General features: G+C 55.1%; 18 protein-coding genes and 2 long non-coding RNA genes across 39 annotated transcripts; 11 read left to right on the forward strand and 9 right to left on the reverse strand.

Moving 5' to 3' along the window:
- Positions 1 to 848: 848 nt before the first annotated feature.
- On the reverse strand, positions 849 to 4,596 carry RRAS (RAS related). The gene is made up of 6 exons (XM_055553090.1): positions 4,408 to 4,596; positions 2,513 to 2,600; positions 2,301 to 2,403; positions 2,114 to 2,222; positions 1,235 to 1,353; positions 849 to 1,154 (listed from the first exon to the last, which is right to left on the reverse strand). The coding sequence occupies exons 1-6, from the start codon at positions 4,558 to 4,560 to the stop codon at positions 1,070 to 1,072; spliced, it is 657 nt and encodes a 218-aa protein (XP_055409065.1). The 5' UTR covers positions 4,561 to 4,596; the 3' UTR covers positions 849 to 1,069.
- A 374-nt stretch (positions 4,597 to 4,970) lies between these two features.
- Positions 4,971 to 19,935, forward strand: SCAF1 (SR-related CTD associated factor 1). 2 transcript variants are annotated; one of them, XM_055554083.1, is made up of 11 exons: positions 4,972 to 6,519; positions 9,197 to 9,310; positions 9,556 to 9,613; positions 10,306 to 10,400; positions 10,700 to 10,800; positions 10,886 to 11,001; positions 13,966 to 16,746; positions 17,367 to 17,449; positions 17,653 to 17,871; positions 19,144 to 19,272; positions 19,504 to 19,935. In XM_055554083.1, exons 2-11 carry the CDS (start codon positions 9,203 to 9,205, stop codon positions 19,693 to 19,695), a joined length of 3,882 nt encoding a protein of 1,293 aa, XP_055410058.1. In that variant the 5' UTR covers positions 4,972 to 6,519; positions 9,197 to 9,202; the 3' UTR covers positions 19,696 to 19,935. The 2 variants fall into 2 exon arrangements, with proteins under 2 accessions (XP_055410059.1, XP_055410058.1); XM_055554084.1 differs by lacking the exon at positions 10,700 to 10,800 and having other exon boundaries at positions 4,971 to 6,519.
- Positions 19,936 to 21,155: 1,220 nt separating this feature from the next.
- Positions 21,156 to 26,800, reverse strand: IRF3 (interferon regulatory factor 3). 3 transcript variants are annotated; one of them, XM_055554085.1, is made up of 8 exons: positions 26,133 to 26,800; positions 25,561 to 25,733; positions 24,715 to 24,886; positions 24,561 to 24,628; positions 23,551 to 23,737; positions 23,066 to 23,446; positions 22,055 to 22,170; positions 21,156 to 21,388 (listed from the first exon to the last, which is right to left on the reverse strand). In XM_055554085.1, exons 1-8 carry the CDS (start codon positions 26,236 to 26,238, stop codon positions 21,221 to 21,223), a joined length of 1,371 nt encoding a protein of 456 aa, XP_055410060.1. In that variant the 5' UTR covers positions 26,239 to 26,800; the 3' UTR covers positions 21,156 to 21,220. The 3 variants fall into 3 exon arrangements, with proteins under 3 accessions (XP_055410060.1, XP_055410061.1, XP_055410062.1); XM_055554086.1 differs by having other exon boundaries at positions 26,523 to 26,799; XM_055554087.1 differs by lacking the exons at positions 24,715 to 24,886; positions 26,133 to 26,800 and having other exon boundaries at positions 25,561 to 26,026.
- A 40-nt stretch (positions 26,801 to 26,840) lies between these two features.
- BCL2L12 (BCL2 like 12) lies at positions 26,841 to 33,865 on the forward strand. 5 transcript variants are annotated; one of them, XM_055554092.1, is made up of 7 exons: positions 26,841 to 26,967; positions 27,650 to 27,764; positions 27,976 to 28,118; positions 30,088 to 30,174; positions 30,261 to 30,352; positions 31,517 to 31,795; positions 33,646 to 33,865. In XM_055554092.1, exons 2-7 carry the CDS (start codon positions 27,658 to 27,660, stop codon positions 33,694 to 33,696), a joined length of 759 nt encoding a protein of 252 aa, XP_055410067.1. In that variant the 5' UTR covers positions 26,841 to 26,967; positions 27,650 to 27,657; the 3' UTR covers positions 33,697 to 33,865. The 5 variants fall into 5 exon arrangements, with proteins under 5 accessions (XP_055410067.1, XP_055410069.1, XP_055410070.1 ...); XM_055554094.1 differs by lacking the exon at positions 26,841 to 26,967 and adding an exon at positions 27,064 to 27,088; XM_055554093.1 differs by lacking the exon at positions 26,841 to 26,967 and adding an exon at positions 27,319 to 27,440.
- On the reverse strand, positions 33,837 to 37,803 carry LOC129632459 (uncharacterized). Its single transcript, XR_008704532.1, has 4 exons — positions 37,397 to 37,803; positions 35,532 to 35,625; positions 35,173 to 35,339; positions 33,837 to 34,196 (listed from the first exon to the last, which is right to left on the reverse strand). It is a non-coding gene; the product is annotated as an uncharacterized LOC129632459 (long non-coding RNA).
- Positions 37,804 to 38,008: 205 nt separating this feature from the next.
- Positions 38,009 to 48,120, forward strand: PRMT1 (protein arginine methyltransferase 1). 3 transcript variants are annotated; one of them, XM_055554088.1, is made up of 11 exons: positions 38,075 to 38,157; positions 40,390 to 40,443; positions 40,983 to 41,084; positions 41,839 to 41,994; positions 42,138 to 42,201; positions 43,969 to 44,111; positions 44,881 to 44,968; positions 45,061 to 45,176; positions 45,816 to 45,966; positions 46,268 to 46,389; positions 47,821 to 48,120. In XM_055554088.1, the coding sequence occupies exons 1-11, from the start codon at positions 38,122 to 38,124 to the stop codon at positions 47,902 to 47,904; spliced, it is 1,116 nt and encodes a 371-aa protein (XP_055410063.1). In that variant the 5' UTR covers positions 38,075 to 38,121; the 3' UTR covers positions 47,905 to 48,120. The 3 variants fall into 3 exon arrangements, with proteins under 3 accessions (XP_055410064.1, XP_055410063.1, XP_055410065.1); XM_055554089.1 differs by lacking the exon at positions 40,390 to 40,443 and having other exon boundaries at positions 38,009 to 38,157; XM_055554090.1 differs by lacking the exons at positions 38,075 to 38,157; positions 40,390 to 40,443 and adding an exon at positions 40,741 to 40,759.
- A 129-nt stretch (positions 48,121 to 48,249) lies between these two features.
- ADM5 (adrenomedullin 5 (putative)) lies at positions 48,250 to 50,067 on the forward strand. The gene is made up of 2 exons (XM_055551188.1): positions 48,250 to 49,609; positions 49,815 to 50,067. The coding sequence occupies exons 1-2, from the start codon at positions 49,539 to 49,541 to the stop codon at positions 50,065 to 50,067; spliced, it is 324 nt and encodes a 107-aa protein (XP_055407163.1). The 5' UTR covers positions 48,250 to 49,538.
- A 786-nt stretch (positions 50,068 to 50,853) lies between these two features.
- On the forward strand, positions 50,854 to 70,027 carry CPT1C (carnitine palmitoyltransferase 1C). The gene is made up of 19 exons (XM_055553071.1): positions 50,854 to 51,027; positions 51,712 to 51,866; positions 56,568 to 56,707; positions 58,318 to 58,489; positions 58,642 to 58,743; positions 58,836 to 58,973; positions 62,720 to 62,797; positions 63,030 to 63,137; positions 63,244 to 63,328; positions 63,609 to 63,804; positions 63,912 to 64,094; positions 64,842 to 64,947; positions 66,304 to 66,420; positions 67,350 to 67,514; positions 67,766 to 67,900; positions 68,509 to 68,661; positions 69,146 to 69,259; positions 69,372 to 69,464; positions 69,695 to 70,027. Exons 2-19 carry the CDS (start codon positions 51,726 to 51,728, stop codon positions 69,806 to 69,808), a joined length of 2,340 nt encoding a protein of 779 aa, XP_055409046.1. The 5' UTR covers positions 50,854 to 51,027; positions 51,712 to 51,725; the 3' UTR covers positions 69,809 to 70,027.
- A 3,303-nt stretch (positions 70,028 to 73,330) lies between these two features.
- TSKS (testis specific serine kinase substrate) lies at positions 73,331 to 90,377 on the reverse strand. The gene is made up of 11 exons (XM_055552677.1): positions 90,208 to 90,377; positions 89,702 to 89,927; positions 80,856 to 80,951; positions 80,567 to 80,650; positions 80,172 to 80,255; positions 79,319 to 79,605; positions 78,711 to 78,905; positions 77,112 to 77,285; positions 76,204 to 76,339; positions 75,029 to 75,153; positions 73,331 to 74,897 (listed from the first exon to the last, which is right to left on the reverse strand). The coding sequence occupies exons 1-11, from the start codon at positions 90,375 to 90,377 to the stop codon at positions 74,741 to 74,743; spliced, it is 1,734 nt and encodes a 577-aa protein (XP_055408652.1). The 3' UTR covers positions 73,331 to 74,740.
- On the forward strand, positions 78,599 to 83,843 carry LOC129631574 (uncharacterized). The gene is made up of 2 exons (XR_008704085.1): positions 78,599 to 78,919; positions 82,264 to 83,843. It is a non-coding gene; the product is annotated as an uncharacterized LOC129631574 (long non-coding RNA).
- Positions 90,378 to 96,043: 5,666 nt separating the features above from the next.
- AP2A1 (adaptor related protein complex 2 subunit alpha 1) lies at positions 96,044 to 123,361 on the forward strand. 2 transcript variants are annotated; one of them, XM_055552013.1, is made up of 24 exons: positions 96,044 to 96,245; positions 109,289 to 109,357; positions 109,480 to 109,622; positions 109,867 to 110,060; positions 113,368 to 113,497; positions 113,786 to 113,887; positions 115,336 to 115,444; positions 117,233 to 117,383; positions 117,713 to 117,881; positions 118,024 to 118,161; positions 118,301 to 118,483; positions 118,899 to 118,996; positions 119,133 to 119,364; positions 119,460 to 119,627; positions 119,714 to 119,877; positions 120,193 to 120,258; positions 120,597 to 120,653; positions 120,757 to 120,839; positions 120,944 to 121,032; positions 122,146 to 122,270; positions 122,355 to 122,471; positions 122,564 to 122,633; positions 122,853 to 122,987; positions 123,245 to 123,361. In XM_055552013.1, the coding sequence occupies exons 1-24, from the start codon at positions 96,179 to 96,181 to the stop codon at positions 123,320 to 123,322; spliced, it is 2,937 nt and encodes a 978-aa protein (XP_055407988.1). In that variant the 5' UTR covers positions 96,044 to 96,178; the 3' UTR covers positions 123,323 to 123,361. The 2 variants fall into 2 exon arrangements, with proteins under 2 accessions (XP_055407988.1, XP_055407989.1); XM_055552014.1 differs by lacking the exon at positions 120,193 to 120,258.
- A 348-nt stretch (positions 123,362 to 123,709) lies between these two features.
- Positions 123,710 to 129,815, reverse strand: FUZ (fuzzy planar cell polarity protein). Its single transcript, XM_055552015.1, has 11 exons — positions 128,683 to 129,815; positions 128,328 to 128,449; positions 127,994 to 128,078; positions 127,420 to 127,488; positions 127,090 to 127,194; positions 126,077 to 126,274; positions 125,833 to 125,928; positions 125,374 to 125,480; positions 125,234 to 125,298; positions 125,078 to 125,152; positions 123,710 to 123,949 (listed from the first exon to the last, which is right to left on the reverse strand). The coding sequence occupies exons 1-11, from the start codon at positions 128,791 to 128,793 to the stop codon at positions 123,723 to 123,725; spliced, it is 1,260 nt and encodes a 419-aa protein (XP_055407990.1). The 5' UTR covers positions 128,794 to 129,815; the 3' UTR covers positions 123,710 to 123,722.
- A 5,431-nt stretch (positions 129,816 to 135,246) lies between these two features.
- Positions 135,247 to 152,787, forward strand: MED25 (mediator complex subunit 25). Of its 4 annotated transcripts, none has more exons than XM_055553227.1 (18): positions 135,247 to 135,831; positions 135,925 to 135,970; positions 136,461 to 136,585; positions 142,005 to 142,103; positions 142,509 to 142,629; positions 142,843 to 143,005; positions 143,131 to 143,261; positions 143,474 to 143,561; positions 143,644 to 143,837; positions 144,259 to 144,387; positions 144,800 to 144,885; positions 144,960 to 145,017; positions 145,104 to 145,211; positions 147,374 to 147,562; positions 147,923 to 147,994; positions 148,114 to 148,332; positions 148,589 to 148,769; positions 150,984 to 152,787. In XM_055553227.1, exons 1-18 carry the CDS (start codon positions 135,542 to 135,544, stop codon positions 151,226 to 151,228), a joined length of 2,544 nt encoding a protein of 847 aa, XP_055409202.1. In that variant the 5' UTR covers positions 135,247 to 135,541; the 3' UTR covers positions 151,229 to 152,787. The 4 variants fall into 4 exon arrangements, with proteins under 4 accessions (XP_055409202.1, XP_055409203.1, XP_055409204.1 ...); XM_055553228.1 differs by having other exon boundaries at positions 148,637 to 148,769; XM_055553229.1 differs by lacking the exon at positions 150,984 to 152,787 and adding an exon at positions 149,196 to 149,327.
- Positions 152,788 to 160,857: 8,070 nt separating this feature from the next.
- PTOV1 (PTOV1 extended AT-hook containing adaptor protein) lies at positions 160,858 to 168,424 on the forward strand. Its single transcript, XM_055553242.1, has 13 exons — positions 160,858 to 161,204; positions 163,636 to 163,773; positions 163,897 to 163,979; positions 164,049 to 164,106; positions 164,184 to 164,291; positions 165,385 to 165,540; positions 165,889 to 165,975; positions 166,063 to 166,136; positions 166,224 to 166,281; positions 166,467 to 166,571; positions 167,750 to 167,947; positions 168,030 to 168,101; positions 168,301 to 168,424. Exons 1-12 carry the CDS (start codon positions 161,034 to 161,036, stop codon positions 168,039 to 168,041), a joined length of 1,248 nt encoding a protein of 415 aa, XP_055409217.1. The 5' UTR covers positions 160,858 to 161,033; the 3' UTR covers positions 168,042 to 168,101; positions 168,301 to 168,424.
- A 392-nt stretch (positions 168,425 to 168,816) lies between these two features.
- Positions 168,817 to 174,958, reverse strand: PNKP (polynucleotide kinase 3'-phosphatase). Of its 3 annotated transcripts, none has more exons than XM_055553234.1 (17): positions 174,060 to 174,958; positions 173,645 to 173,808; positions 172,947 to 172,993; positions 172,307 to 172,609; positions 171,848 to 171,927; positions 171,713 to 171,770; positions 171,563 to 171,631; positions 171,152 to 171,223; positions 170,364 to 170,412; positions 170,196 to 170,266; positions 170,023 to 170,115; positions 169,816 to 169,912; positions 169,679 to 169,740; positions 169,391 to 169,500; positions 169,226 to 169,313; positions 169,082 to 169,143; positions 168,817 to 168,996 (listed from the first exon to the last, which is right to left on the reverse strand). In XM_055553234.1, exons 1-17 carry the CDS (start codon positions 174,311 to 174,313, stop codon positions 168,879 to 168,881), a joined length of 1,797 nt encoding a protein of 598 aa, XP_055409209.1. In that variant the 5' UTR covers positions 174,314 to 174,958; the 3' UTR covers positions 168,817 to 168,878. The 3 variants fall into 3 exon arrangements, with proteins under 3 accessions (XP_055409209.1, XP_055409210.1, XP_055409207.1); XM_055553235.1 differs by having other exon boundaries at positions 169,226 to 169,259; positions 171,524 to 171,631; XM_055553232.1 differs by having other exon boundaries at positions 171,524 to 171,631.
- A 424-nt stretch (positions 174,959 to 175,382) lies between these two features.
- Positions 175,383 to 183,152, reverse strand: AKT1S1 (AKT1 substrate 1). Its single transcript, XM_055553244.1, has 5 exons — positions 182,679 to 183,152; positions 178,844 to 179,229; positions 177,730 to 177,807; positions 177,465 to 177,634; positions 175,383 to 176,096 (listed from the first exon to the last, which is right to left on the reverse strand). Exons 1-5 carry the CDS (start codon positions 182,729 to 182,731, stop codon positions 175,953 to 175,955), a joined length of 831 nt encoding a protein of 276 aa, XP_055409219.1. The 5' UTR covers positions 182,732 to 183,152; the 3' UTR covers positions 175,383 to 175,952.
- Positions 183,153 to 183,673: 521 nt separating this feature from the next.
- Positions 183,674 to 193,012, forward strand: TBC1D17 (TBC1 domain family member 17). Its single transcript, XM_055553231.1, has 17 exons — positions 183,674 to 183,825; positions 184,268 to 184,366; positions 184,574 to 184,648; positions 185,978 to 186,101; positions 186,851 to 187,058; positions 187,500 to 187,611; positions 187,705 to 187,863; positions 188,194 to 188,322; positions 188,411 to 188,514; positions 188,955 to 189,049; positions 189,445 to 189,561; positions 189,656 to 189,756; positions 189,839 to 189,938; positions 191,213 to 191,310; positions 191,464 to 191,580; positions 192,066 to 192,152; positions 192,243 to 193,012. The coding sequence occupies exons 1-17, from the start codon at positions 183,805 to 183,807 to the stop codon at positions 192,453 to 192,455; spliced, it is 1,959 nt and encodes a 652-aa protein (XP_055409206.1). The 5' UTR covers positions 183,674 to 183,804; the 3' UTR covers positions 192,456 to 193,012.
- On the reverse strand, positions 192,999 to 227,434 carry IL4I1 (interleukin 4 induced 1). Of its 4 annotated transcripts, none has more exons than XM_055553236.1 (9): positions 227,332 to 227,434; positions 203,454 to 203,573; positions 201,556 to 201,751; positions 197,750 to 197,988; positions 196,952 to 197,064; positions 196,183 to 196,384; positions 195,096 to 195,164; positions 194,629 to 194,765; positions 192,999 to 194,260 (listed from the first exon to the last, which is right to left on the reverse strand). In XM_055553236.1, the coding sequence occupies exons 3-9, from the start codon at positions 201,590 to 201,592 to the stop codon at positions 193,303 to 193,305; spliced, it is 1,755 nt and encodes a 584-aa protein (XP_055409211.1). In that variant the 5' UTR covers positions 201,593 to 201,751; positions 203,454 to 203,573; positions 227,332 to 227,434; the 3' UTR covers positions 192,999 to 193,302. The 4 variants fall into 4 exon arrangements, with proteins under 4 accessions (XP_055409211.1, XP_055409214.1, XP_055409212.1 ...); XM_055553239.1 differs by having other exon boundaries at positions 201,477 to 201,751; XM_055553237.1 differs by having other exon boundaries at positions 201,556 to 201,759.
- Positions 204,748 to 227,882, reverse strand: NUP62 (nucleoporin 62). Of its 2 annotated transcripts, none has more exons than XM_055553241.1 (2): positions 227,718 to 227,882; positions 204,748 to 207,339 (listed from the first exon to the last, which is right to left on the reverse strand). In XM_055553241.1, exon 2 carries the CDS (start codon positions 207,274 to 207,276, stop codon positions 205,714 to 205,716), a length of 1,563 nt encoding a protein of 520 aa, XP_055409216.1. In that variant the 5' UTR covers positions 207,277 to 207,339; positions 227,718 to 227,882; the 3' UTR covers positions 204,748 to 205,713. The 2 variants fall into 2 exon arrangements, with proteins under 2 accessions (XP_055409216.1, XP_055409215.1); XM_055553240.1 differs by lacking the exon at positions 227,718 to 227,882 and adding an exon at positions 227,332 to 227,468.
- ATF5 (activating transcription factor 5) lies at positions 227,181 to 231,803 on the forward strand. Its single transcript, XM_055553243.1, has 3 exons — positions 227,181 to 227,406; positions 228,677 to 228,973; positions 230,502 to 231,803. Exons 2-3 carry the CDS (start codon positions 228,796 to 228,798, stop codon positions 231,164 to 231,166), a joined length of 843 nt encoding a protein of 280 aa, XP_055409218.1. The 5' UTR covers positions 227,181 to 227,406; positions 228,677 to 228,795; the 3' UTR covers positions 231,167 to 231,803.
- The last annotated feature ends 7,023 nt before the right edge of the window (positions 231,804 to 238,826 follow it).

Raw genomic sequence — 238,826 nt, forward strand, 5'->3', positions numbered from 1 at the left:
AGGGAGGTGCCTCCATACCAGCCTCCAGTTGAATTCAAGGTTGAGAGTCAGACGTCAGCCCAACCGAGAGCTTTCTGGAACTGAGAACCTGCCTGTCTGCGGCTTAAACACCATTCAGCCCACCTGTTCCTTCTCCCCTCCGCAGCCAAACCGCCTTTCTCAATACACATTGGAGGTGGGAGGCAGGTGGGCACGGTTCGTAGCACTTGCTGCTTGTCTCCAAGGTCTCCTAGAACACCACTTCTGTCCGACAGACCTTTCTGCAGTAATGAGAATATTGTGTGTGTGCCCTGCCCATGGCGGTGGGGCTGGGGTGTGGGTAGTAGCCACTAAGTCACACGTGTGAATACTGAGCTTTTGAATGTGGCTGTGTGACTCAGGAGCTGAGTTTTTACATTGAAGTTAATTTAAATAGCCACATGTAGCTTCCAGCTACCAGACTGAAAAGTGCAGTTCTAGAACTTCCCAGAAAAAAAGATTTTTTTATTTACGCCAGCCCCCCCACCCCCCCCGCCCCAGTCACCAGCTCCTCCCTGCCTGCCTGTGGGAATCTTAGTTCTCTGACCAGGGATCCAACCCATACTCCCTGCCTTGCAAGGCAAAGTCTTAACCTCTAGACTGCCAGGGAAGTTCCCCCTCAAACATTAATCCTCATCCCAACAAAATGCCCATTGAGACAGAAAAGGGTGGAATCTGTTAAGAGAGGAAGTGGGGGTCAGATGGCTGGCTCAGCTTGTCCCTGCCCTGAGCAAAGGGTCTTAGATCCAATGGTTCTCGGTGGCGCTAGGCTTTAGCAAGTGTGCTGGAGGCCTGGAGTTCACCCGGTCCCTTTTATAAAAAAACGCCTCCTTGGCAGTGACGTTTATTTCTCTGGGGAGGGGAGTTATATACAGCAGTGACCCGGGTGCCCGGGAGCCCTCACCCTGGGGCTCGGGTGGGGGAAGGCAGCGGTGACAGAAGGCACAGGGTGGTCACGGCCCCCCGGGGGAGGCCAGGAATCGCGGGTGGGGGTGTAGTGTGTCCTGGGAGACCCAGATCGGGAAGGGTGCTCAGCGAGAGCAGCTGGTCCCTACAGAAGGACACAGGGGCAGCCTCCGGCCTTCTTCCTGGGGGCGCTGGGTGGGGAGGGCGGGAGCTCTTGTTCCTGGTACTTCCTGTGGGAAGAGGCTGGTGAGTTTGGGTGGAGTAGGGGCTTAGGGGACGAGGAGGATCACGGGAAGGGGGCTCAGCTCACCGGACAGCCCGCACCAGCTGCTCGAAGGCTTCATCCACGTTGAGGCGCAGTTTGGCAGAAGCTTCGAAGTAGGCCACGTGGTGGGAGGCACTGAAGGTGGAGGCTTCAGATCGGGGGACCTGGGGCGCGGGGGGGATACGGAGGAGTCAGGTGCCTGCTGTCAAGGCTAGTCCCAGCCGGCGAGGAGGCAGAAAGACAGACCATGTGCTCTAACTGGGGTAACGTACTGCGGAGGCTCAAGTGTAGAGGAAAAGGTCCGGGGTGATCACGACGGAGGAGCCCAAGGGGCTGGGTGCCATGTATGTAGGGAGTCAGAGAAGGTGCCACAGACCTTCCTGAGTTGTCAGGCAGAGAAAAGTCAGGGTGTTCCCAGCAGAGACCCAAGCAAAGCTCCAAGGCCTTAATCGAAAAGATGAGTTCTGTGTGGAAATCACAGTCTGTGTGTATAGGGAAATGGTGAGAGCAGAGGAAGGAAAGGACAGGACCGCGGGGGTGGGCATCAAAGGCCAGGTGGCTGAGCTGGGGTGTGAGCAGGGGAGGGGCAGGTGGAGTGGGAGGTTGACTGGAGGGGAGAAATCCAGAGGAGGCTGAGGCCAGGCTCCAGGTGGGAACAAGAGGAGGGGTCAGGACAGAACAACACTGGGGCTGGTAGACCCTGGGAAAGGCACCCTTTTTCCTTTTTCCCATTCAGCCACCTCTCCTGAGAACTCCCGTGTGGGCAACGCTGGGGACTCAGAAGCTATGACTAGTGGGGTGTGTGGCTGCAGACCGAGGGAGTCAGAGGAGGATGCTGACGTGAGGAGCCTCAGGAGGTGGCGCCAGAAGGAACCTCCCAGACTGAGACGGGGTTGGGGTCCGGGGTAGAGGGGAATCCCAGACCTGGCGCTGTGTTTCCAGATCCGCCTTGTTGCCAACCAACACGACGGGGAAGTCGTCTCGGTCCTTGACTCGAAGAATCTGCGTGAAGAGCTTGCCCACTTCGTTGAAACTGCGGATGAAGCCAGAGGTCCAGCCAGCTGCTCTCTCCCTGCGCCCCCTCCTGACCCCCCCATCCCATCATTCTCACCTCTGCCTGTCATTAATGGCAAACACCAGCAGGAATCCGTGGCCCGCACGCATGTACTGTTCCCGCATGGCACCAAACTCCTCCTGGCCGGCGGTGTCCAGGACTGCAGAGAGCGGGAGAAGGGTCTCCAAGGGGACGGGGGTCCGGCCAGCCACCCCCACGAGCCCTCAGCCCTGCCACCCTCCCCCCACCGCCGCCCCCGCCGCCCTCACTGTCTAGCCGGGCTGGGATGCCGTCCACAGTGCAGATCTTCGTGTAGGAGTCTTCGATAGTGGGGTCATAGTCAGACACGAAGTAGGACTGGTGGGACGGGGAGAGGACCTCGTTAGTGCGGTGTCCCAGCCAAGGTGACGCAGCCCGGCCTCCGAGCCCTGGCTTTCTCAGCCTCCTTCCTTCTGGGTCTCTTCCCGCCCCTGAGTCTGTTTCCCTTTCTCTGGGTCTCTGGGTCTTCTTCCCATTGCCTTCCCCAGGCTCTTCTCTCTGTCTCCTGGTCCTCTCTCTGTTTTTCTGGCATAAAGTACATTCCTGGCATCGTCATTACATCTGGCTGTGTGGCACTGGACGAATCACTTCCCTCTCTGAATCAGTTCCCCTCTCTGAACCTCAGTTTTCTTATTTGGAAAATGAGGATAAAAATAGCTGTAGGCTTAATCCAGGGTTTGTGAGATTCAGGGAAAACCCCTGTTCAGTATTTAACACATTACTTGGGCATAGTAGGTGCTTGGTTATTGGGAGCTGTTCTTGTGCAGAATCTGCCTGTCTAGCTCTCTCTTCTCCTCCTTTTTCTCTTCCCTTTCACCCCCTCCTCCTCCCCCTTCCCCTCCTCCTTCTCCTCCTCCTCGGGCAGTGTCTCCTCCCAAGGGAAGGTCTCGGTTCCAATCCGGCGGCGAGAAGCTGCCCCGCCCGCAGGCCGGCCCCTCCCTTCCTGCCCGGTCCCACCCGCCTCCAGCCAGGCTTTGGGCCAGTTTTGGGTCTGCCCCTGGGTGCAAGGGGCCCAGGGCTGGGGCCTTTCTCTACACAGAGAGGGGCTCCCAGGCAGGTGCTGGCCGGGGTCTCTTGGTGGGAGAGCTCTGCGGTAGCATCTCAGTAGCAGACAGACACCTTTCTTGGGTTTCTCTGAGGTGGGAGGGTTTCCCCTGGCAATGGGGTGGAAGTTTCCCACGCAGAGGTGGGTTTTCAGGAGAGAAGTGATGACCTGGCAGCTGGTGGTCTGCAGGCTGCATTCTGCCTGTTAGAGGGGTGTTTGGTGAGGGAGGGATCTAGCCCTAGGGACTGAGGGGTGTGTCTGCAAAGGGGAAGCTCAGTGGTGAGAACTGGGGGCTGGGCTTAGGAGCATCTGGGAGATTTGCCCTAGAATATAGAGTCTAGAGAGTCTTAAAGACCCTGGAGACGTATTGAAGATATCAGAGACACTCTCAAGGGGCAGGTCTGTCTGGGGGTGTCAAGAATCTGGGGGCCTCCTCCATGGAGATGATTTGAGGACTAGCCAGATTTTCAGAGAGGGACTCGGGGAATTGGAGTGGAGGACGACTCAAGATGGAGGAGTGGTTGGTTTTCCTTGGGGAAGGCTGGCAGGGGGGAGGGTATCGGTCTCAGGGGATGGGGGATTCCCAGAACTTGGGATCTCAGAGTTCTCTGGAATGGCCAGAGGGCAGAATCTGACTAGGGGAATCTCAGGGGCGTTTTCCCAGTTAGGTTCTGGGAAGCTGGGATCTGGGATTTGGGGGAGATGGGGCTCAGGGTTGGGGGAGGTGGCACCTGGTGGGGGTGGGGACCCATGAGAGTGCTTAGGGTCTGGATGGGGTGACTTCTGGATTTAGGGTGCTCCCAGGAGGCACCCAGGGTCAGGTCAGCAGGGAAGTGGGGTTCTGATTACTAGGGATGGGGTGATGGGTCTCAGGACACACGTACAGGAGGAATGTCCCTCGTGTGTGGGGGGTGAAGGCCCCAAGGGGCTCAGAGTCACATCTGAGGGGATTTCTTTTAAGATTAGACGGCCTCATAGGAGGGGTTGAATGATGGATCGAGGGGCAACGGGAGATCTGGGATCCCGCAAAGGGCTCAGTTCTAGGTCCCGGGGGCACCCCCCCTGGTGAGGGCCCTCTACCTGGATGAACTGGATGGTCAGCGCGCTCTTGCCCACGCCGCCGCCGCCCACGACCACCAGCTTGTGTGTCTCGCTGGGTGGGGGGTCCCCGGGTCCCGGCACCCCGCCCCGGGGCCGCCCCCGCCCTGTCCCGGACGCCGCCCCGCTGCTCATGTCGCCACCGCTGCCTCTGCCGCCGCTACCGCCTGGGGGGGAACCGGGCGGGGCGTAGGGGCGGGCCACGCTAATAAGGCTACTGCATAATCATGAGCTCCAGCGAGAAAGGCTTGTGTCTCCGGACACTTAAGGAGGAGGCAAGGCCTGGGAAAAGGAGGAGCTATGCTAATAAGGGTAGGCGACAGGCGTTCGCCAAGAAGGGGAATTCCAAGTGGAGCTGGAGAATGCTAATAGAGAGCTGTGCTCACCCGGAGCAGCGCCACGCGCTCTCGGCTGCCGGGCCGCCTGGGGGCGGAGCTATGCTAATAAAGGCCTCATTCTCTCGGCGGACGGGTTGAGAAGCTCGTTCGGGGTGGGGCTATGCAAATAAGAAACCCAGGGATGCAGTTTCTTAGGACGCCATCCCAGAGGCCTCGTTCTAGTAGGCGGAGCTCAAGGACTCGCGCGCGGCCGTATATAGGCGCGCTCCGAGAAAGTAGCAAGTCTTGAGGGGAAGCTCAGCCTCCGACCTGGGATCCTAGCCAAGCTCCCGACCCGGATGTCTGGGCTGGATGCTGGAGGCTCCGCCCGCTAAGGGACCCAGGCTTCCGGTCCCTGCTGTCTCAGCCAAGCGGAAGACAGACTGGGAGGGAAGATGGGGCCCTGGAGGGGGACAGCGGCTAACTGGGCAGGGAGGGGCCGTGAGATCACTGCATTCCTAATTCATGAGCCAGCTCGCTCAAGCCGGGATGCCTGGGTTATGAACGGTCTAGGGTCAAGATGTCTGGGTCATGAGAGAGGAGAAAGCTGAGACCCCAGGGTCTCTAGGAGGGAAGCCCAGACCCCTGAGTCCCTAGGAGAGAATAGGGCTGAATGTTTGAACTCCTGGATCCTTGGAAGGAGGGGGCCAGGGGGTCCTTAGTACTAGGTTCGGTAAAGGAGAGAACTGAGAACCCAGACTCTTGGATCCAGTGGTTGCAGGGGCTAGGGACCGAAAGTTCTGGACCCGAGGGAGTTAGTGAACCCGAACACCTGTGTCAGTGTAAGGTATTTGCTTGAGACCAGGAATGGTCTGTGGAAGACCAAAGGGCCTGACTCCTGGATCTAAAACGCAAGAAGGGCTCAGACTTCTGAGTCCCATGTGTGCTTAGTCGCTAGGTCGTGTCCGACTCGTTGCGACCCCATGGACGCAATCTGGGCTCGCCAGATTCATGGACTGTAGGCTCCTCTGTCCGTGGGGATTCTCCAGGCGAGAATACTGGAGGGGGTTGCCATGCCCTCCTCCAGGGAATCTTCCCAACCCAGGGATCGAACACAGGTCTCCCGCATTGCAGGCGGATTCTTTACCGGCTGAGCAACAGTCCCATGGAGGAGGGAAATATGAGTTCGGATACTCTGCTCTGAGTGAGAGGAGTTTGGGCTTTTCTGTCCTAAATGAGGAGGAGGCTGTAGGGTCGGGCTCCTAGGTTCTAAATTTAGCGAGGACTTGGTATCGGGATTCGGGGATCCCTAGAATGTAGGCGGGGCAGATCCCAACCACTCCTGCATTTTTTTCCCTACGGCACACTCCGCGGAACTACAACTCCCTTGCATCTGTCAGGCTGACCGCTCTTTACGTAACTTCCTTTTCCGCCGCTCTTTCCGCGCGCGTGCAGGGCACTATGGGGCCTAATCGCGGGCTACCGCAACCCCGCCCACTTCACCCCTCATCCCCTTGCTGTCCCCGCGCGGCAAAGGCGACGCGCGGACTACGTCTCCCGGCGTGCATCGCGCGCACCCTGCCCATGTGTCCCGTTGACTGCCGGGAAACTGAGTCCGGAGCCTTCTCATCAGCCTTCGCCGCACCGTGCTCGGTACTTGAAGTCCCGGCAAGCTCGGCGGCGTTTTAGCTCCACCCCTCCCCTCCCTCTGCTCGCGAGCCCCGCCCCAGCCCGCCCCGCCCCGCGCCGGGGCCGGAGCCGCAGCCCGAGCGGCGGGGTAAGATGGCGGCGGAGGTCCGGGCAGCGGGGCTCGGGCCTATTGGGGTGGGCGGGGCGGAGTCGGGTCGCTAGTTGTCCAGGGGTCCTCCCGGCACGCCGCAGGGCCTGGAGGGCTTGGCTGGGTGGCCTTGGGCCCGGTAGCGGCGGCAGAAGCTGGCGCCCCGAGAGGGGCCTTCTGAAGGCCCCGGGACGCGTCTGTGGTGCCGGGGGGCATCCACGGGGCGTCCCCGAGAGGACTGGGGGCGTCCACAGGGCCTGGACTGAGACTGAAGCCTGCCTTCCATCATATAGCTGCCTTGGGTCATTTCTATGGGCACTGTTGAGCGTCTTTATGAGCTGACCGGAGGCTAGGGTCTGTTTAGAGGGTTCTGGGGCCATCTTGAGATCTTGAGATATGTCCCAGGGGTTAAAGAGATCTGCAAGAGCTGGAGAGTATCTGCAGAGCCAACTATAGCGCCTGGGCTATGTTTGTTAGCGCTGGGAAGTGTGTGCACGGGCTGACCTAAGGATGCGGCTCACCTACATGGGTAGGAGCCATTTAGGTGGGCTCTGAAGAACTGTTTCAGGACTGGGAAGTCTTTTATAGTCACCCAGAGGAGCCGGATGTACCCACTAAGGGAAGGAGACAAATCCTGAGATGTTCTCAGAGAGGCGTGGATGGGTCTCCAGCTGTCTGAGGAGTGTCTAGTCTGGGTGACAGAAGGCTTGGGGCAGTTAGAAAGACCTGGAACCATCTAGGTGGCTTTGAGTGTGACTGCAGGAGTGCAGTCTCTATGTCTGGAGCAAATTTGAATGCCTTTGGGGACCCGATAACTGCATGGAAAATAAGACAATGAAGAGATTTGGAAAATTTGCTGGGCTGTGTTGTACTTGCCCTTTCGAAAGTAATTGAAATGCAAAATGTTGAAAAATTCTGCATGGCCCTGGGGCTACAGAGAGAGTTAAAATTAGTCCACATTGGTCTGGGAAAGTCCATAGGATCATCTAGACCCATCTATTGCAGTGCTTCTCAAACTCTTTTGACCTTGATCTACAGTGAGAAATACATTTTTCATTGAGACCCAGGATACACCGTCATATGAATTTAGTACTCAAGTCCCATTAATAGTATTTCCATTTACTTGTGCTGTATGGTGAAGAACCTTGTGTGTTCAATTTGCTTTGATGACAAGCTATTTGTGAAGCACTCAATTGCTACCAAGTTTGGGAAACTGATCCAGAGTGACCAAGCAGTGTCTGCAGAGGCTTCTCTGGTCTTAAAAGATGTAAGGAGCCCAGGGTGTGTCTGCAAAGCCTGAGGCATATCTAAATACACAAGGGAGGATCTTTATACCACAGAGAATTTGAGGCTATGTAGGTCTGTAGTCAACACGTCTTGATTGAGCATCTCTTACCTCTTAAGACACTGCCCTACCATACATAGTATGTGCTTCCCCCCAGAGGTGCCCGAGAACAGCTCCAGGGCCGGGAACTGTCCGGGGGGTGGGGGTGGGGGCCTGATCAGGATGAGAGGTGTCTATCGGAGTTAGGGAAGGAGGTGCAAGCTCTTAGAAAGCTGGGAGGCGGCACAAGAGCTTTTTGAAAATCTGGTATGAGGCCGACCAGGACCGAGGTTTCTTTGTTTTGCAGGTATGCAACTAGCGGTGTGGGGGAGACCACAGTAAGGGAAACCTGGGTATTAAAGGCTAATGATAATTATTGTTACTCTGTATAGAGGGCTTGGGCTGTTAACTCTTGTGTCAGGAGGCAGTCTCCTTTCTCTTGAGAAGAGTTTCCTATTGGACCCACTTGGAGTTAAGTGGATGGAGTTGGGGGTTAGGGGTTTTGAAGCTTTCTAGGAGCTGTGGGACTGGATGCTGTTTTCAGAGTAGGAGATTTGATGGTTGCAGGGAAACGTACTGTGAAATAGTCACGTTTTCTGAAGCCCTAATGAAGCCCTGCGCCCCCCTCCCCCAATCAGTCTGAAGAGTGATCTTTCGATCTCTGCGTGTTACCTAAGAATTCTGTGACAACGCAAAGGCTTTAGCCACGCTTCCGTACAAGGGGGCAGCTAGGTGATCGGAGGTTGCTTCCTGTGGTGTCTGGTGGACAGCATTCCTGAAATGCGTGTTTTCATCTTCAAGATGGCACACTGGTTTTGTAGATCATTGGATCCTAGTTCCATCTTCTGTGTTTAAATACATTCTGTCGGGTCCCTCACCATTGAGGAAAATCGATGCTTGAGGAAGTGGCGTGGCATTTGAGGCGCACGCGAGCACACTGGCACATATCTCAGTTTGGGAAAGGTGGGTTTCTGAGACTTCCGGACGCAGTATTTGACATCACAACTCGCCAGAAAAGAGTCTTGGCTCCTGTGGGGTCTTAAAGTTTGGTTGTGGGGGAAGCTGTGGGAACTGGGGAGTGGGATGTGGACATATACTGGGAAGGCTGCCCTTTGACAGAGGGGGCAACTGAAACTCAGAAAGAGTTGCCCAAGGCCCTCCAGGGTCTGCACTGGGCCTGGGGCTTAGCGCTGGCCGGGGATGAGGTGGGGGTTGGGGGAGGATGGATGCTGAAGCAGATGCAGTGCTGGAGGCCCCCGAGGCCTCCACGTCCGTCGTCTCCTTCCGCCACCTGACACCACCATGCGCTACCCACTGGCCTCCACTCCAGACTCTGCCCTACTCCCCCACCAGGTGACCATGGAGGAAGAAGATGAGTCTCGAGGGAAGACGGAAGAGTCAGGCGAGGATCGGGGTGACGGTCCGCCAGACAGAGACCCTACGCTTTCTCCTCCTGCTTTTATCCTGGTGAGGCTGTCAGACGCCTGGGGCCGAGGGAGGGAGAGGCGGGGAGCCCAGATTCCTGGGCCCTGACTCCTGGACCCCCGGGGGAGGCGGGTTGGGGGCCAGGACTCTTGGCCTGTCTGTAGGGTTTGAGTCTGGTTGTAGAGGTGTCTGGAATGGCTGTCTCCCAGCAGCAGAGCTTGTGACCTTTGGCATGCATCTCTGACTCATCTTTGTTTCCACCCTCTTCCCTCTCACCTTGCCTTCAGCGGGCCATTCAGCAGGCTGTGGGGAGTTCCCTGCAGGGGGATCTGCCAAATGATAAAGGTATGATGGTGTCTGGTTCCTCTGAGACTCCTGCCCCATCTCTGTGTTCTTCCTCCTGCTCTCATTCATACATGATTTCCCAGGGTCTCCCAGGTGCCCCCACTGGTGCTGGCACAGGGAGCCCCAGATGGGTTGGTCTCCGTGGCTGCCTTGGAGGGGCTCACAGTCTGGTGGAGGGGAGACATAGTCCCCTCACAGAGGTAACCCAAGGCAGCCCAGCTAGGCTAGTGTGGGAAGAGATGGAGTCCGGGAAGGCTTCGGCGAGGAAGTGACAGGTGACCTTGGTCTCTAAGGCCATAGGAGCACTGTCTGGTGAAGAGGAAAGCCTGAGAGGCAGCAGGTACACGACCCCAGAGGCTGCTGGACTGAGTTATGGGTCTTTGGGGCTGGCGGGCAGAGGGTGTTGGCAGGAGAGCCCAGTGAAGACTGGGTCACAGCAAAGCTCAGAGGCCAGGCTGACATATCTGGACTTTATCCCGAGGATGGCTGGGGGTACAAATCGGGTGAGAGAGTTGGAGCCTCTGAAGAGTGTTGGTGGGACCCGGGTTGGGAGATGGTGGGATGGAGGCCAGGAAAGTAGGCAGGTGTTCTCGGTTCCCTTGTCAAGAGCAAGGCGATCTCTTTCTTCTCTGCTGTGTAAGGTCTCTGCCTCTAGTCCCCTGTCTCTAGTCCCCCATTCAATATCTCTCCAGATGGCTCTCGGTGTCATGGCCTTCGATGGAGGCGCTGCCGGAGCCCACGATCGGAGCCCCGTTCCCAGGAATCCGGGGGAACTGACACGGCTACAGTAAGTAAGAAGACAGGGCTAGGTACCTGGACTCCTGGGGCTGGGGCAGGAAGGTCACTGGGGCCTGGACCCTAGAGATGGGGCTGGGGACCCAGTCTCCTGGATCTGGGGTGGTGATCAGGGGCAGTGTGGGAGAGTCTGAGGGCCTGGTCCCTTGGGTCCTAGAGGCAGGCACGTTGAGGCATGTTTTCTTAGCGTCTCAGGTGTCTGGGTTACTGAGAGGTTGGGGCCTGGGGAAATGGGACGTGTGGTCCTCACGTGAGCAGGGACAGGGTGGAGCCCCTCCTGGCCTATTCCAGATGTTGGACGTGGCTGCCGACGGCCTCCTTGCGGGGCTGGTGAGCATCCTGGATCCCCCAGACACCTGGGTTCCTAGCCACATGGACCTGCGGCCTGGCGAGTGAGTATCTGGGCTGCTGGACTGGGAGAGGCCTTGGCGTGGGGGTCGGACGCACCTCTGAGGTTCCCTCCTCCCTGTCTTGCAGAAGCGAGGACATGCTGGAGCTGGTGGCCGAGGTCCGAATTGGGGACAGGGATCCAGTCCCTCTGCCGGTACCCAGCCTGCTGCCCCGTCTCAGGGCCTGGAGGACAGGCAAAACGGGTATGTGGGGCCAGGGCCGCCCTGGCAGGGGTCAGCTGAGGCCTTAGCTGTCGCTGGTAGCAGTGGCGGTGCTATTGGTGTCATTTAGACAAAACGTCTTTTGTCCAGACGTCTTTCCTGCTAGACTTCAGGAAAGGCTGTAAGCACGCACGTGTCGATGTAAGTAAAGCTGAAACTGACATGAGAGCTACTGCCTGGGAGCAGTGAGCGCATGTCCAGGGCTCTGTGTATCAGTGTAGCTGTGTTAGGAATTCAGCTTTCCGGGATGGGGGCTTCTCAGGAGCACTGACTCCAGGGGGAGAAAAGTCTGAAAGAGGGAAGGTTCTTCCTCGAGGTGGCACAGGCAGTTGCTTCATGGTGGTCCTGGGCCTGGGGCCTTCTCTGTGTAAAGCTGGAGTTTTTCTCTTCCAAGGTGGGCACCTGTCTGAGGGAGTGTCTGCTCCCAGCCCCGCACACAGTGCGGGCTGAACTCCTGAGCACTATAGAGCAGAGGGTGTCCCAGCTCTGGGTGTCTGAATCACCATGGAGGATTCGTTAATCCATGAGTGGCCTGGCCCAGGGGTGTGTGTGTGTGTGTGTGTGTGTGTGCTCAGTCACTTCAGTCGTGTCTGACTCTCTGGAATCCTATAAACTGCAGCCCGCCAGGCTCCTCTGTCCATGGGATTCTCCAGGCGAGAATCCTAGAGTGGGTTGTCATGCCCTCTTCCAGGGGACCTTCCCCACCCAGGGGTCAAACCCACGTCTCCAGAGTCTCCTGCATTGCAGGTGGACTCTGACTAATTCCCCAGTTTTGCTGCCGCTGGTCACTGGGGCGCTGATGAGAACCCTGGGTTTAGACTTCCCTTCTGCGTATCCATATGTATCGGGAGCGGTGGGGAGGAGAGGAAGGTAGGGCACTGGGTCAGCTGTGAGCAGCTGTTCTGCCAGAGGCTCGCACACCCTGTGAAGCAGGTCAGGTTTTGTCTCTTTTTCCCTCACATATGCAGGGTGACTTCCTTATCCAGTAGACTCAGGGAACATGGTGCTGGGGGCCCATCAGACTCTTGGGGGCCCTCAGGGGTCTTTTCATTTTTTTTATTATTTTAAAAAGTTTATTCATTCAGGCCGCACCACTCGGCCTGCGGGCTGTCAGTTCCCCAGCCGAGGGTTGAGTCCCAGGCCTGGACAGTGAAAGCCCCGAATCCTCAGGCCTGGGTCACCAGTGGCCACCCTCTTCCTTTAGAATCGGGAGCCACAGGGGATAAGTAAACAAGTGGACGGACACTGTTACCTTATTTACTCATTTACAGTCAGACCTCATTTACTAAAACAGATGGTGGGGGGGATTTGGCCCCTGGGTCAAAGTGATATCCATAGGTGTGTCTGGACCGGAATAGCTGTCTTCAGTAGGACCCTGAGGTTATGATCTGTTGTCTTTTTTTTTTTTTTTTTTACGGTTTATTTATTTTTGCTGCGCTGGGTCTTCATCACTGCACTCGGGGAGCAGGGCTACTCTCTAGGGGTGGGTGCGTGGCCTTCTCGTTGCGGTGGCTTCTCTTGTTGCGGAGCACGGGTTCAGTAGTTGTGACACACGGGCTTAGTTGCCCCATGGCATGCATCAAACCCCTGTCCCCTGCATTGGCAGGCGGATTCTTATCCACCGGATCACCAGCGAAGCCCATGGGCTTGTTTTTCTTAGGTGTTTTTTGGTCTTTATTTGGAATATGTTAAGAATGCAAGAAAAAGAAAAGAAACTCACCTGTAGTCCTATTTTGCAAAAAACAAAAAACAAAACAAAAAAAAACTGTAAAGAAGCAGATGTTTTGCTTTGCTTCAATCTGCAGGCTTGGTTTTTGCCTGAGGTGGTTGTAATAACAGCCAGGGTTGTCAGAGCTCCTGGCCAGAGAGTCCTTGAAAGCAGAGATTTTTATCTCTGTGTGCCGTTGTACTCTCAGTACCCCAAACTGCTCCTAATCAGTGATCAGAAAAAAGTGCTGAATGAATGAGTAGACTCCCATTTCATAGACGAGGAAACTGAGGCATACAGGGGTTGAGTCGCTTGCCTGTGGGCAGGTTGAGGTTGAGGGCTGGGGCCTGGGGTCCAGGTGGAAAGTGGCCCCTGGTGCTACGATCTCAGCCCTGGGCTTCTCCAGCACTGTCCGCATGACCCTGCCGAGGTCCATGTGACCCTGCTGAGGTCCCTGCTGGTGCAGGAGCCTGGCTGTTGCGTGTGGTTGAGAGAGTGGCCTCTGAACTCTGATGTGTGTGTCTGAACCCTGGCCCCGTCACCTGGCCTGGGGGTAGCCCTGGTCACTTGGCTCTACATGTGTATGACTTGTGGTGTGGAGTCCATGAAGCACTTCAAAAGCAAGATCTTGGGAGGGCAGAGGAAATAAGGGAGGAAAGCCCGCTGCCTGGCCAGGTCATTGATGTCTGAGTCCTGAGCAGATACTGCCCCGGGGATGGGGCTCATCAGACGGCTGGGGCCACACAGGGACTCAGCCTGTTGGGGCTTACCGGCTCTGCCACTTCGCACCTTCTCAGGCTCGTGATAGGCCTTCTGTACAAAGGGATGGATTCCCACAAGAGGGGCTTGACCCTGCAGGTGGCGCTAGGTTGGAACCTGGCTCTCCAGTCCCGGCACATGCCTCCTGTGGGAATGTCAGTGCTCTTGTTGGTCAGGGCGGTCTTGGGTCGCTGGCCTGCTTGCCTCTCAGGATATGAGAGGGCAGCCTCCAGGGGTCACTTGTACCGCGCTGACTGCGCCCTCAGGGGAGATCCTGCCGCTCTGGGTCACAGTACCTACGGCATGGAGCTGTTAGGTGCGTCCTCCGTGTTGACTGCATGAAGCACTGGGCGCAGTGCCTGCTGGAGCAGTGAGGGCTGAGTGAGGGGGCCCAGCAGACAGGGTGCTGACCGCCTGTGGGCCCCTTCCCACACCGGGACAGGCCCCTGACCCCTGCTGCCTTCGCTCTTCCTTTGCAGTTTCTCCGCAGTCTCACTCTTCTCGACCCACCTGTGCCCGCCACCTCCTCACCTTGGGCACTGGAGACGGGGGCCCTGCCCCTCCCCCTGCCCCCTCCTCTGCATCCTCCTCCCCTTCCCCTTCGCCCTCCTCATCCTCCCCTTCCCCGCCTCCCCCTCCACCACCCCCAGCACCCCCAGCTCCTCCTGCACCCCGGTTTGATATCTATGACCCCTTCCACCCCACCGACGAGGCCTATTCCCCACCACCTGCTCCGGAGCAGAAGTACGACCCCTTCGAGCCCACAGGCTCCAACCCCAGCTCATCAGCTGGGACCCCTTCACCTGAGGAGGAGGAAGAGGAAGAAGAGGAAGAAGAGGAGGAGGGCCTGTCACAGAGCATCAGCCGCATCTCTGAGACCCTGGCGGGCATCTACGACGACAACAGCCTGAGCCAGGACTTCCCAGGTGACGAGAGCCCGGGCCCCGACCCCCAGCCCTTGCAGCCGACTCCAGCCCCTGGCACACCGCCCCAGGCCGACTCCACCCGGGCCGACGGAGCCACCCGCCGGCGTGTCTTTGTAGTGGGGACCGAGGCGGAGGCCTGTCGGGAAGGCAAGGTCTCCGTAGAGGTGGTGACAGCTGGCGGAGCTGCCCTCCCGCCCCCTCTGCTGCCTCCGGGCGACTCGGAGATTGAGGAGGGCGAGATCGTCCAGCCCGAGGAGGAGCCCAGAATGGCGGTTTCCCTCTTCCGCGCCGGCGGCAGGGCAGCGCGGCCCCCACCCGTTGCCCCCTCTGCGGCCCAGCCCCCGCCCCCGCCGCCCGCACCCCGGGCCCCCGAGGGGGACGACTTCTTGTCTCTGCACGCGGAGTCCGACGGCGAGGGCGCCCTGCAGGTGGACCTGGGGGAGCCGGCTCCCGCGCCGCCAGCCGCCGACACGCGCTGGGGCGGCCTGGACCTGCGGCGCAAGATCCTGACCCAGCGGCGCGAGCGTTATCGGCAGCGATCGCCGTCTCCGGCCGCGGCCCCCGCCCCCGCCGCCCCCACCGGCCCGCCCACCCGCAAGAAGTCGAGGCGGGAACGCAAGCGGAGCGGCGGCGAGGCCAAGGAGGCCGCCTCTTCCTCCTCCGGAGCGCAGCCCGCCCCGCCGGCTCCGGCCTCCCCCTGGGACTCCAAGAAGCACCGCTCGCGGGACCGCAAGCCGGGCTCCCACGCCTCATCGTCCACCCGCCGCCGCTCGCGGTCCCGTTCCACCCGCCACCGCTCGCGGAGCACCGACCGGCGCCGCGGGGGCAGCCGCCGGTCGCGGTCCCGGGAGAAAAGGCGGCGGCGGAGGCGCTCGAACTCACCGCCTCCGGCCACCTCATCTTCCTCGTCCTCCCGCCGCGAGCGGCACCGTGGCAAGCACCGCGATGGCGGTGGCAGCAAGAAGAAGAAGAAGCGGTCGCGGTCCCGGGGCGAGAAGCGTTCCGGGGACAGCGAGAAGGGCCCTGCCCCGGCCCAGCCGCCCTCCGGCTCCACCTCCCTGGGCAGTGACCGGGACAGCCGCCGGCGGGGGGCCGTTCCGCCCTCCATCCAGGACCTCACGGACCACGACCTCTTCGCCATCAAGCGGACCATCACCGTGGGCCGGCCGGATAAGTCTGACCCCCGAGGCCCCTCCCCGGCCCCGGCCTCATCCCCCAAGCGGGAGGTCCTGTACGACTCGGAGGGGCTGAGCGCTGAGGAGCGGGGCGGCAAGAGCAGCGAGAAGGACCGGCGGCGCTCGGGGGCTGCCTCCTCCTCCTCTTCCTCCCGGGAGAAGGGATCGCGGCGGAAGGCGCTGGACGGGGGGGACCGGGAGAGGGACAGAGACAGGGACAGGGACAGGTCGTCCAAGAAGGCCCGGCCCCCCAAGGAGTTGGCACCCTCCTCGGGGCCCCCGCCAAAGCCTCCAGTCAGCAGCGGCTCGGGCTCCTCATCCTCCTCGTCCTCCTCGTCTTCCCGGAAGGTGAAGCTGCAGTCCAAGGTGGCGGTGCTTATCCGTGAGGGCGTCAGCAGTACCACGCCGGCCAGGGAGGCCTCGTCTGCCGGCCTGGGCTCCATCGGAGTCAAGTTCAGCCGCGACCGGGAGAGCCGCTCCCCCTTCCTCAAGCCAGACGAGCGGGCCCCTGCGGAGGTGGCCAAAGCAGCTCAGGGCAGCACTAAGCCCAAAAAGACCAAGGTCAAGGCCAAGGCTGGGGCCAAGAAAACCAAGGGGACCAAGGGAAAGACCAAGCCATCCAAGACCAGGAAAAAGATCCGCAGCGGGGGCAGCAGTGGCCCGGTGACGCTGAAGAAGTCCAAGGCGGATAGCTGCAGCCAGGCGGCAGGAGCCAAGGGGACCGAGGAGACCTCCTGGTCCGGGGAAGAGCGGGCAGCCAAGGCCCCCAGCACCCCACCCCCCAAGGTGGCCCCTCCACCCCCTGCACTGACGCCCGACTCGCAGACTGTGGACAGCAGCTGCAAGACACCTGAGGTCTCCTTCCTGCCAGAAGAGGCCGCTGAGGAGGCTGGGGTCCGGGTTGGGGCAGAGGAGGAGGAGGAGGAGGAAGAGGAGGAGGAGGAGGAAGAGGAGGAGGAGCAGCAGCCGGCCACCACCACAGCCACCAGCACGGCGGCCGCCGCGCCGAGCGCCGCCCCGAGCGCAGGGTCCACAGCCGGTGACTCGGGGGCGGAGGACGGGCCCGCTCCCCGTGTCTCCCAGCTGCCCACCCTGCCCCCGCCCATGCCCTGGAACCTGCCCGCAGGCGTGGACTGCACTACCAGCGGCGTCCTGGCCTGTGAGTGTCCCCCGGGGACCTAGGGCAGGTGCGGGCAGACAGACGGGATCCAGGAGGAGAAGGTCATTTGGGGATGAGCTTGGAGGCAGCGGTGGAGACACCTTGGAAGGGCTGGGTGTATAATGACCAGGACCGGGAGGGCCTCAGGTGGGCGAGGGCCAGTCAACATCTGTCCAGAAGACTCCATGACGTCTGGGTGTGCTGGAAGAGAGCAGCAGAGTCGCAGGGGCAGCAGGCAGCTGGGCCACTCCAACACAGCCAGGAGGGGTGGGCTGTGTCCTGGGGTCTGCGTAGAGGCAGCCTGGAATAGGCTTGGTGGAGGAAGAATGGAGAAGAATGGGAAGAATGGAGAGAGCAGGGTCCCGTAGGGGACGCCAGGAGTCTGCTAGACTGCAGACGTGGGGAACGGCCACGGGGGCTGGGGACCAGCCCCACGCCCACACACCTGAAGTCCTGAGAACACACAGGCTGTGGGCGGGCTCTCTCAGCGCCTGAGGCCCCCTGCTCCTGGTTGGTCCTGAGCGGAGACCTGCAGCCAGGGTGGGAGCGAGGGGGCAGCAGTGGTTGGGGGAGGCTCACCCTCTCCTCTCGCATCAACTCCCGATCTCCACCTCCTGCAGTGACTGCACTTCTCTTCAAGATGGAAGAAGCCAATCTGGCGAGCCGGGCCAAGGCCCAGGAGCTGATCCAAGCCACCAACCAGGTGGGCTTCCTGGGGGGGAGTCCCCGCTGCCCCCTTTCCTGTCCCGTTTCAGGTTAGGAGAGGACTACAGCTCCCAGTAGGCTCTGGAGCAGGGTATCGGCCAGAAGAGGAGCCTGTTGCCTCTGGGACTGTTGGGAAATCAGGGTGGGAACGGGTACCGGTTCCGTCATCCCCTCCTACTTATCTCCAACCTTTCCCCACAGATCCTCAGCCACAGGAAGCCACCCTCAAGTCTGGGGGTTACCCCAGCTCCTGTGCCCACCTCCCTGGGTCTGCCCCCTGGCCCCTCCAGCTACTTGCTGCCTGGCAGCCTACCCCTGGGAGGCTGCGGCTCCACCCCTCCCACCCCCACCGGGCTGGCTGCAGCGTCTGACAAGAGAGAGGGCAGCAGCAGCTCCGAGGGACGTGGGGACACAGACAAGGTGAACTGGGCTTGGGAGAGGTGGGTTGATGGTGACGGTTCTGCTGAGATCACAGATATGAGATGCAGGGGCGAGGAGAGCTGTGGACTGATGCCCGCAGATGAGGACTTAGATAAAAGGGAAGTCATTCAATTGTAAGGAAGGAAACTTGTCCTTGATTAAACGAGTGGCTGGGAAAGGGGTGCTAGGCAGGTTTTTTAAGAGTTTCATATAGGGGTGGGGGTAGAGAGAGAGATGGATATGAACACACTGATATTTATATGTATACCCACTGCAGTCTGCCCCTTGGTTACCTGTCTTTCTCTGACCCCAATCTTTTTGTGTAAGCGGGGCACGGGGTGGTATACAAATGAAAAATCAAGCATCTATTGCTGGACAGAGGGAGGAAGAAAGGATACAGGGCAAGCAGGGGTTTTTTCTGCTCCTCTTGCTGTCTCCTGGGTCTCCGCTTGTGCGCCTTTTTTTGGTCTGGACGCTGGTCACTATTGTCTTGTCACCAGATGATGGTGCTGTTCACCCTTTCTGCAGCCCACATACGGTGCCAGAAGGCCGGCAGAACAAACTCTTGTATTATAAACCCCATATAAACAGAGATGGGCCACAGCTTTGATGGACACTTGTTTGTGGCCGGTGCCATGGGCTGCAGGACAGGAACAGTATGGGCTCTGTGACGAGCAGCAGGTCCCTGTGCCGCCGGCGAGGCTGCCCTGTATGTTCCCTGCCGTTGTTGTCTTGGCACATCCCAGACGAGGTGGGCCACACCCCCTTTCTCTTGGCCGCATGTCTAGAACCCACTCCTGTGGGGCTAGGGAAGCCTGAGGAGATGCCCTGGGGTGGCCATGCCTCCCCCAGCAGCTTGCCTGACAGCTGGCATTCTTGTCTCCGGGGAGATGCTGGCCCTGAAGTGTGGGGTGTCCTGCCCTCCCGGGCCTTGGTTTTGCTGCTCCTATCTCTCTGAGGCAGCAGGGAGCAGCCGCCTGGCTCAGGTCTGTCTCCCTAATAGACTAAAGGCCAGCGGACACGTGGATCCTGGTCAGGGATGCCTGGGCCAGCCCAGGGTCCAGCCTGGAGGAAATGCTGGTGACACTGAGGCTCAGGCCTGGCTGGCTGGGGTGACTACAGCAAGGGCAGACCCTCGGCAGGACTTCACCTCCAGGAGTAACGGGGTGGTCAGGAAGTCTGAACCAGCAGGCCGGTGAGTCGAGGCAGGGTTCTGCAGAAACTCACCCGGCCTTTGCTGTCCCTTCTTCCCACCCTGTCACCACCTCCCAGTATCTGAAGAAGCTGCACACACAGGAGCGGGCGGTGGAGGAGGTGAAGCTGGCCATCAAGCCGTATTATCAGAAAAAGGACATCACCAAGGAGGAGTACAAGGACATCCTGAGGAAGGCCGTCCACAAGGTGGGGCACAAGGAGACAGATGCGCGGGGGTGGGCAGAGGGGAGACAGCATGGTGGACGTGAGCGGACAGGCAGACAGGGATGGTGGGTCAGTCTGGAAGGTGAGAGGGAGATAGGATTTCCTCCAGCCGGCATCAGGGGGGCAGGTTCAGACGGCCTGGACCTGAGGGTGGGCCTCCCACCCTGGGGCCCTGGGGGCTGGTGGTGACTGCGGCTGCCCCTTGCCCCCCAGATCTGCCACAGCAAAAGTGGGGAGATCAACCCCGTGAAGGTGAGCAACCTGGTGCGCGCCTACGTCCAACGCTACCGCTACTTCCGCAAGCACGGCCGCAAGCCAGGGGACCCTCCAGGGCCCCCACGGCCACCCAAGGAGCCAGGACCCCCTGACAAAGGCGGCCCGGGCCTGCCCCTGCCCCCTCTCTGAGATTCCCGGCCCCGCCCCTTTCTTCCTTCGCTGCCTCTCTGGAATTCTGGACGTATTTATGGCTCCGTCTCCCCGTTTCCCTCCCCCATCAGTGGGATGATTGGGGGAGGGCTGCTGCGGGAAAGAGGAGAGCCCCTGCCCCGTCTCACGCCCATCTCCCTCGCCCCAGAGCCTGTGCCCCGCGCCCAGACCCTTTGTTCGTGCCCCTCCCTCAGTTTCATTAAAGGTTTCATGAAATGTTATCCTTCTCAGAGTCCAGTTTGGGAAGTGTTGGGGAGGAGACTTGGCCCAAGTGAGAGGGTGGTTAGCGGGGAGGACAGACACTGTGACTTGGGGAAAGTGCAGCCATCCCACCGGGCCTCACTCTTCATGTATAAAGTGGGGGCTGTGAGGATTAGGAAAGACCCAAGGCGGGTGAAGCACTTAGAACCAGACCTGGCAGCTCCCCAGCTGTTGCTCTTGACGGTGGTGAGGGGAGGGCAGGGTCCCCACCCACCTGATCACTGCCTGCCAAGCTCAGGGCACCTGGGTGCTATCTGCCTGCCTTGGAACTGCCCCAGAAACCGGATCTTTGTCCTCCATTGAGTTAGATTCTTTCTCCTGCTTCCCTGAGGCCGGGGTGATCTAACTGACTCCCCCGAGATGGAGGGAAGCTGAAGCACAGCGCAGCGAGGGCCACACAGTAAGTCAGGCCTCTGTCAGCCCGTTTTTTTTTTTTTTTTTTAAAGTAGAAGTAAATAGAATTGTGTCAGATGGGTTGATAGGACCTTGAAAAGGTGTTTGTTATTTTTTTTAAACTTTATTTTGTATTGGAGTATAGCCGATTAACAACGCTGTGATAGTTTCAAGTGGGCAGCAGAGGGACTCACCATACGTACACGTGTATCTGTTCTCCCCCGTCTATCAGTCCCTGTTACCCAGAACCAGGAGTGATGAGGCGAGGTGGGGGCATCCAGCCCATGGGGTGGGTCAGAACGTCTTTACAACTGGCCCTTGCAGGCCCACACAGAGGGGGCCCCGGGCCCAGAAAGGGAAAGGACTGGCCTGCCCAGCAGGAGTTGAAAACGGCACCCGAGGCTCTTGACAGAGTCTCTGCCTCTGGCTGTTGGCTTGAACTGTTTATAGGCAAGATGGACGTTCCAAATTGAGCCTAAAGGCCACCCTCAAAGAGCAGCCATTTTAAGAATGAGACCTGGATTCTGACCTGCCTTGTTTTCCTATTTTGTGACCTTTGTTCCTCTCCAAGACTCAGTGTCTTGGTCTCTAAAACGGGTGACTCACTAGGTCCCAGAGAAGAGAGGTAAAGTGTCAGCTGCCCCCTGCACAGTGCCTGGCCCTTAGGCCGTGAGCACCTACGATGTGAGTGGCTTGCACAGGTGGATAAACAGGCCTTAAGGAGGAATAACCCCTTGCTTGGGTCAGGGGTGGCCCAGGGACACTGAACACCAGACACACAGTGATGACCATGGCCAGAACCAGTTTATTGGTCGAGGTGAAGGGCTCGGGCTCAGGCCTCCCCAGCAACCTAGAAATCCATGTCCTCGGCCAGGTCCTGGAGGCAGGCCATGTACTGGTCTGGGGTGAGGGAGAGGGGGTCACTGTTGGAAATGTGCAGGTCGACAGTGTTCTCCAGGGAGGAGGCACCCCCTTGCCGCGCTATGTCTACAAGAACCCTGAGACACATGGGGACAACCTGTGGGAGATGGGGGAGAAATTGTCAGGAGACAGCCAACACCATCCTCTACCCAGGATGGGGTTGAGTAGACTACAAATCCCAGTATCCCCCACTGTAACCCAGGATGAACCATTAGGCCCAGGCCTGCTGGGAGTTGTAGATTTCCCCATATTCACACCCAAGTTCAGTTTAGTTCAGTTCAGTCTGTCAGCTGTGTCAGTCTCTTTGCAACTCTGTGGATTGCAGCACGCCAGGCTTCCCTGTCCATCACCAACTCCCGGAGCTTACTCAAACTCATGTCCATCAAGTTGGTGATGCCATCCAACCATCTCGTCCTCTGTCGTCCCCTTCTCCCGCAACCAAGGGAGGCCACAAAAACTAGGGCTAAGGCTGCTGAAGGGGTTCCTAGAAGCTAGGGCTCAGCAGCTGGTGCTCAGAAGGATTCTTGGGAACTGAAGTACCTCACACAGGCTGCTAGGACTTGTAGTCCACCAACTTCCACATGGTTGAGCGAACTCAAAATTGGCTCTGGGAGAAAGGCCATTGGAGGGACACCCAGAAGCCCCTGAGGAAGAACTTGCAGTTGCAGAGACTGCCAGAGGAACTATGGGAGTTGTAGTTTCTGGAAGCAGCCTCCCTTTTAAAATCCACCCCTCAGCTCCAGGAGCCTGGGGCTGGCAGTACCTTGACCATCACAAGCCTCTTGATCCATGGCTGGTCCTGGGGCCATGACTGCCCCACACAGAACCAGAGGGTATACAGTGGTGAACGTCTGCTTCCTTCAATGAAGGTGATCAGATCTGGGGGCCAAGGAACAGAGAGTCAGGGATGGGAAGAAGACCTTCTACCTGCCCCTCTCCTCTGCCCCAAAACCTCATTAACATCCTTACCTTCTCTCCTGATCAAAAGCCCGGCATACCTTTGCCACCATGACTGGGGGCTGTTAATTTGGGGAAAGCCCCTCCACTTACGCACAAGCTTAAATGTTCCTCCTCCCTCCCTCTCATCAAGACGGGGCTGGAAGGTGAACCCCACCGCACCCTCCACCCTGCCCAGAGCCCCAGCCTTTGGATGGGGAAACAGGCCCAGGAGGGGCATTCTCCTCCTCAAGGATGCTCAGTGGTTCTGGAGTACCAGATCGGTGGTGGTAACTGCTCTTTAACCCCTCAAGCCCACACTGTCCACTATGTAGCCATAAGCCATGGCTATTTAAGTTTTAATTGTATCTAATTAAAATCAAATAAAACTTAAAATTCACTTCCTCATTTTCACTCACCTCATCTAAATACTGAGCATCCACATGCAGCTAGTGGATACGAAGCTGGGCAGTGCAAATACAGTGCTATTTGCATTCCTGCACAAAGGTCTATTCGGATAGCAAGCCTCTAGAGGGTATCTTTCTCCTGCATCTGTCTTTCCACCACAATTGGTAATAATGATAACAACTTTGGCAGCTAATTCCCTGAGTGGCTTCTGTATGTTGGGCCTAAACCCCCTGCCACCTCCAGGCTGGTAAGGAGAGGGAGGAGACAGTCTGCAGATTTCACAGGTTCAGAGCAGTCCATCCTTCTCCCCAGGTTCAAGCACGAGCAGAGCCGCAGGGTCTGAATTCAATCTCCAACCTCCTGACCCCAGAGATTTTCACCACTGTTGCCTCCTGTTTCCACAGCAGAGTGAAGGCCCTGTGCCACTCACCTGTTATGAAGGGCCCCAGGTTGAACACACCTCCTTCCCTGTCCTTCGGGACCTCGCCGTCAGGCTTGTGGCCACAGCTGGGGAGGAGCTCCTCGCCTATGGCCCAGTACACGTGGCAGTGCCCCAGCCTCTGGGCGCAGAGCCACTGCCCGGCCCGCCACAGGGCCAGCCCCCCGCCCAGGCAGCTCAGCACACGCTGCACGTAGTCTGTCACGCTCTTGTCTGTCAGGGACACCGCGGGGTCCGGCAGTCGTATTGGCTGCCCAGGCAGCATCCTGTCCCCTGCTTCTGATCCCACCAGCCGCAGGCCTCCAGGGCAGAAGACAGTCTGCTGGAAGACTTGGCAGCCCCGGTAGAAGGCAGTCACCTCAAACTCCCAATCTGAGCAACAGCAGCCATAAGGTGAAGGGGGAGAGAGAATGAGAGGGTGTGAGGGGATTCTCGACCCGGGTCCTGGCCCCTCCTGCCCCGCAGCTGGCACTCACCTTCCTCGTTCGCCAACAGCTGCTTCAGGGGGTTTTCAGAGAGTCCCGAGTTTGGGCAAAGAGCAGGGATGTCTGAGTCGGGACTCTGCAAGAACTGAGGGGGGTTCTCAGAGGCCATAGTCAGATTCGAGGGCCCTCCTCCTGGGCTCAAGTCCATGTCACTCAGTAACTTCTCCACAGTGTCTTCCTGGACAGGAAAAATAAAGATCCAGGTGTTTCCATGGCCTTTTCTGGAGATTTCCCACTAACCAAGCTTTGTGTTCAGCCATGTGGAGACCCAGAGAGGAGACAGACCTGAGCTTTGCCCTCAAGGGGCTTCCAGCCTGGGGGGAGACACAGCCACCAGCACAGTAAAGGACAGACAGCCTGGGTGTATGCTGGGCACTACAATGGCCCGAGGGGAGCAGCTAATTCCAACCTGAGGAACCGGCTCTGCAAGCAAGACGTGGGCAGAGGGCCTTCCCTGGTGGTCCAGTAGCTAAGATTCCGTGCTCCCAATCCAGGCAGCCCGGGTCCCATCCCTGGTCAGGGAACTAGATCCCACATGCTGCAACTAAGCGTCTGCATGCCACAGCTAAGACCTGGTGCAGCCAGATAAATGCTTTGTTAAGAAGACCTGGGCAGAGAAGTCTCAGAATTTCAGAGAGGACTTTCCCCGGCACAGACATCAGCAAGATCAAGGATAGTGAGGTTCTGAGCTCACAAGAGGCTGAGAGAACCCTGCACAAGGAGGAAAGCTGTCAAATCCTGGAAAGTGGATTGGGGCCTCGAATGCCTGGTGAAAGCTCTGAGGTTTCTCTTGATGATGGCGCTGGGAAGCCATGGGAGGGCTGTGAACAGGGAAGGGTCAGGGGCAGACCTGGGTCAGGTTGGGGACAGACTGCAGGGGAGAGAATGGAGCCTGGGGTGAGGGTCCCAGGGGAAGAAGATGACATCTGGGCAGGCTGGTGAGGACACAGAGAGAAGATGGGGTAGAGGCTGAGGGCAGCATGGTTGGGGAGCCTTCTTACCTGGGTATCAGAGGTATTGTGTCTGCCATTGTCTTGAGAGGTATCTGGCTCAGGGATGTCCCTGACTCCTATGGAGAAAAGTGGGCAGTGTAGTAGCGGCCCTGGGGACATTCGAAATCCCATCCCTCTAAGGGAAGCCTCACTCCCAGCACACCTGAGTTCACAAACTCATAGATCTTGTGTGGGTCTTGGGAGTCCTTGCTGTGATCCTCCGCTAAACGCAACACTTCCTTCCGGTTCAGGGCAGACCGGAAATTCCTCTTCCAGGTGGGCAGGTCGGGCTTATCCTTCCCAGGAGTATAGGCACCACTGGCTACAGCCCAGGCCTAGGGGACCAGTGGTGCCAAGATAGTGGGGAAGATGACTTAGACCTTGCTCCAGAGGTCCTAACCCTGTCTCCTCGTGCCCGAACACCGTCCTCTCCGCGGGCACGTTCTAACTTGTCAAGGTTTCATCCCCAAATTCTCAGATTCTCTGTGCCCCAAGTCCCACTACCTCCGCCCTTCGAAAACCTGTGCTTGCTAAGCCAGCCTTCCAGGTCCCTTTGAATGTCTGCCACCAACTTGTCCGAGGACACGCTCGGTAATAACCTCGGCCCCTCGCACTCTGCCTCGGCTTACCACCACCGGTGTATCCCAGTTTGGTGGTAAGAAACCTTAGCTTCAGGGCCAAGTCTTGCCTCTAATATCCAAGACCGGCCCTCAGAAATCCTACAACCAAGATTCCCACCCCAGGGGCCTCTGAACCCCCCAGGATGCATTTCCTTCCTTTTCCGGTTCTATTCCCAGAACCAGGAGACTCCAATCCTGACTGCTCTCCCACACCAGTCTGCGGATCCTACCACCTTCTCCCTTTCGAGTTCTAACTCCACCCACTTCCACCAGCCAACATAAATACCGGGCAGCCCCAGGTGCGCTAGCCCCGCCTTCTCCGCCCCGCCCGCTTTGGGACCGCCCCGCCCTGCCCTACTCGGGGACCGCCCCTCCCTGCTGGCACGCACCTGGAAGATGCCGAAATCCTCCTGCTGGGCATCCTGCCGCAAGCCGTGCTTCCAAGGGATGCGGAAACGGGTGCGGCTCTCGCCCAGCCAGGCCACGCCCTCCAACTCCCCTCGGTCCAGCTGAGATATCAGCCAGGGCAGTATCCGAGGCTTTTGGGTTCCCATGGTCTGGCCTGCGCGCAGATAATACTTCCTGGGCACAGGCGGCCTCCCAGGCCCGCCCAGTCGGAGAGTTCCGCACCCTGACCTCCGTCTCAAGGGCCACGTCGCAGGTCTCTAACATATTTTCCTGGGGTACAGACCTCCCATCCTCCACGGAGGCTCTCTAAATTCAGCGAGGACTCCCTCCCAAGCTCATTTTACACCCCTCCCCTCTTTCCCCCAGCTTCTGATGTGTAGATATATCTACTTCTGTCAATTCCGCCGGTGTAGACCTTCTCTCTTCCATTGAATACCTCTCCCTCCCACCTACATAACCCCGTGCAGATACTCCCACCTTCAAGGTAGCGCCCTCCCCCTAGTTACTGCGGTGTAGATGCTACTGACCTGTAGACCTCCACCCCCGCACTTACCCCAGTGAAGAGACCCTTCCACAGTTCCCCCCGCCGCCATGATCCTTTCACCCATTTCCACCGTAGACCATCCACAGTCTCTCTCAAACAACCTCCCCCAGAGCATATCCCCATTTTCTAGAGTGGACTGCCTCCCATTCGCAGAGTGATCCTTCTCTCCCGAGATCCGTCAATATAGATGCCTCCTCTCCCCTCCTCCTTGTAACTCCTTCTGTTTGTTTTTGTTTGTTTGTTTTACAGCCGACCTCGGCGTCTGCTATTGCTTCACTTTTTTCCCTGCTTGTTTCACTTTCCCCAGATTACCCGCCTTCCCCACTGTCAATGCACACCCATCCTTTCTCCGCTTCCTCACTCCTGGACGCCACCAGGTCTTCAGTTTTTCCTTGTTACCTAAGTGTTGGGTCGGGGCGCGCAGGGTGCCAGGGCCCAGCCCTGTCTTTGGGGTCCCGTAGCTCTCGAACTCTCAGCTGCACACCCCCACTTCCCGTCAGTTGAGCTTTAGAGGTGGGGCTTCTTTTTCTCTCGTTTTCTCGAAATAAAAAGGGCTTGATCGTCGTTTGGGTGACAGACTCCAGAACCAAAGAGGCGGCTCGGCGAGCCGTGACGTCCGTTCACCTCCCACCCCTTGCCCTTCTTAGGTTTTCCGACCATTGGCATGCTGGGAAAGTCACAAGTAAATTAGGCGGGACCCAGCGCTCCGCCCCTCTATGTTTGGGCACTCACCAACCCGAACCAGTGCGCAGGCGCGGGAAAGTTGTCCTAAGAAAGGAAACTTTATACAAGTTCAGAGGAGGAGGAGGAGGAGGTGGTGGCGGCGGCGGGGGCCCAGGATCAGGTGAGCGGGACGTCAGCGCGGGCTTGGAGAGGAGGAAAGAAGAGGGAGCCGGGATCCAGGAGCGGGCAACCCAGTCCTATTCCCCCGACATCCAAGCGTCTTCAGTCTCCCAAATTCTAGCGTGAGTCAGAGAGTGGAACTATACCTCCCAGCAGGCTGCGCGGCGAACCAGTAACGGACCGAGGGGAATGTTTGCTGCGAAGCCTGCTGGGATTGGTAGTTCTTGATCCTCTACGGATTTCAGTCTCTTGGCATCTTCCTTCAGAATCCAGAAGTCGGAGCCCTAGGGGCCCTTTTTCCTCGGGGATTCAGGGGTCTGAGGCCACAGCCCCAACCCTAACCCTTCTCTCTTAGACTCAGGAGTTCAAACCCCCAGCCCTCTTCTCCAAAAACTCAAGCGCTCAGGCCCCAGACCCCTCCTCCCTTAGACCCAAGAATCAGAATCCCCAGACGTCTCCTCTCTCAGGATCAAGGTGTCTTTGTCTTCATTCCTCTTCTCTCTCTAGAGACAAGCATCGGGGCTCCCAGACCCCGAAACTCCCATAAAAGACCTGGGATACCCTTCCCTCTTTGGGGATTCATTAGTCCTGGCTCCCTCCTCATTCCCAGACTAGGAATTTGGGCCCCAGCCTTCACTTCGCTCTGAACCCTGGAGCCCATCCTCCATTTCCTTCTTTCACAGGTGCCCCCATGGCGGGCTCGGAAGAGCTGGGGCTCCGGGAGGACACGCTGAGGGTCCTAGCTGCCTTCCTTAGGCAGGGTGAGGCTGTGGGGTCCCCCATTCCGACCCTACCCCGGTAAGAGGAGTTGCCCTCCTTCCTCAGGGAGCTGCATTTGGGATGCACCCCTCTCCAACTCTTGCTCCTGGACTCAGCCTGTCTCCTTCCCTGCCTCTTTATATCTCGCTCTACTCCTTGTCCTGGGGGTTGCAGGGAAGGGCTCTCAGGAGGACAAAGGGACTGCTTGCCAAGAGCTTCTGGGATCATTCTCTGAGGTCCCCTTCCCCAGGAGCCCTGCCCAGGAGGAGCCAACAGACTTCCTGAGCCGCCTTCGAAGATGTCTTCCCTGCTCCCTGAGGCGAGGAGCCGTTCCCCCTGAGTCCTCTCGGCCTTGCTCCCTGCCACTCCGGCCCTGCTATGGTTCAGAGCCTGGTAAGAGATTTCCTTCAATCATCCAAGAACTGGCAGGGTCAGCAGCTTTGATTCTTAAAGCATAGAGAGGATAAGGAACTAGTTCAAGATCACCCAGCTAAGGGAGTAGCTCCGGGGGGTCTCCAGCACCTACCTTCACCCCCGACACCCAGCTGGATTGCTATCTGTCAGTTCTGTGAGCTGCTTTAGGAGAGCTTTTGGTCCCTCTCTATTATCTCTCTCTTGCCACACGTGCTTCCTTGCCCCTAAACTTTTGTAGCCACCAGTACCCCCAGTACTGGATTTAGAAAAGGCAGAGGAACCAGAGATCAAATTGCTAACATCCATTGGATGATAGAAAAAGCAAGAGAATTCCAGAAAAAATCTACTTCTACTTCACTGACTATGGTAAAACCTTTGACTGTGTGAATCACAACAAACTGGAAAATTCTTAAAGAGATGGGAATACCAGACCACCTTACCTGCCTCCTGAGAAATCTGTATGCAGGTCAAGAAGCAACAGTTAGAACCAGACATGGAACAACAAACTGGTTCCAAATTGGGAAGGATTATGTCAAGGCTGTATATTGTCACCCTGCTTATTTAACTTATATGCAGAGTACTTCATGTGAAATGCCAGGCTGGATGAAACTGGAATCAAGATTGCCAGGAGAAATATCAGTAAGGTCAAAAGTGCAGATGACACCACCCTTATGGCAGAAAGTGAAGAGGAGGAGCTAAAGAGCCTCTCAGTGAAAGTGAAAGAGAAGACTGAAAAAGCTGACTTAAAACTCAACATTCAAAAAACTAAGATCATGGCAAATAGATGAGGAAACAATAGAAACAGTGCAGACTTTATTTTTCTGGGCTCCAAAATCACTGCAGATGGTGACTGCAGCCATGAAATAAAAAGACGCTTGCTTCTTGGAAGAAATGCTGTGACCAACCTAGGCCACATATTAAAAAGCAGAGACATTACGTTGGCAACAAAGGTCCATCTAGTCAAAACTAGGGTTTTTCCAGTAGTCATGTATGGATGTGAGAGTTGGACCATAAAGAAAGCTGAGCACTGAAGAAATGATGTTTTTGAACTGTGGTGTTGGAGAAGACTCTTGAGAAGAGTCCCTTGGACTGCAAGGAGTTCAAACCAGTCAATCCTAAAGGAATCAGTCCTGAATTTTCCTTGGAAGGACTGATGATGAAGCTAAAGCTTCAATACTTTGGTCACCTGATGCAAAGAGCTGATTCATTAGAAAAGACTCTGATGCTGACAAAGACTGAAGGCGGGACGAGAAGGGGATGACAGAGGATGAGATGGTTGGATGGCATCACTGACTCTATGGACATGAATCTGAGCAAGCTTCAGGAGTTGGTGATGGACAGGGAGGCCTGGTGTGCTGCAGTCCATGGTATTGCAAACAGTTGAACATGACTGACTGACTGGACTGAACTGAACTGTAACCCCAGTAGGGAGGCAGGAGACCTAATTTTCAGTCACAATTGCCTGGCCATTTTGGTTACATGAACCCTTTTCTCCAGTAGCAAAGTAGGAATGAAGAGGGGTGGGAATTGGACTTGATCAAGAGTGATAGGTAGGTTTTTTCTCACACATGAGCCTGGATAGACTAATAATGGCTACTGCAGGGGCTTTGTTGAAGAGGATTTCACAGCTGGGGAGAAGAGTTCTGTGATGAGTTGCCTGAAAAGGACAAGGGGTAGAATGGGATGCTAAGGGTCATTAACCTGGGGTGTGCCATGTGTCTGCCTTCCTTAGATGGGATAATCTTCAAGGTCCAAACACTCTTAAGTCCAGCTTGGGGAAGAATGCAAGGGGTTTTTTAATCAGGTTTGCTCATTGGTCTTCAGTTTACCCCACTCTGAAGTAGAAATCATTGCTACCTGGCAAGATGATTGGGAGGAGAGGATACCCAAGTTCCCGATGTTGGGTCCAAAGTTCCTAAAGACCCATCACTGGCTCTTTTCATTCCAGGCCCTGCTACCCCAGATTTCTATGCCCTGGTGGCCCAGCGGCTGGAACAGCTGGTGCAAGAGCAACTGAGATCCCCACCTAGTCCAGGTGAGGTGCAGAGGGGCGCTGGAGAAGGATGCAGGTAGAAGGGTCACCAGGGTTCTGCCCCCAGCCAAAGTCTCTTCTGCCTCCAGAATTACAGGGTCCCGCACCCACAGAGAAGGAAGCCCTGCTGCGAAAACTGGTCGCCTTGCTGGAAGAGGAGGCAGAAGTCATCAACCAGAAGGTGATGTGTGGTCTGTTCTCCCTTTAGCTAGGATAGGAATTGCAGCATGGTTCCACACTGGGACCTGAAGCTGAATCTGCATTCTCACTGGATGGTCGGACAGGGAACGGTGGTACAAGGCTTCAGTGAAAGAGTGAGTAGAAGGGTAAGCCAGGGCAATACCTTAAATTACTGCCTTTTATTGATCGCTAGAGGGGGGTAGCTTATAGGCAAAGACTGTGGCCACCAGAAACACATTCTAGGAAAGAAATTGGGACCAGGTGAGGAAGTAAGGGAATGTATGGTGATGGGAGAGGGTGGGAGGTGTGGTTTGAAGCTGCTGATGCTGTTTAGTTGCTAAGTCGCGTCTGAGTCTTTGCAACCCAATGTACTGTAACCCAAAGGCAGCTATCTAAAATCTGAAGACCTGATTGACCATATAGGGCTATGACTTAGAATGTAGGAGAAATGGACTGCCAGAGGGAGTGTGGCTTGTGGCTTTGTCCTGGAATCTAGTTGGCTCAGGAGCTTGGGCAAAGTGTACAGTCTTATTCATTGTATGATAGAAAGCAAGGTTGTTGTAGACACTGGCTTGGCCTCCGGGTCTCTGGGAAGCCCACAGAAGTGTCGCTAGAATATTAGCAAGCTAGAAGGCAATGGCACCCCACTTCAGTACTCTTGCTTGGAAAATCCCATGGACGGAGGAGCCTGGTAGGCTGCAATCCATGGGGTCGCTAAGAGTCGGACACGACTGAGCGACTTCACTTTCACTTTTCACTTTCGTGCATTGGAGAAGGAAATGGCAACCCACTCCAGTGTTCTTGCCTGGAGAATCCCAGGGACGGGGGAGCCTGGTGGGCTGCCGTCTATGGGGTCGCACAGAGTCGGGCACGACTGAAGTGACTTAGCATAGCATAGAAAGTTTAGGGCTTGGCCCTGATTGGCTGTTGGGGCCTTGGCAGGGGCGTGGCTTGGCTTCGCCGGTTCTTGGCCATCTTGCTGGGAGTAGCTTGGCTGAGACCTTATAGTCTAGTTTGTGATTGGCTGATGTGCTGGATAGGGGCGTGGCCTAGAGCGCCAGTTACACCTAGAACTCGCTTGAAGCCACGCCTCCGAGCTTCCTATTGGCTAGCTACGAGGGTGTGACTGAGTCTTACCTTAGCTCTTCCTCTCCCTGTCCCACAGCTGGCTTCAGACCCAGCCTTACAGCGCAAACTGGCGCGCCTCTCTGCCAGTTCCTTCAGCCGCCTGGTGGAACTCTTCTCTAGCCGAGAGGTCAGCCCTCGCCCAAGCCAAGCATTGCCGTGCCCTGGGCCTCCGCCACCTTCCCCGGAACCCCTGGCCCGCCTGGCCCTGGCCATGGAGCTGAGCCGGCGCGTGGCTGGGCTGGGGGGCACCTTGGCCGGACTCAGTGTAGAGCATGTGCACAGCTTCACGCCCTGGATCCAGGCCCATGGGGGCTGGGTGAGCCGCCACAGCCTCTCTGGGCTTCTCTTTACCTAATTGTCATTGTATGTGTGTGTATTGGCGGGGAGGGACGGGGGTGGAGTCTTAACCTTCCTTTCAGACATCACGGGTGTTCTCCCGCTTCCACCGTTCGTCCGTTCTGTGTTTATCGAGCACCTACTGTACACCAGGCACTGCCGTGATAACTGCAGATGCTCTGCCCAGCTTTAACCACTCTGGTATACACAAAAAGTTATGTCAGAAACAAATTCCCTCATCTGTAAAGGCAGGAGAACTCTAATACCTACCTCAAAGGGTTATTGTGAGGATTAAAATGGGATCATCCTTGTAGGTACTTGGTCTTTGTGGGATGACTGTCTGTCTGTGCAGCACTGCCTGCGGGAATGCCTTTTCCCCAATATCCCCCTTCCTTGCTTCCTCTGCCCATCTGCTCAGGTATCACCCCCAGTGAAGCCTTCCCTGGTCTTCATTTAAAGTCGCAGTCACCCCCACACCCTCCCACCTTACCATGCTTGCTCACTGCTTTAAATCCAGCGCTGGGCTCAGAGCTGGATGGGGCTCCTGTGTACGGACTAAATGACCTTTGGCTGCTGTCCCCGTCCCCTTGAACATCAATTTCTGGCTGCTTAATGGACACCATCTCATTTACCGGCCTCATCACTGCCAGGCTGTCATTGCTTCACAGACTGGCAGAAACTGGCTAGGTGTGTTTGAGGAGCAGAGAGGCAGCCAGTAGGGCTGGAGCAGGGTGGGTGAGGGGGAGAGGATGAGAGATGAAAGCAGGAGAGGCGGCCAGATCGTGCAAGTCTTTAGGCCTTGTGATCATGCTTAAGAACTAGCACACAGTGAGCCAGGAGTTGTAGGAGGGCTCTTTGTAGAGGGATGCAAGCTGACTTGGGTGGTCACGGGCGCCCTCTGGCGGCCGTACGGGGACTAATGTAGGGGGCAAGGGCGGAAGTGGGGAGCCCCAGGGAGATACCAGCGCTGGTCCAGGGAGGAAATGAGGGTGTATCAGACCAGGGTCGGGGCAGTGGAGAATTCTGGATTTAATCTGGAAATAGACCTGACAGATTTTCCTCACGGAGAGGATGGGGAGACCAAATGGGAGACAGGAGTCGCGGATGATGCCGAAGATGCCGACCTGAGCAGCTACAGAGCTATATCTGATGTCCCCTGAGACCAGGAAGAGCAGAGTAGAGGGGAAGGTGGGGGGCAGGTTTGGGGAGAAGTTAGAGGTGATCGGAGGTGGTTCAGTTAAGGGAGAGACACCCTTCAGACCTCAATGCAAGATGATGATGGAACGGTGGATATTAGGGTCCAGAGCTCAGTGCAGAAGCTGGATTAGTCGTAAGAACATTTTATTCTTTAAGGAATAACAGGCAAGCTTGGCCAGGTACTCAGGCAAGGCCTTTAGTGGAATGATCCCATCTATACCCCTCAACCACCTTATAGGATTCGATTATTATCCTGGTTTTATGGAGGCTGAGGGAAAGTCCTTTATTCAGGGTGGGGAATTGGAATTAGGACTTTAACACAAAATCAGGGCTCTTTATTGTTAAAGCCCCAGGACTCTGTTCCCCTTCTTTGAGTCTCTCTACCCCAGCTGTGGGGCTTTGCCTCTCCCACCCACCCCCAGGACCGTTTGCACCCACCCCAGGTTTCTGATCCTTTCTTGGGGTCTCCATCCCTCACCTCTCATCCCTGTCTGCCTCTCTCTGGGTCTCTGTCCCCTCCCCCCCTCTGGTTCCTTGCCTTCCCGGTCTCTGCTCTCACTGGGCCAGCGTGGACACTGCTGTGAGTGGAGGACGCCTCTCCACTCACGGGGATCCGCCACTTTTCCCTTCCAGGAGGGCATCTTGGCAGTTTCACCCGTGGACTTGAACTTACCCTTGGACTGAGCTCTCCCTCAGAAGTTGCTGCAAGATCAGACCTCATGTCCCTGCACCCTCTTTCCAAGCCTTCCTATTCTACTCAGGGCTGTGGGGTGGTGCCTGCCCTGTTTTTTTGCCAAAAAAAAAAACCACACAACTGTTTAAAATGTTTTCACATTAAAAACTTTTTCAAGTATTTTATTATGTGTTCTTTCTCTCAAAAACTAAAGGACTAAGTAGAGGAGATTTGGTTCAGGGACCTCTCTAGTTTATAAATTGGGGATTCATTCCTTCTGGAAATATTCATTTGAGGCACCTACAAACTCCTGCCACCTGAACAGCTATCTCCAGAACAAAGCTATGCTCTTCCTTCACGGGGCATCCAGGACACCATCCGCTTCTCATTTTTCTCTTCACACCGCTCCTTCTGAGCCTTTTTTGCAGGTTTCTCCTCATCTACCAGTCCACCAGCGGTTGTCACCCTCTTAGGGCTATCACTCCCTTCACTGAATTATGTCTGTAAATGCCTAAAATGAGAAGTACAGGATTACAAAGGAAGCCAAGTACAGTCAAGCCTCGGTATTCACAGATTCCGGATTTTCGAATTCGCCTACTCTTGAACATTTATCTGTAGTCCCCAAACGAATACTCACGTGCCTTTGCACTCGCTGGTAGGCGTGCTCGTGCTCAGAGCAGAAAACGATCGGACTGACCCAGCGGGCACCTTCCAGCTCAGGTCGGGCGAGGCAGCGCTGCTGCCCTCTTGCAGCTCTCACACTGTGTACACACATCCTTTCTGCAGTCTATTCAGTGCCACATTTTCCACGTCTCTGTGCTACTCATGCTGATTTCGCTGTCCCAAAGGGCCCCAAAGCATAGCCCGAAGGTCCTAGCCGGCATTCCTAAGTGAAGGAAGGCTGCCATGTACCACAATTAAGTACGGTTTGTCGTACATCGTTTTCGTTATAGTGCTGTTGGCTGCAAGACCAATGTGAATAGGCCCACTATACATTAAATAATGTGTCTACAAACAAAATACACAGAAAACCTGATTATATTTTGATGGGTTGATGAGAGTGTTGTGACAAGACACTTGTGGCAACCTGACCCTATATCTCCCCCAGGATCAAGGCTGAACAAGGTGTTCGCCAGTTCAGTGTTTGTGATGATTTTGTGGGATGTAACTAGTGCAAATAAGGATCGAGTGTGGAAATAAAGCTTTCAAGATTAATATAAAAATTAGTGGTATAATAATAGACATGCCTCCTCATTAATTAAAAACACCTACGGTGGGTCTCCTAACCATGATTTCTAAGTAGAGCAGGAATGACATTTGGAGATGGATCAGTTATGGTTGTGTGACAAATCATATACATTTAGCGGCTTACAATAACACATTTATTAATCTCAGTCTCTGCGTGTCAGGGGTATGGGTGCAGCTTAGCAGGGTGCTTGGCTCAGGGTGTGCCTATGCTGCTATCAAGGTCTCAGCTTCAGTCTCACCTGAGGCTGGGGGCCTCTTGCCAGTGCTGGTTTTAGCAGAATCATTGCAGCCTCATAGAGACACCCGACTCTTCGATTTGACTCAGGTCTTCTAACCACCTTTCTAATCACACGAACTCTCCAGTGATCTTGTCCATTTCGTGGTCTATGACCTAATGCAGCACTGACTGGCCAATAGAAATATGACATGAGCCATAGGTGTTATTTAGAATATAACAGTAGCCCCATGAAAGCAAAGTAAAAAAGTTAAATTAATTTTAACAATAATTTTTATTTACCCCATTTATCCAAAATAGAATCATTTTAACATGTAATCAATATAAAAAATACGAATGAAGTATTACAGATTCTTTTCTTACCTGAAGTCTTCAGAATCTGGTGTTTTACAGCCATAGCTTATCTCAGCTAAGACTAGTCATGGCCCATTACTCAGTTGTCCCATGTGGTTGCCATCTTGGAGAATGCAGAATTTGACACTTGAGACTCCCCCAGTTTTGCTTCCAGCCCAGACCTCCCGCCTGTACTTTCTGTGGTGTGGAATTCGCTCAGTCATATCCGACTCTTTGCGACCCTATGGACTGTAGCCTGCCAGGCTCCTCTGTCCATGGAATTCCCCAGGCAAGAATACTGGAGTGGGTTGCCATTCCCGGGGATCTTCCCTATCCAGGGATCAAACCCTGGGTCTCCTGCATTGCAGGGAGACTCTACCATCTGAGCCACCAGGGAAGCCCCTGTACTCTATACCCAGTGACATTAGTTTATTCCCTAACGTTGTAGACAATGTTATAATTTTTCCTTCTTCATAGCAACACAAGAGCAAAAGTAATTGATTGGGTTAACTGGAAATCAGAAGAAAAAAAAAAAAAAGACACAAAAACCCTGCTGAAATATTTGGAGAAATGGAAAAGAAAAAAAAAATTCCACACAACATATAATGTAAGGGTCAAGATGTGGGTTCAGATAAAGTCTCTGCTTTTCAACAGACAACATTAAGAAAAGGCAAAGACAGGTCACAGATTGGGAGAAAAATGTAAAGTCTATACCTGACAGAGACCTGTATCTAGAATCTATAAAGAACGTTTACAATTGGTGAATAAGAAAACAACTCTGTTTGCAAAAATACACAAAAGACTTGAGCAGACACTTGACAAAAGAAAATACACAAATAGGGGAACTTCCCAGGTGGTCCAGTGGTTAAGGACCCGCCTTCCAATGCAGGAGATGTGAGTTCCATCCCTGGTTGGGAATCTTGCAGCAACTACTGAACCCACATGCTCCGGAACTTGTGCACAACTAAAACCCGAAGCAGCCAAATTAGAAAGAAAGCAAGCATGCAAATGGCGGATAAGCACACGAAAACATGAAAAGGTGCTGAATAACTTGGCGGTCAGGGCAATAATGCAACTCACAACCAGGAGATAATCTCTTCCTACATAGGAGAGTCGTTAAAATTATAGACTGATTTTATCAAGTGCTGGAGGGGATGTGGAGCACCTAGAACTCTCACGCATCACTGATGGAAATGCAAAACGGTAGAACACCATAGGAAACTTTGGGGCAGTTTCTTATCAAGTTAAACATACACCTAGCATAGGACGCAAGCATGTCCTCCTACACTGACCCAAGAGAATTCAAAGTGTACATCTACAGAAAGGTTGGGACACGATGGTTTATAGCCACTTTATTCATAACAGCCCCAATCTGGAAACCACCCAGATGTCCACCAAGAAGAAAATGTGATCCAGCCATACAATGGAATACTCCTCAGCAATAAAAAGGGTTGGACAATCGTTATATGCGACATGAACGAAACTTGAAAACATTATGCTGAGAAAAACAAGACAGGCACAAAAGAGCACATACTTTTATCGGAAATTTTATAAGATGAAAAGATACACTATAGTAACAAAACATAGTAATTGCTTCTGGGGTTGGGTGAGAGGGCGGTGTTGACTAGAAAGGGTCGTGAAGGAACTCTCTAGGGTGATGGATACATTCCACAAGTAGCAGTTACCTTCATTCAACAAGTAACTTTTTCTACAGGTCGAGGGAAGCTACCTGGAGGATGTGGCGACTGAGTTGTGTCGGGACTGACTCATGATGGCCAGACGAAGGGGGTGGGTGTTCCCAGCGTGGTAGGACTTGGCAAAGGCCAAGTGCTTGAGTGGGGTCACTGGGTTTAAAAAACTTGTACCAATTAAGTAGAGGGCTAGAGATTAAATACCTCGATGCCTGAGTCCCATTTCTGACTTGATTCGGGATCCCGGACAAGACCTCCCTCTCCTTGAGCCTCTCACTGCTTCAGTTTTCCCGCAGGAAAATGGGCACAAGCTCCCTTATTCCCCCTTGGATTCCCTACAAGCTGGGAGAAGCCACAGAGTGGACGATGAGTGACAGTTTGTTTGAGCCAATCTCTGGAGCCTAAAGCCTGCTTTCCTTTCTCGTGGGCCAATCGTCACGTTCTCCTTGAGGCCACCCGCTTGGTGGAGGCAGGCCAAAAGCCTCATGACGTCACATCGTTAATAAACCAATAGCAGCTATTAAGAGGCGGGTACTTTTGGTGATAGTTCTATTTCAAGATGTCCGCTCAGCGCAGGGTCCGCCGGGAAGCTTTGAGGCGGTACTGGAGAAGGGGAGGGAACTCCCTGTAGATTCTGCCCAATCGTCAGTCGCGCTTCTTGCGATAGACGGGCAGTCTTTCCCATCCCCGTCGACTTAAGGGGGCGGGGTTCGGCACGCCAGACTAGGCGGGCACCTCAGCTTTGATGGGCGTCTCCTTCGCCCAATGGCTAAATGGTATTTCCAGACGGGTCACCTCCGCTGCCAATGAGATCTCCTGGCGGGGTCGCGGTGGGCGGGCCGTGGACCCTCCGGTATAAGGCGGTCCCGGGGGAGTGCGGAGAAAGGGGGGGGTCTCGGCGGCCGGAGGAGGAGTAGACGCGGGTGAAGATGGCGGCAGCCGAGGCCGCGAACTGCATCATGGAGGTGAGCGCCAGGAGCGCCGCCGGGGGCGGGGGGCGGTTTGGAAGTCGGTGTTTTACGCCTCCGCCGTGGGGAAGGGGCTCTGAATCGCCGGATTGGGGTTGAAGGCCCCCGGTTGTACGGAGGGGGGCGCCGCGTGCTCCGTATCCGAGGATACCGTTTGAAGTGCGGGTTCCCTGTCTTTCGGGGGCCTGAGGCGCCACGCCGAGCCGAGGGCCTACTGCCCCTCCCACGTGGAGGAGGGCTGGGGGCGCTTCCGGCCTGGCCCCCACGTGGCCGCGGCACGGTGGGTGGGGAGGGGGTGTGCCGTGCCCGCTGGCCCGGCGGGTTCCACGTGCGGGACAAAGGCCCCGCCCCCGGCCGGGGGAGGGGCGCCCCGGGGGGGGGGCGGAGAGGAGGCTCGGACCCTCCCTCCGAGGCCCCCTGCCCTCCTCCCCGGGGATCGTGACAGGCACCTCGGGGTGGAACTTACTTGGGGATCTCCGCGCAGTAATGAGGCTCTTGGGAGGGGCAGTGTGTCTCGACCCTCAACACACCCCTTCCTGGGACCAGGGCATCTGCTTAGGCATCGGTCCAGGTTTCGTGCACTCTTGCGTTGGGACTGGAGGAAGATGAAGAATTGGTTTCCTCTGGGACCCCTCCTACCCTCCAGTTTCCTGTCTCTGGATTCTCCCTCTCTTTGGGAGCTGGGGGGATGGGGCATGCCCCTGTGACCTCCCTCTGGTCGATGGGGGGGCATCGAGCTGAAGGAGATCTTTCCCGATTAGGCGCTGTGCACCCCCTTGTGGCCATTTCTGGGTGTGTGGGCGGGACATCTTTTTCATGGGGCGTGTCTCCAAGCCCACCTCCCCGTCGAAGCCCTCCCGGGCGAGGGGAGAGAGAGAGGGAGAGAGAATCTGTCCTGGGAAGGGGGTGTGAGGCAGTGGAGGCAGCGGATTTACCCACTTCTGGCCCTTCCTCTCCCTGGGGTATTTGTGAAAGTGGGAGGTGACCTCCTCCTCCCTGAACCCCTGTTTGAGGGTCTTGAGCCTGCTTGCGTGAAATGGTGTTCTGTGAGGTGTGATTCTCTTGCAGCTATGTGGGGCTTGTCCTGATGCTGTGTCTCAAGCGCTCTGGGGGCATGTCTGGCGGTAATGTCGGTGGTGTAGAGAAATGGGCCCCCGTGGGAAGTCCCCTCACCCGCCGTCTTTCTGTATCCGCGTCATTCACTGGCTTGGGGAGGATGGAGGTGGGGCTTGGAGCCCAGGGGTTATGTCTGTGATTTCACGCTTCTTGGCGCCTGGAGAGTGCTTGCATCTGGAAGAGCTGTAATCTGGCCCTCGTACTCTCGCCTGTTAGCCTGTAGCAGTCTCAGGAATGGGAGATGAGATCCCAAGATGCATACCTTGGGGGGCAGCCCCCAGGAGTCACTCCAGTGACCTCCCCCTTGGCTCTCTGCTAAACAGGGCCTTCTTGGCTGGAGGAAATATCTTCCTCAGAGGGGGCTCCAGGACTCGGCCCCTCCCCTGGGGAGTTTCGGGGTCTGAGATGGTGGTTCGAATGGGGAGTAGGTGGGCTTGGGGGGTCCAGGGTCTGGCCTCCTCCGTGGGACTCTGCCCTCCTGCGCAGAGGGTCATGATCAGGAGATTGGCGCTCCCTTGTTTTGTTTGGGACTCCCTGAGTCCCAGGCAGGAGCTAGCAGCCCACGTGCCAGCTCTGGTGGGGGCGCCCGTGTGCCACACCTCCTTTCTGGAATCCTCTCAGATGAGAGACTGCTTTGCAGAGGTGGCAGATGCCCAGTGGGTACACCCTGCCAGTCCCTTCCCCCAGCTATGAATGGTACCCCAGGATGAGGCTTTGTGTCAGGAAGTGTCATCTAATCTGGGGAGATTAGACGGTGAGGGGGAGTGACAGCTGGCAGTACCCTTGTGCCCGGCGGGTGCCAGTTCCTCTGGCCTGGATGGGGGAGGCGTGTGTGCTCAGGTGCCTGGCCCAACAGGGTCAGTGTGGGGGCAGGCCACCATCTCTCCAGCCACAGCTGGGATAGAACCCCCTCCCTGCTCCCCCCACATCTCCCACACCCCTGTTGAAAACAGCCTTGCCTCTTTACTTGTTCCTTCTCCCACCACTGCTCACAAAGGAAAAGCAAAATTGTAGGAAACATATCTTTCTCCCCCAAGAGCCAGAGTCGCCTGGCCTGGCCCTCCCCTAGCCGCTCCCGGTAGCTAATCCTTTCTCCCTGTTACTCTCTCCTAGAATTTTGTAGCCACCTTGGCTAATGGGATGAGCCTCCAGCCGCCTCTTGAAGAAGTAAATATCCTTTTGTGAGACCCCTTCCCACATACACATATCTCCTCACACGTCAGGCCCTTTTTAGTGGTCTAACTGATCCCTCTGGCTTCAAATCACTTTACCCTTGGCCCCCGAAACACTTAGTCCAGACTCCGTCCAGGTTTTGGCCCCCACCTGGCCTCCCCCAGTACTGTGGCTACTTCCTTAACTCCATTTACAGCCCCCCACCCCACCTTTGTCCTTCCCCGTGTCTGCCCTGCTTCTGCCTTCCTCTCCCCTCCCTTCCCCAGCTGTGGGCTGAGCTAGAGACGGGGGCAGAGAGACTGGAGAGATGGTAGGCCTGGCTGAGGTATCGGGGGTGCCCTCCTGGATGGTGCTCTGGGGGTGGGGGGTTCCTGGGAGAGGCAAGATGGCAGCTGGGGGCTGTAGGGTTGCCTGGTACGGTTTGGGGAGTGTTCTGTATACTCCAGGGAGCAGTAGAGACCTGCCTGGAGGCTTCCGAATCTGTGGGGAGCCCCCAGATGTGACCCCATTTGCTCCCATTCACCCCCTCCCAGGTCTCCTGTGGCCAGGCAGAAAGCAGCGAGAAGCCCAACGCTGAGGACATGACGTCCAAAGATTACTACTTTGACTCCTACGCTCACTTCGGCATCCACGAGGTGAGTATGGACAGACAACTCCTAAGGCTGCCGAATCTTCCGGGGGGTCATGTTGGGGAGGGCTGGAGCTTCATCTCTGACGCATGCGCACTCCCTTCCCTGGCAGCGGGCCACCCCCTCTGCGCAGGCAGAGCTCACACTCCGGGGTCGCCTCGCGCAGCCGTTGCCTGGGAGACGGGGTTAGCCTGGCGCTCTACCAGTCCTCTCCTGGGAGGCCGCGGTGGGAGCGCGCATGTGCATCTCAGACGTCAGCCTGAAGTCAGGGCCTACCGGTCTTTGCCGCCCTCTAGTGACCGGCAGCGGCACTGTCCCCCAGCGGCTCGAAAGCCTTTTCCACCCCTTTTGCATGTGGTGGAGGCTGAGGTCCCAGAAAGCAGCAGAGATGGGGTGGGAAAATTTTTCTCTTTCCTTTTATTTTTTTTTAATTGTTATAAAATATGCATAGCAAAATTTACCATTTTCACGTGGGCGGTTTAGCGGCTTTGGCTTACTGAGGACTTTTTAAAGTCAAGGCTCTACAGGGGGTTAGGCGGCAAGGGTAGAAAATGCCTAAAATAGGATTTTGGTCCATCCAGTCCAATTTCATGTAGGGAAACTGAGGCGTGTGGAAGGGAAATAACTTGTCCCAAGGGGACTAAAGCAGGTTTGAGGACTGAGTGCTGGTCCTCAAGTTGATCAGCGTGTTGGAGGCCAGGGCACCCTGGTTTTTGGGACGCCAGTCCCCTCATGATCTCTTTGTTCCCACCCCTGCCAGGAAATGCTGAAAGATGAGGTCCGCACCCTCACATACCGCAACTCCATGTTTCACAACCGGCACCTTTTCAAAGACAAGGTGGTGCTGGACGTGGGCTCGGGCACAGGGATCCTCTGCATGTTTGCCGCCAAGGCTGGGGCCCGCAAGGTCATCGGGGTGAGTGTCCTCGGTGGCCGGCCGGGCCTGGGCCTAGGGACGGAAAGGGGGCCCCTTGGGGCTCAGGGATTGGGTGGAGGGGAGTAGGGGCGGAGGGTGGGACTTGGGGGGGGTCTCACCCTCCCTTCTTCCTGGGCCCCCAGATCGAGTGTTCCAGTATCTCTGATTATGCGGTGAAGATCGTCAAAGCCAACAAGTTAGACCATGGTGAGCCCAGGAAGAGAACGGGGTCTTTGGGGAGGGAGCGGGGGATCCCAGCTTCCCCGGGGCCCCTCGGCAAGGGAATGGGGGCCATGGAAATCAGATTCAGGTGTTCATCCCCTGTGGGCTCTGGGCTGCCGACAGCCCCAAAATCCAGCCTTCTCAGAACCCACCACCTGATGAGCCATCTTAGAATCTGCATGTCGAAGTCACAAGCTTGGTGCTTTGGTCTTTTATTTAAAAAAACAAAAAAAAAAGCTCAAGAAGCATCTTGAGTTTTTTCAGTGAGTGATAGAGTCACGTGGTTGGCACATGAGACCCATAGTAAGAAGTCTCCCGCCCGCCTCTCGGCCACTCTTCTCTAAGTGCAGCCAGCTCTCCCTCCTGGAGAGGTTCATACCGGTGAACAAACATGCATGCGTATGGTTGTGCATTCACATGCTGGTTTTTGACACAGATGGTGTTTCCTACGTGCCCTTTGCGATTTTCTCCTGTGAATCGTGTAGTTTAGCACCTGACATGATGTTGAGAGGATCTTGCTTTTTGATGACGGCCGTCCTCTATTTGCACATACACCAGCTCTGTTAACCAAGTTCCTGCTCATGGGCATTTGAGCTTCCAAGACTTTCGTCCCCCACGTGTAATGTCATCATCAGTCATATATGAACTAATGTTATCTGTGAGGTCAGTTCATAAAAGTAGGGTTGCATGGATCAGAAGTGGAAGAAAGTTGGGCAGAAGGTACCACATTGCCCTTCCCACCTGCAAGGTTTGAGGGGCAGAGAACATGGGAACATGTGGGGTTTTTTGATATGAGGGCCCTTGGCATTCTAGAAGCTGAAGGGGTTTTTTTTTTTTTTAAAAAAAGAAAAACTAGTGTAATGAATCCTCAAGTTCCTATCACTCAGCTTTAAATACCTCCTTTTGAAGCAAATTCTGACTATAAATCCTGCCATGTGTCTCTAATAGATAAGGCTATTTAAAAAAACATGACCACGGGAATTTCCCGGCAGTCCAGTGGTTAGGACTGCCTTCACTGCTAGGGCCCCACTTCGATCCCCGGTCAGGGAACTAAGATCCCACAAGCTACACAGTGCAGCCAGCAAAACAAAACATGACCATGGCTGTTAGCGGCAAAATCTCTCTTTTTTTAAAAAAAATTTTACTTTGCTGCGTCAGGTCTTAGTTGCAGCCTGTGGGATCTAGTTCCCTGACCAGGGATTGAACCCCAGTCCCCTGTACTGGGAGCACGGACTCTTAGCCACTGGACCACCAGGGAATCCCATGGGCTGACTTCCAGTAGATTTCAGGAAGGGAGCTGCTCTGCCCCATACAAAACCCTGACCCAGAAGCAGGTCGTCTGCAAATGGTTTGGCACCAGGTTCCCCATGAGTGTGTGAGGCGTGACGGGTAAGGGGGTGGCCGCCTTTCCCATTCCATGTCCTAGAGCGAGGGGCTGTCTGCGCCGGGTCCTGGTCCTGCCTGTTAATGGCAAAATCTTTACGTCACCTAATACCTGATTCATGTCAAGTTCTGTTCCTGCCTCAGAAATATCCCGTGATGAATGAATTTTAAAACTTAAGTTGACAGGGTGTGGCTTCAGCTCACAGAGTTCTTTTAAAGATGCCCCAACACAGCCCCCAGCCCTTCCTTGAGAAGACAAGGCTGTCCCAGTGGGGTCCCCAGGCCCTGGGGTGTCCCCACTGCCCCCAGGGGAGGCAGGCAGACGGCTGTCCTCGGGGCTGGTGGCATGTGCCCTTGTCTGCCCCGCAGTGGTGACCATCATCAAGGGGAAGGTGGAGGAGGTAGAGCTCCCGGTAGAGAAGGTGGACATCATCATCAGCGAGTGGATGGGCTACTGCCTCTTCTACGAGTCGATGCTCAACACCGTGCTCTACGCCCGAGACAAGTGGCTGGTGAGGCCCCTGGCGGGGTGGGAGCAGCTCGTGCAGGCCGGGGTCCTGCTGTTGAGCCGGTGTGGGGGTCCAGGCAGAAAAGGAAAGCCATGCTCGGTACTTCCCACCATGGGAACTGAGTACAGGGGCTGGAAGACATCTCCTACACAGATGTTAGGAGGCCCACGGGCAAGATGGAGGAGGCCCAGTACCGGAAGCTAGACAGGGACAGGGAGATGGTGCTGGAAAAGAACCACAGCAGGCCAGAGGGATTAGGAGGGACTGTGGACCCAGGTGCTGTCAGAGCAGGCCTCCCAGGGAGCTGACCAAGACCTGAAGCCCGGACGGGGAGGAGCCACATGGGATCTGAGGGGCAAGGCACACTGGACAGAGGATTTCGGGCAGTGCAAAGGTCCTGGGGCAGCAGCGAGTTCACTGTGTAGGGAACTTGCAGTAGGGAACCTGCAGTAGAACGAGGATCAGGAAGGAAGTTGGAGGTGAGGGGTGAAGGGCTGTATGCAAGTCTCGTGGGACTTCATGGATATGTAAGACTGCTTTACTCCTCAGAGGGGCGAGGTTAGGACGGGGTCTGACTTAGATGCTCCTCAGAGCCATCAGGCAGCTATCTAGGGAGTAGACTGAGGCTGGGGACCAGTGAGGAGGCTGCAACAGGGGCCCACCTGTGAAATGCTGAGCTCAGACCAGGGCGGTGTCGGGTGGATAAAGAAACAAAATGGGGCAACCTTGCCCAGTCCCCCCATCCTTCACGCCCTTGCCCTGCTCCCCGTAGGCACCCGATGGCCTCATCTTCCCAGATCGAGCCACGCTGTACGTGACGGCCATCGAGGACCGGCAGTACAAAGACTACAAGATCCACTGTGAGCTCGGGGCCCGGGGAGCTTATGGGGTGGGGACTGGCTGGGTGCCGGTTACCCCGTGGGCTCACCGCTCCTTCCCGCCTCCTCCCCAGGGTGGGAGAATGTGTACGGCTTCGACATGTCTTGCATCAAAGACGTGGCCATCAAGGAGCCCCTGGTGGATGTGGTGGACCCCAAGCAGCTGGTCACCAATGCCTGCCTCATCAAGGTGAGCGGGTAGGGTGGCTGGGGGTTGCTCAGGGTCAGCCCAAGAAGAGCCAGCACCTGGCCCACGCGTGGGACCGTGAATGCTTGCTTGTTTGAGGTCTCGGGAGCTTATATACACACGTGGGTCCCTGATAATATACCGACAGCCATCATTTTTTGAGGATCCCCTTCTCAACCCCCAGTATCAACTCTCACAAGGATACGGGAGGCAGGCCAAACTGGGTGGAGGAGGGAGTTTGTGGACGGAGATGGGGAGGCAGCAGACGCCCTGACTGGGCAAGCCTCCGCGGCCTGAGGCAGGACCCCCAGTTTTACCCTGAGCAGTCAAAGGATTTTAAGCAGGGCTGTGATGTGATCCGTTTCTAGGCTGTCAGGTTGTCTGATAAGGGATGTGGGGGGAGAAGGCGGGAGCCATGGAACCCTGTTAAGATGCTGCCACAGTGGAGAGGGGACACTGGCCGGGGGCAGGCAGTGGAGAGTGGAAACTGGGCCATTCTCCAAGGAGCGGTACTCCTTCTAGGAGGTCGACCTGTCAGATTCGGGGTTGGAGTTGGGAGAGCAGGGGATCCAGCCGGGGCCCCCCAGGTTTGACCGCTGGGCTGGAGGTCAGGGAAGGGGGCTCACGAGGCTTTTCCCGCAGGAGGTGGACATCTACACAGTCAAGGTGGAAGACCTGACCTTCACCTCCCCCTTCTGCCTGCAAGTGAAGCGGAACGACTATGTGCACGCCCTGGTGGCCTATTTCAACATCGAGTTCACCCGCTGCCACAAGAGGACCGGCTTCTCCACCAGTGAGGCGGGGCGCAGGGGCGCGGGCACAGTGGGGCCTGCGACAGGAGTGGCCAGAGGGAGCCCCGGGGGCCTGGAGGCTTCTGACAGCAGCTCTGCCAGCCAGCCCGAGCGCAGGGTGCTCCAGTCTCTGCGCCTGAGAAAAAGCCCGTCCCAGGCTTGATCGGGGTGAAGGGACCACAGTCACTGCGCAGTCAGTGGGCTCTGGAGGGCGAGGGGGTCCTGCGAAGGGAAGGCGGGGGTGGGGAGGGACAGGCGGCGAGCTGGGTGGGCCGGGCTGATGCCGCCCACGCCCACTCCCAGGCCCCGAGTCCCCCTACACTCACTGGAAGCAGACAGTGTTCTACATGGAGGACTACCTGACGGTGAAGACGGGCGAGGAGATCTTTGGCACCATCGGCATGCGGCCCAACGCCAAGAACAACGTGAGGCTCTGGGGCAGCTGGGGGGGTGGGCTCGGGCACCTCTGCCTGTTCTGGGGCCCGGGGACCTCTCGGCCCCAAACCCGCCAGCTAGTCTGCTTACCCTTTGTTCTGCACTCATCTCTCTGGCCTGTGCCCCTCACACCCCCACCCCCGGTCTGCCTGTGACCAGTTTCATTGAGCACCTACTGGAAACCAAGGGACCCCAGGGACCCAGGCATGATCAGGCCGGACCCCTGCTGTTCAAGTTCTAGACACAGGAGAGTCATGTCAGTGCCAGCTGGTCATGACTTCTGTGCTCAGCTGGGAGAGGGGCCGGCAGGTATTGGAGCAGATGGAGACGGGGCCAGAGGATATCCTGGCCCAGGAGTGGGAGCGAGAAAGGAAAGGAGGGCTGTTTCATCTGGTGAGACATGGCGGGGAAGCAGGTCTGGGGGAAAGTCAGGAGCTCGGGCATGGGTGGGAGGACTCCTGGGTTGGCGGGAGGAAGGTCTGGAAGTTGAGGGGCGTGGCGTGAGCTGGAAATGTCAGTGGAGCGGGGAGCGGCACTGCATGAGCTTGGATGGAGGGGAGCACCCCACGGTGGCCCCACTTTCTAAGTCAGGGAGGTGAAGGCCAGTTTCAGCAGCTGTTCTCAGCCAGGGATGGTATTGCCCCACCACCACCACCACGTCATCATCTGGAGACATTTTTGCCACAGTTGAAGGGGCACGGCTGGCATCTAGTGGACAGGCAGGGGAGCCGCTCCGTGTGCAGGGCACAAGATAAGACTCTCTCACAGGAAAAGAGTAGTCTGGTAGCGAAAAGGCTGAGAAAACCCAAACCAGAAACTGAAAGAGACCCAAAGAGGGAAGAGGGACCCGGGAGTGACGTGCAGTCAGGTCCGAGGTTGTTGGTGGCTTTGCCCCAGTCTTTCCAGGGGGTGCTGGGGGCCCAGGCCACAGGGTGGGCCCCAGGAGGGTTGGCCTCCAGGAAGCTTTGGAGGAGAGGAAGAGGGGGGCGGTGGGGTGGGGCCCCAGAGTTTTTTGAGAGGAGGAAGTTTGCTAGAAAGAGGTTTGCTTCTTGTAAAAGAAGAAAGAAATAACTTTTGCTGGTAGGGGTGGTTTTGATAAAGGAAATCTTAACGATGCAGGAGACAGCAGTTGCCCCTCCCTTCCCTCTCCACCCCCCACCCCCCACCCCCCAAGGCGAGGGATTGGCTGGGTTCCAGGTGGTTTTGAGGATGTCACGTTGGAAACCTCACAGGGAATCCAGCACGGGTCGAGACAGATGCTGGGTGTGGGAGCAGCAACGCACGTCTCCAGGGAGGGGGTGTGGACCACTGGGGGCCTGCGGCACCTCAGGCGGGCTGTGCTGTCCTCCCCCTTCCCCCCGCTGCCCTCTGTCTCTGCCCGCCCTGTCCCAGCCCCCCTCATGGCCGCACTCTCCCCACAGCGTGACCTGGACTTCACCATCGACCTGGACTTCAAGGGCCAGCTGTGCGAGCTCTCCTGCTCCACTGACTACCGGATGCGCTGAGGCGGCGCCCGGCTTCTCCCACCCCAGCCAGGCTGGCCCTGCAAGGGCCCAGGGGCTGCGGCGTTCTTAGGCGGTTTCGGGGCTCCCCCTTCCTCTCCCTCCCTCCCACAGAAGGGGGTTTTAGGGGCTGGGGGTGGGGGGGCACATTGTGACTGTGTTTTTCATAACTTATGTTTTTATATGGTTGCATTTACGCCAATAAATCCTCAGCTGGGATGGCAGCTCAGCTTCCTGGGGGGGCACGGTGGGGTCAGGGTTCTGTCCGCAGGTGTCCAAACCACCCAGGACACAGAGACAGCACCTGCTGGCGGCTTCAGGTCTCTGTCACCACTTCTGTGTCTCTGGGTCTTGCTACCTTTCCCCAGCCTCCTGGATTCCACAGCCTCCACTCTCAAGTCCCACCTGGCCCTCAGCTCACTAGCAGGGTGGTCTCCACTGGCTCTCAGAGTCTGCACCCCCACCCCCACCCCGTAATGTCTCCTCCTGTCGCAGGGGCCTCTGCCAGGCTGGGGGAGGGCTGGGATGTGGATTTCCAGCACAGCTGGCCTCTGAGGTTTCCCAGAAGCCCTCTCTCCCGCCTTCCCCCATCACACACATTGTTCCTCTCTGGCTGTTTTTTCCTGTCCAGGACCCTCCAAGGCCAAACCAAGGCTGATTGGCAGTGCCTGCTGGCCTGCCCTCTCCACCTGGGGAAACTGAGTCGCGGGGGGAGAGGGGGGGTTCAGAGAGTTCTTTGTGGGGGTGGCTGCCTGCTTCCTCCCTCAGTCTGGCTTGGAACTCTGGGGGTTCCCACCATCTGCCCCACCTTGGAGATGCACACTGAGACCCCACTGGCCTTCACCGCTCCCAGTGACTGGCTCTCCAGCCTCTGCTGCAGACGTGGTACCTGCGCCTGCCCACCCTCCCCTTCCCAAGGCCATGTCCCAAAGTCACTGGCCCCCTAGGTCTCTGTCCACACGACCTGGATCACCCTAGACAGAACCCATGACCTTTCCATGACCTTCCTACGGCTGCTTCAGTACAGCTGAAATGCTTGGCCTGCTGGCACCCCACACCCATCTGCACACATTCCTCTTCTACCAGCATGGTGTTAGGGCCTAGGCTGACTCCACGACTTGAGGTGCCTCAGTTTGCCGCTTGTCCCAATTGTCAGTGCCCCGCATTGCCCAGCCCCCGCTCTGGAAGTCGCTTGTCCCTTGACATTGCTGTGCCAAAACAGCAGAAGAGGGTGAAGTCGCGCCTTGCAGCATCCCCGCCCCCAGTCCTTTCCAGGAAGCCCTAAACTGCGTCGCCACTTGCAGGTGTCGGCTGCCCCGCCCCTCCTCCTTCCGCCTTAAAGGGGTCGTGCGTCTCCCGGGGCCTCCCAGGGGCATCGACGGCACCGCGGGTCCCGTGAGGTCTCCTTGGCCGTGGTGCGGGAGGTGGGCATTCCGAGTCCTAATCCTGCCCTTCTGGCGTGGTGTGGCTCATTCGGCCTCAGTTTGCACGGTCTGAGAAGTGGGGGCGCCCTGATTTCCTGACGCTAAAGAAGGCGCTCAGGGCATTTTCCAGGCCCGGGGAGGGGGCGGGGCCGCACCCCGGAGAAGCCGCTTGGCCCACCGGTTTCTCAAACGCCCGTCCGCCCCACCCCCACGATGACCGCCCACATTCTCTTGCTGTTGCTCGTCGCCTCCTCCATCCTGGGGGACCCGGACTCGGCGGGCAGGTGAGAAACGCCGAGGGCAGCGGGGACGGGGCGGGAGGGAGACCGCGGGGGGTGTGCGCCCTCTCTAGGCCATTTTCTGCTTCAGTGGAATGGGAAGTTGGCCAGGAAACGGGCCCCGCCCGTCTCGGAGTTCTGGGTACCCCCCCGAGCCCCCTTTCTCGGGTGGGGTGTTTAAACCCGGTCTTCTCCCACGCTCCATCCCCAGGCGGCCCCAGCCCCAGGTCTCCCAGCAGCGCGGGCGCCTCTGTTCCCTGGGCACGTGTCAGACCCACCGCCTGCCAGAGATTATATACTGGCTCCGGTCTGCCTCCACCAAGGAGCCCTCAGGGAAGGCTGGCCGCAAGCCTCAGGATCCCCACAGCTACGGGCGCCGCCGGCGGCGCGAGGCCAGAGTCCCGCTACGTTTCCAGGACCCCAGCCTGCGGCAAGGCCAGCGCAATGCCCAGCTCGCTGGCTGATGCTGGGCACATCTCTGCTCGTCCCCTGACTTCATCGTGTATTGGGGCCGTGACCTCAAGTTTCAAGACCCCCTAACTCCACCTCCTGGGCTCTCCCCGCGCTGTGACTGGGCTGGACCCACGTGCACACCGGCCCCAGCAGGGACAAAGTATATTAACGACCAGAACTGAATAAAACGAGAGTTCCGTGTTTCGGTCGGCTTGTCTGTGCCCATTCTGGCCTCCCAATTTGAGCCGGGTCTCTAATATATTCTCCGCTTTATCCAGGCAATTCCACCCCCCAACGGAAGCCCCTCTGATTAACTTGAATCCGACCCGCTGTAGCACCTCCACGCCAACTCAGTCCCTACAGCTGCATCTCTCGTAGGTGGTTTTGGTGGGTCTACCGGACCCCAAAGCAGTCCCCTCCCTCCCCTGGGTGGTAGGGCTGAGATTCGCTCCGGCTCCCACGCGCGTGGGCTGAACTCTAAGCTGAGCTTCTTTCCTCGAAGAGAAAGGAGAGAAAAGAGACAAAGAGTGGACTCCGGAGCCGAAGAAACGGGTTCGGAGGATAGGTGCTGCGTAGAACAGGGGAGGCCCAATGGTGGACAATCAGGCGGGTAGGAGTCTGAAGGCAGGGGATGCAATGGAGGGAGGGGATTGGACGCTGGAATTTGAAGGGGGCGGGAACTGAGCGAGAATTGAAGGGGGCGGGGATAGAAGATTAGAAGAGGGCGGGGATAAAACCCGGGGCTTGAATACCCGGCGAGGCACCCGAGAGGCAGAAATTGGGGTTCCTGGATTTTGGATAGTCGGAGGCGACAGGAGCTCCGGAGGCGCATCAACCAAGTCGTGGACTCACAGCACTGGGACATATGCAAGTGGGAGGCTCCAGTCCGGCGTTCTAAATAGGGGGTGGGTGTGTATGTGTGCTCGGGCTTGGTCCCCAGGATCCGGTCGGCGGACCCCTGACTCAGCGTGGTAAGTTCCGGACTGTAGGGGCGCGAACTCCTGCGGGGGCCTGAGGATTGCGTCTTGGGCTGGGAGTGCGGGCATCTCCATCACTGTCCTCGACGCTCGCCTCTGCTCTCAGCCTCAGCATCCCCGAGGCATGCGCAGCAGTGTGCTTCCTCCCCCATCCCCTTCGGCCCGGGGCTGGGGGAGGGGACGCTGGGTCACCCCAGAGCACATGAATTTATAAAGAACCCCCCTCAACTCTCCTCCGCCCCCGTCCCCTGCCACAAGTCCCCCACCCCTAGTCCTTGCCTCGGAATGGGAAGCGGAAATGAAGTGGACAATGCCAACGTCCGGCAGGTGTTCATTTCAAAATCGGTTTGGGAATAACGCTTTTCCCGAGATCCCGCAACTCACCCTGGACCAGTTTCCCGCCTCGACCCCCAAATCTTGAAAGTCCTTTGGAGGGGGCCACTGTCCCCGCACCACGTTCTCAGAATAGCCACAAAAGGGGTTAACGCGAATTATCCGCCCCGCCTTTCTGTGCGTTCACAGAGGTCCCCGGCTGAAGTCCCCCCCAACACTGGAGTCTACGGCCAGGACCCTCAGGACCCCGCAGGTGTTAGGGAAGGTTGAGCTGGCGTCCTACATTCCTGGGTCTGCGGAGAAGGGGCTGGGGGTCTGGGGAATGACCCTGTGTCCTCCTCCCAGGGCTGTAGCCTGACATGGCTGAAGCTCACCAGGCGGTGGGCTTCCGACCCTCACTGACTTCGGACGCGGGGGAAGTGGAGCTCGGTGCCCCGGTGTTACAGGAGATCTACCTCTCCGGACTGCGCTCTTGGAAAAGGCATCTCGCCCGTTTCTGGGTGAGAAGGGCTGCGACGCGGTTTCCTTCCGGGAATCCAGTTACCTGTTTCCAGGATACGCGAGGCTCCCTTCCTGGCATCCCGGGTGGTCCCGCTTCTGGGAGTTTTCATGTCCACTTCCAAAACCCCTTAAAGCCAATTCCGGATTCTCTGTGGCTCACTGCTGGGTTCCTCAACCTCGCCTAGGAGAACTGCCATTCACCTGTGGTACCCACTTCCTGGACGCTCTTCACACTCTTCCCACAAACACAACTTCCACCCCAATTTCTAGAACTCAGTCCCCTTACCTGTGGTGCGCCTCTCACCTTTCCCAATCATCTCCCGGCTCTTAAATGAGATGCTCCCTGTTCCAGAACCCCATGGCCTGATCAACGACTTGGGTAGCCCACACCCCAGTCCTGAAGGCCCCCTTTCCCAAAGCCCTTGCCCACTGGCTCTCTGCACCACCTCCTTGCCCCTGCTCTCTGGCTCTCTGCGCCACCTCCTTGCCCCTGCTCTCAGCCCCCAGTACCCTCTCCAGTATGTGGCACACCCTCCCTCTGGTTCTGAAATGTGAACCTCCACCGACTGAATCCCAAACTCCCACTTCTTGCCTTTGCCCTAGGATGCCTTAGAATGCTCACATCCACCTAGAACCCGTGTCAGCCCCGGGGTCCCCAGTTCTAGAAGTCTGGCACCATCTATGGAGTCTCCCTGGAGAAGGAAATTGCAGCCCACTCCAGTATTCTTGCCTGGAGAATCCCATGGACAGAGGAGCCTGGCAGGCTACAGTCCATTGGGTCGCATAGTCGGACATGACTGAAGTGAATTAGCATGGGCTCATGGAGTCTCCCTGCTGGCCACACCCTCTTTGTGAACACAGATCTTGAATGCCTTTGCGGTCTATCAGGACTGAATTTGAGTCCTGACTCTGCCACTGACTAGCTGTGTGGCCTTGGGCAAGCGCGTCTCTCTGAGCCTCAGTATCCCTACATGTGAAACAAGAGTGATGGTAGCACCTCCCTCACAGCACAGTTGCAAAGATTAAACAAACTCTCACGTGTAAGCCTTGAGTCAAGAGCTTGGCCCATGGCAAGTGCTGAAGGTTAGCTTTTTTTTGGCTGCAGCTTGAGGCATGTGGCCTGGAGAAGGAAATTGCCACCCCCTCCAGTATTCTTGCTTGGAAAATTCCAGGGACAGAGGAGACTGGCGGGCTACAATCCATGGGTCGCAGAAAGTTGGACATGATTGAGCACAAGGCATGTGGAACTTCCCCGACCAGGGATTGAACCCGTGTCCCCTGCAGTGGAAGCGAGGAGTCTTAACCACTGCACCACCAGGGAAGCCCTCTGAGTGTTAGCTTTTGATTATAATATGGTTCTTCGTTTGCAAAATATCTGTGGAGCATTTGTGAAGGGCCTGGCACCATTTGAGGCCCTGGGGACATGGCAGGGAGCAAGACAGACAGAGTCCTTTCCTCATGGGGAAGATAAGTACTCAAAATGTAGAGTATGTCAGATGGTGACATGCTATAATGGACGATGATAATGGACGATGATAATGTGGGCAGGGAAGAGGGAGCATGGAGATGTTAGAATACAACCTGGGGGCAGCCCAGGGTTCTCTCTGGAAGCTGGAACATTTGAGCAGGCTGGATAGCACTTCTATGGCCATATTGGTTGTTAAAACGATTGTTAAAATAGAGATGTATCTGCTCCAGTGAGTAAATAGCCACTAACCCAAACCCCCAGAGAACCCCTTTCAGCCCTACCCCTGGGAACCCTTGGGCCTCAGGCCAATCCAGCAACTAAAGTGTTAACTTGTGGTTTAATAAACACACACATACATACACACATAAATAGGTATTTAAACTAAGATGTAATTATATACAGAAAAATGAGGATGTTTTAAGTGTACAGACCTTGAATTTTGTAGTATCTTTGTAACTGGGGTAATACCTATGTAACCAGCTCCCCAACAAAACAGCAGAGCCATCATTCTAGAATGTTCCTTAGAGCCCCTTTCCTGCCAGTACCCCTTACCTCGCGCTCGCTGCAAAGCAATCACCGTTCTGATTTCTATGCTTATAGATGGATTTGAACTGGTGTTGCTATGTCGAAAAATTTTAACTGTAACGCCTGTATTCGAGTCAGCTCTGAAACTCCTTTCTAACTCAAATGCCACTGATGGTCAGTGGCCCCCACCAGACACTCATATTAGTATAACTGATAATTTTATAATAGTGACTCTTTCCTTTCAGTTACGTAGCTGCCTCTCGCCCTGATGGTCACTTGGAGTTCTCACATCCTTCCTTTCCAGTCAGGGACCCCAGGAACCACCCTGAAGCCGTAGCTCCTGGAACTGGGTCCCAAGGAGAGGGCTGTGCCCTCAGTAACACCAGAGCTGTAATTCCAGAGACTCATTGCTAAGCCTGAATTTCTTCACTTAAAAAATGGGAATCTTGACAGCCCCTGCCTTGAGGGACTGTTGTAACCATTAGTTGTCTTAGGAGAAGGTCTGACTCACAGAAGTCACCACTCCAGCATGGCCGTTCTTATCTTACATACCACACAGGTGCTGTGTGACCTCCGGCGTGTTAGTAACTTCTCTGGCCTTCTGCTTCCTCATTTCTAAAACCATACTAGAGAGTAATAGATCTCAGGCTCTATACCAAGCAAACCCTTTGAATATATTGCTCATCTGGTCCTCATTAAGACCTCTTTTTTTGTCATGCTGAACGACTTGCAGGATCTTAGTTCCCTAATCAGCTAATCAGTGATTGAACCCTGGCCATGGCGGTCCTAACCACTGGACCACTAGGGAATTCCCTCATTTAGAGCCTTCTAAGGGAAGCCCATCATTAGTCCCATTTTACAGATGAGGAAACAGAAACTCGGAGAGATAGTTTCACTTCCCCCAGGTCACACAGCTGCCATGATGCAGAAGTAGAGGCAGACCTGGAAGAATTAGAAGTCTGGCTCTGGAGCCTATGCTGACTCCTCACTATCCTGGGCTGCTTTTCTAGAACATGGTCTCAGTACTGATGCCCACGAGTTGTGAATTACATGCAGTGGGTCACCTGGGCCAAGCATGTGGCTTTGGTGTAGGTGGTTCATTGGCAGGAGATTAGAGTGTTGCCTGAGATGGTTTCCAAACAGATATGAAATTCTGAGATACAGAAGACTTCAGAGTATGGTACCCTCGTCCGGCTGGTTTGAGTGATTGACAGTGCCCTCTGGAGCCAGGAGACCTGGATTCGAATCATGCCTCCACCACTTCCTGGCCATGTGGCCTGCGATGAGGTCTTCAAACTTCGTGTCGCCTCCGTTTCTTCACCCATATGATGGAGATACGAATAATTACTATCTTACTGAGTGTGACGGGGGACAAAATGATTTAATGATGCTCCTGGTACTTGGGAAATGCTATAGAGAAATTTTCTGATATTAGGAAGCCCCTGTTCTATTGCAATCTAGAGCCCTAGATAGAAGCACTGAAAACATCTTTTAAAAAAAGAAAAACTAAACAACAAAAATAACCAGGTTCGCCAGTAACCTCCTTCTGCCAAGCCAAAGGGAGATTGCCCAGTAAATAAATCCCCAGTGAGAAGAAGATTAGCGACAAAGAGGACATGGTAATATTTATTGAGCTCCTATGGTGTGCCTGACTCTGAGCTATGCAATTGACCACCCTGCGCCACCCTACCCCACCCCCAGCCCTCTGCTTCATTTTCTCCATAGCACCTCTTGCCATCTGACTCATTCCACTAAAGCCTGTATTTATGTAGGTGTTGTCTCTATCCCCCATGAGAGCAGGAATCTTGCTGTCTTGTCACTGCTGTTGGACTGCAGTAAGCCTTTGTGGAATGACATTTCCTCATCCAGCCCTCGTGACAGCCCTATGAGCCAAGTACTGAGATTTGGATTGTTCCCATTCTACAGATGAGGAAACTGAGACACGGAGGTAAAGTCACGTGCTTGCAGTCACTCAGCTAGGTAGTGACAGAGCAGAGATTTGAGACCAGAGGGTGGGGACTCCAGAGCCCAAGGTCTTAACCATGATCTCTGGGAATTTCCTGGCAGTCCAGTGGTAAGGATTGTGTGCTTCTCTGGAAGACTGCAGGAGGCACAGTTTTGATCCCTGGTCAGGGAACTAAATTCCCGTAAGCCGCACAGTTTGTCAAAAAAAAAGTTTATACTTGTAAATGGCACCTGGCATGTAGTAAGCACTCATTAAATGTTAGTTATCACTTCCCGGGAGTTGGGAGTTTGGTTAGTTACCCAGCAGCTTGTGGGATGTTCCCTAACCAGGGATTGAACCCTGACCATGACAGTGAAAGCAAGGAATCCTATCAACTTGACCACCAGGGAATCCCAACCCAACATTTTCATTCATTCCTCATTCATTCCAAGGCCAGCTCCTGAGCTCTGGACCCTGCTGTATCAATTGTTTTGCCTTTTTGACAGTTTCACCTTCAGGGTCCTGCCTGAGAGTAACCCCTCCTCCGGGAGCCCTCCCTGACTCCCTCAGCCTGAGCAATCTGCCTTATCCTATCGCCATGACCACTCACTGCATTCTGGTCTGACCTCCTTGGGGGCAGGACCCAGATCTGTTTATTCCTCACGGTATTTTAGGCACGCATCTCAATGCTGAGTCAACATCGAAGAGTGGTGCTTAGCAGATCGGATAACTGATTGAATAGGTGACCTTTCCTCTCCACAGAACGACTTTCTCACAGGCCTGTTCCCTGCTAGCCCCCTCAGCTGGCTTTTCCTCTTCAGTGCAATTCAACTTGCCTGCTTCCTCCAGCTGGATCCTTCCTTAGGACTGATGGAGAAGATCAAAGAGTCTCTGCCAGACTGGTGAGGTTCCCCACTTCAACCCAGTAACCTCCTAACCCCTTGGCCTCCACCCAGGACATTTCTGTATCAGCATGTGTGCCTGTTAAGGAAAAGTCACCTCTAAGACTTACCTGGGGTCAGATTAATAAAGGTAAAGCATCAAGTAAAGGGAGGTGATTTCCTCTATTGTCTCTGCACATTTTTCATCCTGGCTGCTTCTTGCTAAAGGGAATGTTGGCAAACCAGACAAAGGCCAGGTATGGTTATATATACTAACAGAAGTATGAGTTCTGCTAATCTGCAGTTGTGTGGTCTTAGGCAAGAGACCTCACTGTTCTTGGTGTCAGGGGCTTCACGACCCAAACGAACTTTTGGGCCAAAACAATGATTGGTTTTTAGGGGGGTTGAGGAATTAAACAAAATCATGCATGTGGAATATATAGTACAGTACTAGGAGGTACTAGGATCTACCCTGGTGGCTCAGACGGTAAAGCGTCTGCCTACAATGCAGGAGACCTGGGTTCAATCCCTGGGTCAGGAAGATCTCCTGGAGAAGGAAATGGCAACCCACTCCAGTATTCTTACCTGGAAAATCCCATGGATGGAGGAACCTGGTTAGGCTACAGTCCTAGCCTTGGGGTCGCAAAGAGTCGGACACGACTGAGCGACTTCACTCATTCACTCATTAGGAGGTTATGAAATGGGAGTAGTTGAGTGATTATTGTTGTCTGGAAATCAGATGTAGGTGAAGTTGCCAGATAGCCTGAAAGGGCAGATCTAGGATCGGAAGTAGAAATTTCCAGAAAGGCTAGATTTACCTAATCTGAAGAGGGTAAGTGACTCCCTTCAGGTCCTCCAGGTGGGATTCGCTCATTGTCTGTCCTATTGCAACTTTGCAAACATGTTGACTTACTGTATCTTTAGACCAGCCATTCCTAATCTTGAGTTTGTATTAGAGTTATCTGGGAGGCTTGTTAAAACACTGATTGCTGGGCCTGGGGCCCAGGAATTTGTATTTCTGACAAGCTCCCAGATGGTGCTCTTGCTGCTGGTCCAAGGGCCACACATTGAGAACCTCTGCCTCAGGGTGTAATTTGATATCTGGTATAGTGAAAGTAGCTCAGTCTGCCAGACTCTGGGATCCCACAGACTATACAGTCCATGGAATTCTCCAGGCCAGAATACTGGAGTGGGTAGCCTTTCCCTTCTCCAGGGGAATCTTCCCAGCCCAGGAATCGAACTGGGGTCTCCTACATTGCTGACGGATTCTTTACCAACTGAGCCATCAGGGAAGCCTGATATCTGGTATATTTCAATAGAAATACCAGCTCGCATTTATTAAGCTTCTACCAATTTCCATGGGATGTGATTTTAGAAACTTGGTGTCTCCATATTCCTGAGGGGAGATGGTGGGCACACCAAGAGAGAGAATCACACGTCTAGCACTTCACAAGTGAGGAAACTGGACTTTTTCTGACTGACTCTAATTCTACGGGACATTCTTGGCTCCAACAGCCAAAAGATCAGAGTCAGAGAGTGTTAGGAACAGCAGGCGCTGGGTAGGGCTGGAGGGGAGGGATGTTCTGAGGCCAGGAGACGCGGGCCTATTCTTTTTCTCTACCCGCCCCCAGGGGTGGACAGCATCACAGGCTGCGGGGGGTCCTGGCGGCCGCGCTGTTTGCGTCCTGTCTGTGGGGAGCTCTGATCTTCACGCTTCATGTGGCCCTGAGGCTACTTCTGTCCTACCACGGCTGGCTCCTCGAACCCCACGGAGCCATGTCCTCGCCAACCAAGACCTGGCTGGTACGGGAGAGGCAGAGCCCTTGATCAAGCCCCCTCTGCCCTTTTCTCTCTGTGGAGTGCCACCCTCGCCGCGCCCCCACTCTCACCCCAGCACCTTGGCCCCGGGCTGCAGTGAGGCGTTTAATGAACTACTAATTCCTGCTCCCCACCAGGCCCTGGTGCGCATCTTCTCCGGCCGCCATCCAATGCTCTTCAGTTACCAGCGCTCTCTGCCGCGTCAGCCTGTGCCCTCCGTTCAGGACACTGTGCGCAAGGTGGGCCAGGTACCCCAGGATGGGGAGGGAGGCGGCCGAGCTGGTAGGAGGTTGTCTATGGGACCCGCCCTCTTCCCTTCCGTGCCCCGCAGTATCTGGAGTCTGTCCGACCCGTCTTCTCCGACAAGGACTTCGACTGGACCGCGGGCCTAGCGCAGGAATTCCTGAAGCTGCAGGCCTCACTGCTGCAGTGGTACTTGCAGCTCAAGTCCTGGTGGGCGTCCAATTACGTGAGTACCGCGTCCTGTAGGCGAAGCTTCTGAACCGGCGCTCCTAACTCTGCGAGGTCTACGTCCCGCCCTACGCCCCGCCCACAACCCCAGGCCCGGCGGCGATTGGCACTTCACTCCAGATGTGAGCCCATTGAGTCCCGCCCCCACGCTCCAATAGTTTAAACCTAGCCCAAGATGCTCCAATATTCTGGGCTCCCCTCACCTCTCCAATATTTTGAACCCCATCCATCCTGTGCTAACATTTTAGGCTCCATCCCCCACGCTCCCACATTCGGAGACTGGGTCAATGATCTAGCTCCGCCTCCAGGGCCCGCCCACATCGAGAACTCCGCCCCCAACCCTCTAGTATTTAAGTCGGAATTCCGGGCCCTTTCTAACATTTCAGTCCGCCCCCTGGTGGCCGGAGACTCCAAGCCCTACCCTAGAATAGTTCTTTTCCTCTGCCTTCTGTGCGCACAGACGCCTGCCCTAAACGTACTTCCATCTGATTTCAGGAACTAGGGTCCTAGAACTCACTCTGAGTTAAACTCCTTAAGAATCTGAGGCATAGAACAGGCAGCGAATTGCCCTGTAAGCGGCTTCCAGGTCTCTCATTCTGTAGGAAGCCATAAATAGCTGCCAGGCAGCATGTGATGTGCTGGAGGTAGTGAAGAAGAAATAGATGTTATTTTTTTTTAGGTTCCACGTATAAGTGATAACATATAATATTTGTCTTTGTCTGACTAACTTTACTTAGTATGGTAATCTCCATCACTGACTCGATGGACATGAGTTTGAGCAACCTCCGGGAGTTGGTGATGGACAGGGAAGCCTGGCATGCTGCAGTGCATGGGGTCACAGAGAGTCGGACACGACTGAGTGACTGAACTGATGTTGCTGCAGATAGCAGTATTTCATTCTTTTCTATGCAAGCCTTAGTTTTAGAGGGTTTTTTTCCTTCATGTTCTTGGACTAGATTCCATTCTTTAAAAATATATATATATATAAAATATTAAAAACACTTAAATAACATAATAATTATACAATGTATAAATAATGTACATGTATAGTTATATAAATAATATATATACACACCATATGTATATTTAATTGATACATTTCATTATACCTCTAAGGCACTGTCAGCTGTAACATGCACCATTACCTTACGGACAAGAAAAGAAAAAGAATTAAGTCTAACACAGTGCTTTCTTATCACTTATACAGATCAATACTCATTATTCACACATTCTGTATTTGAGATTCTTCTACTTATATTTGTAACCCCTAATCAGTACACATGGCACTTTCGTGATCATTTGGAGAGTTGTGCAAGGTTGCAAAAATTTTGACTTGGCTTGAAGTGCAAATTCCCAGCTGAGGTGAAACAAGAGTGGAAGGAATCTGACCCTGTATTTCCCTTTGGAAAAATGGCTCAGTGTTGGCTAATCAGCCTTCACTGCCACTTCGTAGGACATAACGACCTTGAGTAACAGGTGTATATTAAAAAGAGCTCACTTAGGGACTTTCCTAGTGATCCAGTGTTTATAGAATCTGCCTTCCAATGCAGGGGACACTAGTTCAATCTCTGGCCGTGGGAATGAAGATCCTGCGTGCAGCAACTAAGACCCAATGCAGAGACATCACTTGTATATACTGTTGCATCACATGGATATAATGTTACAATATTATACATATAGTAAAACACACAAGTCTTACATGTACAGCTTAAGTTTTATGTATGTATATAACCAGATAACCCCTACTTAAATCAAGGTATAGAACTTTTCTACCATTTGCTGGAAACTTCTGGATTTTTCCAGAATATGTTGCCTATTCCCAGGGAACGACAGCTGCATCCTGACTGGTTTAAGTTTAAGGAAATGTACGATACCACCAACTTAAAAGATCCCAAATGCTGCAAGGAAGACCAAAGATCCTGTGAGCTACTACTAAGACCCAGTGCAGCCAAATAAATAAATAAATTAAAAAAATAACCTTAATAAAAAGGAAGGAAAATATCTAGAAAATACTAAAAATCTCTGACCACCTCCGTTTTAATTCTTGTCCCTCCCAGCATTGCCTGTGAGAAACACTTTGGTCAGAGTCTTTTCTGAGTGTATGTATACATATATTGATACCCAGGGTTATATAGATATTCTTCAGGTATATATATTTTATTTATAATATATAATTTTAATATATTTAATAATATAACTTGTTATATATCATATTACATGTTTAATATATAGTATATAAACACACATACCATAAATATATATAATTTTAATTATGATTCAAATGTACATAATATAAACTTTGCCATTGTAACCATTTTCCAGTGTACAATTCAGTAGTACTAAGTATAGTCACAATGTTGTGACCCCATGGACTGTAGCCCGCCAGGCTGCTCTGTCCATGGGATTCTCCAGACAAGAATACTGGAGTGGGCTGCAATTCCCTTCTCTAGGGATCTTCCCAACCCAGGGATAGAACCCAGGTCTCCTGCATTGCGGGCAGATTCTTTACCGTCTGAGCCACCAGGGAAGCCACATAACATAAATATCATATATAATTTTAATTGTGATTCCAAGGTACATAATATAAAATTTGCCATTGTAACCATTTTCCAGTGTACAATTCAGTGGTACTACTAAGTATAGTTACAATGTTGTATAACCATAACTACTATTTATCTCTAGAGCTTTTTTATCATCTCAAACAGAAACTCTCTGTGCCCATAGGCAAAACATTCCTATCCCAGGGACTTCCCTGGTGGTCCAGTGGCTAAGACTCCGTGATCCCAATGCAAGGGGCCTGGGTTCAATTCCTGGTAAGGGAACTAGATACCACATGCCGTAATAAGACTCAGCACAGCCAAATAAATAAGTAGAATAAACATTTTTTTAATATTTATTTACTTGTTAGGCTGTGTCGGTCTTAGTTGTGGCATGTGGGTTCTTTTGTTGCGGCTATAGATTTCTCTCTAGTTGTGGCCCGCGGGCTCAGTGGTGGCAGCGAACAGGCTTAGTTGCCCCGAGGCAGTGGGAATCTTAGTTCTCTGATCAGGGATTGAACCCACATCCCCTGCATTGCAAGACGGATTCTCAACCACTGGACCACCAGGGAAGTCCCTAAATATTTTTTTTTAATTCCTGTCCCCATTCTCTGAAGCCCCAGGTAACCTCTGTTCTACTTTCTGTCTCTATGAATTGGCTTATTTTAGATTTTTCGTAGACGTGGAATCATACACTATTAGTCTTGTTGTGTCTGACTCATTTCAGTTAGCGTGTTTTCAGGGTTCATCTGTGTTGTCACTCTGAAGAATTAGAGCTTCATTCCTTTTTATACTAATATTCTGTTATATAGATAGACCACACTGTCTATTCATCCACTTGGTGGACAGGTTGGGTCTTAGTAGAATTTTTTTTTTTTAATAAAATGCGATCATTTCACATGTCTTGTTGTTTGCCTATCCTTTTTCACTGTGCAGCCTTTCTTGGTGCTCATTCTGTCAGTAATATAGATGTAACTTGTTCTTTTTAAACAGCTATGTTATTCCATAACATGAGGGTTGCACGGTTTAGCTAACTGGTCCCCCATGGATGGACATCTAAGTTATTGCTAGTTACCTCTCTTGACGCCTGCTTCATTGAGCTCCACGCTCCCCATTTGACATGGCAAAGTCTGGAGGGACCACCCCCTCATTTATCCCCTCCCTTGACCCCAACCACCCCAGCTGTGTGTCTCTGCCCCACTCCCAGGTCAGTGACTGGTGGGAAGAATTCGTGTACCTGCGCTCCAGGAACTCACTGATGGTGAACAGCAACTATTACATGATGGTGAGAAGGGGAGACCGAGGTTAGGAAGTGGGCAAGGGATGGGGTTCATTGTTCCTCGGGTCTAGGGCCGGGGTGTCTGGCTAGAATGTGGGGTTTAGGGTCAGTGACCCCAATCACAGTCTGGAATTCACCATCCCGCCTGTTGGGATCAAGACCTGTGTTTGAGGTCAGTGCCTCCATCCTGCGCAAACCTGACCGAAGGCGTTTTGCTCTCCCCTGGCCTGGCCCGCAGGACTTCCTGTACGTCACGCCCACTCCTGTGCAGGCGGCGCGTGCGGGCAACGCAGTCCACGCCCTCCTTCTGTACCGCCACCGCCTGGACCGCCAGGAGATCCTGCCAGTAAGAGGGCTGCCCCTGCGGGCTGGGGATGGAGGCTGTGGTCCTCAGATGTGTGGACACCACCTGGGTCCTGGGAGGCAGGTCACGAGCCTGTGATCTCCTGCAGACTTTGCTGATGGGAATGCGACCCTTGTGCTCCGCCCAGTATGAGAAGATATTCAACACCACGCGAATTCCCGGGGTCCACAGAGGTAAGCCCCCTCTACCCGTCTCGTTGATAGAGGTAGAACAGTATAGTGGCTAAGAACACGCTCTCTGGAGCCAGCCTACCCGGGTTCGAATCCCAGCTCCGTAACTCCCAAGCTGTGTGACCTTCAGTTCAGTTCAGTTCAGTGACCTTGGGCAAGTTATTACCCTCTCTGAGCTTGCGTTTCCTCTTCGCTCAAGTGGGACAATAAGGGTACCCGCAAGCCACTTGGTAAGTGGCTAACAAAGGTCCTTATTCTTACAACGTATCCCCCCCAACCCCAGATCACATCCGCCACCTCCGTGACAGCCGACACGTGGCCGTCTTCCACCGGGGCCGGTTCTTCCGCGTGGAGACCCACTCGCAAAGCCGCCTGCTTTCCCCGCGGGCCCTGGAGCAGCAGTTTCAACGAATCCTGGACGACCCCTCTCCCGCCTGCCCCCACGAGGAGCATCTGGCGGCCTTGACCGCTGCTCCGAGGTGAGGGTCGGAGGTCTGGGGGCCCGAGGCCCAGCCAGAACCCTGAGGTCGCAGGCCTGGCGGAGGCTGGGCAGGGAGGAGGGTGGACTCAGTCACTCCTCCGGCAGGGACACGTGGGCCCAGGTGCGGAGGTCTCTGAAGACCCAGGCCCAAGAGGCCCTGGAAGCTGTCGAAGGGGCCGCTTTCTTCGTATCCCTCGACTCAGAGCCCGCGGGGCTCACCAGGGAGGACCCCGCAGCTTCCTTAGACGCCTACGCACACGCCCTGCTGGCCGGCCGGGGCCACGACCGGTGAGTCAGCCCGAAGATCTGGCCCCCACCCGACCTGCGACCCCCGACCCAATGCACTGAGACCTGGGGACCTCTGAGGCCGTTAACCTCTAGACCAAGGACCCCAGATCCGGAACTGCAGATTTCAGGACCGCCAAACTCCTGACCTGGATTCTCAGACCTTGAGAAACTCTAGACCCAGACTCCAGACTCAGAATTGCAGACACAGGGACCCCAGATCTGAGGATTAATAGGTGCCAAATCTAGGACCCAGGGAATCCGCCAGCCAGACCCTAAGCCTGGGGACCTCAGACTCAGAACTTCAGACCATGGAATCCTTGGACTTTAATGCAGGTGCCCCAATTCAGGACCTCAGCCCTGGGACCCCCTACCTAGAGATTCTCAGATAAATTCTTAGATGCCCACCAGGCACCACTCTGATTCCTGAGGCTCCTGGGAGAATTTCCCTAAGCTCTCAGCACCTGTAAACCCTGAATACTTTTTAAATTTTTTCTGAATTTTTTTTGAACTTAAAAAAAAAAATGTTCTCTCAAAACCCCTGAACCCTATGATCCTGAGATACATTTCAGAGATGATCAGAAACCCCCACTAGAGACCCCTACCTTCTTAGGGATCCCCACACCAGACCCCTAGCCCTGATTCCTAGATTTCCCAACCAAAACCCACTCAGTTCCCACAGAGAGTCCCCTGACTTCCCTCCTGGCCTCTTTGACTCTTTGGTGACCACTTTGAACTCTCTCCTGGCAGCTGGTTTGACAAATCCTTCTCCCTAATCGTCTTCTCCAATGGGAAGCTGGGCCTCAGCGTGGAGCACTCATGGGCTGACTGCCCCATCTCAGGACACATGTGGGAGGTAGGGCAAGCCAGCTGGCCCTCCACCCTGGGGACCGCCACCCTCCCCCCACCATTTCCAAAGACCTTCCTCTCTGGTGCCTTAAGGTTAGAGGAAAAATGAGACTCAGAGAGAGGCAGACACCGGACCAGGGTCACCCAATAAAGAAGGGTATCTAGGATTGAAAAGGGAGAGTGTTATTTACTCAGTCTTTGCAACTCCATGGACTGTAGCCCACCAGGCTCATCTGTCCATGGAATTCTCCAGGCAAGAATACTGCAATGGGTTGCCATTCCCTTCTTCAGGGGATCTTCCTGACCTAGGGATTGAACCCCGGTCTCTTGCACTGCAGGCCGATTCTTTACCATCTGAGCCACTGGGGAAGCCCATCTAGGATTATGACCTTTCTTTTTTTTGGCCTGTGCTGCTTAGTTTGCAGAATCTTAGTTCCCTGACCAGGGATGGAACCCAGGCTCCCACAGTGAAAGAATTGAGTCCTAACCATTGAACTGCCAGGGAACTCCCTATGACCTTTCTTTGACAAATAGGCATTTGGAACTCAGAAAAGGGAACTGATTTGCCCAGAGTCACAGAGTTAGAAGCTGCCGAGTGAGAATAAAAATCCAGAATATTCTGAGACCAGAGTGAGGCCTTCCAACCATATCACCCTGAGTCAGAACCATCCTCTGGCTCTGGGTTGCTGTGTGACCTTGGGCAAATTACTCCCCTCCTCTGAGCCTCAGTTTCTGCCTCATCAAGTGAAAGGGTTGTATTTTCTTTCATTTTTAAGCTCCTGTCCAGTCCTGAGAAACTTAGCCTCTCTCTCTTCTCTGTTTCATTTGGTCTTTAAACCATCAGGGGTGGTGTCTGCATCCCACTGGGTTCCCAGTCTTCCGTAGTGTTGCATGAGGGGTTGGCTAGGGCCCAGGGTGAGGATCAGGCATGTATGAGAGGAAGGAGGGCTGATTCTAGATCTTGAGAGCAGCCCTAGCTAAGCACTGATTCCTCTGTGCCTATTTTTTATTTGAAAAACGAAAAAAAAATTTTTTTGCCTTTGATTATATTGGTAAATGACACTCTCAATTCAATTTAACCTCAGACCCTACAAGACACTTCCTGTCATCTGTCATCTCTGCATATCATACTTTGAACCAGTCAGAAGTACAAGGGCAGTAAGCACCAACTGAGTATTAGTATTAGCCTTGCTCTCAATGACTGTGACCCCAAGATCCCACCTGTGACCATCCAGAAGTTTCTGTTTCTCAGAGATTGTCCTGACTCCCTTAAGAAGGGACTTAAGAAAAGGGGGGCCTGGTTCGATGCCCCTTGCTTGGTCCAGCAGGAGGAGGGACTCTGACAGCTTCAATTTGCACGCAGTTCACTCTGGCCACAGAATGCTTTCAGCTGGGCTACTCGGCAGACGGTCACTGCAAGGGGCACCCTGACCCCTCGCTGCCCCAGCCCCAGAGGCTGCACTGGGACCTTCCAGACAAGGTGAGGCCAGGTTTCTAGGTTCCTCTTCCACATCCCCAAATTCCTGGGTTTGCCTCTAATCTCATCCCCAACCCCAGTCTCAAGCAAAAAATCAATCCCATCCCTAAGCCCAATTCCAAACCCACATCCCAAATCAAGCCAAACCCAAATCCCAATCCTGTCTCTAATCTAACCCCATCCCAACCACATCTTCTATTCTAACCCTAACCCCAAACTAACCCTCTTTCCACCACCCCTGCTCAACCCCAATCTCCACACCATCCTCAACCTCAATTTACTTCTGTCCCAACTCAGATCCAACTTTGTCTCCATCCCAAACTCATATCCACCTCCATCTCCAGCAGCATTCTTTTTTGGTTTATTCACTCATTCATTCATTCATTTGGCTGTGCCGGGTCTTAGTTTCATCTTGTGGGGTCTTTTTGGCATGTGGGTCTTTTCGCTGGGGCATGCAGGATCTAGTTCCTTGTCCCGGGCCCCTACATTGGGATCATGGAGTCTTAGCCACTGGACAACCAGGAAAGTCTCCCCATCACCATTCTTAAATTCAATCCCATCCTCAACCCTAACCCCATCCCATGCATCCTAAGTGGCCTCAGTCATGTCCAACTCTTTGCCACCCCATGGACTGTAGCCCGCCAGCCTCCTCTGTCCATGGGATTCTCCAGGTAAGAAGACTGCAGTGGGTTGTCATGCCCTCCTCAACCCCATCTCATACATAACCCCCATTCATATCCCATCCTATACCCAATCCCAACCCCATTCCCAGTCCTAATTCAGTCCTCATTCCCAGCTCCATTCCCTGTCCATCCCATCCCTGTCTCCAAACCTCAATCCCATCCTGACCTTCACTGCCAGCACCAGCCCCAACTCCAACCTCCTCCTGTCTGTAACCCCCAGCCATTCCTCCCGCCCTCCTTCTCTGGCAGATCCATCTATCCATCTCTCTAGCCCTGAGGGCAGCCAAGACCTTGTCCGGAAACATCGACTGCCATGTCTTCCCCTTCTCCCACTTCGGCAAGAGTTTCATCAAACGCTGCCATCTCTCTTCAGACAGCTTCATCCAGACCACCTTGCAGCTGGCCCACTTCCGGGTCAGTTGGGTTCCTAACCCCAGACCCCCTCTCAGGACCTCAGTTCCCCTGGGCCCCCAAGACCCGTATTGTCGAGCCCTTTCATGACTCCTTGGTGGTGGGTCTGCCATCTTGATTAAGGGCTCCATCGAGCCCTCTCCCAACGGCATGTTCCTGGGTGGAAGGAGGCTGGAGGTCCACACAGAGGTGGGTCAGGTCTGTGAAGGCTTCCTGAGCCTGGCTGACAGGCACGTCACCTCCTTGTCCCCCAGGACAGGGGTCAATTCTGCCTGACTTATGAATCCACCATGACTCGCTTGTTCCTGGAAGGCCGCACAGAGACGGTGCGCTCTTGCACAAGGGAGGCCTGCGACTTTGTGAGAGCCATGGAGGACAAAGAGAAGACAGTGGGTGTGGGCCTCATTTGAGGCTTCGGTCATTTCCACCTTCTCATTCATACATTTGCAAACATTTAAGGAGCGCCTTCTGAGGTCCAAGCTCTGTGATGAGACAGGGGAGGAACAAGCCGAGTCTCTGACCTTAAGGAGCTCACTGATGGGGGAAACAGAGGTAGTTCAGCATAGTGTACTACATGCTTTAATGGGGATCACACAGAGGGCACGAGTGGGCACCCGTTTCCAAAATGTAGGTCTCTTTATTTAACCTCTGTGTGACCTTGTAGCTTTCATTTGTACCATTCCTTATGTTCCCTACATAATCTCTCTGCTCAGAACCCCGCAGGCACCTCTGTTTCCTCTCCCCTACTTGTTTTGAGGCTCAGTGAAGGGAGTTTGGGCCCTTGATACCTGGGAACCCACCTGATTCTGCCTTGCTGTGTGACCCTGGGCAAGTGACTTCCCCTCTCTGTGCCTGTATCCCTGCTGCGAAGTGGAGTTGATATCTCTGCCTTGCAGGGAAGTTGCAAGCTGGGTTGAGGCCGGGGGTGCGACAGGCCCCAGCAGTAAGCCCACTTCCTGTCTTTCCATGACCTGTGACCTCCCCGGGGGGGCCCCAGGACGCACAGTGCCTCGCCCTGTTCCGCCTGGCGGTGGATAAGCACCAAGCTCTGCTGAAGGCAGCGATGAGTGGACAGGGGGTCGATCGCCACCTCTTTGCTCTCTACGTCGTGTCCCAGTTCCTCCACCTGCAGTCTCCATTCCTGGACCAGGTTGGGAGCAGGGAAAGGGTTAAAGAAGAGAAGGGAGGCACTTCAGGGCAAGGAGGGTGATGTTGGAAAAAGGAGTTATCAGCAGAGGAGAGAGCTAGGGAGGCCAGGCAAGAGAGAGGGAAGGAGTGGAGAGGGAAGTGGGGTCTAGAGAGGGGGGCACGGTTATGGAAAGGATGTGAGGGGCGTGGTCAGGGCGGAGGGGCGGGGCCAGTGGGAGAAGAATGTGGTCTAGAAGACAGCAGGGTCAGGGGTTGAAAGGGAGAGGGGCGTGGTTGGGGGCGGGGACAAGGAGAGGGGGCGGGTTCTGAGTTGTGAGGGGCGAGGTTAGGGCGGGAACAAGGAGAGAGGGTGTGGTCTAGAGGGGAAAGATCGCACGGTGACGTCAGGAAGGGGCGGGGCAGAGTGGCACATCTTGAAGGGAAATTGGCAGTTCAGCAGCTGTGGCTTGTCTTTAGCGCACACGTGACCGACTTCTGTCCCTCAGGTTCACTCAGAGCAGTGGCAGCTGGCCACCAGCCAGATTCCTGTTCAGCAAATTCACCTGTTCGACGTTCACAATTACCCCGACTATGTCTCATCTGGTGGTGGATTCGGGCCTGTGAGTGGAACTGGGCCCTGAAAGAGGAGGGGGCTGGGAGGCCCGCCCTCCCACCTATGGCAGGGGGATGGGACCTGGGGCTATGTTGCTCCCCTTACTCGTCCCTCTGCAGGCCGATGACCATGGTTACGGTGTGTCCTACATGTTCATGGGCGATGACGTGATCACCTTCCACATCTCGAGCAAAAAATCAAGCACAAGAACGGTGAGGCTAACCCACCCCGGCCCCTCCTCCCTCGGGACTCCCGCCTCCCTCCTCTCCTACAGCTCAGGATTCCAGACTCCCAGCTTGCCGCCTACCCACGATCCCTGAGCCCCAGTGCTCAAACCCCGCAGCCCTCAGGCCCAGGGGCAGGGACCCCAGCCCTCTTGTTTCTCAGCCTCTGGGAACCCCTCTCCCAGCTTCTCTTGCACGTGACACATCTCTCCTTCCAGGACTCCCACCGGCTGGGCCAGCGCATCCAGGATGCCTTGTTGGACGTGGCCGCCCTCTTCCCGGAGGGGCAGCGTCTTAAGCGCAGAGGGTTAGGGGAGGAAGACTCGGGTTAGGGGAGGAGGACTCGGAACACAGCTGTGGCTCTCTCCCCTGTCTTACCAGGGGCTCCAGGGCCCCCACGACAGCCACTAACTTTTGACGCCTTCCAGAGGGGAGCTGGTCTCCCCAGGAACTAGGGGGAAGGTCTCTGCAGCTGGGCTGGTGCAGGACAGAGGCAGCCTGTCTGGGTTTGGAAATCCCACATCCTGACTAATAAAGATGTGTAAACTGGGGGTGTGATGTCTGCTGTGCTCTTGGGCTGAGCAGGGATGGGTGAGGTGAGGGTCATGGTGGAGGAAGAAAAAAGTTCCCATCCATCCCCAGGCTCTGCCATGAATTCTCAGTTACAGTCACCATGTCAGCTATAACCCTGGCACCTGCTTAATTTACTGCCTTTCAGCTCCAGTCACACCAAACCCAACCATGCAAGACCCATCCCAATCAACCCCACAAGTTTTCATGAGCTCAGTTCCTGCTGCCCCAACACCTACTGCCCACCCTGCATTTTAAATATATATATATATACTTATTTATTTGGCTGTCCTGGATCTTGACTAGGGATTGGACCTGGGGGCCCCTGCCTTGGGAGCACAGAGTCTTAGCCACTGGGCTACCAGGGGAGTCCCTGCCCACCCTAAACTTAAAAGGTTAGAACTCCCAATGAATCCCCCAATATTCTTATTGCGGTTTTGATTCTATCTTCCATCTTCATAGCCGTCGTCGTTGCATCCCTCTATGCCTTTCTCCGCTAGTCATACCTCCTGTGACTGATTCCTGCCATCTAAGGACCCTTGTGGTTGGACTGAGCCCATCCAGATGATCCAGGATTAGCTCCTAATCTCAACTCCAACTGATTAGCAACCTTAATTCCCTCTGCAACCTAATTCCCCTTTGCCATGTAGAATACCATATGCACAGGGTCCAGGGCATCTTTGGGGGAACCATTTTCTGCCTACCACAGGTGCATAGATGAAACCAGACTGGCCATGAGTTGGTAAGTGGGGAAACTAGGGGAAAGGTCATTGGGGTGGGGCTGGTTCACCAGAGTGGTTAACAAGCTGCCTAGTGGTTGCAGAGAGCGGCTTCGGGCAGAAGGCCTGACATCAGGGGGACTCCTCAAGGGCTGCGGGGCTCTGGGGGCGGGGGGCTCCTAGTTGTGCTTAAGGCTGAGCATTTCAAACAGATACTCGCCCAGCCAAGCCTGGGGACCAGCCAGCCTGCGGAGGTCAGTCAGGTGATCACCCATCTTGCAGATAAATGTCACCTGCTCACCTAGGCTGAGGCTCCAGGAAGTCACAGAGGTGGGAGTCTGCACAGGGAGAACCCAGGGCGTGCGGATCCATATGGGCCTGGTTCATGGAGGTTCTTCTCCATGAACACGAAGGCTTCTGTAGCATCCTGGGTTTTACCCCACTCATCTTGATACAGTTTCTGCCCGTCTAGGAAGAGGGCATGGCAGCCATGCTGGTTTTGCAGTTTCAAGAAATGGTGGGTGCCCTGGTGCTTCTCCTAGAGCAGTTCAAGGAAAAAGGGGCTCACACTCTCGAGTCACATTGTGGCAGTGGAAAAAGAAGCCCAGAGGCGGGTAGGTGTAGGAGGCCTGCAGATACTTGTTGACCAGGTGGTGGACAGCGGCCTCTACCTTGGTGAAATGATTCTGACGAATCTGGGAGCCCATGGTCGATCGGTAATAAGGAGTTAAGCTCAAAAAATGGTGTCGGCTGGTCTTGGTGACCAAGGATAACTGCGTAGCTGATTCCAAAGATTGCAACTGGAAAAAAAATGGAAAAAAAATGTTGGAGGGTGGTGGGAAGCTGGGTCTGTCGCATCCAAACACTGTGGAAGAAAGAGGGTCTGTGAGACCACCACGTGCAGTCTATAACAGCGGTCTCCAACGTTTCTGGCAGCTTTTGTAGAAGACAATTTTTCCATGGACCAGTGTGGGGGTGGGGGGATGGTTTCGGGATCATTCAAGTGCACTACATTTATTGTGAACTTTATTTCTACTAGTATTGCGGCAGCTCCACTTCAGATCATCATGCATTAGATCCCAGAGGTTGAGGACCCCAGTCTATAAAACCCTTCCAAAGAAAACAGGTGCAAGTCTTCATGACATTGGATTTGGCAATGACTTCTCAGCTTGGATGTGATAGCCAAAGCACAGGCAACAAAAGGGAAAACAAAAGATAAATGGCATTACAACCAGATTAAAAAATTCTGTGCATCCAAGGACACGATCAATAGAGTGCAAAGAGCTGGCATGTTGGGAGACTATAATTTGCATGTTGTGTATCTGATAAGGAGTTAATATCAGATATATGACATGACTCCTACAATCCAACAACAAAAGCCAAGCAACCCCATTCAAAAAATAGGCCAAGGACTTGAATAGACATTTCTGCACTGAAGATTCACAAATAAGCCCATGAAAAGATGTTCCTGGCAGTTGCCAGGAGCTGGGAGGAGGGAGGAATGGGGAATGAGGAGGTTTTGTTTAATGGCTACAGTGTTTCTGTTTGGGAGGATGAAAAGCTCTGGAAATAGACAGTGGTGATGGTTACCCAACGTTGTGAGTGTAATTCATGCCAGTGAATTAGACACTTAAATATGATTAAAATGGTAAACTGTATATGATGCATATTTTGCCAAAATTTTGAAAGCCAGTCATTCAATGTGCTCATGATCATACAATCTGGGTTGAGTTGGACTCACTGGCCTTGTTGTGGTCACCAGTCATTGGTCATTGCATTAAGCTGAAGGGTCACCTGGGAAATGGGATGGCCAGGGCTCTCTGTGTCTGTGGGGTATATTCAATAAGTGTTCCCCAAAGAGCAGCCTGATTTGTTCTTTTTTAAACTTTTTATTTATTTTGTTCTTTTTAAATATGATTTTAAAAAGATACTTAGCTGTGCTGGGTCTTTGCAGCATGCAAATTCTTAGTTGTGGCATGTGGCATCTAGTTCCCTGACCAGGGATCAAAGCTGGGCCCCCTGCATTGAGAGCTCAAAACAGTGTCTTAGGCACTGGATCACAAGGGAATTTCCAGTGTAATTTTATACTTTAACATACTGGCTGTAGACTCATCTTATTATTCTTCTGTAGAAACAAAAAGCTATGCTTCTCTCATCTATTTGTTTCTTCAGGAGACCTTTAGAATAATTGGGTCCTTTAAAAAATAATCTCACTGGGATTTTGATTGAATTTGCATTAAAACCACAATAGAATTTGGATAGAATTAACATCAGCACAACATTCAGGCTAGTTATCCAGGAAAATAATTAGTCTCTCAAGTATTCAAGGACTCCTTAAAAGATGCATTTGGGCCTTAGGGGTCTGGAATTGGATTACTCATAATCACTGATCATTGGTACACACTACTGTTACGTATGCCAATTATTAAGCTATTATCTCTCGGATTCAAATTCCCTCCCTTGTGAATCTGGGTGTTCGACTCTGCCAGTAGGGGGCACCAAAGGGACCGAAGGAAGCCAAGAGACTGGGCTCTTCCGGTTTGCTCTCTGCTTATTTCCTGTCAGTTTTTCCTACTCATCGGTTATCACCCAGCATAGCTTCTTTATCCCAGCTGAGGCATTTCCTTCCTGCAGCAGCTGTTAAGTCCAGTTTGCAGTTTTTCCAAATCTTGCGCACTCTGAGAAATGCCAGTACCATTTTAGCATGGTCTCAGAGAAGGCCCCAGTCCCTGGTGGTCCTCTAAGCTCAGATAACATCTGCACCAGTTGAGCAATCCCCCCTCCTCATTGTCCTCCTCGGACTTCATCTTCCGTGAGCCTCTCACCCAAGTGCTTAGTTTTCATAATTCTAAGCCATACTTGTTTGTCCTTCACCAGTGTTATTAGCTGCTTCCACTGCCACGAGTTATTACCACTATGATACCATAGGGCTCTCTTTTTGCCTTTTCAGTTTCCTAGTTACCAACTCTTTATACCTAAGTAACATTTCCTTATATGAAATCATCTCTGTAAAAATAACCAGTGTGATTTCTGTCTCCTGAATACACCTTGGCTGACATCAATATTTGCAATAGGAAGTGAATTCTCAAATTTGGTTTGGGAAATGGTTTAGTTGGTTCTTAGGATTTGAACCTAGTGTTGAGCTCCTTGTCAAGAAATGGAATGCTAATATTCCACAGTCTGCAGTGGCATCATGGTAAATCATATATTAGCATCCATCTTGACTGTTACGAGGTTCCAATTGAAGTCTGTGACTTCAGGGATGAGCGGCTGCTGCAATGAACCATCAGGGCACTAACAATGGCCGCAAGGAGAGTGGCATTCAGTGGCTTCTTCTGAGTGCCCTGACAGGCTTAATGAAAGAACATTATGAGCTCAGATCTTTGAAATATTGCTTCTATGTTTTGTTTTGTTTTTTGGCTGCAAAGCATATGGGATCTTAGTTCCCCAAACAGGGATGGAACCTGTACCCCCTGAGCTGAGATCTTTAAACTCTCAGCTCCAATCACATTCAGAGAACCAATGAGCTTCCATGGAAACCCTAAAAGAATTTCACATTTCTTGTAAACACAGGGTCAACATGGCTGAAAATCCAACACAAGCTGTAGCTGTATGGGTTCCAGAATTACATACCAAGTTGAATTAAAAACCTTGCTAAGTCTCCGATAGGAAGGTTGGGACATTGATTGGGAAGGAGGGGAAGCCTGAGACTTACAATGGGAACATCTGATTGAACACAGATAAATTTCAGACTTTTGAACTTTGTTTGTTCCCACTTCTCCACACTGGCTATCAATTCATTCTTGACTCCCCTTTCAAGCAGAACTCATCAGAAGAGTGTACCATCATTGACAGCCCATTGGCTGAGGATCAAGTCAGAGTGAGCACAGATGCTGGTGTGTGGCGTGTGCAACTTTACTAGCTCTCTTTTGATGCCAAACAGGAGACTGAATTCATGCCAGCATGAGGGGCCATTTATTGCTCAGGGGTTGGGCCCCCACGTTTTGGGGGAGTTCCCCCACCACTTCCTCCCCCCATTGTCCCCGTGGACCCCTCAAGCGGCAGGTTGCTGAGCTGATCATGAAGGGAGCACATTTTCAAGTGTAGATAGTCCAGAGCGGCCACCTTCTCCCTGTAATGAGACAGTGGGCAGTTAGTGCTGGTGAGGCCAGAGGCCTTGGGGCTGAAGTGGAAGGTGGGGGTGTCTCAGGCCCTCTCCCCAAGACCTCACCCTCCTCCCATGCCCTCAGCCTCCTTCCTCACTCCGGCTTCATCTTGTCCGTCAGCAGTAGGTTCTTGGCCCGCAAGGCTTCGTCTTGGGCCAGCCGAAGGGTGGAGCTCAGGGCCTCTGCCCTGACGTGTTTGGCCAAGGCCTGGCGCTCCAGCTCCTGGGGAGAGGAGTGTAGGCGCCGCTGGGCTTGCTGGACTGGGCTGGGGGTGGAGGGGGGATCTGGATCGCGAAGCGCAAGGGGTAGGGTCCTCTGGGGCCCACATCCCCCCGGGAGTATCCCATCATGCCTTGAGCCTGAGGCTGACCCCAGCTTCTGGGCCTTCCTGATTCCCTTGCGCACTAGACTTGTATCTGTCCCACCATCTGTCCTCTATTGATTGCACTGGCCTTCTTTGTCCCTGTAAGCACTAAATCAGCATCTGTTACATTATTCCTTACTGCCCATGAGCCATCATGCACTTGACGTCTGGGCCCCATCTCATCACGTGGTGACCGTGACCATCCCATAATTCACAAGACCCCACATCTCCTGTCTATCAGGACTCTCTGTCCCAATAATAGTCCTCAGTGCTCTGGTGCCCTGTGTCCCACAATGCACCAGGCCCCAGGTCCTTTACTGCCTCATTTGTCCATCTTACCCACTACAATTCATATCCCATCACACATTAGGCCAATACCCCATAATATACTAGATCGCTATGTTTCAGAATGTACACCGGTCTCAGATTCCACCTGCTATTGCGCCTGTGTCTGTGTGCAATACCTCAGGAAGAGCTGTGGTCCCATTTCCCATAATGCGTTAGCTTACTGTGAGCTGTATTCACTGGTCCCCTGTCTGACCGCAGTGATCCCATATAATGCATTGCCTCTCAAGGTTCATAGAAAATCAGGCTTATATTCCACGAAGCTATAGACTGGTGTCTGTCTTCTCTGTCCCACAAAGCACCAGATCTGGGTTCCATGATGCTTTAGGCCCAAGTCCATCACCCAAGCTTCCATAATGACTGACCTATGACTCACTAACCACCAAACTGCTCTCCCTGCTCCCCCCATTCTGACATATCAGAGCCAAGCGTAACCCCAACACCTGCTGCCCCCAGTTCACCCTTCCCATCCTGCCACACACCAGCAGTATCCTTGTGCCTGGGGCTCCCCTCCCCCTGCCCTGATCACAAACTGGACCATGGTGGCCCATGGTCCTTGGTACCAGAATCTTCTTGTGTAGCCTCTGGCAGCTGGGGCAGGCAGGAGCCAGGCCTCTCTGCTTCACCTCATCCACTAGCGGGGTCAGCGCTCGTTCCAGCAGCTGTTGCAAGGACTCCGTGGACAACTGCTGCCCCTGGCTGGGGGAAGGGTAGTCACCAGATGAAAGAGGCCTCAGACCCGGATGGCCCAGGCCAACCTGCCTTCACCCAGACCACCTTCCCACCATGCACAGGGGCCAGACTACAGTGCATCTGGTGTACTTTGGCTTCCACAGCATGGGGAACTCCCACAGTGCCTGGGGGTTTCCACTCCCGACACCAGATGGACCTCAGCGCATCAAAAACTCACACTTCTCACAATGCACTAGTTAAAATTGATCCCACATTGTATTGGAAGTACCCCCACTGTTCCTAATACAGGTTAAACATGGTATCCTGTGCCTCTCCAATACCCCAAGTTCTCACACTTTCCTACAGTGCACTGGGCAACTCTGCCTCCCACCAGTACCAGTGCCCAACCTTCCCATGATGCACTTGGAAATCCAGGATGCTCAAAACAAAGCAAGACTTTCTCGTGTTCCACAAGACACTGACTTCACCGTGTGGGGAAGGGAAGAAATGCAGCAAGACTGGCCCGTCCTATAATACGTGGGGCTGCCCTGTGTCCCACAGCGCATCTCCCTCTCCATTCATGCTAAAGTCTCATTTCCTTCGATGCTGTGTTCTCAATATGACACAGAATGCACCTGGAGCCGGAGAAGGCAATGGCACCCCACTCCAGTACTCTTGCCTGGAAAATCCCATGGATGGAGGAGCCTGGGAGGCTGCAGTCTATGGGGTCGCACAGAGTCGGACACGACTGAAGTGACTTAGCAGCAGCAGCACCTGGAGCCAGGCGCTGCCCCCTTACCTGGCACAGCGGGTAAAGGAGCCTTGGGCTCCCCGATCCAGGTTCATAGAGAGGTCAGACACTCTCCGAGAGCTCTGAAATTGCCGTCCAAGCTCCTCCAGAATTGGTTTCACTGGGCCCAGCCCCTCCAGTTCGCTCCTCAGTGAAGCCACAGACACTGCAGACCGCTCCACCCTGAGATGTAAGAATAAGCAATGCAGTGAGGTTGCCTCTCAAAGAGAATACAGGCATCCTCTGATTTCTGAAAGGTCACTTTATCCCAGTCCATTTTTAGGAAAGACCTACATTAGTACCTGTTTTCACTAACCAAAAGAAATCAGAAAAGGATTTTTGCTTTTATGAAAAAAGCACAAAGCATTTGTTTTGTAGCAAGCTCTTGTTGTTCATTCACTGTTGCGTCCAACTCTTTGCAACCCATTGATTGCAGCAGGCCAGATTTCCCTGTCTTTCACTATCTCCTGGAGTTTGCTCAAACTCATGTCCATTGATTTGGTGATGCCATCCAACCAACCACCTCATCCTCTGTCGCTCCCTTCTCCTCCTGCCCTCAATCCTTCCCAGCATCAGGGTCGTTTCCAGGGTGTTGGCTCTTCCCATCATGTGGCCAAAGTACTGGAACTTCAGCTTCAGCATCAGTTTCCTTCCAGTGAATATTCAGGGTTGATTTCCTTTAGGATTGCTTGATCTCCTTGCTGTCCAAGGGACTCTGAAGAGTCTTCTCTAGCACCACAGTTGGAAAGCATCAATTCTTCCGCGCTCAGCCTGCTTTTACAGAAGCAGGACACACGACAAGCAGTGAGAGTGGAGCCACCAAGCTCCTCCTCTGAGAACTGCACTCAGTATCTAGGCAGCACGCCACCATAGCTTTGAACTATGTTCTGTGGGCATCTGTGCTTTACCTCAATTTATTTTGTGCATCTGGTGGCAAGATGTATTCTAAGGTAGTTGCTTCTTCGCTTTATGCTATTTTGGCTTACCAAAGGTTTCACAGGAACCGCTCTACTTTTGTATAGCAGGGTGAGGACCCAGCAAGGCTCCACCCAAGATTAGCCCAGTACCTCTGCCTCCGTACAGTTTGCAATACCTCGCCACACGCGCAGCCTCTGCTCTGACTGGTCCATCTTTTTTTTTTTCCCCCTTTTATTTCCGGAATGCCTCTCCTTGTTCTCTAACTGGTTTGTCCTGTTCCCATTTGCCTCCCCTTGTCCTTTGAAGGTACAGTGAAAGTGAAAGTCGCTCAGTCGTGTCTGACTTTTTGCGACCCCAGGGGCTATACAGTCCATGGAATTCTCCAGGCCAGAATACTGGAGGGGGTTGCCATTTCCTTCTCCAGGGGATCTTCCCAACCCACGGATCGAACCCAGGTCTCCCACATTGCAGGCGGATTCTGTCCCAGCTGAGCTACCAGAGAAGCCCCTCTTTTGTAGTGGCTCCGCCCCTCAGTCCTTAGGTAGAAAGCACCCTTCCCCTCCTCTCTAATTGGGGCCCCCACCTGTTAGTACTACAGTCTCCACCGATTGACTCCAGCTGATTGGCCCACCCCCTCACTCAAGGCTCCGCCCTCGCAGGTTCCCACAGTGCTCTCGGGTGGGCCCTTACATGGTGCACAGCTCGTCCGCCCGGCCCCGCAGCTCCTGCAGGCCCCGCGCGGTCTGCGCCTGCTCGCGCTGCGCCCGCTCCCACTGGCCCAGAAAGCCATCGAGCCTGCCACCCAGACCCCCGAGCAGCCGTAGGGCCTCCTGCACGGCTCCCTCCTCCTGATGCCACCGGGCGGTCAGCGAAGACACCTCCCTCCTGTAGGGGCAGAGGTAAGGAACCCGGCAACGCCTCCGGACCCCCCCAGTCCCCGAATTCTCCCATCCTGTCCATGTCTTGGAATCCTCTCACGTCCTCCAGAACCCGGCCCGGAAAGAATCCCCTTGTCAGATATCCTGGCCTTCTCTCGGCCTGCCTCCCAGCCCTGCATCAACCGCTCCAGACACTGCCTTCTCAAGATACCACTCGCCCCAACCCTGTCCCCCTGAGTTTGGAGCCACCTGCCACCTCCCCAAACTTCGCCCACCTCATTTTCACGGGCCTCCCTGCCACCAGTCCTATACTCTACTCACTTCTTCGAAGTCCTGCCCTTTCGGGTCATGGCCCCAGAATACTCCTTTCTAGGCTCTTCGAGGCTCCACCCCCCGGGCCCATCTCGAGATCTCACTCACCTCAGCTCCTCCAGGCCGGCAGAGACCTTCTGCAACTCCTGCTCGCTCACGATGGGGCCCTCCCCTGCCCGGGGCCCCATTCCCCAGCCGCCTGGGGCCAGGCCTCGTGGTCGCGGGGGTTCGTCAGGGCTCCCTGACGGACCGGAGCAGCCTGGGGGCTGGGTGGCGGGGCCCAGGCCGTGCCTGGAGAGGCCAGCCTCCAGCTTCTGCTCCAACTCCTGCAGCTCGGCCTCCTGCCTCCTTGGAGTCTCATCCTGCAGTTGTTGCTGGAGGTAGCGCAGCTTCTCCTGGGCGGCGAAGGCAGGCAGGGTTAGCTCGAGCACCCGGCCCCTTGCCTCCCACCACCGCCACCTCCACTCCCCAGATCCGCCCAATGAATTCCTGACACTAGAAAGTAAATGTATGTGGGGACGCGATTAGGGAGGGAGGTTCCATTCGACGCCCAGCTGGAGTCCCAACTCACCTTAACCTCTAAATGCCTGCCTCTCTGTCTCCATCTAGCCCTCCACCCCAACTCTAATCCTCGATAGGCCTCAAACTCCAGTCCCTCCTGTTTAGGAAGAACAACTGAAGCTTTTCCAACATTCTGTTGGGAAATCAGTGGGCGTGTGGGCAGGACAGGCAATCCCACCCACTCCAGGTCTGACATGAATTCCTCTCCCTGGGACCTGAATATGACTGTGCGTGGAGAAGTATGACCATGAACACGAAGGGGCAGGGTGGTGGTGGTGGTGGTGATGGTGGTAGAGGTGGTAGAGGTGACTGGCAGGGCGGGAAGTCCTACCCGAAGTCCACCTCGAGTACCTCACGTACTTGAGTAACTTCCTCAAACCCTTAGACCCCTCCGCCTTACCTCCAGCAGGGCAGAGTTCTGCTTCAGGACGTTGGTTTTTATTTCAGCGTCTTCCACCGACCGGGTCACCTTCCGGCAGTTCTCCTGGGTCAGGACACCAGGGCAGGGGCCCTGCCTTCCCATTCCGGTTTCGTCTCCCAACCCTCATCCCCGTTATTTTCCATGCAGGCTCCACCCACCTCAGCCGAGACACGCCCACTTCTTCCGCAAGGACTGCCTCCGCCCAAGTTTCGCTTGGCTGAAGGGCGGGTTCGTCCTCGGACCTCTCCCATGCTCCCTGTCCGCTTGCCCCCGTCTCTCTCCTGTGGACCACGCCACTCCTCCCCATTTCCTCTTACCCTCTTCCTACTTCTGCTCCCTTCTTTCTGCCCCGCTCCTGCCCCTCAGCGGCTCACCTTGAGTTGACTACAGTACCCTTCTAGTTCTTCCGCCTCTTGCCGCCTTCTCTCTAAATTCTCACTCAGCACAGAACACTCACTCTGGAGCATGGAAGGGAGGAGGGGTTAGCCAGGGCCTCCAGGGGACACCCCGTGGGGAGGAGAGCTGAGAACATCCCTTTCCCTTCCGAGCCTCAGTCTCCCCCAACTGGGCTATGGGTGCATTGAGCTGGAGGATAGCTCGAAGAGGGGAACGTGGCCCCGGAAGAAGAGGAGGTATTGGCGGGGGACGGGGTGGTCCTCACACCTGCAGCGTCTGCATGTGCTGGTTAACCCGGGTGGTCTTCTCCTTCAAGCTGGTGATGGAATCTTTGGCACGCACCAATCCACTGTTGACCCCACTCTGGGGAAGAACCAGAGACAGCCAGGGGTCAGTGGGTGTAGGGGAGCAAACCCCAACCCCAAGAGAAAGTCTTAAAACTGGCTTTACACCTTGATTCTGCCCTGGAATAGCTGGTGGAATTGGGGGCCAGGGCTGCGCCTCTTTGATTCTCGGTGTTCTTGCCCCATTAAGCCAGGGGGCAGACTCTTTCTGCTTAGTGGATGGGAAGAAAAATAAGTAGGATCCAGGAGGGAGTGGGGGGTGGGGGGTTGCTCAGACATGTGGGAGAAGGAGGATGTTCTTAACCTGAGATAAATGCCTTTGGGTCCAGAGACATAAATAAGATAAACTGTTAAAACACATGCCCTGTCTTTCTCTCCAGGCAGTGGAGAATTCTAAAGATAACCCACTTTCCAAATATAAACACTCACTATGCACCAAGTCACGCACTTACCCACGTTTTCCCTTTTATTCCCCATAACCGCACCTCTTGAGGTTATTTTGGCGCATTTTGCAAGGGAGGCAAAGGAGGCCCAGAGAAGGGATGTCCTTTGTATTTTCAGGTACATGGTACGTGAGGTGCCCTTGTCAGAATTTATACTCAGAACCATTGTTTTAAACCATGATAAAATGCTTTGTGACCCCTGTCAAAAAAACTGGCTCAGGAAGGCCGCATGTGACAGGATCTCCACTCTCCCGTCTTCCACATTTATAGAACAGTTAGCCTGGCAACATGACTGCCCAGCCAAAGACTACATTTCCCAGGTGCCCTTGCAGCTGGGCAAGCCCATGTGACTAAGTTCTGGCCAAGCCCATGTGACTAAGTTCTGGCCAATGGAATATGAGTGGGAATAATATAGGCAATTTCCAATTCATGCCTTTAATAAAAGAAAGTAGGGAACATATCTCCCTTTCTCTCCCCCCATGATGTTGATGGCTAACACCAGAGCAGCCATCTTGGACTATGAGATGGAGGACACAAGATAAAAGAATATTGAATTCTCAACCCTGTGAAGCTGCCATACTCAATTCCAACCATTTTCGAATACTTGACATGTGAGAAGGAGAACGTTTTCCACCTTGTTTAAACTGTGCTACTTTGGGGACTTCCCTGGTGCTCCAGTGGCTAAGATTCTGTGCTTGGGTTCGATCCCTGGTCGGGGAAGTAAGATCCTCCACGCTGCAACTACGAGTTTGCATAAAGACATGCCAAAACTAAAAGTACCCTGAGTAAGGTAACTAAAGACCCCACATGTTACAAGGAAGACCCAGTGCAGCCCAATAAATATTTAAAAAAACCCAACACTGCTAATTTGTGTCTTTTTTGTTACAGCAGCCAAACTTGTGACTTAATAACAGCCTCCAGAACCCTGGGGCCTCTGACCTGCTATACCTGAGATGTTTATGTCAGCAATAAACTATCCTGCTTCAACCAGATATTTGGGGTTTCTTTCACAGCTGCTTAAGTAATACACAAAGAGAAAAGAGAACAAGCTTCCTCCATTGTTAAATGGGAACAACTTCACATTTCTTGCACAACTGCTCTGGATAAATACCGTGATAAATACTGTATTAAGGTGATATCAGCAAAATAGAGGAGTTGGAAACCCCCAAATTCCACCCCTTAATGAAAACAATGAAAAACAGTGACCAAAACTGACTCAAGTCATTGGGAAGATTACAACAATCATAAATATATAGGCACCTAATACAGCTTCAAAGCACATGTATCAAAAACTAACAGAATTGGGAATTCCCTGGCAGTCCAGGGGTTAGGACTCCGTGCTTTTACTGCCGAGGGCCCAGGTTCAGTCCCTGGGTCAGGGAACTAAGATCCCACATGCCACATGGCACAGCGCCCTTCCCTCCCCCCTCAAAAAGAAAGAATGAATTGAAAACTAGAAAGTAGATCAGCAAAGAGATAGAAGACTTGAACAACACTATAAACCAACCAAACCTAACAGACATCTATAGAACATAACATGCAACAGCAGAATACACATTCTTCCCAAATGGAATGAAACCTTCATATGGTCAAGGATAGATGCTAAAGGATATGAAAACGAAGTGTGCTTTCTGAACTTAAAGACCTCAGTAGAAATTAGGAATCAAACGCAGAAAGAAATTTGAGGAAATCACAAGTATTGATATATGAAAATTAAACAACACACTCATAAATAATGGGTGGAAGAAGAATCACAAGAGAAATTATACTTTGGAATGAGAGGAAAATGAAAAAAGTTTACAGTGGAGAAAATGAAATAGAACAGTAGAGAAAAATCAGCAAGCCGGAAGTTGTTTTTTTTTAAAAGATCGACAAAATTGCCAAATTCTTGACTAGAATGACTATGAAAAAGAGGAAGATTACTCAAATCACTAAAATCAGGAAGGAAAAAGGGGACATTACTACCAGTCTTAGGGAAAGAGAAAGGATTACAAGAGAACCCTCTGAACAATTGGATGGCGTCAAATTTGATAACCTAGATGAAATGGAAAAATTCCTTGCAAAACACTAACTGGAGAAGAGATAGGACATCTGAATAGCCCTACAACAAATAAAGAGTTTGAGTTAGTGATTTTAAAACTTCCAATAAAGAAAGCCCAGATGTCTTCACTGGTGAATTCTACCAATCTTTTTTTTTTCCCCAAAAGTTGCTGCCAACTCATCTCAAACTCTTCACCAAAAAACAGAAGAGGAGGGAACTAACATTCTATGAAGCCAGTGTTACCCTGATACCAAAACCAAAGACATCACCAGATAGTAAAACTACAGACCAGTATCCTTTCTGGAAATAGCCACAAACATTTCAACAAGATACTAGCAAACCAAGTCCAGCAGCATATAAAAAGGACTGTGTGCATGTGCGCTCAGTCACGTCTGACTCTTTGTGACCCCATGGGCTGGAGCCCACCAGGTCCTCTGTCCATTCGATTCTTCAGGTAGGAATACTGGAGTGGGTTGCCATGCCCTCCTCCAGGGGATCTTCCCAACCCAGGGATTGAATCTGAGTTTCCTGCATTGCAGGCAGATTCTTTACCCACTGAGTCACCTGGGAAGCCCTTAAGAAAAAAAAAGAAAGAAAAGGATTATACACTACACCATATACGGTTTACCCCAGGAATGCAAAATTGGTTCAACATGAAGATTAACCCATGTAACATACCATATTAGTAAAAGAGAAGGGGAGGGTGGAATACAATCATGTCACTGAATACAGAAATAGCTTTTGACAAAATCCAATACCCTTTCATGATAAAACCACTCAACTAAAAGTACAAGGGAACTTCCTCATCCTGGTAAAAAGCACCTACAAAAAAAATAATTAAAAACAATAAAACCCACAACAAAGCCATGGTGGTTTTAAATATACCCACAAATTTTTTGAGGCTGTTTCCAAATGTAGTGCTTTATTCTCACTTGAGTGTTGGCTGGACCTAGTGACTCACACTCAGTAAATAGCATAAGTCAGAGTGATGGTATGTGACTTAAAAAACTAGTTCACGAAAGGAACTGTGGCTTCCTTCTTACTCTTGCCTGGCTCTGGAGGATGATAACTGCCAGGCCATAAGCAGCTCCTTCTGGAGAGGCACATGTGGCAAGAAACTGAGGCCACCAACCAAGAGCTATACGAGTGCGCCATCTTGAAAGCACCCCCTCCATCCCCAGTCAAACCTTCAGATGTGTGGTTAGTTGCTCAGTTGGATCCAACTCTTTGTGGCCCCATGGACTGTAACCCATGAGGCTCCTCCGTCCATGGGATTTTCTCCAGGCAAGAATACTGGAGTGGGCTGCCATTTCCTCCTCCAGGGGATCTTCCCAACCCAGGGATCAAGCCCATGTCTCTTGTATCTCCTGCGTTGGCAAGTGGATTCTCTACCACTAGTGCCACCTGGGAAGCCATCAGATGACTATGTGTTAGTCACTCAGTTGTGCCCGACTCTTTGTGACCCCATGGACTGTAGCCTACCAGGCTCCTCTGTCCCTGGGATTCTTCAGGCAAGAATACTGGAGTGGGCTGCCATTTCCTTCTCATCAGATGACTATGGCCCCTGCCAAAATCTTTTTTTCTTTTTTTAATATTTTTTGGCCAAGCAGCATGTGAGATCTTAGTTGTCCGACTAGGGATGAAACCCACACCCCCTGCAGTGAAAGCATGAGGCCTTGAACACTGACACACCAAGGAAGTCCCACCTGGCCAAAATCTTGACTGCAGCCCTAAGCCAGGAGCACCCAACTAAACCACTCCAGATTTGTTGTTTTAAGGTCATGAATTGTTTACTTCACTGCAATCGCTAACAGATACACAGAATGATGTTTTAAAACTGAAGACCCAAAAAGTCTTGGACTTCTTGTAGGTAGAGGTTCTGGAAAACTAGGAGAGCAGGTTCTGGGATCAACTCATTTCTCCCACTTAATAGCTGTAAGGCCTCAGAGAGGGGACTTCACCTCTCTAAGCCTCTGTTTCTCTCCTTGTAAAACAGGGAAGGACTAATCGCTACCTTCACGGGGCTGCTGTTGGGAAGAGTACAGGCTGACCCACAAAGGCCGCTGGTCAACACTTGGGGAAAGAGAAAGGGCAATGGAGAAAAGCTGGGGTCACTGGAGGTGAGTTTTAGCTTCTCTGAGAGCAGATTTGGGAAATAGTAAAGGCTGAGCCTGTTAGCCTTGGCTGAAAAGTGAATGGCATGAAGGAGGTACATCCGTGTGTACCTGCTCAGTCCCTGCAGTGGCATCTGACTCTTTGCCACACCATGCACTCTAGCCCACCAGGCTCCTCTGTCCATGGGATTCTCCAGGCAAGAATACTGGAGTGGGTTGCTGTGCCCTCCTCCAGGGATCTTCCCAACCCAGGGATTGAACCCGAATCTCCCACATTGTAGGCGGCTTCTTTACACTGGGCTACTGTGGAAGCCCCATGGTGGAGGTGGGCGGCAGCCAGATCTGGAGATAAACCCCTCCTCCTTGGCCACCCACACGCCATGCAGCTGGGCAGTCCAATTCCCCATTCCCAGCCTGCCTCAGTTTTCTTTCCTGTCCAATGGGAATGATGATACCTTGGCAGATGGTGGTGAGGAAGGGTCAACAAGATGTTAGGATCCATAAGGCAAGTGCCATGAATAGTCAGCATCATTAAAAGTAACAATACGGCAGGACATACCAGGAAGGGGTTGAACACTGAGATCGCACAGCTACCTCAGGGAAGGCTGCAGGCAGGAGGACGAATGGGAAGCAAGGCTGCAAAGACCTAGTCTGGCCATTTCTGCACGAGGCGCCGACAGTTCCTAAAAGCAATATCACCTCCTCAGTTGCATCCTCTGGCCTCATAAAGATCTCAGAGCTTAAGCCATGAACCAGGAACTTCCCTGGCAGTCCAGCGGTGAGGACTGTCTGTCACTGCTGTTGGCTCAAGTTCGATCCCTGGCTAGGGAACTCAAATCCCACAAGCTGCACCGGCATGGCCGAAAAAAACATCAAAAAGGAAAACACGAACCAAAGCTGTCTGCTTCACCATCTCCTTCCGACCCTCCTTCCAGTCGGGGGGGGGAATTGTCATTCTCTCGCCGGGGGTCTCCATCACTCAGGGGTGTCTTCCTCTTCTGTCCACTTCTCTGTCCCACTTCTGTCTATGGTGCCCGTTCCTTCCTTCTCTAGGTTTCTGGCCCCCTCCTCTGTCTCTGGTTTTCTGTCTCCCCCTCAGCTGGTCTCTGTGCCCCTCCCTAGGTCCAAGTCCTCCTCTCTCTGGGGTCCCTGCCCTCCCCCCGACCCCGGATCTTGGTCCTCCTTGATCTCTGGGTTTCTGCCCGCTCCTCTCAGTCCATCTCCAGCTTTCTCTCCTGATGTAGCTCTGACGCTGTGAGCCAGTCCCTGTTACTGCCCGCCTCTTCGCTCTTCTTGCCCCTAGCCCAAGGTGCTGCCTGTCAGTAGTTTTTTCCATTTTACAGAGAAGCCTCATAGAGGCCAGGGCTCCCCTGCAGCCCCACAGTGAGCTCGCAGCTGCAGCAGACCTTGATCTTGGCCGCCCAGGGCTCTTTCTCAGGCATCACAGTCCTCTGGGGGATGTGACTCAGAAATAGCTCCAGTGGGAGGTGGACCTCTGCAAGAGCTGCCTGAGTGATGCTGGCAGCGACGGGGAGGAGATGCCTCCCGGGCCATCTATCCCAGCTGGACTCTCTCTGACCGCTCCCTTCTCTCCACCTGGTCCTCTTACCCCAGACCTTCGCCTGGCCTCCTCTCTGGCCCGCCTGCCTCCAGTCTCTCCCCTCCAAACATCTCCCACCTGGGCCCAGGGGCATCTCCTAAGGAAAGAAAGCAACAGACCCACTAAACCTCTGGTCCTGGCCCTGCTTCTTACAAGCTCTCTAACCTCGCAGAGGGTCACGCCACTTCTCTCTGCCTCACTTATTTTTTTTTTTCTTCCTTTTCCAATGGGTCATTATTCTATTTGCTTTGCAGAACTTCTCAGAGAGGAAAATAAGACCCCCTCCCCACCACAGGGATGTGGCACAGTGCCTGGCACATAGTAGGTGCTCAGTAAATGGGTACAGAGCCCAGACTCCAGCATGGCTCCTCTCCCCCTGCCCAGGAACACTCAATGGCTCCCTATTGCTCTCAGGAGAATGTCCACACTTCTCAGCCTCTGTGTCCTGTGCTCTACCCCCTGCCAGCCTCACCTCTCCCACACACCACAATTGAGCCACAAGGACCTTCTCCCCCCGGGGCTCTTTTCAACCCCCGTCCTTTTGTCTATGCTGTTACAGCTAGGTGGAACACCCTTCCCTGTATTCCACCTTCTTTATCTTAAGATCCAGCCTGGGAGTTGCCTCTTCAAGAGAGAAAGCCTTTCTTGACCACGGCCAGCTGGGCCAAGGCCTTGCTCTTCAGGGCTCTTACGGTGACCTCTACTGCCCCCATCAATTCAGGGTGGTGCCTCCCCACCCCTGACCCCTAAACCTGGCCCCAATACTTAGAAGCTGTGTGACTTTAGGGGTGCTGTTTAACCTTCTAGAGCCTGAGTATCTTCATCTGCGAAGAGAGGATAACAATAACTAACCTGTATTCTGTGCATATGGCTGACTCTTGGGCTACACATTTTACATGAATGAATTGCATTTCATTGTCATGACAACTTCAAGAGGAGGCAGAAGTTCTCTACAGAACTCTTAGGTGCAACTGTATTTCCCGCTCCTAGACCAGCGCCTGACACATTTGTAGGTGTTTAACCATCACTGCAAATGGTGACTGCAGCCATGAAATTAAAAGATGCTTACTCCTTGGAAGAAAAGTTATGACCAACCTAGATAACATATTGAAAAGCAGAGACATTACTTTGCCAACAAAGGTCCGGCTAGTCAAGGCTATGGTTTTTCCAGTGGTCATGTATGGATGTGAGAGTTGGACTGTGAAGAAAGCTGAGCGCCAAAGAATTGATGCTTTTGAACTGTGGTGTTGGAGAAGATTCTTGAGAGTCCCTTGGACTACAAGGAGATCCAACCAGTCCATTCTAGAGGAGATCAGCCCTGGGTGTTCTTTGGAAGGAATGATGCTAAAGCTGAAACTCCAGTACTTTGGCCACCTCATGCAAAGAGTTGACTCATTGGAAAAGACTCTGATGCTGGGAGGGATTGGGGGCAGGAGGAGAAGGGGACGACAGAGGATGAGATGGCTGGATGGCATCACCGACTTGATGGACGTGGGTTTGAGTGAACTCCGGGATATGGTGATGGACAGGGAGGCCTGGCGTGCTGCAACTCATGGGGTTGCAAAGAGTCGGACACGACTGAGCGACTGAACTGAACTGAAGAAATATTTCTTGAAAGAACATACACATGTGTCTCCATTTTACAGATGAAGAAACTGAGGCTCCGGAACATAGAAAGTATTCAGTATCTGCTAATGAATCTTAGTATCATTATAACCAGGGTTATTGTTAGTGTGATTCTCAATGTCTGTGTCAAGCCTAGTTCAGAGCCTGGCCCAGGAGAAACCTGGCAAGGAGTGGAAGGTGATAGGGGAGTTAAAGAACCAAGGTATAGCATTGGTTAAAGAATCTGCCTGCAATGCAGGAGACACAGGAGACTTTGGTTCGATTCCTGGATCGGGAAGATCTCTGGAGTTGGGCAGGCAACCCACCGCAGTATTCTTGCTTGGAGAATCCTGTCGACTGAGGAGCCAGGCGGACTATCATTCATAGCGTTGCAAAAAGTTGGACACAATTAAGCATGCACACACAATTAAGCATGAACATTCTATGCTCTAGTCAGAAATTCTCTAAATTTTCCTAGATTTTGCTCACCTGGCAGTTTTGTCACACCTTCTGAAGTGGTCCCCTCTGAGAACTCATATTCATCCTTCAAAGCCCAGTGTCAATGCCGCCTCCTCCAGGAAGCTTTCCCTGATATACCTAGTCTGGTTTGAGGGGCCCTTTTCTGGGATCTCTGGTGTTACCTCCATCATGGAATTTATCATCCCATCTGTATCTGTCACTCCTACCAGACTGGGAGCTTTCTGGGAGCAGGGACCTGGCCCGATTCCCAGCTGTGAACCCAGTCCTACTCAGGGCATTTGGAAGTGACTGAATGAATGGAAGACCAACCCCAGGCAACATGCATCATTTAGCCCCTATGGAGCAGATTCGTGGCTGCCTGTCAGGGCCCTGTAGGGTGACCAGAACCTTCTCATTTCCAATCATGAAGACCACCCCTCCATCCTCAGTTGTCTACCACCAGGGTGAGGGCCCTGGTCTTCCCCAGCCCAGCCAGGGGCCCCTCACCAGTATTTCTGTGACGTCTGGGTCATCTGGTGCCCAGGGTGGGGTTGGGGAGGCAGGGGGCATGGGCAGTGCCAGTGAGCTGCTGTCTTCCGTGGTTGAGTCTGTCCCCGAGGAGTCGGTGGGCTCCATGGCCGCCAGGTTGAGCAGGGACACATTGGTGCAGGCCGAGGACCGTTTGAGGTTCAGGCACCAGTGCATCGGCTCATGGGACATGCGAGGCTCAACCCTGGGGCGGAGAAAGGGGCAGGAGGGTCAGGGTGTGGCCCCAGCAGGGCACGGCCCCTCCCGCCTCCCTGTTTGCACATCCCCTAGTCCCTCTGACTCCATCCCCACTACCTTCTTCCTCCTACACTCTCGAGTCCCCCTTGGCTACTGGCCCCCTGCCTGCCTCTCCTCTGTGCTGTCCTCTCCTTCCCCACCCCTTCCTCCAGCACCCACGGTGGGACTCGTGCTCTGTCGGAGGCAGCGCTGGGGGCTAGGACCCCGCCAGGGTGCGACAAACCCACCCGTGGAACGACACAGCCTTCTTTTTCTTCGCGATCCCCTTGACTGGGCTGGTCACCCCCCCAGGAGTCTCGGGGACCAGCTGGGAGCGGCTCTCGACCCCCGCAGGGGGGTCCCCGGCCTCATGGATCTCTTTGGACTGCCAGATTGTCTTCACCACCACGCTCGCCATGGCATGTGGGGGGCCCGGCTCCCAGGGGCTCCTTCCTCCGAGACTATCCACCTATTCTGACCACTGCCCCTCAAGGTCCCCAGTCCCCACAAGCCTGCCTCATAAAGGACCCAACCACTGGGCTCCAGTAAGGCGGGGGTGGGGGGGTGGGGTGGGGCACAGGGGTGGGAAACGTGACTTATTACCTTCCCCCAGAGGGGTTCAGTGAACTCTTCCTTGTCCAGGTTTCTAGTTCTGCCCTGATCTTCCCCCACTTCAGAACCATAGTGAAATTGATTCATTCTGAACGTGAACTGGCTCACTGTTTCTTGGGAGGGGTCCAAATTCCCTTTCCCTGAAACTCTCTTGTTTCAGCACTCTCCCCACCCACCCCCACCCCTGCCACCTGCAGTCAGACTTGATTCATCCTGCTGGACTTGTCCCTTTCCCAGGGTCTGGGGGAGGATGAGGATTGGAAGGAGGGTCGCTGGAGGATCTCACATTCTATGGGAGGCTGGAAGGGAACAGACAGACAAGCAGTAGAAACAAACCAAAAAAGTCTGAATGTGATATGAAGCGAATCAAAACCGGGTGACAAAGTGGACATTTGTCAAAGCTCATCAATTTGTGTACCTGGGATTTGAGCCTCTTATTGTGTGAATTCTGCTGTTTTAAAACCCCCCTAAACTAAGGACTTCCGTCGTGGTCCAGGGGTTAGGACTCTTCACACTGTCTTCTCTCTGGACCAGTTTCCAAGTTTCCCCTTTTTTAAGAACACATACTGGATCAGGGCCCATCCAGATGCTGCTGCTGCTGCTGCTTAGTCGCTGCAGTTGTGTCCGACTCTGTGCAACCCCGTAGACGGCAGCCCACCAGGCTCCCCCATTCCTGGGATTCTCCAGGCAAGAACACTGGAGTGGGTTGCCATTTCCACCCAGATGACTGCGTCTTAACTTCATCATTGCTAGAGACCCTACTTCTGAATAGGGGCACATTCACAGCTATTGCAGGTTAGAACTTGAACATCTTTTGCAGGATGTAATTCAACCCATAACAGGGTTGACGTGTATTGATGTCTACAACTTTTTTTTTTTTAATGGTTTCTTTATTGAATAAAGTTGACATATATTTTTGTGTTGTTTTTTTTTTTTTTCAGCTGTGCCGTGTGGCTTCCGGGATCTTAGTTCCCCAACCAAGGACTGAACCCCAGCCCCAGCAGTGAAAGCACCAAGTCCTAACCACTGGAATGCCAGGGAATTCCCTGTAGCATTTTTTAAAATTAATTAATTTTTGGCTGCACGGGCTTTTCTCTAGTTGCAGAGAGCGGGGGCTACTCCCCAGCTGCGGTGTGCGGACTTCTCATTGCGGTGGTTTCTCTTGTCGTGGGCCACAGTCTCTAGGGCTCTCGGCCTTCAAAATTTTTTGACTCACAGGTTCTAGAATGTGGGCTCTCTAGTTGCGACGTGTGGGCTTATTTGCTCCATGTCACGTGGGATCTTCCTGGATCAGGGATCAACCCCTGTCCCCGACATTGGCAGGTGGATTCTCAACCACTGAACCATCAGGGAAGTCCCCCTGTATCATTTTATAAGACTCCACATGAGTGATATCATATGGTACTTGTCTTTCTCTGTCTGACTTACTTCACTTAGTGTGGTAATCTTTATGCCCATCTGTGTCGCTGCAAATGACATTATTTTCTTCTTTTTTTATAGCTGAGTAATATCCCATTGTATATATAGATCATATATTCTTTATCCACTCCTCTGTTGACGGACATTTATTAGGTTGCTTCTGTGTCTTGGTTATTGTAAATAGTAGGCTATGAGCACTGGAGTGCACCTGTCTTTGCAAAGGAGAGTTTTCGTCTTTTCTGTATATATGCCCAGGAATGGAATTGCTAAAACACATTAAAAAAAAATACTGGATAATGTGTGCAAGTATAACAGGGAGAGATCACTTTAAATCCCTAAATCCGGAATTTCTCTCCGAAGAGGCGCCATTCTGTTGTGACCTGAAGGACAAGCCAGCCGCGGGGAAAGCCAGGGTTGGCAGTGGGCAGGAATGAGTCTTCATGTTGTTGTTAGTCACTAAGTCATGTCCAACCCTTTGCAATGGACAGCAGCATGCCAGGCTCCTCCGTCCTTCACGGTCTCCTGGAGTGAGACAGGTCCATTGAGTCAGTGATGCCATCCAACCATCTTGTCCTCTGTCGCCCCCTTCTCCTCTTGCTCTCAATCTTTCCTAGCATCAGGGTCCTTACCAATGAGTCGACTCTTTGCATCAGACAGCCAAAGGAATAAGTCTGGAGGGTCTGAGTTGCCTAGAGGAGGCCAGTGTGGCTGATGCATTTAAGCTGGGGAAGGACACAGCTGATTGATGTTGCAAAAAGCACCCTGAGTGGCCAGGATGGAAGCAGGGAAAACAGCGTGGGATGTCACAGCAAGGTTCCAGCAAAAGACGATGGTGATGGTGGTCTGCACAGGGGGAGGCAGTGGCCGTGGGAGGGGGTGGCTGGTTTTGGGGTGTGTTTTGGCTTTGGTTTGGTGTGAAGGACACGGCGGGGCCCTTTCTGGTGAGAGTGCCTGGGTGATTGATGGTGGGCCCATCTGCCAAAATGGGAAGATGGGGATGAGTCCTGTTTTTCTGGTGAAAATTGAGTTGATTTGCTCAGGTCAGAATCTCAGAAACTATTGCAGTTCAACTTGTGAGCTCTTCGAGGGACTCCTCGTGTTCTCTCTCTTTGTGCTCCATCCTGAAACCAACAAGGACTTGTCTAAACCTCATCTAGACCCCCACACATGAGCTTGTTCATGATGGTCTTACAACTTAGCAAAGGGTCACCTGCTGAGCCCTTGCACCCCAGAATGGTCTTGCTCAAATCCGGTCTCTAATTTTCTGCCTCTGATAATGCCCCGTGGCTGCTGAGCGATTGTGACATGGTGAGTTTCCACTGAGATGTGCTATGTTTATAAACACCAGATTTCAGACACTTAGGATGATATGTCAGCTATGTTGAAATCATAATATTTGGGTTGTTGTTTGTTGTTGAGTCGCTAAGTCATGTCCAAATATTTTGTGACCAAGGGACTATAACCCACCAGGCTCCTCTATCCATGGGATTTCCCAGGCAAGGGTAGTGGAGTGGGTTGCCACTTCCTTCTCCAGGGGATCACCCTGACCCAGGAATCGAACTCACATCCCCTGTATTGGCAGGCGGATTCTTTACCACTGGGCCAGCTGTGCTATGGTTAGTCACAGTCATGTCCGACTCTTTGTGATCCCATGGACTGTAGCCTGCCAGGCTGCTCTGTCCATGAGATTCTCCAGGCAAGAATACCGGAGTGGGTTGCCATGCCCTCCTCCAGGGGATCTTCTCAACCCAGGGATTGAACCCACTGAGCCACCAGGGAAGCCCAATATTTGGGTGCATGGGGTTAAATGAAATATATTTTTAAGATTCATCTCACCTTTTCTTTTTACTTTTTTAACACAGGAGGAGCATATTTGTGACTGTATCTGTGGCTGCCACTGCATTTCTTTTGGGAGGCGCTGCTCTGACTTGGCACTGGTGAGCCCATGAGCTCCTGTCTGGGGTGCCACATCCATCCCCATGAAGTCTAGGAAGAGGGTGGCTTTTCCCTCTTCCTTAGGGACATAATTCTGTTCATCCGGCTCTGGATGTCTCTCTTTGCATCCCCTGAAAAGCTGACTAATTCCAACCCACTACTATCTATCTGTCTATCTATCTGGTATCTATCTATATTTGATGGTGTTATCCTCAGGAAGAAAAGTGCTTCTTCCCTTGTCATGGACTCCTCCAGTCCTTGGATTGCTTGAGGTTATCTTCCATGCTGCTGCTGCTGCTAAGTCGCTTCAGTTGTGTCCGACTCTGTGCAACACCATAGACAGCAGCCCACCAGGCTCCCCTGTCCCTGGGATTCTCCAGGCAAGAATACTGGAGTGGGTTGCCATTTCCTTCTCCAATGCATGAAAGTGAAAAGTCAAAGTGAAGTCGCTTAGTCGTGTCCAACTCTTAGCGACCTCATGGATTGCAGCCTACCAGGCTCCTCCGTCCATGGGATTTTCCAGGCAAGAGTACTGGAGTGGGGTGCCGTATCTTCCATAAAAAGGAGTTTTTCCAATTCCTATTGGTCCTAATAATTTGTTGTTATTGTTTATGGGACCATTCTATAGTCTTCAGGGGCAGACAGCCTCCCCCCACACCACAGATGTTTGTCCTCCTAGAATCCAAAATAGATTTTCCCAAGCCCCATCCCTGGAAACCCAAAAGGACGAATCCATTGAACCTGGGAGATGGGCTCTTCTGCCCTGTCCCCATCTCCCACAGGGGATGTGTCCGGACCCGTGACACACCTAAGGCTCAATCCAAGCATACTAGGCTTCTGATATTGGAAAAGCCTGATGGGGGACTTAGTTCCTCTAGGTGCTAGAATGGACTCTTCCAGTTCCCTTTGCCCCAAATTTCTCAATAGCCCGGGGCGTTGGAGTTTCTGAGGTTTTGCCTTCCCCAAATACAGTCTAACGAGGAAGGTCTCTGGGGCGACAAGTGGTGTTGGTTGGGTCAAACAAAGCGGGCTCACCGACTGCTTTCCTTATGCAACGTTCTTCATTCATTACCAGGTCCCCTTCTTGTTCAGGAAGAACTCAAAGTCTGGTGGAAAGACTCGCAATTTGTATTTGATATCTATTTAATGGTGTTATAGTTGCAACAACAAAAAAAGCCATTGTATATGAGAAAGTAGTTAAATGTTAGTATATAGTTTAATCCTCCCGATCTCTGTGACCTTGGGCATGTCATTCAACCTCTCTGGACGTCAGTTTTAACCTCTGCTTAATGGGAGTAGACTTGAATTACTGTTTCTTCAGCTCTGGGATACTAGGCTTCCGGACAAGTTAGGTCCCAACATCTAGGTTAGAGAAGGCAAAGGAAGAAGGGAGGGGAGGAGGTAGGGACGGCTCCCTGGAAGATTTAAGGAGTCCGGGGGGTGGAAGAGAGGAGGGGGAACACAAGGGGGAGGGGGACAGAAAGACGCTTGCGCAGTAAGCACCTCACGCTCTCCCGCCCCTCCCAACTCCTTCTCTGCAGCAGGGAATTGCAGGAGCCGCTCCACCTATCCCAGCCCAGGCGAGTAACGACCCCCCTTTCTCCTTCCTTCTCTACGGATCGTAGCCTTCCTCCTTTGCCGGCCCAATCGAGGGCGGGAGTAGGACTGGCCCGGCGAATCCGCGACGCCCACGGGGCCGATCTACCCGCCCATTGGCCTCCGTCAACGTGAGTCCCGCCTCTGCAAGTTCACGCCCCCTCCATCCTTCGCGTCCGTCCCTCCCTCCTGGGAGATCCCCCGGATCCAATCGGTCCCTCACCCGGACGAGCGGAGGGGGCGGTCCCACTGTACGTCATTGAACTCCGCCCGTCGCTCGGGCAACGCCCCCACTCCCTCCACTCCCGAGCGGAAATAGCGGGGCGCTGGACCAATCGGAGCCGCACGACTTTGTTCAGCGACCAATGAGACAGGCGGAGGGGCCGAGCCTGTGTCTGAGCGCTAGTAATTGCAGCCTATAGGCGGCCCCGAGAGCGCAGGCCGGCGGAGGCGAGGGGAGGGGCCTGGGGCGGAGCCGCGGCCTGCCCGCCCGCCCGCCCGCCCCGCCCGCCCTCCCCGCCCGCCCGCCCCCCGCCCCGGCCGGCTCGGCTTCTCAGCGCTGCCTGGGGTCCTTTCCTCCGGGTCCGCACCCCGCCTGCCAGCCCCCGCTGTGCTGTGCCCTGCCCGGCCAGGCCTGGAGCCGAAGCCACCGCCATCATGCCGGCCGTGTCCAAGGGCGATGGGATGCGGGGGCTCGCCGTGTTCATCTCCGACATCCGGAACTGTGAGAGCGCGGCCGGGGGAGATCGGGCAGGGGGGAGAGTGTGAAATGGAAGGGTTCGGGGGGGCGTTACAGAGGGGCCCAAGGATTAGAAATCCATTGCGGCCAAAGAGTGAGAGGCTAGAGAGGCCACCGGGGCGGGGGGACTTAAGGGTGGGTTGGGGGGAATGGAGGGGGTTAGGGTGTCATAGTGTGTCTCTCGAGGTGACGACGCGGAGTGGTTAGAGGCATCGCGGAGGGTCTTAATAGAAAGGAGATTAGTAAAGTCCCGGGAACAGGGCATAGACGTGTCCCCTGAGAATGGAAGGAAGGCTGGGGAATCGTATTAGCGGTAGGGTTAGAGAGATCCCTGTTGTTGTAGATGGAAAAGGAAGAAGGTGCATGGGTGGGTGGGAGGGTGGGTGGGGGTACCCTGTGGAGAGGTAGAGTAGGAAGAGGCCAGAGAGGACTGGGAGGACGCGAAACACAGGAAACCTAAAAGGAACCGGGCTTGAGGGCCTGGGCGAGGGGGTGTCGTAGAGGCCAAGGGGCTAGACAGGTCACGGAGGCGCCCAGCTGGTTCATAGAGAGGACTTGAGAATGATAGAAAGTCCCAGGGATTTGGGGAGGAGAGATGGGAACAAGGGAGACTCTCTGGGACCTTGGTGAGGCATAGAGGGGATCCTGGATGGAGGATTGCTTAGGAGACGTGGCGGGCAGTGGAGAAGGGGCTAGAGGGATTACTGAGGGGAGCACGGAGGAGAAGCGCTGCAGATGGAGAGTCTTGGGAGAACCCGAAACAGGGAGCTGGGGGGCCTGGAAAGGAGAGGTCATTATAATGTGGGGACTTGGGGGAAGTGCAAGAAGGTAGAGAGCTCAGATCTCAAAGAAGGGGCCTGGGGGGCCTTAGACATCCATGGGGAAGAGATCTGGAAAGCTGGGGGGCATGGGGGGAAGCCTGGTTCCAGAGGGGTCATGGGTCGGGGAGCAGGACAGCCCTGAATCTGGAGCCCTCTCCCCTCTGACCACATCAACATGGGGACAGCCCTCACCAGCAGGAAGAATGGTCGTGACTATGGGAGGCCTGGCGCCAAGTCAGCTCCCAGCTCTTGGGAGCGGGTGTTGGTGTTTGGAGCTGCCAAGAGCTTCAGAGGCTGTATCCGCACAGGCTCCGGGGTCAGCCAGGCTTCGGTTTGAGTTTGAGTTCTCCCTTCCCCTTGCCTTGTGACCTTGAATGAGGGACTTCACCTCGGTTTCCTCATCTGTCAGGAGGGGCTGCCGATGGCATCTTCCTGATGGGGTTGTGATGATAACTGAATGTGAGTGAGGCGTTTCACACATTCCAGGCACTAGATGTCTTGGCTCCTGTTTTTGCTACTTGGCCGAATCTGAGGAGCGGCCTCTGCAAGTGCCCAGTGATGATTTTAGAATTTAGCAGGTATGGGATGATCTGGCACATACTAGGTGCTCAGAGAGCAAGAAGGGTGGACAAGTGGCAGAGGGAGGTTATGTTTGTTAGGAAAGGGGTGGAGCATTGAGGGGTTGTGGTGGGGGGCAGCTGTTAGAACCAGGTGTGCATTGCCTCTGACACCTACCTTGTGACCCTTGGCAAGTCATTCAACCTCTTGAAGGCTCCATTTTCTTGTCAGCTGACTCCATTGACCAGAACATCTTGCCTCTGAAGGTTCATTCATTCATTCTCATTTGACGAATGCTTTTTGATCACTCCAGTGTGCCAGACACTTCTAGGGATGAGAGCTACCACAGTGAACAGAAATTCCTGCCCCTTGGAGCACTTATGCCAGGAGGGAGATTAAAATATAAACACAGAGAACTACAGATGATGACTAGCGCTGTGAAGAAAAATAAGGATGGGAAGAGGGGGAAGGGAACAGGATTGAGAAGGGGCAAGTGGTACAGATTTTGGAGGCAAGAGGGGTCCAGGCAGTGGAATGTTGTGTTCAAAGGTCCTGAGGTTGTAGCACACTTGGTGAGGGTTCAGATAAGAGTGAGGGGGCTTGTGTGGTTAGAGCCAAGCGAGGGAGGGTGGGAGAGGTGGGAGATTTGGGCAGAGAAGGGACAGGGAGCGGGTAGGGCTTTGTGGGCCATGGGGAGCACCTTGGCCTTTCTCTGAAGCGAGGGCGGCGGGAAGGTTTTGAGCATGGGAGGGACGGGACCTGATTGATGTTTTAAAATAGTTCCTTTGGCTGCTGGATAGAGAATAGACCCAAGGAGGTAGGAATGGAAGCAGGGAAAGAATTAGGGGGCTGTTGCAGGCTTCCCTGCGCACGCAAGATGGTGATTTACTCGACTGGGGTGGGAAGGAAACCATGAGAAGTGTTTGGGTTAGAGATAGATCTTAGAGGATCTGCAAAGGGATTGGATGGTGGGGATGGGGAAGGAAAGAGAAAACAAGTGGGTGTCACCGCTGGACCCCAGAGGGAAGCCATAGGATGGAGGAGAGACTCCAACTTGGGGGCAGTGGAGGTCGTTTAGCCGAAAGAATCAGGACTAGAGGATCAGGGTGCCCCTTGTCCTTGGTTTTCTCATCGAGTGTATGGGGAATGGCTGGTATGTTTCAAACCTTATCATGGGTGCTGGGAACACAGTGGTAGATAGGACAGACTTGTCTGTACCCCCATGAACCTCCGGGCCCCAGAGGGAGATAGGAACTGCATAAAAATTGCAGCTGTCCATCTTCCAAACACTCGTATATGGATGTTCGTACAGCATCATTGATGATCCATAGCCAGAGAGCAGAAACAAACCCAGATGTCCACAGCAGATGGATGGAAAAACACAGTGTGGACGCCCACATGATGGAATATTATTCAGCCATCAAAAAGAATGAAGTACTGTGGAGGCCACAACATGGGTGAACCTGTAAAACACCATTTTAAGGGAAAGAAGCCAGACATAAAAGGCTACATATTGTAGGATTCCATTATATGACACGTGCAGAAGAAGCAAATCCAGAGAATCGGAAAGTAGTTGAGTGACTGCCTAGGGCGAGAGGGTGGTGGAATGTGGAGTGACTTCTAATGAGAACGGGGTTTCTTTAGAGGGTAATGAGAATGTTCTGGAGTTAGATGGTGGTGAAAGGTGGACAGCGCTGTGGATCTGCTAAAGAAGCCCTGAATGGCACTGCCAAGTGGTGAGCTGTGTGCTCTGTGAGTTGTAGCTCAAGTTTTCTTTAACTGAAGTACAGTTGATGTACAATATTGTGTTAGTTTCAGGTGTACAGCAAAGTGATTCGGTTACACATATATGTGTTTTGTTCACATATTCTCTTCCACTGTGGTTGAATATAGTTCCCTGTGCTATACAGCAAATCCTTTTATTTCACGTATGCCACTGTTTGATGATACATTAAATTTATTTTCTTTATGTAACATAAAGTCAGATCTAAATATATTACAAAGCATTCAGGGAGGTATATCTTGTTGCTTCTCAGAAAGTCATGTGAAATTTACTTTCAGAATTGATATCGACTTGTTTAAAAGCCCTATCCTGGCTCCTTTCTTGTTCTCATCAAAAATTTTATATGTATTATTTGTTTGGCTGCACTGGGTCTTGGTTGCAGCATGTGGAATCTAGTTCCCCAAACGGGGATTGAACCCAGGCCCTTTGCATTGGGAGCTTGGAGTTTTAGCCACTAGACCACCACGGAAGTCCCCCAATTTTTTTTAAGTGGGAAAAAAAAAGAATGTAGCTGCCCTAAGTCCAGTGAGGGAGAGGGCCATGGTGTTGGGAGAACAGGAGCTGTCTTATTGCATTGCCCAGACAATGTGGAGGAGTTTAGCCAGGCCAGAGGAAGGGGAGGTGAGCTCTGAAGGCAGAGGGACAGCACATGCAAAGGTCCTCAGGCCCCATCAAGACTCTCTAAGGTCTGTGTTATAGCTGGTACAGAGAGGGATGTGATCTGACCTTGGGGAGGTGGGCAGAGGCCAGGATGGTATTTGTTCTGAGAGCACTGGAGAGGGTTTCAAGCCCGAGTGAGGGGAAGAGGAGGGTCAGGGTTGGGGGGGGGGGCAGGTGGAGGACAGGAGGAGAGTGGAGGCCTCCTACTGGATGATTGGCACAGTGGAGCTGGGGGGAGGATCTAGAAGGGGATGAAGGCAGGCTTTGAGGAGAAGAGCCAGGAAGGGCAAATTCTGCAGATAAGAAAGGGAGGGGTGAGGCCAGGCCCGGCCTGAAGGCGTGGTCCTGTCTTGTCTGGAGGGGGAGTCTGGCCTCCAGACACTTATCTGCTGGGAGCTCCCTAAGGCAGGGGCGGGGCTCCCTCCTCTCTAGGGCCCCAGCCCTCCCCAAGCCTGAGGAGAGTGCCGGTGATGGACTGGAAGTGGAAGTGGGTGCTGGGAAGTAGGTGCTGGGCTGTTGCAGTGCCCCGAGCTCTCCAGGGGGCACATATCACAATAAACTGTGACCCATCCTGTTTGTGGCAGTCTTCCCCAAACCCTGGAACACAGGCCCCGGTCTGATTGCTCCCTGGGTCCCCAGTTCCACCTTCTTCAGGGCCTGGCCCATGGGAGCCCTTTTGAGGTACTTGCTGATTGAATGAATGAATGAACAAATCTATCTTTGTGAGCACTGACTGAGTGCCAGACACTCTTCTAAGTGATGAGACCACAGTGGTGAGCAAAAGTCCCCTCCCTGTGGTGCTCCCATTCTAGCGGGGAGCTGGACCAACCCACAAGTAAATATACAGTGTTCAGCTGTTCAGAGTGCTGGGAAAAAATAAAGCAAGGAAGGGGTGTAGGGACAAGGTCCTGGATGGCACTCTGGTATTGGCTGGTCAGAATCTCTCTCTGAGGTGACATTGGAGCAAAATTTCGTGGGTGAATTGGCCCACCATAGAAATCTGGAAAAGACATTCTTGGTTTCACAGACAGCCTGTGCAAAGGCCCTGAGGCAGGACTGTGCTTGAGGAATAGGAATGCGGGGAGAGGGTGGGAACTGTGGTCAGAGAGGGAACTAGTGGATCCAATAAGGACTTTGCTTTTACACTGGGCCAGATGGGAGCCAGGGAGAGATTCAGAGCGGTGAAGGAATAGGATTTGACTCAGCAGAAGGAATGAGTCCCACTTTGGTGGTGCTCCAGCATCAGTGTGTTAAAGGAACTGGCTCGATGCCGGCAACAGACAGATCCAGGCCTGAGCCCCCTTTCTCCCTCTTGCTGTGTTTCTTGTGACCTCGGTCCACAATCGCATTCAGCACCTCCCCTGTGTCAGGACAAGGGGTTTCTCAAGTGGTGCTAGTGGTAAAGAACCTGCCTGCCAATGCAAGAGATGCAAGAGATGTGGGTTCGATCCCTGGGTTAGGAATATACCCTGGAGGAGGGCATGGGAACCCACTCCAGTATTCTTGCCTGGAGAATCCCATGGACAGGGGAGCCTGGAGGGCTACAGTCCATGGGGTTGCAAAGAGCTGGACACGACTGAAGCAACTGAGCGTTGTGTCAGGACTGCCCTGGGCCCTGGCCCTGATCTCAGGCCTCTACCCCTGCCCTTGGGGAACCAGTGTTCCCAGGCAGAGGCCCGGGGTTTACAGAGCAGCACATGCCCTCTTCATATATTGGGAAGCAGTTCAGGAGGTCTTTGCAGCTGAGCTCAAGCCAGGGAATGACAGGGTGTGACTTGGTTGCTCAAGGAGAAAACTCTGTCTAGGGGACGTTGAGGACTTTGATAACATCTAACCCGGGGCTTTCATATGGCAATCCACATAGGTACAATTTTTTAAAAGTTGTTGTTCAGTCCATGGGGTCGCAAAGAGTCGGACACAACTGAGCAACTGAACTGACTGAACTGAGTCAGCGATGCTAACTAACCATCTCATCCTCTGCCCCCTCCTCCTTTTGCCTTCAATCTTTCCTAGCATCAGTCTTTTCCAATGAGTTGGAAATTAACTATACCTCAGTTTTTTAATTGAGTTTATATATATATATACACACACACACACGCATATATCCTTTTTCAGGTTCTTTTTAATTTTAGGATATTATAAGATATTGAGAATATAGTTCCTTGTGGTATACAGTAGGTTCTTATTTATTTCTTTTATGTATAGTAGTGTATATATGTTAATCCATAACTCCTAATTTATCCCTCCCAACTTCCCAGCTATCCCCTTTGGTAACCTTAAATTCGTTTTTTATGTCTGTGAGTCTGTTTCTGTTCCATAAAGAAGTTCATTTGTATCATTTTTGTAGATTCCCCAGATAAGTGATATCATATGATACTTGTCTCTCTCATATATTTGTTACTTCATATAATATGACAATCTCGAGGTCCCTCCACATATAGACATTTTAATTTTCCAGGAGTCACATTACAAAAGTAAAACTGGGGAAATTAACTGTAACATGTTTTATTTCCTTTACCCCGGGATGGCCCAAATATTATCTGAATGTGTAATCGATATTTTTCAATGATTAATGAGACAGTTTATGTTCCTTTCTCCACTCGGAAGCTCCGTTTTCATTGGAAATAACTTGCTCTGTCTGAATAGTTTACAAAACTTGTGGTTAAAAAGAAGCTTCACAAAAGGGTCCAAGTCGTTCCAAACATACTTTCCCGGTAACTGAGTGGAGGATCATTTTTTAATTCTTAACTTATTACAAGTAAATTAGGAATCCAGTCCCTCAGAGGCACCAGCCATATTTGGAGTGCCCAGTGGCCGCGTGTGGCCAGTGGCTCCCCTAGTGGACGGAGCGGGAATAGCACGTTGTGAACTTCCCAGGGATCCAGAGTCAACAGTCTGATCTCCCAGAAGCCTCTTTGAGGACTCCGGGCTGTCAGGACTTGTGTGGGAGACAGCAGGGCACATCTTCGTAGAGAGAAACATTTGCTCCTTTGTACTGTAAACAGCAGTTGTCTGGAAGGCACGGAAGGGCCTGGCAGTGAGGCGCCGGATAGTGCCTGGGTTACCTGACTGCTGTAAAAGCGTCACAGTCCCTTCTTGGCAGTCAGGGTTGGTGAAGATCCCTTTGATGGCAGTGACAGCCCCACCCCGATGCCCCAGGTTACATGTTCAGGGAAGCTGCAGCTCCCCCAGCCAGGAGTCCCCTGGTATGTGTGGAGCGTTCAGCAGTCACCTGCCCTGGCCTGTAGCCAGACGGTGGCCTCGTTCCCTCCTGCACGGCCCTCACAGCAACCGCTGCAGGCAGAAGAGGTCCCCTGCCTTCCCGTGGCTCCCCAGCACCTGCAGGGAACCCTGCAGCCTACCGCCACCCGCTGTGCTAGCCCCTGGGCTTTCACACAAGCTGACCTTCGTACCCCAAGCACACCTCCCCTTATTGCTGCTTGGTACATTTCAGCCTTGTCCTTTGAGCCTCAAATCCCAGGAGTGGGGTTCCCTGGCAGTTCAGTGGTTAGGGCTTCACACTTCCCCTGCAGGGGGCATGGGTTCGAGCCCTTGTCTGGGAGCTAAGATCCTGCATGCTCTGCTGTGCGGCCACCAAAAAAAAAAAAAAAAGTATCCCAGGAGCTGGGTACCAGGAAGCTTTCTTCCTTCCATCTGATTCTAGCCTCCCAGCCCTCACCGTGTTTGCCTTTGTCAAAGTTTTCCACGTTAGCCCTATCAGCCTCCGCTCCAATCAAGGAGCATCCCCAGGGCAGAGCAGGGTCTGAGCCTGGCCCAGGGAATGTTTGAAGATAAAGAAATCTCTTTATAAAACACCCTGAAGTGCTTACATGCCTCCTGTGACAGGGAGCTCACTTTCTGTTGCAGGCTGCCCCTGAGTGATGAAAAATTTCTTCCGAAAGCCCAGTTCTGTCACAGCTGCCTATAGCCTCTTTGTCCCATGTGTTACCCTCAGCAGCACCCAGGTGCTGTCTCTGGGCACCTGGGCACTAGGTATTTGCAGAGGTTATGTGCTCTGCCAGAATGCCCTTCCTCAGGGCCACAGAGCATTCTCTTTTGGGGTCCTGATGCTTTGTTCTTTCTGTGAATTCTTTTTTTATAGGGAAGTATATTGGTGATCCAGAAGACAATATCAAATAGATGTGGACAATTTAAAGACTTTAAAGTTTATTTTTAATTTTTACACATAGAAGCCACTAATATTTTTTATTAAAGGAGTGAAATATCCAACTATAGCATAATAAATGAATAATTCACTCAGCTGGCTATCATAAATTCTTTTTAAAAATTTTTTATTTATTTATTTGGCTGCGTTGGGTCTTAGTTGTGGCGTGCAGACTTTGGGGTGGGCTTAGTTGCTCTGCCGCACGTCGGCTCTTAGTTCCCTGACCAGGGATTGAACCCATGTCCTCTGCATTGGAAGGTGGATTCTTAACCACTGGACCGTGGGTAAGTCCCTTAATGTTTGTTTATTTATTTGGCCGTGCTGGGTCTTACTTGCAGCCCATGGGATCTTTAGTTGCGGCCAGCAGGATCTAGTTCCCTGACCAGGTATCTAACCTGGTCCCTCTGTGTTGGGAGCATGGAGTCTAAGCCACTGGACCACCAGGGAAGTCCCAAGGAATTCCTGAATATTCTTTAAATTTTCCATATCTGTTTGACATTCTTTTCTATGTCCTTGATGTACTTAACTATAAAAACATGTTAATATATATTCCTATACAAATATATATATTCACTTATAGGTATATATATATATAGTGTATCTATAAAAAAGCTCACAGATCATAAATGATGAATTTTGATGAAGCCATCATCAAAATCTGATGAATTTTCCCCAGCTGAACACAGCTGCATAACTGGCTCCCAGATGCAGGAACAAATAATAAATGAATAATTTATTCATTTTTAATTTTTACCGGGCTCCCCAGCACCCTCTGCTCACTGCTCAGTCATCCAACACTCTCGGTTAGTTTTGTCTGCTTTTTGAAGCTTTTAATATAGAGGTGTAAGCAAAGGCCGGAGAGGGTTCTAGTGTCGGAAATGTAATTACCATTCAGGTTTCCATCTACCTATGGTAAAGGTTAGGCAGCCACTGTGTGGTATGTGGTCCATTTAGAAAAACTGTTTTTGTTTTCATTTCTTTTCTGGTCCCTACAGAATAGCTTTAAGGCAACTTAAGAGTGTTGCACAGGCTGGGAGAATGAACGGAGCATGCGCACGTGGAGCATGCGCACCACGTGCGTGGGTGCCGGTCCCCGCCCCTGCCCCGCCCCCACGTGAGGCGCTGTCCGGACGCCCGGGCCACCCTCCCCTGGGCACTCAGAAGCGTGGCTTAGTTCTCCCTGGTGAACTGCGCCTGAACTCTCCTCATCTTTCACGGCCCTCCTCAAATGTCCCCTCCTCTCGGCAGCCACCAGCAAGGCCCCACGGGTGCCTCCGTGACTTCCATTCACGCATACCTTGCTCAGGAGTGGGCGGGGGGGTATGCAGCCTGCGCCCCACCGGGCCCGAAAGCCCTGGGAGAGGCTCAGAAGTGCTGTAGTCCTGGGTACCCGGCGTGGCCCTCCTCAGCCTGCCCCGCACGGCTCAGGAACTGTGTAATTAATAAATGAAGCATCAGATGGGCTCTGGGGCCACACAGGCTGGTTCAGCCTCATCACGGCCCTTCATCGCCTAGGTCCCAGAGACCTCCTCTCTCCCTGAGGACTGGGAGTGGGTCACTGTACCTCTTCAGGCTCTTTGTATTTTTTCACATCTTGTCTTTCTTGAGCACAGCCACTCAGTAAGCCTGTGAAACATGGAGTCATTACTAGAAAAGTGGCCCATGCTCAGCCCTCAGGTGGTTCCCAGTGTGGTCTGGGGATGGGGCAGACCCAGACACCACAGCAGCGCTGACCCGGGCAGTGTGGGGAGCCCCAGGAAAGCCGAGAGCAGTCCTACCCAGAGTGTGAGCCGCGTGTGTGGTTTTTAACTTCCTCCGGAGCCACACTTTTGTTAAAAAGCAGAAAGGAATGGGCCAAATTAATTTTAATGTATTTATGTAATTTGATACACTCTTGTTCAGTCACTCAGTCGTGTCCGACTCTTTGCAACCCCATGGGCTGTAGCATGCTAGGCTTCTTTGTCCTCTACTGTCTCCTGGAATTTGCTGAAATTCATGTCGAGTCTGTGATGCCATCCAACCATCTCATCCTCTGTCACCCCCTTTTCCTCCTGCCCTCAGTCTTTCCCAGCAACAGAGTTTTTTCCAGTGACTCAGCTCATCACATCAAGTGCCCAGAGTATTGAAACTTCACTTTCAGCATCAGTCCCTCCAATGTATATTCATGATTGATTTCCTTTAGGATTGACTGGTTTGATCTTCTTGCTGTCCACAGGACTCTCAAGGTCTTCTCCAGCACCACAATTTGAAAGCATCAGTTCAACATGTTATCAGTATTTAGATTTTTTTTTTTTTTTTCATTTAAAACCACCCTAATGGCAGAAAGTGAAGAGGAACTCAAGACCCTCTTAATTAAGGTGAAAGAGGAGAGTGAAAAAGCTGGCTTAAAAGTAAACATTGAAAAAACTAAGATCATGGCGTCTGGTCACATCACTTCATGGCAAATAGATGGGGAAAAAATGGAAACGGTGGCAGATTTTTTCTTGGGCTCCAAAATCACTGCAGACGGTGATTAAAAGACACTTGCTCCTTGAAAGAAAAGCTATGGCAAAACTACATATCTGTATTAAAAAGCAGAGATACCACATAGCTGACAAAAGCTGGTCTAGTCGAAGCTGTGGTTTTTCCAGTAGTCATTTATGGATGTGAGAGTTGGACCATAAAGAAGGTTGAGCTCCGAAGAACTGATGATTTCAAACTGTAGTGTTGGAGAAGACTCTTGAAAAGCGTCCCTTGGACTGCAAGGAGATCAAACCAGTCAATCCTAAAGGAAATCAATCCTGAATATTCCTTGGAAGGACTGATGCTGACGCTGAAGCACCAGTACTTTGGCCACCTGATGCGAAGAGCCGACTCATTAGAAAAGACCCTGATGTTGGGAAAGATTGAGGGCAGGAGAAGGAGGTGATAGAGGATGAGATGGTTGGATGACATCAACTGACTCAATGGACATGAGTGTGAGCAAATTCCCGGAGATGGTTGAGGGACAGGGAAGCCTGATGTGCTGCAGTCCATGGGGTTGTAAAGAGTCGGATACAACTTAGCAACTGAACAACAACAAATAATTAATATTTTAAACTTTGTAATGAGATAGTTTACATTCCTTTTCTTCCCCCACACTGAGTCTTGTAAATGTGTCTTTGCCACTCGTTTCAGTAGAGAACAGCCACCTTTCAGGTGCTCGAGAGCTGCCTGGCTGACAGTTGCCACGTTGCACAACGCAGCTGTAGCATCTGCTTAGAAATGACCAGGAGGTGCTAGTCAAAGGGGGCTTCCTGGAGGAGCTGACAGCTGAAGTGGGGCTTACGGGAGCTTCCCTGGAAGTTGGGAGTGGTTGGTGAGGCAGGGTTTCTAAAGAGAAGCAGAGGACATACTCTTAATTGCTCCTTTGAACCTCCTCGTTGCCTTGGCACAAGCCATGGGTCAGAGCAGTCTTCGCCCTTCAGATGACTAGCCGTTTATTTTTATTGTTTATAATATTTATTTTTATTTATTTGACTGTACCAGGTCTCAGTTGCAGCATGTTCTAGTTCCCTGACCAGGGACCAAACCCAGCCCCCTGCATTGGGAGCTTGGAGCCTTGGCCACTAGACCACCAGGGAAGTCCCGACCAGACATCTGTTAAGCACCTGCTGTATGCTGGGCACTGTTCTAGAAACTCCCTCATGATGGCTTGTAATGAAGAGGGAGCCGAGGTTTGACAGTACAGATAAATGGTTATGCAATGTGACATGTGCCAGGGAGGACATTTTTTAAAATGAGGAAACCGAAGAATAAAGCATTGCCTTTAAAGAACTGGCCAGGAAAGGCCGCATGGAGGAGGTGACAAGAGCTGAGACCCAAATGACGAGACGAGAACTGGACAGATGGGCATAGCAGGTGCAAAGGCCCTGGAGGTGGGAGGGTGTTGGAATGGCCCTGGAACTGGCGGAGGCCCGCCAGGCTGGACACACAGTGAGATGTGAGGGGTGACCAGGGCAGGGCCAGAGGGTTTGCTGGCCCCGGGGTGGAGTCCCCGCCCCGGGAGGCAGGGAGGCTGCTGCAGTGATCCAGGTGGGCGGGCATGGGGTCTGGACAGGTGGTCATGGTGGAGGTTGTCTGGGCTCATGTTCTGAAAGTCGAACAGAGAGGACGTGGCGACGACTTGAGTGAGGGGTGAGGACACCCAGGTTTCTCTGCTTGGAGGAGCTGAGTGAGCGCTAAAGCCTGCCAAGGGTGTGATGGTGAAGTCTGGCTTGAATGGGACTGGGAGGCTGGGGGAGGGACACAGCCGGCGGTGAGGGTGGCTGAGACCAGGTCACTGTCCAGTCGGATCGTGGTCCAATGGGGTCTCCTGGGCATCAAGGAGCACAGAGGCTCGTGGGGCCCAGGGAGGCCCTCTCGAGTCCACCTCTGGGTGGGTCTTGTCAGAAGAGTAGGGATGTTGCAGATGGACGTGTAGCGGGGAAGGAGGAAGTGGGTCTGTGGGCCAGGCTTCGGGGGTGGGATGGGCTATGGAGAGAACTGGCAAGTTGTGAGGAGGGACCAGGTGGCGGCAGGGGAGGGCGGCAGGGAGCTTAGGACGCAAGGCCTGGTGAACGAGTAAAATTAGGAAGCCGAGGGCAGAGCAGGTTTTCAGGAGATGCTGAGCTCAGTGGGGATATGGGGTTGAGGGTCCCAGGGGTTGGCTTGAGGGCAGCCAATCTCTTCACTCATTCATTCATCACACATTCTCTGCCGGGGGCTTATTTCAGCTGGGGGCTGGTGCAGAGCCATGGATGCGATGGGAACAGGAGGAGGAAGAAGGGAGGGGGTCAGGGATTGCTTCAGAGTGTGTGCCAGGCTTTTCCTCTGGGTGGTAGGGACCCCTGAGTGAAGGTTCTCACTTCCCTGAAGCTCCCATATAGAGATGGAGTCCCAGGCCTGACTTCAGCCCCCAGACCGGGACCCCAGCATAGAGAGAATCGCCCTTCCGCCTGGGAGGGTCCTGGCCCCAGAAAGTGAGGGCAGGCAGCTCAACTCTCTGGGACCCTCCTCACCTGCCCTGCCTTCTCCTCCCCAGGTAAGAGCAAGGAGGCGGAGATTAAGAGAATCAACAAGGAACTGGCCAACATCCGCTCCAAGTTCAAGGGTAGGCTGGGGGCCCATCTCCTGGGTCTGCGGGAGGAGTGGGCTGGGGGCTGGAATACCCGGGACTTGAAAGTATAGTTCTTTCTCACTTTTGCCACCCCGTTCTCCTTCCTCTGACCCCAGGGGACAAAGCCTTGGACGGCTACAGCAAGAAAAAGTATGTGTGTAAACTGCTTTTCATCTTCCTGCTTGGCCACGACATTGACTTTGGGCACATGGAGGCTGTGAACCTGCTGAGCTCCAACAAGTACACGGAGAAGCAGATTGTGAGTCTGGGGAGGAGGACCCCTGGGTCTGAGGGTGGGGCTGGGGGCCTGGACCCCTGGGTCTGAGGGAGGAGGGGCTGGGAGCCGGACCCCTGGGTCTGAGTCGGGAGGCCTGGACCCCGGGTCTGCAGGAGGAGGGCCTGGGGGCTGGACCCCTGGGTCTGAGTCGGGAGGAACCAGAAATGTAGACTGCAGGCTGAGGATCAGTTAGCCACGAGCCCCCCACCTCCTTCTCGCCACCCAGGGTTACCTGTTCATCTCGGTGCTGGTGAACTCCAACTCCGAGTTGATCCGGCTCATCAACAACGCCATCAAGAATGACCTGGCCAGCCGCAACCCCACCTTCATGTGCCTGGCCCTGCACTGCATCGCCAACGTGGGCAGCCGTGAGATGGGCGAGGCCTTCGCCGCTGACATCCCTCGCATCTTGGTGGCCGGGTGAGGCGCTGGGGACCCAGCTGCTGGGGCAGGCTAGACAAGCCCCAGCCCAGTTTGAGGGGCCGAGAGGTTGCGTCGCCTGCCCAGGTCTCCCAGGCAGGACGTGGGGATTACACTGGGCTTGGTGACAGCCCCGTGCTTGTCCCCTGTCATCTCACCAGTCTGACTCGGCCTTGTAAGGCAGCTCCCCAGCAAAGCCAGTGGGATGTCTGTCTAACTGACCTTTTTTTTTTTTCATATTTATAAATTATTGTTTATATACCATAAGAAAAAATAAGGTCAAAAGTACAGTTAAAAAAAGTAGCAATTTGTTACTATTTATTAATAACTTACTATTCTTGGTAAGAACTAGAAAAATGTATTGTCCCAAATAAGAGGCAGTCGAAAGGCTTGGAGAGTTTCTTAGACATTTTCCTTTGACTCTCATACAACATTGGTTACCATGTGGTATAAGATAAACCAATACAAAGAGAGTGAAATAACCTTTTTATAAAAATAACAGGAAGCACAGGCCTAGTAATGAGAAACACTGGAAATAAATATAATGATAGTGTTAGTCGCTCAGTCACGTCTGACTCTTTGTGACACTGTGGACGGTAGCCCGCCAGGCTCCTCTGTCCGTGGAATTCTCCAGCAAGGATACTGGAGTGGGTGGCCATCCTGCAAAATGAATTAAATGACTTTTTGCTCGCAGGAATGAAGGGGCTATCACTGAATGTGATAAAACTTGCAAAATTCCTGATTGACCTTTAACATCTGGTAAAGAAGAGGCAATGACCTTAAATTATGTCGGTGACAGCCTTCCAGAACTTTTGCCTCTTCTCCATTCATTCATTCAACAATCATCTATTGGGCATCTGTGTGTGAGGTGCCGTGCTTGTTGCTGGGGACGTAGCCATGACCAGAGGCAGACATGCTCATCATCCACCCGGTGTTCACGGTCCAGAGGTGGGAGATAAACATTGATTGAATAATTGCAGGATGAAATGTATTACTTCCTCTCAGAACCCTGCTGTGGGGCACAGGAGCCTAAGGGCATTTAGTGGGAGCATTTGAACTAGGCTGGGGGTCGGAGGGCTTCTCAGAGGAAGTGGCATTAGGTTGAGAACTGGGTGAGGAGGAAGAGTTGGCTGTGGAAAAAGGAAAGGCCTGAAGGTCCGTGATCAGCCTGTGATCTTTCTAAAGCAGGAGGGCATTGAGCAATTATTTCTTGAGCACCTGCAAAGTCCCGGGCTCTGTTCTGCGCGTTGGGAGGCAGGAGGGAGCTGGGGGAACAGTTGTCCCCACCCTCAGGGAGCTGGCATCTGAGAGGGGCTCCAAAGAGCGAACGCACAGGCAGAGAAGTGAGTGGAGTTCAGACAATGACAGCTACACGGAAGTAAAGAAAGCAGGGGGCAGGGTGCGGGCGGGCTACTGAAATCAGACTCATCAGGGAGGGTTTCTTCACGGGGGCGCCATGTAACTGGAGGCTGGAATGAGGAGAAGACAATTAGAAGTATCGGAGAAGGTGTTCCAAGCAAAAGGAGCAGTAAGTGCAAAGGCCCTGGGGTAGGCATGAGCTTTGTATTGGGTTGGCCAAAAGTTCACTTGGGTTTTTCCATAGTGGTGTTCGGATTTTATTCTGATTGAAATGGGAAGCAATTGGTGTGTTTTGAGCAGGTAAAACCATCGCTGTTTTGAACTGGATTTTGCTTAGAGCATTTGCTGAACTGGGTGAACCTGGGTATTGGTTTTGGGGCCCTGCAGCCTCTGGGAACAGAAGACAAAGCTTGTTCAAGCAGAGGCTCCAGAGGCCACACTTCAAAGTGAGGGTGACCTAGAAATAAATCCCCTTAGGGAGTATAGGCAGAGTTACTCCTTTCGAGTCTTGGCATGGAACAGGCCACAACACTGGTTTTCAGCCTGATTTTCCCTTTCCTGGATCATCCATAGATCTGTAAGCCAAGCTGTAGTTTAAAGTGATATATACGGCTAGTACCCTAGTGCCTGACAGACGCAAACAAGTCTTTTTCTGGAGAAAGCCATCTTCACCACAATCCTCTATAATTTCCCTAGATGAAGCTCCAGGTTACATGAGAAGCTCACAGTTGAAAATCACTAAATACAGGCTGCAAGGTGCCATGAAGGAGAGCCAGCAAAAAGAAAATGGAAAATAACAGTTGAATTGGAGTTTTCAGGGAATTCCGTGGTGGTCCAGTGGCTAGAACTCAGCACTGTCACTTCCGAGGGCCCAGGTTCAATCCCTGGTCGGGGAACTAAGATCTCACAAGCCACGTAATACAGCCAAGAAAAGAACTGGGAGTTTTCATAAAGAAAATAAGTGTTTTAGTTTAGCAGCAGAATAGACAGAACCAAAGCAGGGATTGGAAATAGGCAAAGGAACTGGACACGTTGATCAGAATGCAGCCCAGAGAAGCAAAGAGGTGGAAAATTTAAGGGAGGCTAAGAGTCAAGGGAGATACAGTCTAACAACACCGTTTAGAGTTCTAGAAAGAGAAAAGGGAGAGAATCGTAACAGAGGCAGTGTTCGAACATATGACAGCTAAGGAGATACAAGAATCAATGCAAGAGCTTGATCCTAAGATTCAGATAGCCTAGAGACTGTAGGGGGCGCCAAGCCTCCTCGGGGCTCCTCCCACACATAGGCCCACCTGCCTGGGGGCCTCCACAGGCTCTTGGCTCTGCTGGGAAGATCTGTGTAGATTTTTAGTGTTTTCTCGCAGTTTTCTGTTCACCTGGTGCCTTATCAGCAAGGCTTTCGTCCTAAACACCATCCCCAGAGCTCCTGCGCTAGCTGGCCCTGGAGCACTGAACCCAGACAGTATCTGTTGTAGGATGGGGCTGCCCTGGCAGGAACATAAGCTCTCTGAGGACACACTTTGGACCAATTTGTCCACCACTCTGTCCAGTATTCTTGTCCGGAAAATCCCACGGACAGAGTCTGGCAGGCTACGGTCCATAGGGTTGCAGAGTCAGACGCAACTGAGCTACTGAGCACGCGCACACAGTCTACAGTGCCGACAGGAGTGCCCGGTGCCCAGTAGGTGCTCAGATCAGCAGACGGTAACTGAGTGAAGGTGCAGAGCCACGCTTGCCCTGCCTGTGACCCCATGAGGTCACTGGGATGCAACCCATTTTGCAGAGGAAGAGACGGAGGCCCGGTGGGCAGTGAGGGCAGTAGCAGAGGGTTCCTGGGAGGCTCTTGTCGCCTCTCGCTGGACATCCTTCCCAGGAGGGGTGAGAGGAGGAGGGGGTGTGCCGGGCTGGGGTCGCGCTGAGCGCCCCCACCCACTCTGTGTGCCCGCAGGGACAGCATGGACAGCGTGAAGCAGAGCGCGGCCCTGTGCCTGCTGCGGCTCTACAAGGCCTCGCCCGACCTGGTGCCCATGGGCGAGTGGACGGCCCGCGTGGTGCACCTGCTCAACGACCAGCACATGGTGAGGCCCCTGCCCCCACGACCCGCCCTACTCTGGGCACCCCCGGACGCCTGAGGCCCCCTGTCCCCGACACCACACCCTCCTGGCTGCCCGGGGTCCTGTCCAGTGTCCCCAGCATCCATCACTCACCCCGCCCCTCAGAGAACATCCAGCCTCTGTTTCTGACACCCAGAGGTTTCCCCCACATCCCAGCGCCTGCCCAGCCAGCGTAGAGACGCGGACCGCTGTCCCCTCCCCAATGCCCCAGTCCCCCGGGGGCCCTGAGCCGCCTCTCTCCTGCCCCCGCAGGGCGTGGTCACAGCCGCTGTCAGCCTTATCACCTGTCTCTGCAAGAAGAACCCGGATGACTTCAAGACGTGCGTCTCCCTGGCCGTGTCTCGCCTAAGCCGGGTAGGTGTGGTGTCCGTGCCAACTGCGGGAAGGTGGCCCTGGTGCGCCTGTCCCCTGTGCACCCCTCTGGTCCCCCCTCTCTCCCTGAGAGACCACCTAGCCCGGCAGTTAAGAACACAGGATTGGAGCGGAGTTCATCCCTGCTCGGCCACTCCCTGGCTGTGTGGCCCTAGGCCAGTGGCGTCACCTCTCTGGGCCTCGCTGGCCTCATCTGTTCAACGGGATGATTCCAGGTGCCTGCCTCACGGCATAGCTGCTGTGAGTTAACCTGTACAGAGTGTGAGCACAGGGCTCAGTGCACCAGGAGCTCCCAGCAAGGGAGGTTGCTCTCCTGTCTCCCTCCTTCTTGAGCCCTCTTGTTTCTCCCGCTTGTTCTCCTGCTTCTCCTTCTCATGCATCTTTCTTTCCCTCCTTTCTGCTCCTCACCACCTTCGCCCCTATCCTGGGCGCATGCCCCGAGGCTGCTTCTGTGCCCAGCTCTGTGCAGGCTGACACTGGAGACACAGATGAGTGAGACCCTGCCTTCAGGGGCTTCCTGTCCTGGTCGGAGGAGGGATGCGTTGCAGGACAGGCCAACTCAGGCACAGATGATCATAAAAGGGACAGTGTGTGTGGTCATGGAGATAGCAAGGACCTTGTAGGCCCCCAAAGAAGGCACTCCACCCAGCCTAGATGTCCAGGAAGGCTTCCTGGTGGAGGTGATCCTTGCCTGAGTTGAAACTTGGAGTAACTAAAAACATTTCCTGAGCAGATAAAGAGAGGCCTGGGTTCTCAATCAAAGAGAAGAAAACATCAGCTCATTCATTCAACCATATTTTTCATTCATTCACCACACATTCGAATAGTCCTGTGGGCCACGCTTGGTAGGAGAGGCACAGACAGTGACAGTGGAGGAGGGGCAGCTACTGTCATGGAGGGGGCTCAGAGCAGGATGAGGCTTGCCTCCTGGAGAAGGGGTTTTCACGGTTGCATAGGAGTTTGCCGTGAGGACAATAAAGTCACACGCTCTTTCACTAATTCCCCCACCCCTTTGCTGAGCTCTTCTCTTGTCTGACTGTGTAGTAGGCCCAGGGACCCAGGAAAGGGTCAGACTCAGTTCCTGTTCCTGAATAGCTTCCAGTGTTGGGGGAGAGCTACAAGGGAGCGCGCTCTAGGGAACTGGTGAGGTCCAGCTGCTAGTGGAGGTGGTCCAGGTGTTGTGAGGTGCCAAGTTGGCGTCAGGCATTCACAGAAGGGGATCGATTGGCCAAGATTCCCTGCCCACCCAACACCAGCTTTACTTGGAAAAATCGACCAGTCCTAGCTTGGATCCACCCGGTCACACTCTGTGTCCCCAAGGCTTCCTCACCACCCTCCCTGAGCCTCCAGTTTCTGCTCCATAAAGGTTCACACTGTGACAGCCGCCCCTTCCCATGCCCCTGCACCTGCCCGCCCCTCTCTGCCCCCAGATCGTCTCCTCGGCCTCCACTGACCTCCAGGACTACACCTACTACTTCGTGCCGGCGCCTTGGCTCTCTGTGAAGCTCCTGCGGCTGCTGCAGTGCTACCCGCCACCAGGTACCAACAAGCCCACACGGGCCGGGGTCTGGGGGCTTCCGACCCCAAGGCTGGCCACGGGGCGGGGCGCCAGGGGTCTGTGTCCGGATTTCCCAGAGGCTGGCCTGGTGCCTCCAGCCCCTGATCCGAGGCTGCAGTGGGGGCAATGCCGAGCCCACGGCCCACTCAGGCTCTGGGACGAGTATCTTGTTCGAGGCAGTGAGGGGCCGGGGTGGGGGGCACCTGCAGCAGGGAGCCCTCCCCCCAGCACAGGGAACGGACAGATCGCCGTTTGATTCCCCTGCCGTGGGCCAGGGGCCCTGTAAAGCCAGACTCATGCCCCGGCCCTGGAACGTCAGGGCTCTTGTCACCTCTCTCTTACAGATGAGGAAACTGAGGCTTGGAGAGGGGGGCCTTGCCCAGGGTCACCCAGCAGATCAAAGGGTAACTCCAGGCTGTGTGGTAGGAGTCAGCATAGCTCTGTTAGGGGTTTTCACGCCCTCAGTGCTCGTGGTCACGAGCACTGGTGTGGATGAAGGGCCTGCAGTGAGCAGGTGCTGTACCAGGGTGGCCAGCCGCCCCCGCAGAGCTGGCGAGGGGCAGCCGTCTTGGAAATGGGGGCTTGGAGATGAGGCATCTTTCCAGGCCCTGGGCAGTGACAAAGAACAGAGCCTGACCCCTGAGTCCATGCGTGTAACCCCTTCCCGCTACCACATGGGCTGGGTTCCCCCGGAACGTCCCAATCCTCGGCTGTCTGACCTCACAGAGCAGTTTCAAGCACCTATGCTGAGGTGCTCAGCACATAGTAGGTGCTTGAGAGACAGTGCCTTTCGATTCAGCCAGGGTGCTGGGCGCCCGCTGGGGATGGTGGCTGGTGTGCGGCCCTGAATCTTGCAGCCTGTGTGCACACACTGTAGCAGAGTGTGTGATGAATGTGACACAGAAGGCCCTTCTCAGCCTGTGAAAGCCAGGGATGCATTTGGTTGTGAGTCCCTGGGGAAGGCTCTTCCCAAGCTGAGCTGCTTTGCTCTCCCCTTAAGAAAAGGTACAGCTAGAGCCTAAGCCCCACCTCATAATTTTGGGGTGTGCCCAGGGCGGGCTTAAAAACCACAGTCCAGGACTGCAAATTAACTATGATTACGTCTGTCATTTTTTGCCCCACATCTGGAATAGTTGTGCCTCCCACTGCCTGTTTTTTAAAAAACTGGAGAGTTTTGTGTTGCGGTATGTCGAACGTTCTGGATTCGGCTGATCGCTCCCTGGGTCCTTTAGCTGGTTTTCTGTCTCGTGAATTTTCTGATAGATCTGGGTGCCTCATTCTTTGCTGGAACAGTTGCCAGCTGTTCTGTCCACTTGGGGTCACCTCACAGGCAAGGGAATGGTGGTTCTCCAGGTTTTGTGAGCTCCTGGTTGGCAGCTGTCTCAGGCGCTCAGACCCCTCCTTGGGAAGAGCCGGGTTTGGGGGTGTCTCTGGGGAGGGTTCCTGACACTGTCTTTGCTCTGTGAGACTCCTCCAGGGCCTGGGTGCTGCAGCAGGGGGAAAGGGGGGCTCCCGGGGTGCTCCCTCTGGCCCAGGAGAATCAGAACAGAGCAGGACGAGAGCCCAGGTCTGGGGTCCTGTCCTCTGTCAGCTTCCCTGTGTGGCCTGGGGACCCCAGAAGGGCTTGGGGGAGTCAAGACCCCAGCCTGAAGCTGGTGGGCCCGCGCTCTTCCTCTGGAGGACAGGGGCCATGGCGTGGCCCCTGCTCCCTGGCAGGGGGCCCGGGCCTGCAGGGAGCTCAACCCGGGGCGTGCCCTCTGTTTCCTCAGAGGACGCGGCCGTGAAGGGGCGGCTGGTGGAGTGCCTGGAGACTGTGCTCAACAAGGCCCAGGAGCCGCCCAAGTCCAAGAAGGTCCAGCACTCCAACGCCAAGAACGCCATCCTCTTCGAGACCATCAGCCTCATTATCCACTACGATAGGTGCCTGCGGGGGCCAGACTCCCGGGTCCTAGGGGACGGGGTCTGGGAACGTGACTTCGAGGTAGGAGGGCGATGTGGTTCTGGAGTGTTGCCGTGACTCGCGGGCGCTGGGCCCCTTCTGCGGGGCAGAATTCCTGGCTCTCCGTATCTGGGCTGGACGGCCCAGGTGTCAGGTCCCCGGCGTGGCTGTGACTGGGACAGGGCGGGAGCTCAGAGCGGGGTCCTAGGGGGATGTGAGATGCGTCGGCTGGGGCCAGTCCTGCGTCTCCTCACATCAGCTGTGTGTTCTCACCGCCCCCACCTGCCATCTCTCCCTCTCGCGCCGGCAGTGAGCCCAACCTCCTGGTTCGGGCCTGTAACCAGCTGGGCCAGTTCCTGCAGCACCGGGAGACCAACCTGCGCTACCTGGCCCTGGAGAGCATGTGCACGCTGGCCAGCTCCGAGTTCTCCCACGAGGCGGTCAAGACGCACATCGACACCGTCATCAACGCCCTCAAGGTACAACCTCTGGGAGCCTGTCCTGGCCACACTGACCTGGCCTATGGCTCCTCTGCTCCCTCGGAGGGGCTTGGGGACCCAGAGGCCTTGGGTGACCAGCCCAGGGAGCCTAGAGCACACCCTACCTGCTCTGCTTCCTTAGACGGAGCGGGACGTCAGTGTGCGGCAGCGGGCGGCTGACCTCCTCTACGCCATGTGTGACCGGAGCAACGCCAAGCAGATCGTGTCAGAGATGCTGCGGTACCTGGAGACAGCTGACTACGCCATTCGTGAAGAGATTGTGAGTCCTGGGAGGGGCCAGGCACCCAGATTCCAGGTTCTCCAGGTGGGGACCTGCTGAGCCCAGACGTGGCGAGTCCACACGCCAACTCCCCTGCCTGGGTCACACACGCACACCCAACCTTCCCTCCGGCTGGCAGGTCCTGAAGGTGGCCATCCTGGCTGAGAAGTACGCTGTGGACTACAGCTGGTACGTGGACACCATCCTGAACCTCATCCGCATTGCGGGCGACTACGTGAGCGAGGAGGTGTGGTACCGCGTGTTGCAGATCGTCACCAACCGCGACGACGTGCAGGGCTATGCTGCCAAGACCGTCTTCGAGGTCAGCGCCCCCGTCTCACCCCATGATGGGGCATCAGGGCAGAGCCAGGACAGCTGGGGCTGTGGGGCCAGCTGGCTCGGGCCTCATCCTCAGAGGGGCTGGGCCACCACGGGCCAATGTGAGGGCCAGCAGGGCACAGGATGCCTGCTGTGTAGTCACTGGTCCCTGAGTTCTGCTAGTTTCCCGCTCCTTCCACCCCAGACAAGAGGGCCCATTCAGCTCCGTTTTATTCCCTGTGTGAGCTCAGTTTAGTCACTTAACTGCTCCGTGCCTCAGTTTCCCCAGCTATAAACCCACCCACAGCAGTCACCAGGCTTCGGCAATTAATAGAAGTCAAGGGCTCAGTGGAGCGCCTGGCACGTGCTGAGCACTCCTGAGCCAGGATGCTGCTGCTCACCGCTGTCCCCGCCCGCAGGCGCTCCAGGCGCCCGCCTGCCATGAGAACATGGTGAAGGTCGGCGGCTACATCCTTGGGGAGTTTGGGAACCTGATTGCTGGGGACCCCCGCTCCAGGTGAGGGGTCTGGGGCTCCAGGGCCCACCTGGGGTCCTGGGAAGGGTCCCTCTGAGGGAGGGGGCACCTCCCGCGGGGGCTTCTAGGAGAGGGTGGTGGAGCCGGCCGCCCACTGACATCCGCCCACTCCCCACAGCCCCCCGGTGCAGTTCTCCCTGCTGCACTCCAAGTTCCACCTGTGCAGCGTGGCCACGCGGGCCCTGCTGCTCTCCACCTACATCAAGTTCATCAACCTCTTCCCGGAGACCAAGGCCACCATCCAGGGCGTGCTGCGGGCCGGCTCCCAGCTGCGCAACGCCGACGTGGAGCTCCAGCAGCGGGCTGTTGAGTACCTTACCCTGAGCTCGGTGGCCAGCACGGACGTCCTGGTCAGAGCCCAGTCCCCACGTGCCCCGCCCCTGCGCCTTGCCCCTGCTCCAACCCAAGACCGGCGCTGACGCCTGTCCCTGACCGAACCTTGCAGGCCACGGTGCTGGAGGAGATGCCACCCTTCCCTGAGCGTGAGTCATCCATCCTGGCCAAGCTGAAGCGCAAGAAGGGGCCGGGGGCCGGCAGCGCCCTTGACGACAGCCGGAGGGACCCCAGCAGCCACGACATCAATGGGGGCGTGGAGCCCACCCCCAGCACCGTTGTGAGTACCGGGGGGCTGAGCTGGGGGCAGGGGCGGCTGGCCCGGCCAGGCCGGCCCCTTCTCACCTGCCTCCATGTTGCCCGCAGTCCACACCCTCGCCCTCCGCTGACCTCCTGGGGCTGCGGGCAGCCCCTCCCCCCGCGGCACCCCCGGCGCCCTCGGGTGCAGGCAACCTCCTGGTGGACGTCTTCTCCGACAGCCCGGCCGCCCAGCCCGGCCTGGGGCCCAGCCCTGAGGAGGCCTTCCTCAGGTACTGGCCTTGGGCCCAGGGCGGGCCCCCTTTTCATCTGCCCCCCACTCCAGCTCCCCTCTCCCTGAGCCTCGTGTCTGCCCTGGCTGCCGCCTGCCCCAGTCTCCCCCCTCGCTCCCTCTGGGCCTCTCTGGGCTCTCGCTGACCCTGGCCACCCTGTGTCGTCCTTCCCTGTCACCGTCTCAGCCTGCTCTTCCTTCTCCTTCTCTCCTCCCGTCTCTCTCTCTTTCTCTCTCCGCCCTCTTGCTGCCTCTCTGGGACTGGCTGCCTGCCACGCCTGTCTTCTCTTGTCTGCTCTGGGATTGGATGGCCCAGCGAGCTGGAGCCGCCTGCCCCTGAGAGCCCCATGGCTTTGCTGGCTGACCCAGCTCCAGCTGCTGAGTAAGGGGTGGCCTCAGGGGGTTGGGGGGCAGACTCTTGTATCCCCCAGGGAGGGTTAGGGGACTGGGAGCTCTCAGCAGGCTCTCCTGATGAGCTGCAAGGGCTTGGGAGTGAGAATCAGGGCCATCTGGTACAGGGTAGGGGGGTGATGGCTCCTGCCAGGGTCCTATTCCCATCAGAGGCAATTGCCAGTCTGATTGAGGGGCTCTGTGGGGAATCCAGGTGTATGGATTCTGGGCTTCTGTTCCTTCAGGGCTTGCTGTCTTCCACCACTAGCTCTGGGCCTTGACCTCTAGCCCCACAAGCCCCCTCCCATCTCCCTCTTTTCCCACCTGCAGCCCAGGTCCTGAGGACATTGGCCCGCCCATCCCGGAAGCTGATGAGCTGCTGAATAAGTGAGTTGTGGGTGAAGTTGGGGAGGGAAGTAGGGACAAGTGGGGAGCACAGAGCAGAGTCCAGGCAGGCACCATCGTCCTGACCCCCCACTGCCCCACACAGGTTCGTGTGCAGGAACAATGGGGTCCTGTTTGAGAACCAGCTGCTGCAGATTGGAGTCAAGTCAGAGTTCCGGCAGAACTTGGGTGGGTACTGGGGGCAATGGGGTGAGGTTTCCAGGAGACCCCGGCTTGGGGAGGACATGGAAGGAACTCAGATGGAACCCTGCCTCTCACCTCCATTCCCGCAGGCCGCATGTATCTCTTCTATGGCAACAAGACCTCGGTGCAGTTCCAGAACTTCTCTCCCACTGTGGTTCACCCTGGAGACCTCCAGACTCATATCCTCTCGGCCTGGCCCAGCCCTGCCCCTCCAGGTCTGCCTTCCTGGCAGCCGGGAAACAGATCCAGATCCCTGTTTGGCCTCCTTACTTGAGAGCCTGAGCCCATGGTACTTCTCTGAGATTTAGTATCATCTGTACAAGGGAGTGGACCTCTTTCCCAGGACAGGAGAGGACACTGACATGACGTGACAGGGATGCAGGAGGTGTTATTTCCTGAATCCCACATGCTCTGGGCCTCAGTTGGTCCCTGTCAGGCCCCTCCGCCGTGTCCTAACCTTGTCTTCCATCGGGCTCCACACCCGTGATTCCAGTGCCTCGGCCAGTCACCTGGCCTCTCCGAGCCCTGAAATTCCTTCAGTGAAGTGTGGATCCTCCTCTCCTTCTCAGTCTTGTTTTGAAAATCACTGTGGCTGGAAGACCCTGGAAGGGTGCTGGCATGAAGGAACTGCTTGAGCAGTGTCAGTCCCCTGTCCCCCTTCTCTGGGCCTCAGTTTCCACAACTTGGAAATTAGAATGATTATACCCCAAAATTTGAAGACCATTTTAGCTCTTTGTTTCATTCATCATTTCCAGAGACGTCCTGGAGGCTCAGCTTTGTGGTGGGCAGGGGCGGGAGGAGAGAAATAAGGCCCCAACTTGCCAATGGGCTGTTGACACAAAGATAGATGGTGGTTGATTGCTATCATTTCAGTGATCTTACCATGTGCCAGACACACTGACAGGTACTTGTGGGAGATTATTTCATTGACTGCTGAGGACACTTACATCCATTTCGAAGATGAGGCTAAGAGAGGTTAAGTGACTTCTTAACCTCTAAGAAGAGCTGAGATTCAAGCCCAGGTCAGCCTTAAGAGCCAGGGCGTGACCTGTGCCATAATGGAGGTGGCTGAGCCCACTGTGGAAAGCCAGAGGCACCCAGGTCAAAGGTGTGGATTAGGAAGGACTTTGGAGCTGGTTCATGTTGGATGAGCCCGGGATGGCAGGGCTGGGGGCGCCAGGGAAGTTCTGAACCATCAGGTGATGGTGAATTCCCCTGCCCTCCTCGGCTCTCCTCCATTCCTCTGCCCTCCCCCGCTCGCGTTTCTGGCTTCCTTGACCACGGGCGGGCACAGCTGGCCGTGCAGACCAAGCGGGTGGCCTCGCAGGTGGACGGCGGGGCGCAGGTGCAGCAGGTGCTCAATATTGAGTGTCTGCGGGACTTCCTGACGCCGCCGCTCCTGTCGGTGCGCTTCCGGTGAGTCAGGAGGCGGGGCGCTGCCGGGTGGGCGGTGCCTCCAGGGCGAGGGCGGGGCCTGACGAGCCCTCCCTCTCCCGCCAGGTACGGGGGCGCCCCCCAGTCCCTCACCCTGAAACTCCCAGTGACCATCAACAAGTTCTTCCAGCCGACGGAGATGGCGGCCCAGGACTTCTTCCAGCGTTGGAAGCAGCTGAGCCTGTGAGCCGAGGGCGAGAGGAGCCAAAGCCGCCCTCAGGGTGGGCGGGACTGGGGCTTCCAGATCCCTGACTTGGACCTTTTCCCGCCCCTAGCCCCCAACAGGAGGCCCAGAAAATCTTCAAAGCCAACCACCCCATGGACGCGGAGGTCACTAAGGCCAAGGTGAGAGGCTAGACAGGAGAGGCACGGGGGCTACCATCCCAGCCCTGCCTCACTCTCCTCTCCCGAACTCTGGGATTTGGGGTACGGTGGCTGCTCTACTTGAGCTTGTTTTCCCATCGGTAAAGTGGGACTAATTTCCACTCCCAAAGGTCTGGGGTAACTGGCATACCGCTGTCTGGGAGCTAACAGAGATTGCCCCCCACCCCCCTGCCCCCTTAGCTCCTGGGGTTTGGCTCTGCTCTCCTGGACAATGTGGACCCCAACCCTGAGAACTTCGTGGGGGCTGGAATCATCCAGACTAAAGCCCTGCAGGTGGGCTGTCTGCTCCGGCTGGAGCCCAATGCCCAGGCTCAGGTGAGTGGTGGTTTCCAAGGCCTCCTGCTCTTTGTGCATTCTCTGCCCTTCTGTCTTCCTCTCTCTTTTCCTCCCTGCTTTTTGTCTCTATATCCTTTATACCCTGTGACCTTTTTTACCTTTCATCCTTTCCCTCTCTTATATCACCTTTCTGACCCCTTGATCCTTTCTCATCATTTATCTGCCCTGTGTCTAACTCTCCTCCCTCGGCTCTCCATTCTCTCTGCCTCCTCCCTGAGTCGCCCTGTCCCCACTAGATGTACCGGCTGACCCTGCGCACCAGCAAGGAGCCCGTCTCCCGTCACCTGTGTGAGCTGCTGGCGCAGCAGTTCTGAGCCCTGGACTCTGCCCCCCGGGGATGTGGCCGGCACTGGGCAGCCCCCAGGACTGAGGCAGCTTTGGTGGATGGGGCAGCGAGGGACCTCCGCTGGTGACAGGGAAGACCCTGGGGTGGGGGGATGTCCAGGAACTTCCTCCGGCCTTTTCTATTTTTATTTTTGTTCATCTGCTGCTGTTTACATTCTGGGGGGGTAAGGGGGAGCCCCCTCCCTCCCTTTCCCCCCGAAGCACAGAGGGGAGAGGGGCGGGGAAGTGGGTGCCTCCTCCCCTCCCACCCCATCCTGTCATAGCCCCTCCTGCCCCCTCCCTTCCAGGGGCTGTGTATTATTGTGAGCGAATAAACAGAGACGCTAATAGCCCCTGTCCTTGTCTGTGTCTGGCGTTCAGGTCCAGTGGTCAGAGGAGCGGGGTGAGGGCATGCAGAGTGTGGGTGGCCAGGCCCCGCAGCCCGTATGTGGGACTCTGAGCAGACAGCAGCAGCAGCAGCCGCCGTGGCCCCAACTGCAGCGCCACCAGCCGCCATCCCGTGCCTGGCTCCTCAGTGCCCAACACCAAGTAGCAGGCTCTGGCTACCTGGGCCCGGTGGACGGCCTCTTCTGCTTTCTCCTCTGGCTGCCCCGGCTCTGAAGGAAGGACAGCGAAGGTCGAGGTGACCAGTGAGGCCTGGACAACTAGGATGCCAACCTGAGGGAGCCACCCCCATCCTGGGCTAAGTTTAACATCTGATGGAAGAGGCTTAAAGCTCCAGCCAGCTGTCAGGACTTGAGATCAGACTCTCCCCCTCTTTCAGCCCCAGTGCCCCACTTTCCTGGGGACAGTGTGTGTGCAGCCCCAAGCAATCTGGTTAGCAGTACAGATCACAGGCATGCAAGAGATGCTGCCCAGGTGCCAGGCACTGGCCTCCAGAGGAGCCCACCCAACTTGGGAAGCAGGTGAGGGAGGTGGGGTCGCATGGCTAGGAAGGGGCAGTCCTTTGCCCCTCCAGATGGAACTTTTCACCATTTTGTTACACTCATCAGGGTCTTGGCTGGGACTGTAGTATCACTCTGGGTCCCTTTCTTTGTCTGGGCCTCAGGTTCTGTGTGACAGCTTTTCCTCCTGGACCTGCGTTCTGTGGAATCTACCAACCTCCTCCACCCAAAGCCTGTATTTTCAGCAATTGAGCAGGAGCGTGTGGATTGCCTGTGTTTGAATCACAGCAGAGCTCTGCTGTTTATTAGTTAAGCCTGTTTGCTCATCTATAAGATGGAAATAATAATGTAACAGGAGATAACCTTCAACTATGAGGATGTAAAAATCACTCAGTCTTGTCTGACTCTTTGTGATCTCATGGACTATACAGTCCATGGAATTCTCCAGGCCAGAATATTGGTGTGGGTAACCTTTCCCTTGTCCAGGGGATCTTTCCAACTCAAGGAACAAACCCAGGACTCCCGCATCGTAGGCGGATTCTTTACCAACTGGCTATAAGGGAAGCCCGAGGAAGAAGTGAGTCAATACACAAAAAGCACCTGGCAGGAGATGAGGTCTCGGTGTTTAGCATCAGCCAGGAGGCTCTGAAACCTGCAGGCTGGGCCCTCCCTGCCCCTCCCTTCAGCTCTCTTCCCTTCTTGCCGGTGTACATGCCCCGGGCTCACAGACGGCCATGCCCAGTCCACGCTTCTCCTACCGCTTTCCCCCTCCCCCGCCTCGTGAGAACTGGGACCCAGTGCCCCAGTGTGTGCAAAGGGGTCGCTGCGCCCGCCGCTGACCTGGTGGGAAGTGAGTGGCGGTAACCAGGGTGTAGAAAGAGCGGAGAAGGCGCCGGCGATGCTCCGGAGACGGTTCTGAAGGTGGAAGAGGGGCGCGGTAACGCAGAGCCCCTGCCCAGCCCCCGCCCCTCCCGGCCCCGCCCACCTCCCAGTCACCTTTATCCCGCGAGGGCTCCACCGTGAAGAGACAGCGTTTCAGTTCCAGGTGGAGGAGCAGCAGCCTGTGGGGAAACAGGTGTCACGGCCAGGAAAGAGGTGCGGAGGACCCCCAACCCATTCCCGCTGCCGCGCCCTACCCGAGGATGTCCGTGTGCAGCGGGAAGGCCGCGGGCAGCGCTCGGGGTCCCAGCGGCAGGCAGCCCCGCAGCGGCTCCAGCAGGGGCTGCCACCAGCGCTCCAGAAGCTGCAGGGGGGCGTGATCAGCGAGAGAGGCGGGGCCCAAGGATGAGGTCAGGGCGGTACCAAGGGGAGGCAGTTTGGCCAGGGAGCTGGGGAGGAGACCACAAAGGCAGAGGGGACCGCGGGAGGGAAGAGAGGGAGGCCTGGAAGGATGGGGGCCACTGAGGCGCAGCCCAAAGGGGCGGGGCCTACGAGAAGGTGGGGGTCTGTGAGGGTCGTGGCCTTGAGGGGGCGGGGCCTGCGAGGGGCGGGTCCAGGGTAAAGGCGCACTCGCCCGGCCTGGTGCTCAGAGGAGGGCCAGGGCTCGCGAGAAGAAAGGTGAACTAGGAGAAAAGCGGGACGGAGCCCCGATTCACCTGCGCATCCAGCTGGCTGAGGGGAGGCTGCGGGCCGCAGAGAAGACACAGCTCCAAGTCCGGCAGAAGCGTTAGGGTCAGTAGCCGGTGTGGAACCTGCAGCAGCGAGGAGGGTGGGCTGGCCGGAGCCCCTCCTCTTCTCATGGCAAGCCCGGGCTCCTAGAGGCGGTCCTCCAGGTCCCACCCCTGGCGCGCTCCTCCCAGCCCTCACCGTTCCGCCTGCCCGCCCCACCCACCCACTCACCGTGGGGCTCCCGTGCGGCAGGTACACCGGGTAGTCGCGAGCGGCCTGCGGGGGCAGGGACCCCACCAGCCAGGGAAGCAGCACGGCCTCCGGCATCCCCAGCCGCCACCAGCTCTCGGTCGCTGCCACCACCCGGCCTGACACGACCAGGCTGATGAAGGCCGTGCCCGCCGCCTCAGCGAACCCAGAGAGGGCTTCCTGGGTAAGGGAGGTAGGCCGACTGCGAGTCAGAGGACATGAGCAGAGGCGACAGACTTCCCAGGCGGGTTAGTAGGGGGAACAGACCGGCGTACAAGTCAAAGCTAGCTTGGTGGCCGTGCTCCTGTCTCACCCTCCCTGGGCCTGAGTTCCTTCACCTTCACATGCAGCTTACCATCCCCAAGTCACACTGTAAAATTAAACAGGTAGGGTGACCGCTGCCTAGTCTGACACGTCCTGCCGAAGCTAGTAATTTTAACAGCAGCAGCTACAGTTTATTGAGTGCTATTAAGTGCCAGGTGGGCGCAATCCACAATCTACTGAAACTGAGAGGTCGTCACCTGCCCAGAGCCACACTGCTGGGAGGCACCCATGGCAGATGAAATCAGATGGATATTTAAGGAAGAGTAGATAGAGATTTCCGTGGAAGAAAGAACGGGATGTGCCAGGGCAGAGAAACTGGGGAGTTGTGGGGATTTGTGAGACTCATGAGGCATCTAGGAGAGGGTGGACTGTGGAGTTAGGAGTTAGCAGAGGTCAGGGCGAGAAGGCGGGCAGGCATCAGATTCCTCAGGTCCTCAACTTGACACTAAGGGGCTGGGACCTTGTCCTGGGGCTGATGGAAGTCGTGGGTGGGCTGTGACCAGGGGAGGGACAGAGTCAGCTCTGGGTGTAGAAAGATCCTTCCGGGGTCAAGTGGGAGTTGGACCGGAAGCCAAAAGGATAGGAAGAGGCAATGGTCCAAAGGTAAGAGGATGGACACTGAGCCAGGGCCAGAGGGATAGTTTTACAAGTTTACAAGGTATTCCCAATACCTGCAGCAGGGACCCCTCAGGAGGAACCACACAGTCCACACACTGGGTCAGGTCTCCGATGAGCTCTGGGTCCCCCAGGAAGCTGTCAATGAGGCGGTAACTGGCCTAGCAGAAGGGGAAATGGAGGAGCCTAAGATGCAGGTGGCACCCAAATCTGCTGGGTCCCCCTCAGAAAACTGGCCCACTGGGCCTTGCTAGGGGATGTCAGATAACCAAGATGCCCTGGGAGCCCAATGGATAAGGCTGCCCCAGGGTTTTCTGGGAACTACAGTTCCCAAATATCAGTGATCAGGTACCCTAACTTCCCATCCTCATGTCCTTCAGCCTCACCCTCAGCTCCTTCTTCAGTCTCTCTACGTTGCGGATATTGGTCAGCTCTTCAAGTCCCACGAGAAGAACCTAGAAGAAACATATAGGAGAGTAGGGGCTCTGGACAATTGGTTATAAGACAGGAGGGGCTGGGACTCAGACTCCTGTGTCTAAGGGAGGAGTCAGACTGAGGGCCAGAATTCCTGGGTTCTACAGGAGGCTGCTGGAGTCTGGACTCCTGGGTCTGAGGGAGAGGGATGCTGAGAGCTCAGATTCCTGGGGTTGGGAAAGAGAGTTAAGGAGGGACTTCCCTAGTATTCCAGTATTCCTAGTATTCCAGTATTCTTGCCTGAAGAATCCCATGGATGGAGGACCCTGGGGGCTACAGTCCATAGAGTCACAAAGAGTGGGACACAACTGAGCAACTTCTCTCTCTTCCCTAGTGGTCCAGTGGTTAAGACACTGCACTTCCACCCAGCAGGGGGCGAGTTCAGTCCCTGGTCTGGGAACTGTGATCCCACATGCCACAGGGTGTGGACAAAAACAAACAAGAACTTTAAAAAAAAAAAAAAAAAAGAGGGGTAGGGAGTCTCACCATGGACCCAAACACCATCTGGAGTAGTCTCTCCAGCCTCAGCTCTGAGGTGCCCTCCTCAGACGACAGAACAATGAGGGTGATGCTGTGAGAAAGGAAGGTGAGAAGGATGAGTCCAGGCCAAGTAAACAAGGCAAAGAGGAGAGTAGGTCTGCCCTGGATCCATGCCCCAGCACAACCGGCCTCTCATACAAAGAAGCTCAGGAATCAGGCTGAATGCCTTGTCAAAGATCCCACAACCCAGTCTCAGCTGGCGCTGGAGATCTGGACAGGCTAGGGGTCATCTTCAACGGGGCTGTCCCCCTGGCCCTGCCCCCAAGCTGCCCTTGGAGACCTGTCATGGAAGCTCTTCCACACCACGGTTGTGTCCTCCGTCCTCGAAGAGCTCAGTTGCACCTCGAGATTTTGCCCAAACATGTGGACTCCATTGAGGGAGCCGATGACAGAGAATGGGAGCTGGGGAAAGATTGGGAACTTGAGACAAGAGCCCCCCAGTTTCCTCCTCCTTGGGAACCAATTACTCAGGCCCCCAACCCCATTCCTCTCTCTAGATCCCCTGGGCCCTCCTCTTCAAGAAACCAGGATCATTGGTCAATTGCACCTTCGACGGTCTAAACACAATTCTGAAACGTCCCCAAAGTCCTTCTAAAACCCTGCTATTTCAGAGATCCAGGCGCCCGGGGTCCCACCTGTTGGCGGGCGGGGGCGCCACCGCGGCTGCTCCTGCAAAACAGGGGGACCCCGCTAGATGCAGCGAGGCACAACAGATGTATCGTGCCCTCGGTCCCCTCCTCCCCCATCTTGAAAGCTCGCCACCCCGTTCCCTCGTGGAGAGAGTCAATGCCCGCCTCTGAGCACGCCCATAGTCACACGAAGTCGGGCTGCTGCTGTCCGGAGCCGCCAGAGGGCGAGATAGGGAGCTGATTGGAAGAGGACTGGATTCCCGCCTTCCTCATCCCAACTCAAACCCCTGGTCAAGGCCTTTTCCAGCGCCTCCCCCGAGCCCCGTTACGCTCTCTTCCGCCCCCGCCGGAAGTCACAATACCCCTAACAAAGATGGCGGCTTTGTATTTGCTAAGTTGACTGGTCGCTACTTGAAGCGATTTGAGTTTATTTAAAGAAGAGGATGAAGAGCCCAATTTGAAGGTAGTGACAACCCCAAGGCGCTGCCTAGTAACCACCACGTAAGCGAGTGTGTTTCACATTCTGAATTGACAAACAACCGTACCACACTCAAAGATGGCGATGGTGTCTAGGCGTTGCCCAGCAACCGCTTTAGCTTGGCTTTCTCTTTCATGGTAGAAACACTATGCCCCGCTCAAAGATGCCGCCCGTGCCTTGGGGTTTCTTAGCAACGACCAGACTTATTTTCCTTCTAAGGCTGTAAATAGCTGTGCCCCTCTCAAAGATGGCCGCATGACCAATCTCGAGCAATCTTCCTTAGAGCAAAATTGAGAAAGACACCCCTTACCTTCGAGGATGGTTTGGTCCGGCAAGAGTTGCCTAGTAACCAACAAATGACTTGGTTGTTTTTGTTATTAGAAGAAGGAAGATGAAGTCCTTTAAATTCCAGAATCGTAAAATAATATTTATAATGAATTTATTCATGATAGTGTATAGTGCAGAATGTGAAAATACTCCTACCGAAATCCTTTCCCTGAAATAAAAAGTTGACAGTTTAACACAGGATATTCACGTTTTCACAGATACTATTGTGCTAATGTTGTTTTCAAACTTTGTATTTCTCATGAAATTGTAGAAATATACTTCGTCTTTTTAAAATGTCTTATCCTAACCTATATCATGGATGTAACAATATATTTAGCTCATCCTATACTGACATGTTAGGTTCTTTTCACTATGTGTTTAAAGGAATAAATATTCATTATCAGTTAATCAGATCGTTTTTCTCAGAACAGTTGCCTTCATTTATGCAAATATATTTACAAAACATATAGTTGTATTAAGAAGGCATTTATTTCTTTTAAACATGCTTTGCCTGCATTCTGGATTTGATTTCTAATAGCTGATAAGAAATAAGACGTTTACTCTGCACATTAAATTACATGAAATTTAAAGAGGAATAAGGTGCCTAAGATAACAAATGAAGTAGAATATCAATTTTTCCTTGTAGTTCTATGAATTTTTCCTTTAGTCTGCTTATATTTATTTAGACTTCTGATATACTTAGGTTTATTTCTATCACTTTATTTTTTTTGGTAAGAAGTAGAACACTCCATAGACAGCATGGGGGCCATCTCAGAGGCAAAAGGGACCTATTTCTATCTTTTTATTTTTATATTTCTTGTTGTCCTGCCTTTTCCATTTTTTTTCCTCCTTTCTTTTACTGGATTTGTTTTCTCGATCCATTTTGTCCTCTTTCTTCTGGTTTCAAATTTATACATTAATTCTCTTTTATTAATTATTTTTGAAATTTTGCCATCACATTTAATTCAGCAAAAGGTTAAAGATTTTTAAACCGTCTCTCAAAAACTACAAAGAATGTGACAAGTTAACTCCATTAAACTCCCTCCAGAGTAAGCAACTATAGTGTCGCTAGCATTCTAACTTGACTTTTTTAATGCCTTCATTGAATTTTTTTTCTTATTTTATTCAGGCAATTGTAATTGTATGTTTATGATTCATTTTGCCCTCCCTGTTTCTTCTTGCATTTCAGATCACTTTCCACGGATAGCTGAAAATTTTCCTGCTTCCTAGAGGATTTCCTACTGGAAAACTCTTTCTCTACTCACAATATTTCTAATACCAAATGTGCAGGCTCTTCACACCACGCAGTTCCCCAGTTTTCTGTGGACACAGACTGTCTTATAAGCCAGTTAAATTCTGACACCAACCACCTAGAGTTACACACACACACACACACACACATACACACTCACATCCTTAAGGTCTCAGATCCACAAGACTACAGCCACTTCACACACCAATTAGAAGTAGTGGGTCCCCAGGTTACCCACACTTCGGTCTGAGTGGCCTACATATAACAAGGATCCCCATGACCCCCTCTTCTTATTGCCCTAACTTGGCCTCTGTTCACTGGTGCTGAATAGAAATGCGGAGATAAGAGTTTTGGGTGGAGTAGAGAAGAGTAGCTTTTATTTCTTTGCCAGGCAAAAGGGACCAAGTTGGGCTGATGTCCTAAAGACTGTGACCCACTCTGGAGCGGGCAGTGAGGAGTATCACAGTGTTCAGGGAGCAGGGCATGATCAGCTCGTGGACCATTCTTGGATTGGTTGGCATTTAGGTGAAGTTTCAAGCATCATCAATTTTCTGGTTTCAGCCAGTCTAGGGTCTACATTTTTGTGGTCAGCAGTTTTCATCTGGAGCGGGTCTGCTTCCTGTAGAAAACAACTTAGGAATGTGTGTCAGGCCTTTATCTATATCTTTCAGGGAACTGGGATTTCAGCGTTTCTGCTGTGTGGCAGAATCATAGTCTAAATTGTTACCATTTCCCCAGTTCAACAGTTATTCTTTGTTTCTACATCTTCATATTTCCAAATCATTAACTTTTGGGTCAGCATTTTACTTCAAAAGACAAGGACACAGGGCTTGTACACTATTTCATTCTCATGTTCAATAATTTGCTCTTAGGGTTCACAGAACCCACAGAAACATTTTACTCACTATTGTTGGTTTATTATAAAGGATATTACAAAGGATAAAAATGAACAGCCAGGGGAGTGATAGATCGGTACTTTGGAATTAGAGACACAAACAATTACATGGATATGCAACTTCCCTGGTGGTCCAGGGCTAAGATTCCACAGTCCCCATGCAGGGGGCTCCCGGGTTTCATCCCTGGAAATGGCCACCCACTCCAGTATATTGCCTGGAGAATCCCATGGACGGAGGAGCCTGGCGGGCTACAGTCCATGGGGTCGCAAAGAATGGGACACAACTAAAGTGACTGAGCATGCACATGGCACGCACAGGGAACTAGACCCCTTATCCTGTCACTAAGCGTTCACATGCCGCAGCTAAAAATTTCATGTGCGACAACTAAGAACCGGCAAAGCCAAATAAATAATAAAAAAAAGAACTTGGCAAAAGTGGTGGGATGTCACTTCTAAGATTAGGTTATAAAGTGGCAACTTCCATCCTTCTTTGTATTCTCTCTCTTGCCCTCTCTTGTTCACTCTGATGCAGCCAACGCCATGTTGTGACTTACCCAAAAAGAGGTCCTTGTGAGTCAGGCTGGGACCTGAAACTTGGGAACCTTTACTAGAGCGCTTGCACTTAAGACAGACATCTCCTTGAGCAAGAGAATACAAAGAAACTATGAGACTAAAAATAACTGCATACATGCAGTTGGGGAAAATTATGTACATATGTGCAAAGTCACTTCGTGTCTGACTCTTTGCAACCCCATGGACTGTAGCCCACCAGGCTCCTCTGTCCATGGGATTCTCCAGGCAAGAACACCGAAGTGGGTTGCATGCTCTCCTCCAAAGGATCTTCCCCACCAGGGATTGAACCTATATCTCCTGCAGTTCCTGCATTGAAAGCAGTTTGTTTGTTTTTTTTTTAACTGCTGAGCCCTAATTAATGTTCAATAAGATACAAAAAGGCCACGAAGCAGTTGTCACTTCTGAGGCTCCAGGAGCAAAAGCAGGGTACTGTGCCCAATTCCTGCACACAGCACCACCAAGGGGTGGGCAGACCACCTAAGCCACCTTTCCAGCCCAACCCCTCCCCACCCTTGCCTCATTTAAAGAACCAGCCTGTTTACCCTCACGAGCAAGCAGGGGTGCCTGTTTCTTGTTCTTTTCTCTCCCTCATGCTCAGAGTCCGTGGGAGAGTCCCAATAAAGCTTTGCCTGAATTTCTCATTTGGCCTCTTATCAATTTCTATTGATTAAAAAGTCCAAGAACCCTAGTCAGTAACACATGGAACCTCTAGTCAATAGCCTGGGAGGAACTGAACCCTGCCAACAATGACAAGAATGAGCACGGGACCAGGTCCTTTCTAGTCTTGCCTTGAGATGATTACAGCCCTTGCTGACCCTTTGATTATAGCCTGTAAGAAACTCTGAAGTACAGACCCGGCTAAGCCACATCTCAATTCCTGATCTACAGGAACTTCAAAGTAACAATGTTGTTGTTTCATGCCACTAAGTTTTGGGGTAATTTGTTACACAGCCCAAGGTAACTAAAATAGTGTCCTTTATTTCTATTATTTTGCATATTGTGGTACTTTATGAACCTGACAATTCCTGTACCTGAATCCTGGGTGTGGGAGCCGGGCTACATCCCGTTAATTTTTGTTTCTGTGAATTCTAAATTCAATCCTTGTCTCTGCAGCTGTGGTCTTTGTGCTATTGATCGGAGTCCTCTAGGGAGGATTCACCCTCCAGGTCATTGCAGTGTTAGGCTGGGCTCCATGTGTTATTTAGCAACTTCCCACGATTTTACACATGACTGTGTATATATGTCAATGCTACTTTCTTAGTTCGTCCCACCCTCACCTTCCCCTGCTGTGTCTGCAAGTCCCTCTACTAGATTCATCAGTACCATTTTTCCAGATTCCATATATTTGCATTAATATACTTGTTTTTCTCTTTCTGATTTACTTCACTCTGTGTAAGAGGCTCGAAGACTAGCCCAGAATTAGATCAGCTGCTGTGGAAGGCCATTGCTTAGCTGAAGAACTACACCAAGTTTTTCACATCACAGCTGCCTTCAGGTTCTTGGTAATGCCAATGAGCACCTCTGGAATTTATTGTCCAACCCCATCTTTTTTTGTTGTTGTCAATTTCTGTTTCCTCTCTGGGGGAGGTAAGATCCTTGAAAACTACTCATACCTCTTATGAAACCACCAATGTTGCAAAAGCAACGTCATATCATCTAGTTATCAATGCCAGAAGCTGAAGTCCAAGCTAAAATATCTCATTGTTTTACCATTCGTAATCCATTGATGGTAACTATGGTAACAGTTTAAAATCAGTTAACAGAACCAATTATGCATTCAGCTTATCTAAAGGAGTTTCCCTACGGTTAGGAGGGCATTTTAGGTGCCATTTCAAGCTCCATACCTGTTGATCATTTTGCCTTTCTCCAGTTTACTTTTATCTTCCTTATGATTTTATTAAAATTTAATTACGCTAGCATACAAAAGAAGTGATCTGCTTTAGATTTAAAGGAATTTTAAGATGTCTAAACACAGGTTCAGTCATTGTTGGATCTTGATGCAAATAAAACTGTAAAAAGACATTTTGCAAGAACTGGGAAAATTTGATTATGGATTTAAGTGTTCGACAATACCAAGAAATAAGAATTTTGTTGGAGGTGTTAATGGCATAGTGGTTACCTGCAACTTTTTGGAGATGCCTATCTAGCAGGCAGAGGTAAAATGATACCACGTTGGGATTTGCTTTACAAGCGTTCAGCAAAGAAAATAAAAGAAAGGGATCAATAAAGTACATGTGACAAAATGGTGATACTGCTGAGTGCAAAGCAATGCACCCTTTTACCTTGAAATACATTGACAAACTGCATTGGAGCAAGCTGTTTTGGTTTCCATCTCCACTAGATCACGTCTGAGCCTGCTCATTTCACCCAAACCTTCCCACCCTCATGGACTTATTTTTCCAACATTAATTAACATGACAAAGATAAAATGACATATCACTGGACCCTGTGTTAGCACTTATTAACTTGTGCATATGAGCGACTTTAATATTTTTTTGCGTATGGGAAAAACCTGCTTAGTTTTCTCCCCAATTAAAAAAAAAATAAAGTATTTCTGCTTTCCTAAGTTTTTATTGATCAGTAATACGTATTTGGGTAGTAAATTTCTGTCGACACATATGTTACAGTGACTTCCGCAGTTTACCGTATCGTTTTCAGCTTGGTTTATGAGGTCGTCTGCGGACAAACAGTTTAATATTTTCCGTCCTCTGGCTTTGCTGTAATGATAAGAAACTCTTTTTTCCCCAGTCTTCAGGATTATACAGTATTATGGTTTCATTTGTTATATTTACATTTTTAATCCACCTGGAATGTATTTATGTCCTAGGCCAGTTTCTGGCTCTTCTCCCAGAAAACAACTATCAGGTGTTGCTTAGCAACTTCCACTTGGGTTAGAGTTCGGCTTCTTTTAGTCGGGAAAAAACAGCTGCACTCCCTTCAGAGTTGATTGCCGCCTTAAAGCGTTGCCTAGTAACCCCGTTTCAGACGTTGTGATTGGACCCTTCACACGACCCACCCACCCCCATCCCCCAAGAACCAGAAAGAACTTAACTAGAAACCTAATCTGTCTTTTTAGGAAAACAAGGGCAGCGTATGCGTTGCATAGCAACCAGGTCGCCTGGCCCTTCCATTGAAACCGGTGTCGGAAAGGTCGCCCCCCTCAAAAATGGCCTCTGACGCGCCGCTTTCAGTATATTTCGCCCTCGAAAGTTCTGCCAATAATTCAAGCTTCCACCTCTGGTCCCCGAAAGAGTTCTCTAGGTCCTTTTTGAATCTTATACACGCTGGGTGCGAAGGAGGATGGAGATAAACCCACCCGCCCTGGGCACCCCGCACAAGCATGGCCGCCAGCGCGCCGCCAGCGCCGAGAGGCCGTCCCGCGCGGGGGCGCGCGCGGCGCAGGCGCACTTCCGCTCAGCCCGCGGTGTCTGAGGCGGCGGCGGCGGCGGCAGCGGCAGCGGCGGTGGCGGCGACGGCGGCATCTGCGGCGCGGGGCATGGTCCCCGGGTCGGAGGGCCCGGCCCGCGCCGGGGGCCTCGTGGCTGACGTGGTGTTTGTAATTGAGGGCACGGCCAATCTGGGGCCCTACTTCGAGGGGCTCCGCAAGCACTACCTGCTCCCGGCCATAGAGTGAGTGCTGTTTCCGCGGCCCCGGCCCCGCCCTCCGAGTTTAGTTTTCCAGTCTCTCTCCTCACCCCGACCTTTCACTTCCGACCCTCACAGGTATTTTAATGGCGGCCCTCCTGCCGAGACGGACTTCGGAGGAGACGTGAGTCTTGGAACTCTCGAGTTGGAGGGAAGATGGGGAGTCCGGACTGGGTCTGCGGGAGGAAGGGGCGGTACCTGGACCCTGGGCCCGAGGTGGGAGGGGCTCGGGCCCGGACTCCGGGGTCGGCGGCGGGAGGGGCTGGGGTTTGGACTCCTGGGTCCGAGGGGGGAGAAGCTCGGGTTCTGGGTCCGAGGGGCTGGGGTCGGGATTTGCGGGTCCGAGCTGGGATCTGGTCTCTGGTTTCCAGGAAAATGGGGCTCGGGTCCTGGGTCCGAGGGAGGATGGGCTGCGGTCTGGACTTCTGGGTCCGAGAGGGGAGGAGGCTCAGGTCTTGGGTCCGAGGCGGGAAGGGCTCGGGTCCTGGGTCTGAGGTGGGAGTACCGGAGTCCGGACCCCTGGGTCCGAGGGAGGAGGGGCTGGGAGCTCCGACTCCCCTGAGGGAAAAAGAAACTGGGTCCCAGATGAAAAGTTTTCTGTCCTCCCCTCCCAGTATGGGGGCACCCAGTACAGCCTCGTGGTGTTCAACACGGTGGACTGCGCACCAGAGTCCTACGTACAATGTCACGCTCCCACCAGCAGCGCCTATGAGTTTGTCACCTGGCTCGATGGCATTAAGTGAGCTCTTTTCTTGGCTTCGGGAAGGGTTGGGGGAACCTGGGAGGGACCGCAGAGGAATGGTGGCCTGGATTTGAGCTGCCGGATCCAGCCCCTCACATTGGTTGCTAAAAAGGGCTGCGATGGGGGTTGTGGTTTTGTCCCTAGGTCGCTTCAGTGGTCAGTTCTGTATGCTCAGCTGATGTTGTCTGGCTTGGAAGTAGAAAGAACTTCCTGGTCAAGGAAGCCTGGGGAAGTCCAGCACCCCTGTCCTACTCCTTATGTATTCTTCCCCTTTCTGTCTGTTGCTTGTCTGCTCTAGTCCTTCTTTTTCGTACCAGGGGCATTGAAGCTTGAGTGCAAGAGGGCTGGGGCTAGGCCTCTGTGCTTTGGAGTAAATTTTGATAGTTGACACTGCAGGTGCAGACAGCCTGGGGCCACTTGTCAGCTCTACCACAACAGGACTCCCAGACCCACGAGTCCCTGTCCTCTGTGTCTAATAGAACTTATCTCTAAAAGGGGAACGGTAATAGTACTTACAGTCATCCTGTTACTTATCCAGTGTTGGGAAAACAGATTAAAGCTTAATGACTTGGACATGCTCTGACAGTCCAGCAGTTGGGACTCTGTGCTTCCACTGCAAGGGACATGGGTCCGATCCTTGGTGGGGAAACTAAGATCCCACATGCTGAGGGGCACAGCAAAAAAAGAAAAAAGAAAAAAACTTATTTAGTGGCTTGTTTTCCTTAAGTAAGGAATTCAGGGGTGGCTTTGATGGATGGTTCTCACTCACTGTCTCTTGTGGGATTTCAGTCACCATGAGCTGGGACCACAGTCATCCAACTGATCGGGACCAGAGGATCCATTTCCAAGGTGGCTAACCCTGTGGCTGTTGGCTAGAGGCCTCAGTTCCTTGCTAGCTGTTATTCCTAAGACATCTCTCGATGGGGCTGCTTGAGTGTCCTCCCAGCATGGCAGCTGGCCTTCCTCAGTCTGAGCAATCCAACAGAAAGAGCAAAAGGAGGTCACAGAGCTTTTTATAATCAAATCTTAGAAATCACACATCATCATTTGTATCACATTCTGTTTAGTATCCAGGTCAGTCCTGTTCAGTGTTGGAGGGGGTATGAATACCAGGAGATGGCTCTCATCGGAGATCTAGTTCTGGTGACACTGTAGGGAACTTTGGGAATCAAACGAGTTGATGACTGTTGAAAACAGTGCCTGACACGATTAAGTGCTCCCTCAGCTTTTGCTGTTCTTTTGTGTTTTGGTTTCTTGGTCTGCAGAGGGATAACAGTAGTCCATGTCGGCACTCAGAGGAGGGTCACAGAAGCTAATCTTCATACTGTGTTCAGCTCAGGGTCTGGTCAGAGTCCATTAAACAACACGGATTCGTGGGCTGCTGTTATCTTCATTCGCCCCTGCAGCAAATGTTTGTTGAACACTTGGTTTGTTCCAGGCTTCATGTGCTAGACCAGGTGCTGCACGTTCACTTTCCCCCCTTATGGTTGTTAGAATTCATGGTCAGGGCAGAGCGGGGTTTCTCAACCTCAGCACTGTTGACCCTTTGGGTCAGATGATTATTGTATGTATGTTGTGGAGGGGTGGGGGGCATTCCTGTATGTTGTAAGGAGTTCGGTAGCATCCCCGGCTCCTACCCCCCAAAATGCCAGTGGTCCCTTCCCTCCCCAGTGTGATAAACAATAAAAACAAAGACGTCTCCAGACATTGTCAGATGTCCCTTTGGGAACAGAATCCGCCCCAGTCGAAAACCTCTGGAACAGATTGTGGTGAGATTTGAATAATGTGGAATGGGGGCTCCTTGAGGTTCAAGTCTAAGTCTGATTTCCCTCAAGTCTTGAGCACCCAGCACAGGGCCTGGCATGAAAGAGCCCTAAGGAAAACTTTGTAGAACGAGTGAATGAACGAATGTCCAGAATGTACTTGATACTCTGGTTCTCCCTGGTAAACACCTATTTAAACGTCAAGAGCCAACGCAAATGTCCTTTCCCTGATTCCGGCAAGCAGTCAGTTGCTCTCTCCTCCGCCCCCATTGCTCTCAGGTGTTTCCCTGTTGCAGCTCCACACCTCTGGACTGTGAATGTCCAGGCCTTGGGTGTTTCTCCTGCTGTTTGCTGAGATGGGAGACCTTTGCTGAATAAATAAACGAGTGAAAGCTGTGGAAGAGAATCACCAGAAAAGTGAACCTTCTGGTGGGTGTCAGGAGAAATAGTGAAACCCCCTTGTTTAAAATGTCAAGGGCACTAGGAAGATAAGAGGGAAATATTTTCTGAACACTTTCATTCCATATCCACCCTTTCCCTTAACCAGCTTAGAATGCACTGTCTGTTTAACCAAAAAAGAAAGCTTTGTGTGCTGCCTGCTCACCAGAATCCTCCCAATCAGCCGATAAACATTTTAAGCCATTGAATATTCAGAGTCATTACTGTTTTATCAGGTTCTATGTAGCCATCTAAATTCAGTTTCTGTGAGGTTTTGGGGAAGTCTGTAACAGAGATCACAAAGAAAGTCAGCAAGTTTTGTTCACATGGAGAAATCTTATCTTCTCCTAGAACATCCATTACTTACAGTACAAAGCAGGCAGTGTGATTTTTGGAAAGTCCTTGGTTTGAGGAGATTCATTTCTGATGTTACATTTCCTGTCTGAAATGTAAGCGAGGCGGTTCCCCCCCCCGCCCCCCACAGCTAGTGACCCAGCATCAGAAGGGACAGCCCAGGTGTCTTCCCCACGTCATTGTGACAGTGCGTTTATGCCTTCATTCGTTCACTGGTTTGTGCGTTCATTCATTCAACAGACAACCTGTGGGGCAGATTGTTTCAGGCACTGAGGGGGCAGAAGGCAAGCACGGTTCTGGCCCTAAGGAGCTGGTGTTTCCTTGGGGTGACAGGCTGTGGCAGTCATTGGTCAGGGCTGGCTGCGGTTCACATTCATTCATTTTGACTAGTCCCTCTGGGGGGCTCCAGGGGAGGGGCCCCTTAGCCTGTGAAAGTGGGTGACAAGGACTCAGGGGCATGACCTCAGGGGCGGGGTATGAGGATAAGGAAGCAGTGAGTCAGAGCCCACCTGTATCTCCCAGGACACTTGCATTTTTCAGTTTCACTTTCTGTTTCTAATCTGAGGGATTTATTTGAAATTTTTTGATATTTAAAAACCTACTTCCTAACTGGCCATATATTTTTTTTTTCCTGCTCCCCAGTTTTAAGTTTTTCTCTAGACAAAATATTTGTTTTGTGTCTTTTTCTGAGCTGGTAACAGATGGCTTACTTTTAATATTCGTTGAAAAAAAAAAAAATCGAAACAAACTCTAGGGTCTCAGAGTGGTCAGTCAATCTCACTTTCCTTTAAATTATTATTTTTTTTAGAAATTGAGGTGAAATTCCCGTAACACAAGCAGTCATTTTGAAGTGGACAAGTCAGTGGCATTTAGTACATTTAAAATGTTGTGCAGCCGTCTTTTCTGTGTAGTTCTGGAACATTTTCATCCCTCTTAAGAGAAGACCCCGCATGCCTGCAGCAGCTGCTTCCTGTCTCTCCCCCTGCCCCTCACCCCTACCCTTAGCCTGGCCGGGAAGATGGCTTGATTTCTTCTAGCACAGGCAGTTGGCAGTAGGGTGGATCCAGGGTTGGTTGATTCATCGGCCTCTGCCCCAGCTCTGTTGCATTAAAATTCCTGTGCAAACCAGAGTCTCGATGGTGAGGAGGAGGAGGAGGAGGAGGTCTGGGGAGTGGGTGGCGGGGAGGGGGAGTGGTGTAGGCTGAGCTCCCTGAGTGTAGGGGCAGAAGACCGAAATCTACACTGGGGAAGAATCCAGGTAGAGCACGGAGGGGCCATGCGTTGGGGGCTCACTTATTCAGAAGGCACTTCCCGGAGCCTGTGTGTCCTCGGGCCCATCATAGAGCCGACTGAGGTCTCACTGAGGGCTGCGCTTTCTTGGGGCTGTAGGAGGAAGCGTGACAGTCATGGTACTGGGGGACATGTGATGTGATCAAGGGTGAGCCCTAAATTCATGTGGCAGGTGGGGAAGGCTTCCTGGAGGAGGATGACACGGAGCTGGGAGTCGGGATAGGTATGCAGGGTTTCCTGGGCCAGAGTGGCGTTATGTGGTCTTCGGGTGGAGAACACAGGCAGAGACCTGGGTGTGTGGCGGATGACAGACTCCAGGGGCATCCAAGACCTCGGAGGCACCTAGGGAGCGATGGAGCGGGAAGGTGGGCAGGGCCCAGGGTGGGGCAGGCTTGGCTCTGTTCTTGATGACCAAGGTTGGATTTGAAGCCGTTTGTTTATGTAACACACAGTTCCAAGCCCTCCCCTGTGCCATACTTGGGGGGCGAGGCGTGTGTGGCTGGGACAAGAACAGTCCAGACTTCATCCATGCCTAGTGGGGGAGACAGGTGCAGACACAGACACGGGGTCCATGGTCCAGAGCCACAGGGCCCAGTCTGCACAGATGTCCCTTGTGGCAAAGGGTCAGCCTTGCCCCCACGTGACCCGAGAGTCATGGTGGTAGCAGCTGCCGTCTGGCAGAGGCCTGCCACCCACCCCACAGGGACGGACACCGGTGACCCCTCTGTGGATCAGGTGGGGGAGAGACCGAGTCTGTGTGTCATGGTTTCCTGGGGCTGCTGGAGCAAAGTACTGGAAACAAGGTGGCTTACAGCCACAGCAGGTTACCGCCCCTCAGTTCTGGGTCCGGGAGCGTGAGCCGACGGGGGGTGGGTGGGTGCCATGCTCCCTCTGGAGCACGTAGGGGAGGGTCGTCCTTCCTTGCCTCTTCCAGCTTCCGGTCGCCCTAGACGTTCCTTGGCCTGTGCGGTGTCCCTCTGATCTCCACGTGGCATCCCGCCCCCTCTCTCATCACATCCATGTTCCCTTTCCTCTGAGCGTGTCTGTCTCTGCTTCCCCGTTCCCCTTCTAAGGACACTGGTCATATTGGATTCAGGCCACCCTGCCGACCTCATCATGGCCTGTTCACCTCCATAAAGACCCTGTTTCTGAATCCAGTCGCCTCCTGTGGTAGTGGGGGGATCAGGACTTCAACATACGTTTTTGAAGGATGCAGTTTCACCCCTAAAGGTGGGAGGGCAGAGGAGGCCCCACAGCAGGCTGGGAAGGTAGGGGAAGGCCGGGCAGACGGCCCAGCGTGGGGCAGGCGCATGGGGACTGGGCCTCAGCATAGGCGCCTGGGCTTAGTGTCCCGGGTCCTTTCTCTGTTCTGTGCTCTGATGGGGCCTCTTGCCAAAGGGACTCCCTCCCAGGAGATGACAGACAGCCCCTGTCCTTGTGCCAGCACTGGGGCTAGGGCGGGCGCGGACTGCGGAGAGGGTCGGCCCAAGTGTGGGCCCCTCCCTGGTGGCCTGGGGGCTGGCGGGTGGTGGCCCTGGGCACCCCAGGGGCTGACCGCCTGCCCCCTGCAGGTTCATGGGCGGGGGTGGCGAGAGCTGCAGCCTCATCGCCGAAGGCCTCAGTACGGCCCTGCAGCTGTTCGATGACTTCAAGAAGATGCGGGAGCAGATGTGAGTGTGCCCAGTGCGGGGCCCACACCCATCTGTCCACCTGGCCTGTAGCCTGCTTGGTGGGTCACAGGCTCCACCCCCAGCCTCCCTGTGGGGCGTTGGGTGGGCTGTCTGTGCCGGGCACTGGGAGCCAGGAGGCAGGAGGTATCCCCTGGCCCACTCCCTGTCTTGGAGTCCTCATCCGAAAGGGGAGCTGGCTCGGAGTGTGCCTCCTGCCTTCCCTGTGGCTGGGTGACTTCCAGCAACTCAGGAGGCTCTCTGGGCCTCAGCATTCTCAGCTGGGAAATGGGTCCCCACTCCTGACTTCCAGTGGGGTGGAGGACTTGGTCACTGCTGCTGCTGGCTCGGGTCTTTTCTCGGGGTCCCTGCTGCCACCCTCTCCTCACCTTTGCTTGTCTCCGGTAGCGGCCAGACACACCGAGTCTGCCTCCTTATTTGCAACTCGCCCCCATACCTGCTGCCTGCTGTCGAGAGCACCACGTACTCAGGGTGCACGACGGAGACTCTGGTGCAGAAGATCGGAGAGGTGACAACTCCTGACCTGAGGGAGGAGGGGGCTGCCAGCCTGGGTCTCAGGATGGGCACAGATGCCATGGCCAGCCCTGCTGGCTCCTGTTGGGAGAGCTACAACCCAGAATCGCCCAGGGCAGCTACTCTAGGTCTTGGGTCTTCTGCCCCAGAGCCTGGCAGGAACTTGGCCCCATGGCTTCGTCCTGACTGCTTGTCCCCTCTTGTTCAGCGAGGAATCTACTTCTCCATCGTGTCCCCCCGGAAGCTGCCCGCCCTGAGGCTGCTGTTTGAGAAGGCGGCTCCTCCAGCCATGCTGGAGCCCCTGCAGCCGCCAGCAGACGTGAGCCAGGACCCACGGCACATGGTGCTGGTGCGGGGGCTTGTGCTGCCGGGTGAGCCCAGGGGCTGGTGGGGGGCAGGGTTGGGGGTGTCCTCCCCGGCTCCCTCTCACTCGGATGTTCTTCGTGTCTCTCAATCCCCTTCTTAATGGGCTCGACCGATCATCCTTGGCACTCAGTTGGGGGTGGCTCAGCCCCAGGCCCCCTCCAGCCCAAGCAACCTGTGCCCCTGCCTCCAGCCGCACCTGCAGGCGCCACACTCTCAACAGCCCCCCAGCAGCCTCTGCCACCGGTCCCCCAGCAGTACCAGGTATGGAGTTACCAGGGGAGGGACGTGCTCCTAGGGCTTGGTGGAAACCCTGGCCCCTTGGTAGAGACCTGGTTGGAATTGTTAAGTTTTGGATAGGGGAGTCGCCCCTGAGACACCTGGAGGGTGGGACTCTTCAGGCTAGGAGTCATGTCCTCTTAGGATTTTGGAGCTGGGCAGGATAGTCCTCAGCAGCTTCTCCCCTCTGTCACCAGGTCCCTGGGAATCTAAGTGCAGCTCAGGTGGCTGCCCAGAACGCCGTGGAGGCAGCCAAGAACCAGAAGGCGGGGCTGGGCCCTCGCTGTGAGTACCAGCAGGGACATGGGTTTGGGCAGCCAGGTCTCCGCACCCCCACCCACACCGCTTCCCTTGGTCTCTCCCACAGTCTCGCCTATCAACCCTCTTCAGCAAGCCACTCCAGGAGTGGGTCCCCCCTACAGCCAGACCCAGGCCACCCAGCTGCCCCCAGGGCCCCCCGGTGCCCCCAAGCCGCCTCCTGCTTCCCAGCCCAGCCTGGTCTCCACCGTGGCCCCAGGCCCGGGCCTGGCACCCCCTGCACAGCCCGGGGCGCCGTCCATGGTAGGTGCCTGCCTCCTGGCCGCCAACAGTGCAGGGAGGAGAGGTTGGCCTTTCTGAAGAGGGCCCGAGGGCACATGGGTCTTATTGTTTGGGGTCCTCGGGAGCTCACAGAGCCTGTGCTACAGGCGAGGCTGAGACTAATTCTGGGGGCAGAATCGGGCGGGTACTTCTGGGTGGGTGAAGACTGTTCCGAGGAGCCCAAAGGGTCCTGGGAGTCCAGGGTCCTTGAGAGAACCTGAATCCTCCAGGATTAGAGCGTCTGTGGCCCCAGGTGCAGCCCAGTGGCCTTCTGGGCCTGGGGAAACACAGGAAGGGACCTTTGTTCTCTTCTGCCTGTTGACCTGGTCCTCTCAGGACAGCCCCTCCCAGGAGATGGTCTGACCTTGCCCTGTGGCTTTTCCTTCTCTTTCCCCTCTGCCAGGCGGGCACCGTGGCCCCAGGCGGGGTGAGTGGCCCTTCGCCGGCCCAGCTCGGGGCCCCAGCCCTTGGCGGGCAGCAGTCAGTCTCCAACAAACTCCTGGCCTGGAGCGGGGTCCTTGAGTGGCAGGAGGTGAGCTGCTCCGTTGGGCCAACCCTGGTGTGCTGCAGGGCTGGACCAGCGCCCGTGGGGTCATAGGATTTGTCGTCCTCAGGATAGTCTCGAGGAAGCTTGGGATGGGTAGCCCAGAGTTCAGGGTTAAGAGAAGTCTCAGCTTCTCAGTCCGGGGAGGACCCAGGAGATTGTGGCATGACGGGGACAGTGGGTGGTGGGGTTTGAGGGCAGGAAGAAGAGGCCCACATTCATGGAATTGGAAGGCCAGAGGATTGCAGGGTTGGTGGTCTGAGGAAGGGGCCCAGGGCTTGTGGGCCTTAAACTGGGGAGTTATCCTGAGCTTTTGGGGCTCCCCGGGAAGGGCGGAGAGGTCAAAGGAATGGTGGCTCAGGGCCCTTCTCACCCAGATACACCTTTCTTTCCCCCGTAGAAGCCCAAACCCGCCTCTGTGGACGCCAACACCAAGCTGACCCGGTCACTGCCTTGTCAGGTCTACGTGAATCACGGCGAGAACCTGTAGGTGGCCAGGGGTGGGGTGGGTGGCGAGCCGGGATGTGCGTCTCCTGACGCTTCTCCTGATGTCACCCCAGGAAAACGGAGCAGTGGCCCCAGAAGCTGATCATGCAGCTCATCCCCCAGCAGCTGCTGGTGAGTGGCCGGCGGCGGGTGACCTCCCACCCCTCCTGCCTCTGTCCTTGCCTCCGCACGCCCTCTGACCTGGGTGTCTCCCGCAGACCACCCTGGGCCCTTTGTTCCGGAACTCGAGGATGGTCCAATTCCACTTCACCAACAAGGACCTGGACTCTCTCAAAGGCCTCTATCGCATCATGGGCAACGGCTTCGTGAGTTGGGTGGCCGGGCGGTGGCTTCCTGTCTTGGGCCCAGGGAGCCGTTTTTGATGGTGGGGCTGCCTTTGTGACGCTGGGCTCCTAAAATCTGCCCCAGATTGAGGTTTCTTTCACTTTAAAACCATGGCAGGGTATGACAGGAGTCATCAGAGAAAACTCTGGGCTCTGACGGGTTTGCGGGGTGTCACAGCTTCCTGGGGCCAAGAGCAACAGAAGTGCATTCTCTCGCGCTCCTGAAAAAGAGAAACATGATTGAAATCAGGGCGTTGGCAGGGCTGCGTGCTCTGAAGGCTCTGGGGGAAGACCCTTCCTTGCCTCCTGCGGGTGGCAGCCCCAGGCGGGCTTGGCTTTAGACAGCTTGCTCCAGTCTCCTGTTCTCGTCGTCATGTAGCCGTCCTCTCTCTATGTGTCTTCATGTGGTGGTCTCTTCCTGGTGTGTGTGTCTGCTTATGGCGACGCCTGTCATTTGGATTGGGACCCACTCGAATGACCTCATCCTAACTTGGTACCTCCACAAGCACCCTATTCTCAATAAGGTCCCATTCCCACGTGCCACGGTCTGGAACTTCAACATGTGTTTTTGGAGGACACCATTCAGCTCATAGCACTAAGGGAGGGTCTCTAAATAGGACCAGAACCAGTTACTGAGTCCATTCTGTGAACCTAGCTCTTTTTCAGGAGAGGGGACTCCTCATAGGTTACCTCGTGGTACCTTCAGGAAAATTCTCCAAAGAAGGCAATCCTGAGAGTTAAGAATGGCTCCAACAGCAAGTAACAGCACACCCAGCCAGCAGAGTTTTTAGAACAGATAGATGCTTGGGGTGAAGGCTTGGACCAGCAGTTTACTGTTTCTCGCAGTCCTGTATGGGTCCGCTGGGCTCAGCTGGGCTAGTCTTGCTCGGGGTCTTTGATGGGGTTGCCATCAGATAGCAGCTAAGACTGTGCTTATCTGAAAGCTCGTCTGGGCTGGATATCAAGATGGTCCCCTCTCGTGGTGCTGCCCATCAGCTGGAGTTCAGCTGCGCCTGGTCATCCGAGTGCCTCCATGTGGCCTCCCCATGTGGCTCGGGCTCCCTCACAGCGTGGCATCTGGGTTCTGAGAGCCGGGTACAAGCAGGCGTTCACTTGTGACGTGTAACAGGATGCCCAGAGGAGGGCACCCTCGGCTAGGTCTGTAGCCCCTTGACGTCAGGGCCAGGATCTCTGGGGCTCCCTTGTTTCTCTCTCGTGACTGTGAGATGGTTCCTGAAGCTCAAGGAGTCCTGTCTGACTTAATGTAGGAGGGCAAAAAGGAGGTGTGTTATCAGCCTGTATTTCCCCTTTTTTAGGAAAACACGTTCCCACACGCAAGCAGACTTCCTTTCACATCTTGGGCCAGACCCGGGCCCCTGATCCACCCGTAGGGACAGAGGAGACCGTGGGGGAGCAGGCACCAATGAGTGCCCTGGGGCCCAGACGTGCTGCTACCCAAACAGAATTGGGGTTCTCCACACAGGGAGAGGGGCAGATGTTAAGCAATTATCAGGGTCTGCCTCGCCTGAGAAGGCGAGACTGGCTTGGCCGAGGTTCCACCGGTTCTGTAAGCTCATCAGCCCCTCCTCCACTAAGAGCCCCTCTCCCAGAAGCCTCGCGTGTTAGGGCCTTGCTTCACGTTCACTAGCGTTCCCTGGGCACTTCCTGTGTATGCAGCCCAGTGCAGGACAGCGGACATGATACCCGGGTCTGTCCCTTGAGGTGTGAGCACCACTTCCCATGAGTCTCACTGCAGACGCTGAGGTCGAGGTGGTGTGGCACCCCAGGGGCCTCTCGGATCCCTGGTCAGTCAGGGTGTCTGCCACCACCACTGAGCACGCGCTTCCCGTGTCAGCTCTGTGTTGAATTCCCTCCCTGTCAGCTACGAGCCCTTTGAGGGGGCCAGGATTGGAGGGGGCTTCCTCTGCTCTCCACCCAGCCATTAGCAGCAGTCCCAGCTGCACCCTGTTCCTTCGGGCACCCAGCTCTCTGGAGCAGCCTCAAGCCAAACCTGGACCCTTCTCCACCTTTCAGAGCAGAAAGCTGGCCACGCCTGGCCTGTGCGGCTTCTAGAAGCTTCTAAAACCCAGAGAGGTGGGGTGCTCCCTCCTGCAGGGCATGATGGCTCCGATCCCCTCCCGCAGGCGGGCTGCGTGCACTTCCCCCACACGGCCCCGTGCGAGGTGCGCGTTCTCATGCTGCTGTACTCGTCCAAGAAGAAGATCTTCATGGGCCTCATCCCCTACGACCAGAGTGGCTTCGTCAACGGCATCCGGCAGGTCATCACCAACCACAAGCAAGTCCAGCAGCAGAAGCTGGAGCAGCAGCGTGGGGTGAGCGACGCCGCTGCTCCCCCGCCCTGGGGCCTGTGCCGCCCTCCTGGGCCCCAGCTCTCACAGCAGGACCCCTGGGCCCCTCCCGGGGCTCCAGTGTTGGGCACGTCCTCCTCCGCCAAGTTCAGTCTCCCCCCATGTTTCCCTGCAATCTTTCTTTCCTTTATAAAGAGTATTCTTATTGAATTTCTAAGACATAGTCCCCTCTTCAGGGGCATAAAATTTACATCCTAGACAACCCCACCCCCTGCCCAGGAAAACGTTCCCAGCTCTTGACAGGGTCCCGTTCAGGGCACAGGCCCTCCGCAGCACGGGGACTCCCCGCCCAGCCACTGACCTGCTCCCTCTCCCCCCACACAGATGGGTGCCCAGCAGGCGCCCCCTGGGCTGGGTCCCATTCTGGAGGACCAAGCAAGACCCTCGCAGAACCTGGTGAGGAGAGGGCCGCGGAGGGGGTGGGGGGGTGTGTAGAGGACACCGTGATTCTGATCTCGCTGAAGAGATGGAGGGGTCTGGGGGCTCCATCCCTCACCCGTGTCTCTTCCCGTCAGCTCCAGCTCCGCCCGCCGCAGCCCCAGCCTCAGGGTACTGTGGGGGCCTCTGCAGCCACCGGGCAGCCCCAGCCCCAGGGTGCTGCCCCGGCCCCTCCAGGCGCCCCGCAAGGCCCTCCTGGAGCAGCCCCTGGCCCGCCCCCTCCTGGGCCCCTCCTCCGGCCCCAGAATCCCGGGGCCAACCCCCAACTGCGGAGCCTCCTCCTCAACCCGCCCCCGGTGAGATTTGGGGAGGGGGTCATATGGGAGCCGGGGGTCCTCGGCTTGACAGTTGATTTCCTTCCTCGTGGAGGCGGGAGGTTGGTTTGATGGGAGTGGGTGATTGGAGGTCGGCCTGGCCATTCCCCACATGTCCTACGTGGGCTTCTGCTGAGATTCCTTTGAAGGAAGACCACAGGCTCCACCAGGGAGTGGGGCAGGTGGGGGCTCTCCGCCAGGGCCTCTGAGCCACTTTCTCTGTCCCCCCCCCCCCCAGCCCCAGACTGGGGTGCCCCCTCCTCAGGCCTCCCTCCACCACCTCCAGCCACCAGGGGCCCCTGCGCTGCTGCCCCCACCGCATCAGGGCCTGGGGCAGCCCCAGCTGGGGCCCCCTCTCCTTCACCCGCCGCCAGCCCAGTCCTGGCCTGCTCAGCTTCCCCCGAGGGCTTCACTGCCAGGTAAGGGGGTTTGGGGGAGGCCCGGGGCCTGGGCTGAGTGTCCCAGCGTCCCGTGACTTCTGGGAAGTGAAGTACTGGGCCTTTGCGGCTCATGGGGGCTCCATGGGCCCCCGGGAGGTACAGCCCAGGGCACCGAGAGCCAAGGCAGCAGGCGCTCTCCCCCCGGCTCCCTGCTTCCGTGTCCTCTGGGGTTGCTGGGAAAGTCTCAGGGCCGGAGAGTTGTGCTGGGTATGGGCCCCCACAGGCTCACAGGAGGCAGACGGCCCGTGGCCATGTGGAGTCAGGAGGTGCCCCTGGGGTCCCCCCGGGGCTCCCTCGACACCCCTGTGCCTCGGGCCTCCAGAGGTGGAGGGAGGATTCAGGCCCAGGGCCCTCCCGGGCCCCAGGGACCACCGGGAGATGCAGTCCCTTCCCACTGCCCCCCAGGTCAGATGCTGCTCAGCGGGGGGCCCCGGGGCCCAGTCCCCCAGCCGGGCCTGCAGCCCAGCGTCATGGAGGACGACATCCTCATGGACCTCATCTGAACCCCGACACCCAATAAAGTTCCTTTTAACACACGCCCCGGCTCCCGTCACTGACATCCCCCAGGACTGGGCAGGAGGAGATGGGGGGAGACACCTCTGCCCTTGTTCTCGCTTCAGCAGACGCCCTCCAAGGCCCCGGGCTGGTGAGGCCGGGGCCTCGGCAGTGAGTCAGGCCATCTGGTGCAGCCTGGCTTCCGAGAGGTGAGGAGGCTATAGGCAGAGGTCCTAGGACCACGAGCACCCATGGAGGTAGAGAGGGTACCAGGCGGGCCCAGAGGAGGCCTGTGAGCCAGCCAGGCAGGTGGGGTCTGTGAGCGGCAGTCAGTGAGGCTGTGAGACAGTCTAGGTGCTGAGATGACAGAAAGGAAAGTGTGGGGCAGGAGGAAACCTGGGATGGTCAGAGAACAAGTCAGCAGAGACCTCTGGGAGCACGAGCCTTTGCGGGGGAAGGAGGGCCTGGAGAGGCGGGGAGGGAGCTCAGATTCTAAACTGAGCAGCTGGAGGCTTGTCCAGGGGGTACAGAAGGGCTGCAGGAGGCCAGGCCCTGGGGCCAGGCCTGGGTCGGTTGGGTGTCAGCCCCTTGTGGGCTGCGGGATGTGATGGGGCAAGATAGGAGGCAGGGAGGAGCAGAGGGTGATGTTCCTGGGGAGGGAGAGGCCAGAGGAGCAGCCAGAGTTGGGGGGCAGGAGGGGTGAGGCCAGAAACTGGCGTGCCCATGTGGAAAAAGTTGCGGGTGTAGGGTGGGGTCGAGGGTGGTCCCCAGGACCTGGCCTGGGTGCTGGTAGACTGTGGGCCTTCCTGAGGCAGGAGCCGGGAGAAGGAGCCAGTGGTGATCGCTGATGGTCCGGGACATCTGAGGGACAGAGGCCACGCTGGGAGCCTGGGGTGTGTCTTTAGCGGCAGCGCGTGTGCTTGGTGGTTGAAGACTCAGGAACGGAAGAGGTCTCATGTGGAGAGAGCAGGCAGAGACCAGGCTTCTGGGGCTTTGGACAGAGTGGACAGTGGGGCCATCCTGGTGATGGGAGACACGGCGGGGATCTAAGGAGGAGATAACAGGTTTGGGGTGTAATGAGGCAAGGGGCCTGAGGCGGTCCTTAGGGAGACATCCAAGGGGCAGCTGCTCTGGCCTGTGAGCAGAGACTTAGTTGTCTGTTGTCAGATCGAACCCGGAGAAGTGATGCTCAGAGTGTGGTCTAGAGGTGGACCACCAGCGTCCGCATTGTTTGAGATGCCTGTTAGGATCAGATGTCCAGACCCCCTCCCAGGAGAGAGGTTGCAATCTGGTGGCCCCTGGGCCACTCTACAGATGAGTTTTGTTTGGCCTTCCCTGTGTTAGGCTATGTGGCATTTTTTTCCCCTAACGAGTTAGTTGTAAAAATCAGGATGATTCTCTCTCTCAAACACCCACACACACACACACACAAAATCTGTAGTCTTGTCTTCTCTTGACAAGTCAGAAGATCTGGCTCCCCTGGGTCCACCCTCCCGCCCAGCAAACAACGGGCTGGAGCCGTCCCTCTCCACGGGGCGTGTGCTCTCTGGTTCGCCACAGTCCCCACCACTCCCTCCTGACTCCCCCACCATGAGGCAGAAGGCTGTCGCCTTCGGCACGGGGCTGGCACGGTTGGTGTCCCCGGGGTAGTATTCGGAGACAGTGAAATCTTTCTTGTACCCATGTCTCTACCAAAAGTGGCAAAACGAAAGAGAGAACGAGAGGGCCACGTGTTTCGAGAGAAATGGGAGCGAGCCTATTTCTTTGTGGAGGTGAAGAGCATGCCTACGTGCTTAATATGCAAAAAAATCGTGTCTGTGTTGAAAGAATACAACCTGAAGCGTCACTATGAATCCAAGCACAGTAAGAGCTTCGACCAGTACACAGAGCAGACGCGAGACGCGATTCTCAATGAGCTGAAGAAGGGCCTCAAGTGTCAGTAGGGCCGGTTTCGGAAAGCCGACGGGAGCAGTGGCATGGCTGCCGCTCGAGGCTCCGGAATCACGTGACACGAATCACCCGGGCGTTCCAGCCCACGGACATCCAGTTTATAAGGGAGCTGAAGAGACGCCCCCCGAACAGAAACCCCCGTCTGCTTGGACCGTCGTTTGGGTCCAGCAGGCATCCGCGTCTTGCGGGAGGGGAAGAGAAATCCGAAGATTGACGTCCAGTTGCTTGACCGAGTCAGATCAGTCATGGCCTTTACTATCGCTGCTCATGAACTATTACCACCCAGTTAGCTTTATTTATTTGTGGCACGGAGAATCTCGATGTGACCGAAGAAAGCTGTGACATGGTGCCAAGGCGGGCCCGACCCTGGAAAGTGACTTGTTTTCTGTGTGTCGAGAAATACACACTTTTCATGAAAGCTGGTCTACACCTAAGCACAGCTACAGACTGCGGTGGTGATCAAACCATCTGTGTCCCTGGGGACGCAGGCGGGTTGCCTCAATCCGAGGAGGCGTCATTGCCAGAGACTCAAGTCAGGTCATCGCATCAATTACCAGGCCCCGACCTTGCCGTGAGAGGTCAGTGGAACACACGACACGGCACCCATGACAGGGTTTTGTACCTTAACCACGGCAGGCTGGTGATGAACTTGACCCAGTGTGTTTTATAGAAGCGCTGTGACCTTGTCATGTGACATGTGGAAGCAGTCTGAACTGTTGCAGTCCATCAGCTTAGCTCATTTCAGGTGAGCCAGCAGCCACACCTTGGTCCCCCTGAGAAGGTCAGTCAGAGACTTTGGGTCAAAGTTCCTACCCTTCTGAACATTCTTTTTCTCCCAAGGACATTCACAAACAGCTACTTGAATGTATGATCATGTTCACCCAGTCCAGGCAGAAATGGGGATGCCGTTGGCAGGGAGTATTCTGACTCCCTTTCCGTGGCTGCAGGTGGTGTCCAGAAATGAAGGGCATGGCCTGGACAGCGTCCACTCAACTCGTGGGGCTAAAGACCAAACTGCCCCAAGGCTCCCGGCCTCCAGACTTGATGAAAACGAATGAACACTGCCCCATTTGCTTTTCTTGGTTGCTGTCGATCGTGTGAGTGCGGACCGCAAATACTAGCCACTGATCTCCAAGGCAATGGGCTGCCGGTCGCCCACTGGGCTCCCTCAGAAGACGACAGCCCTCACCTCTCTCCAGCAGTCGCCTGAATCTCCGTGTCTGGAAGCGCCCACGCTTGTGAGCAGCCGTTTTCCGTTACACAACTGAATCAAGTTCAACGCTGCCCCCAGCTTCAGGAGTCCAGGTCAAGTTCTCAGCCACCAGTCCCTCCCTTGACATCTGGGGGTGGCATGGATGAGGCCCACCCCCCCGGCTTCATAGTCCAGGGAGCAGAAGAATTATGAAAGAGAAAACAAAAAAATTTAGTAATTAAATATTTCTATTTTTCAATTTGTATTTTTTCAATTTGGATTTGAAAGATAAACTCCAGTACCATACCTGTTTGTATTATGTTCCATGCATTCACCAGCGTTCAGTAAAGATTCCATTTGATTATATTTCTGGCCGTCGACTTTTCTTATACCTGGCGAGTTCACTCATTTATGTGGCCCACCTGGCTCCTGCAGGCATTTGAGTTTACGATCCCTGCCCTAGAGTCTTCTAGAACGGTCGAAGTGAATACTCCATTGGGGGAGGGAGGGAGGCTGGGCTTCAGCATCAAACGCAAGCTCCATCGGCAACTCGGACGCAGACAAGGTCGAAGGAGGGAAAGCGGGCCAGGTCTCCCAGGCGGCGTGTGTCGCAGGGGTTCTCGAAAGCTCAGATGGCTCCAGGGGCCAGGCAGGTGATGGAAATGGGTGACACGGACGGGTGTAAGACGACAGGGATTGACGGGGACTGTGGCGAACTTGGGGAGTGCTTGCCCCACCTCACGGCATTCAAATTAAAACCAAAAAAAAAAAAACAAAATACACTGTGAGGACCAAACAAAATCCGCTGGTGGGTCTCAGGAGGCCGCCGGGCTGCCATTTTGCGACCTCTGAAAGAAGAAGACGCGAGGACAAGGCCAGAAGCCAGAGGAGGACCCACATGTGAGGGCTGGGCAGGGGCCGGGAGACAGGAGGAGCAGGCAGGTGTGTTCTGGAAGACGAGTGTTTTCAAGGAGAGAGTGACCGACTTGTGTCCAAAGCCATCAAAAGGGAAGAAGACTAGCAGGACGCAGGCCATGCTGTTCCCACAGGGTGGACGTTGCCCCATGGGCGCAAACAGACACTGCTCGAGTCCTCCTGGGGCAGATTGATCAAACAAACCAGTGGCTGTTCCCAGTCACTGAGGCCCCAGACCTCAGCACCCAGTTAGATGAACTGAAGGGACTGGCCCCGTGTCATCACCCCATACTGTGCCCCAGATGAGAAGGAAGCCCTGGGTTACAGCGTGCCCAGAGAGAGGAAATCTACCCACACAGCGCTCACCTCCACATTTCACAGCCCAGGTGTAGACAACAGCCTCTCAGAACCAGCCAACACTGAGAGAGCAATCTTTCCGGAAAGTTTTTCTCTGAGCATGAGGTATTGTTAAAGCTGCTGCAGTGTAGGAGTAGTACAGGCCTTAAACATCAGGGTTGAGACTCCAGCTTCTGTACCAATGGGCTGTGCGGCTTTAGGCAGGTCCCCGTGCCTCTCTGAATCTCTGATCCCATGTGGCTAGAAGTGATTTCTGCAGGATTGAGCCCTCGAAGGAGAGCTGCCGTTAGCCACGGTTGCCATCACTGGTCAAAACATGCTCCTAGAGGGCAGAACTGCATGCATGCTACTTTGTCAGAAGCACCAGGGCATCCATGACGGTTGTAATTTGGGTGAGTGACTAGTTAGAAACATTTCATTTCTGACCAGTTTGTTTTTGGGGCCAGGCATGTAGGACTGGAAGCAAGACTGGGAAACTGATGAGAATTCTTGCACAGGAACAGATCTGGCAAAAGTGGGAGAACATAATTAAAAAAAAGTTAGATCACTGACTTGTTAATGGTTAGATATCTGTCTTGGGTGACAGACTGCCCACCTCCTACCTCTGTGAAGAAATTTTATGAGAAAAATGACACCCTCTAAAAAACATGTTTGTCTAAAGGTACATAAAACTCACTAATATTTTCCCATCAGTTTGGGCTTTTAAGAAAATTAACCTTAAAATTCTATTGAGTTACATAGGAATCTAGTTTCATAAAGATGAAAAAAAACTACTGAAGTGTAGAACAAAAAGTGACGTATTCCTCAGAGGCAGGTTTATCAGTTTGGTGTTTGGGTTTATATGCTTACGGTTGTAGACACACATTGATAGCTTCTTAAATGTTTTATGTAAACGAGGTCAGTTTCTATATGTTCTTTATCTTGCCTCCCCCTCCCCACCTCGCTTGAATCATGGCCATTCGTCCACATCATTCACTACAAGTAACTCTGTGTCCTTTTAGTAAATGGTTGCTTTCCCTGGTCCATTAAGTGGACGCATTCCAATCCCACAGACCATCCAGTCCTCATAAACTGCCTGTTGATGTAACCATTCAGGGGCTTAAAACAATAGCATTTACTGTCTCACAGTTTCTCTGCATCAGGAATCGAGGCCCAGCTTAGCTGGTGCTTCTGACTCAAGGTCTCTCGAGGTGGCAGTCAAACTGGGGCTGCGGTCTCATCTGAAGGCTCCACTGGGGGAGGGCCCGCTTCCAAGCTCATTCACATGCCTGGGGGCGGGATCTTGTTTGCTCCTGGCTGGAGGTCTCGCTCGGTCCCTCACCTTGCAGTCCTTTTCACAGGACACCCAAGGTGGGAGGCACAGTTTTTTCTGTAACCCAGTAGTGGAAGTGATAGCCTATCACTTTTGCTGTATTCCGTTCATTAGAACAGTTGCTAGGTCAAGCCCACAGTGAGGCTGAGAGGACAATAAAAGGATTATAATACTAGCAGGTGGGGTCACAGGGGGCTGTCTTTGAGGCTCTTTGCCACATTCTTCGCGGCAGCTGGGTAGATGTATAGTTTTCCACTATTATAAAAAATGCTTCAGAGAATCAGCATGAACATGTATCTCTTCCCTTTCATTTGTATAGGCATTCCTTTTTTTTTTTGGCCACACCCTGGGGCATGCAGGATCTTAATTCTCTGACCAGGGATCAACCCTGTGCCCCCTGCAGTGGAAGCGAGCTGTGTTAATCACTGGACAGCCAGGGGAGTTCCTGTTCAGGGATTCCCGTGTGATATATTTCCAAGTGGAGAATTTCCAAATTGAGGTGTATGCCGATTCTATTTTTATTTACTTCACTTATAAAAAAATTCAACTTATTTTTTGCATAATAAAGCCTCCTGTGGTTCACACTTTTAGAGGCCTCCAAATCAACCCAATGCACGGCCTCTTCCAGCCCTCTCTGGAGGCTAGCAACCGATTTCTTGTGTGTTCTTTGATGATCTGGACTAGCAGGTAGAAGCAAACAAGTGTATTCGTTTTCTAGCTCTTCTGGCCAGTGGCAGCTTGCTTTATACTTTTATAAGCAGCTTGATGGAGGTATGATTGAGTTTGGATATGCGCATACACTTGTGAAAGAATCATTGCAGACAAGGTAGCAGGCACTCATCGCCTCCACAAGTTTTCCTGTGTCCCTTCGGTCTTCTCTGTGTTACATGTGTGTGGTAAGGACACTTCAGCAGACCTACCCTCTTAAATGTCAGTGCATGGTAGAGTGTCAGTAATCACAGGTGCTTTGTGCTACAGAAGGTCTCTAGAACTTACTCTGCCTTATTCTGTAGATTACTTTATCTGACAATGTATCTTGCAGGTTATACCAGGGCAAAAAACCTTCTATCCCTTTTTTTTTTTTTTTTAATGGACCATTTTTAAAGTCTTTATTGAATTTGTTACAATTTTGCTTCTGTTTTATGTTTTGGTTTTTTGGCTGCAAGGTATGTGGGATCTTAATAACTCCTGGACCAGGGATCAAACCTACACCTGCTGTGTTGGAAGCATGGGGTCTTAACCTCTGGACCATCAGGGAAGTCTCTTATCCATTTGTATGGCTGCATAGTACTCCCCTGAGGAATGCCATCATTTTCTCAGTCGGTCTCTTACTGGCCATGTAGAATGTTTCTGGTCTTTTGGGGTGCCCATTTTATTTTTATTTTTTAGCAGGGTGCCCATTTTAAACTGTGACCAAGCTGCCCCCTCCAAAAAATATGTGGCATGTCAGTGATTGTACCAACTCATTTCTTGCCAGTTCACCAGTGTGAATGATCCTGCATTGGAAGAGGCTGGGCAGGACACAGCCATCTCAAGGCACCTTGCTTCTGAAGGCAAGGAGAAAGCCCTCTGGTCTTGGAGATGGGCACGGTCTGAGTTTTCCAATGTGGGAGTGTTCGGAACAGTGCATGTTGGGGGCAGCTGTGGACTGTTGGTTTCCCCATCTGCAGAATGAGGTAATAAGGTTGTCACCCTCATGGCCTAGTGTGTAAGGGTTCAGTGAGCTAAGATATTTATTATTATTATTGCTTTTTCAAGGATGATTTATTTTTTAAAAACATTTTATATTTTTGGCTGCACTGCACACAGCATGCAGAATGTTAGTTCCCCAACCAGGGGTTGAACCTATGCCCCCTGCAGTGTAAGCCCAGAGTCTTAACCACATCAGGGAAGTTTCTCCAAGAATGATATATTTTTAAATTAAGTTTTACAGACAGGCACCAGCTCTGACAACCAGTCAGCCTCCCAGTTCTCATTCTGTGTCACATGCTTGTATAAACTGCACCCATAAACCATAAAAAGTAATTTATCATTTCCAATTCTTTTTAAAAAGTGACAGGAGAACTAAAGACACTTATTAAGCAAACTGAAGGGTGCACCTTCCTAGGTTTTTATGAGCTTTAACGTTTAATCATTTACAGTTACTTTGCTTGCAATTCATCTGGCATTTTTTTAAGGCAACTCACTTTTATTCTTTCCAATGCAGGCAACACGCTTTGCATACAAACAACTCTCTTTGAATATTTGATTCATTTGATAGGGTGAAGTTATTAACTGAGGCTTAACTGGCGTAAACAAGTTTGGTGACAGACAGCTACTCCTCAGGAAGTGTACAGCTTAACAGATGGGAGCAGAATTGCTTCATCATAATAGTAGCCAGCTAGGCTGGGCAGATTTTACAGATACGATGAACCATGTCTTACAAATCGGCAAATTGGGTAAGCTAGATGGTTTCAGAGAGCTGTACTGTACTAACTACAGTAATTACTAATAGAATTTCCCCCTGTGTTTTCATTTCTCACTTGGGTTGCCATTTTGCTCATGCTGGAGTGGATCTTGGCACACCTTTCTCCATGCTTATACAAAATCCTAGGGATTCATACCAAAATCCTAGGGATTCATTGTCCTGATGGGATCTGAAGTATGGAAGGCATCAACTAGGTGGAGCGCAGAAGAGATCAGTCTAGAGACAGCAGCAGGGGTCCCACCATGTGGGGCCTTAGAGGAAGAGTTTGTAGTTAATTCTACAATTAATTCTACAGTTAATTCCAATGGCACAATTAATTCTACAGTTAATTCCAACGGCACTCGGAAGCCATTGGAGTCTTTTTTTAAAAAAAAAAAACATGTTCTTTTGTATTTCTATTTATTTTCGGCTGCACTGGGTCTTCATCGCCTTGTGCGGGCTTTCTTCAGTTGCGGTGAGCGGGGGCTGCTCTTTGTGGCGGTGCACAGGCTTCTCGCTGCGGTGGCTTCTCGCTGCAGAACACGGGCTCCAGGTGTGGGCTCCAGTTGTTGCAGCACACAGCCTCAGTAGTTGCGGTGCACCGGCTCAGTTGTTCTGTGGCATTGTGAAATCTTGCCGGAACGGGGATCAAACCCATGTCCCCTGCATTGGCAGGAGGACTCTCATCCACTGTGCCACCCAGTAAGTCTCATTGGAGTCTTTTGATGAGTGGAATGAAAGTCAAGGTGACAAGAGTTAAAAGGCTATTACCCATGCAAGAGATCATAATGGCTTGTACTAAGAATAGTGAGAACTGAGGATTTAGGGAGATTAAGGAGGACAAGGGGACTTCTGTCCCTACGATTTGCCTTCCTACTACCAGCAGTGAGGTCTCCTGACATAGTCCTGCCTCTGGAGATAACTGTTGATATCTAGCAGGCTGTCTGGGTCCAAAGAGTAGTGATTCCCTATTTGGCCACAATCCAGGTCAGATTTGGGGCTCAGGTTGGGGCTCCAATATGACCTTACCTGGGGCTTCTCCTCCCATCTGATTGCTCCTCATAGATCTGAACTCTAAAGGGATGGAGTGTCCCAGCCTCTATACACACACACCTCCTCATGATGTCATGCATTCTCAGGAAACACTGAAGGTTCTCCAAGTTATATCTCTAGACCTTCCCCCATTTACACTGTTTAGTCAACATTGCAAATGTACCACATAGATACAGAAATAGATTAAGGAAGAGAAGGGGACTTCTGTCCCTATGATTCTAACTGTTGATATCTAGCTGGCAGTCTGGGTCCCGAGAGTAGTGATTCCCTATTTGGCCACAATCCAGGTCAGATTTGGAGTTCCATCTCCACCCACCCCACCCTGCTTCTCCCACAGTTATTTCCCTTTCGTGAAATGACACCTCTACAAGCAAAACCCTTGAAATCACTTCACCCTCTCACTTTCACTCCCCACATAAGTCCTTTGGGCTTCAGCTTGAAAATAAATTGTGAAAGTGTGTACTTCCACTGTGGCCACACTCCCTGCGATCTAAGCCACCTGTGACTCTCAGCTGGCTTATCGCCATAGTCTCTTATCTGCCCTCCTGCTCCACTAGCCCTTACCTCATATTCCACACAGCAGCTGGAAGGATCTTTTTAAAAAAAGATGTTACTATTTCAAAAGTTTGCATATGGTAAGAATTGCAAATAGTCTACAAGAACAAACTGAGTCTCCTTTCCATGTCTTTGACTCTTCCATCTGCTGTCTTCTCTCCTCAGAGGTGACTCTGGATCCAGCTTCTTCTGTAGACTTGTAGAGACACTGTGGGCATGACTCTATGCATTTGTGAATGATTTGTTTAAAATGTAAATGAGACTTTGTCCCTTCCTTGATAAAAAACCTTTTGATGGTTCCCCAGCAAAGTGAGACTAAAATCCAAATTCCATCGTGAGGCTATAGGACCCGGCTTGTGGCACCTGGCCACTCTGCTTCCTCAGCTCTCTTTCACCCTCACTCTGCTCCAGTCGTGCTGCCCCCCACCCCACCCCCCTCCACCCCCGCTTCCCTTGCATTCTCAGGATTTGTGCCCTGGCTGGTCCCTCATCTTAGCACACTCTTGCAGCCTATGTGGACTTGCAGGCTGCCTAAAGGTCACTTTGCTGAGTTCTCACGGTCATCATCATCCCACCCCCCATAAATAGTGTGCATTTGCTCTATTTGTAACACATCACAAAATGCGATTATTTATTTTCTCCAGTGGGGCTGGTCTCTTTGGTCACCACAATTGGTGCCCAGCACAGAACTGGAAATGGCACTAATAATGATTTTACAAGGAGAAAAACTATCATTTACGTCGTCACTGTGCCAAACACCGATCTAATAGTTTATCAACTCATTTGATTCTCATAGCCATTTTAGGGTAAGCTAATATCCACATTTAAGAAACAAGGAAACTGAAGCAAGAAATGTTATACACAAGTACTAGCATGTGAATCGGAGAAGGCAACGGCACCCCACTCCAGTACTCCTGCTTGGAAAATCCCAAGGACGGAGGAGCCTGGTAGGCTGCAGTCCATGGGGTCGCTAAGAGTCGGACACGACTGAGCGACTTCACTTTCACTTTTCACTTTCATGTATTTGGAGAAGGAAATAGCAACCCACTCCAGTGTTCTTGCCTGGCGAATCCCAGGGACGGGGGAGCCTGGTGGGCTGCCGTCTCTGGGGTCGCACAGAGTCGGACACGACAGAAGCGACTTAGCAGCAGCAGCAGCAGCAGCATGTGAATACGCAGTCCTTTAATCTCAGTAAATGAGCGAATCAATGAATGGTCCTGAGTGCCGAGTGGCAAGGAGAAGAGGGAGGCGGGCGGAGCCTAGGTCGCGGGAGCCAATGGGCACGCAGCTGTGGGACCGCCGGCTCCGCCCAAGCCGCGCGGAGGCCGCTGGGAGTTGTGGTCCCTCGGCCGCCTGGCCACGTCACTCCCTTGAAACCCTAAGTCGTCTCCTGAGTTTCTGGAACGATCCGTATTTCCGAACCTCTAGGTCGGTTCCCTTGCCTCCAGGCCTATTATTCCTTCCTCCCTCTGTTTCTGACGCGTCCCGACGTAGTCTCCCGGTTCCGCCGCCCGGCATGCCCCCCCAGGCCCGGAGCCCGCTTGGTATCACCCTCTACGTTCATTCCCAGCCCCCCGCCCCGTCTCCCTTCGGTGTGGCCTCCCAGCCCCGCCCCCTGAGGGGGTTTCTTTCACGTCCTCTCAGGCCCTCCATTTCGTCCGCGGCGGCCCACGGCCCCGTCCAATTGCCGAGTTCCCCGCCCCACACACCCTTTCCCTGGGCCCCCCTCGCCCCGTTTGGTACGCCCCGGCCACGCCCCCTCGCGGACGCTGTTGGTACGCGCCGCGCTCCCCCGCTCGCCGCAGTGGTTCGGCCGCGGCGACCCCTCTCCGGAGGCGCGTCCCCTGCGCTTGGTACAGCCCGGCCCGTCTCCCCCGGAGCCGCGCGCCCGCGCCCCTCAGTCGGCGCAGCCCGCAGCCCCCCGTGCGGCCCGTGGCAGCCCCCCAGCCCGCTCGGCCCGCGCCCGCCATGGTCCGTCCGCGCCGCGCCCCGCACCGCTCCGGCGCTGGGGGCCCCCTCGGGGGTCGAGGCCGCCCCCTGCGGCCCTTCACGGCGCGCGCCGCCCGCTCGCGCTCCTGGCCGGCGAGCCCTCGGGGACCGCAGCCGCCGCGGATCCGGGCTCGCTCGGCCCCTCCCATGGTGAGCCCCCCGCCCTTTTTCCAGAGCTTTCCACGGCCCCGCCCCCGCCGGCCCCTCCCCCGGGCTGGTGTCTTTGTCCCCCGGCTCCCACCCCCTCGGGGGTTTCTCCGGTGACCCGAAGGGTGGTCCCGCCTGGGACCCGCTTCCCCCGTGAAACCCCCTGGGTGGTACGCGCCGGGCTCTCCCCTTTGTTTCGCGTTCGGGATGGGGTGGCGGGGGTGGGGTACGGGGGTGGCAAGGGCTCAAATTACTGCTGACTCCGCGGCCTGATTCGAACGCTGGGTGGGGGGCGGGCGGACGGTCGGCATGTACTGTTGTTTTTCCAATTGGAAAGTTGCTCTCTCTCCGCGCAGGGAAGCTGGAGATGGGGGAGGGGCGGGGGGCGCTGGCGAGGGTCCCCGCGTCTCGCAGTCGGGCGCCCAGGTGTTGCCCCCGGGGGCGTTCAGCAGGGCGCCCGTGGCGTGTGCGCCCGGGGTTCGTTTGCGCGCTTGCCCAGGTGTGGGATGTCCCCACTGATCACGGCAAGCCCAGATCTTAAACATAAACATAGCTTCGCGGGGACGCTAAGTTAGACACGCTTCCCCAGACTCACAACCTGTACATACTTCTCAAAAATCTTTCTAAGGTTTTTGGGGCGGTAAATTCACACATCCCAACGTTAAAAATCACGCACAGCTAAACTGTGACACGCTTGCTCAGATGCGCCGTTTACCCTAACCTGGGGCTAATTAATAAATACCCTGCCTCACCGTTGTACGTGGCGGGGACCTGTGGCAGCTGCACACCAGCCTTGAGCAGGTTTTCTTGATGTTAAGAGTCAGATGCCCGGACTCTGAACACCTCTCTGCTCTTGAACATCACCCTTGACTCCATTGCTTCCCAGTTTCTTAGCGTTCATGTCCTCTTGTTCACAAGCGTCTCCTGGGTCCTTAAACGTGCGTCTTCAGGCTTTCATCTTTTTTCAAGTATTAAAAAGGCTTCCTATGCAGCAACTAGCAAAACACATGTGGGAGGCACAGCCAGTTTACATGCACACCTGTCCAGATGTGAGATTTCCTTTTAGGATTGCATTTAGGTCTAGTCCTTAAACGTGACCCTCCACCTTGATGCTCATCCTGCATTCGGTGAGACCTGGGCTTAAGCTTCTCTGATCGTCACCCCCCAGATTAAAACGTGGTTAGTCTGATGGCTAGAAATACGGAAGAGTTTAAACAGGTGTCCCTGGTGCTCACATTACCCAGGTCCTTAAGTGCGTTTGTCTGGATCCCAAGGGCTTCTACAGTTGTGTGATCTAACTAGTTTCTTGGATGTTACGGGCTCTGGCTGTGGTGCCTACGCACCCAGGGCTCCGACAGTCTATCTCCATCTCAGGAACACACACCACCATGTTCTTAGAGCGGGAAGCTCTCTGCCTTTCTTCCTGATCTCACTGGATTGTCTGAATCCCAGAACCACCTGCCCACACGGAGAGCACGCTTGGCTCAGATTTCTTTGCCTTTTAAGCTCTTGCGAAATATAGTTTTTCCTGCCTCATATTCTGGGGCAGAAGACACCTGTGTGCTTTATAGGAAATTTGGAAAAAAATACTCATTAGTAGTAAGATGAAAAGTAATAACCACTTTTATTTTTTCTGGCTGCCTGGAGGCGCCTACTTGAGAGGTTTTCGAGAGTTTCCTGCTGCCCCGCAGTCCAGAACTCCACCTTGTTTGTTTTGAGATGTTTTTGGTGTGTGTGTGTTAAAAGATGACGGGATAGTGCCCCACGAGTAGGATGTGTCCTGCTTGGCTTCATTCTGCCAACATTCTGGTGTTCTGCAGAAGCTCTCAAGACACTGTGTTTGGGAGACCCTCTGTTTGTTGTCTGGCTCCCGGTTCCCAGAGTTCTGTTCTCTGTGCTTCCGGTCGCTTCCTCCCGCCTCCCCAGGGTCAGCCTGAAGTGGCTGCAGCCTGGGCTGTGTGAGGGAGAGCTGGAGCCTACCTGGCAGGAGCAGGGGGAAGAGCCTGGATTCTCTCTCCAGGGCAGGGGAACCATGGAAGAGAGTTCTGTGCTTGGGCGGGATGGGGCAAGCTGGCTGTGCGTCGTGGGGTGTTCTGAGAGTTGTATCTCAATAGAGGGACCCAAAATTGATGATCCTGGGAGGATGAGTGGGGTGTATCTCTTGAAGGGGCGGGCATGGCAGGCCAGGGCAGAGCCTGGCTCGAGCAAAGGCTGAAGGGGAAGCAGCTGGTTGCTTTCAGGGACCAGCGTTGAGAGGACAGGCAGGCCGGGCAGAAAAGGACGTGGGGCTCACCCAGTCTGAGTGTCAGCTCTGGAAGAGAGTTTGGAGACTGCCCGGGGCGATTTGCCGCAGGGGGCCTGGGGTCTGGAGGTTGGGGTGTCCCTTCTGGGGTGGATGGGGGCAGCTCCTCAATCGCCTACCCCTCTCCCGCAGCAAGGTGCTCGGGTCTTTGGGGCCCTGGGCCCCATCGGGCCCTCCTCGCCTGGACTCGCCCTCGGGGGCCTGGCCGTTGGTGAGCACCGGCTCAGCAACAAGCTGCTGGCCTGGAGCGGTGTCCTGGAGTGGCAGGAGGTGAGCGCCCGCGGCCTGAGCCCTGGGAGTCTGCAGGGTGGGGGCTGATTTGGGGGTCCCGCAGGTAGGCAGCCAGCCCGTACAGCTGGGCTGTGTCCAGAGACCCCTTTGCCCCCACCACAGAAGCGCAGACCCTACTCGGACTCCACCGCGAAGCTGAAGCGGGCCCTTCCCTGCCAGGCCTACGTGAACCAGGGCGAGAACCTGTGAGTGCGGGCAGGGTGCGAGGGTGGGTGGCAGAGGGGATGCGCCCTCCTGACCCTCTCCTCCTGCAGGGAGACTGACCAGTGGCCACAGAAGCTGATCATGCAACTGATCCCGCAGCAGCTGCTGGTGAGACCCCACCCTCACCTGCCCCGGCCATGAGCACCTGCCCAGTCCTGACCCTGCTGCCCCCATGTCGCCCCCAGACCACCCTGGGCCCCCTGTTCCGCAACTCCCAGCTGGCGCAGTTCCACTTCACCAACAGAGACTGTGACTCCCTCAAGGGGCTCTGCCGGGTCATGGGCAACGGCTTCGTGAGTGGGGCAGGGGTGACGGGGGTGGGCAGGGACAGAGGCCCTGGGAACACCATGGTGACCAAGTAAAGTGGTAGGCAGAACTCTGCTGGGACAATCGAGGCGGGTGGCAGGGTCCGGGGAGACCTCTGGGGGCATCCCCCGTCCCTGTGAACTGGGGTCTCACTGCTTAGAGGGGACAGCGGAGGAACCCAGCTCTCCGCTAGACCAGGCCGTGGCGGGCATGGAGCACAGGAGCAAAGGGAGGGACCTGGAAGTGGGGGTGACGAGAAAGAGCTGGAGCAGGGAACAGTTCTTATCTGCGGCCCCCTGGGGGGAGCCAGGGCATTTGTGTAAAACTGAGGCAGTGGTCTGAGCGTAGTGGGTGCTCAGTAAACTTGAGCTGGTGAGGTTGTTAAGAGTCAGGGTTCAGACACAGCTGGCGTGGGCACGTTTCCAGCAGCTGTCCAAGGGAAGCTGCCTGGAGGGCTCTGCTCTGGGGTCCCTCCAGTCCTTGGTCCCCTCTGGGACAGCCTGCTTCCCGGCTGCGGTCTTCAAGGGGCGCTGTGCGGCCCTCCCCTTCTTCGTGGGATTGACAGGTGGGGGGGGTCTCTCTCCTGCCTGGTTCAGCACTGTTTGCTGAGAGTGCGCCTGCTCCACCCCGGTGGGGACGGGGATGCCTGTTGGGGCTCAGGTTCTCCTGCAGTCCCACCAAGGAGGCAGTAGCTTTTCATGCAACAGGCATTTATGTGGCACTTGCTGTGTGCACTGTTGTTATGCCATTGTACAGATCAGGTAACTGAGGTGCAGAGGTGACTTGCCTTGGGTCAAAGCTAGGAGGACGCAGAGCTGGGTCTGCTCGCAGGCTCTGGTCTGGCGTCTCCCCCCGGTGTGGTGGCCTCTGTCCGCTGGGCCCAGGCTCCCGGGACAGGGCCAGCCTGGGGTGGGCGGCGGGCGTGGGAGATGGAGCCCTCTCAGGACCCTCACCTCCCGACATGGGGCCCCTGTCCTGACCCCAGATCACTGTGGGGCCGACACCAAGGTGCAGGTTCTCAGGCCGCAGCGGCCCTGGTCCCTTGGAGGGTTCTGCCCCTTGATGCCCACCCTCCCGCAGGCGGGCTGCATGCTCTTCCCGCACATCTCCCCATGCGAGGTGCGCGTGCTCATGCTGCTGTACTCGTCCAAGAAGAAGATCTTCATGGGCCTCATCCCCTATGACCAGAGCGGCTTCGTCAACGCCATCCGGCAGGTCATCACCACCCGGAAACAGGTGTGCCCCGGGGCTGCCGCTCGCCCTGAGGCTCTGCAGGGCCGGTGGGGCACAGGGAGCTGGACGGGCTGGCAGGCACAGCAGTCTGGCAGGATGGGGTGTGTGTGCACCATGGCTCCCACCTCACCAGCGGTTCACAGCGTCTCCTTCACCTGAAAGTGTCCCAGCTGAGGGCATGGGGGCAGCGGGGCTGGGCCAGCACTGGGGAGTCCTCTAGGCCTGTGGGCAGCCTGGAAACACAAGCCTGGCAGGGGTCCGAGGCAGGGCTGGGCCCTGGGGCAGCCTCCAGATTCCCAGGCTCCTTCTCTGGGGAACCTGGAGCACCAGCCCACCTGTCTCCTCCCACAGGCAGTGGGACCTGGCGGCGTGGCGGGCCCCGTCCAGATCGTCAACAACAAGTTCCTGGCGTGGAGCGGAGTCATGGAGTGGCAGGAGGTGAGGCCAAGGGGACCTTGGGACCAGTGCTTCGTCACTGACCCAGGGCGCCTTCCACTCCTGACCTGAGCCTCTTCCCCCCAAAAGCCCAGGCCTGAGCCCCACAGCCGGTCTAAGCGGTGGTTGCCCTCGCACATCTACGTGAACCAAGGGGAGATCCTGTGAGTGGTGGGCAGGGGGCGGGGCTGGAGGGCGGGGGCGGGGCTGGAGGGAGCCCCGCCTCCTGACCCGCGGGCGTGTCCCTGCAGGAGGACCGAGCAGTGGCCGCGGAAGCTGTACATGCAGCTCATCCCGCAGCAGCTCCTGGTGAGCGGGGAGGGGCGCCTGCCTCCACCCCCGGGCGGGGGTTGGGGGGTGCTGCCTGTTACGCACGTGGAGGAGCGTGGGGTGCTGCAGGCCTGGCTTCGAGGGGGTCACAGCCGGGGTGAGGTGCGGGGTCGCCGGGTGGCCACCGTGTGGGGGCCTCATGGAGCCGTCCCTGGGCCCTGCAGACCACGCTGGTGCCGCTCTTCCGGAACTCCCGCTTGGTGCAGTTCCACTTCACCAAGGACCTGGAGACGCTGAAGAGCCTGTGCCGGATCATGGACAACGGCTTTGTGAGTGAGGCGGGCCCCGCGCCGGGCTGACGACCCCAGACAGAGCGACTCGGGGCGCAGAAACCGAAAGGAGACGGAGGGGAGGTTCCCCCAGAACCGGCCGTGGGGAAGCAGGCAGTGCTGTGTGCATGGACATCACTTGTCCTGACCCCGGTTTACAGATGGGCAGACAGGCTCAGAGGCTGTGCCCGCACATGCTGGGCGTCTGGGTCCTGCTCGCTGTCTGGGTTACCCCTGCTCCCAGGCCCTTACCTGCCCCGTGTCCTCGCCCTTCCCTGGGTCGGGGTCTGTCTTCCTCCAGCCCGCGCTCTTACCCCCAGCGCTCATCTGTTGCGCGTCTCAATTGGTCCCTCTGCTCTGCAGGCCTCAGTCTCTCCCTCTGGGAAGCAAGGGCGTCGGGCTCCTGGGCTCCTGAAGCCACAGCTGTCTGTGTGCGCTTTTGGGTATTTGCTCTACTGGGTCCGGCTGTCCTAGCTCAGCATTTCTTTCTAAATCAGCTGAAGGCATCATAGTCGTGCTTTCGTGCTTTTGAGGGGCTGGTTGTGTATGCCTTTTGTGGTAAAACAAGAGTTTAAAAGCTCAGAGTTCCCTCAGGGAGACCTTGCTGTGAGCACCCCCGCAGGCTCTCAGCTCCGGTGGGTACTGGGAGAGCCCTGGCCCTGTCACCGCTGGCCCCTGTGGTGGCGCACAGCCTCTTCTGGGGGCCCGCGGGGCCTCAAGCTCTCAGCCTGGGAGGTAGGGACGGTGACGCCCGGGCCTGCAGAGGGCGAGGAGCCGGCGAGATGGGTCGGGAGGCACTTGGTACCTGTGGGTGCTGTGGTGCTGAGCCACGGGGTGCGCCACCTGCCCAGCCTCCTTGCTCTCGACTGCCTCGAGGGTTTCCCCAGTGGAGGCGGCCCTGGGGCCCCACCGTCTCTCCCCTAGCGTGGGGTGGCTTGTGTGCAGTGCTGTCCGTCACGGCTGTGGCGGCAGCCTGGGTGCTCGCCCAGCCGGCGTGGGGGTCACAGGATCACCGGAGCGTGCTGGGAGGACCCTCGGGCAGGCGCTTCTGTCTCAGGTCCCCTCCTGGGAGTGGTGACAGGCCTGGGGACGGCCCGGAATGCTCTGTCCTCTGGACGCGGGCTCTCAAGGGAAGGAGCGCGCTGAGGGCCGGCTGTGACCGCTCTCTGCGCCGCCAGGCGGGCTGCGTGCACTTCTCCTACAAGGCCTCCTGTGAGGTGCGCGTGCTCATGCTCCTGTACTCCTCGGAGAAGAAGATCTTCATTGGCCTCATCCCCCACGACCAGAGCAACTTCGTCAACGGCATCCGGCGCGTCATTGCCAACCAGCAGCAGGTGCTGCAGCGGAACCTGGAGCAGGAGCAGCAGCAGCGAGGGGTGAGGACCCCCCTCGCCGCGCCCCTTTTCCCCAACCCGCCCCGGCCCGCGGCTGACTCCTCCCTACTATCCTTGCCTACAGATGGGGGGGTAATGGGCCCCCCCTGGGGCCGGGCCTCTCCAGGAGTCACAGATGAGGCCCCTGCGAAGACTGGTGAGTGGCAGCCGGCCCAGGGCAGGAGGGCCCCGTGGACACGCCTGCGGTTGGGAGGTGGTGTGACCCTGGCTTACAGGAGACCAGAGAGGGAGAGGCCCGCCCGCCCCCGCTGAGCCCCTGGGAGGCTTCTGGCCTGGGGCGGGGAGCGGGGCTCCCCACCCAGTCCTCCTCTTTCTCTGCCCCCACCCCCGATCAGATGCTTCTGAGCAGGAGCCTCTGGGGACTGCGCCCGCCCGGCGAGATGGAGGACCACGTCCTGAGATGTCTCCGAGGACAGCCCCCTACCCTATGCGTTTCCCCAATAAAGTCTTTTAAAAGCCGTCCGGCCACTTGGCTCTGTTCAGACTCCCGCCTCCAGAGAGGCCGGGCCCCTCAGCTGAGCTGGGAGAGGATGCCACCGCGCACAGAGCTGCCCAGCCTGGGCGGTACCTGCTGCTCCAAGTCTTCCAGGGTTTTTCCTGCAGCTGCTCCCAGGCTGCCCTCCCTGCCCTGTGGCTTCCACGGGCCTCACTCGGCTGGAAGCAGACACGAGGCAGGGCCAGGCAGGTTCCAGCTGCCACCAACATAAACCTCTCCAACCCAGGAGAGGCAGGGGCCCCCCAGGGGGCAGGGTCCCCATTAGCGCCTTCCTGGGACCCTGGGCCCAGTGGGTCTGTGCTGCTGGCCTGGCTGGGTGAACCACCCTTCTCCCTAGCAAAATGCTGGCCAAGCGTTAGGGAAAATAGCATTTATTGTGGGGAGGGGCAAGGGCCGGGGTGGGGGGCGCAAGATGGCTCAGCCCTCTGAGAACTGTCGGTACAGCCGCTCGAGCTGCGGTGCCACATGCAGCCGAAATGGGATCTCCAGGACGGCCGTGAAGCCTTCAGCCAGCGTGGGGGCCTCGAACTGCTTCCTGGTAGCAGAGGGTGCGGGCTGGAGGCGAGGCCCAACTTTGGGGCTCAACCCGATGTCCCCCCACCTCACCCTGTAGCCCCCACCTGTAGCCGTAAATGACGATGTCGGACACGGGCACGTGGGAGGAATCGGTCATCTCCCGGAACTGCAGGGGCAGAGGTGGGGCCGGTGAGGCCAGGGCTTGGTGGGGTCTGGGGGGACTGGGGGGGCTGGGGGTGCTTGCTCACCCGGTTGTTGTGGCGCGCCTGCTCCACGGTGGCACTGAAGAGGAAACAGCGGCAGGGCACGCCCGCATCCCGGGCACACTTGATGTACCTTGGGGAGGGGAGGGTGGGGGGCTTGGTAAAGGGCCCGGGGCCGCCCTCTAGGGGCCTTCCCTGGGACCCCGGTACCTGGCCCGGCTCTGGACGTCGGGGTTTGTGTTGTCGATCACGACCGGTTTCCTCTGCTTCAGGGCCGCCTCACATGCGGTCACACAGCGCTGCCATGAGCCCAGAGTGTCCTGGAGACCGAGAGAGATCAGGGATGGGGCCTGGGAGGCACAGGGGCACAGGGACCCAGGGCCGGCGGGGGGACACCGAGGCAGAGTGACAGAGAGTCAGAAAGGACTGCTGTCCAGGGAGCGGAGACCAAGAGGACAGTTCTTGCGGGGTCGGGGGGCAATGAAGACCGAGTCCTACCCTGTTCACGTGGACGTATCCGGCTGACACGAGATGCTCCCGGAGGAAGGTGGACTTCCCGGCTGTGAAGGGTGCAGGGTCAGTGGGGCCTGAGGAGTCGAGAGGGGCTGGGGCTTCTGGGGGTCAGGGAGTCTCACCCCCAGGAAATCCCACGGCGACGACCACCTCCGGGTCTGAGCTTAAGAGGGAGCTGGACTCGGGGAGGCAGAGAGGCCCAGAGCGGGCGACGCTCCTCTGGGAGGAACAGACAAGATGAGAGAGACCCGGCCCCATCCCTGTGCGCCCGCGCCCCCCCCCACCCCCCCCCGCCCGCCCTGTCACCTGCACCGCCCTTCAGGCCTCACCGGGTCAAAGGCTGGGAGCTCGAAGCGGGCCGCGGGCCACTTGAGAAAGAACTCCTCTGGTGTGGTGAAGGGCAGGCCCACGTTCAGGGCGAACTGCAGGCGAGGGCGCAAGTTGGGTGAGGTGGGGTGGGGTGGGGGCGGGCTCCGGGGGCGGGACGGTGTGGAGCACTCACCAGGCGGTCTGCACAGGAGAAGTCTTTCTTCTTGCGCCCAGGGGCCCAGTTGGCTGGGCGTCCCGCTGCGTCTGGAACACGGAGCCTCGTCTCCACCCGCATCCTTGGGGGCGGCCCGTCCGCATCAGGGCCCAGCACCCACCCACCTCCCCAGTCCAAGGCCCTTACCTCCCACAAAGACGCTGTCCCCAATGGAGATGGGCACGCCCTCGTTGGCCTGGGCAGGGACGGGGACACATGAGAGGCAGTAAGGAACCCACGCCCACATCTGTCGCACTAACGGGTCCCGCTAGGAGGTCCCCTCCGTCAGTGCCCGGCACTAGGCCTGCCCTCTAGCCTCTGAGACCTCAGCCACTTCTCAGCCGCTTCACCGTCTGTTCCACAAGCGGCCGCCAGAGGGCGCCCGCTCCCACCTGGCGCGGCTCCGGACCCCACGCAGTCTGACCTCGCACTCCCCCCTTCACCCGCTCAGCGGTAGCCACACAGGCCTCCTCCCTGCCCGCGAACACACCAGACTCCATCCACCTCAAGATCGTTGCACTTGCTGTTACTCTGCTCTTTCCTCAGATGACACACGGCTCCCTCACTAACCACCTTTATTCAACACCCGGCTGTACCCTCACTGTTTACACATCCATCAACACATTTATCGTCCGCGCCCTCCCTAGTCCAGGAGCACCCGGGCGCAGGCAGGTCTGTCTTGTCCACTAATACGTTCAGCTCAAGAAGCTTTGTTTGTTCTGAAGAACAAACCCATGAATGAATCCACAGGTGATTTCTCTCTGGACCACTCCGGTTTTCCGAGTTTAAAAGCACTGGCCTCACCCACCAGCACTAGGACATGACAGCAAAGAAACTGAGGCGGCCAGGCCTGGGGAGGGGGTGACAGGGAAGGTCATGGAGCAGAGACCTGGAGTGGGCAGATGGGCGGGGAGCCCTGGGAGTCGGAGGCTCACCTGCTCCTGCAGGTGGTCCCACATGCCGCTCACCGGCTTCCGGTACAAGCCTGCGTGCGTGGCCACCAGCACCTGTGGGTGGGGCGGGGGTCAGACACCATCCTTGACTCTTGCTCCGACACCCAGAGTCCTTCAAGGGCACCTGAATCCCAAAGACACTATGCCAACCCTCACCAAGGTGAGCACCACTTACAATGCATCTGTCAGCATAACCACCCCCGGGGCTCCCACCCACTCCCCAACTGGCTCACCATGTCACACCTTCTCCCCGGGTCTCTGTTTCCTCCTTTCCGGCCCACCGCGCTATCTCTGGGCCCTGTCTCAGCCTCTCTGTCCCTCTACATAGTCCTTCAGCCTCCCGTGCAGCCATACCTGAAAGGGGACCCCCAGCTTCTCCACCACAGCCTCCACCTTAGCTTTGAACTCCTCCGCTCGCAGCTTTCCGCGCCCGATGCCCATCTGGTTGGTGAAGATCACCAGCTGTGAAGGAGACGGGGTGTCACCCGGGCCCCTCATCAGGCCCAGGCCCGCCTTGTGAGCCGGCCCCCACGGGGCACACACCTTGTAACCCTCGGCGGCTAGTTCCCGGAGCTTCCGCGGAATCTCTAGGTACAAGATCCTAGGGCGGGCGAGGAAGCGCAAGGTGACCTGGGGCCCGGATGTGCCTCAGCACCCCCTCCTACTGCCTCCAATCACCTCCAGTCACTGGGGCCAGTGGGAAAGACCTTCCCAGAACGTGTGGTGATGAGGGTCCCGTCCAGATCAAAACCAGCCACCTGGCGTCACCCAGAAAAAAGAGCAGCACTGTTACACCTCTAGTCCACCTAGCTCACAGGCTGGCTCGCATCAATTCTGCAAGCTGGGACTATGACCGCCCGCCCCTTCCAGATGGGGAAACCCAGTCACAGCGGGCCTACCACCCTATGTAAGGACAAGGATGCCACCCGGACAGCAGAGAGTGAAATCTTCTCTACCACCTCCCATTCCTCCTGAGCCCCTCAGTATTTCAATCTTTAAAATGGGTTTCGTATCTGACCCAGCCTCCTTCCATTTCACTTTTGGGGACTAATAACCATGAAAATCCAAATAGGAGCTAAGTTTTGTTTGGGTGTTAACTGGACTGTGCTAGAGCTCAGTCTTCAGCTTGGGCCTCACCTTGCCCCGAGCCTTCACACCAGGTGCTGTGAACACCAGCAGCTTCTCGAAGGTCTCCCAGCCAGGGGATGACTTCCTTATCCGCTTTTTCTGCTGCTCAACATTTTCCTTCTCTCCCTCTCGGGTCACAGGAGGGGTACTGGGTGGAGTGTCTGGCTGGGATTCTGGAGTGAGGGCCTCTTCCCAGCGCAGGGTCAGCGGGTGGAGGCCATTGACCAAATACAGAGTGTCCCCCACCCCCAGAGCGCCCTTCAAACCAGGTCTCAGCTCCTGGGTCCCGGCAGTTGAGGGGTTAACTCCCAGCTGTAGAGAGAGGCGGTAACTGGAGCTGGCCCCACCCCCCGGCAACCTCCTCCAATCAAATAACACGGGAAAGGACTCGCCGTTCTCCACCAGCCAATCAGGCCCTTGAGCCCCGCCTCTTCACCGTGTACCGCCAATCAGGCTCTGGGAAGATTAGCAGCCTCCAGTCTTACCCATTTTAAATGGAGATGGATGTTTACCCTATTGCAGCGGGCTACACCTGTTCCCCTCCCAGAGTCTGGTTTTCCCAATTGGGCCCGTTCCCCGCTGGGTGACGATTCTCCGTACCCTCCATCCTCACCCCCAGGCCTGCTGCCTCTTGTTAAGGAATCGGTACCTGTTTCACTGCCACCGTCCGAGTCTCAGGGTCAGCGACCAGCTCCACTGAAGATTGAAGGGGTGGAGTCAGGATCTGAATCCTTGGGTGACTGGTTCCCTCCTTACTGGGGAGCACGCCCCGCTTCAAACCACAGGATGGGGCCACAGCACCCATTCGGCAGGAGGAAGCAGTTTATTTTCTAAGTAGGACTGGCTCACTCCTTGGCATGCAGGAGCCAGATAAAGGCCTTACAATTGCCTGGGACACTAGTCCTCGCCTAGGGAGACGGCAGGTATTTTTCTGTGTAGAAATGGCTTCTCCTTGACAATGTAGGACCTTGACAAGATGCAGATTCCGGGCTTGGCCCGCAATATGCACTTTTATCCATAGAACCGGCTCTCTGCTTAACAAGGGTCGTGGCCTCATTCAAGTCTTCGCGGCAGCTTGTGAGTATACTTCTCTGTCCAGTGACACGTGTCTCGGGATGGACTCCATCCGCTCCCGTCTAAGGCGTCTGGCTAAATCCAGGTCAAGCACCCTTTTTCTTTCTGTGCTTTCCACAGGGGGCACCTATCAACTTCGGGGCTGGCCGCACCACGCAGTTCCGCATGGTGGCCAAGCATATCCCCTCCTGTCTATCTTTCCAACTGCCTGTGTTCCCGCTCCTTAAGCACACGCCACACCACCCGGTCCAGCTCAGGCCCCGCCCCGCCTACCCTGGTTTCGGGAGCACTTCCGGTCGGTAACCTGCGTCAAGGGTCCCCGGCCCAGGACCAGAGCTTGCCCTCCTGGGGGCAGGAAGATGGGAGGCGCTCCCCCAGCGGGGCTCTCCAGCCACATGCGACCCTGGGCCTCCACCCTGGCCATTTTGGGAGTCGGCCTAAGGGGAAATAGGGAAACCGGTTTGACTGGCAGCCCTCAGTTGCCACAGGAAGTCCCGCCTCCTCCCGCCGTCTCCACTAGGAATTCCTTTCTTCCGCTAAACGTTCCGGAAGTCCCACCCACTCGTCGGCCTCGGGATAGCTCGGTTTCCCAGGCGACGACGCCCCGCTCTACCTCCGGGAGCCTGGACCCCCGCTTTCCAGGGCAAAGGCCGAAAAATTCGCGCTCTCGCCTCGGCCCCACGCTCACCCCTGCCCACCGCTTGGTTCATTCGCCACTTCCGACCGGGGAGGGCTTGCCGGAGGCGCTGTGCCGGCGACTCGGCTGGCTGCTGTCTCTCCGCCCACGGAAATGACTCTTCTTACCGAGGTGGGCGGGGCATTGGCGCCGCTGCGGCATAAACCCCGCCCCCTCAGGCCCAGGCACCCTACCCCTGCAGCTCTGACCTTCATCTCCTCTGCTGCAGTATGAGACTCAGGCCTGTAGGGGGGAGTGGATTCCATGCTCACCGATTTTCCTCTTTCCGCGTTGAAGTCTAATGCTTCATTTCTTTTGCCGGAGATAGTTACAGCGGCATGAAGTTCTCTTTAAGGTTATTGTCAGTTGACGAAACCCCGTCGGGACAGCAATGCTGCAGTTTTCTCATCTAGCGTGAGGATAATCGTTTCCACTTTGTGGGGTTACAAGGAAGATAGAGTTAGTACATGTAAATAATTTGTAAAGTTGTCTAGGTAATAGTTTACCCTGTTGAAGTCTTGTCTGTTGTTAGCATTCCATCGGTGGTGATCTGATGGGAGACGGGGATTCCGCGTTTGCATCCTCAGACCAGAAGCCGTTTGTTCTTTTACCTCCAGCTGTCTTACATTAGTCCGAAACCTCCCGGCCTCAGCTGGGGGTTCCTGGCTTTTCCTGGGCACTATGTGGGCTCAGCGGAGAAGGCAATGGCACCCCATTCCAGTACTCTTGCCTGGAAAATCCCATGGATGGAGGAGCCTGGTGGGCTGCCGTCTATGGGGGTCGCACGGAGTCGGACACGACTGAAGCGACTTAGCAACAGCAGCATGTGGGCTCAGGAGACCGACTCAAAACTACTCTTATTCCGAAATTTACAGCCCTGAAGATTGGGATTCCACGATCACACAGGAATGGAATCCTTTCTTCCACCCTGTGTATCTACCTTTTCTTATCTGTGAAATGGGGACGACTCCAATTCCCAACTTTGCATTGAGAATGAATACCCAGAACACACTTCATATTCATTTGTCAGAGGTAAAACTCTTTAATCTCAGAGCGCCCCTCCCAACTCCCGATCCCCACCCCCGACTCTCTCCCCCCCACACCAGGGCCGGAGAGTGAGGCCCCCTGCCCCCCACCTTGGGTGGACGAGGGCCCTTTAAGGCACCTGTGGGGGTGGGAGGAGAGGGGCGGGAGCTGGTAACGTCCTGGATGCAAGGACGGGTTTGATTGGCAGGCAGTTGTGGGATGTAACCAATGAGAGGGTGTCAGACGCAAGAACCGGATCAGGCCATCCCTGAGGGGGCCAGAGGGACAATTGTCAGGACTTCGGCGAAAACCAACCCCAGCCCCAGTAGTGTAAAGAACGTAAATTGAACGCCACAGGCCAATCCTGGGCACAGGAGGAGTTGGCTACGCCCCCAGGAGGCTAGAGCCAATCAAATGGGGGAACTCAAGAAGTGTTGATGAGCCTCTCGGGAGATTGGTCAAGCCCTTTACAGTGTTCAAGTCAATCAAATGAAGGAGCTGTCCATTCGCTATGCTGAAGAGGAGGACGATAACCCTCAATCCTGGAGCTTGACTCTTCCGGGAATGGAGCCAAAGCCTTGCGAATTAGCCACGCCCCGGTCGCGGAGCGAGCCAATTCCTTACTAGAAAAAAAAATCTGTCGCTGGGCAGAGAGCAGACAGACCCAATCCGGAAATTGGATAGGCCCCGTTCGGCGGCGCGGGAGTTATCGTGGGCTGGAAGGGTGGCGGGAATCTGCAGGAACTGGTCAATCCTGGTGGCCCGGGGAGGGGGTGGGAGGCCTGTCCCGGCTCTGACTCGGATTGGCTGGCCCGGGGGGCGGGGCAGGGGTGTAGTGTAAGGGTGGGACGGACGCCGGGCCGGGAAGCTCCTTGGGCCTCAGTATTTCCGCTTCAGCTTCTGGAAGTCGCTGGTGTTGAGCCGTGGCCGCGGCAGGTCCCCGAAGACCTGAGTGTCCTCGGCCTCCCGCAGCACCAGTGCGCGCATGCTCGCCGCGATACGGTCCAGGTCCGGCGAAGAGGGCTGCGGGACCGGCGACACGGACGCAGTCAGAGCCTGCACCCCAGGGCTCCAGGTCCTCTCCTAGCACTTTGCCCTTGCGACGCCTACGGCCTGGCAGGCCCTTCATCCTGTCCTGCTCCATTTAGGGTTCTGCTACCCAACTCAAGGCACCACCTCCTCCAGGAAGCCTTCCTGCCCCTCTCCTTCCCGCATTCTCAGCCTGGTCCTTTGTGCATGCACAGCAGCCTGTCTCACCCCCGTCCTTCCAGAGTGGAAGTGCTGCCTGGGTGCTGACCATCAAGGCTGTGTGCACCCAGAGTCTCATGAGGACCAGGTTTGGGACTCAGTCATGTTCTAATCAGGCTTCTGCCAGCCACTAGCTGTCAACAGGGATTTTATCTCCTTAGGTTTCTGTCTCCCCTCTGAAAAATGGGGCAGATAGTAGGGTGTGGGCTAATCACCATAGTGATTGCTAAAGAAAGCTGAACAACCAAGTCACCAGGGCTGTAGAGAAAGGAGCCCTCTCCCTGTCAGTCTCCACCAGGGAGGGGTCCTCATTCTACCTGCAGCCCCAGCACCCAGTGCTACCTCCCTTCGGGCCCTGTCACCCTTGGCTGGGCCTGACGCCCAGCGGAGTGAGAGAGGCCACAGACATAAGCCGGACTCACAGACAGAAGCCGGACTCAGGCCCTCTTGGAGGCCAGCCTAGGACCCAGCACTCAGGCCTCAGAGGTTCGGTTAATTATGTTTCCACCAACAAACAAGGACGGCAGCAGCTAGTGAACCCTGCCAGTCTGTAAAGGAGGACGCTGAGTGTCATAGGGAGGGGGAACCACAGGACCCAAGGTCGCCTCCCTCCAGAGCTGTTTTCCAAAAGGAAGCGGTGTTCCAATCCCAGCTGAGTCTCAGCAAGTCTTGTGTACCCTCAGTGCCTCGGCTTTCCTTCTGCTTCAGAGCTTTAGTGGTGGGCGATGAGGACCCACCCAGGCCAGCCCAGGAATCCATGTAGGATGGTGTGGGAGGAATGGAGCACAAGGGAGGTGGCACAGACTCCAGAGGGGCCAGGAATATGAGGGGTGGGGGCAGAAAGCAATCAGACCCCGCTGAGCCTCAGTTTCCCCATCTGGAGGGGACACCAAACACCTGCGCCCTGTCCAGATCAGGTATTCTACTAACAGAGCTGTTTTGGGGAAGGAGAGGCCACTCTCTCTCTACAAGGCTACGATGCAGTTAAAAGCTGCAGGACTCTTGTCCAAGAACCAGCCTTGTGAGAAGGAGGGGCAGATCAAACCTGGGAAACGTGGCATCCATGTCTGAGGGCTTCCTGGAGGAGACGCCTCTGAGCCCTTCCCCACACCCTCCTCCCCGCCTCCCCCACTTGCCCCTCACCGGCCCGTTCTCCTCATCGGATGACCGAGCTTCTGTCCTCTTCTCCTTGAAGGCCCAGACGGGCACGGACACGGGCAGGGACTTGGCGTACTGCTGTGTGGGCAGGGCTGAGGCTGGGGGCACTGAGTAAGCTGGGGGGCCAGCGGGAGTCTCCTCGCTCAGGCTGCCATCTGGGAGAGAGTGTGGACTCCAGGCTCTGTCCCCGCCTTGATCCCAGCTCCCCTCGCCCCCCACTCCGGTGACGGGGATAGCCTGCAACACTCACCGTCCGTGCTCTCAGGGTCTGACTCACAGAAGGGGGGTAGGTCCTGCAGCGTGGTGTCCTCGTCCATCACAAAGAGTCCTGTGGGTGGCGTCAGAGGCCCGGCCACTTGGTGCCTGCTGAGCTCTGAGCGCTCTGGACTGCGACCACTGCCAACGCCTCCCCATCCCCTGCACTGGCCAGGCCCTTGCAAGCCTCAGGCCTCGCACACCTTTCCCCTGGTTATCTGGCTGGCCTTCGGCAGAAATAAATCTAGCTTCTGTCTATCTGGTATCTCCCTGGGTGAAAACAACTGGTTGGATGAACACAAAATCTGTAAGATTCATTTGGGATGAACTGACTCAAAATACAGGCTGAGAGGAAGATGAGATGATTATGATCCCTGTTTGACAACCAGGACCCGATGGTGCACACAGATGAACTTACTTGCCCTTAGTCTCACCTCTAATAAGGATCTGAACCTACGTCACCTGGCTTCACAGTCTGAGCCCTTAACCCCATGGGTTTGTCCAGCAACAGTGAGAAAGTCAGTTGTTGGTAGTAACAGTAACAAGTGACTAACTACTTAGTTAAGCCCTCCACCCACCCGCCACTGGAGAACTCCTACTCACTCTTCAAAACCCTAATGTACAGTCCAGTCTCTAGAAAGCATCCAAGCTCTTGTTTCCCCCATTGCAGCCAGTTGCACCCTCCATTGTTGCTTGTGCCCCTGACCCTCTTTAACTCCTGTCTCTGCTCTCACTGGCATTAGGCACCCCAAGTTTGCAAACAAGTCCTGTCCTACTCACGCTCCCAGCTCAGAAGGTTCCCTCCCCACCTGCCCCACGCCCTCCACAGAGCACTGCTTCATGCCAGGACTCTTAATTCCTTGGCCAGACCTGCAGTACCTAGAGAAAAGGCCCTGAGTTGGCTTTCTCTGTACCCAGCACCTCCTAGCAGAGCTGGTCCCAGGAAATGATGAAAGGAAACCCAGGCTCAGGGAGGAGAAATGACTCGCTCAAGGTCACAGAGTGACCAGGTCACAGGCCAGCCCACAGGACAAGCAAGCTGCACCCCCCTGGGAAAGCCCACTGAGAAGGCGACTGACCAAGAGCCACCCCGGCCCCTGCCGCCTCACCTCCATTATCGCTGACGCCCAGTCGCTCCCCAGAGGTCTCCGTCTCTGTGGGTTCGTCCTCGTCCTCCTCGTCTTCCTCCCTGGCAAGTGCAGGCCGGGGTGGGCTTCGCACGGGGCTGGGCGGCTGAGGTGCTGGTGGGGGCACGGGGGGGCGGGCCGCGGTGGCCGCCCGGTGGGCCAGGGCGATGTCATGGAGGCAGCGGCGGGCGGCCTCGGCCAGGGCCCCTCGGCCGTGGGCCGCGTAGGCGCAGGGGCCCGGGCGGGGTGGCGGGGGTGGCGCGGCTGTCAGCAGCACCAGCTCCGTGCCCGTCCGGGCCCGGAAGCGCTCGGCGGCCCCCACCACGGCCTCCCACAGCTCCTCGGGCCGCCCCGACGCCATCCGCGCCCTGGGGGCAGAGCAGGACAGAGGAGGCTGAGGCCCAGCAGACTTCACTGTCCACCCAGCCCCACGTGTCCACCAGGCCCTGGACTACACACCCAGCCCTGCTGGCCACCTGATCCCAGCTCCCACCCCCCTCCCCCAACCTGACCCCCACCCTCTGTTTCTGCAGGACTTCTCTTCATCCAGACCTCCAGGCCCTGTCCTGGGCCCCCGGCCCATCCTCACCCTGTCCCCTCAGCCCCCGACTCTCCTCTTAGCCCTGCCCTGTCCAGCATAGAAGCCATCAGCCACACGTGACTGCGGAGCACTTGAGATGTAACTGATCCAAAATGAGACGTGCCAGGAGGGTGAAATCCACACCGGACTGTCAAGGCTTACTTAGCACAAAAAGGTAGGATGTAAAATATCTCATGAGCAATCTGAAGTTGATTAAATGTTGAAATGATGACGTTTATTTATGCTGGCTAAATAAAATAAGAGGGTAAAAGTCAATCTCATCTGTTTTCTTTCTATTTTTTTAATGTGGCTCATAGAAAACGTGAAGTTATACACATGGCTCAGATCATATTTCTGATGGACTGTGCTGCCCTGCACCATGGCCCCAGCCTCCAGTCCAGTAGCACCCAGGCCCCGGGCTGGGGGCGGCGGGTCCTTTTACCCCCGGAGCTGACCTGCTCCAGCATCCCCTGGACAAGGTCACAGTCCCTCAGCCCAGTACCGGAAGGCCCGCCCCGGCCTCACATACTTCCAGACTCCTGAAGCCCAAGGCCTTCAGTCCAGGTGAACCACCCCCACCCCCAGCCTGGACCACTTGTCCTCTGTACTTGTCACTTCTGCACCTACCCCTATCTCAGGGGGGCCCCTCCCCATCCACAGGCTCCTGCAATGTCTGAATGATCCCCATTCTAGCCCAGATCCCTCTTGGAGCCCTGCTTGGATGGATCCACATCCATTTCCCCACCAGTGTGGGAGGCCCTCGAGGCCCGGCCTGTCGGATTCACCTCTGAGACACCAGCCTTGCCTGACACATGGCAGGTCTCAGCAAGCTGGAGTTGAGCAGAAAATGGGATGCCGGCTGCTTTCTGCACCTGGGCTCTGCCCACAACGTCCTTGCACTTCCAGCAGGTCCTCTGATAGTCTCCCCTGATCCCTCAAGATGGATCAGATGCCTCCCCTCGACCCAGAATGCCCTCGGCTACCTCCGTTACAGCTCTTGTCACACAAGCTTGCGACAGCTGCACCTCTGGCTGCCTCCTCCATCAGCCTACAAGCCACCCGAAGTCAGGGATCTGTGTCCCCAGGACAGGTTTGCCCTAAGTAGATGACCTGCTTGGATGCATCTTCTTACAAGCAGAGAAGAACAAGGGACTAGGAGCCTGACTTCCCGCCCTGACTGCTGTGTGACCTCGGACCACTGAGAGGTCTTCTCTGTGCCTCACTGTCCTCTCCCTGTAAACCAGTGGTTGAGCCAGGGCTGCTAGGCAGCTGAGGAGCCTCCCCAAAGAGGCAGCAGGCTCCTCATCACCGGAGGGATTCAAGCAGGACTGTGATCTAGCCCTCCGGGGTCGGAGAAGTTAGATTTCAATTCGCATCCTCTTTGTGACTCATGATCAGAGAGGCCAGAGTTTGCTGAGCACTTGCTTTGTGCAGGGACTCTGCACTGGTCATGATCCTTCCTACCTGACCTACAAAGGTGGGAGCTGTTACCTCACAAACGAGACAAAGCTCACGGAGTACAAAGCCCTTGCCGGAAGCCACGTGCAGTGAGAGCACAAGCACTGCCAGTCTGGAGAGACCCTGGAGCAAGTTGATACTGCCCCTCCCACGGGCCAGGCAGGGACCTGAGCGTGTCATCCAGTCTCATCCCACCCTCTCACCACCCCTGTGAGGGTGGAACTATGATCATCCCACTTTACAGCTGCAAACTGAGGCCCGGGGAGACTCAATGCCTTGACTGGGGTCAATGTCTTGACGGAGATGGAGGACTGGGACCTGGATTGGTCATCCTGGATCCAGAACCTGTTCTTAATCCTAAATGCCACCCTGCCTATCTTATGAGGAAAGATTTATGACTTCATAGTCCAGAAGGGAAAAGTGAGGCTCAGAAACTTAAGGCAGTGGCCAGAGGCGCACAGCTAGAAAGGGCAGAAGTGAAGTGAAACTGTGGTCTGCTTGACGGACTCCAAAGCCCAACTGAACTGGGAGGTACCCAGGGTCTCACAGCCACTCCTTGGGTCCCACTTGATGGAGAAAACTGAGGCTCAGGGCAGGAAAGTGAGTGGCCCAAGGTCGCACAGCCTGGTAATGCCAGGCCAGGGGGCTCTTCCTTGGGACATCAAGGTATGGCTCCTCTCCTAGAGGAGATCTGAGAGCAGATCAAACTCCAAGAGCCTGGGAATACCTGGAAAGAGTCAAGTGGGAGTGAGTGGGTCACGAGAGCCCCACACATACCTCAAAGAGGAGGAGAGTGACTTACGCAGATCCCTCTGCCAAGGCTTGGGGATCTTGGTGCGGGGGGTGGGGGGGTAGGGGGGGTGGGGTCTCTGGCATTGGTTACCTAAAAGGAGAGTAGCCAAGCCAAGTACCGCCCCCCACCCCAGGAGAGTCTCCCAGCCGTTCAGGTTCCAGAGGAAGTCCTGTTATCTTCCATGGAGCTGATAGATGGAAGACCCCCTCTCCCTCCAAATAGAGGTATTTAAGATTAGGGAAGAATCGGACACGACTGAGCGACTGAACTGAAGATTAGGGAAAGAGGGAGGTGAGACCTGTCCCCCATAGGAGGAAGGGACAGGTAAGGCGACTGGCTTTTTAGGATGAGGTGGGGGGTGAGGTGAGGAAAGCGACTCCAGGAAGAGATGAGGAAAGAGGAAAAGTCCCCCAAGGAATGAGGGATGCTAGCATGCCAGCGAAGTCCCCCCCAATCACCTGTCAAACTGGAAGTAAACCCCTTCCCCGGCCCAAGGTGGGAGGAACTCGGGGACGCACCCTGTGGCCTGGGGCAGGTGAATGTCCGGGGTCTTTCTCTACCGCTCACAGAACTCGCTACTTGGTCCGGGGGCTCAGGTCAAGACCCACTTCTCTAGGAAGCACACAGGAAATCCCGCCCAGGTAGGGGCCAGGACCGGAAGTCCCGCCTTTGGACGGGTGAGGGGCGCCCCGCGGCCTCACCGAGTAACCCCCCGACCCTGTGGACATGGTCCACGCCTAAGTCAAGAATCCTAGTGGGTCTGGAGACCGGAGGATAAAGCTGTCCAAGCTTTGCCTAGAGTCAGACACAACGGTTCCCGCGGCCGACACCTTGCCAGCGCTCAGCGTGAGGTCACTGGGCGATCTCTGCCCTCTGATCAACGCAGGCTATACCCTTCCCACGAGCGGCTCGCCCACCCAGCGCCCCTCTCCTCCGGACGGCCAAATCCTCCCCACACCGCGGTTCACAACGCCGCCTCCACTCACGTGCCCGTAGCCAGCATGGCCGGCCCGGCACCGTCGCCGCCCTCAAAAGACATGGCGGTATATTACGTCACTTCCGCGTCTTTGCCCCGCCTCCACGTCGCACACTCCGCCTCCCTAACACCAGACTCCGGAGACCAACATGGCGGCACGGGTGTTTCGCCGGATCCCGGTGGGGCATTGGCGACGGCAGAGTGTCCATAAGAAAGATGGTGAAAGAAAGGCTTCAGCTTTCTCAGACACAAACCCACATCTCGATTTGTCCCCGCAAAATATGGGGAAAATGCTACACGCACACTCAGGACTACAGTATACTAACTCAAGCGAGCTGACGTCCCTCACACTAATAACCTCTTACACAGAACTAGTGGAAAGCAATGTCCATTAATGACATGGCAACCAGCCAGACATCGTTTGTCCATAACATATACATAGGCTCTCCAAGCCTATCCCTCTTCAGCACCAAGACTGGCAAAGAGCCAACATGGCAGCCTCTCTCGCTTCAGTTTGCCCAGTTTAAATATGGCGGCTCAGGCCGCTTTCGACGGTGACTTAGGAATTCATCCGGGATTGCTCCGTTCCCGAGGAAACCGACGGTTTCATCCCTTTAACACGAGTCCTTCAGGGCCTCTTGTGATGCACAGCTCCTCTCACCTTTTCTTTTATCCTGTTCTTCCAGGACCCTGCTTTCGCGCCCCGCAGAGAGATGGGACTGCCCCGCATTAACATGGCCTCAGCTCGCCGGCCTCGGCCTTGCCCTAGAGCAAAATGGCATCCTTTTGGCTTCGATGCCAGCATGCAATATGGAGAAAGGACTAGACCTCTCGGAGCCAGCTTGATCGAGGGGGTGGAGCTCCTGGACCCGCCCCCTTGTTTACTTCGTGGTTAGGAATGTAGTACTGCGCCTGCACACTGGCCGCTTCGCCTCTAGCGTCTGTAGCATGTGACTCAAAACCTCGTGGTTCAAACTCAACCACCCCATTCTGGAAAATGGTTACACCCACTCCTGCTCTAGAACAGATAGGGACGCTACCACTGTCTGGGCTTGCAGGGAGTGTCCAATCCGGACGTGACAGCACGCTGACCCGGAAAAGGAGGGGGCCGGGGCAGTGGGGCCTCGGCCGCGGCTATGGAGGGAGCCGGTTACAGGGTAAGTACCAGAGACGCATTCTTTCTCTTTTGTCAATGCGAAACTTCCCTCTCCGGTGACCTGCTTCTTTCTCAGGCCTTGCAGGGATTCTGGGAGCCCGGCACATCCTCAACAAGCGCACCATTCCCTTAATAAACGCGCTGTCACCCCTTCCTTCCACTTCCTAGGGAGACTTATATCGTTTAGCTCCGCCCCTTGGGCTGCTGAGGCGCTCTTCTGGGCCCCGCCCTCTTTGGAATGCACTTTAGTCCTTCCCCGTCTTCCAGTGTCCCAGAGCAGCGTGGTCTGTATTCAGGCTTCACCTCGCCGACCCCCATCCCCTAAGTAAAGGTACCTCGGGGCCCCGCCCCCTGGTGAATAGCCCCTCCCCTGAGTCTGTTCCCATTGGCTCTCTTTGGGGCCCCGCCCCTTGGGCCCGCCCCTTAATGGTACCTGCTCCCAGGTGGTGTTTGAGAAAGGAGGCGTGTACCTGCACACCAGTGCCAAGAAGCACCAAGACCCGGACTCCCTCATCGCCGGCGTCATCCGTGTTGTGGAGAAGGTGGGCCCGGAGAGAGCAGGGCTTGGGCAGGCCCAGAGCGGGATGGAGGGCGGCACCTGTAGGAGTACAGTGTGGAGGTCAGCGATGGGATCTTAGGAAGGAGAGGTGGCTTTCTAAGGCTGAGAGTTCAGAACTGGGAAGAAGTTTGGAAATAGGCTTTGGGGAGTTTGGAGGGTAGCCTTTCCAATCCCTCTTTCCTTCCCACAGGACAATGATGTCCTCCTGCACTGGGCTCCTATAGAGGAGGCTGGCGATTCCTCCCAAATCTTCTTCTCCAAGAAGGTAGGCTTCCCTGGCTTCCCCTTCTCCGTTTGCTTTTTTCTAGGTCGGAGCAGTCGAAAGCATTTGAAGGACTTGAGTAGAATTCCAGACCTACCATTGGGCCATGTATGAGCCTAGTTAAGTTCTCTCTACCCCCCCGGTTTCCTCTTCTCTGTGAAATGAGGCTGAAGAAGCCCATTCACGGAAAGAAAGCAGACACCATGCGACTTGTGGCCGTGGAGACAGAGCCTGCCACCTCACCCCCTTTGCTTGTTGGGACAGCCCTGCCAGGGTGCAAGAGAACAACTCAGTCTGTGGATTCAGGTTCCAGGGGCTCTCAGCCCATACGGGCTTGAAGGAGCATATAAGAAGGGAAAAGGGGGCCAGCAGGGTACCAGTCACATCTATCCTTCTCATCAGGAAAAGCAGGAGATTTCCCAGAAGCCTTCTATATTGGTTAGGAGTTGCATTTGGGTGTTCGTAAATGAAACAGGAATGCCAATGGCCTAAACAAGATAGCAGTTTATTTCTCTTTTTCTACCAAGCCCAGAAGGCAGCAGTATAGGTTTATATGGTATCAGTGACTCAGCTTCCTCCCGGCTTTGCTTCGTAATCCTCGGCACATGGCATCTATCCTCAACATATCCTTGTGGTCCAAAAGGGCTGCTGGAGCTCCAGCCTTTTTAACTGTTTTTGTTCACTTTACATGTGTATCTCAGGTGGGCAGAAGTGCTCTACTCATCATGATTACTCGAGGAAACATGCTGCCAGAGCAGCCACCATCCTAAAGGTCTCCACTCCTAGTGGTAGAAGGAAGTCTCTAGAAGTCTTGCCCTGGCAGTTAAATGGTCCATCTTGGAAGTGACATATCCAGCTCTTTGGCCAGAACTAGGTGCCTGTCTCCACTTAGCAAAGCCCATGGTAGAGTTCAGTGAGCTATAATCCATCCTGATGTATGCCTGCGAGACGGACAGCGGCAAACATTTGACCCGTAGTGCTACTAATTATCACTGTTTTGTGTAAATGTTGGCAAAAGTATAAAATTCTTGAGGTCACAAAACGGAGGGCAGAAACTAACCAGGGGCTAGTTTGGCAGCTTGTGGGCAGCTGTCTGTGCCGTTCCTCCCTTCGTGGCACCCAGAGGCTTGCCTGAACAGGACGTTCACTCCTGTCGCTGCCTTTTTATCAGGAATTTCCTGAGCTGGGTGACCCTGAGGGCAAGTGCGGTGCCCTCTTTCTGCCTCAGTTTCTTTTTGTTCAGTGGGGCTACCTCCCAGGGTGGCCTCGAGGCTCAGATCTGGAATCTCCGAATCCACGGTCCCTCAGTCTCTTTTCCTGTCTTCCCCCAAGGACACCAGTGGGGGTGACCCCTGCACCTCTGAGGAGGAACCGACCTTTGACCCCGGCTATGAACCCGACTGGGCTGTCATCAGCACCGTGCGGCCAAGGCCCCGCCACTCAGAGCCCAAGAGAGGTAGACTAACCTGCTGCCCGGGCTTGGGGGTGGGTGGGCAGGTGGAGACACATGAGTTGCCCTCAGTGGTCATGGCTCCCTGGGCTTTGCTGCCCACAGTCAAGATGGCCACCCACACTGGCCTCCAGTCCTCAGAGAGTGGGTGGGGGTGCAGGGTGGTCGCCAGCCTTCGGCCAGTGTCTCCGGGGTATGCAGCCTGGTCCACCCCTACCCCGGGCTCTCTGATTGACTGTGGGCACTCCCATGTAAGTCCTGCCCCTGGAGTCTTCCAGGCTGTGGGGCAATAGTCGCAGGGTGACAGGGTAATTCAGGCCATCCTGGAGTCACACGGGGGGCTGGGGGCACCAGAGGAGTTATCTAACCCCCGGGGGACGGAAAAGCCTTCCAGGAAGAGATGTTGCAAGAGCCAGGCTCTGGGGGACGTGTGAGTGATTTCTCTCCCCACCGACAGGGCAGCTGGGGCAAGGCCAGAGGTGTGGGGTGCCGGGAAACTGCAGCCTTTTGCTGTGGCTGGAGTGTGGGGTCCAGAGAGAAGAGAGGGTGGGAGGTGAGACAGACGGGGCCCAGGGGACAGACCTGAGGGGTTGAGGGGAGCCCGGGGAGATTTTGGAACAGGCACGTGTCTTCCCCGGGCTCCCCTTGTTTTCCTCAGTCCTTTCCTGGAGGGCCTGGGCTGACTGGGGTGGGGGCCGGAGAGGGGAGGCCTCTCAGGAGATGTCTGAGCCCCTCCCGCTCCCCATCCCCTCCAGGTGCGGAGCCCAGCTCCCCCCGGGGCTCCTGGGCCTTCTCAGTGAGTCTGGGGGAGCTCAGGTCCATCCGCCGTTCCAAGCCGGGCCTCAGCTGGGCCTACCTGGTGCTGGTCACGCAGGCCGGTGGCTCCCTGCCCGCCCTGCATTTCCACCGTGGGGGCACCCGCGCCCTGCTCCGCGTCCTCAGCCGCTACCTGCTCCTGGCCAGGTGAGCCTGGTCCCAGGCCACAGCCTGACCCTTCGGAGCTGGAAAGGAGATACAACCCAGATTGATTTTCAGGGCAGAAAAAGAGAATCGAGGGGCGTGGCGCATATAACCCTGAGATAAAGGGTAGTTTGGCATCGGGCTGGACGGGCCCCAGATCACAGAAAGAGTTGGTCTCCTTTCCCTCAGTTTGTATTACCTTCTGGGGGGTCTTGGGGCAGAAAGCGCCTCTATCCCACACCCCAGCACTTCCTGGGGCTGTCCCTCTGTGGCCTGTGCCTGAGTCGGTCATACTAGCCGGGCAGTGAGAGGGCCTCGTTGGCCAGCCCTGGGACCCGGGCCGCCCCTGGGGTGCATTCGTGGTCTCAGGCCTGGGATGGGGGTTCCCCATGGGCCGTCAGGATGCTGCCTGGGGTTGCCCACACACCCCACCGCCCCCCGCAGCTCCCCGCAGGACTCCCGCCTCTACCTCGTGTTCCCCCACGACTCCTCAGCGCTCTCCAGCTCCTTCCACCACCTCCAGCTCTTTGACCAGGACAGCTCCAACGTGGTGTCTGTGAGTCCGCAGGGCCAGGCTGGCGGGCGTGGGCAGCATGGGGCGGACCGTGCCGGAGGCTGGGCTGTGACCACCCCTCCACCCCATCCCTAGCGCTTTCTCCAGGATCCCTACTCCACCACCTTCAGCAGCTTCTCCCGTGTGACCAACTTCTTTCGGGGAGCCCTGCAGCCACACCTGGAGGGGGCCTCCCCTGACCTGCCCCCGGCCCCGGATGACGAGCCCGAGCCCGGGTTCGAGGTCATCTCCTGTGTGAGTATCCACGTGGTCGCCTTTGCTCTCGCAGCCACCGTGGGCGCGGGGCCGCGTCTCCCTAGGCTCGGATTCTAACAGCGCCTCCCTCACCAGGCTGCTTGAGGGGCTGTGCTGGAAGCGCTTGTGGCCGCTGCGCCTGGCGCCTGTGGTTAATGGTGGGGGGCTTCTCACTGAGCCACATAGGAGATGTTTCCAGCCCTGCATGTTCTGTGTGTCCGTCCAGCTGAGAGAGGCTCTGAGATGCCTTGGAGGGGGCCGGGGAGCAGGGCTGGGGACTGCTGGGCGGCCTAGGCCTTGGGCTCACCCGCCTCGCCTCGTGTCCCCCAGGTGGAGCTGGGGCCGCGGCCGGCCGTGGAGCGGGCGCCTCCCGTCACAGAGGAGGAGTGGGCCAGCCACGTAGGTCCCGAGGGCCGCCTGCAGCGGGTCCCAGAGCTGAAAGCCCGCATCTTCTCAGGGGTGAGGAACTGGGGGGGTGGCAGGGCGGGGCAGGGCAGCGGGCAGCCAAGGGGAGGCCCCTCTGAGCTGCCCTCCACCTCTGCCCCAGGGTCTGAGCCCCAGCCTGCGGCGCGAGGCCTGGAAGTTCCTCCTGGGGTACCTGAGCTGGGAGGGCTCGACGGAGGAGCACAAGGCCCATGTGCGCAAGAAAACGTGAGTGAGAAGGCACGGCCCCTGCCCTGCTGGGCTTAGCCCCTGACTGCCCTAGCCTCCCGAGTCCACTGGAGGTTTCTGATCAACCGCATATCCCTTGATCAAAGGGATCAGGGACATCAACCCACACATAGCGGGATGGAGGCAGTGGGCCGGTGTCTGATGCCGTTTTCATCCCTGGGCCATGCCATATCACGGATGTGCAGCGGGCTTCCTACCCACCGTGCGGCCACCTCTCCTGGCTTATCTTGTGCCTCTGCTGTGTATTCTGGTCCCTGCCCCTGGGGCTCTCTCTCCACTGGGGCTGACAGACTGTGAGCAAAGCCCACAAGGGTGTCCTGTGTCCCAAGAGACGCCGCGGAGGGGAGCGGCGGTGAGCTGGGCTGAGCCCGCGGGTGAGGTGTCAGGGGTGTCCTTACTGCTCCCCTCTCCCCTCTCAGGGACGAGTACTTCCGCATGAAGCTGCAGTGGAAATCTGTGAGCCCCGAGCAGGAGCGGAGGAACTCCCTGCTACACGGATACCGCAGCCTCATCGGTGGGTGGCGGCGGGGATGAGGGTGCCAGGCCAGAAACGAGGTCATCTAGGGGTCAGGGGGAGCAAGATGGGCGCAAGCAGGGGTGAGTGGCCAGGATGGCGAGGCGAGGCGAGGCACGGGGGGCGCTCCAGGCTTCCTGGGTTCAAATCTCTATTCACTGAGCGATCTCGGCAAGCAATGTGATCTCCCTGGGCTGCAGTGTCCCCACCTGTCGCTGGTTTGGTGACTGAGGCTGGTAGGGCGTGGCCAGCCCTTGAGTGTTGACATGCAGCACCTCCCATGGGAGCAGCCCAGACGGTCTCTGGAGGGCCCACAGCTGCCTAGGCATGCTGGCGGCCGGCAGGGACCGGACCCCGCTCCTTTCACACCTTCACTTTGTCTCCTGTCCCCGCAGAGCGGGACGTGAGCCGCACCGATAGGACCAACAAATTTTACGAGGGCCCCGAGAACCCAGGACTGGGCCTGCTGAACGACATCCTCCTAACCTACTGCATGTACCACTTCGATCTCGGTGCGTTGCAGTCCGGGGAGGGGCTGGGGCCGGCCTTCCAGGGGGCCAGGGGCACTGCAGGCCTGGGCTGGGCCCTGACCCTGTGTCCCCCCAGGCTACGTCCAGGGCATGAGTGACCTTCTCTCCCCGATCCTCTACGTCACCCAGAACGAGGTGGACGCCTTCTGGTGTTTCTGCGGCTTCATGGAGCTTGTGGTGAGGCTCAGGGCAGGGGTGGGAGGCAGGTCCCTGACGGGCCCCGGGGGCTCTGGCTCCTCACGAGGCCCTCTGCCCACAGCACGGGAACTTCGAGGAGAGTCAGGAGACCATGAAGCGGCAGCTGGGGCAACTCCTGCTGCTCCTCAGGGTGCTGGACCCACCGCTGTGCGACTTCCTGGGTACGTGTCTTGGCAGGTGGAGCCGGGGATGGTGGGGCCACAGATGGCATCCAAACGTGTGGACGTGTGGATGTGGTCCAAATGAGAAACAACCCCCCAGAACCCAGAAGTGATGTGTAAAAGCAGGACTGCAGTTTGGAGCAAAACCTCGATAAATGGAGATGTGGGCACCCCCCCGCCCCCGTCCCCGCCCGCCATGTCCCCGCTGCCCAGTGAGGTGGCTCCTTTGTGTCCCGTCAGTTACACTTTTCAGATGAAGGACCCGGGCCTGGTTCCTCACAACTCCCAGCTCCATCTAGCTCTTTTCTGCACTCACCCCTGAGCCAGGGATTGGATACTGGTTCTTTGGGCTCCTGAGGGTGGGACTGCTGCATTTTTGGCTTTAAAATTTGTCTGCATTACTTGTTCAGTATAAAAAATGCAGGAAATTCAGGGAAAGGAAGTTGAAGTTGCTGTTGCTAGAACTGTTCTTTTGAACACAGATGGTGATAAATAAACTAGTTGATGGGTGGACATTTCTTCACCAAAATTTAGGGTCACGCTGGGGAGGGGAGATGTAGCTGGCCTCCCGTCACTGAAGAGAAAACTATGGCTTAGAAAGCACACGCCACTTTCAGGGACGCTAGGACGTTAGCTGCCTCTCTGTGTCATTTGGAAGTTTTCTAAACCATCAGTTTTATCAACTATATGGTGTTCTGTTCCGTTTAAGGATGTACAAGAGTAGATTTAGCCTGACCTGCTGGACATTTAGGTTGTTTGTAGTTTTTCACCATGATAAATCTTTATTTGTGGGTAATGCCTTTAAATTCCAGGAAATGATTTCTATCCGCATGTATTTTTACATCTTTTGAAACATTCATCCCTGTCACTGCTTTTCTGGAAAGGTCTGCCAGCTTACGTTTTCGCTAGCAGTGTACTCCAGGGCCTGGTCGCTCACACCCGTCCCCACCAGCTTTGGGTGTTGACCAGATTGTTATTCTTCCTTTGAGGGGATTGGTTTTACTGCTTCCCTCCCACATGAGAGTGGAGACCAGGGGTGCCTCCTTGCATCTGGAGCCTGGAAGGCAGGATGGGAAGGGTTCCTGCTGACTGGAGCAGCTCCCCCCACCACCTTCTCCACCCCCATGAGCTCTCCATCCACTTGCGAGACTGGTGTGGGTTCTTAGCCACCAGCATGACTTCTTAGAGTCCAGTCCTTACGTCAGGTGCCCTGTGAATTAGAGCGGGATTGGGGTTGATAGCATTGCCCATCCCGCCACTGTCCCCCGCTCCAGACTCCCAGGACTCTGGTTCTCTCTGCTTCTGCTTCCGGTGGCTGCTCATCTGGTTCAAGAGGGAATTCCCCTTCCCGGATGTCCTCCGGCTGTGGGAGGTGCGCCAGCTGGGTTGAGGGGGAGAACTGAGGCAGATAGACTGGAGGGTGGGCGGGGAGGTTGATGGGAGGTGGGCAGGGCATGGGGCCGACCTGGGTGGGGCCTGGGGTGGAGGCTTTGCCAGTGAACGCCCCCTCCTTGGGCACTGCCAGGTTCTGTGGACAGGGCTCCCCGGCCCCAATCTGCATCTGCTGGTGGCCTGCGCCATCCTGGACATGGAGCGGGACACCCTCATGCTTTCCGGCTTCGGCTCCAATGAGATCCTCAAGGTGAGACCCTGGCTCCCTCCCAGTCCCCTCCCCTGGAGGCACATCAGCAGGGTGTGAGCTCTGTGGAGGTGGGCACCTCCCCTGTGCCACAGTCCCTTTGGGTGGGGGGTCCTCAGAATAGGGTTGTTGAAAGTGTGGTGAGCTAAGCTGTGGGCACGGCGGCTGGGGGCGCCTCTGTGCGTCTCCTGCTCCGTCTTATCACCTGCTCCCTCAGAGAGCATGTGGCCCCTGCAGGAGTGGGCCACCTGCCCCTCCCCCAGTGCACTAGTGTGGGGCGGGCCCTTCCCCTCCTTGTATGCTGTGCCTGGCAAGCAGCCTGAGAGCATGACCTGTCCTGATCCCCGGGCTCCACTGTGAACCGTAAGAGGGCCAGCCCCTTGAGTCTTCCCTCCACTGTGTCCCCAGCAAGAGGCACAGAGCAGGCGCTGGGGTGGTGGTGGTTGAGTGCTGGCCGGCAGGCGGGCCTGACCCACCTCCTCCCGCAGCACATCAACGAGCTGACCATGAAGCTGAGCGTGGAGGACGTGCTGACACGGGCCGAGGCCCTCTACCGGCAGCTAACCGCCTGCCGGGTGAGTCCCTGACCCCTCCTGATACCCTCCCCCCAACCTCTAGGAAACCTCTGACTTGACGCTCCTACCCCCCACCCCACAACCTTGCAGGAGCTACCCCACAACGTGCAGGAGGTCCTAGGCTTGGCGTCGCCCGCAGAGCCACAAAGCCCCTCACCCCCTGCCTCCCCACTGCCGCTGTCGCCCACCCGGGCCCCACCGGCTCCGCTGCCCCCGGCGGACACGGCCACAGCCACGCAGCCTGACAGCAGCCTGGAGATCCTGCCTGAGGAGGAGGACGACGAGGAAGGCGTCGACTCGTAACCGTGCTGGATGACCACAGTAGCCCCACAGGACTAGACACTTTATCCAGCTCCCGCCCCACGACCCCACCCCTGCTGGAGTCTGGGGATGCAGGAGCAGAGGGGCGGGGCCCTCCACCCACGCCTCTCTTCTCTCCGCTGATTTCTTGAAACTGACACTTTCCTGTCCAGGTGGCCTCGAGAGGGTGGAGGAGGAAGGCCACCACGCTGGCTTGGCCCTGGATGGGGAGGCGGGTGGTGGCAGCTCATGGTCTCCCCAGACCGCTCTGCAGAGTCGATGTCTGACTGCTGTGACCCTGATCTGGTCGATGAGGTGTAAGAGGCAGCCCCTTGGGGGTGGGTGAGTGATGGGTGGTTGTGGAGGCAGGGCTCCCTTACTTGCCTGAGTTTGGGGCTTTTGGAGGAGCAAGGATGGGGTACTGGTGTGCGGCCGCCACGTAGTAGATGAACTGGGGTACATCCCGGACCTAACTCAATGGGAGGGCCTGCGGAGCTGCTCGCTCGGGCCCTGCCTACCAGCTTCTTGTTAAGAGAAAAATAAACTCGTGTTTCACCCACTGTCAGCTGGGCTTTTACTTGCATAAGGATGCATCGGTGTCATTTACAACCGTGAAGGGCACTATGATTACCACTATTTACCAGTGGCGCAAAGCGGTGTCCATCCTGTACCTCCTACTACCCCAAGTGGAGCCCCACGGCGCAGGAAGGAGGAGGACCTCTTCCAGGGCTCCCGGACAGGCGCAGCGCCTTCTACCGCGAAGGCTTCCGGTTCTCCTCCCTGCGAACTGGGGAAACAAACGACTGAGCCCGGGAGAGGGCGGGACCACACGGCTGATTCCAAAAGTACTTTAATACTGGCTCTTCTTTAGGGTCGAGTGCGCGGCGGTTACCGCATGTGAGGCTGGAGAGTGGGTGCCCTGCTCACTTTCGAAGGGGCACCGGTGGTGGTGGTGCTGGTGGTGGGAGGGCGTCAGGTGCCCATGTCCCACCTTGTTGACAATCCGGGGCTCCTTCAGGCTGCTGCTAGAGCCAGAGCCGGAGATCCGACTGTTGATCAAGATTGCGGCCCGCAGTGCCGACTTGACTGCCGTCTCCACCCAACCGTGCGGGTAGGCCGTGTGCTCCCCGGCGAAGTAGATGCGGCCATAGGGCACCGACCAATCGTACTCCCGCCCCTCGTCCTTGTCGGTTTGAAAGAGCGTGGGCGGCTGCACCACGAAGCCGCCCTGGCTGTGCGGGTCCTCCGCCCAGCGCTTGATGATACCGGTGCCGTCCCAAAGTCGGTATGCGATGGGCCCGTGGAGCGCCGCCACGTCGTCGAGCGCCAAGCGCAGCGATTCGGCCAGGCTCCGGCCGGCGAACGGGGCCGCCGCGTCCGACCACGTGTACGAGGCGAGCAGCAGCGCGCCATCGCCCGGCGCCGGGTAAAAGATCACCCGCGACGGGCGGTCGGTGCTCGAGTGGCCGCCCTCGATGTGTTCGTCGTGCCAGAAGGGCCGGCGGAAGCTCAGGAACACCTTGGTGGCCGGCACGTAGTGCAGCCCGCGCACCGCCTCCTGCCGCTTGCGCGTCAGCGGCGGAGTGAAGGTGATGCGCTGCAGAGCCGGCCCGCTCACAGTCAGCAGCACCACGTCGGCCATCATGGACTTCAGGTTCCGGGTCCCGTGCGAGGACTTGATGTGCACTTTCACCTCGTGCGTGCCCTGCTTAATCGCCACGACGGGCGCGTGCAGCAGCACCGGCCCCGACAGCGAGCTCAGCAGCGCGCGCGGCAGCAGGTCCCAGCCGCCCACGATGCGGCTGTACCTGCGGGAAGGGCGCGAGTGTGATGGACTCTGGGGCCCCGCCCCTCCCCAGCGGCCCCCATCCCCTGGCGCTCCCCGTTTCAGGTCTCACCTCCCGGTTCCCTCTAATTCCCTGCCTCCTCGTCCACCGCCCCCCTCGCCCGTCCCCGACATCCCTCGAGGCCGGGAGGTAGAGCGATGTGACCCGGACACGCCGTCTCGGCCCCTCCGGACCACGCCCCTCTCCGGGAACCTTCCTTCCTCCAGAGGACCCCGGACGCAGGGAGAGTGCAGGCGGGGCCTAGCGTGTCTCCCCGCCCCTTGTCCCGGCCCCGCCCCTCCACATGCCCCGCCCACTTGTGGCCGCCCGGATCCGCCCCGCAGTCTCACCGGAGCCGGTCGCTGAGGCAGCTGTGGGCCCGCAGGGCCTCTGCGAAGCTGAGATAGAAGAAGCCGTCCTTGGACAGCACGTCTCCCAGGAGCCGCACGGCCGGCTGGCTCAGGTTCCCCTCCCCGAGGAGGTATTCCTGGGGACGGCACGGCCCGCGTCAGGGCCCAGGCAGGCCAGGCCGACCAGCTCCGTCCCTACTCCCGGGGGGCGGGGGGCGCTTCCCGCGGAGCCTCTCGCTTTGTGTCGGTTCCCCGGACCTTGGCGATACGGTCCCTCCTCTTGTGACAGATGAAGGAAACCAAAGCCCAGAGAGGGGCGTGTCCAGCCTCGTCAGGAAAGGAGGTGGTGGCAAGCCCAAGCCCGGCATCCCCGGTTCCTGCCTTCTGACTCCGTCGGCGCCTAAGCCCCAGGAGCACCCTCCTTGTCCGACTCCGGCTCAGATAGCGACACGGAGGCCCCCACTCACCAGGAGCGTGTGCCTTTCAAACTTCATCATTGCCTTCTTGCAGCCCAGTGTCCGGAGGTCTTTGATGGCCTGTGGTGGGACAAGCTGCTGAGCTGTGGGGACAGGACCTGGGAGGCCCTGCCCAGCTCTCTTGCCCACGGCTGCCCATTTACTGCTGTCATTCGAGCTCCCAGGACGTGGCCCATGCTGTGCCCTCAGCTCTGCCCTCCACTGCAACTCAGTGTCTCCCCCTGGGAAGTCTTTCCGAGTCACAGCGTCACACAGCCCTGGTTGGGTGTTATTCTGCCTGCCCGTCCAGCTCCCAGCCCCTCACAGGCAGGGATGGAGCCGGTCTCAGTCGGCCCTGTGTCTTTCTGGTGCCCAGTAATTATTTGTCATCTGGATCGCCGTGCATCCAGACAGAAGCCGAGTCAGCCATCAGCCCTGACAGGGCATGACTCCTCAAGGGGAGTTATTCTTGGCACCTCCCCTAGCCCAGCCTTCCCGTGGCTCCCCAGCGCCTGCAGCCACGGAGTTCCAGCCCTCGGCCTGGCGTTCAAGGCGGCTGCCAGGCCCTTGGTCACCATCCCTTAGGGCAGCTCCGGTCTACAGCGCAGTGTCCCGTGCCCAGACCGCCCTCTGGCCCCCCACCTCCGCGCCCCTGCTCCTGCTCCCCCATATCATCTCTGCAGGGCACCTGAGTGGCCATCGTTCACCGCTCTGTTCCCATCCTGGAAGCCTCCTGCCCCTCTGATTTCAGCCCTCTCCTTTGTCCACCTGGCTTCTCCCAGGTGGCCAGGGAACTCCCCGAAGGTGTCCCTTCACTCACACTCACCCTTCCCCTCATGTTTTCCTGGACTCCCTAAACTGGGCAGTGCCAGGGCACAGAAAAGACCTCCACTAAGTGCCCACCCTTGAGGTGGTCCAGGCCACTGAGAAGGGGATGGGAGATGGGCATCAGCAGTATTTAAGGGGAGCCTAAAGACGGAAGAGCCAGCAACGGGAGACCAGAAGGAATGGGAAAACGGCAGCCAGGTCAGGAGGAGGCATGTGGGCCCGGGAGGACGGGGCAGGGGAACGGGGCTGCAGGGCTCGTGGATGCGCCTACCCTGTTGAGAGCCATCTGGTAGATTTCTTCGGGTGAGCGGCCCTTCTCCTTGGGGTTCAGCTTGTAGCCTAGCTTCTCGGGCATTTTCTCCACCACATAGTTACGCAGCTTCACCTCGTTCACCTCTGTCCACGTGTTCTCGTCATACTGGGTGAATTTGGTCAGGTTGAGGCCCAGGCTCTTGCAGAGCTCATGGAGGATCCTGAGGGGGTGGAGGTGCCTGTGAGAGTCGGGCGGGGGCGGGGACCCCTCTCCCCAGCAGGACTTGGAGAAGGGAAGGGCGTAGGTGGGGCAGCTGGATATGGGGTTTAGGGATGGGCATGAGCCTGGGGCAGGGCTAGATTGGGGGTCCTCGGTGCCAGGGACCAGGGACTGAAGTGAGAACAAGGCTAGAAGGCAGAGGGTTTGGGTTTGGAGCGGGAGTTCAGGGCTCGCTTTCACTGGGGGTGAAGTGGAATAGTGACAGAGTGGGCTGGATGGGGGTGGGAGCTGGGGGTGGGGAAAGGACCAGGGTCGGGGACAACAGAGCTGGGGGTCTGGAAGGGCTGGACACCGTGGCCTGAGTGCTTCAGGGGTGCGGTGGTGGGGCTAGAGGCGGGAGGCCAGATTTGGGGGCGGAGTCTAGGCCTGACTTGACCAGGGCGGCAAGTTTAGGGTCCGGGTTGGTCTGGGCTGGCATTGGAGCAGTGATGGAGCCGAGCATCCCACTGAGCCTTGGCTCGGGGCTGGGGTGGCCTCGCACCTGCTTGGCCGCCAGGCCCGGCCTCACCTGTGTGAGCTGGGCATCCGCATGGCCCCCAGTTCCCCAATCCAGCCTGTCTTCCGGTCGCGGTAGGTGAGGATGCGGCCCCCAATCCTGTTGTCTGCCTCCAGGATGGTGACCTGGGGAGAGGCGGCAAGCAGGTCTTTCAGCTCTTCCCACTGGCCCCCATCTCCACTCTGTGGCAGCCCCCCTGCACCCCGCCTTCCATCCCCACAGCAGCATAGATGGAGACCAGAGAAGGACCCTTTTTTATGGGGAGGTGAGGGGCTGGCGGGAGAACAGGTCACAGTGAACATGTACAGTGTGACGGTTGGTTTCCAGACTCAGCAGGAAGGCTGCTGGGCAGATTTCAGAGGGACTTCCCGGCTTAGGGAGTGGGGAGATTCCCTGTGCAGACTAAAGCCATTGGCCCAGCCCATACTCATTCTTGGATTCAGTGAGGGGGACAGCGGTGCGACTTCAGGGGGCACTTCCCCTGTCTGGACTTTCCCTCCCTCTCCACCAACACAAATCCCCCCCCAGGAGCTGGGCGGAGGTTTCCAGGGACTTCACTCTAGGATGAGAGTGGGGCAGGGGAAGTGAAAGGTCTCAGCACAGACACGCGCAATCCCTCTGGGTTTCATGTTACTGCAGAGGGTTCCAGGCCCCCGACCCCCAGACCACAAGGAAAGCAGAGATCCCTCTCCCCTCCCCCCTCCCCCCATCATACCCACCCCTCAGTAGGGACATGGCCGGGTCCCTCCACCCGGGACTCCCAGCTGCAGCAGGAAAGACTTGAGGCAGACCTCCAGCATCACTTCTCACCTTGTGTCCAGCATCGCTGAGCACCTTGGCGGCCACCAACCCGGCCACGCCCGCACCAACCACAACCACCCTCCGGGGCTTCAAGGTCCGATTGAGGCCCAAGGTCACAACTTTGAGCAGCTGCTCGTAGTCTGGGTCGTGCATGCATTTCTCGAAGGGGTCATAGATGTGGGCCGTCTGCCAGTCCAGGGAGGCCGCCAGGCTAAGGAAGACGGGGACCAGGGCGAGGAGGCGCCAGGCTGGGGGCAGGAGGACAGGGTCAGTGGGCAGGTCGGCAGGTGTGTGGACAGGGGCTGCTGGAGCAAAGCAGGTTCTGCCCCCTCCCCTCCTGACTTACCCAAGGGGTCCATGACTCTCGTGTCTGGGTTGGAGATGTGTCTGGGTCGGAGGGGAAGCAAGGCCGCTGTGACAGGAGCCTGCGTCCCCCAAGCCTGGCCCGCTGGGGGCTGCCGGCTCCCACCTCAGCCCTTGCTCCTAGGGCTGTGTGCGTTCGCTAACCCTGGGCTGGCCGGCTCCTGGCCCCTGCCCAGCGCCGCTCTCCTGTCCTGCCTGTCTCTCCTCTGTGCGTTCTGTCTCACCTCCTCTGGTCTCCTTGCTACTCCCACCTCGGCCCGGCTTGCCCTGTCTCCCCTTCCCCCGTCTGGGTCTGTGGGGCCCCGTCTGTCTGTCCGCAGCCTTCTCGCCACCTCAGGCTCCCAGGCGCACCCCTCTCTCCTCCGGCCCCTCCGCTCATCTGCCTGCCGCCGTGTCCCCCTCGCTGGCCTTAAACCCAGTGGCACCCCGCCCCCCCCTCCCTTTTGGGAAACCCAGCTGTGGGAAATGAAACTCCGTTCTTGGGCTGCAGGTCAGATGCTCAGAGTCTACTCAAGGCTGGAGCCGGTCGGGGGCGGGGGGAGCACATCAATCTGTTTTCTTCCTCTTGCCCCAAATAGTTCAGGGGCAGCTGGGCGGCTGCAAGTACACACTCAGGTGACCGTGCTGAGTGCGGGGGCTGGCCCGGCCTGCTCCGAGCCCCGGGTCCCCCTGAGCTGGCCCCTGTGCCTGCGCTCTGTTCTGCCGCCTTCTCAAGGCGGGGGCGGGGCGGGGGCGTTTCTGGCCTGAGGCAGCATGCTCCCAGGGACGGCTGAGTCCTGTCCTGAGTCCTGGGTGTCAGCCGTCTTGGTGCCCTGGAGGGTCCTCACTGGCTCCCATCCATGTGGCCGCTCTGAACCTCAGTTTCCTGCTCAGTGAAATGGGCACAGCAGGGGGACCCGTGGGCAGCAGGGAGAGCTCTGGGCGAGCCTGCCCGGGTCCTGAGCCCAGCACCTGCCAGCGGACACTCGGGGAAGGCCTTCCCTTCTAGGTGGCTCGGGCCTGTATCTGTCAAGTGGAGGCCACTGCAGCACCGGTGGGAACAGGCAGTGAATCCAGGTCGGGGCCAGGAACAGCCCCTGGGGTCAGGACTAAAAGCTGCTTCTTAGGAAATACCAGTGAGTGCTGCCCAGGGGGAGCCCAGGGGGATTCAGTGAGGACCCCTCAAGCCCAGCCCTGCACCGGGAGTGCTCCCTGCGCCTGCACTGGGAACCCCTGTGACAGTTCACTCAGGCCAGGGCGTGGGGGTGGGGGCGACCTCAGAGAAACCACTCGGGTGCTTCTGTCTGTCCCTGCCTTCGGCCGTCACCACTCGCTGCCTGTGGGTGCTCTTCTCCTGAGAGGTGAGCTGCAGGCAGGGAGAAGAGGCTGACCTGCCTCCAAGGAACCCCCACCTGGCTCACGGCTTCGGCTTCGGGGCTTTAGCTAAGGGATGTACGATAGGTCCCTTGAAGGGGTCGGCGGGGTGGGGGGGGTGTGGTGGAGAGGCGATTGTGGGGACTTTTCTTGGGGTTGGAGGAGAGAGCACCAGGTGGGCGGGTGGTGAGGAAAGGCAGAGGGCAGCGGGTCCTTTCAGCTGATGGGAAAATCCAAACTGTAAATCAAAGAGGGATGTGGTCTGGTGGAGGTAGGGAGTTGGGGAGTGCGCAGAGTGAGTCAGAAGGCATCTGAAACGGGTGGGTGGAGAGGCGTGGCCAAGAAGGAAACAGAATCAGTGAACTGGACAGAGCCTCGGAGACAAAGCCAAGGGCGAGTCAGCAGAGACTGGCAGCAAGAGGGACTCTCCCCTCTCTGAGCCTGTCTGTGATCAGAGCTTTGCACTGGACAGAGGAGGAATCTGAGGCTCAGAGGGACTGGGGAGCGCCCCCGGACCTGCCCAAGGCCCCAGAACTGGCAGGCCTTCCCGTCGCAGAGCCCACCAGCTCCCTTCAGTGCCTGGAGGGTGGGAGCGGCACCTGGTCAGGCCCTCTGAGGGAGGGAACTGGCTTGTCCTGGCGGGGCGGGGGTGGGCATTTGCACTGGGGGCCCCCGTGGGGAACCGCAGAGCTGGGAGTCCGGCTGACCTCAGGTCCCCGTGCCCTGCCCAGAGGCCCCTCTGCTCTACGGCCAAACAGCACAGCGATGGCCCCACAAAGGAAGTGGCAAGAACAGGGACGCAGAAAGGGTGGAGGCAGCGGAGCCAAGGGGCTCCAGGGCATGTCTGGGCATGTCCAGGTGGTGTTCTTAACCACTTGGTTATTAGCTCAGGTTCATGGACTGGGGACGGGCCGGCCGTTGGGACCATCTTTGTGGGGTCCCATGCACTGCAGGATGTGAGAAGCACCACTGGCCTCTGGATGCCAGCAGCACTTTGCCCCTCAAGGCTTAACCGCCACCGATGTCTGCATTCCCAGGCTGGGGGAAGCACTGGGCTAGGGCTTGGATGATATTGGGTGAAACGCCCAAGAGCAGCCAGATGTGGTCCAGGAAACACCTGGCAGGAGGAAAAGTCTGGATCGAACAGGTTACTTTGGGGTCAAGAGATTGTGAGTCATTTGGGGATTGCTTGGGTAGAAATGGGACCTCCCAGAGTCATTCCTGATAATATCAGAGATTGGTGTTAGGGTTGATTTCAAGGTAAGGATTAGGGGCAGGAAAATGGGGGTTAGGTTAGCTTGGGTTTCCAAAGCTTGTGAGCAGGAGACACAAGACGCACCAGGCCGCCCACCAAATCCAGTACCGGTTGCTTCAGTTGATTTGGAGGTGATTTTGGTGTTTCTAAAAACAATGTCAAGCCTCTCAGATAAAAATTGTCTTTTGGGAGAAAGCCCTACCTTATTTGACTTGCTTCTGGAACCTTGATGACAGTTCTAACGGGGTTAGGTCACCTCCAGAGCAGCCAGAGACCTGGCTCTTGCCTCCCAGGAGCCTCCACGGCCCCTCAGGACAGCTAACAGTGACGGCGGCCACAGCAATGGGCGGGGGACAGGGCTAGACCCTCACGTATGTTCTTTCCTCTGGGTCAACAAAGACCCCGAGTTGTTCTTTAGTTGCTCAGTCATTCTGACTCTTTGAGACCACATGGACTACAACCCACCAGGCTCCTCTGTGCATGGGATTTCCCAGGCAAGGATACTGGACTGGGTTGTCATTTCCTTCTCCAGGGGATCTTCCCAACATCAGGGGTTGAACCTGCATCTTCTGCATTGGCAGGTGCGTTCTTTACCACTGAGCCACCAGGGAAGCCCAAGACCCTGCACAGTCAGTATTAGAACTTCCCCCATGTCTCAGAGGAGGGCAGGGCCTACTCAGGGGATGCCAAGGGCCCCAGGAGGGAGTCAGGGGTCCTGACCTGGAGGGGCAGGGGGCACAGAGAGTGGAAGGCAGACAGACTTACCTGAGGCCCCTTCCCCTAGGGCACCCTGCCCCTCCTTCCCTGGTTTCCAGAACCCCAGGGCTACTGTGGGGGCACTCACTGCATGGCTGGCTCTGGCGGGCTCTCTCAGTGCCCATGGCCTTTCTGGTTAGCCCGGGACGGATGTCATCGTCGGGCGAGGGTGAAACCGGGGTGAGTGGCTCTGGCTCTGTCCTGTTTCCCGTTAGACTGGAGATGCCAGGGTCCTGGTGTGGGGCTGGAGCAGCTGGGAGGCTGTGGAGCGTAGGCCCTCCTGTCTGGAAAGCTTTTTGTTATGAGAAATTTCAAAAACTAGAGAGACTAGGATGATGAAGCCAGGTGCCTTGATCACCGCCTAGTCTTATTTCACTTACACTCTCTCCCTCCCCCACTGGATTACTTTGACATTACTCTCTCTTTGGAGGTAAATGCTTGAGAGTGTTTCTTTAAGACAAGGATTGGCAAACTTTTTCTATAAACATTTGAAGCTTTGGGGGCCCCGTGGTCTCTGCCTGGCCTACTCAACTCCATCCTTCCACAGTCACATGTAAATAGATGGGTGTGGCTGGGTTGGGTTTCAATAAAACTTTATTTGCAGAAACAGGAAGTGGGGCCATAGTTTGCCAACCTCTGCTCTGAAAGATATGCATTATTTGCTTTTTACTAAAATTCCAGTATTATCATCACATTAAAAAATGACATAAAATCAATGCTTATACTTCCCTTATTGACTCAAAACATGTTGTTTTTTTTTAAAAACAACGGTTTGAATCAACATTCAAAGAGCCCACACTGCATCTGAGTGATACTATCCTTGTCATTAATTGTCACTTTCAGCTTAGTGGATTTGGGGTCTGTGTTCCTAGAACTGGGAGAGTTGTGGGGATCTGATGAGACCCCATTTCCCCAGGCTTGGCCTGAGCCTGGAAGAGAAGCCCACCAGATCTGATCACTGCTTCAGGGACATTTCTGGACGTCTGAACCAGGATGGGTCTGAGGTGAGGTGTGGGCAGTGCCCAGGTGAGGCACTGGAGTCCAAAGAAAGGGACCAGGGCTGAGGTGTGTGAGGGCTGTGGGACAGACAGGCCCAGGGGCAGCTCGGGACAGTTAGGTCTGAGTGGTGTCCAAGAGCAGACCTGACTTGTGAGGGTGAGGCAACTCGTTCCTGGGACGTTCTGCAGAGAGCCGCTGGTCTGAAGGAAGACTTGGGCTTTTTTTGGCCACGTTGTGCACCAGCTTAACTTCCCTGACCAGGGATTGAACCTGTGGCTCCTGCAGCAGAAGCAGAATCTGAGAAAGTCCCAGGAGGGCAGATTTTCAAAGCACCCAGGCGATTTCAAGGTTGACTGAAAACCTTGGGAGCAGTGGTGTGGCGGAGCCGGCTCACACCTTTTCACGAGAGCCATTTAATTTGCAGATCTCTTTGCGGTTTTGGTTTGTGAACCATTATTAAAAGATGAAAACATTTACGATGAGTCTTATTAAAAACAAGGGTAAAACTCAAAACCCATCCCTTAAGTATTTGATTACCTTTTACTATTACACATATACTTTCCAGGTAAACTGGTTGTATCTACAGTGTGCGTCCATTTCCCAAATTCGTGTTCGCCGACTTCATCCTGGTGGCTTGAAATCATCCACAGTGGGAGAATTCACTGTGGAAATGGGCACGTGCCACCTCTGACCCTGGAGGACCAACTGCTAAAACATTGGCCGGGCCGCCACTGCTTGGGGATCATGTTTCAACCTCCTGCTGGAGATCAAGGCTGCTGTCCCTCGGGAAATGTTTCAAACACTGACTTTTTGATGCCCGGTGGTGCTAGAGGAGGCAGGGGCGTTCTCCCGGGGAAGGGGATGGGCCGTAAGCTGTTTGAGGGCGTCTCGGGAGATGAACAGTCATAACCATAAACCCAGTTGCTACTCTTCTCCCTAAATAGGGGGAAGAAATGCCGTAACCACTTACTGAGAAGAGAGATTCACCTTTTTAAAAGCCTCTGACTCCAAATTTAGTCACCACACTTGTCTTCATGTTAATGAATGAAGAGGAACTTAAGAAGCCATGTGTCTGCACTGACAGGGAAACGCATCTGTGTTTTCTTCCTGGAAAGGGAAACTGCAGTTACAATGAAGCCGGCAGCACAGGGCGGCACCCAGTCACAGCGGCTGGCCCTGTCGCAATCCGGGGGACTCCCTGGTCCCCCAGGAAGCCGTTGGGGGCCAATCTCCCCGTGGTGCCTGAGTACCAGGACCACCCCTCCTGCATGGCTGTCGTGCCAACTTATCACAACCACCTGCATTCTTCAAGAGCTCTGTGCGCGAGACCCCTCGGGGTGTGGGAGGAAAATATTACAACTACAGTCTTTTTAAAAAGATTTTTTGACATGAAGCAGTTTTAAAGTTTTTGTTACCATGTTGCTTCTGTTCTACATTTTGGTTTTTAGGCTGCAAGGCGTGTGGCATCTTAGCTGCCCACAATGGACTGAACCCACACTCCCGTATCGAAAGGCAAAGTCTTTCAATCTTTCCATCACTGGACAGCCAGGAAACTCTGATTTTAAAAACAACAACAACAACTAAAAAACTAAGAAAGCAATTAAGCTTCACTTATGTTTAACATGCCAAGTAACAGGTATATGCTATGCATTGGAAATGCAGGCTCAAAATTTGTTTTTCTTATCATGACTATGTGGCCCCTGCCAGGATGACCTCACGGGTGGGCAGGGACCCTCATGGGTGGTTCCCTTTTTGAAACCCCTGTGCCAGACTGGGATCTGGTGTGCAGCAAATGCTCCAAAGATGGATGCTGAATGAATACATGTAGGTAAAATACTACTTCCTACGGGGACTCAAGGGGGTGGGATACAGGTACTGGATGGGGTCATGGCTCCCAGACTACACAAAGGGCCACTGTCGCAGGGGGTGGAGCCTTTGGAGAAGCAACTGGGGTTGCTGGGGTCTCCCGCCTCTGGTTTGTAGCCCCCCCTCTTCCGTGGCTTCTGCTTGGATGAGAAAGTGTTCTCTAGAAGTCCAAGATGGCCTGAGGAAATGACTCATGGTCATGACTTTGGGAAACTGGACCATGTATGTTCAGGAACGAGCCCTGGGCACTCGAGAGCCAAAACACAGCTTAGTGTGCCCGAGCCAAGGGAGGCCGGAGGGCAGACTTCCCGCCCTGCGCCACGAGCAAGATCTGAGCACCTTCCCCCCCAAGCATGACCTGGAACCTACTCTTTTCCCAACCTTCTCCTTCTAAGTTACCCACAGAAACAGCAGCTTTTAAATTCCACATTTTATTTAGGAAAGCAACATACAGTTATAGGTATTTCAGAGTACAGCAGAGCGTAAAGACAAACATAAAAGCCACCCGGGACACAGCTGGCTCTGGACACTGGATCTCACTGGAACCGATCAGGCTTGCCTTGACTCTGGGAGGTTCAGAATCAAGTCTGTGGCTGCCCCTGGCACCCTGGCCACTTCCACAGGCATTCATTCGGTGGGTGAGCGTTTTATGCCGGTCTCATCTCTACTGTTCATCTGTTTGATACTGTGACAGGGACTGCTGTGCTGAGCACACAAGGGGGACAGGAAACAGGCTCTGCCCACAGGGTGCACAACCTCACGGTGAGGTGGAGAAGCGAGTAGTTTGCACAGTCTAGTGTGGCCAGTGTTACCAAAGGTGTGTGCTCACAAGCTCAGGGTGGATTGGCCCATGGACGACACCAACCCGGCTTCAGGGTGGCCAATGCGGTGTGTCAGCCAGGCAAGAAGAGACCTCTCTTCTCTTCTGACCTGTCTCTCCTCCTCTAAGATCCTACGTCCCACTGTCCGCTCCACCCACAGGCCATTTCTCTGAACCGCTCACACTCACTCCAGGCGGCTGGCTCCGTGAGGATGGAGCTCTCCTCCCCGCATCTCTGACTCTGTCGGGCAGAGTGGCGGCCTGGCACCCCGCCTGGGAGACAGGCGGCTCTCTGGCGGCTCAGCCCTCCTCCAGCACAACTGGAGGCGGGTGGTTGTAGCAGGTGGAGAGGGTCTAGGACGTGGAGAAACCACACCTACGAGGCTGCGGCCTGGCCCAGATTGCTGAGAATACTTTCTATTCACTAAGACGAAAAGTCAAACCACAGAACAGTTCTATCAACAGCACGACTGTTCGAAAGACAGGAGCACAGAAACACGTATCTCCCTGCACCCCAACAACGCCACAGCACCCCCCCCACCCCCGCCCAGGGCAGCGGGCTCAGTCGAAGGTGATGCGGAAGCTGCGCTCCTGCTCCTTGCGCCGGCCCTCGCACACCTTGGTCACCTCCTCCACCTTCCTCTGCAGCAGCGCCGAGTTCTGGTCGATCCACTGCAGCGAGTCCATGTGCGCGTTGAGGATCTTGCAGATCTGCTGCAGCGGGTCGCTGGTGTCGGCCGGGCCCCCCGACGTGTTCAAGTGCTCGATGATGTCCTTGAGGTCCTGGGCCATGCGCTTGAGCTGCGCGTCGATGTTCTCGGCCAGCTTGTAGGTCTTCTCGCGCTCCTCGTCGGCGTGCTGCAGGTGCACCGTGCCGCTCTGCTCCTTGACCGACTCCTCCAGCGGGCTCAGCAGGTCCTCCAGCTCCTTCTGCTGTGACAGGATGAAGTCGAGCTCCTGGTCCAGCCGCTTCTGGTCCAGCTTCACCTTCTCCACCTCGCGGTGGAGGCTGGTGATCCTCTCGCCATTCTCGATCAGCGTGCGGTCCCAGGCATTGACCTGCGTGGCCTGCTGCAGGAAGTGCCGCTCCTGGTCTTCCAGCTCCAGGCTCCACTTGTTGATGAGACTCTCCAGCTGGGCGTAGGTCAGCGCAGCACTGCCCGACCCCCCGGCAGCCGTGCTGGCACCGCTGGGTGCACTCCCGGAGGCCGCCGTGTTGCTGGGGATCCCGGCCGGAGCCAGGGGCTTTATGTTAAGGGAGAAGCCGGTGGTGCTGGTGGTGGCAGCGGTCGTGGTCGTGGTGGTTGTCGCCGTGGAGGTGGTGGAAGCTGCTCCAGGGGCCTTCAGGTTGAAGCCCACCGTCCCCGCTCCTGCTGTCCCCGTGGTGGTCGCTGGGGTGCCAAGGGAGAGCCCGGTGGCGGCGGACGAGGTGGGAGCAGTTGCCAGCGAGGTGAAGAGCGAGGGCCCAGCGCTGGTGGTGGTGGCGGCGGGGGTGGGCGCGGCCGGCTGTGCGGCTCCCGCTCCAGTGGCTGCTGGAGCGGCCGCAGTGAAGGGCAGCCCGCCAAGGGCTGGGGGCTGGGCTGGGCCCCCCAGGGAGCCTATGTTGAAGCCAGAGGTCCCAGTCTGGGATGTACTCCCACCTGTGAACGAGAAGCCCCCGGACGTGGATGTGGTGGGCGGGGTGGCAGATGCGGTGGCGGAGCCAAACACAAAGCCGCCGGGCGCTGCACCCTGGGCGGACGTGCTGGCGCTGGAGACCGCGCTGCTGAGCGTGCTGCCCCCGAGCCCGAAGCCGCCGGGCTGGGCTGGGGCCGGGGCCGTGCTGCCCAGGCTCAGCTTTGGGGTGTTGCTCCCTAAGGAAAATCCGGTGGCTCCTGCTGCAGGCGTCGTGGTCCCAAAGCTGAAGGCCGGGGTCTGTGTCGCGGGAGTCTGGGTGCTGAGTGAGAACAGGCTGGTGGCAGGGGTGCTGGCGGCTGACTGGGAGGGAGTCCCAAAGCTAAACCCGCCAGTGCTGGATGTGGAGAAAGAAAAGCCTGTGGCGGGCGTGGTCGTTGCTGTCTTTGTGGTGCCAAATGTGAACCCTCCTGTGGAGGCCCCAGTGCCTCCAAAATTAAACCCGCTCATGGCTCCAGACTCTGGGGGCAGCAGCTACTCCGGCTCCAAAGCAAATCCACCGGTGTCTGCAACCTTGGGAAGATTTGCAAAGCAGAGGAAGTGACATGATCAGACGGCAGATCTGGAAAAACCACCTCAGTGGCATGATGGAGCTCGGTCTGCAGGGGGGCGGGACTCAAGCCTGATAAGCACCCCCCACTCCTCTTCCTGCTGTGGAATCCAACCGGGCCCTGCTGAACTAGGAAAGACGGACAAGGACACAGCCCCCACCCCGGGGGTCTAGCAGGGTCAGTACCAGCGGGAGGCCCGCTGCTTGGGGCAGGGGGTGCTGAAGAGCAGGCGCCTCTGGCGAGTGGGATTAGACACACACAGGAGCCTTTGGGATCTGCCCCCAGGTCTCCCTGCTGACTGCACGTGGGTGAGGGGTAGGCTGATTTGGCACCACCCTGAGTGCCCCTCTGGACCTCAGAGACAGGCCCCGGGAAGCTGCGTTGCGACAGGGCCTTGGGCGCCAAAGGCTCCCTCTGGGCACACCCTGAGCCAGTTTAGGAGGACAGAGGGCACGCGGGTGCACTCCCCCGCCCTCCTAACTCAGGGTGGGCAGGAGACCCGAGTGCTTAGAGCACCTGGTGCCCCTGACCGCAGGGACTGGTTTCAAGGGGACGTGGAGACTCGAGCTGGCCAAGAGCCCGCCCCCACCTGCAGGTGCAGGGCACGGAGGATGAGCACTGGGGGACAGTGAGCGCCACCAGAGCGGGCAGAGAGGAGGGAGGGAAAGTGCAGAGAGTGAGAGAGCCGCCAGAAATCCTGGTCCTGCTCACCAGCCCCGCCTGGTCTTCATTAGAAGCTCTGGGAGCCAGCACATCCCTGTTCAGTGCAAGGTGACTGCTTTCTATCTGAAAAAGCCCCGAGCAAAGCCATCTGGTAGCTGGAGAGTCAAAGGTGACTTGGAGAAGAAAGAGTTGGAGGGTGTCCTGGGTAGAGGCGTTTTCAGGGAAGTGATCACAGGCTAAGCACTGACTGTTGGTGGGCTGCTGTCATGTAAGTGACATCTCACTGCTCTGTGGAGGCAGAGATGGTGTCCCCATGTCCAAGATGAGGAAACTGGGGCTCAGGGGGCTGTGGTGATCTACTAGGAGCTGACCCCAGGCCACAGGCCCAATCCACCAAGCTCCTCGTCAAGCGCAGGCACCAATTAGGGGGCAACTGGGCGTCAGATATAAGGCAAGCTCTGCAGCCTACCTACTGATACAGCCTCTTAACTATACTCAAGAAATGCTGGGAATGACAACAGAGAGAAGCAGAACACAAATTTACTACTGCAGTGTGATCTCCGCTATGGAAAAACACAGCTACCCTGAACAAGGAGGGCTGGAAAGAAATACACCGAGATGTGGGACCACACATGGATGGCCTCCCTGCTAATCTGCAGTAGTTTCCAAGTGCTCATTCCTGCCTGTACAATAAACACAGGTTTTTGAAAACGATCCTCTAATTATAGAGTGTAAATTCACTCCGAAGAACCAGTGAACCTATGCAGCTGGGTTCTAGAATCACCATATGAGTGGGACAGACGGGGTGACTGAATTAAACCACCTCCCCCAGGCTAGCGCTCAGCCACACCTGGTCTTGGCTGTGGGGCGGCACTGGATCCCAGAGGCCGTGCTGAAGGCAGCAGGGGAGCCAGCACATGGATGTAACACCAACACCAGGACCAAAAATGTGGCCCTCCGGAGACACGCAGGCCCCGCTGCCCGGAGCCTGGGGCGAACAACCCTAAGTGGCAGAAGGGATTTTCAGACGTGACTAAGGATCTTGAAATGCGGAGGCAGAGACCGGACTAGAGAAGAGACCACCGGAAGGTGGAAGCGGAGGCTGCAGTAACGTGCCTTGAACTCGGGAGACAGAGGACAGGGCCACAGGCCAAGCAATGCGGGGGGCCTTTACAAGCTGGAAAAGGCAAGGAATGGCTCTCCCCTGCAGTCTCCAAAAGGAACCAGCCCTCCTTGATTTCAGCCCAGTGAGACTGATTCTGGACCCCGATCTCAACTTCAAAAGAATAAAGGTGCATCGTTTCAAGCTGCTAAGTTTGCGATATTTGTGAGAACAGCACAGGAAATGAACACAGCTGGGGAGCAGCAAGTGTCTGACGGTACAGGGGGACCTTGTGACTCCTGAGGACCCCGAGACCCAGCGCCCTCGTCAGGAAAGTGGAGTGGCTGCTGCAGGCCTGGAGCGTGCCGAGTCCGGAGGGCGCGGTGCTCACGGCCACGGTTCCCGTGCAGACACACGCCGCACTGTCACCTCTGGAAGCCGGGGAAGAAGCGAGGGAGCCCTGAGGGGCCGTGAGTCCAACCCAGCTGTGACGTTCTCAGGAAAAGACTGTGGTGGTAGCTGGCCTCAAGTCTAATGCGAACTCACGGTCGGCTGCCACTGCCCACCGGGGCCTCGGGCTACGTGACCCATTCCCCGGTTGAGATGAGTGTGGTCTGGGGGCGGCTGGCTCGGGCACCAACAGCGCTGTGTGCCCAGCACGTTGTCACCCCCTGCCCCCCACCCCAGCCAATTTCACACCCATCCTACGTGGAGGTCGGATGATGACCCCGGGGCACAGATCGGGGAGGGCAGACTCAGATGGAAGTAACCTGCAATCCCACCCCTAGGTGGGCACTAGCCAACCCCCGCACCCCGCACTGTACAGCTCTGATTTCTACTTCATCACATGGGCCCCCGGTCACAGGGCCAGCAGCCCTGCTCAGGGCACACGGCCACTATTCTGTACCCCGGCTTCCACTCTACTCCCTCACACGTTTCTTTTCATCTAAAAGCAGCTGCAAGACGGCTCCTTGTTTTCAGGCACGAAGTTGGGTTCCTTGTTTTGGGCACAAAGAGACCCCAGCCCAGCTCACTGCAGCGCCATCTCGAGCCGGGTCTGTTACCAGCCAGCGGACAGAAGTGCCTGGACACCCACACGGCTCGGTTCGCAACAGCGCACTCAAGAGAGGTTTTGCTATTAATAAGCTGCAGCTAAAATTTTTCCGAAAAGCATTTATAGCAAGTTTTCACTTTTTATATGATTAAGAAACCACAAAGAAGACAATCTCCCCCACCCGCCCCTGCCCTGGTATCTTGTCTGGTTTAACGGTTCACTGTTTATTAAACGCCTCCTCTCCTTCCAACACCTCGGATGCCAGGGACCTGATGCAGTTTGTCCTGGGTGTTATTGCTCACTTACCACTGACCCCCAGAACACTGGGAGTTTCTCACAGACGTGGTGAAACACACGCAAAAAACCCTCTGCCCTTTATGAGGGCTTTTCCACTGTTACCAAAGGGGTGAGCTTTCCTAAAAGAGAAGCAGACGCTGTTGAGGGGAAGTGATGCTGTTCTTGGGAAGAGGGGAAGGTGGCCTGGGCCGGGTGCTCGGCCTGGGCAGCCACGGCCGCAGCGGGTTCTCTAGCCCATGGGGCTGCCTTGAGGTCACTGAGGGCGAGACTGGCAGAGCCGCCAGCCGCACACTTGCCCTTGTTTTCCACACCACGTCCAGGTGCCTGCACAGCCCCGAGAGTCTGGGATCCCCACGCACAGGCGCAGCCCACCCCCAGCTTCAAGGACACAGGTTCTGTGCCGTCACCGCCACCTTCGCTCAGACCCACCAACCTTCTCTCTGTCATTAGTTCTTCAGCCTCTCCAAGCCCGAGCTGCATCTACTTTATTCACTCCAGCACTCACTTGGCCCTACCCTACGTACAGCAACAACACCGCAAAACACAGTCCATCCCCGGAGGACAGGGGCACCAAGAGCACACGACAGGTATGCGGGCACCTGCTCTGCACAGACACCGCTCAAGGCCCCGGAAATACGGCTGTGGACGAGACAGAGGAGTCTGCCCTCACACCCCAGCAGGGAAGTGCTCGGGGTGTCAGACGAGGCTCAGTGTCCTGGAGGGAAGACCGGGTGGGGCGGGGCAGCAGGGTGCCAGGGCAGGGGCGAGGGGGCGGCCAGAGGAGCCAGAACAAGTCCCAGCGTGGGACCAGGGCAGGCAGCACTGTTCTGAGCCCTGGGCTCCCCTTTCCTTAGATACTCAGAACAGGGGTGTCTGTCTGGGAATGAATACGAGGGGAGGGAAGACCTCAGCCTTGGACCAAAGGGAAGATTAACCCTAATCTCAGAACCTGGGACCTCGCGTGGCAACAAGGATGTCACGGATGTGACTAAGGATCCCGAGCGGGCAGACGACCCTGGATCACCTGCGTGAGCTTTTGATGTGATCATGAGAGCTCTGAATGGAATCGGGAGGCAGAAGAGGCGAGCCAGAGGGACTGTGACCCTGGAAAGACGTTCCGAGAGCCGCTACACTGCTGCCCTGGAGATGGAGGATGGGGCCATGAGCCAAGCAGAGCAGGTGGCCTCCGTGAGCTGGAAAAGGCACAGTCCAGACCCTCCCCTGAGCCCACACAAGGAACACAGCCCTGGGCACCTGCCTCAGGCTTCTGACCCCCCGAACTGCAAGGAAATATTTGTGTTATCTTAAACTGCTAAGTTTGTGGTAATGTGTAACAAGAGCAACAGGAACTTAACACAAGAGTGGGGGACGAAGGAGGAGAAGGATTGGGTGTGGTAAAGGTAAGTGAATGGGAAACCTGTCCTGGCATGGGCTGAGGAAGGGGCGGGGTGGGGGTGCTGGCTGAGGACACGGGGTGCTGCCACTGCTGGGCCTGGCAGCTGCGGGCGAGGGGGTAAGAATGCTGTGATTCTGAAAACATGGACAGCCTCTGCCGCGGGACGACCTCCTGGGACGTGGACGTGTGAGACACCCAGCCGCAATGGGCCGCATATGACAAAGGGAGGGACAGGGTGGCCTGGAGCACTGAGGGGGCTCGTGGAGTGACAGGCTCAGCCCCAGGGGGCAGGATGTCCCTGCGTCGCTCACTGGGCGCCACCTGTGTGAGCAGGACCAGCCAAGAGCACCAGGGGGCAGCACACTGAACTTTCCTGGATGGGAGACGGGCTCAGAGAGGTGCCGCGACTTCTCTAAGGTCACACAGCAGCGAACAGGAGTTCCCGGAAGGGAGCTGAGCTTCTGGGGCAGGAGGTGAGCAGGTGTCAGAAATCAGTATTAGAGGCGCAGTGGGGTGCTCAGGCAGATGCGTGGCCCAGGGAGTGAGGGAGTGATGCACCTCCAGGCCGCCAGCCGGGGTCAAGGGCTGGTCACGGAGAACTGGCAGACAGGCCACACACCCACAGCAAAGCCGGGAAGACCCTGCTTCCTGCCCGACCCCCGCAGCCCTTCACCTGTCACCTCAGAAGCTTGAGCGACCCTCCCAGAGCAAGGCTTTTCCAAGGCAGGGGCAGCTGCCTCCCCAAAGGCTGCCTCCTTCCTTCATAACTAACTCTTCTTCACTCGGGGCAGCAATGAGTCCGGCCAATGGGCTCCATGCCCAGGGCTGTCTAGGTACCAGCGGGCCGGGAGGAGGGCAGCAGGCCTGCGGCAATCTTGACACATCCAGCCCGCGCTCTTCTGTCGGCGCCCGGCAGGACACGGTCCAGCACCGAGAAGCAGGCGCTGCAGCCTGTCGTTCCAAGCGCCTGCTCCTCCACTCCCAGCCCTAGGATCTTAGTTTTAAGTTCATCTCCTGGGGCCTCAGTTTCCTCATCTGAAAACAACAGGATGACGGCTCCAGAATCATATGGTCCCTGGGGAGATGAAGCAGTCAGCGATCTGTGTCAAGCACTTACTACTGTGCCCGGTGCCTTCTTGGGGCCCAGGAAACAACTATCAGTGCAGTTAATAATACTGCAGCTGTGGGAAGTGACCCAGCAGCCGCTCCCGGCATCCCACCCACAGCCACCTGGTGGCGCTGCCCACAGTGCCAAGCCCAGCCGGGCCCAGGCAGGTCAGGCAGCTTCAGTGCCCACTACACTTTCCCTGCAGAATTAGCTCTTCATTTAAGACTTGGAGGAAGTGCAGCCACAGGCTCGGAGAGACCAGAGGAAGGGAGGAGAGATGGGAGAGAAGAGAGGGGATCAGACACCAGTGGTCCTCAGCCGGGCCGGTACCTCTGCAGTGTGAGTGCAGCGACCACCCCCCCCACCCCCGCCTGCCCCCACACCTCCCCTGGGCTGTCTCACCACAGGCCAGGCCCAAGCCCACGAACTCCTGCTTCTTAAATCTCTCTTGAAACAGATCCCTTCTCTCCCTTGAGTCAGAGAAAACCCCTCTAAACCTCAGGGGATAGATGAGCCCAGAGAGCCTGTCCTGCAAGAATGGAAATCAGCCGATCGGGGCGAGCCGCCTGCTACCCAGACCTCAGCTGGGGCAGAGTTTGGCTGTTCCAGGTTCAAGAGCAGCAAGGCGGCCTGCGGGGTCCAACCAGAGCATGGGGTGAAGCCACGGGAGAGGCTCCGAAGGGACAGGCTGTGGGGGGCGGAGCAGACAGCACCAGGGGCCGGGCAGGAGCTGCTGGGGACCTGGGCCACTCCGCCTGGCTCTTACCCAACCGCCCTGCCCGGTAGGACCAGACAATCCCAGGGGCTGGAAACAGAGCCCCGTTCCCAGGCAGCTAGAAGCCCTTCCTCCTCCACAGCATGAGGCGTCCCCACTGGGAGGCAGGACAGAGACCAGGAAGAGGCAGTTTCCAGGTGCCCTCTCACCTCCTCAGGCGGCCAGGGCTCTGGTCCTGATTTCTGCGGGCCTGTGCCTCCGTGTGGACGGCACCCCGGAGGCCTCTCACCCTCCCAGGCATCAGACAAACAGGAGACGTGCCTGCCTGCCTGCAGGGGGCGGGGAGGAGGGTCTGTGGGAACCCTGGCCCTTGTCCTGCCGCCATGCCCCGCTCACATGAACAGATCCCCAAATGCCCCCGCACACCAACCCCCCAGGAGGCCTGTGCACACGTGTTCTATTCGTGGGTGTTTTTAAAAACAAAAATTACATACTTTTTGTGAACAGTCTGCTCACATGGTTCTATGTTCAAAAGATACAAGAGGGGTCTCTGTGGTCCCCCCTCACCCCCACAGCTACCTCTCTTCCCTGGAGACAAGCTTTCGGGTTTTTCGGGCCTCTTTCCAGAGATTTTCGACACATTTAAGCAAATGCAGTTTGCACTCTCTCCCTCTGTCCACACAAGGCTGCATGAGTCAGGAGCACTCTTTTTTGTACTGACAATATTTTAGAGGTCATTTTAAGCAGGTTTATCATCCTCACCGGGGCTTCCAAGGTGGCACAGTGGTAAAGAATCCACCTGCCATAGCAGGAGACACAGGTTCAATCCCTGGGTCGGGAAGATACCCTGGAGAAGGGAATGGCTATTCACTCCAGTATTCTTGCAGAACTCCATGGACAGAGGAGCCTGGTGGGCGGCAGTCCAATGGGGTCGCAAACAGTCATACACGACTGAGCACGCACACGTATCATCCTCACCAGATGGAGGAGGAAGCGCTCTCAGAAACCCCTCCGCTTCCTGCCCTTTGAACTGCCTCCAGCTGGTACAAAAATGCTTCTTGGACCCAGAGGTTCTCAGCTATCTGGCTTCTCCCTTTCTTCCCTGGAAAACAGCCTCTCTACCCCAAGCAATCACCTCACCACTAATGAGCAATTACACTCTCCTTCTCACTTCTCACTCCTGAGGCCCAAACTTGCACCCGAAGGAGCTCAGGTGGTGGGAAACGGCAAATTTCCCCACAGGGAAAACAAATCAGGTTAGACGTGTGGAAAAGTCAGGAAACAGCCAGAGGGGTAGATTTTAAGGAAGATTCTAGAAACACTCTTAATATAATCTGACTAGACAAGATCTTGTTCTTGTACTGAAAGATTTTTCTCCCTCCACCTAAGTGCATTCAACATTTAAATTTTAATGGAACAATCAATACACCAGTCCTTTCTTTAAAATCTTGTTTTGGCTATCACTGACAAAGCCAAGAGTCCCCTGATCACTATCTGTCACCCCTGGTCCCCACACCTGTGAGGTACTCAGGTGAAAAGCTGTCGTATATCTCTTATCTACATACACTTGCACACGTGTTTACAGCCAGAGGAAATACTTTTACTCACGTTTTCTCTACTCCCAAGGGCTCTTACTACGTGGGTCACTCCACAATTTATAGTTTTCAACAGGGGCTGCTGTAAACCAGTAAGCTGGAAGGAATGATAAATAAAATGTGGTGTGACTAGACCACGTTCACCCATGCCTCTAACGATGGGCAAGCGAGTTCCAGAAAAACATCTGCTTTATTGACTACGCCAAAACCTTTGAGTGTGTGGATCACAACAAACTGTGGAAAATTCTTCAAGAGATGGGAATACCAGACCACCTGACCTACCTCCTGAGAAATCTGTATGCAGGTCAGGAAGCAACAGTTAGAACTGGACATGGAACAACAGACTGGTTTCAAATCGGGAAAAGAGTACATCAAGGCTGTATATTGTCACCCTGCTTATTTAACATATATGCAGAATATATCATGAGAAATGCTGGGCTGGATAAAGCACAAGCTGGAATCTAGATTGCCAGGAGAAATATCAATAACCTCAGATATGCAGATGACACCACCTTTATGGCAAAAAGCGAAGAACTCAAGAGTCTCTTGATGAAAGTGAAAGAGGAGTATGAAAAAGTTGGCTTAAAGCTCAACATTCAGAAAACTATGATCATGGCATCCGGTCCCATCAATTCATGGAAAATAGATGGGGAAACAATGAAAACAGTGACAGACTTTATTTTCTTGGGCTCCAAAATCACTGCAGATGGTGACTGCAGCCATGAAATTAAAAGACGCTTACTCCTTGGAAGAAAAGGTATGACTAACCTAGACAGCATATTAAAAAGCAAAGACATTACTTTGTTGACAAAGGTCCATCTAGTCAAAGCTATGGTTTTTCCAGTAGTCATGTATGGATGTGAGAGTTGGACTATAAAACAGGTGAGTGCCAAAGAATTGATGCTTTTGAACTATGGTGTTGGAGAAGACTCTTGAGAGTCCCTTGACTGCAAGGAGAACCAGTCAATCCTAAAGGAAATCAGTCCTGAATATTCACTGGAAGGACTGATGCTAAAGCTGAAACCCCAATACTTTGGCCACCTGATGTGAAGAACTGACTCATTGGAAAAGACCCTGATGCTGGGAAAGATTGAAGGCAGGAAGGAGGAGAAGGGGATGACAGAGGATGAGATGGTTGGATGGCATCACCGACTCAATGGACATGTGTTTGAGTCAACTCTGGGAGTTGGTGATGGACAGGGAGGCCTGGCGTGCTGCGGTCCATGGGGTCGCAGAGTCAACTGAGCAACTGAACAAGCTACCGATGGGCATGTAGGACGCTTCTGGCTTTTCTTTACTATAAACAGTGGTGCAGCAAGCACGCGCAGTCATGCTGTCTCAGGCACAGGCGCACACACTTTTCCAGGGCAGATCCCAGAAGAAGAGCTACTGGCCACATATCTGCATCTTGGTTTTACTAGGGACAACCAAACTACTCTCCAACCTGCCTCTATCCACTTTATTCTAACTGGCAGTGCCTGAGACAACCATTTCCCTACAACCTGTCAGCACCTTAGTTAGCAAAGTTCTGCCAATCTGATGTACCAACTGCATTTATTAAAAAATGATAAACGCACCAGCCATTCAGTGCTGTTATGTGCCACGTGTGTGGATAATCCACAAACATACCTCATTCATTCAGTCAACAAACATCCACTGAGACTTGGGACAAGACAGGCCTTGAACTGAGCAAACAAAAGACAATATGGCATGGCCGCCTGTCCTTAACACCCCAGTGTTATAAATGTGGTGAAGGAAAAGCCACAGGAAATGAAAACAGGTATTCACACAAACACTCGTGCACAAATGTTCTCAGCAGCATTACTCCCAAATGGCCAAAAGGTGCCCATGCACCAACCTCTAAGTACCCTTTGCCTCCCTCATGCCACTCCGGTCCCACAAGCCTTCCTGCTGCTCCTCACACATGCCGAGAGCACCCCTGCCTCAGGGCCTTTGCACCTGCTGTTCTCGCTCCGTGGAACACTCTCGCCACAGCCCCATGGCTTCCTCCCTTGCCTCCTTCAGGTCTTTGCTAAAATGTAAAGTGTCACCTGCTCAGCGACATCTCCCTTGGCTGTCCTGAGGAAGCCAGCGCCACCTGAAATATGGTACATTCCATTTACACATCTCGTTAGATGTTTGTCTCCCCATTAGAAGAGGGCAGGAAGGGCAGGATTTGGGCCTGTGCTCTCCTCTGCTGTACCCCCAACATCTGGGACAGCTGCGGGCCCCTGCAGGCACTCCGCAAACGCTTGTTACTGAGTAAACAGGTCCAGGTTGCTTTGTGCCAGCTACCATTCCAAGTGCTCTTCATGTACTGATCGGTTTAGCTCTACAATGTTCCTACCGTGGGGTAGGTACCATTAGCATCTCCTTTCTAGAGTTAAGAAACCTGCTCAGTGTCAACATAAATGTCAAAGTCAGGGTCAAACAAGGTCCCGGCCCTCAAATAATTCAGAGCTTACTGAGGGTAACAATCAGATTATCGGATGGCATGGTAGACACCGTGCAAGGGCTTTGGTGAGAACCTACTAGAAGCTCAGGGGAGGGACAAGGACACTATCCTAGCGAAGGAAAGGGTGTTTAAAACTGTTTTGAAGGATGTGGAGGAGTTAGGGTGAGAAGAGGTTAGATCAGTAGCTCATTCCAGGTCAAAGCTCAGACGGGCAAGGGTCTGCTGCCTTGAGGAACAGTGGAAAATGCCCTGTGTCAAAACCACGGGATGCCAAAGAAGGTATACCAATGGCTGGTAAGCACAGGGAAAGCATCCTTAGCCACTGGGAAATGCAAATCAAAACCACAAAATACCAGCTCACGGATGCCACTGCTGCTGCTGCTAAGTCACTTCAGTCGTGTCCGACTCTGTGCGACCCCATAGACGGCAGCCCACCAGGCTCTGCTGCCCCTGGGATTCTCCAGGCAAGAACACTGGAGTGGGTTGCCATTTCCTTCTCCAGTGCATGAAAGTGAAAAGTGAGAGTGAAGTCACTCAGTCATGTCTGACTCTTAGCGACCCCATGGACTGTAGCCTACCAGACTCCTCCGTCCATGGGATTTTCCAGGCAAGAGTACTGGAGTGGGGTGCCATTGCCTTCTCCTACGGATGCCACTAGGATGCCGATAATAAAGAAGGTGGGTAACAGCAAGCCTGGTGAGGGTGGAGCAATTTGAACCCTCATTCATCACCAGTGGGGGTGGATGACAGGACAGCCACTTTGGAAAACAGTCTGGCAGTTACATTCCTACACCTCTCCCAAGAGAAATGAAAACATACGTCCATACAAAACTAGCACACAAATATTCTGTACCAGCAAAAAGTAAAAACAACCCAAATGACCATCAATTTATGAGTGGACAAAATGGAATATTATACAGCCTTTAAAAAACCCTATTGATAAATGCTATAGAACGGATGAACCTAGAAAACTAGACTCCTAAAAAAAAAAAAAAGAAAACTAGACTCCTACTGTATGATCTGATTCACACGAAATGCCCATTACAGGCGTATCTACAGAGATAGAGAACAGAGAAGAGGCTGCCTAGGGATGGGGGCATGGGGAGTGCCTGCTAAGAGGTATGAGGTTTCTTTCTGGAGTGATAAAAATGTTCCAAAATTACATTGTGGTAATAGGTTCACAACTCTGAATGTACTAAAACCCACAGAATTTGTACAGTTTAATAAATGGATGTGAATTATGCACTATTTCAATAAAGCCATTAAACAAACCAACCAAGCACGGGATGCCAGGGAGGGGCTGGGCAGAGATGCTTCTAAAGGCGCGACTGTGGTTTCTTCTGGGGATGAGTGAAGCTGGTTGAGAACAGGCTGGGGAGGAGACTGGAGACTAAAAGCTCCAGTCAGCTGAGGCCAGCAGGGGACTCCAGTGGAAACACAGCCTGGAGCAGAGAGACCACCCAGACAAGACTCGGAGAGGGAGACTTGCCAGGGCCAGGAGCTTTATGGGCCCCACAGGTGGACACGTGTGTTTGTGCAGCTACACAGAAATCCACGGCCCTGTGCTCCCCCCGCCCAGCCTCTCTCCTGCAACCGACACCCGCGTCCCAGGGGAGAGGCAGTCGCCATGGAGATGGTTTCTCTGGGAACCAGGTTAAAACCACCAGAGGTGGGGGCGGGGTGGCTATAACTGAGATTAGAACCAGCCACAGCCCCTACCTGTCCCTGGCTGGCAGTCGCCACACCAACACCGCGGGACGTTTATCCCGTGCCTCATCTGCAGTGCTTTACTTGTGCTGTTGAGTGTGTGTGCTGAGTCGCGTCCCATTCTCTGGCAACCCTATGGACTGTACCCGCCAGGCTGCCTTGTCCATTGGATTTCCCAGATAGGAATACTGGAGTGGGCTTCCATCTCCTCCTCCAGGGGATCTTCCTGACTTAGGGACCGAACCCATGTCTCCTGCATTGGCAAGTAGATTCCTTACCACTCAGTCACCTGGGAAACCTTTACCTGTACCGACTACAACCCAAAGAGCGGAACCACCAGCGTTTCCATCTCACAGATGTTATTGGAGTGGAGAGAACTTCAGTAACTCGCCCAGAGTCACCCAGACGGCAGCAAAGACTGAGGCCGTCTGGCCCCAGAGCTGAACCGGGGCCTCGGGAGCCTCTCCAGAAGGGCCTTTCCCACTGCCACACAACGCCCCCTCGCATGCTACGCCCAGTACCCCTTCCGGTTCCCTGACGTCATCCCAGGCCATCTCGTCACCTTCCAGACTAGTTCAGTGGTTCGGGTTTCACTCTCAAATCCAGTTCAGTGCTGCCCGTTTCCCCCACTGCAAGCTAGACACCTAGAGACCTGGGGGGGGGGGGGGCGGCTTAGCCCCTCTTTCCTGCCCCCTGTTCCCCGCCCTGGAGCCTGCTCCTGCTCTGGGTGGGGGTGGGCAGGAGGAAGGGGACAAAGGGCTCTTGAGCAAACCTAACGGGGCTGAGGTCCAGGGCCCTGCTGGCCCGCGAACATCCCCACGGGGCAGTCCCCACGGGTCTGTGGGGGGGGTGGGGCTGGGAGGTCTCCCCTCTGAGCTCCCCTGCCCCAGCCTCCACCCCTGCCCCATTCCCCCAGCTCTCCCAGTGACCAGCCATCCAGTGCTGCTGGCTGCCTTCATCTTGGCCTTGCTCCTCTGCTCTGAGCTCGAGGACCCCAGGGGTATGTGCATCCAGGCCAGGGGTACAGGCTGCCCCCACTCCCGTCCCCCATCCGGCAGGACGAGCCTATCTGCTGAGAGAGGGAAGAGTAGCTCTGACAGCCGCCTGGTGCTTTCCTGTTGGGCACAAACAACTCCACGGACGCACCGGGCAAGGCCACGCGGACCGCTGGATCACTGCGCAGCTCAACACAGACCAGAACACAAACGCTGTACAAAGCACAAAAATGACCAGCCACCAGCCTCCTGACTCAGAGCTGACAGCCGCTTCTTCGCTCAGCACAGCGCAGCGCTGGCTCCAAGGATGACCGACGCTGCCACAGAGGCCCCGCTCCCTGCTGGCCTCCGATCCAGAGCGAAACCCGCCCCCCTGAGCCCTCCCCAGTCACTCAGCCCAGCCCAGCCCCTACCTGAGATGCCCCGTGGGCCCCCAGGGTGGGCACCCCCAACTGCAGCAAGCAGGAAACCCAAATTGCTTAACTACACGTGTCCGTGGTGGCATCTGGTTGGGGTATGGATGGCTGACGGAGGCCCCCAACCCTCCCAGATGACTCTTAGAGACCCCTTTCCCTGCTCCCCACAAACACTGCCCCCCACGTCTTTACACAGGAACCGGCAGTGTCTGAGCAAGGCTGGCACCCTCTCAACCTGGGTCAGGCCGGCGGGTGACCCTGCCCTGAGAATTCTGTTTCTTTTGGTCTCTGCCCTGGCAGAGGAGGACATATTTTTGGGGTGTGTGACGGGGCGACTTTGCACGCAAAGGTCAGGGAGGGCCCTTGGCCCCCACCTCTCCACACTCAGTTCACCAGGGTTTCTGTGAGTGACTCACCAACCTTTTCAAACTTGGACCTTGTGGAAAGGTCTATTTCTCATCTCTGTAAAACTTGAAGCTCCGCACCGCCAGGCTGGCACACGTGCCTGCAGGGCGGGCGCTGTCCGAGGCCCTTCCACACTCTTGGGTCCTCCGCCCTGCTCCCGTCCCTGCTCCGCTAATGCGGCACATGGGTGAGCGGGGCCCTGCTTAAGGGCACACGGGGAGAAGCAAGTGTCCCAAGGGCCAGGGTACTGTGTTGCCAACTACCTTCAGTTTGCCCTGTCCAGTCTCTGCGTGCATGTGAGGAGGGGCACCCCAGGGCTGGCAGCCTGCAGCTCTCAGATGAGGAAACTGAGGCTCTGAGAGGGAGGCATGGTGGGATGGATACGTCCCCATGCTAATCCTTAGCATCTGTGAGTATGTTACTCTATATGGTCAAAGGGACTTTACAGACGTTACATTCATGATCTTGAGGTGAAGACACTATCCTGGATTATTGGGGTGTGCCCCAGAGTGCTCACAAGGGCCCAAATACAAGGAAACGGATTCTCCCCTAGAGCCTTGAGAACAGGAGTCCCCAGCCCCCGGGCCGCGGCCTGTTAGCACCAGCCCGCACAGTGGGAGATGAGGGGCTGTTCTCCACGAAACCTGTCCCCGGTGCCTAGAAGACTGGGGATCACTGTTCCAGGAAGACTCTTTTAGACTGCCGGCCTCCAGAACGGAAAGGGAATCGATGTGTGTTGTCTGAAGCCACTAAGAGAAGGGGCTTTGGCGGACTCTGAGCTGCCAGGCCACGTGGCAGACCTGTGCTGTGTGTCTGGCCCCCGCACTGCCCTTTCCCCAGCTGAACTGGCCTTGGCCTTCCTGTCCTTGTTTGCCAGGACACCCACTCCCAACCCTTGCTCCTGGCCTGCATGATCTAGACAGCTGCCCAAGGGCCTCTTCAGGGAACACAGAATTGAATTCCCCAGTTTCTGTGCCTCAGCAACTCATTTTAAAAAGGAACTGATGTGAGGGCTTCCCTGGTGGCTCAGTAGTCAAGAATCCGCCTGCCGAGGCAGGAGACACGGGTTCAGTCCCTGGTCCGGGAAGATCCCACATGCCCAGGAGCAACTTGGCCCACTTGCCCCAATTACTGAGCCCACATGCCCCAGAGCCCGCGCCCCTCAACAAGAGAAGCCACCGCAACGAGAAACCCATGCCCTGCAACGAAGAGCACCCCCCCACCACTGCAACTAGAGAAAAGCCTGCACAGCAACAAAGTCCCAGCAAAGCCAAAAACAGAACTGATGTGGGGCTTTCCTGGTGATCCAGTGGCTGGCACTCTGCTCCCATCGCGGGGGGTGGAGCATGGGTTCAATCCCCGGTTGGGGAACTGAGAGCCTGCATGCTTCGAGGCACAGCCAGGCAAAAAAGTTCTGATGCCTTGTGAGGCCACAGCAGAAGGCTGGGGGCTGTGTGGAGCAGTTCCTGGGAATGAGGAGGTCCTGACTTACACTCTTAAGTGCTCAGGGAAACCGTCAGGCACACAGACATCTGCTTTCGAGGGGCTCTGAAAGCAGAACGAAGTGTGGTAGGAACAGGAAGAGAAACGACCACGGGCTGGCCGTAGTGCGGGCTTTACCTACAGCATTTCACACAATCTTCTCAGCACCCAAGACTTGGAGAGAAATAACGCTCACACTTAGGCAGGCAGGCCCCGTTCTAGGAATTTTGCATACATTTATGTATTTAATCCTCACAATAAGCCTATGAGGTGGGTCATCTTATCCCCATTTTATGGATGAGGAAACTGAGTCACACAGAGAAGATGCCACCTGCTGAGGGTCAAAGAAGAGGCGGAATTGGAGTGTGAACCTAACAGGCTGACTCCAGAGACAATGCTCTGAGCCACCTTTCCCTTGATCAAAGGGCCAAAGAGCCACCGGAGCCATTTGTAAGAACGCAGCGGAGGCCCAGCAGTCAGGGCCACATCGGCACCCTTGGCCAGGATCAGGTGATGTGGGCACGGGACTGAAACCTGGGTCCATCTGATGGAAACCTGGTGCCTCTTCCATCACACCAGGCTGTCACCGTGACTGGGAAAGCAGTGGGTTCTGCGATAGAACAGACAAGGGGGGTCTCCTTTGGCGCAGGGGGGTGGGGGAGGGGCAGGTGGCAACCAACAGAACCTGGCAGCACTAAGCAGCAGCAGACTTGAGGTGAAGGTCCAGGTCTGGCAGCCTCCCAGCAGGCTATGTCCCAAGCTGGGGGTCAGGGACCCCAGACGTCTGAGAGGAGACAAGCTCTCCCTGGGGCCTGCAGGCCCTTGGAAGGTGTGTGGCAGGGACAGCGCTCTAACCAGCAATGTGGCCCTGCACAATCCCTCTCGCTTCCCCAGGCCTCCGCCTTGCCCCCTGCAAGCCCCGCGGGTCAGCCTCTGTGATCTGAGCCCCTTCTTGGCATTGAGCCTGATTCCCAGGGTTCTGCACAGGCTCTCCTTCCTCCTGCCTAATCCCCTGGACTGGGCGTCTCCCCCATCCAGGGTTTCGCTAACCGTTGCCAGGTGTGCAGCCGGCCCCCAGAGAACTCCCCCCACTCCCCCTCCCCATCAAAGAGCCGGGGTGACGCAACCTGCCTGCAACTGCCACCTCACTCCCCAAGCCTGGATCCTCCGCAATGAAAAAGAGTCCCCAGCAGCCCCACCCAGGCTCCCAGCCTCAGCCCAGGAGCTGAAGGGCGCGAGGGGCGGGGGAGGCGGGGGCGGGCAGCTGGACCCCAAATACTTGGCCAAGCTCAGGGAGGCGGAGTCATCTGAGTCCTGGAGGGCCCATGGATCCAGATCAGGGGTGGGTGTGGAGAGAGGGTGCAGGGTGCCAAGACCCGGGCTTCCAGGCACCGCTGATGACCCGTTGCTCAGAAGTTGGAATAGGCTAGGAAGGGCTAGGAGCTCCTGTGCTTGCTGGCACCGGCTGCGTGGGCGGGGTGATTGGCACCAGGACTCAATTCTGTGGGACCCAGCTGGAGAGAAAGAGGCACACGGGGCAGGGACCGCGACCCGCCCAGGGTCTTCTCAGTCAGCAAACTGCAAGCAACTGGTAGCAAGATTTCCATACTAAGTTCATTCTCAAGTTATTAACTGTCTAACCTGACCATCCTCTCAAAACCCCACAGTCCCAGCTGCTGCTGCTAAGTCGCTTCAGTCCTGTCTGACTCTGTGAGACCTATGGACAGCAGCCCACCAGGCTTCTCCATCCACAGGATTCTGTAGGCAAGAATGAATACTGGAGTGGGTTGCCATTTCCTTCTCCAAGTCCCAGTCTATGAGACAAAGCCAAACAGGAACAGTTCACAGAATACCCAACCTGCACTCTTCAAAAACATCAAAGTCACAGGAGAACAGAAAAGTCTGAAAAGCCTCCACAGACCAGAGGTTGCAGAGGAGACGTGAAAACTAAGTGTAACTCGGCATCCTGGGGGGATCCTGAAATGAAGGGGTTAGGGAACAACAGGTGAAATCAGAAGATAGGGTGGGCGAGGGGGTAGGTCGCAGAAACAGACTGACATTGCCTCCCGAGTTGTGACAAACACCAGTGTAACACAAGATGTAACACAAGATGCCCACGGGGAGGGGGGAGGCTGTGTGAGGGGCTCCTCGGGAACTCTGTATTGTCTTGGCAGCTTTGTGGTCAATCTACAGTTACTCCAAAATAGAAAGTTTATTTAAAGAAAAATACTCTACCTAGTCCGCCAGTTATAATCTAGAAGAGAAGACTGGGGGATGACTGTCCCCCCTCACTGCCAGCAGCCTGTCCAGTGGCCTCCCCTAATCCCACCTGCTAGTACTCAACACTGAGGAGTGGAAGTCAGTCCTTACTTAAAACACCTTTAGAAGCACTACTGCTGGGCACTGGACATAAAACATATCCACCTTAATAATAACAATGAACCCCTTATGTAACACCTTACTCTGTGCCAGGCACTAGTCCAAGGGCACCTGACCTGGATTAATTCATTTAATCCTCAAAACAGTACTAAGAAATAGGTACTGTCGATGGCCACATACATTGGCCATCAGCATGTTTCTATTAACTCAACTCCATATTTGATTCTCGAACTATTCATGGAAAGCAAGACACATGGAAGGGAAATTGCCAGTAAGCTAGTTAAGTGGGGTGTAGTCAGGGGTTGAATCCAACAACTTGGCTCCAGAGTCCGTGCTCTTAAACATTACTCTGTTGCCTCAGTAAAAAACATAGCCCCTAATGGGCAAGAGTTCAAATACTGGAAGAGTGGATAAAGTAATGTGGTCAGATCCCAAGGACTTCCGGTATGCAAGAGTAGCCTGGATTAGGGATGCAATATACAATAAACCTAACTAATACCTCCATATGTTGTGTATGAAAGCTGTTACAAGAGTAAATCCTAAGAGTTCTCATCACAAGGAAAACAGGATGTATTTTTTTTCTATTTCTTCAGTTTTGTATCTGTAGGAGATGTTCACTACACTTACTAATCAATTTATGAGGTATGTTCAATCAAATCACTATGCTGTAGGCCTTAAGCTTACCCAGTGCTACATGTCAATCATATCCCAATAAATATGGAAGAAAAAAAAAAAAGCACCTGAACTTAGAGGAAGGAAAAAAAAAAAAAAAGCCTGCATGTCTTCATTCTCAGATAACTCTCAAGATCAAGTTCCCCTGTCTTCTATGGATCTTGATTCAGTCTCATAAGCACCAGGAAAAGCTCAACTCCAGCTGTAACGTCCTGCTGTGGATGAACGGAGGTGGGGAGAGGAGGGGTTTCTGCAGCACAGGAAAGACCCACAACCACTTGGGCTGGGAGGGTCCAGCGCACCGGGAGGGGATGGCTAGGAAGTCCCATCTCTTTGAACAATGGATTACAGATCTTCCTATTTCTGGCAGACCTGCACGACTGACGATGGGGTGGGGGGAGCTGAGGTAGAGGACAGTCTGAAAGGGAGCCTAGGTCGGGGGTATGGACAAAAGAAGGAACCAACTGGCCTGAAAGGAATGCTGAGGATAAACGTTGAGGGTAGGTGCGCAGGAGACACAGAGAAGATAACAGGCCTGAGGGCGATAACTGACTCCCTGCACCAAGATGGGGCTGAGCGTCCATGTTGTCAATGGGAAAGGGCGGGGATGGCTGGGAAATACCTTGGAGGAGATAAAGGAGACACAAGGATGACCTTTTAGCAAGTGCTGTATGGTCTAGCGTCTGGGGTTCCTGCCAGCGGGGTCGGAAAAGGTGACACCGGGCCCCAGGGTTCCTTCCTGCTCACAATAAGAGGTTGAGAGAGCATGTATGAAGTGGGCTCTCAGTTTCACAGGCATCGACTTATTTGATTCTCACAAATGACCCCACCAGGTAGAGTTGATTATTCTCCGCGTTTTACTGATAGTCTCCTATCTAGGCTGCTAGAGAATTCAGGTCATTTGCCCAAGGCCACCTTCGCCGGCCTGTGATTTGAATGGAGCGCGCTCTGTGACTCACACCAGGTTCTAAGCCACAGGAAAGGTTCTCAGAGTGGGACGGCAGTTGAAGGATGAAGAGAGTAGCATGTGGCTGGCCGGAAATTCGCGAAGCAGGGGAAAGCAAAGGAGAAATGAACTAGCGCGACCCTCAGGGAAGAGGGGTTACCGAGTCACCAGAATCAGAGGGAGCAAAGGGCCGGACCTCAGAGTCAGAGGGAACGGAGGGTCGGAACCCCCGGAGTCGGGAGAAAAGCGGGGCTAGAGGTAGCCACGGGTAAAAGGAAGGAGATGTCTGAACCCTCGGGACCGAAAGCCAGGATCCGATCCCCGAGGGCAGGGGTGCAGGCTCGCCTCCGGGTTGGGGCCACGCGGGGCGGGGCGCGGAAGGATCCGCGCAGGCCGTGCTGCGCCGCCCGCGGTATATCTGTGTCCAGGCCCCGGGGCCGCCTCATTCCCCATCCTCAGATCTCGGGCTCTCCTCACTCTACCGCCACGCCGCCTCCGCCCGCGTACCCCCAGCCATGGCTCTGTAGCCGCGACCCCTCTGTGCCCCCGGCCAGTCTCCGCGCTCACCGCGCCTGCGCTCTCCGCTCCTGCCTTCTCTCTTCAGCCGAGGCCGCCGCCGCCTCTCCTTTGCGCAGCCATGGAGTGAGTAACCGCTCGCCCCTCCCTCTCCAACCGCCTTTCCCGCCCTTTCGAAGCTCGCGGCCCTCGCGACCGAGCCTGGGGGGGGGTGGGGAGACTGAGGAATCACGGTCGCGCAGGCGCAGAAGAGGGAAGACGAGCGTTCTCGCGCGACCGAGCATGCGCACTCGGGCGGGTGCGTTCTTCCAGACAATTGGTGTTTAAAAAAGAGAGCCACGTGCGTGTGCGCCTGCGCACTAGTTTCCAGACACGGTGGCTTCCCCCCATCCCCGCCCTGACCGTCTGCGAGCGATTGCTCATGCGCAGCTGCCCACCTGAGGCTGTATTTTTTGCGCAAAGGGCGGGCAATAAGCAGCCGCACATGCGCACTGTTCCCCAGGAGGGCGGTAGCCTGAAGGAGCTATGGTGCGGCTCGGGACGTGGCGCATGCGCTGTAACTTTCAGCGAGAGAGCCGCCTCCCACTTTGCTCAGGCGCCGAGCTTATCTTCCCTCCCTTTTATTCAGGCACCTGCTGGGGCGGGGACTGATTTAGATTGACAGGGGAGAAGGCGGGGTTAGAAACGACCGGTTTAGGGGACGGAGCTAGGATAAGAGGCGTCGCCGAGGACGGGGTTGGGGCGGGGTTACCCATTGTGGAAGGGGCGGGGCTAACGAAACCTTTTGCTGAGGGGGGGGGGTTTCTGCCTGAGAAAGAGGCGGGGCCTCTGGGGAATCATCTGGCAGGGGTGGAGCTAAAATAAACCGTGGGGGCGGGACTTCGAGAGACAGTGGAGATCAGCCCCAAAATTCAAAGGGAGGACTGCGATTTGAACGGATAACTTTGATGACCGGGCGGGACAAGGGGGAATTCCCATGGAAACAGATTTGAGCTGGAATCTAGGGAGGGTGTGAGGCCTAAAAGTTATATTTTAGAGGAAGAGATGTGACTGGAAGAAAATTCCCCTGGGATTGAGTGTGGGTTTTTTGTTTTTTTTTTTAAATGAAAGGAAATATTATGGGGTGAGTGGGAAGGACTTTAAGGAAATTTCCCTGGGAGACCATTAGGTTTCTGTATTGGAAGGACTGGGTCTTGGGAATTCTGAGAAATAAGCCAAACGTAAAGAGAATTCCCTTGGGAGTGGGTGGGGCTCAGATACAGGGAAAGGACAGGTTTAGAATTCTGAAAGGATGAGGAATCCTGGGACTCGGCGGGGGTGGTTTGATTTCCCTGTGGCTTTGGCAATAGTAGGTGAGGCTGATCCTGACGCACTCACTTTTGTGTCACACTTGCAGGCCCTCCACTTTTGCCTTGGTGCCTGTCTTCGCCCAGCTGAGCAACCTCCAGAGCCTCCTCCCAGCTGTTGGTGCAGCCTCTTCCATTGCCGTCGGTGCCCAGCGCCCGTGCTGCAACCATGTCATTCCTGGCGACCCTGGGGCTGGAGCTGGACAGGACTCTGCTCCCAGCTAGCGGGCTGGGCTGGCTCGTAGACTATGGGAAACTCCCCCTGGCCCCTGCCCCCCTGGGCCCCTATGAGGTCCTTGGGGGAGCCCTGGAGGGCGGGCTTCCAGGGGGGGGAGAGCCCCTGGCAGGTAAGAGTAGGTGAAGAATGGAGGTGGGGTGAGCTAGGGGGAGAGGGAGAAGAAAGAAGAATTCATTCATTTGATAAATATCTTTTAATGAGTACCTATAATAGGGCTTCCCCAATGGCTCAGTAGGTCAAGAATCCGCCTGCAAATCGGGAGGCACAGGAGACATAGGTTCAATCCCTGGATTGGGAAGAAAGCCTGGAGGAGGAAGTGGCAACCCACTCCAGCCCGGAAAATCCCATGGATAGAGGAGCCTGGTGGGCTACAGTATATGGGGTCACAAAAAGTTGGACATGGCTTGAAAAGTTGAACAATTAAGCAACAACAACAGCATAATATGTCAGGCACTGTTTTAGGGGACACAGCTGGGAACAAGACTGACATGATCCCTGCCTTCTTGGAGCACACACAGTACTGGGAAGACACGCAGGAGACAAATGATGCATGGGAATAAGTGGCAAACACTTAGCTGAGTTTAAAAATGGCAATGAGAAAAAAAAAATAAAAATGACAACGAGGACAAGTTTGGTGGGGGGAGCCAAGAAACCCTCTCCAAGTCAGTAACATTTTGGCTGAGACCTAAGGAATGGTAAGGAATGACCCATAAAAAGACCCAAGGGAAGAGCTTTTCAGATGCAGGAAACAGCACAGGCAGAGCCCCTGAAGCAGGAATTATTTTATTCATTGCGTGCATGGGTGTTAAGTCGCCAAATCGTGTCTGTAGCCCACCAGGCTCCTTTCTCTGTCCATGGTATTCTCCAGGCGAGAATACAGGAGTGGGTTGCCATGCCCTCTTCCAGGAGATACTCACGACCCAAGGATTGAACCTGCATCTCTTACATTTCTTGCATTGGCAGGTGGATTCTTAACTTCTTCCACCACCTGGGAAGCCCATTTTATTCATTGGTGGTGATTTGGTCGCTAAGTTGTGTCTGACTCTTGTGACCCCATGAACTGTAGCCCACCAGGCTCCTCTGTCCATGGGATTTTCCAGGCAAGAATACTGGAGCAGGTTGCCATTTCCTCCTCCAGGGGCTCTTCCCTACCCAGGAATCAAACCTGGGTCTCCTGTGTTGCAGGCAGATTCTTTACCGACTGAGCTATGAGGGAAGTGTATCCCAAATGCTTGGTACATAGTGGGGTTTCAGTAATTAAAGATGAAACAGGGTGTGTTTACATGTGATCTAGTTTGCCATTTATAATAAATTAGAGAGTAAATCAAGAAACCAGAGATGCAGGGTAATCAGTAAGGAGGATGTTGGAACAGTTGAAGAAATGGCTGGTTGACTGTTTTCTCATTTGGGTCATTGATGGTTGGTTGGTTAACGGGTTGGTTAGATGTTTGGTTTATTGCTTGGTTGGTTGGCTGGTCTGTTGACTGGTTTGATGATTTGTTAATTGGTTGGTTGGCTAGCTGGCTGGCTGGTGGTTTAACTCAATGAATGGGATGAATGAGGTGGGCATGAGTGAGATCTGGTTGGGTGGAGGATTAGGAAATCAAGGAGCTTTCTGTCCCTCTGCAATCCTCCAGGAGACGGCTTCTCTGACTGGATGACCGAACGGGTCGACTTTACAGCCCTGCTCCCTCTGGAGCCCCCCTTGCCCTCAGGTGCCCTCCCCCCACCTTCCCCACCCCCACCTGACCTGGAAGCTATGGCCTCCCTGCTCAAGAAGGAGCTGGAGCAGATGGAAGACTACTTCCTCGATGCCCCTCTGCTCCCACCATCCTCCCCACCTCCGCCGCCGCCGCCGCAGCCGCCGGCACCGGCACCTTCCCTCCCTCTCCCCCTACCCCTGCCCACCTTTGACCTCCCCCAGCCCCCTTCCCTGGACACCCTCGACTTGTTGGCCATCTACTGCCGCGGTGAGGCTGGGCAGGGGGACTCGGGATTGGCGCCCCTGCCCCCACCTCCGCAAGCCCCGCCCCCGCCCCGCCCCGCCCCCTACCCCAGTCCTGCTGCCAGCAGAGGAGACCGCAAGCAAAAGAAGCGAGACCAGAACAAGTCCGCAGCTCTGAGGTACCGCCAGAGGAAGCGTGCAGAGGGCGAGGCCCTGGAGGGCGAGTGCCAGGGGCTGGAGGCGCGGAACCGGGAGCTGAGGGAGAGGGCGGAGTCGGTGGAGCGGGAGATCCAGTACGTCAAGGATCTGCTCATCGAAGTGTACAAGGCTCGCAGCCAGAGGACCAGGAACAGCTAGCCAGGCGGGGGCTTCGAGCTGTAGGGGGCGCTGGTCTTCGGCTCCGGGGCGGAGGGGGGAGGGTCCCCAGTCATCCCCCTGCCTCCAGCTTCCTTCCAAACCCTCCCTCCCCCTCCTCTCTCTCTCTCCTCCCTCCCCCTCCCCTTTTATTCTTACCTCCCCTTCCCACCCCCCAGAATCATGAAACGTTTGACATGAGTCAGCATTTACACCCTTCAAGTAACATCTGAGGAACAGAGGCCCATGGGGAATTTGGGAGGCAGGGGAGAGCTTGGAAACCCCATCTCTCAAGCAGGGAAGTGAGCCCAGGAAGCCCTGCAGAACGTCTGTGCAAAGGAGAACAGGGAAGCCATCTGGAGACCAAGTCAGGGAGGGCTCAAAGAAAGGTGCCCAAGGAATGAGCAAAACAAGCCAAATGACCTTGGGAACTACATTTGGAGGTGGAACCAAGAGGTAGCCGACTTGGCAGAGCAGGTGCATATTTGGGGGACCTGGGGGAGTGGCCATAATGGGTGACGGGGTGTACGTTTTAGCTCTGGGAGGAAATCAGTGTTTTGTGAAGGTGTTGGGGGAGGTGCGGGAGGGCAGGGACTGATCCTTTTGGAAGGGGGCTTTGTGAGTGGAAATAAAAGGAAGAATTTCCTCTGATTATGTGCGTCTGGTCTTTGAAAGGAGAAGCTGGGGGGAGGGCAGTCTTAGACCAAAGGCAAGGGGGGGAGGGCAGTCTTAGACCAAAGGCAATAATGATAATAATGGAAATAACATAATACAGTCAAGCACACACTTTCCACACAGGGTCAAAGCCAAGATGAGACTGACTGAACTGGTAGAGATACAAGACCCGCTTTTAACTTCCATTTAGAAGACTGACTGAACTGGTAGAGATACAAGACCCGCTTTTAACTTCCATTTAGGATGTAGACAGTGAAAATAGCCAAAGGTGCCAGCTCCCCGTGGTCCTTGTCACCAAAGAGGGTGACACCAAAGGGGCCGGGTGGCTGGAGCACAGTTGTGGGGCACCCGGTATTGAAGAGCAATCGCACTGCGCTGTCAGAGCCGAGATTCCAGGGGAAGTCAGGAGGTAAATTAGCGGTGACCTGGTAATGGAGAGCCCGATCTGGGTGCTAACACTTTCTCCATGATAATCTTTCTTTATGAGCTGGAAAAAAATTCGTGCAGATGGGCACCCTTTACAGAGTTGGGAATCAATTTAAAGGGTTCTGCTGCTGCTGCTAAGTCGCTTCAGTCGTGTCCGACTCTGTGCGACCTCAGAGACGGCAGCCCACCAGGCTCCCCCGTCCCTGGGATTCTCCAGGCAAGAACACTGGAGTGGGTTGTCATTTCCTTCTCCAATGCATGAAAGTGAAAAGTGAAAGTGAAGTCGCTCAGTCGTGTCAGACTCCTAGCGACCCCATGGACTGCAGCCTACCAGGCTCCTCTGTCCATGGATTTTCCAGGCAAGAGCACTGGAGTGGGGTGCCATTGCCTTCTCAGAAAGGGTTCTGACCAGTGTTGAAAGATACTAATAGAACAGCAGAAAATACCATGTATCAGAGAGTAGTATTTTGCCAGACTATGTTGATGTAATAGCTTTGCATCACGGTAAGAAAAGTTTGGAAGCCACTGGTAGACGGCAGCCAGCATCATACACTGATTTTCAGACACTGCCACCTAATACAATCGCTATCAACTCACTTTGAGATGCCAGATCCCACTCTGCCCAAAGCAAACGTTTCCTGCGTCCCGGAGGCTCCGTCTTAGCAGGACTCTACCGCCAGGGGGCGCCCGTGCCCCGACGTGAATGAGTTATCCTCTATCCTCTACTCAGCCCAAGCGCTTGATCTCTTTGGGGTTCCAGCTCGCCCTGAGGGTCGGGTTTACTGGGACTGAAGCCCTGACCACGAATAGAATTCCCCGAACAGAGCACGGCAGGAGGGCCCAGGTGGTCACGAAGGAATGTGGCCATCCTAAGATACCCACTTATCCCTTCATTCCACAATGTTCATTAAATGCCTCCGTGCATCTCCCAGAGCGCATATTTGGTGGGTGAGGACGGAGAGTACCTCCAATTCACCACCCCGCCGGTTCAGGGAGACCTCCTCGCCTAGACTGGTGTGAGACAACCCGGGTGGAGTCCTGCCGGCTGTGTGACCTTGGGCAGTTTGCATAGCCTCTCTGTGCCTCAATTTCCTCTGCTCTAAAATGGGTCTGATAACACCTGCTTCATAGGGCCATCATGAATATTAAATGAGTTAATATTTGTAAATTATTTTGAAGGGTCTGGTATGTTCATTAAATCAATTGCTAAAATTTCCCATTTTACAGAAAAGAAAACTGAGGATCAGAGTAGGGATCACCAAAGCCATATTTTTTTTCTCCTAAGGAGAACTCTTGAGTTGAGCCCAGTGATCCCCAATTCCCAGCCTAGAGGCTTTTCCTTGGCATAGAACTTGGGGTAGAAAAAAACCCCATTCCCTTGGCATAGTGGTGGGGCGGAGGAGGGGGCGGTGTGGGTGCTGAAGGCAGTGAAATACTCGAGCGGAGCCTAGGCCCCAACAACACAACAGTCAGTGTTGGAATCACAACTGAAACTAGCTTGGGGCCCTGTCTCCGGGTCAGCAGAATAGCCAGACAAGTAAACAAATCATTTTCTTACTGTCAACAACATCCACACTGAAGTATAGATGTACGAGGAAAGGAAAGTGAGCTGGTCAGTAAGATTCATGGAGCTGCCTCTTCAGTTCTGAATTGTGATGAACTAGGAAGTAAGGTTGGGCATGGCATTAGCCCTCTTTCAGGAGAAGGGGATCTAACGGGGCCAGGAGGTGCAGGCCAATTACATGACCAGGTCCCAAGATACCTGTATCATACCTGCTGCTCTGTGGTCTTGCCCTGAATGTTCTACCATGTTCAAGTTCCGCTTGGAGTTCCCTATGACAATCTTGGGCTTCCCAGGTGGCTCAGTTCAGTTCAGTCCAGTCGCTGTCTTGTCCGACTCTTTGCAACCCCATGAACTGCAGCACACCAGGCTTACCTGTCCATCACCAACACCCGGAGCTTGCTCAAACTCATGTCCATAGAGTCGGAGATGCCATCCAACCCTCTCATCCTCTATCATTCCCTTCTCTTCCTGCCTTCAATCTTTCCCATCATCAGGGTCTTTTCTTTTCCAAGTAGTCAGTTCTTTACATCAAGTGGCCAAAGTACTGGAGTTTCAGCTTCAGCATTAGTCCTTCCAATGAATATTCAGGACTGATGTCCTTTAGGATGAACTGGCTGGATCTCCTTTCAGTCCAAGGGACTCTCAAGATTCTTCTCCAACACCACAGTTCAAAAGCACCAATTCTTCAGTGCTCAGCTTTCTTTATAGTCCAACTCTCACATCCATACATGACTCATACATGATCCAGGTGGCTCAGTGGTAAAGAAATCCACCTGCCAGTGCAGGAAAAAAAGTTATGGCTTCCAAAGAAGAAAGCAGGGAGAGGGATAAATGAGGCGTTTGGAATTAACAGATATGAGCTACTATATATAAAATAGGCAAACAACAAGGACCTACTGTATACAGCACAGTGACCTCTGCTCAATATTTTGTAATCACCTGTAATGGGAAAGAATCTGAAAAAGAACATATATATGTATATATTTAACTGAATCACTTTGCTGTACACTTGAGACTGCTGCTGCTGCTGTTGCTAAGTTGCTTCAGTCGTGTCCAGCTCTGTGGGGCCCCACAGATGGCAGCCCACCAGGATCCCCCGTCCCTGGGATTCTCCAGGCAAGAACACGAGTGGGTTGCCATTGCCTTCACACCTGAGACTAACACACTGTAAATCAACTGTACTCCATTTTTTAAAAATCCATAACGTACAATTTACGGTTTTAACCATCTTAAAGTGTGTAATTCAGTGGCATTTGGCACATTCATAATGTGGCACAACCATCGCTGCTATCTCACTCCAGAACTTTTCCATCCCTTCCCCCACCCCCAAACAGGAACCCTAAGCCAGTTAAACAGTCAGTCACCCCCCAAACCGCCCTCCGCTCAGCTCCTGGACACCACTAATCTGCTTTCTGCCCCTGTGACTTTGCCCAGTTTGAGCACTTCGTGTAAAGGGAATCATGCAATATTTATGTGCAAGAACAGAGCCCTCCAAGGTATCCAGGTCCTAATCTTTGGAAACCTATGGATGGTAATTTCTGTGGTAGAAAGGACCCTGCTGATGTGGTTAAGCTAAGCATTTTGAGATGGGGCAATTATCGGGGGTTCCCTGAGTTGGCCCTAAATGTAACCACAAGGATTTTCCTAAGAGGGAGGCGGAGGGAGATTTGAGCACAGAAGAGAAGGACGTGTGATGGAAAAGCAGATGAAAGTGGAGTCAGGCAGAGAAAGCGATGCCATTGGCTTTGCAGATGGCGGAAGGGGCCTGGAGGCAGGAGGATGGGTTCTCCCCTGGAGCCTCTCAAGGGAGCAGGGCTTCAATTTCAACTTAAAACAACACAAGTACATCGTCTTAGGGTTCTGGAGTCCAAAAGTCTAAAGGGAGTCTCAGGGGGATAAAATCAAAATGTTGGCAGCGGTTGTTTCTTCCAGAGGATCTTAAGGTGAATCTCCTCCTTGCTTTTTGCAGGTTTGGGGGGGTGGCATCACTTGTTTAGTCGCTCAGTCGTGTCTGACTCTTTTGCGACCCCCTGGACAGCAGCCCCCAGGCCCCTCTGTCCATGGTATTTCCCAGGAAGCCACCAGGGAAGCCCTGAGGTATCACTACAATCTCTTGTGTTGCCGTCTACTCCTTTCCCCCTGCTGTGGTCCGAGCTCCCTCTCTCTGCCTCTCTCTCATAAACCTGTGATCACAGTGAGGATCCCCCTGGGGAATCTCTCCATCCCCAAATCCTGAACTTGATCACAGCTGCAAAGGCCTTTTGTCCTGCAAGGTAACACAGTCACAGGTTCCAGGGATTAAGACCGGAATGTCTCTGGGGGCTGCTATCAGCTGGTCATAGACACTGTCTTTTAGAATCCTCCACCTGGGATGGGACTTAAGAAGTGGCCAACTCGGACAGCACTTATACTTTTCAGGCAAAGAAACAATAAATCTGTGAGGAGTTGACAGGATAAAGAGGCTTTGGGGGCCCAATTAGTGAGAATCTAAAGAGAATTTAGTCTTGTGACAGGAAATCAAGGCAGTAACCCAAGGTTTCCTGAGGTTTGTTTGGGCTTCCCTGGAGGCTCAGATGGTCAAGAATCAGCCTGCAATGCGGGAGACCTGGGTTTGATCCCTGAATTGGGAAGATCCCCTGGAGGAGGGCATGGCAACAAACTCCAGTATTCTTGCCTGGAGAATCCCCATGGACAGAGGAGCCTGGAGGGTACACTCCGTGGAGTCACAAAGAGTCGGACACGTCTGTGACTAAGCACAGGAAGGTTTGTTTACTCAGGCTTCTTGGCTTGATTCCCTATGTCTGCTGATAAGGGTGTCCTCCTTTAGGTGTGGGGAGGATACCTTTCACAGGAGAGATTTATTTCCTGCTTTCAGGGAGAAAGAAAGAGGGGTCAGAGTGTCTTCTGTTGGCCATTTTTTTCTTTTTAAAAAACATTTATTTTTGGCTGCATCAGGTCTCAGTTGCACGGGCTTCTCTGTAGTTGAGGCTTGTGGGTTTAGTTGCCCCGCAGCATGTGGGATCTTAGTTTCCCGTCCAGGGATCGAACCCACATCCCCTGCACTGGAAGGTGGATTCTTAACCCCTGGACCACCAGGGAAGTCCTGAAGCATATTTTGAGATGGCCTGTCCTGGGCCCCAAACACACTTGCAGACACGTGCAAGAGTTTCCATACACACACATCTGGGGTACACTCTCCACCTACTATTTCTCCCGAGAGGGGTGGAACCCTATATTCAGGCAGCTGAACGTAGTTTTCAGGCCAAGGAGACCCAGAGGCAATGACATCTCTCGCAGCAGAGAAGGAATAGAGTTCCTGACTTGGAGTGACACCTGGGTCCTGAGCACCCACTAAGTGCCCATGTCCCGTGGCCCTGGGTCTCCCTGGAATCCTGCCAGTGGCTGACCTCCCCACTCCCAGTCTTTCTGGCCATCTATTGGACAAGCCATGAACAGTCTACTTAATTTGAAAGAAGGGAAGTGTTCTGGGCCCATTCTGCAACTCAGCAGAAATTGGAAATCTGACTCAAAACAAGACAAAGCAGAGAGAGAGGTCCTGGTGCTCCTTCTCCTGAGAGCCTGTGCCCCAAGGGCTGCTCTCCATGGCCCCCAGCCCGGGGTGCAGATGACACAGTAGCAAGGGCAAGGGGAGGGACATGCCGCAGCTTGGTACCAGCGGGGGCCATTCAGTTAAAAGTGATGTAGCCTCCTGTTTGAGAGACCAAGCAATAGGGAAGTAAAGTGAGGAACTAGCCAGAGATGAAAAGGAACTGAGCGTTTGTGCATTTTCAGGCTGCATTTCCCCTGTTTCCTTCTAGTATCTGTAATAAAACTCAGCAGTTTTCCTGGTCAGCAACTCTCCATCCTACACAAGCTCTGAGCTCTGTGAGAGCTGATGATTGTGGGGCAGCAGTGGGGATGGGGGGCAGGTGGCACCCGAGAACGTGAGTTTTGGTCCCCAGGTTGGACAGACCCTCATAGGTGGGCACCGTCATCCCCACTTAAGGAAACCATGGCTTTTTGCACCGCAGTCTGAGGAGGGAAACAGACTGTTCTGGTTATGCCCCCAAACCACTCTGAAGTTTAATGAGTCATTGGAAGGACTTAAAGAATTCAGAGAAATTGTTATGCTGATGCTTTGTTACAACAGAAGGATACAGATTAAAATCTGCACACCTGGGAATCCCCTAGTGGTCCAGTGTTTAGGACTTTGCACTTTTACTGCCCAGGTTCCGATTTTGATTCCTGGTGGAGGAACTAAGATCTTGCAAGCCATGTGGCGCAGCCAAAGGGAAAAATAGAATGTTGTGTTGTTGTTTAGTCACTAAGTCCTGTCTGACTCTTTTTGTGACCCCCATGGGCTGTAGCTGGCCAGGCTCCTCTGTTCATGGGATTTCCCAGGCAAGAGTACTGAAGTGGATTGCCATTTCCTTCTCCAGGGGATCTTCCCAACCCAGGGATAGAAGCCAGTACCCTGCATTGGCAGGTGGATTCTTTACCACTGAGCCACCTGGGAAATCCATAGAATAGAAGAGAATAGAAAATAGAATAGAATCTGCAAAGTAAAAATTGCCCAAGGCAGTATTGAGGGGAGGCCAGGCACACGCTTCTGGTGGCCTCTTCCACTGTGGACAGTGGTTAATTTTCCCAGTGCTATGGACTGAACTGTGTCCCCTCCAGTTCATATGTTGAAGCCCTAACCCCCACACATGACTGTAGTTGGAGAGGAAGACAAGGGAGCAAGGTTATTGAAGTCATAAGGGTGGGAACCTTATACAATAGGATTAGTGTCCTTAGAGGAAGAGACACAGACAGGAGCATTCTCTCTCTGTCTCTCCCTCTCTCTGTCTCTGCCACGTGAGGGGACAGTGAGGAGGCAGTCATCTCCCGGCCAGGAAGCAGGCCCTCTCCAGGCAGACACCTTGATCTTGATCTTGGACTTCTGGCCTCCAGAACTGTGAGAAAGTACATTTCTGTTGTTGTTGTTTTTTGTTGTTT

This window comes from Bubalus kerabau, chromosome 17 (genome assembly GCF_029407905.1).
Source record: "Bubalus kerabau isolate K-KA32 ecotype Philippines breed swamp buffalo chromosome 17, PCC_UOA_SB_1v2, whole genome shotgun sequence".
NCBI lineage: Eukaryota > Metazoa > Chordata > Mammalia > Artiodactyla > Bovidae > Bubalus > Bubalus kerabau.

Coding starts and splice junctions, on each gene's coding strand:
- BCL2L12 (XM_055554092.1), top strand. CDS start 27,658: ATGGCGGGCTCGGAAGAGCTGGGGCTCCGGGAGGACACGCTGAGGGTC. Junction 27,765..27,975: donor CCCATTCCGACCCTACCCCG/GTAAGAGGAGTT, acceptor CCCCTTCCCCAG/GAGCCCTGCCCAGGAGGAGC. Junction 30,175..30,260: donor GAGATCCCCACCTAGTCCAG/GTGAGGTGCAGA, acceptor TTCTGCCTCCAG/AATTACAGGGTCCCGCACCC.
- ADM5 (XM_055551188.1), top strand. CDS start 49,539: ATGACCGCCCACATTCTCTTGCTGTTGCTCGTCGCCTCCTCCATCCTG. Junction 49,610..49,814: donor GACCCGGACTCGGCGGGCAG/GTGAGAAACGCC, acceptor CTCCATCCCCAG/GCGGCCCCAGCCCCAGGTCT.
- SCAF1 (XM_055554083.1), top strand. CDS start 9,203: ATGGAGGAAGAAGATGAGTCTCGAGGGAAGACGGAAGAGTCAGGCGAG. Junction 11,002..13,965: donor CTGGAGGACAGGCAAAACGG/GTATGTGGGGCC, acceptor CTTCCTTTGCAG/TTTCTCCGCAGTCTCACTCT. Junction 16,747..17,366: donor TACCAGCGGCGTCCTGGCCT/GTGAGTGTCCCC, acceptor CACCTCCTGCAG/TGACTGCACTTCTCTTCAAG.
- ATF5 (XM_055553243.1), top strand. CDS start 228,796: ATGTCATTCCTGGCGACCCTGGGGCTGGAGCTGGACAGGACTCTGCTC. Junction 228,974..230,501: donor GGGGGGAGAGCCCCTGGCAG/GTAAGAGTAGGT, acceptor GCAATCCTCCAG/GAGACGGCTTCTCTGACTGG.
- TBC1D17 (XM_055553231.1), top strand. CDS start 183,805: ATGGAGGGAGCCGGTTACAGG. Junction 187,864..188,193: donor GGTTCGAGGTCATCTCCTGT/GTGAGTATCCAC, acceptor CGTGTCCCCCAG/GTGGAGCTGGGGCCGCGGCC. Junction 189,939..191,212: donor ACCGCTGTGCGACTTCCTGG/GTACGTGTCTTG, acceptor CCCCCGCTCCAG/ACTCCCAGGACTCTGGTTCT.
- PNKP (XM_055553232.1), bottom strand. CDS start 174,313: ATGGAATCCACTCCCCCCTACAGGCCTGAGTCTCATACTGCAGCAGAG. Junction 170,413..171,151: donor GGGACCACCTGCAGGAGCAG/GTGAGCCTCCGA, acceptor GTCCCTGCCCAG/GCCAACGAGGGCGTGCCCAT. Junction 170,267..170,363: donor GGACAGCGTCTTTGTGGGAG/GTAAGGGCCTTG, acceptor TCCGTGTTCCAG/ACGCAGCGGGACGCCCAGCC.
- FUZ (XM_055552015.1), bottom strand. CDS start 128,793: ATGGGGGAGGAGGGGACCGAGGGCACGATACATCTGTTGTGCCTCGCT. Junction 128,450..128,682: donor GCGCCCCCGCCCGCCAACAG/GTGGGACCCCGG, acceptor ATCTTTCCCCAG/CTCCCATTCTCTGTCATCGG. Junction 126,275..127,089: donor CTGAGGGGTCCCTGCTGCAG/GTATTGGGAATA, acceptor TCCCTTACCCAG/GAAGCCCTCTCTGGGTTCGC.
- AP2A1 (XM_055552013.1), top strand. CDS start 96,179: ATGCCGGCCGTGTCCAAGGGCGATGGGATGCGGGGGCTCGCCGTGTTC. Junction 113,888..115,335: donor CCGTGTCTCGCCTAAGCCGG/GTAGGTGTGGTG, acceptor CTCTGCCCCCAG/ATCGTCTCCTCGGCCTCCAC. Junction 120,840..120,943: donor AGAGTTCCGGCAGAACTTGG/GTGGGTACTGGG, acceptor CCATTCCCGCAG/GCCGCATGTATCTCTTCTAT.
- PRMT1 (XM_055554088.1), top strand. CDS start 38,122: ATGGCGGCAGCCGAGGCCGCGAACTGCATCATGGAG. Junction 40,444..40,982: donor TCCAGCCGCCTCTTGAAGAA/GTAAATATCCTT, acceptor ACCCCCTCCCAG/GTCTCCTGTGGCCAGGCAGA. Junction 45,967..46,267: donor GAGGACCGGCTTCTCCACCA/GTGAGGCGGGGC, acceptor GCCCACTCCCAG/GCCCCGAGTCCCCCTACACT.
- PTOV1 (XM_055553242.1), top strand. CDS start 161,034: ATGGTCCGTCCGCGCCGCGCCCCGCACCGCTCCGGCGCTGGGGGCCCC. Junction 163,980..164,048: donor GTGAACCAGGGCGAGAACCT/GTGAGTGCGGGC, acceptor CTCCTCCTGCAG/GGAGACTGACCAGTGGCCAC. Junction 166,137..166,223: donor GTGAACCAAGGGGAGATCCT/GTGAGTGGTGGG, acceptor GTGTCCCTGCAG/GAGGACCGAGCAGTGGCCGC.
- TSKS (XM_055552677.1), bottom strand. CDS start 90,377: ATGGCGAGCGTGGTGGTGAAGACAATCTGGCAGTCCAAAGAGATCCAT. Junction 80,651..80,855: donor AGCACATGCAGACGCTGCAG/GTGTGAGGACCA, acceptor TCCATGCTCCAG/AGTGAGTGTTCTGTGCTGAG. Junction 77,286..78,710: donor GCGGACGAGCTGTGCACCAT/GTAAGGGCCCAC, acceptor CTTACATCTCAG/GGTGGAGCGGTCTGCAGTGT.
- NUP62 (XM_055553241.1), bottom strand. CDS start 207,276: ATGAGCGGGTTTAATTTTGGAGGCACTGGGGCCTCCACAGGAGGGTTC.
- IL4I1 (XM_055553236.1), bottom strand. CDS start 201,592: ATGGGCACTGAGAGAGCCCGCCAGAGCCAGCCATGCA. Junction 196,385..196,951: donor CGGATGCCCAGCTCACACAG/GTGAGGCCGGGC, acceptor CCACCCCCTCAG/GATCCTCCATGAGCTCTGCA. Junction 194,766..195,095: donor TTGAAAGGCACACGCTCCTG/GTGAGTGGGGGC, acceptor TGCCGTCCCCAG/GAATACCTCCTCGGGGAGGG.
- IRF3 (XM_055554085.1), bottom strand. CDS start 26,238: ATGCTCTGGGGGAGGTTGTTTGAGAGAGACTGTGGATGGTCTACGGTG. Junction 23,447..23,550: donor GCTGTTGGCGAACGAGGAAG/GTGAGTGCCAGC, acceptor GCTGTTGCTCAG/ATTGGGAGTTTGAGGTGACT. Junction 22,171..23,065: donor CCTGGGGCCCTTCATAACAG/GTGAGTGGCACA, acceptor CTTGGCCCCCAG/ATCTGATCACCTTCATTGAA.
- CPT1C (XM_055553071.1), top strand. CDS start 51,726: ATGGCTGAAGCTCACCAGGCGGTGGGCTTCCGACCCTCACTGACTTCG. Junction 58,744..58,835: donor TTCAGGACACTGTGCGCAAG/GTGGGCCAGGTA, acceptor CGTGCCCCGCAG/TATCTGGAGTCTGTCCGACC. Junction 69,465..69,694: donor AAAAATCAAGCACAAGAACG/GTGAGGCTAACC, acceptor CTCTCCTTCCAG/GACTCCCACCGGCTGGGCCA.
- RRAS (XM_055553090.1), bottom strand. CDS start 4,560: ATGAGCAGCGGGGCGGCGTCCGGGACAGGGCGGGGGCGGCCCCGGGGC. Junction 2,404..2,512: donor CATCCCAGCCCGGCTAGACA/GTGAGGGCGGCG, acceptor CGCTCTCTGCAG/TCCTGGACACCGCCGGCCAG. Junction 1,155..1,234: donor CAGCTGGTGCGGGCTGTCCG/GTGAGCTGAGCC, acceptor CTCTTCCCACAG/GAAGTACCAGGAACAAGAGC.
- MED25 (XM_055553227.1), top strand. CDS start 135,542: ATGGCCGCCAGCGCGCCGCCAGCGCCGAGAGGCCGTCCCGCGCGGGGG. Junction 135,832..135,924: donor TACCTGCTCCCGGCCATAGA/GTGAGTGCTGTT, acceptor CGACCCTCACAG/GTATTTTAATGGCGGCCCTC. Junction 143,262..143,473: donor CGGTCCCCCAGCAGTACCAG/GTATGGAGTTAC, acceptor CTCTGTCACCAG/GTCCCTGGGAATCTAAGTGC.
- AKT1S1 (XM_055553244.1), bottom strand. CDS start 182,731: ATGTCTTTTGAGGGCGGCGACGGTGCCGGGCCGGCCATGCTGGCTACG. Junction 177,808..178,843: donor GGGCGTCAGCGATAATGGAG/GTGAGGCGGCAG, acceptor CGCCACCCACAG/GACTCTTTGTGATGGACGAG. Junction 177,635..177,729: donor AGACCCTGAGAGCACGGACG/GTGAGTGTTGCA, acceptor ACTCTCTCCCAG/ATGGCAGCCTGAGCGAGGAG.